The sequence below is a fragment of the Rattus norvegicus genome, chromosome 16, assembly GCF_036323735.1.
Source record: "Rattus norvegicus strain BN/NHsdMcwi chromosome 16, GRCr8, whole genome shotgun sequence".
NCBI classification, from domain to species: domain Eukaryota; kingdom Metazoa; phylum Chordata; class Mammalia; order Rodentia; family Muridae; genus Rattus; species Rattus norvegicus.
In genome coordinates this window covers 43,787,672-44,076,029 of record NC_086034.1, presented here as the reverse complement: position 1 = coordinate 44,076,029, position 288,358 = coordinate 43,787,672, and the positions used below count along the sequence as shown (strand labels likewise).

The 288,358-nt window shown below is 38.8% G+C and overlaps 4 protein-coding genes across 20 annotated transcripts; 2 read left to right on the top strand and 2 right to left on the bottom strand.

Annotated features, from left to right (window-relative positions):
• Positions 1–32,174: 32,174 nt before the first annotated feature.
• On the bottom strand, positions 32,175–37,609 carry Spcs3 (signal peptidase complex subunit 3). Its single transcript, NM_001191073.1, has 5 exons — positions 37,467–37,609; positions 36,018–36,091; positions 35,488–35,564; positions 33,897–34,012; positions 32,175–32,527 (listed from the first exon to the last, which is right to left on the bottom strand). Exons 1-5 carry the CDS (start codon positions 37,607–37,609, stop codon positions 32,395–32,397), a joined length of 543 nt encoding a protein of 180 aa, NP_001178002.1. The 3' UTR covers positions 32,175–32,394.
• A 102-nt stretch (positions 37,610–37,711) lies between these two features.
• On the top strand, positions 37,712–105,090 carry Asb5 (ankyrin repeat and SOCS box-containing 5). Of its 10 annotated transcripts, none has more exons than XM_063275582.1 (9): positions 37,712–37,855; positions 53,881–54,051; positions 65,618–65,901; positions 96,030–96,109; positions 98,670–98,777; positions 99,749–99,899; positions 100,060–100,194; positions 103,025–103,216; positions 104,482–105,090. In XM_063275582.1, the coding sequence occupies exons 3-9, from the start codon at positions 65,706–65,708 to the stop codon at positions 104,607–104,609; spliced, it is 990 nt and encodes a 329-aa protein (XP_063131652.1). In that variant the 5' UTR covers positions 37,712–37,855; positions 53,881–54,051; positions 65,618–65,705; the 3' UTR covers positions 104,610–105,090. The 10 variants fall into 10 exon arrangements, with proteins under 10 accessions (XP_063131652.1, XP_017455679.1, NP_001037712.1 ...); XM_017600190.3 differs by having other exon boundaries at positions 37,741–37,927; XM_039094699.2 differs by lacking the exons at positions 37,712–37,855; positions 53,881–54,051; positions 65,618–65,901 and adding exons at positions 92,763–92,797; positions 94,169–94,212; positions 94,725–94,766.
• A 14,671-nt stretch (positions 105,091–119,761) lies between these two features.
• Positions 119,762–129,151, top strand: Spata4 (spermatogenesis associated 4). Of its 3 annotated transcripts, none has more exons than XM_006253095.5 (6): positions 119,762–120,041; positions 120,810–120,939; positions 121,403–121,521; positions 121,631–121,851; positions 125,265–125,381; positions 128,915–129,151. In XM_006253095.5, the coding sequence occupies exons 1-6, from the start codon at positions 119,827–119,829 to the stop codon at positions 129,061–129,063; spliced, it is 951 nt and encodes a 316-aa protein (XP_006253157.1). In that variant the 5' UTR covers positions 119,762–119,826; the 3' UTR covers positions 129,064–129,151. The 3 variants fall into 3 exon arrangements, with proteins under 3 accessions (XP_006253157.1, XP_038950433.1, NP_001002852.1); NM_001002852.1 differs by having other exon boundaries at positions 119,799–120,041; positions 121,631–121,872; positions 128,915–129,149; XM_039094505.2 differs by lacking the exon at positions 120,810–120,939 and having other exon boundaries at positions 119,786–120,041.
• Positions 129,152–151,842: 22,691 nt separating this feature from the next.
• On the bottom strand, positions 151,843–283,041 carry Wdr17 (WD repeat domain 17). Of its 6 annotated transcripts, none has more exons than XM_008771249.4 (31): positions 282,843–283,041; positions 265,506–265,616; positions 244,669–244,797; positions 241,926–242,109; positions 239,029–239,259; positions 233,663–233,914; positions 231,476–231,598; positions 229,796–229,980; positions 225,021–225,189; positions 216,085–216,176; positions 214,313–214,395; positions 212,401–212,487; positions 209,599–209,763; positions 207,629–207,831; positions 206,170–206,319; positions 205,953–206,083; positions 205,524–205,649; positions 204,316–204,471; positions 189,610–189,674; positions 187,220–187,352; positions 186,289–186,380; positions 182,532–182,631; positions 181,782–181,921; positions 179,273–179,293; positions 177,266–177,377; positions 170,386–170,527; positions 169,964–170,066; positions 162,273–162,374; positions 156,730–156,828; positions 154,111–154,294; positions 151,843–152,140 (listed from the first exon to the last, which is right to left on the bottom strand). In XM_008771249.4, the coding sequence occupies exons 2-31, from the start codon at positions 265,569–265,571 to the stop codon at positions 152,021–152,023; spliced, it is 3,945 nt and encodes a 1,314-aa protein (XP_008769471.1). In that variant the 5' UTR covers positions 265,572–265,616; positions 282,843–283,041; the 3' UTR covers positions 151,843–152,020. The 6 variants fall into 6 exon arrangements, with proteins under 6 accessions (XP_008769471.1, XP_017455848.1, XP_017455850.1 ...); XM_017600359.3 differs by having other exon boundaries at positions 229,796–229,974; XM_017600361.3 differs by lacking the exon at positions 154,111–154,294.
• Between the last annotated feature and the right edge of the window lie 5,317 nt (positions 283,042–288,358).

Genomic DNA, 288,358 nt, shown 5'->3' with positions numbered 1-288,358 from the left:
TCAATTCACATACTGATAGCCAATGTGTGGCTTGTGGTTTACAATTGATTTCAATTACTTAATGCTTTATTAGAGACAGGTTTTCTACTTAAAATCAGTGAGTGATTTCAGTGTAAATTGTCTGACAACTCACTGTCCTTTCAGTGCTCTGGCTCAAACAACTAAACAAAACCATAGACCCAGCTCTTTAAAAACGGAAATGGAGTTGATAACACACCCTCACGAAAAGAGGAAGACTCCATTTGCTTGTTTTCATTTCCCAGCCTCCCCCTGCCAGCTCAGGGATTTCTAGTAAGACTGAATCTAGACGATATTTACAAGATTCGACATTTCTAATTAATGCTTATGTTTAGGTAAATAAAGTTTGTGAGGTGCTAGAGAAATGGCTTAGTGGTTAAGAGCACTAAGTACTGTTCCTTTATAGGACATTTAAGAACTCAAACTGGATTGCCTGGGCTCTTTAGCAAGGGAGGACAAGATACCAGACAGATTTATTATTACCTTAATAAATAATATCTTTAATATATCTTAATAAATAAAAAGGGGGAGTTATCCCTGTATGCTAAATAATGCTCCTTTTATTTCAATTTTAAAATTTTGGATGCCAAAGTTTATGGCACCCTACAACTAGGCATACTTCTGCCTAGGTGAAATAGAGAGATCCACTTATTGACATGATCCTGTCCAGATATTTTATATGGGGAAGAGGGAATGTTTGTGTTTTTTCTACAGGATGCTACAAGAGTGTGCCAGTTGCTGAGACTTGCTGATCCTGGTTGCATAAAGATTCAGCTCTCCTGGTTCGGGTTCCTGGATTCATTCCTCTGCCCTGAGAGGAAGATAGAAGATTCCCCTTCACCTTTTGTCATCACAGAGATTTTGCCGTTGCTGCAGTCAGAGTTACCGCTGCGTGTGTCCCGTCCCACTATGGCCTGCTCTCTGACCCCCTGTACACTGCTGCTTCCTGGAGAAGACTGGACTCCAGCCGTTGCTGCCCCCTTCATTTTCCCTGGTGACTCTTGCTGCCTTAACTGGTCATTTTACAGACTGTAGCTTTACAGGAATGCTACCTGCATAAAGCTACAGTGGACTGGGGAACTCTGTCCTGATTATACAGATCTCAGAAATGGTTCCATTGTCTGCTGGTTGTTCCAGAGAAAAATGACTGATCCTGAACTGTCCTGGAAAAGACCTTGACACTTTCACTGCTATTGTAGCAGCTATTACTGCTGCAGACATTGTGTCTGCAGCGTCTGGAGTTATCCTCCCCCAATCTATTGTTAGACAAGCACAGTGGGTGAACTTTCTGGAGTAGTTACTAACAATTGGGAATTCTAAATATCATTATAGGAGCAGCTTGACTATGGCCCTTGGTGGTAACAGCTGAGGAGGACCAAATGAGGTGCCCACTACTTATCAGGAGTGGCTCTGTCTGGTGCAGCCCTATGCTGTGGATCAGTGTTCATACTATGGTTGGTTTGCAAACTCAGATCTCAACAGAAACGTTACAAGGCCGTTATCACTCAAGCACTTGTGGCCATTGTACAAGGGGCCTCCCCTGGAATTTGGTTATCTTGCTCAGGACTCTCTCTGTATCTGAGTTCTCTGCTCCTGCACCACATGGATCTGTGGATCCATTGCACTGGGAGGAGAGGGACTCTCTCTGTATCTGAGTTCTCTGCTCCTGCACCCCATGGATCTGTGGATCCATTGCACTGGGATGAGAGAGACTCATTGTTCCTTTGATCAGCCCTTCCACATCACTAAGGTTTCCTCATTGCACGCGATAGGGTGATCATGACTGCTATAAAATAAAATAAATTATAAGGGTGAGATGTAGAGGGCCGCAATAACATTCGCCACCACTAGATGGCGCTGGCTTCCACTGCGCCCCACGTGGAAGGCCAGGATAGCCTCCGCCATTACAAGATGGCGCCAGCCTTCGCCGCGCCAGCCGGCTCCCTTTCAGGAAGTTAACTGTGCGCATGTGCAAGAGTGCCTTCGTGCCAGGTCTTTGCCCACTCTGGGGCTTGCCTTATGAGATCATGGATAAACAACCAATCAGGTGTGGATGTGCCGCACTAGGGTGTTTATAAGCGCGCCATGTTGGCGCGGCGGGCGCTTCCTCTATAAGATTATAATAAAGTTGGTCACAGTAAGGATTTCTATGTAGCCACGTGTTTCTTGCCGGCGGGAAGTCGCGCGGGGGACAAGAAACACATTATATACCAAACCCAGAGGGAGAGAGCAAATATGTCTACATAGTTTGATAATCACCAATCGAAAAGAATAATTTATCTGATCATACTTTTTTAATCTAGCTTAATGTGAATTTTAAAGAGACACCTGAGGTTGAAGAAATGGCTCAGTGGTTAAGAACACTGGCTGCTCTTCCAGAGCTCTGTGGTTCAATCCCAGCACCCATAGGGCAATTCACAACCATCTGTACTTCCAGTTCTAAGAAATCTGATGCCCTCACATGGCCTCCTTGGACTCAGCACATATGTAGCACACAGACCCACATTCAGACAAAACACCCACGTGTGAAAAATAATGAATTCATTTTTTACAAAATAATACCTAAAAATCTATGAACAAGAAAAGGAAGAAAGTAAGCAGTGATAGGAACTGCAATGCTGACATGCATATCTCACTGTCCTTTCTAACTGTACTGTTTTCTATTTTTAGTGGCTTCTTTCCTTGCTGCTGCCCCTTTAGGGGTAAACAAGGGCTCCTGAAGTTCAGCTGGCCTTGGATTCCCTTCTCCTGCCTTTACCTTCCAAGTTTCAGTATTGAAGGTGCATGCAAACACAGAGTCATCCTTCCAGCCCCTTCATTTAAGGGTTTTATAAATTAAATTGTCTGTGTGTGTGTGTCTGCATACATAAACATATATATGTATATATGTGTGTATATAAACACATGTTATCTTAGTGTTACTATTGCAATGATGAAACACCATAACAAAAGCAATTTGGAGAAGAAAGGGTTTATTTGGCTTATATTTCCATATCACTTTTCATCCTCAAAGGAAGTCAGGACAAGAACTTAAACAGGAGTGATGCAGAGGCTGTGGAGGGAGACTATTTCAAACTTGCCCCTGATGGCTTGCTCAGCCTGCTCTCTTATAGAATACAGGGCCTTAGATATCACCACCTACAACAGGCTGGGCCACCCCATCAATCACTAGTTAAGAATATACCCTATAGGCTTGCTGGCATACAGATAATTTTAATAGTTAAGGTTTCTTCTTCTCTGTTGATTTTCATTTGTGTGAAGTTGATACAAAACTAGCCATCACATGTATGCATTTGCTTTTCAGGATGAAAACTGTACATGTTAGACAGGGGTGTGGTGAAATGAGGGTAAGAGGGAAGAGAGGGAAAGCGAGCAGAGAAAAAATGAGGAAAGATAATGTACAAGCATTTATATTGTATGGAAAAGACTGGGTGTTGTTTCCACCAGCTTCTACCACCAGAGGGTGCGAAAAGACAAGCTATGAGAAAATGATGTGCCTTTGCAGAAAAGGATTCATAGAATCTCCCCAAGCTTTGCACGGTGTTTCTGGTCTGTGTTAAGTATTTGGCTGGGTAGTTTTTAAAGTAAAGAAACAAAATTTGAAACCAAATTATGAAAACCAATTGTTGAAAACTTACTTCCATCAAAGGGACTTCACAAACACACACACACACACACACACACACACACACACACACACACAGAGAGAGAGAGAGAGAGAGAGAGAGAGAGAGAGAGAAAGAGAGAAAGTATATATATATATATATATATATATATATGCAGATTCCCTAGATATCACCTGTAAAATTAACCTACACTATTAATTGTGCACATGAGTGTATTTACATAAAATGATCAGAGGACAAACTGAGGAATTAGTTCTTTCTTTCCACTATGTTTGCCCTGGGGACCCAACATAGGTCACCAGGTTTATCAGTAAGTGCCTTTAACCTACCAAACCATCCTGCCAGTCTTACTGCTTCATTTTAAATAGTATTTACAGTGTTACCAGTGGGTGTTGTCTAGATTGGGTATCCAAGTTTTTGATGTGTTATTGATGGATTGAAAGCATGAGCACAGATAGCAAAGCAGCGACAAGTTTCATCTATAAGCAGAGCAAAGGTACAGGCTAGACACACTATAAGAACTCTACAATTGCTGAGGGAGACTGCAGACTGAGTGGGCTGCCATTTGAGTCTTTCTCCTCCTCCCTCCCTCCTTCCTTCTTTCTTTTTTTTTCTCTTCAAATAATAGTTACATCATGTACTCCTTTATTTTCCTCTGTCCAAACCCTCCCATGCACCATTTATGAAGCATGCAACACTTTATTATTGTTTTACACATACACACACACACACACACACACACACACACACACACACACACACGTTCCTAAATAGAGAAATGCTGGAAACCTAACCAACTAGTCAGGCTTGTAAAGTCATGGCTCTTGGAGGAGAACCCCACTACAGTGTTTCTCAAGCCTTTTGGGGTTGAATATTAGATATTCTGCATATCAGATATTTACATTGCAATTCATAACAGTAGCAAAATTACAATTATGGAGTAGCTATAAAATAACTTTTTGGTTGCAGGTCGTCACAGCATGATGAACTGTGTGAAAGCGTCACAGAATTAGGAAGGTTGAGAGCCACTGTCCCTCAAGTTCTACTTTATTAAAAATCAGCATAATCCCTAAACAGCTTCTAAGTATCTGTCCCTGTACTCATAGATAAATGTATTTCTCACCCCTCATTAATAAAAGTTCTCCCTGCAAAAGGTGGAGGCCATTTCATAAACCACAACCAATCAAAAGGGAGAGTTACGGAATACAGACCCAACTGGTACATCTAACAGCACAACTCCTGAAGCTAAGGTTCAGAGATCCTTGCAGGAGGGAGTGCTAAAAGATTATGTCAAAGGAACAGTGTGTTGGCTGTGAGATTGTCTCCCCTGGGAATGTGGGAAGCCAAACCCATAGAGTCTCACCAACAAGGCTGCCTAAGCTCAACCTGAACAAGACTGACACCAATAGACATGCTGATGTGGTCAGGGAAAGCTCAGGAGGCTGCAGCTGCAACCCTATGCAAAGAACTAAGCTGATTAAGCCCTGATGAGATCTGGAGACTTTGAGGCATTGCTCATTATGGGCCAGAGGGTGGGTGGCATTCTGTCTTGATCTATAGATAGGCTTGGGTGATGTAAGCCTTGGCTCACTGTGCATGCCCTTTTCTCTACAATTCGTACATCCTCAATTACATATAGGAACAAGGTGGAAAATATGGGATTTTTCCCTCAAATGTTCACTCAAAAAATACAGTTTGCCTTAATACACTTGAGGCTTAATTCAGTCCAGGATAGAACATTGGTGCATTGCCCCTTGATCCTGGATATGCTCTAGCATTTATTTGACCATAAAGGGGCAGGGGGCATGCTAGCTCTTGCTAGGGTACTGTGAGTGATTATTAAGGTAAACCTTTATTTAAAGAGGGATATGGATGTAGATTTGCTAAGTGCTTTGCTGGCAAAGGAGTAGGTGTCAAGCTTAAGTTTAGCACAGGTTGCTAAGTTACCCATTCTCACCTGTCTCATCAACACTTCATTATCCCCTTGCTTTGGTTATTTTTACATTTTACAGAAAATGTGCTTTGATTGTGTGTGTGTGTGTGTGTGTGTGTGTGTGTGTGTGTGTATGTGTGTGCATGTGTTAGATACCTAAATCCCACAAGAGCAAAACCACCCCAAGCCCCTGTTGTTCTGAGTCTACCTAGCAAGCAACACTCAATAATCATTCATTGACTGAATAAATCCCAATACAGCTATGATGAGTCATGCTGCTTACAGGGTCACCTATCCCATAATACATGGCTATTAAATTGAACAACAAAATTGGGGATTTTGTTAGGCTTTTAATTTTCAGCTGTAATTTCAAGTCTGAGCTGGCTGTTTTTTCTCAAAGGATCCTGAAATTGATTAAGTACTGACAAACGATTTCTTGTATGTAAGACAAATGAATTAAATAGAACCGAAAAGTGCAAGTACTATTTTATGAAACTGTAATGCTGAAGGAGTCCTACTGTCACTCTCGGCCATCTTGAGGACTTTGGGATCTCTCTGGATGGAGCATGACTATCTCAGGAGAGGAAACACAGGGCTTGCCCATGGAAGATCCCTTCCTCTCCCCTTTACTTCTGCCCTTCCCCTTTCAACCATTATAAATTAAATATAAAGTGTTAAAACTATGGATATAAAGAGAAAAATGAGTAAAGATTTGCTGAGTAAAGATTTTAATTTTTTAAAAATAGTCTTTCATCTTTTTTTACAGTTCAGTCATTATTCCCCTCTGAGTCCACCTTCAGACAGTTCCTCATCCCATTCCATTCCATTCCTCCTCCCCCATCTCCAAGAGGAAGTCCCCACCTGACCAAACCTCCCCACCCCCTGGGGCCTCAAGTCTTTTGAGAGCTAGGTGCATCTTCTCTCACTGAGGCCAGACCAGGCAATTCTCTGCTGTATGTGTGCCACGGACCTCATATCATATGCTGCGTGGTTAGTGACTCAGTGTCTGAGAGATCTTGGAGGGATTGAGGTAGTTGAGACTCCTGGTCTTCCTATGGGGTGGCTCTCCTCCTCAGCTTCTTCCAGCTTTTCACTAATTCAATCACAGGAGTCCCTGGCTTCTACCCATTGGTTGGGTGTAAATGTCAGCATCTGACTCTTTCAGCTGCTTGTTGGGCCTCTCAAAGGGCCACTATGTTAAGTTGCTGTCTGTAAGCACTCCTAGCATCAGTAATAATGTCCAGCCTTGGAGCCTCTCCGTGAACTGGATCCCAATTTGGTAAATATTTAGTTTCATAATTACAAGCAAGTATAAAAATCCAGAGATCTATATAATATTATTCTTGAAGTTAAATGGCATAAAGCGCTTGAGGTGGAACTGTTCATCTCCATAGGACCTTGGCCTTCTGATTAGGTTTAATAAGACATCTAACATTGTGATGGATCTCCTATCCCTCTGTCTCTCACCTACCGAGGAACAGCTAAATATATAAGCCTTCTCCAAAGTATCACTAACCCTCTATTGAGAGTTGGTCTGCTGCTGGTGTATTCAAATGCTAAATTCTGTACCCTGAGATCTGGTTACCCCAAGACAAGCAAATCCCATGTCTTTCTTGTGCAAGCCTTACTCCCCAATTTAAAACCATTGATTAAATAAAAACAACTACAATCAATTAGTGGAGAGAATGGAGAGAGGTACAGTTTGAGCTTCTGGGTTAGGGGGTCACAGGTAGGAAGGGACCACAAGGATGGAGGAGGAGAGAAGGGACTGAACAGGAGGTCTCCATTAGTCACGATGAACCAGCAGCACGTGCAATGCCTCCCCAGGATTCCAGACTGCCGGAGCACAAATAACTCAGATAGAGTCAAACAGCAAGTATTTGGAGAGTACACTGGGGAAGTAGCCAGTCTAGCATTAGAGAATTAGATTATGGGTAATCCCCCAGGAATTGCACAGAGCCTAATAAATAAATCATAGATAGTTTGTGTCAACATTCGTTTGCAGCTAGACAGGGATAAGCATAAATTACAACCCCCTTTGCCCTTCCTTGTGACCCAATTAAAACTGAACATCCGTACGTCCCCTCTTTGTGGTTTCCTTGCTGGCCTGCCTCTGTAAATAGCAATCTTCCTTCCTTTGCGACATGATGCCTTAAACCTGAATGTCCTCTTCATTGTCCTCTTTACATGAAGATAAAAGCTTCTTCAGTTCATGGTGCTTTTTGTTATTCATACCAACTTTTAGTCAATTTTCTTATTTGTTGTTTCTCTCTGGTCCTTCTTATGTCAGATGCCTAAAAAATGAGAATAAATGTTCCCATTATTTTTCAGGATTATTAATGAATTTTATGATTGAACTAAGGAAGTTCACATGATGCTTACCTTCAACATTTAGTGCACTACCTAGACATCATGTCCCACTTCAATTAAGACACCAGAACAAGACTCATTGCTTTACAGAATAATTTGTTCAAAATTTGTAAACGAAAACGTGTGCTTCACCCACAGACTCTGGACTCTGTACCATGTTCAGTGTGGTTCCTGAGGCACTCCACATGCTGATTATCATGGAGATAATCAGTCAGCTGTGTGCCAACAGCATTGGGAAGTGCTATATACAAATTCCCCACAACAATTCTGAAAGAAAGACATGGCCAACCTCTTGTTTCTGAGGAATGGGCAGCAAAGCTGGGAATTAGAGTTTGGAGTCTGGTGCAAACTCCAGAATTTGGATACTTTTTTTTTTTTAACCAACTATTTAGTAACTTTTAATAACTATTGACTTTACTAACTATTCTGGTGGCTATGAACAAGCACCTCACCCATCAGCATTTTCCTCTCTAAAACAGAAATGACAGTAGCTTCTATTGTGGTGCCAGGGAAGTGTTAATGACCCCCCCCCCAAAAAAAAAAAAAGACGAGAGCCGATCCAATGCAACTCACAGCATTTGAGCTAGCTCAGTCCCTCAGCTCAACACTGTCACGAAGGAAAGTTTTTGGTGGAGAGGAGCCCCAGACATCTATTGGGCCAAAGCTTTATAGAAAGCAGGATGGGGGGGTGGTGAGTGTGCAAGCATTTGATTGGAAAGCTACTACAGTCTTTAGCATAATTGGCTGATGCTGGGAGTCAAATCATAATCTTCATTTTTGTTTTCCTCTGTATTGATGGTCCTTAGGCAGGGGGCAGGCTTGTAACCTGGGGGTATGGATTTGTTGGGGAATAACCTGGAGACCCTGGTCTTCCTGGGGGTGTAACCTAGAGATGGTAGTCTTATTGGGGGTTAGCCTAGAGACTGGAGCTAGACTCAAGTTTTGTTGTGGGAGTATGATGGTTTGTATATGCTAGGCCCAGGGAGTGGCACTATTAGAAGAAGGAGTAGGTATGGCCTTGTTGGAGTAGGTGTGTCTCTGTGGATGTGGGCTTTGAGACCCTCATGCTAGCTGCCTGGAAGCCAGCATCCTTCTAGCAGCTTTCAGATGAAGATGTAGAACTCTCAGTTCTTCTACACCATGCCTGCCTGGATGCTGTCATGTTCTTGCTTTGATGATAATGGATTGAACCTCTGAACCTGTAAGCCAGCCCCAAGTAAATGTTGTCCTTATAGGAGTTGCCCTGGTCATGGTGTCTGTTCACAGTGGTAAAATGTTAACTAAGACAGGGAGTAACTTAGAAACTAACGCTAGCTACTGGCCTGTTAATTTGCCTGAGTTTAAGTTCTTTAAAATAGAATCTGAATTTAAAAGATTTGGCCTCTTACTACTATATAGGATCATTTGGAGTACTGATTGAGTTAAATACATGCTATATAATCTATTGTGCATGTGCAATTCAATCCATATCAAGCATGATTAGGCAAAGAACTTTATTAGGAAACTGCATTAAATTTAGTCAGGTTCTCACAGCCACCAAGTGAGAGTACCAAAACCCAACTCCAGATATTTCAGACATCAAAGCTGATACATTTTCTTTTGTGTATTACAATATGATATGTGGTAAGTTGCTGTGATGGAAACTAGCTAAAAGACCACTAGTTAATTAAAAGCTGAAAACAGAAATACTACAGTTTGGTTCCTTATGAAAAGGATAAAAATTTAAGCTAGAATGAGGGGCAATATATTAGTATCCAATAAGTCAATAAGTCAGACAACAGAAAATTGACAAGAGTTACCAAAATTACCAAAGGAAAAAAAATGCATAAAAATAAGTCTAAGCTTTTAGCTATAAAGAAAATGTACATGGTATCAACCTAAGATACAACCTACTGGACACTTGCCAACTTGGCCAAAATTAAAGTTTGCAACTGCCAAATGAAGCATAATTGAAGAATTTATACTTAGGAATAGTTTCAGGATACAAAGAAAGATGCACTGGCATTGATTCCCTAAGGTTTCTAATCTCAGGTGTAATCAGAAAGTACTGGTCTCCAGTCAGGAGGAGCTTGGGACTCTACATGGAGGCAGGCTGTGTTTAAGCATCAGCTGAGTTCTCCATATGCCATCCTTCTAAACTGACCTTTGGATCATGTCCAAGATAGAGGTGCACTCCCTATCTGTTTTCTTGATTACTCTTTGTAGAGCAAAGGAGCACCTCACCCAGAATCATACTATGGCATAAAACCTTGACAGCAGAGATAATTTGACAATGGGCTTAGTAAGAGTTCCGAAAACTACCCTGTGCACCTCTCTACACTTGTCACACCAAGACGTACATCCAGTAGCCATCTAATCTCTAGTAGGCTGTTTTTATTAGCTGTGTACTTCTGCAGACTGCAGGCATGTACTCCAGAGCAACTTGTTTTGTGCGGAACGCCTAATGGTGGGAATGGGTGTCTCCGACTCTTTTGTCTGCTCCTGAGAAGCTTTTCCTCCTAGTAGGTTGCCTTGTCCAGTCTTGATATGAGGACTTTCATCTTGTTTTATTGTGTCTTGCTTTGTCCTGTCAGGCTGTTTGTCTTGGAGACCTGCTCTTGTCTAAAGAGTAATTGGAAGGAGACTAGATCTGGGAGAGAGGGGAGATGGGAGTAGGGGTTGTGAGGAGTGAAAGGAGGGAAACTGTGATCAGGATGTATTGTATGAGAGGAATATCTATTTTCAATAAAATGAAATTAATAAAAAGAGATCCAAGAATAAAAAGAGTAGAGATTGAACATTTTTATCTGCTTTTAGACTTGTATTGCTGTGGATCTATCCACATTCAGATACGAATATTCTGATGTTCTTTCTGACTCCTCGTGAGTCTTTATGAGAATTCCACAATGTTTGCCCAGGCCTACCAGTGATCAATGAGAATGTCTAATTCTGAGAATAATTCATAGGCTTGTGGTGAGCTTTGTTCTTAATTGTATGACCTAATATTGCTGTTATAAGTAATGATACTGATAATATATATATATATGTTATTTATTCCCTCTTATGAAAAGAAATACTTGAATTTAAACTTTGGAAATATATTTTTAAGAAATCAGTACACACACACACACACACACACACACACACATTAATGTTTTTCAATAAGTTAACACTATCACTAAAAACTGTCAAAATAGCATTCTCTCCGTATTTATTATAGGATAAAAGTTTGTTGAAAAAAAGTATATGACCAAAGGAGGAAAAATAATAAGCATGCTAACTGTTATGAAAAAATTTATTAGAAAATGTTTCTAAGTCCCAGATTCTTATGGTGCTTAAATTGCACTTGGATACATTTGAATGCAATTGTTAAAATTAATGTCAAAAGAGTAATACTAGTGTGTATTTTAAAATGCTAACATGTATGCCCCAAATGTCTTTTAATTATTTTAAGGAGACATAAAGTTTTCAATGTTTAATAATGTTAAAGGAATTTTTCAAAAATTTTACATATAGAGAAAACCAGCTAGAAATCCCTTTCCTAACAGAAGCAAACACTGATATCCAGTCACTGACACCAGAATGCTCAGTCAATGCCCATCAGTAGGACAGTCCTATGCATACCTGAGAGTCACGCTGATTCAAGGCTTTCCCTGAGGTTCTGGTGTATGAAGAACAGAGCTCCTAGTCTGAAACCAGGAATTTGCAAGGGAAGGCCAGTTATAGCCTGGAGCCAGGACCTTGGGGGAGGGGACTGTGAATCCATCCTAAGAATTATTACCACCCTAGGGCTCTATGGTAATGTCTCAAATCTATTGGCCTCTTAAAATAACCTGCGTTCCCTTTGTGAAACATTGCTTGATAAGCTTCCTGCTGACTTCATCCCATTGTGTGTTAGGTTTCTACTGACTTTCCCCCATTTCCCCTTGAAAACTGTATATTAGGTGTTGTATTTCCTGATAAATTGGCTTGGCATAAGATAATTTGTGCAAGACCCCAGATTTTCTGTCTTCTCTATTTTTTTCACCAGCTGGTCCTCCCCCACTAGAACCCTGCCACTGAAGGCTGATCTCTTGGTCCATCCAGGTCAGCTCCCTATGGATGCATTGCCAGTATAACATGCTACAGATCAGTACAAAAGACATAAGCCAACTATTTACATTTATTGTTAGGAGAAACAGCAAGACCCCAAAATTTTTCTAAGGTATAGATTAACATATCCATTACCAGCTGAAAGTAAACTACACCACAAAGGTATGTGATGAGTCATATCACTTCCTAAAGAATTCTCTCCCATCTTTATAAGAGGATTACCTAGTGTCCTGTAATCTGCAGTATTCCCCCTGTGGAATTAATAACTGGGATCCACTGATTTTTGTTTGTGTGATATGCTTGGGCCAATAAATGAGTAGGAACAATGCCTGTCACATCAGAAGCGCCACAATTTTCTATCAATTTTGTCGACCAAAAGAAACCTTGTTTTCCAACTCGGACTGTGAAAAGACATGTATTTAGCCTACATCAGCCCTCCTTGATGCAAGAAACACGTATCTGTTTTCCCAGACAGAGAGCTTCCTCCGAATCAAAATGGCAGAAAAATGACAAATCAGATGTAACATAGGGGGAAAACTTCTAAGGAAAGCTGAAAAATCAATGCCCACAAAAGTGAAGGTGGGGAGGGGGAAGAGGTGACACAGAAGATATGTGTGAGCCCTTTGAGGGGCCACAGTGGTAAGTCTCTGCCCTTGCTAACCTCCGACCAGGCCACGCCCCCGGAATACATTAAGGGCTAGGCCCAGGTCTTTGAGGCACTTGAGTAGTCACACCCAGCCTCTGAGGACCTCCAACCACCTCCCTCAGCCCACAGAACACTGAACCAGAGTCCCCAGCACCTCAGGTCCCCATAGACCAAGCCCTATGAGCCTAGAGTTAAAAAGCCCTAGATCAAGCCACAAAATCTAACCTATCCCAGGCCACCCTGGAAAGCTCTGTGCTACCTCTCTCCCAACTCTATCAAATCTGTCTCAGGCTTCTCACCCACAGAGTCAGCTAACCCTTCTGTGGTTTTTCTGATAAGTCTCTTGGGTGAGATTTGTTGTGCAGTGTGACTCTGTGGTATCCCTTGGTTCCTGACTACCAGGATACCTTTCCCTTCAGAGCTGCAACACTTATAATGTGGAAAATGAGACCAGAAGCGAATGGTGTTGCTCTAATCAATGATTTAAACAACAGCAATAGATAGATATTAGAATTACTCATTAAACTACATGTAAATGCCTTGTATTTTATATTTCTTCTATCATGTTTAAAAGGTTTAATACCTTGGTAAGAATTTGTTCTTTGACTAATTCATTTCAAATGGAAATGATTATTTACTCCATGTTGAGTACTTATTGCCAAGGCTAAGTTAAAACAACTTATTTTGTGTATGTGTGTTTGATATGGTGTACATATGTATGAGTGTGTGTATAATGACACATAAGTTCAGGTAAGTGGAGAATGCTCAGAAGTCAGATTTTGCCCCCACCTTTAGGCAGGGTCTGCTTTGTTTGCACTGTGTACAAAGCAGGGCTCTGGTCCATAAGCTTCAGGGTGAGTCTCCATTCTCTTATTCTCCTCTCCACACAGGAATGCTGCATAACAAATGCAAGCCATAGCATCTGGCACTTTCTGTCTCTGTCTTGCCCGTGTGTGTGTGTGTGTGTGTGTGTGTGTGTGTGTGTGTGTGTGTGTGCCCGTGTGTGTGCATGTGAATGTATATTCTTTCTAAGGTTCTAAACCGGCTTACACAACCAACTGGTGTTAGGACTGCAATACTCGTGGCTGCTCCAAACATGTATAGACTCTCTTTTCTCACCATTAAGTACTCAAATTTTTACATAGTATAAGGCATATTTATATTGTATAAGGCATCACAGGCAATCAAGAGATAACTGAAAGTATAAGGAAACTGACATATGCATCATATGCAAACACTACACCATTGTACCTAAGGATTCTGATGTCTTCAGAAATTCCTTGAAAATAAATCTCCCAGGGATAGCTAAGGTCAACTGTCAATAAAATTTCCTAAACACACTTTCATTTCTTTACCTTTTACTAAGTCACACAACAAATATGTACTTGAATGTCCTAAGGGCTTTATATACATAGGTATATACATCTACATGCATGTACACACACATACAGGTGCAACAGAGCTATAAGTAATAGTACTACAAAGTAATAATTCAGTAAAACATTTGCCAAGTTTTAGGGTAGCAAGGAAATTAAAAGTGAGGAAGGTCTGTGTGTTTTGATAGTATGCTCAGGGTAAAATATCTTATGCTTCGTATATCACAGCTACGGGGATAGAAGTTCTTGTGTCTTCTTGGGAGTTCTGATTACCTATAAATATCTAAGTCCAACTCGTCTCTCTCGTCTAAGTCTAGATACTGTCAGCAGTTCTGGACTAAACTTGTCAAACGATGTGAGCATACTTCAGCTAAGTATCTTTTACATGTTTAAATTGAACGAAGTTACATAAATAGCACCAAATTGAGGGTTAAAACACAAACTGGGCAAAACCAAGCCCAAAAACAGAAAACATTTTTGTTTAATCTCTGGATGTTGTAATAAGCTACAAAGCTTATTCCAAAGCTTGAGTCTGTCAGGCTGCTAGATCACCATTAGAAAAATCCTTCAAGCCTACACATGTGAGCACACACACAAACAAAACCATTTGTGATAACTGGTTGTGCCCAGCTGGTCAGTTTCAGCTAGTGAGCATAAACAGAAAGTGGCCCTCTAATTAGACCACTGGCTCTTGACTTTTGACCCCTTTGGGGATCCAACAACCCTTTCACAGGGGTCGCCTAGGACAATGGAAAAAAACAAATATTTATGTTATGATTCATAAGAGTAGCAAAATTATAGTTATGAAGTACCAAGAAAAGTAATTTTATGGTTGGGAGTCACCACAACTTGAGGAACTGTATCAAAGAGTCCCATAGGAAGGTTGACAGTCACAGCTTAGTGAAAGTTAGGCTTCCTACCTGTGGTAGAGTTGTTTCTGAGGAGTGACTATGGAGGTCAAGACTATTCCCCACATGCCACTTCCATCAAAACCAATCTATATAGTTCATTTATCCCTGGAATACGTCAGCGCCAGCACCGAGAAGGTACCGAGAATCGGGCGAAAGCCTGTAGGATTAAAGAAACACACACACACACACACACACACACACACACACAGGCTATTCATGTCAAACCAGAAGAGAAAGCCCTCTCCTGTAACTTTATTGACCCACTATATACCCCAAGTACACCAGGTAGAAAATATTTGGGAAGCACAGTGGGAAACCCTGGCTCGAGACGTCAGTAACAAAAGACCCACTATGTGGCCTGAATAAAGTAGGGAAATATCCAGGAAGACCAGCCTAAATCTTACAGACAAAGACTGAGAAAACAAAAGGCAGGAAAAACTCACCCAGGTGTGAGGTACCAAGCGAGACTGCTCCTTTGTTAGGAACAGAAGGCTTCAGCAGGGCTCAGCAGGGGTCAAACCCTGCAAGAGACTCAGAAGGATCTTGTTCAGGCTGAAACCTTCTTGTGCCATAAATTCATGGGAGAGGTTTTCGTCCAACAATCTACCAGGCAACCAGACCCAAATCCAATACGGCTCTCTACAAATATGCTGGTGCTATAATGAAGAGTTATTTTTCAAAAAATTAGTCATAAACAAGGTCCGGACGTACCTGAGGGAGACTATAGGGCTTGCCTGACCATTTGGAGCCACCCCCTTCCCTTCCTTCACTCCCTAGAGGTGACTCATCCCCCTGCTGAGTGTGATGGATCATCCCACCCCACATTGCTGAGCGGCTAGGTAGCACGTACTCTTTGCTGATGTAACTCCGCGCCAAAAGTAACTGTGAGTCCTTTGAATTAGCCAATCCTGTGTAACCGCGAGAAATTCCCTGGCTTTCCCTATATAAACCCCCACCTTTAGAGGCTCGTGGTGGTCGGCCCTCTATCTCCTGCGTGAGAGGCGCGGTGTGTCGGCCCGAGACCTCGGTGTCGGCCTGAGATCTCATTAATAAAGCTGCCTCTTGTTATTACATCATGAACGGCTTCTCGAGCTTCCTGGGGTATGCCGCCATCCCGAGACTGGAGCGAGAGTCCCAACTTGGGGTTCTTTCATTTGTTCTTTCATTTTTGGGGGCTCGTCCGGGATGGGAGCATGACCGCCCAGAGACTCGAATGCCTCCTGGAGGTACTTTGGTGTGCGTGTTGAGAGTGGCCACTGTGTGTGTGTGTTGCGCGCTGTAAATTGTGTTTTTCGGTACCTGTTTATTTTTTTTATTTTTTTTTATTTTTTTTTTTTACATTTTATTTTTTCTTTTTATTAACTTGAGTATTTCTTATATACATTTCGAGTGTTCTTCCCTTTCCCGGTATCCGGGCAAACATCCCCCTCCCCCCTCCCCCCTCCCCTTCCTTATGGGTGTTCCCCTCCAAACCCTCCCCCCATTGCCGCCCTCCCCCCAGCCAGTCTAGTTCACTGGGGGTTCAGTCTTAGCGGGACCCAGAGCTTCCCCTTCCACTGGTGCTCTTACTAGGATATTCATTGCTACCTATGAGGTCATAGTCCAGGGTCAGTCCATGTATAGTCTTTAGTTAGTGGCTTAGTCCCTGGAAGCTCTGGTTGCTTGGCATTGTGGTACATATGGGGTCTCGAGCCCCTTAAAGCTCTTCCAGGTCTTTCTCTGATTTGTTCAACGGGGGTCCTATTCTCAGTTCAGTAGTTTGCTGCTGGCATTCGCCTCTGTATTTGCTGTATTCTGACTGTGTCTCTCAAGAGCGATCTACATCCGGCTCCTGTCGGTCTGCACTTCTTTGCTTCATCCATCTTATCTAATTGGGTGGCTGTATATGTATGGGCCACATGTGGGGCAGGCTCTGAATGGGTGTTCCTTCAGTCTCTGTTTTAATCTTTGCCTCTTCCTTCCCTGCCAAGGGTATTCTTTTTCCTCATTTAAAGAAGGAGTGAAGCATTCACATTTTGATCATCCGTCTTGAGTTTCGTTTGTTCTAGGGATCTAGGGTAATTCAAGCATTTGGGCTAATAGCCACTTATCATTGAGTGCATACCATGTATGTCTTTCTGTGATTGGGTTAGCTCACTCAGGATGATATTTTCCAGTTCCAACCATTTGCCTACAAATTTCATAAAGTCGTTGTTTTTGATAGCTGAGTAATATTCCATTGTGTAGATGTACCACATTTTCTGTATCCATTCCTCTGTTGAAAGACATCTGGGTTCTTTCCAGCTTCTGGCTGTTATAAATAAGGCTGCTATGAACAGAGTGGAGCATGTGTCTTTGTTATATGTTGGGGCATCTTTTGGCTATATGCCCAAGAGAGGTATAGCTGGATCCTCAGGTAGTTCAATGTGCAATATTCTGAGGAACCTCCAGACTGATTTCCAGAATGGTTGTACCAGTCTGCAACCCCACCAAAAATGGAGGAGTGTTCCTCTTTCTCCGCATCCTCGCCAGCATTTGCTGTCCCCTGAGTTTTTGATCTTAGCCATTCTCACTGGTGTGAGGTGAAATCTCAGGGTTGTTTTGATTTGCATTTCCCTTATGACTAAAGATGTTGAACATTTCTTTAGGTGTTTCTCAGCCATTCGGCATTCCTCAGCTGTGAATTCTTTGTTTAGCTCTGAACCCCATTTTTTAATAGGGTTATTTGTTTCCCTGTGCTCTAACTTCTTGAGTTCTTTGTATATTTTGGATATAAGGCCTCTATCTGTTGTAGGATTGGTAAAGATCTTTTCCCAATCTGTTGGTTGCCGATTTGTCCTAACCAGAGTGTCCTTTGCCTTACAGAAGCTTTGCAGTTTTATGAGATCCCACTTGTCGATTCTTGATCTTAGAGCATAAGCCATTGGTGTTTTGTTCAGGAAATTTTTTCCAGTGCCCATGTGTTCCAGATGCTTCCCTAGTTTTTCTTCTATTAGTTTGAGTGTGTCTGGTTTGATGTGGAGGTCCTTGATCCACTTGGACTTAAGCTTTGTACAGGGTGATAAGCATCGATTGATCTGCATTCTTCTACATGTTGACCTCCAGTTGAACCAGCACCATTTGCTGAAAATGCTATCTTTTTTCCATTGGATGGTTTTGGCTCCTTTGTCAAAAATCAAGTGCCCATAGGTGTGTGGGTTCATTTCTGGGTCTTCAATTGTATTCCATTGGTTTATCTGTCTGTCTCTGTACCAATACCATGCAGTTTTTATCACTATTGCTCTGTAATACTGCTTGAGTTCAAGGATAGTGATTCCCCCTGAAGTCCTTTTATTGTTGAGGATAGCTTTAGCTATCCTGGGTTTTTTGTTATTCCAGATGAATTTGCAAATTGTTCTGTTTAACTCTTTGAAGAATTGGATTGGTATTTTGATGGGGATTGCATTGCATCTGTAGATCGCTTTTGGTAAAATGGCCATTTTTACTATATTAATCCTGCCAATCCATGAGCATGGGAGATCTTTCCATCTTCTGAGGTCTTCTTCAATTTCCTTCTTCAGTGTCTTGAAGTTCTTATTGTACAGATCTTTTATTTGCTTTGTTACAGTCACACCGAGGTACTTTATATTATTTGGATCTATTATGAAGGGTGTCGTTTCCCTAATTTCTTTCTCAGCTTGTTTCTCTTTTGTATAGAGGAAGGCAACTGATTTATTTGAGTTAATTTTATACCCAGCCACTTTGCTGAAGTTGTTTATCAGCTTTAGTAGTTCTCTGGTGGAACTTTTGGGATCACTTAAATATACTATCATATCATCTGCAAATAGTGATATTTTGACTTCTTCTTTTCCGATCTGTATCCCCTTGACCTCCTATTGTTGTCTGATTGCTCTGGCTAGAACTTCAAGAACTATATTGAATAAGTAGGGAGAGAGTGGGCAGCCTTGTCTAGTCCCTGATTTTAGTGGGATTGCTTCAAGTTTCTCTCCATTTAGTTTAATGTTAGCAACTGGTTTGTTGTATATGGCTTTTACTATGTTCAGGTATGGGCCTTGAATTCCTATTCTTTCCAGGACTTTTATCATGAAGGGGTGTTGAATTTTGTCAAATGCTTTCTCAGCGTCTAGTGAAATGATCATGTGGTTTTGTTCTTTCAGTTTGTTTATATAATGGATCACGTTGATGGTTTTCTGTATATTAAACCATCCCTGCATGCCTGGGATGAAGCCTACCTGGTCATGGTGGATGATTGTTTTGATGTGTTCTTGGATTCGGTTTGCCAGAATTTTATTGAGTATTTTTGCGTCGATATTCATAAGGGAAATTGGTCTGAAGTTCTCTTTCTTTGTTGTGTCTTTGTGTGGTTTAGGTATAAGAGTAATTGTGGCTTCGTAGAAGGTATTCGGTAGTGATCCATCTGTTTCAATTTTGTGGAATAGTTTGGATAATATTGGTATGAGGTCTTCTATGAAGGTTTGATAGAATTCTGCACTAAACACGTCTGGACCTGGGCTCTTTTTCGTTGGGAGACCTTTAATGACTGCTTCTATTTCCTTAGGAGTTATGGGGTTGTTTACCTGGTTTATCTGTTCCTGATTTAACTTCGGTACCTGGTATCTGTCTAGGAAATTGTCCATTTCCTGAAGATTTTCAAGTTTTGTTGAGTATAGGTTTTTATAGTAAGATCTGATGATTTTTTGAATTTCCTCTGAATCTGTAGTTATGTCTCCCTTTTCATTTCTGATTTTGTTAATTTGGACGCACTCTTTGTGTACTCTCCTTAGTCTGGCTAAGGGTTTATCTATCTTGTTGATTTTCTCGAAGAACCAACTTTTGGTTCTGTTGATTCTTTCTATGGTCCTTTTTGTTTCTACTTGGTTGATTTCCGCTCTGAGTTTGATTATTTCCTGCCTTCTACTCCTCCTGGGTGTATTTGCTTCTTTTTGTTCTAGAGATTTTAGGTGTGCTGTCAAGCTGCTGACATATGCTCTTTCCTGTTTCTTTCTGCAGGCACTCAGCGCTATGAGTTTTCCTCTTAGCACAGCTTTCATTGTGTCCCATAAGTTTGGGTATGTTGTACCTTCATTTTCATTAAATTCTAAAAAGTTTTTAATTTCTTTCTTTATTGCTTCCTTGACCAGGTTATCATTGAGTAGAGCATTGTTCAATTTCCAAGTATATGTGGGCATTCTTCCTTGATTGTTATTGAAGACCAGCTTTAGGCCGTGGTGGTCCGATAGCACCCATGGGATTATTTCTATCTTTCAGTACCTGTTGAGGCCCGTTTTTTGACCAACTATATGGTCAATTTTGGAGAAAGTACCATGAGTAGCTGAGAAGAAGGTATATCCTTTTGCTTTAGGATAGAATGTTCTATAAATATCCGTTAAGTCCATTTGGCTCATGACTTCTCTTAGTCTGTCTACATCTCTGTTTAATTTCTGTTTCCATGATCTGTCCATTGATGAGAGTGGGGTGTTGAAATCTCCCACTATTATTGTGTGAAGTGCAATGTGTGTTTTGAGCTTTAGTAAGGTTTCTTTTACATATGTAGGTGCCCTTGTATTTGGGGCATAGATATTTAGGATTGAGAGTTCATCTTGGTGGATTTTTCCTTTGATGAATATGAAGTGTCCTTCCTTATCTTTTTGATGACTTTTAGTTGAAAATTGATTTTATTTGATATTAGAATGGCTACTCCAGCTTGCTTCTTCTGACCATTTGCTTGGAAAGTTGTTTTCCAGCCTTTCACTCTGAGGTAGTGTCTGTCTTTTTCTCTGAGGTGTGTTTCCTGTAGGCAGCAGAATGCAGGGTCCTCATTGCGTATCCAGTTTGTTAATCTATGTTTTTTTATTGGGGAGTTGAGGCCATTGATGTTGAGAAATATTAAGGAATAGTGATTATTGCTTCCTTTTATATTCATATTTGGATGTGAGGTTATGTTTGTGTGCTTTCATTCTCTTTGTTTTGTTGCCAAGACGATTAGTTTCTTGCTTCTTCTAGGGTATAGCTTGCTTCCTTATGTTGTGTTTTACCATTTATTATCCTTTGTAGTGCTGGATTTGTAGAAAGATATTGTGTAAATTTGGTTTTGTCATGGAATATCTTGGTTTCTCCATGTATGTTAATTGAGAGTTTTGCAGGATACAGTAACCTGGGCTGGCATTTGTGTTCTCTTAGGGTCTGTATGACATCAGTCCAGGATCTTCTGGCCTTCATAGTTTCTGGCGAGAAGTCTGGTGTGATTCTGATAGGTCTGCCTTTATATGTTACTTGACCTTTTTCCCTTACTGCTTTTAATATTCTTTCTTTATTTTGTGCGTTTGGTGTTTTGACTATTATGTGACGGGAGGTGTTTCTTTTCTGGTCCAATCTATTTGGAGTTCTGTAGGCTTCTTGTATGTCTATGGGTATCTCTTTTTTTAGGTTAGGGAAGTTTTCTTCTATGATTTTGTTGAAGATATTTACTGGTCCTTTGAGCTGGGAGTCTTCACTCTCTTCTATACCTATTATCCTTAGGTTTGATCTTCTCATTGAGTCCTGGATTTCCTGTATGTTTTGGACCAGTAGCTTTTTCCGCTTTACATTATCTTTGACAGTTGAGTCAATGATTTCTATGGAATCTTCTGCTCCTGAGATTCTCTCTTCCATCTCTTGTATTCTGTTGGTGAAGCTTGTATCTACAGCTCCTTGTCTCTTCTTTTGGTTTTCTATATCCAGGGTTGTTTCCATGTGTTCTTTCTTGATTGCTTCTATTTCCATTTTTAATTCCTTCAACTGTTTGATTGTGTTTTCCTGGAATTCTTTCAGGGATTTTTGTGTCTCCTCTCTATGGGCTTCTACTTGTTTATTTATGTTTTCCTGGAATTCTTTCAGGGATTTTTGTGTCTCCTCTCTTTGGGCTTCTACTTGTTTATTTATGTTTTCCTGGAATTCTTTCAGGCATTTTTGTGATTCCTCTCTGTAGGCTTCTACTTGTTCTCTAAGGGAGTTCTTCACGTCTTTCTTGAAGTCCTCCAGCATCATGATCAAATATGATTTTGAAACTATATCTTGAGTTTCTGGTGTGTTTTGACATTCCATGTTTGTTTTGGTGGGAGAATTGGGCTCCGATGATGCCATGTAGTCTTGGTTTCTGTTGCTTGGGTTCCTGCGCTTGCCTCTTGCCATCAGATTATCTCTAGTGTTACTTTGTTCTGCTATTTCTGACAGTGGCTAGACTGTCCCTATAAGCCTGTGTCAGGGGTGCTGTAGACCTGTTTTACTGTTTTCTTTCAGCCAGTTATGGGGACAGAGTGTTCTGCTTTCGTGTGTGTAGTTTTTCCTCTGTACAGGTCTTCAGCTGTTCCTGTGGGCCTGTGTCTTGAGTTCACCAAGCAGGTCACTTGCAGCATACAAGTTGGTCTTACCTGTGGTCCCAAGGCTCAAATTCCCTCGCAGGGTGCTGCCCACAGGCTCTCTGCGGCGGCTGCAACCAGGAAGACCTGTCCCGCCCCTTCCGGGAGCTTCAGTGCACCAGGATTCCAGATGGCCTTTGGTGTTTTCCTCTGGCGTCCGAGATGTATGTACAGAGAGCAGTCTCTTCTGGTTTCCCAGGCTTGTCTGCCTCTTTGAAGGTTTAGCTCTCCCTCCCACGGGATTTGGGTGCAGAGAACTGTTTATCCTGTCTGTTTCCTTCATGGTCCGGCGGTATCTTGGGCAGGGGTCCTGCCGCTCCTGGGCCCTCCCCCACGGGAGCCCCGAGGCCTTATACAGTTTCCTCTTGGGCCAGGGATGTGGGCAGGGGTGGGCAGTGTTGGTGGTCTCTTCCGCTCTGCAGCCTCAGGAGTGCCCACCTGACCAGGCGGTGAGGTCTCTTTCCCACGGGGTCTGGAGCAGAGAGCTGCTGCGGGCCGGGATCCGCGGGTGTGGGACTTCCGGTAAGCACAGGACGTGCCCGGTCCTAGAGGAGTTCTGCCTCTGTGCGTCCCGATTTCACCAGGCAGCTTTCTTGCAACAGAGAACTTGTTCTTACCTGTGGTCCCGAGGCTCAAGTTTGCTCGCGGGGTGCTGCCCACAGGCTCTCTGCGGCGGCAGCAACCAGGAAGACCTGTCTCGGTACCTGTTTAAAGCTTGAGAGTGCACTCGGGTGGAAGAGGTTCCCCACCCGGGGCAGGCTCCTGGGAGTAGATTCGGATTCCTACTCCGGGAGTAGACGAGGTTTCCTACTCCGAACAGCCATTTTCTTTTTCCTTTTTAGATAGCGGAAGGGGGGGTGCGCCCCAACTCCGCAGGCTCTGGGAGACGTTCCACGAGCTGAATTTTGTCGGGAGGACCCGGCAACTGACAATCAAAAAGATTTGACTGTGTTTAAAATCTTGGACTGACGATTGTGTTTGAAACCATGGAACTGTTTGCTTTGTTCGTTGAGTTTTACTTGGTCCCCTTAGTGCTTAGTGAGTAAGAAACTTAATTTTGTGGACCCCGCTCTAGTGGCGGTGTGTTGGTTGATAGCCAAAGTTAATTTTTAAAGCATAGTGTTTTATTTGTGCTTGTGCTCACAGCCAGCTGTGATGAGCTGGGGAAGATTTAAATTTTGCTTGGGAGCAAAGAACCTTAAAGGGACAGGCTACATTAGAATTGCTACAGGAGGAACTATCTGAAAAGGCTGAGAGGGAGGTGGGAGAGGACTCTAAGGAAAACAAGAACAAGAAAGGAATTTCTACCTTTTGCGGCTTGACCTTCAACATTTGCTCACAGAAGGAGAGCGCTCATTAAGAGAAGTTCTTTAAGGGAGCCTTCCTTATCTGCTGGCCTTATTCCAAGGGAGGAGTCAGTCTCCAGCATTAAATTACTTTTCTCGTTGGTCATCATTAACATGGAGAGTGCCTTTGATCCTATTCCCACAGCAGCCAGTTCCTGCCCCTGTGGTCAAAATGCCCCAGGTTGGGGGACAAAAAGTGCCCCTAAAATAGTTTCAAAGAATCTACCACAAACTCTAAAGAACTTTGTTTTGTTTTGCCAGTCAAGATTTAGAATTCAGGCTTTGGCGGTGGCCAAGGTCAGGATTAATGTTTTCTTTTCCATGGACTTTTAAACCCAGTGAGACAGTTTGGTAAAGGGCTGCTACTGAGGTCCTGATAGCCCCAGGTGAACTGGTTACAATTCTTTTGTCAGCCACCTGGCATCTAGCACCCAGGTTCTAACCATCTCTCCATCCTTTTGTTATTAGCTGTTACTAGAAGCCTAGTGTCATTTGGAGGCTGGTTCTCTTGAGAGGCAAAGCCACGGAGCTGACACTGAAGAGAGATACTCCTTGAGGGAAAATCTAAGCTTGTGCTTATTTGTACAATGGCCTTTTTGTCCAAGAAAGGCCTCCTGGTTTAGCTGTGTGACTAAATGCTATTTGCCCTCTTCAGTAGACCTCTATTCTCAAGATACTCTTGTTTTCTCACCGTCCCATTTGAGATGCTTGTTAGTAACTGTTACAGGTCTTCTTTACCACTGAGGAAAGACGGAATCCTACTAGAGGCCAGAAAGAATGTTCCAGACACAGATGGAAGGCCCTCACTTCTGCCTGTTGACTTCAATACGCTTAAAGGTAGGGAGTGCCAGGTCTGCTGCCAGGCTCCAAGGGTGGGTCTCTGAGGGGCTGGAAAATGCCCCACCAATCTGGCTAAGATAAGGAAAGGATATGAAGAGAAAGTTACAGAAATTTAAAGGGTTAAGTTGCTGAGAGTTAGTACAAGTTACAGAGAAAGTAAGATTAAAAGAGAAAAGAGGTAAAAAAAAAGAGCAGGAAGCTAGGAAAGAAGAAGTTAGTGAGCTAAAGAGAGATAAAAGACAAGAGAGGAACATATACTGGCCATAGTAGTTAGGGAACCTAGGAAGATAGTACCTGGCAACAGAAGAGAATTCCTGGCTAAAGATCAGTGTGCCTAATACGAAGAAAAAGGACACTGGGTCAGGGACTGCCCAAGAAAGAACAAGAGGGGCCACTGGAGAGCTTCTTGGTCCTAGAGTGCTGGCTATGTACAGAGATAGAAGGGAAGTGTGGATACAGGGACCCAATGCTCTGTGCTCCTATGCCCCCCACCCCCCTGTGGGCCAATATCCAAAGACCTTGAGTGCAAGGGGCTACTGGCAACGAACAATACTTATGGACTGCCCGAAGAACAGTGGACCTTGGCGTGGACCGGGTAACCCACCCACTAGTTCATGGTCATCCCTGACTGCCCCTATCCCTTGCTCATGAGAAAATTGCTCTCCAAAATGGCTTGCGTGGGCTAAAATGGCTGGGTGAGGCCATGTGTATGCATATCTACAGACTGTGTATGTGGAGCTTAAGACCTGTCTCAGTGCACCAGTACCTGATGCTGGGAGATGTGTGGCTTAGTGCTTTCCTGCCAGTCGGGCACTAACAATTATCACCCAATCCAGGACTTAAACTGTGGTAGAGTGGCTGATGTTTTGCCTTTGAATAGAGTGTCCCAAAAGATGGGACCAGTGGTCAGCTGCCATGGAATAGATCCTCCAAATGTTGGGGACAATCTGGTCACCTTGCTGCCCAATCCGGACCTGGAGCCACTGCAACATGAGTGTCAAGCACTGGCAGAAGCCCATGGGTGGAGGAAAGACCTCTGCAACTGGCTGATTGACCCCTGCTGAAAGCTGAGGACCTTGTCCACAGACGGGAACAGTTCTCTTCATGAATGAAGGTCAGAGATAAGTGGGTGCTGCCATGGTGGACAACACGATGTCATCTGGGATGGCTGAACTTCTACCCCCCAGCACATCAGCACTGCAGATGCCTTTACCATCTCTTGGATGCCCTGGTGAAGCCAACAACTGCAAGAGGCAGCCTCGACAGTCATCAAGAAGATACTGGAAGAAATCTTTCCCCAGTCTGGAGTGCCCAAGGTAATCTGGTCAGACAACGGCCCTACTTTCGTTGCCAAGGTAAGCCAGGGTGTGGGCAAGTATTTAGAGGTCGATTGGAAATTACATTGTATCTACAGACCTCAAAGTTCAGGACAGGTAGAGTAAATAAATAAAACTCTAAAAGAGACCCTGACCAAATTAAATTGACCATGGAGACTGGCGCAGACTGGGTGACACTCCTTCCCTCTTGCTCTTTTTAGAGCAAGAAATACCCCTTCCAGATTCAGCCTTACCCCCTTTGAGATCTTATATGGGGCCTCAGCTCCCCTGACTGTATTAGATGATGTTACTGAACCAACATGTCATAGTAATAATGATTTATGTGCCAGGCTAAAAGACTTACAGGTGATACAGAAAGAAATCTGCTCACAGCTGACAGCAGCCTATGCTCTGGAGACCCCTGAGACATCTCATCAGTCATCAGTTCCAGGTCGGAGACTGCAGCTACACTGAGCCCAGACACTTGAGCCTCACTGGAAAGGACCATACCTGATGCTGCTGACCACCCTGATAGCCGTCAATTCTCAGCTTTCACCAGCCGTGTACTAGCTGTTGGGGCTGAGAGCCGGGACCTAGGGGGCTGACACTCAGCATGTTTGCCCTGGGTTCCATCGAGATAGGTGTGGGGATAGGTTTACAAATGATGTAACATTACATACGTTAGTACTCCTAATACTTCTTGAGACTGTACCTCAGGGATCACAATCTGTATAAGTTTGGAAGTTCTAAAAGCTAGTCATGACCTTGGTGTATAGGCTTAGATAGTGTCCAGATTAGAATCCTCATGTTAAGACAACAATACCAAGCTGTTATGCTAGATGAAGCTGAGTTCTCCATGTAGTTCTAAGATTAGAACAACTCACAACAAGTAGAGGGGAATGAAGAGTTAAATTTCAAAAAGTTAGTCATAAACAAGGTCCGGACGTACCTGAGGGAGACTATAGGGCTTGCCTGACCATTTGGAGCCACCCCCTCCCCTTCCTTCACTCCCTAGAGGTGACTCATCCCCCTGCTGAGTGTGATGGATCATCCCTCCCCACATTGCTGAGCGGCTAGGTAGCACGTACTCTTTGCTGATGTAACTCCGCGCCAAAAGTAACTGTGAGTCCTTTGAATTAGCCAATCCTGTGTAACCGCGAGAAATTCCCTGGCTTTCCCTATATAAACCCCCACCTTTAGAGGCTCGTGGTGGTCGGCCCTCTATCTCCTGCGTGAGAGGCGTGGTGTGTCGGCCCGAGACCTCGGTGTCGGCCTGAGATCTCATTAATAAAGCTGCCTCTTGTTATTACATCATGAACGGCTTCTCGAGCTTCCTGGGGTATGCCGCCATCCCGAGACTGGAGCGAGAGTCCCAATTTGGGGTTCTTTCATTTGTTCTTTCAATAACACTAGAGGCCAAGCAAGGGTGCATTTCTTTTGACTTTTCTTGAAACCTCCACCCAACTAATTCAAAATTCATGGGGATTAGAAGTGAAAGAATGTGAATCTTTGGGGACAGTCCCCATGCCAAAACAAAACAAAAAAACACCACCACCAAAAAACCTGGAAGGTCCTTTCTCACATCTTGTAGAAAGATGCTTTAATAACCACAGCAGCTACACAAACTACACAAATAGAAATAAATTCACTACAACTAATGGAATTCTGTTGTTTGATATCATGGGCTTTACATTAACTCAGAACTTTACTGTACTTTCCAATATTGAACAGAGAGCAGCCAAGAGGAGGTAGTAGCTCTGTGTTTCTTTCTGCATTCTTATGCTAGCCAGGTGGCACCTAAGGAAATGGCAGCCACTAAAGAGAGGAAAATACACACACACACACACACACACACGCACATACACACACACACACACACACACACACACACGGCAGCCACTAAAGAGAGGAAAATACACACACACACACACACACACACACTCACACACACACACACACACACACACACACACACACACACACACACACACACCTACCTTCTCAAATTAACCCAGGACATACCCACTGGGAAAAGTCTGATTCCTGCCAAACTTTGGCTATTTGAGATCTACACTGCACCCCAGAATTTTCTTCCTCACCATGGTCAGTAAAGTCTTTCCTATTATTTGAATAAGTCATTACTTAAGTTACAGCCAGTTAAAGCCCCAAACAAGGGAATATGCTGGATTTTGTGTCTCAGAGGTTTAACTGTAATCAGCACCTTTGTTCCCAACTCTGAAATGCCTACTTCCAAGTACTCACAGATAAGTGATGTACGAAAGGGCATAGGCAGAGGCTTGAAAGCTCCTTCAAATTCGGTGTCTTTACATGTATCAATACTCAAGTTCCCACACAGGATGGGTAACAAGTGGTCACACAATAGACAACACTATGGAAACAGAATTTTTGCTTTAATGCTTTTCCAGGAAAAAATAAAAGGACAAGTGTCAAACAAAACTTATATAAGGAGCAAAGAATGTTCTAGCACAGGGTATTCTAGGGTAGGTTAAAAAGCAACCAACAATCTGAAGGAAGGCTCATATTACTCATTAGAAGAGATTACAATCTTCCAAACCCATCTTGTTTTGTGTCATATGAATATTTAATCTCAGTTGGGGGTTTGTACCCTGCCTTAGATCATTCAGTTCCCAGATAGAAGACACAAAACCTTTATATTTATAAGCATTAAAGCACTAGAGCTGGGCAGATATCTACCCTCTAAGGTATTAGAATCTACTTCCCCATCAATAACCTGCATTTTAACTTGCCATGTTCCATCTGGGGAGTTTTTAACTTCAATTGGCCAGCCATGTTTTCATGACTTACTTAACCTGTGGTGGTGTCTTCCCTCTCCACCTTCTTCTCCTCTCTTATGGTCCTGCCTCAATCCTGAAGGCCAGGAACTGAAACCCCACCTACATCTCTTCTGCCCAGTTATAGGCTGTTGGTATCTTTATTCAACCAATAGCTTTAAATTAAGGAGCAAGGTCACATATCGTCACTTGGTGTATGTGAGGATCCTCTCATCCCTGGGACAACTAGAACCAGTATTTAGCATTATAATACATGGCTACAAACCAAACCTTAACAGTTTTTGATGGATCAATTTGTGTGTGCAAGTGTGGTTGCTGTTATCTGGGTCAAACCAGAGTTAATATGCCCAGGACCTGAGGCTCAGAAAATACACTGGGCTTTTACAGAGAGATTCATTTCTTCAGAGCAATACATGACATAGAACGTGAGTGTTTTACGTGAGTCTCTTAGGGCTTTGGACTGTTTCCAAAACTGTTTAGAGCAGTCAGTCCTCTTACTATGACAACCTGGGACAGGGCAGTGGCAAAACCGGGAGCGACAGCACCATTTATCTTTATTGGACAGTCCAACTATTCTTGAAGAGAAAAGAGGCAAAATCAGGAGTGTGTGTGTGAGAGAAAGCAGTGTTTACAAAGGGGAGACTGTACAAAGTCTAACTTATCTGGGGGTCGCATTAGTCACAAGCACTTCATCATCATTTATAGGTCACCTGCCTATCAATTGCCAGACACTGTGCTGTACTGGACAAGACACAAACACAAATTTGACAGCCTGCCCTCCAAGGACTTCCAGCCAAGGTTGGGAGCAGGAGCACTCAGCCTCTGGGAACACCCTGACTAGAATGAAGGAACCCCCAAAACCCCACTGTACTACACACTCCCTTCTCAAACCTCAAGTGCACTGCTGCTTTTTAGTTTAGCAGTTTCAAAAACACATAAATCTGGAAGTCTTTAAAATGCACATTTTTACTCAGAAAAAAAATCATCTTTATTAGAAAAATGTTGAATATTTATTATAGTTAAGAAAATTTGCACATATATATTCAGCTTTTTATGAATTATTTTCTTGTACATTTGTTTAAGTAAACAACTTCCCAAATTTCATAAAAACTATGAAATAAAACTTTTTCAAACATACAACTTTGAACCACTGGCAGTCTCACAGGTACACAGACTTGTTACTGAAAGCAAGAGAAGCTTTTGAAATAGATGTTTGCTTACAATCAAAGGTCATAGCTATATGGTCAAAGTATCAGAAGGCAGACTCTCCGTTATCAGCCCCTGTACCAGCCCCAATTCAGAGCTTTACATATAAAGTCCAATTCTTCGCAGGAATTCTTGGCTAGCTAGACCACTGAAGAACTGTAAAACAATTACCGGAAAAGAAATTTGAACCAACTAGTTTTCCTATTATATTCTCAACTGTTTCTGAAGCCATTATTTTCCTTTCAGCACGAGGACACTAAATGCAATGGCCAGGCATAAAGCACACAGTCAAGACTTTTAGTTAAGACTGAAAGGGATATGCTGAGAGCCACATTTTCAAGTTCATTTCTAACTGCAACCTCTCTACTAAGATACTAAGATATTTACACAGAATCACCTCTGGGCTCAAACTCTGAAGCACTTAGTCTCTGTAAAGATCTGATGAGACTTCTCTATAACACTGAGACTAGAGATGCTTATCAAACATACAAACTTTGTAGGTTATAGAATCATCACAAATTGATAAAGCCTTGCACACAATCGAATTCCCAAGAAACTGGGCTAGGGGCAGGCTGGAGCAGCCATATTTTGAGCAGCTCCCTTAGTCTGGTAAAAGCAAAGGACATTTGTCACACTGGGCTTTCCTTAGCAAACCTGTCAGATAAATAGTAATTCTAGACAATGTCAATGCTAGTTAGACCGTGCTCAACTAACAGATCCACTCATCACAAAAGTATAGCCAACTGTTAACTGAACTGAGGTGTGGCTTTGATGCTCTAGGCTTGTCAAGGCTTCCTTAGCTAGAACACACCCAGACCTAAGCTTTGACATTTGCAGATTTTACACATCTAGTATCTGTCTGGTCAATATATAAAGCTCATTTGTAGGTATAAAACATAGCAGAAGCTCAGATCCTTATGAACTCTGTGTTAATCTCTCCATCACCTTTCTGACTTCAGATCACTAAAGTGGTTTCCTGTTCACAATCTGTTGAATAGAAAACATTTCACTGATTCCTATCATAGTAAAGAATCATTTTATAGACAAAGAAACAGAGACCCTGAAATGTTTAAGGAACCTGCTAGTGCCAATCTCAAAATGTGCCTTTGACCTTTATACTGGTAAGAAAACCTCATGCATTTGTAAGAACTGTACCACCACATACAAGAGCTGTTAAAATGAATGTCACCCAACACATGAGGTAAACAGAACAAATGCTAGTAAGCAGCCCTTTTAGGTAACTGAAGAATGTACATAGTGTCTACTCCTGCACTTAAGAGTAGCAAATTTGCAGATGCTAATTCTAAGGGCATTTATCAATGAGGAAAATAAATTTCATGTCAAATATAATTATATATTCAATCATATATAATGTATTTAATCTCTAAATTATTTTACAAACCTATATAGTTATCTTAACATGGGTAAAAATGAATATACACAAAGATATCACTGTCTAAGATGTTGGCTGCTAGAATGTTAGTTTTGTACTCTCTCATTCCCAGAAGGAAAATGACAGTAACAAACTACAATAAAATTATATGAATGTGACCAATGTGTTAACTTAGGTATAGAAAGAGTCCACTGCTTGCTTTTTAATTTGGGTGCAAGTCAGTACGTTTCTGGGTTTCAGTTTCTTCACCTGCAAAGAGCTAATATTAGCACTCTGTACCTCGTTAGGACTACTCAAGACAAAATTGAAGCACATGAAAGAAATCTGTAGGTGGAAAAGCACAAGACAAATTCTCTTACTCTTTCAACTATAAAAATATGGAGCTAAGAAAACTGTAGTTAATCACAGAGGCAAGTTCAGTGGGACAAATTCAATTCAGGAGGTAATCCATGCAAACATTTTCAACTTTCTATGGCAAAGGTAAAAATGTATAGAGATATACAAAGAAACATTCTGAACATACACACATTTGGTTGGGTTGAAACTTTAAAATGAGCCTGCTAAATTTACAGGATTCAAAGAGGTCCTTACTCCTTATTTGGAGAAAGCTGCTACTCACTCAAGGAAAGCAAACCTGCTGGAGATTTCTAAAACAAATGGAATAAAATTCTACCACTCTGCTCTTTTGTAAACCAGACTTCAAAGGAACCACATGAAAGTGTCCAGTAATCTAGCATACACTAAGATAGAAGAGAATGCCCATAAGTCAGGACCATCTGGCATAAACACCAAACATGAAATTCAGAATTCTTATGACCCCTAAATAAATGTTTTATTTATGCCCTTTATGCCCGCAAATAAATGTTTTAAACCTATGCTGCTGACAAATTCTTCCTATGCAGTTCCCTCATTCTCCATACTACTCCTTCTCTGGTAGGCTTTTTTTTATCTTTCTGTTTACAAAGCTCAGCTTAAGCACCTCAGAACCTTTCACTTCAACTGTGTCTTCTGATCTGAGTCTTTCTTACATCAAAACAAAATAAAACAAAATAAAAGAAAGCAAGCAAACAAGCAAGAAAGATCAATGAAGAAACTGGGAAGAGATGAGATGCAATTCAACATGTATAAAAATATGTTTCAAATTCATAATAATTTAGTAACTCTTGGTGATTTCGTATGTATCTGGAAATGGGACAGATATATGTCCCGATCCTGTCACAAGAGGTAGAATTCCAGCGTTTGGTACAACATTCCAGGAGAGCGTCAAAGTGACATTCCTGTTTCCCCTACAAAGAGATGTAAAAAGCAAAGGTTAGCTGAACTTGTCATTTAAGAAAAATTTCATCAAGTGTTATGGGGCCACACACTTCATCTATAATTAGCTGTTTCTAATAGACAAACCATAACAATGTTCTTGTATCATTTGAAATCCACAGATAGCACTAAAAGACATCAACATTAAATTCACAGGTAGCCTAAATGTCCAACCTAAACTCACAGCTGCAGCTAATTACCAACAAAAAAACTTACATGAATAGATCCCAATGAAGAGAAAATGAGACTCATGCTAGGAATCAAAAGGCAACAGTCTGACATCTAATTTTGCCATTATTTAGAAGTGCAAACTGCAGCAGATCAAAGTCTATTGTAATTCAAATTCTTTATTTGCAAGTCCAAAGATGGTCAAATTGGTTCTTTTCCTAAATCTTTTCTTATAAACCATAAAATGTCAAAGTGACCTGAGATCCTGATCATCAACCATTCTGATTTCCTCTTCTTCTAATTTGGGGGGTGGGGGGGGATAACTTAAAGAAGCAGGACTAGACTAGATCTTGATCCATCGCATTGCCTCCTCATGCAAGCTCCTGACTGGAGTTCAGAAAGCAGAACTTTCATGTGACAGTGATGACCTTCCCAGACATGAGGAACCCTATGTCCCTGTACGTCCAACAATAACAGCTATTGTATGGGTTACTTTTCTGTAAATATGACACAGGATACAGTGATCTCAGAACAGGGACCCTCAACTGAGGACCCCATTAGCCTGGCAGGTAGGGAAGCTTACAGAGCATTTATAATTAATGACTGACATGGAAGGGCTCAGGCCCCTGTGGGTGGCGCCATCCCTAGGCAGGTAGTCTGGGGTGTATACAAAAGCCAACCGAGGAAGCTAATAAGTGGCATTTTTCTAAGGTATCTGCCTCAGTTCTCTCCTTGGCTTCCTCTGATGATAACCTGTAACCTGTAAGCCTATATAAAGATTTTCTTCTCCAGCTGATGTTTTCCCTCCTGTTTTATCAAAGCAACAGAAAGGAAACTATAATAGCTGTGGACTTTTATTGTGACTACTGTATGTAGCATTACTAGAGAAATGATTACAAGACAGATGACAAGTTTTCTCTTTTTTCAGTCTTTCAGCTGAGTTGAAAATACACAAACACTTTTCTCACAAACTGTTGTACTAATAATTTTATCCCCTTCCCTTCTTCACTGTCCTGGAAGTTGAACCAGATCCTGGACATGTCACGACAATGCTCTGCACTGAGCTATTACTACCGCAAGAACAGTATTTTTTTTCTTTAAAAGAAAAACACATTTCATCAGTTTCTCACCAATGTTACTTAGAAATGTTAAAAATGTCAAGGAATCACTCACTTGAGGCCATTTCCATCGTCAAAGAAGAAATACTTTGTCTTCATATCTTTCAAAAGCAGCTTTGGATTATCACCTCTCAAAACAATCTTGTCCCAAAGGACAACTTGGTTCAGAGCCTGCATCAATTGAAAGTAATGAGACAAGTCCTCACGAACATTATCACTTCAAAATCAAAGTCTAAGTAAGCAAAGGGCTGAACAACTACAAGGAATTCTATAGATTACTCACCAAAGCAATAATTTAATTCTAAATTAGTGTTAGCTTACTGGTTTTACTGAGGTAAAGCAGAATTATGAATACAATTTAGTATACCCATCATAAAAGTAATATTGACACTCATAACTTTTGGTTACACACTCAATAGTGCTTATGTACAGCAGTAATTCTGAAAAAGAGCTTTTTCTATTTTTAAAATATTTTGACGATTTTTAAATGCAGAGGTCAAACCTCTTATTTTGAAGCTTTTTCTGCTGTCTTTAAAATGTTTTGTTGACTTTAACGCTCATTCACCCCAGTATGCCCAATGTCTAATGAAATATCTAGCATAAAATATATAGACCAAAAATCAGTATATGAAGCTGTGTAATATGCTGCCTACTAAATACTAATAAAGGTCATATAAAATATAGACCCACCTATAATTACAAATTACCTACTGTCTTAGTTAGGGTTTCCATTGCTGTAAAGAAACACCATGACCAAGGCAACTCTTTTTTTTTTCCGGAGCTGGGGACCGAACCCAGGGCCTTGCACTTAGCTAGGCAAGCGCTCTACCACTGAGCTAAATCCCCAACTCCCCAAGGCAACTCTTAAAAGGAAAACATTTAATTAGAGCCACCGTATAAAGACACAGCAGCTTGAAGGCAGACATGGTTCCAGAGGAGCTAAGAGTTCTACATCTTAATACAAAGGCAGGAGACTGGATTCCACTTTCTGTGGAGCTTGAGTATGGAGACCTTAAAGCCCCACCTCCACAGTGACATACTTCCTCTAACAAGGCCACACCTACTTGAACAGGGCAGTACATCCTACTAGTGCTACTGCCTATGGCCAAGCATGGAAACACATATCAGTGTGGGGTACATAATTATTTAAATCATCACACCTACCTACAACGATGAAAAACAAAGTTGTTTTTGGCAACAACATAGAAGCCATGTTTTATTTGTGTGTATCTCAATTTGATATATTAAATAAGCCATTCCATACTTTATAGTATTAGCACTTTAAGAGAAGCTGAGGCAGTTAAGCAATAGTCTGCTGTAACAGCGTGAACATATTTCTGGGCCCTTAATGCTAGAGAGCTACAAGGCATACACAGCTTAAATAGCTACTGCAGGGGCGAATGCTTTCTCACTACAGCCTTCTACTAGCTTGATTTCTTTTTTAAACTAAGCTATGAAGGTCAGATATTCTGAATATATAAAAATTGAATTCTTGGGCCAGTGACACAACGCAACGTATGGGGTACAATCAGTGGAATCCTTAGGGTAGGGGAGAACTGGTTTTCCAACAAGTAATTTTTTTAAAATTACTTCCTTTCATAAGAAATGTTTTAAAGGAAACTATTATAATATATTTAAATACTTACATTATTTTTTGTTGAATATTCTGCTGATAAATAAAGAAATAATTGCTTAACATTCCAATCAAATATATTCTCTAGATGTAAACAAATTAAGGACTCTAAAGACTGAAAAGCAGCACACAACTTTCAAACAGACCTTATTCTTAAAACATCCATAGCAACATGAACATTAAAACAAAATAGAATAGGTAGTTCAGGAATGTACCAAGTCACTAATTTAAAACAAAATATAGGATATATATATATATATATATATATATATATATATATAGCCCATTCCAAAAGGGAGTGTGTGTGTGTGTGTGTGTGTATGTGCAGTTCATCATCCCCCCTTCCTGTAAACATGATTATGATTATTGACTTATTTATTTAAAAAAATAAACATAAGAAACTGAAACTTTAATTCTGTCCACTGAGTCTAAAAGCAGGCTGGGGCAGAGTCAACAGTCATACTCCCTTTTCCCCAAACTCCTACATTCACATCTCATTTCAAATGTACAGAAAAAGCAATGCCATGCTTTCTTGAAGGATATCAGCTGTTATATCAAATGTGATGAATCCAAGGTCACTTCTTTCTCTAGGGCCAGTGAAGTCTTCTACATTTTTTCTAGAAGTAAAGATAAAAGTTTTATGATCCCTCACGGTATCACTCAAAACGTACCCAACTTGAAACAGGAAAGGCTGATTGTGTGCAGAAGTCAAACCTAAGTTTCACAGAGTAAACTTTGGTGTGAAAATCAATATTATAAATCAATACAAGAGAAGGCAGTCAACTGTTTTCATCTGCCTAATGAGAAGCTCCGAGGATACACAAGGGAAGAGAAAAAAAGAAAAAATAAAAGAAAAAAACATAAACGCTTTAGGTGGAGCAGGCAGAATGAGTGAATGAAAGCGGCAAAGGGGTCACAAGATAATCTGGAACACAGCACCTATTTATAACCGCATGCCATATGTCAGAGCCAACATGTATTTTCCAGAATTATCTTAAATTCATAGAACAATCCTTCCAGTGACTTTCTTCACTTACAACAAATGTTAACACCCGGGAGAGCAAGAAACCTGTTTAAGATCACATCAACATTCAATATGCTTCAAGTTTGCCTCAGCCATCACAGAACTGGCAGTGATGGCAGGACCGGTATCTAAACCACATCTATTTAAATCACCAACAGTACCTAAGAAAAATGTGGGGAAAAAATGAAAAATCAAAAGGAGCAGCAGTAGTAAGAGTAATCACTTGTTGGAGATTTTGACAAAAGAAAAAAAAATAAGTAAGCCAACGCTAAAGAACAGGGCAGATTATAGAAGACCATACACACAGAGTAGACAAGAATTAAAACCACTGCATGAAAGATAAAAGTGTCAGAAAATGGAGGGAAATGCTCTAAATAAAACAGGCAGTACGGAAAGAACCGTCACTTCGAAATTCTATTTTTAATGTCTCCAAAGACTTGTGCAGGTTGCTGGCTAAAGAATGACATTAAAAATAACAAGGGGCTGGGGTGTTTAAAACGCCCCTGTGCATCTTGCCCATCCTAACTTCAAGGCAGCTGCTGCAAGTAGTGCGTCCAAGAGGAACAGCCAAACGTGTTCAGGGACTGTCAAAGAGAACCAACTTTGGCTGGATCCGACACCAGAGCCACCCACCGAGGCGCTTCCAGCCTCAGTCAAGCAGGGCTGTGGAAACCCAGGCCGGGAGGCTTGGGGGCTGGCTGGGGACCCCACGCGTGCTCGCAGACCGGGAGGCGCCAGGCGGAAGCGCGGGTGTGGGTGTGCTGTTGTGTTGCTCCCTCATTGGCCGGGTTGGGTGAGGGACGTGCAGAACAGGAAGGAAGGGGAGCGCTGACCCAGGCCACTCGGGAGCTAACCGCGCAGGGTTGGGGTCCGAGGGCCACCGGGACGCGCGTCCACGCGGTGAAGGGGCCTAGATGAAGCCCTCGGGGATCGCGCACACAGCCCCGGGAGGGGCCGGCCGCACTCACAGCATGATCCGCGAGACGTGCAGCCGCACCGGGACGCTCCTGTCTTTGAAGGCGGTGGTGATGAAACAGCCGAAGGTGAGCGCCGCCATCACACTCAGCGAGAAGGCGAACAGGGAATTCGCGCGCGACAGCACGGTGTTCATCGTGACGACCTTCCCTTGGGAGCCCCGGCTCCGACACCTGTACTTCAGGCTCCGGTTCCCGCGGCCGACCAGTCCCTCCCACCCGCGCACCCGGTGCGCACGTTCCGGGAGCTCGCGCCGCTACCCCGCCCCCTTCCGGTCCTCAGGCGGGAGCGCGCACGCTCCCACCCACTGGAACACACCCACCGCGCGGCCGTGCACGCGCCGAAAGGCGGTGCTTTCAGTCAATCCGCCAATCAACAACGGGTACGAGGGTTGGGTTTTGCCAAGGGGGAACCACCTTCTCCACCGCTCACTGTTTCCGTGGCCTCTGGCTTGGTATGGGGCAGTAGCCTTTTACTAGTTCGCCTTCAGTTGTGCTTATAGAGACTTAACTAACTACTCTGACAGTCATTTTCAAAATGTGTGGTATCAGCTCACCTCTAACAAAGTTGAAAGGGGAGGTCTGGGGTAATGAAGTCAATCAAATAGCGGTCAGGGCTATGTTAGTATGCCTTGGCTGCTGGACTAAATTCCTGTTGCTTTGCTTTCAACAGAGAACAGAAGCTCTACTTAAGTTATGTGCTTTTATACCACAATTCCAAATATTTCCAGTTCACCAAAATAGGTTGTTGTATAACATCTGCTGTAAACCATGCAGTGTTAATGAGAAACTGATATTGAAACACCTCAGTCATTACCATTCAATTAATTTTCATACAGCATACAGGCGGGACCTTTTAAGAATTGCCTAGCATATATTCTAGGTCTGGAATGGAGACTGTAACAGAAATAAGGCCTGACTCAAATGGAATAGAACCAAGAAATGAAATATGTAGTAATTATAGTCAGAATGGTCTTTAGATTTGTTTAAAACCTTGGTTTTTCAATCTCCCAGGCAGCCACACTATATTCAATGAAGGAAGGTTCTAATAAATAGTTATTGTGCTGCAACAAAGGTATAATGATCACTTTCTATCTCACTGAGGTTTATAACTGAGTAAAGTTATCAAAATCAAAGCAGCAGCCCAAATTATAGAAACAAGTGTAAAGACGGAGGGATGCTACATAGTGTTAATAAACAAAATGAGGAAGCCATGTATGTGGTGAGATGAAACAAATCATCCTACATACTACTTTGTATTATTATGATTGTGATTATAGTGCAACGTAGAGAAAAGATGACTGTTACAGATGATGAGGGCCAGAATAAATGAAATGTACTGAACACGTACAGGTGTATCTAAGACACACCCAATAATCTGTTCCCAGTAAATAAAATACCTGTGAAATGGCTGAAGTAAACCTGGGAAAGTGATGGCCTATTGAATGTTGTGGAATTTTCTAATCCCATTTTAGGATTTTTATCCTGCCTTGGATCATTCAGTTCCTGGATAAAAGACACACACAGCCTTTATGTTTACAGTAAGCTTTAAACAGCACAAAAGCTGAGCAGATATTTACCTTCTAAGCTATTAGAATCTACTTTCCTATTGATAACCCCAAGTTATTACTTATTATGTTTCATCTGGGCTGCTTGTAATTCCAATTGGCCAGCCCACAGGGCCATGACTCCTAACCCTGGCCAACTTTCTCTTCCGCCTTTCCCCTTCTTTCTACTGGTGGTTCTCTCTGACCTCCCATCTTCCTCCAGACCCAGGAATCCTAAAAACTGTTTATGTCTCTTCTGCCCAGCTATTGGCTGTCGGCATCTTCATTCACCAGTTGGAAATAACTTGGGGGAAAGGTCACACAGGTCACTTGAATCTAAGTGCAGATTCATTCTTCTCTGGGGCAACCAGGTCTTGGGGGCCCACACATAGAATTACAATACACAGCAAAAGGCTAAACCTCAACGATTACAGAAAACCTATCTGTGAATACTGTTGAGCTGTAAAGAAAAATGAAATCATGAACTTCACACATAAATGATGCAGCTAGAAAACATCATACCGAGTAAAGTAACCCAGACCCTGAAAGAGAAACCTCACCTGTTCTTTCTCATTGAAGGCTCCTAGCTCCAAATTTACCAAAGTGAATGCATATCTTGTAGAAACCAAGAGAGTGAAATGAGAGCATTAAAAGGCTGGGGGATTGGGGAGCAATGGAGAGAGGACAAGTAATCTGATCAGGGAAATGGGAAAGGGGGTTCTTAGGAAGAGAGAGGGAGATAAAGAAGGTGAGGAGATTAAAGAGGAAAGGCAGAGTATAAGCAATTTGATAGGGTAAAGGGGGGTTCCCTAGGGAGGGGAAAGGAGGTAAATTTAAGAAGGGAGAAAGATAAAAACAAAGGATTTCTGAAAAAACCGAAGGGGATCATACTATTAACTAATGACCTAAAATAATCCATTATGCATGTAATTCAGTGTATAAATGTACATATATAGAGTTAATGAACTTTTCTCATCTGGGCTAAAAATGTCCCCTCTAGGATCCAAAGACCACCTAATCAAACAAACAAACAAACAAACAAACAAAAAAGCATGAGAAACCATTTTTTGAATTGTTGACCAGGATTGTCCCCAAATATACAACCACTTGCTGTTGCCCTTGGTTGGCCTCCAGCAGTAGAAAGCAACCAAAGTCCTACCGAGCTATGACACCTATGAACCACATCTATGAAGCACAAGGTTCAGTTGCTTTAAGGGAGTACAGTGGTGGCCTGATTGGCTTGCTATAATCATCAGCCTTCTAATTGGATTTAATAGCCTTTCAACAGGGGGGAAACTATGGTACTAGAAAGCTAGCTAACAACTCAGTGCTAGTGAGTTATAGATATTAGAGAAGAATCAACAACCACCACTTAGTAAACCAGCATAATCCTTAACAATCCATAAATATTTGTCCTTAAACCCATAGATAGATATAGTCTTCTCCCTTCATCACAGAAACTTCTCTTTACAACAGATGAAGATCACTACAGAAAACCATAGCCGATCGCGGTGTAAGCCCTGTCCCAATGAATACATCTACAAAGCACTCCAGCTCCTAAAATCCAATGAAACATTTTAGAAGGGGGGAAGGAAAGATTGAAAGATCTATAATATCAGGGGGAGGGTTTTTTTTTATGAAATTATGTCCCCTCATAATGACAGAAGCTACACCACATGACTGACTAAATGTGACCTCAACAAGGATTGTCTTCAGAGACAATGTCAGCAGAGAAAGCCACCCTACGACTGAACAGTATAACTGCTGGGTTTGATAACTCTAGCTGATCAAATGTCCTCGATTAATGTCTCACATAATTTAAACATCTAGTGGGTTTGTGACACAATGAAAATGAGGTGGATCAAGGCATGTTCATTGATGTAAAATGACAATATTTATATGACATTATTTAGCAAGAAAGAGGAGGGATGGGTGTTTGCTTTCTAATATGTATATTATCATGAGTCTTTTAGTGTTTGTTTTTATACGTTGACCTTTTTTCCAGTCATCTTGCTGTCTCCTCTCCTAATGTATTTTCAGATGCTGACTAAGCTGCCTGATTGGTAGAGATCATAAAATAAGAAATATTGGTTTGTGCCCGGCACTGCTGCCAAAAGTCCCAAAGGAGTTAATGGTTTCAATAATTAAAAACAATTTTTTAGATGATGCAATGTAATAACAACTAAATTGTATTTTAATTTTATTAAGAATTTAGCCCATAAGATGTTTGTTCAGAGTGTTAATAATAGCAAAAGAATGTATTTTAAGATCTTTCCAACTGACACACACACACGTATATACATGTAAATACAAGTCTAGTTTAGGAAAATTGTTGCCCTACAAATAGACTTATATATGACTAAGTGGGGTGGAACCAAATAACCATTGTTTAACTCAGACACCCTTTTTAAAGTATAAGGGATCTATTTATCTGCCACAGAATCCTCAGTCATGTGATTTTTCATCCTATTTCTTATTTATGTATCATTTAGTGTTATTATGCCAGGAGTTTTTGCCATCATATAATGTGATCTTGCTAAGACTTTGGGTCTTAGAGATGATGCCCCATTGCAAAGGAAGTGACAAATGATGGGGAGATACCTCATTACTGTCTTGTAATCAACATCCCTCCTGCTACTGCAGATTCCAGTAGGTAACGCTATTTATGAAAATTCCTTTTAGCAAAGACTTAGTAAAAGGACCATGGTCAGTTAAACTGTTTTTAAAAACCTGTGAATAGAGAGATCAACTTCAGAAACAAACTCAAACCAGACCTCTAGAGCCTGAACAAGCTGACTGCTCCTACACATGTCCTATGCAAAGCCCCTTTTCTGTCTCTCTTTATTGGATGATTTGATGACCTAGTGGAAACTTAAAGTAGCATATTTTATAACTGGGATTAATTAGTCACTTTGAGATTTTTCACTGTGCAACCAAGAGTTTACTTCTCCTTGTTGCTCTTCACATAAAATGAATTACCTGATACAGTAGTGCTGGGAGGAAAGTGTGGGCTTGGTGTAGCTTCTCATTTCTGTGTCTTACTTTTTAAGAGATAGGTTCTCACCAGGGAGGTGGAATTTACTAAAGTGGCCCTCTTTGTTTCAGGAGAGCTACTACAATTATAGTTATAATTATTATAATTATTAGTATTATTATTTTCACTCTACATCCCAATATCAGCCCCCCTCCTCCCAGTACCCTCTTGAGTAGATCCTCCCTTGTTATTTTCTCAAAGGAGAAGGGGGAGCCCCCATATAGGTGTCACCCTATTACCCCACTCCTCCTATCCTTGAGCATATCAAGTTGCCGCAAGACTAGGTATTTCCTCTCTAATTGAGGCCAGACAATGCAGCCCATTTAGGAAAACAGGATCCAAAGGCAAGCAACAGATTCAGGGACAGCCCCTGCTCCTGCTGTTGCTACTACCATACCTAAATATAAGGGCTGTCTTAGTTAGGGTTTTAGTGCTGTGAAGAGACTATGACCACTGCAACTCTCATAGTCTCTTTATTTAATTGAAATCATTTAATTGTGGCTGCCTTACAGTTTAGAGTTTTTAAGTCCCTTGTCATCATGGTAGCAAGCATGAAGGCACACAGCAGGCATGGTGCTGGAGCGGTAGCTGAGAGTTCAACATTGAATTCAGCAGGAAGGGAGAGTGCCACAAGGTCACAATGCTTGGGATTCTGAAACCCCAAAGTTCACCCAGAGTGACACACTTTTTCCTACAAGGCCCCACCTACTCCAACAGGGTCATACCTCCCTATAGTGTTCCTTGCTATGAGCCTGTGAGGGCTACTTTCATTAAAACCACCACAAGGGTCAGTATTATTCTATTGGTAACAAAGGTAATATTTTGATTCTCATTTTTTATTTATCTTCTTTATGTGGAAAAATAAAGATGTTAATTGGACCCCTTCAAGACTTCATTATTTTGTTGCACTGGCCAAGATTATTGAGAAGTAAATGATCAAATATTTCACCTGGTGTGAGTTCTCCAAGCCTGAGCTTGGGCCTCAGACTGTCATGTGTGAAGAGATCATAGAAGCCTGTCCTAGAGTTGGCATAGCCTTTAGTCACAGTAAACACAGAGTCTAAGCCTGGAGAATAGTTTAAGATGCACAGAAATGTTTTCCGTTCTTTAATTTTTGAAGAAGAAAAGGAAGAAATCCATGTAATGCTGCTTGGATTTGTCTTCATCCCAATGCAATCATAGTGTCTTAGTGAGCGTTTTCCTGCTGTGAACAGGCACCATGACCAAGGCAAATCTTTTTTTTTTTTTTTTTTTTTTTTATTAACTTGAGTATTTCTTATATACATTTCGAGTGTTATTCCCTTTCTGGGCAAACATCCCCCTCCCCCCTCCCCTTCTTTATGGGTGTTCCCCTCACCATCCTCCCCCCCTTGCCACCCTCCCCCCAACAATCTAGTTCACTGGGGGTTCAGTCGTAGCAGGACCCAGGGCTTCCCCTTCCACTGGTGCTCTTACTAGGATATTCATTGCTACCTATGAGGTCAGAGTCCAGGGTCAGTCCATGTATAGTCTTTAGGTAGTGGCTTAGTCCCTGGAAGCTCTGGTTGCTTGGCATTGTTGTACATATCCCCATATGTCTCGAGCCCCTTCAAGCTCTTCCAGTTCTTTCTCTAGTCCTATTCTCAATTCAGTGGTTTGCTGCTGGCATACGCCTCTGTGTTTGCTGTATTCTGGCTGTGTCTCTCGGGAGCGATCTACATCCGGCTCTTGTCGGTCTGCACTTCTTTGCTTCATCCATCTTGTCTAATTGGGTGGCTGTATATGTATGGGCCACATGTGGGGCAGGCTCTGAATGGGTGTTCCTTCAGTCTCTGTTTTAATCTTTGCCTCTCTATTCCCTGCCAAGGGTATTCTTGTTCCCCTTTTAGAGAAGGAGTGAAGCATTCACATTTTGATCATCCGTCTTGAGTTTCATTTGTTCTAGGCATCTAGGGTAATTCAAGCATTTGGGCTAATAGCCACTTATCAATGAGTGCATACCATGTGTGTTTTTCTGTGATTGGGTTACCTCACTCAGGATGATATTTTCCAGTTCCGACCATTTGCCTACGAATTTCATAAAGTCATTGTTTTTGATAGCTGAGTAATATTCCATTGTGTAGATGTACCACATTTTATGTATCCATTCCTCTGTTGAAGGGCATCTGGGTTCTTTCCAGCTTCTGGCTATTATAAATAAGGCTACGATGAACATAGTGGAGCACATGTCTTTTTTATATGTTGGGGCATCTTTTGGGTATATGCCCAAGAGAGGTATAGCTGGATCCTCAGGCAGTTCAATGTCCAATTTTCTGAGGAACCTCCAGACTGATTTCCAGAATGGTTGTACCAGTCTGCAATCCCACCAACAATGGAGGAGTGTTCCTCTTTCTCCGCATCCTCGCCAGCATCTGCTGTCACCTGAGTTTTTGATCTTAGCCATTCTCACTGGTGTGAGGTGAAATCTCAGAGTTGTTTTGATTTGCATTTCCCTTTTGACTAAAGATGTTGAACATTTCTTTAGGTGTTTTTCAGCCATTCGGCATTCCTCAGCTGTGAATTCTTTGTTTAGCTCTGAACCCCATTTTTTAATAGGGTTATTTGTCTCCCTGCGGTCTAACTTCTTGAGTTCTTTGTATATTTTGGATATAAGGCCTCTATCTGTTGTAGGATTGGTAAAGATCTTTTCCCAATCTGTTGGTTGCCGTTTTGTCCTAACCACAGTGTCGACCAAGGCAAATCTTATAAAGACAACATTTATTTGGGGTTGGATTACAGGTTCAGAGATTTAGTCCAGTATCATCAAGGCAGGAACACGGAAGCATCCAAGCACCCATGGTACAGAAGGTGCTGAGAGTTCTACATCCTCATCTGAAGGCTGCTCGTCGTAGACTGACTACCAGGCAGCTAGGGTGAGGGTCTTATAGCCCATGTCCACAGTGACACACCCACTTCAACAGGTCCATACCTAATTGTGGCACTCTTTGGGCCGAGCATCTACAAACCATCACACATAGCATGATATTTAACAACTTAATGCCATTTATTTTAATGAAGAACCCTAAGACAGAAAAGATACGTGTCCACCAAAGTCACAGTGCCCCTCTGCTTGATAGTCTGTAAAGAATTTAATTATGCTTGCCAGCTCTTCATCACAGTTCAGCTGGCTTTTAATTGCTTTGACATAATTTAAATTGTTACACTCAACTACTGATCATTCTGTTGAGTTCACAGGCTAGTGGCCTTCTCTGGGAAAACAGAATGACTCGTGGGAGGAGCTCTAGCATGTAGCACTTGGGTTTCGTCTTTCTGGAGACCAGTACAAGGTCATCAACAAGGGTGATGTTTAGGGTCACAGGCTATTGCTGATTAACCTTCATATTTATTTTCTCAGCTACTGATATTAACAGATGTTACTATGGGTAGAACTGGAGCAAGGTCTTTCTATTCATAGATCTTTTAGATATTAGGAGACAAGATAAACAGCTACTTTTATAATGCATGACAGCTAGTCACTTTTTTTATAGCAAACACTAAGACTTAAAGTCAAAATGACCTCAATTCTACATTTAACTATAATATGATGGCTCATCTTGGCGACCTTATCCCTCCACTTGATGCCCTGTCTTTCTATTGGACGTAGACTCTACAAGTTCCATCTCCCCACTGCAAGGCATTTCATCTAGGGTCCTTCCTTTTGAGTCCTGAGAGTCTTTCACCTTCCAGGTCTCTGGTACATTCTAGAGGGTCTCCCTACCTTCTAACCCCAAGGTTGCCTGTTTCCATTTTTTTGCTGGCCCTCAGGGCACATTCTAGAGGGTCCCCCTACCTCCTATGTCCCAAGGTTGCCTGTTTCCATTCTTTCTGCTGGCCCTCCAGGCTTCAGTCCTGTTCCCACCCTCAATACCTGATCATGTTCCCCTCTTCTCTTCCCCGTTCCTTTTCCCACCCAAGTCCCTTCCTCCCTCTCCACCAACCCACCCACCCCCCACCCCTATGATTGCTTTCTTCTTCCTTCCAAGTGGGATTGAGCAATCCTCACTTGGGATCTTCAGCTTGTTAACCTTCTCGAGTTCTGTGCATTGTATCCTGGGAATTCTGTACTTGTTTTTGGCCAATATCCACTTACTAGCACTAGCTAATACATATCATGCATGTCCTTTTGCATCTGAGTTATCTCACTCAGGATGGTATTTTCTAGTTCTATACATTTGCCTGCAAAACTCATGATGTCCTCATTCTTAATAGCTGAGTAGTATTTCATTGTGTAAATGAACCACATTTCTTGTATCTATTATTTTGTTGAGGAACTTCTGGCTATCACAAATAAGGCTATGAACATTGTAGAACACATGCTCCTGTGGTGTGCCAAGACAGATTGCCAGCTTGTCTACACCCATGAAGACACCACAGCTCAAAGGCATCCCAGGAATTACTCTCTACATAGTGCTGTTGTTGTAAAAATATAAAAATAATAATGAGTAGTGGTGTCTTTTACCCTGCTAGCTCTGTACCGCAGTGTCCCAAGATATCTGCTAGATATCTTGGCGGAAATACAGCCCAGCCGCACACTTTCCTACACTCAAACCCTCACATAAAAGAACACACAACACAATAATCTTAGATCCAATTGGTAAGATATAATTGCCCACTTAAACATACAAAGCCCAGTACCATCCATCCCTTGAGAACATTAATAACAACCTGTAAATACACAGAGCAGAATCTTAACCTCACCTGCCATCTTGTCCTGCCACGGCTTCTCCCCTCTCCTCCGCCCTGTCTCCTCCTCTCTCCCCTATTCTCCTCCTCTTCCATCAAACTTCTCTCCTGCCCATCCCTCCTTCTCCTCCAATGACAGGCCTCCTTCTATCCTATACCTGCCTCACCTGTGATATCATCCTACAAGTGCAACTGGGCAACTGACACCACAGGCTGAAGACCTCCCAGTAGCTCAGCAGCATGCAGGGAAACGGACACAACAGACTGAAAGCCTCCCTGGAGTTCTGCTGCACACAGGGAAACAGAAACCAAAGTCCATAGGCATCCCTGGAGAACAGCTTCACACAGGACAACAGCTTGACTGCTCCTCTCAAGACCCCACAGTCTGAAGGCCTTCCAGAGAGAGGCCTCCCAGTAGAGTCACTACAGCCAGATCAACAAGTCATCAGCATACATGCCCTTCTGAAGACCCCCACAATCTGAAGGCCCCACAGGAGGTCTGCTACAGCCAGAGTCACGGGCCTTCCAGGAGATCTAAAGTAATCCAGGGACACAAGACTCCAGACAGAGACACCCAGACTAGCAAACACCAGGGATTACCAGATGTAGAGAAACAAGCATAAGCCCATAAGCCACAGAAGCCAATATACTTTGGTATCATCAGAACCCACTTCTTCTACCACAGCAAGCCCTGAATACACCAAAACACCAGAAAATCATGTGTTTTGTTTTTGTAATGATACTTGTTTATTGAGTGAGACAGGGGTTCACTGTGTACCTCAAGCTAGTCTTGAACTTGTGAATTTCCTGCCTCAGGTTCTTAAGTAATGGGTCTGCATCCCTGTGGTTTCCTTTGTCTTTATTGTTGACTTTGCAACAGTTATTATTACCTGTACGTCAAGGCATAGATCTCAACTGGGAAATAATTGTTTATTTATCTCAACATATACATTCTTATATGATCGTAAGTTACATGAACATAGGAAATGTTTCTTCTTTCCTGGAAAATTACATCATTTTTTCAGTGGGCACTATCACCTCACTGTAACCCCTGGCAAGCATTCTTTCAATTTCATATCTTAATATCATAAACTACTGTATAGTATCTATTCTGTTCACCATATTTTGAAATCCTTCTATATTTGTGCATAGTGTATTTCTTGTATTGAGCCACTGTGCTACACTGTTAAGTAACCAGTTCCTTAATGCATATGCTACAGATGACTTTTATATTTATATAAATATACAATTTATGAATATTCTAATCCTTGGAATTTGACATCCCTATGATAACTGAGAAAAAATCATATTTTTAAAAAAATTTTATTAGATATATTTCTTTACTTACATTTCAAATGTTATTCCCCTTCCCAGTTTCCTGTTCGTAAGCCCTCATTTCCCTCCCCTCCCCCTCCCCCATGCAGGTATTCCCCATATACATCCCCCTTATTGCCCCCTCCCATATTCCCCTGCACTGGGGGTCTGACGTTGGCAGGACCAAGGGCTTCCCCTTCCACTGGTGCCCCAACAAGGCTATTCTCTGCTACATATGCAGTTGGAACCATGGGTCAGTCCATGTATAGTGTTTCAGTAATGGTTTAGTCCCTGGAAGCTCTGATTGGTTGGCACTGTTGTTCTTATGGGGTTACACGCTCCTTCAACTCTTTCAATACTTCCTCTGATTCCTCCCAAGGAGATCCTGTTCTCAGTTCAGTGGTCTGCTGCTAGCATTGACCTCTGTATTGGACATGCTCTGAATGTGTCTCTCAGGAGAAATCTATATGTGGTCCCTTTCAGCGTGCATTTTTTAGCTCCACCAATCTTATCTAGTTTTGGTGACTGTATATATATGGGCCACATGTGGGTCAGGCTCTGAATGGCCATTCCTTCACTCATTGCTCTAAACTTTGCTTCCATATCCCTCCAATGGATATTTTTTACCCTTTTAAGAAGGATTGGGAGCATCCAATTTTGGTCATCCTTCTTGAGCTTCCTGTGGTCTGTGGATTGCATCTTGGGTAATTTGACCTTTTTGGCTAATATTCACTTATCAGTGAGTGCATACCAAGTGTGTTTTTCTGTGATTGAGTAACCTCACTCAGGATGATATTTTCTAATTCATCCCATTTGCCTATGAATTTCATAAAGTCATTGTTTTGATAGGTGAATACTACTCCATTGTGTAGATATAACACTTTTTTTGTTAAAATCTATTCCTCTGTTGAAGGGCATCTGGGTTCTTTCCAGCTTCTGGCTATTATAAATAAGGCTGCTATGAACATAGTGGAGCATGTGTCTCTGTTGTATGTTGGAGCATCTTTTGGGTATGTGCCCAAGAGAGGTATAGCTGGGTCCTCAGGTAGTGAAATGTCCAATTTTCTAAGGAACCTCCAGACTGATTGTACCAGAGTGGTTGTACCAGTTTGCAATCCCACCAACAATGGAGAAGTGTTCCTCTTTCTCCACATCCTTGCCAGCATCTGCTGTCACCAGAGTTTTTTTTTAATCTTAGCCATTCTGACTGGTGTGAGGTGAAATCTCAGAGTTGTTTTGATTTGCATTTTCCTGATGACTAAGAATGTTGAACATTTCTTTAGGTGCTTTTTGGTCATGTGATAATCCTCAGCTGCGAATGTTTTATTTAGCTCTGTACCCCATTTTTAATAGGGTTATTTGGATCTCTGGAGTCTAACTTCTTGAGTTCTTTGTATATTTTGGATATTAGCCCTCTATCAGATGTAGGATTGGTAAAGATCCTTTCCCAATCTGTTGGTTGCCATTTTGTCCTAATGATAGTGACTTTTGCCTTACAGAAGCTTTGCAGTTGTATGGTCCCATAAAACTTAGATCTTGATCTTAGAGCATGAGCCATTGGTGTTTTGTTCAGAAAAATTTCCCCAGTGCCCATGTGTTCAAGACTCTTGCCCACTTTTTTTCTATTAGTTTGAGTGTATCTGGTGTGATGTGGAGGTTCTTGATCCACTTGGACTTAAGCTTTGTATATAGTAATAAGAATGGATCAATTTGCATTCTTCTATATGCTGACCTCCAGTTCAACAAACACCATTTGTTGAAAATGCTATCTTTCTTCTATTGAGTGGTTTTAGCTCATTTGTCAAAGATCAAGTGACCATAGGTGTGTTGGTTCATTTCTGAGTCTTCAGTTCTGTTCCACTTATCTATCTGCCTGTCTCTGTACCAATACTCTACAGATTTTATGACTATTGCTCTGTAATACTGCTTGAAGTCAGGGATGGTGATTCCCGCCAAAGTTCTTTATTGTTGATTATAGTTTTCACTATCCTGGGGTTTTTGTTATTCCAAATTAATTTGAAAATTGCTCTTTCTATCTCTATAAAGAATTGAGTAGGAATTTTGATGGGGATTGCATTGAAACTGTAGATTGTTTTTGGCAAAATGGCCATCTTTACTCTATTAATCCTGCCAATCCATGACCATGGAAGATCTTTCCATCTTCTGAGATCTTCCTCAATTTATTTCTTCAGAGACGTGAAGTTCTTGTCATACAGATCTTTCACTTGCTTGGTTAGAATCACACCAAGATATTTTATATTATTTGGGACTATAGTGAACGGTGTCATTTCCTTAATTTCTTTCTCAGCCTGTTTATCCTTTGAGTAGAGGAAGGCTACTGATTTGTTTGAGTTAATTTTATACCCCGACACTTTGCTGAAGTTGTATATCAGGTTTAGTAGTTCTCTGGTGGAACTTTTGGGTCACTTAAGTACACTATCATATCATCTGCAAATAGTGATATTTTTATTTCTTCCCTTCCAATTTGTATCTCTTTGACCTCCTTTCACTGTCTAATTGCTGTGGCTAGTACTTTGAGTACTATATTGAATAAGTAGGGAGAGAGTGGGCAGCCTTGTCTAGTCCCTAATTTTAGTGGGATTGCTTCAAGTATGTTATTAGATTTTCTCCCACCAAGCTAGCCATTAGACATCATCCTCCATCTTTGTCCTCCTCATTTGGTTTGTATGTCATTTGTTGTCTTTGTCACTTTGATTGCTGTAAGGAGACATCAACACCATCTCTTAGAAAAGAACACATTTAATTGGGTCCTTGCTTATACTTTCAGATGATTAATCCATTATTATAATGCCAAGAAGCAGACTAGCATTGCAAGAGCAGAAACATACACAGGGCCTATCCAGACTTTTGAAATCTCAGAACCCACCCACAGTAGCACATTTCTTCTAAAAGGCCACACCTCCTAGTCCTCAAATAGTTCCATATGAGCTGTTCTGATCCAAACCACATTCCACTCCCTGGATTAGCTTGTAGCCATATTGTAATGCAAAACACAACTTCAAAAGCCACATAGTCTTTCACATTCTCAAGACTGTATACAAGTCGGAAGTTGAAAATCTGAGACTCAAAATAATCTCTTAACTATGACATCCTTCCCCTATAAAAGGAAACATTGAAAGGCAGGTCACATATTTCAACAACCTACAGTTGCACAGGACATACATTACCATTACGAAAGAGAAGAAAGGTACTATAGTAAGGAAATACTGGACCAAAGGAAGACCAAAGCCCAGCAGTACCAACTCCAAATCTGCATCTTCATGTCTGACATACAAGTGATGTTCATGTCTCCAACTTCTTTCAGGTATGTTAACTGCACCATACTTCTCTCCCTTGGGCTCTATACCTGGTGTGTAACTTCTCAATAGGTTTCCTACATTTTTGCAAGGAAGTCCCAATTAAATGTGCTCTGGCATCTTCAACATCTTGGGTCTCCAATGCAATCTGGAGGTTACCTTCATAGCATAATATATTGGCCTCTTTGAACCTCTATGCATGCACTGACTCTCCTGTCACATGCCTGGCCTCAGTGGCTTCCCTTAACCACTGAAGAAGATTCCATAACACCTTTACCTCTCCTATATTTTTCTTTTCTATTTCTTCTCATTGAATGTAGATTCTTTTACATACACACCCTACCACAGTTTCCTTCCCCTGCACTCTTCCCTGGCCCTCCCAGTCTTCTCCAGATCCACTTCTGCTCTGTTTCTCTTCAGAAAAGAGCAGCCTCCAAGACACAACAAACAAGCATAACAAAGCAAGATATGATAAGTCAAGGTAACAGCCCTCCTACCTAGACTGGATAAGGCAACCCAATAGGAGGAAAAGCCTCCCAAGAATAGGCAAAGAGTCAGAGATACTCAATGGTTCCCACTGTTAGGAAAAACACAGAGCAAGAACCATGTGGCCAAAGCTGTCAATTTCTTTCTGCTTCCTGGGGCTGGAACTTGGTTCTCTCCTTGAATTGAATTTGCATCAACTTTCTGTTGTGGTTTAGGCCTAGGAGGTTGCCATATCTCCTAATCCTTCTAATCCTTCTCAGTGCACCAGCTTGGGGCAAAGCATGACAATATATAAGCCTATGGGGGCTATTCTCATCCAAACCACAACAGCCACATTTTTGTTGTTGTTCGAAAACTTAGGTTTTTAATAAATCCTAGGAAAAGATTTTGTATATGATAGATGTAATTCAAAGTACTTTTAAAATGTTAACTTCATTTTGACAACTCAATAGATATAGGTCTTCATATCTCACAAATGAAGAAACAGAGGCACAGTAAAACTAGGTAACTATCTAAGCTCATTAGAATAGATTCCCTGGTTCCAGAGGGACTTTTGCATTCCTAAAAGTGCTCACATCTGATAAAAAAAAATATGCTTTCATGCAACCTTCGAAAACTAGTTCCATTAAACATGATTCAGATGTTCACTATCCTGAAGTGTCACACACAAAAAAAAATATAAAATTTGTTGTAGTAAGGTTACTAAGCAAAAGATAAGTCAAAAATAAGAAAAAAATAGACAATTTTAACAGATATGAAATCTCAATTCTTGACTAGTACTCATTCCCTTTTTAGAGAGCAATCTTTAATCATCTCCCATAGATGTTGCAAGTCCATGTGACAGATATGTGAGGCTTCAGTGCCTTGCCTTACCAGTACCCTCCATGTTCTCTTGCTATCAGCCTTCCACTGATGTTTACAAAAATAATCTGGTGTTGGGATCATGGACTTCACTGTCCTGCATCTGTGACTCTGCAAAGTAGTTTGGAAGCTCATTACAACCTTTAATGCTAAAATAGACTAAGGCCAGATGGTGGAGTTCTTCAAAGGATGCTCCAATTGAAATTTGACCAAGCCAAGCCAGGAAGCAGTTTCCATGACAAAGTGAAACCAAAAAGAAAAATATAGATTAAAAAAAAAGGTAATCTGAAGGAATATTGAAGAGGACAAGGAGGAGATAAAAATACCAAACTATTATTGAAGACAGCCATCAGAGGAAGGCTTCTCTCAACTTTCTGTTTCTTTAGTCCACATACTAAAGAAAAGATCGAAACAAATTGCAGAATTGAGAGAAAATGGACTGTTTGAAAAATCTGGATATAGTATTTGCTCCAGGTGTGGATTCAGCAGCTGACATTAAGATTAGTGTCATAAAGACACAGATCTCACTTGTCTGCTCACTGATTTGTCTACATAACCCAGGAACACTTGGCTCACAGGAAGTTCTCAAAAATGTGAAACTAGGAGTTACCTCTTGACGTGCAAAGAAGAGCAGTGGGTGGTTGCGGTTAGGTATGTAACAGTGAATTAGAATTTTATTTAGAAATAGACATCATCAGATTTGCTTATTACTTTTAAAAGCAATAAAACTGCTTTTAAATGATAACAACATTTATTAGATATCAACAAAATATTAGAGAGTTTTTCCAAGATCCTTACAAATCCATGAGATAATGGATGTCCCTCTTTGTAGGTGAGCATACAGGATCAGAGAGATTTTAAAAAATTGTCAAAATTTTATTTGCTCTTTTTCAAAAGTGAGATTTGCCCAGGGTGGTGGGTCATGCCTTTATTCCCAGGACTTGGGAGACAGAGGCAGGTGGATCTCTATGAGCTCAAGGCCAGCTCTGTCTACAAAGCGAGTCCAGGAGAGCCGGGACACTGAGAAACCCTGTCTCAAGGAACTGAACTTTGGTCCACTGCAAAAGCAGTAAGTACACATAACCACTGTGTTTTTTTCTGCAGTTGTGTTAATGTTTATAATGTGCCTTTGACCTTTCTATTTCCAGATGAGAGTGGTATTAGAGATTAGCAGAGACCAGCCAGAGGTTCACGGTGGAGCACTGGAAGCGACGACCACTGAGCCTCCGCTGATTGGACTTTGCTCAGTTTCTCTAACATCGGAGTAAGGAATGAGAGGGTGAAGAAGAACAAAGCTGACTACAAAGCACTATGGAAAGGTGACATACTAAGTTCTTACTAGGTAATGAGTAGTAGATCCATAATCTAATGGGAATATGTTTAAGCTATGATTTCCCTGAAGTTCCTAATTGAGGCTAAAAATAAACTTATAAGCACTCCAGACAATACCTCTGTTGCCAATGAAACTGCAGCAGAATGTTAACAAGAATCGTTCAAATATGCCAATGTTAATGCCCAATTGATCACAATCTAGATTGATTATATATTTTAGAGAAATGATAGTTATTAATTTATATAAGTCTCTAGGTATCATGATCAAATTACCAAGTTGGACATACCTATAAAATGACCTAACCATATCATTTCAAATATAGTCCCATTTTCCTTTTTATCTTCAACACATGGTTTATAGAAAGGTTTCTCTATCTTTAATCTCCTAAATATGTGATTAGCTAAAGTGTCACAGTTAATGCAAATTCTTAATCACCGGAGGGATGAGTGGAAGACATTGGATTCAACCCACTGCAGTACATAAGTATTGAGCCAAAGGCTATTTATAGCCCACACGTGGCACAAGTGCATGCTATGATCAAAGGGTGTGGTAAGCAGAGGACAGTGGGTAAACTTGACACTGTGAATATTTCAGTGCTGACTTTTGAACAGTAGCCTCAGAAGAATGGCCATGAAAATAGAATCTAGTACTCCCACCTCCAGATATATAACTTGCAAAATACTTGCTTTTTTTAAAAGCTCCTTCCTACCCATTTTATAACTTCTTCATAAAGACTCCAGAAAATATATCGAGACATTTTTTATAAGGTGGAAAACACTGAATTGAAAACTGATTTAATTAATAAGTATGACTTCAATATTTAGTATTACTTTAAATTCATATTGGCATTGGATTGATCTGCTTCAGTTAAACCTGAACCCAGATTCTTTTTTTTTTAAATTTTTTTTAATTTATTTAATACGTAATAATAATTCTTTGGTTTCCGGGTAAACATCCCCCTCCCCCCTCCCCTTCCTTATGGGTGTTCCCCTCCCAACCATCCCCCCATTGCCGCCCTCCCCCCAACAGTCTAGTTCACTGGGGGTTCAGTCTTAGCAGGACCCAGGGCTTCCCCTTCCACTGGTGCTCTTACTAGGATATTCATTGCTACCTATGAGGTCAAAGTCCAGGATCAGTCCACGCATAGTCTTTAGGTAGTGGCTTAGTCCCTGGAAGCTCTGGTTGCTTGGCATTGTTGTACATATGGGGTCTCGAGCCCCTTCAAGCTCTTCCAGTTCTTTCTCTGATTCCTTCAATGGGGGTCCTATTCTCAGGTTAGTGGTTTGCTGCTGGCATTCGCCTCTGTATTTGCTGTATTCTGGCTGTGTCTCTCAGGAGAGATCTACATCCGGCTCCTGTCGGTCTGCACTTCTTTGCTTCATCAATCTTGTCTAATTGGGTGGCTGTATATGTATGGGCCACATGTGGGGCAGGCTCTGAATGGGAGTTCCTTCAGTCTCTGTTTTAATCTTTGCCTCTCTATTCCCTGCCAAGGGTATTCTTGTTCCCCTTTTAGAGAAGGAGTGAAGCATTCACATTTTGATCATCCGTCTCGAGTTTCATTTGTTCTAGGCATCTAGGGTAATTCAAGCATTTGGGCTAATAGCCACTTATCAGTGAGTGCATACCATGTATGTCTTTCTGTGTTTGGGTTAGCTCACTCAGGATGATATTTTCCAGTTCCAACCATTTGCCTACGAATTTCATAAAGTCATTGTTTTTGATAGCAGAGTAATATTCCATTGTGTAGATGTACCATATTTTCTGTATCCATTCCTCTGTTGAAGGGCATCTGGGTTCTTTCCAGCTTCTGGCTATTATAAATAAGGCTGCGATGAACATAGTGGAGCACGTGCCTTTTGTATATGTTGGGGTATCTTTTGGGTATATGCCCAAGAGAGGTATAGCTGGATCCTCAGGCAGTTCAATGTCCAATTTTCTGAGGAACCTCCAGACTGATTTCCAGAATGGTTGTACCAGTCTGCAATCCCACCAACAATGGAGGAGTGTTCCTCTTTCTCCGCATCCTCGCCAGCATCTGCTGTCACCTGAGTTTTTGATCTTAGCCATTCTCACTGGTGTGAGGTGAAATCTCAGGGTTGTTTTGATTTGCATTTCCCTTATGACTAAAGATGTTGAACATTTCTTTAGGTGTTTCTCAGCCATTCGGCATTCCTCAGCTGTGAATTCTTTGTTTAGCTCTGAACCCCATTTTTTAATAGCGTTATTTGTCTCCCTGCGGTCTAACTTCTTGAGTTCTTTGTATATTTTGGATATAAGGCCTCTATCTGTTGTAGGATTGGTAAAGATCTTTTCCCAATCTGTTGGTTGCCGATTTGTCCTAACCACAGTGTACTTTGCCTTACAGAAGCTTTGCAGTTTTATGAGATCCCATTTGTCGATTCTTGATCTTAGAGCGTAAGCCATTGGTGTTTGGTTCAGGAAATTTTTTCCAGTGCCCATGTGTTCCAGATGCTTCCCTAGTTTTTCTTCTATAAGTTTGAGTGTATCAGGTTTGATGTGGAGGTCCTTGATCCACTTAGACTTAAGCTTTGTACAGGGTGATAAGCATGGATCGATCTGCATTCTTCTACATGTTGACCTCCAGTTGAACCAGCACCATTTGCTGAAAATGCTATCTTTTTTCCATTGGATGGTTTTGGCTCCTTTGTCAAAAATCAAGTGACCATAGGTGTGTGGGTTCATTTCTGGGTCTTCAATTCTATTCCATTGGTCTATCTGTCTGTCTCTGTACCAATACCATGCAGTTTTTATCACTATTGCTCTGTAATACTGCTTGAGTTCAGGGATAGTGATTCCCCCTGAAGTCCTTTTATTGTTGAGGATAGTTTTAGCTATCCTGGGTTTTTTGTTATTCCAGATGAATTTGCAAATTGTTCTGTCTAACTCTTTGAAGAATTGGATTGGTATTTTGATGGGGATTGCATTGAATCTGTAGATCGCTTTTGGTAAAAAGGCCATTTTTACTATATTAATCCTGCCAATCCATGAACATGGGAGATCTTTCCATCTTCTGAGGTCTTCTTCAATTTCTTTCTTCAGTGTCTTGAAGTTCTTATTGTACAGATCTTTTACTTGCTTGGTTAAAGTCACACCGAGGTACTTTATATTATTTGGGTCTATTATGAAGGGTGTCGTTTCCCTAATTTCTTTCTCGGCTTGTTTCTCTTTTGTGTAGAGGAAGGCTACTGATTTATTTGAGTTAATTTTATACCCAGCCACTTTGCTGAAGTTGTTTATCAGCTTTAGTAGTTCTCTGGTGGAACTTTTGGGATCACTTAAATAAACTATCATATCATCTGCAAATAGTGATATTTTGACTTCTTCTTTTCCGATCTGTATCCCCTTGACCTCCTTTTGTTGTCTGATTGCTCTGGCTAGAACTTCAAGAACTTTATTGAATAAGTAGGGAGAGAGTGGGGAGCCTTGTCTAGTCCCTGATTTTAGTGGGATTGCTTCAAGTTTCTCTCCATTTAGTTTAATGTTAGCAACTGGTTTGCTGTATATGGCTTTTACTATGTTTAGGTATGGGCCTTGAATTCCTATTCTTTCCAGGACTTTTATCATGAAGGGGTGTTGAATTTTGTCAAATGCTTTCTCAGCGTCTAATGAAATGATCATGTGGTTTTGTTCTTTCAGTTTGTTTATATAATGGATCACGTTGATGGTTTTCCGTATATTAAACCATCCCTGCATGCCTGGGATGAAGCCTACTTGATCATGGTGGATGATTGTTTTGATGTGCTCTTGGATTCGATTTGCCAGAATTTTATTGAGTATTTTTGCGTCGATATTCATAAGGGAAATTGGTCTGAAGTTCTCTTTCTTTGTTGGGTCTTTGTGTGGTTTAGGTATAAGAGTAATTGTGGCTTCATAGAAGGAATTCGGGAGTGATCCATCTGTTTCAATTTTGTGGAATATTTTGGATAATATTGGTATGAGGTCTTCTATGAAGGTTTGATAGAATTCTGCACTAAACCTGTCTGGACCTGGGCTCTTTTTGGTTGGGAGACCTTTAATGACTGCTTCTATTTCCTTAGGAGTTATGGGGTTGTTTAACTGGTTTATCTGTTCCTGATTTAACTTCGGTACCTGATATTTGTCTAGGAAATTGTCCATTTCCTGTAGATTTTCAAGTTTTGTTGAATATAGGCTTTTATAGTAAGATCTGATGATTTTTTGAATTTCCTCTGAATCTGTAGTTATGTCTCCCTTTTCATTTCTGATTTATTAATTTGGACACACTCTCTGGGTCCTCTCGTTAGTCTGGCTAAGGGTTTATCTATCTTGTTGATTTTCTCAAAGAACCAACTTTTGGTTCTGTTGATTCTTTCTATGGTCCTTTTTGTTTCTACTTGGTTGATTTCAGCTCTGAGTTTGATTATTTCCTGCCTTCTACTCCTCCTGGGTGTATTTGCTTCTTTTTGTTCTAGAGATTTTAGGTGTGCTGTCAAGCTGCTGACATATGCTCTTTCCTGTTTCTTTCTGCAGGCACTCAGTGCTATGAGTTTTCCTCTTAGCACAGCTTTCATTGTGTCCCATAAGTTTGGGTATGTTGTACCTTCATTTTCATTAAATTCTAAAAAGTTTTTAATTTCTTTCTTTATTTCTTCCTTGACTAGGTTATCATTGAGTAGAGCATTGTTCAATTTCCACGTATATGTGGGCATTCTTCCCTTATTGTTATTGAAGACCAGTTTTAGGCCGTGGTGGTCTGATAGCACGCATGGGATTATTTCTATCTTTCTGTACCTGTTGAGGCCTGTTTTTTGACCAACTATAAGGTCAATTTTGGAGAAAGTACCATGAGGAGCTGAGAAGAAGGTATATCCTTTTGCTTTAGGATAGAATGTTCTATAAATATCCGTTAAGTCCATTTGGCTCATGACGTCTCTTAGTCTGTCTACGTCTCTGTGTAATTTCTGTTTCCATGATCTGTCCATTGATGAGAGCGGGGTGTTGAAATCTCCCACTATTATTGTGTGAGGTGCAATGTGTGTTTTGAGCTTTAGTAAGGTTTCTTTTACGTATGTAGGTGCCCTTTTATTTGGGGCATAGATATTTAGGATTGAGAGTTCATCTTGGTGGATTTTTCCTTTGATGAATATGAAGTGTCCTTCCTTATCTTTTTTGATGACTTTTAATTGAAAATTGATTTTATTTGATATTAGAATGGCTACTCCAGCTTGCTTCTTCTGACCATTTGCTTGGAAAGTTGTTTTCCAGCCTTTCACCCTGAGGTACTGCCTGTCTTTGTCTCTGACGTGTGTTTCCTGTAGGCAGCAGAATGCAGGGTCCTCGTTGCATATCCAGTTTGTTAATCTATGTCTTTTTATTGGGGAGTTGAGGCCTTTGATGTTGAGAGATATTAAGGAATAGTGATTATTGCTTCCTGTTATATTCATATTTGGATGTGAGGTTATGTTTGTGTGCTTTCATTCTCTTTGTTTTGTTGCCAAGACGATTAGTTTCTTGCTTCTTCTAGGGTATAGCTTGCCTCCTTATGTTGGGCTTTACCCTTTATTATCCTTTGTAGTGCTGGATTTGTAGAAAGATATTGTGTAAATTTGGTTTTGTCATGGAATATCTTGATTTCTCCATCTATGTTAATTGAGAGTTTTGCAGGATACAGTAACCTGGGCTGGCACTTGTGTTCTCTTAGGGTCTGTATGACATCTGTCCAGGATCTTCTGGCCTTCATAGTTTCTGGCGAAAAGTCTGGTGTGATTCTGATAGGTCTGCCTTTATATGTTACTTGACCTTTTTCCCTTACTGCTTTTAATATTCTTTCTTTATTTTGTGCGTTTGGTGTTTTGACTATTATGTGACGGGAGGTGTTTCTTTTCTGGTCCAATCTATTTGGAGTTCTGTAGGCTTCTTGTATGCCTATGGGTATCTCTTTTTTTAGGTTAGGGAAGTTTTCTTCTATGATTTTGTTGAAGATATTTACTGGTCCTTTGAGCTGGGAGTCTTCACTCTCTTCTATACCTATTATCCTTAGGTTTGATCTTCTCATTGAGTCCTGGATTTCCTGTATGTTTTGGACCAGTAGGTTTTTCCGCTTTACATTATCTTTGACAGTTGAGTCAATGATTTCTAGGGAATCTTCTGCTCCCGAGATTCTCTCTTCCATCTCTTGTATTCTGTTGGTGAGGCTTCTATCTACAGCTCCTTGTCTCTTCTTTTTATTTTCTATATCCAGGGTTGTTTCCATGTGTTCTTTCTTGATTGCTTCTATTTCCATTTTTAATTCCTTCAACTGTTTGATTGTGTTTTCCTGGAATTCTTTCAGGCATTTTTGTGATTCCTCTCTGTAGGCTTCTACTTGTTCTCTAAGGGAGTTCTTCACGTCTTTCTTGAAGGCCTCTAGCATCATGATCAAATATGATTTTGAAACTATATCTTGCTTTTCTGGTGTGTTTGGATATTCCATGTTTATTTTGGTGGGAGAATTGGGCTCCGATGATGCCATGTAGTCTTGGTTTCTGTTGCTTGGGTTCCTGCGCTTGCCTCCTGCCATCAGATTATCTCTAGTGTTACTTTGTTCTGCTATTTCTGACAGTAGCTAGATTGTCGTATAAGCCTGTGTGTCAGGAGTGCTGTAGACCTGTTTTCCTGTTTTCTTTCAGCCAGTTATGGGGACAGAGTGTTCTGCTTTCGGGCTTGTAGTTTTTCCTCTCTACAGGTCTTTAGCTGTTCCTGTGGGCCTGTGTCTTGAGTTCACCAGGCAGGTCACTTGCAGGGGAAATGTTGGTCCTACCTGAGGTTCCGAGGCTCAAGTGTGCTCGTGGGGTACTGCCTAAGACCTCTCCGTGGCGGCAGCAACCGAGGAGATCTGCGCCGCTCTTTCCGGGAGCCTCCGTGCACCAGCGTTCCAGATGGCGTTTGGTGTTTTCCTCTGGTGTGTGGATGTGCGCAGAGTGCAGTCTCTTCTGGTTTCCCAGGCGTGTCTGCCTCTCTGTAGGTTTAGCTCTCCCTCCCACGGGATTTGGGTGCAGAGAACTGTTTATCCGGTCTGTTTCCTTCAGGTTCCGGCGGTGTCTCAGGCGCAGGGGTCCTGCCGCTCCTGGGCCCTCCCCTATGGGAACCCAGAGGCCTTATACAGTTTCCTTTTGGGCCAGGGATGTGGGCAGCGGTGGGCAGTGTTGGTGGTCTCCTCCGCTCTGCAGCCTCAGGAGTCCCCACCTGACCAGGCGGTGAGGTCTCTCTCCCACGGGGTTTTCCTGAACCCAGATTCTTAAGTGAAGATAACCTGATGCTTTCTCCCTAAATACTGACTGGGTTCCCTTTTTACTGGCATGACCCACGCACAAACCCTTCTTTACTCTTAATGAGATCCTAGAAAGTTTGCTTTTCCTACATAGTAAAAGAAAATTTCTAACTCCTTAGATATATTCTCAAAAACATCTTTCATTGGCCTTGTTTGGTCAGGAATTCTTCTCTTGAACCAGAAAAATAAGTGACTAGAAAAAAGTTGGGTGACATATCCTTTAGAGAAATTCTGTGCTTATAAGCTAAACAAGAAATTGAAAGGTAAAACCAACTCTGTTGTAATATACAGTATTATAAAACATAATATCTAGAATGTAGAAATATATTGTAGAATAGCTAGAAAAGTATTTAGCATAGAGTATTTACCAACTATATATTCATAATAAGATATAATCTACTTTAAACTTTAAATATGCATAGTTGCTGGCTTTAAGCCATATTTTCTAGAACCACACATAAAGATGAGACTTAAGGCAAATTCTAGTTACATCTAATCAAAATGTTTGAGTTTGATATAACTCAAAGTGTAAAGATAATCTATTCTGTGTTTCAGAAAAAGTAAATGACTTTCCCCAAATACCTAGAACATAAATTAATGATGATCTTGTGATGAAATTTTTCTGTGTGGTCATCATAACACTTACAGATATTTTTGGTCTATTATACTGGTAATTGTTATGGAAACCTAACACAATCATTTACTCCGATGTTCTACCATCAATGGAAATAAAACAGTTCTCACCCAAAGTCTCCCCACCAAAAAATTGAAGTTAAAAGTATTGCCCTAACTTTAATCCTAATTAGAATGTATCTTTATTCAGTCATTAATGGAAAGGGAGTTGGGGAGAATCTGTGGAGGAGAAGGAGTAACCAGAATATATTCTCTTAAAAATTAGTGAATGCATGCAAATGAATTCACTACCATCTTAAACAGAATAAGCCTAATTCAGAAGAATAAATATTGTATGTTTTCTTTCATTTAAAGAATCTGTGTCTTAAATATGAAAAGGGCAAAGGAAGAAGAAAGAAAGGGTATGAAGGCATAAATGTGTTCAAAATACAAGACATCCTGAGAAGACTTTGTCTTTATGAGAACTAGAATTATACATAATATCAAATTATTTTGATTTATTTTCCAATTTTTGAAAACTTTACATGAGAGTTCTGTGTTTACATTATTTCCACCTCCTCTCCCCACCTCCTCCTGTGCTTCCCCACTCACTTTCAAAGTCATGATTTCCACAATTATTGTTGTTACATGTTTGTATGTATGCCTGTGCCTGTATTAAAATAACTTTCTGAGTTTATTTTGTGTTGTTTCTATGTATTTGTATGTATTTAGGGCTGATCACTTAGGATTGCATAAAATATTCCTGGGGAAGACTTATTTCCCTCTCTGGGGAAAATTAATTGCCTGTAGATCTTCATCTAAGAGATAGAGCCTTATGAGATATCACCATCCACTGAGGAATTTCAACCAGTGTTATGGAGTCCTTGTTTAGGTGGTCATATTGGTAAGATTTCATGAGTGCAGTCCCAGTCATTTATAGAAGATGCCATCTTACAGCAGCTATCTGGATCCTCTGGCTTTCACCGTGTTTCCTCCCCTCTCTCTGTCCTTCAGTGATCCAGTGGTCCATGAGCCTCAGGTGGAGGGATTGTGTTGCGAACGAAGCAGTTGAAGTTGGGCATCCCCCAGACTCTGATTCTCTACATTTTGACCAGTTGAGGATTTACGCGATGGTCTGCGCCACACAAAAGAACCTATTTTTGATGACTATGAAAGTTACACTTACCTGTGGCTAAAAGACTAAGTATTCAGTAAGGAATGCTATTGATTTTGGAAGGTGGCAGCAGTAGGTTCTCCTCTACGGTATCATGATCTCACCAGCCACAGAGATGGCTAGGATTACAACCAATACCAGGCACGAATTCCCTCTTACTACATAGGCTTTAATTCCAATTAGACTGTTTTTACTTATTCCTAACATAGATGAACCATTATTGCAGCTTTGTGGCTATCTTGTCATGTCACTCATTGTTGTGGGTCACAGGCTTTACAGAGAGAATTGCTGACTGCTTTTCTCTATTAGCAGTTGCCTAGCAACTTTGAGTACTGTGGTAGTTAGTCCTCAAGGAAGAGACTTCCAGGTCAGTTCCAGTCCAAATCCACCAAGTACTGTGTCCAAAGTACATGAAGTCTTCAGCAATTGAGTCTTACCTTTAATTAAGTTCTTGGAGATAACTAAGGGCAATGACAGTATTCTCTGTCATTTTTGCAATCTCTTGGACTCCCTTGAGGTTTCCTATGCCTGGCACTAGGGTTTTTTTAGTCTGTGACCCTTGTAGAAGAGACATACATTATAACCATAAGTGACTAATTTCACTTAAACGATGTATGTATACACATACATATGTATACATATATGTACATATTAAATAAGCATAGGGCAATATAATTCTCTGTGACATTTTCAAACATACATATTGTACTTTATTTATTCTCCCTCCCTCTCCCTCAACATTTCCCTCCCCCTCACTCTCCAGACATAGCCTTCACCCCCAATCTTTTTCTGTTTTCCATTCTATGGCATTTGAACCCTACCATGCCCTGCTCTAGACTTAACAGCATGGGCAAAGGTGGGATGGAAATGATGTAATACAGTACTTATGTATGAAATTCAAAAGTATTTATAAAGCAAAAATTGTATTTGACCCAGAAAAAAAAGAAAAAAAACCCAAGAAACAAAAAACTAAAGCCAAGAAAAAGGATGCTCAAATACTTTTCATGGTCTTTTATATATCACCAATCTTTTAAGATGGTGTTTTGAAAACTCTTTTATATGAAAATTACATCTGATTTGCATTTCTGAGTTCATGTTGAATTATTTTATTGGGCCTTCAAATTAAGAAACTAGCTGGTGATAATTTTTATTATGGCTGAGTGTTGCCTTCATAAAGGAAAGAATGAAGGAATTTATAAAACCTAAATTTGACATCTGGGAATAAAATTCTAAATACTGAGTGGTAATATTTTTCTCCCAGCAAAGCATGAGAGATTTAAGCTCACTGAACTGATGACATCAGCCTTAGTGAATGGAAGTGTTTCTTAGCCCCAAATAATCCAGACTGCTGAGTAGCTGCTGTGGAGAGAATTATTGTTAATAACACTTACTGGTAAGGGAAAGGGGAGAAACCTTAGACAGGCACTTAGATGTGACTAAGGCAGGTTTATTTCTGATTCCAAAGCACTGGAGTGGAAGTCACGCCATGACTCAGAACATTGTGATGGGCCAGTTGTCCACAGGCTCCTCTCCAGTGTGTGCTCAAGCTTCTCCATGCCAGACAGAAGACTCACTGGAACGTAATTTCGATGAGTTCACTTGCTGGACACAGTTTCCACATCAGTGGTAGAGAAGACCATGCAGTGGTTTATCTTCGGCAGCAGTTGGCACTGTGTCCCAGACAGCATGAGCCACAGTGCACAGGTCCATTTGTGATTCTTCTGCCTGTGTTGCCACAGGGAAGGACACCAAGGACCACTATCAAAGGGCTGGTGATTTCTAACACATCAGTGTATTTTATGTTTCCAGATTGGGGCAGAAACAGCCTCCTTCTTTAGCACATTTATTCAATGGCCATATTTAATGATTTATTTCATGCTCAACAAAGTTAAAACTTTGAGTTAGAGCATTTGACTTCTCTTCAGTATTATAAATATCATTACATGAACCATATGGATAAAATATTCAAAAAACTTACAATTTTCTTTTTGAAGTTACATTTATTATTTATTATTTATTTAGTATGTATGTGTGTGCTGTATGTGCTGTGTGTGTGTATGCATGTGTGTATGTGTGTGTATGTGTGTCCACGGGCGTGCGTGCCCACGCATGCAGATCAGAGAACAAGTGGGAGTGGCGACCCTCCTTCCACTGTGGGTGCTCAAGTTTTGGAACTCGGGTCTCCAGGCTTGGTGCCAGATGCATTTACTGAGCCCGAGTTGTTCTTGATAATTAGATACCAAACAAGGAAACCATCACCCTTAGTTATTTCAATATTCGACTCTTGAAAGCCAGAACAGAAAGAGGGTGTATCATTTTATACTGAGAATGGAAAGTCAGGAGGCTTGTGAAACGTGATTCGGTTGCTTCCATGGAATATTGTCAGACCAATAGGAGCTGGTGAAGAACTTTTATGGACGGTATAAATAATTTGAGCCTTAGACATCATTACCAGTTGATATTTTCTTTCCTTAGGACCAGCTGTTCAAGAGCATCCCGGAACAGAGCCAGACACAGTTGATACTTGGCGGGACCTAACACCAGGGCAGATTCCTCTGCAGCAATGTCGGTGTTAGAAGAAAGCCGGCCATTTGCTCAACAGCTATCTAATGTCTATTTTACGATACTCTCCCTTTTCTGTTTTAAACTTTTTGTGAAAATCAGCCTCGCCATCCTTAGTCATTTCTACATCGTGAAAGGCAACCGAAAGGAAGCTGCGAGGATAGCCGCTGAGTTTTATGGAGTAAGCCAAGGACAAGGTACGTTTATGATAGCAGGCTCCTGTTTCAAGTTGAGTAGAACTATCATTTGATCTGCAATCCAAGAAAATATCACAGCTTCTCTTTATGGGACATTTTGTAAACTTCAGTGGAAGGGAGTACTTGTAACTTACCTCATTGGCTTCATAAAAATGAAAGTTGCTTTTCAGTGTAAATGTTTGGGCAGTATGAAAATACAGCATTAAGTATTGAGGCCCTCACCTATTAGTAATCATTTAAAATTTAAATATTTCACTGGCTTTAATATTTCACTTGCCACATCGTTGTTTCAAAAAATAATGACAAGATAACCGATTTGTTATTTTTCCTTTAACATGTATAATGGTGTAGTGTTTTAAATAATATATCAAATCAGTCAGACCTGGTGATGCAACATGTAATCCCAGCCACTGAGGTGGCTGAGGCAGGAGGATTGTAACCAGAAGGCCTTTCTTCAGTCAGTTCAAGACCAGCCGAAGTAGTTTACTGAGTCCTTGTCTCACTTGAGAACTGGATGGAGGTGGGGGATATAGCTCAGCAGGAAAGAGCTGGCCTAGAATCTGAAAGGCCATAGGGTCAGTCCTCAGCACTGAAAACATAATTAAAATAAAATAATTGTTGTTAAAAAAGAGGGTTTCAGTATTGCTTTTCATTACGATTTCATAATTTTGTTGTGAAATAAAAAAATTAATTTTTTGGCATATGTTTTTCTAAAGGAATTGAAACTGCTTTGCTTAGATTGTGGAAATCGTTCATAACAATATGAGATCATGAATAAGCAAATTTAATGTTTGTACAGCCACGCGAATCTGTGCTTCTTAGAGTAAATTAAAATCTGAGATGAAATGATACTAAAAACTCATAGATTTTAAATTTTATAAGACCATTTATTAGAGCAATATTCTAGATAGTAAAAATGATTCAGATGTTGGCTGGAAAAGTGACACTTTAATTTCTTGAACTCTTTCTATTTATTTCTCATTTGGAATCAGTCAAGGCCCACACCAACATTGTGTGCCCTGATACCTCCCAGGAAATTTAAAATGTTAAGAATCAAAACTTGGCATCTCATAGTTCGAAAATATAGCATTTTTAAAAAAGAAGAGTGCTTTAAGCTTGTATTGAAACCTATTTTCCTATGTGTTTTATTTTTTTTTTTTACGTAATTCATTCTAAAATCTAGACTGCTGTTGGTGTGCTGGAATGTTGAATAAAGATGGAGAATTATCATTGGTTTGTGAAGAAGACACTGTTTTCCCATACAGAAGGTTGCTCTTGTGTCAATGGAGGAACTTGCATACACATTCAGTGAGGGAAATCTAAGTGCTCCATGAAATTCTCATGGGGAAAATGAACCCTACATGAAATGGGCAGTGACCCTGTAACTCCCTGCACTGATCCTGAACTAACATTTGTAAGCAGCAGCTTTACTTTGTGATCCATTGAAAATTAAAATAGTCATTTGGTGAATGCACTATTTGTATACCTAATGCAAACATAGAAATAGACTGTAAAATGTAAGTCATACTTCCAGACATGGGTAATCAAACTATGAGATTATACGATGATAAAATTTGTCGTCACAGGAACTATAAGCTCATTATTTCAGAGTAAGACCTTGTTTGTGTTATGAGATTGATTTTACATAAAGCAGTGAAAAAATGTCTAAAAAGAAAAAGGATGTCTGTGCCTTGACACACATGTCAGAGGATACCAGTGAGACACCCTTCTGTGCATCTTGGCAAGTAAGAGAAGCAGTCATCTCCCGTTAGATCATGGCGTGCTCAGTCAGGCAATCTCTGGGCGTATATGAAATTGCTTTCATGCCTCATTGGCTTACTAAAGTCCTTTAAAATGTACTAGAACTGTAAGATTTTTGTTCCAGATAGTAAGATAGAAATAAATACTTACTCGTACAAATCCATTTCCAGCGAACAGTTTTGAAAAGCTTTGCTGTTCTATTTAACAAAACTTCTCCTTTTCAACACCATATAGTATTCACTGTATATTTAACACAGAGGTACTTAATTGTAATTATTATTCAGGGTAAGCATAATTGTGCCCAGTTTTATTTTAACATTAGGAAAAATGTCAAATGTCTTGAAAAAAATCTTCCCTATTTTATGTATTTTTAAAAAAAAATTAAATCACAATTATACTATTTCTGATTTGCTTATGTCTAGTTGTTGACCACTCAGGTTTAATTATTGTTGCTTAATCAAGAAATTTCCTTCTTCTTTCTTAGGCTATCACTCACTGTAAGTCCTCTTTGAATTACATTCGTTGTTTCCACTCTCGGGGTTTAGTCAGATTGCTCCCCCAAATTTCTGGAGTGCAGTTGCCAAATCCGTAAAGTAAGGCTTCTACGCATAGTTCATGTCTTTCGTAATAGTAAAGACGTTACTGACATATTTTCAATGTCTTCGGTTGGAAATGAAGAACCCCTTTGCTTACCCAATTGCTATCTCAGAGCAGTGCATTCTGTTAGACAAACATTGGCTTTTCTGTTGCTATTGCAGTTAAGCTTGAGATGGTCTGATTACAAACCAGAGACCTAATGACCTAAATGATCGATGAACTAGCTAAAGATATTTCTTTCTTGAGCCCCAAACAACTCTGGTAAGCCTCATAACCCTGCCTTTCCATCTCTGAAGCTTTCTTGACTCCGTGTCACACTGAAGGGATTCATTTTTTCCTTAGCTTCTCTACTTTCCACATCATTGTTCCTGTTAAACTCTATCTTTCACAGGACCCCAGTTGTAAGTTTGCAGTATTCTTTGAGATTGACTGTAAAACTAAAAAGAATTGCAATATATTTTTATCTGTAATATTAAACAGTGACGAAAATATAATATTGATGGGTATATTAGTTTAATAAAAATCCTCAAGCCCTTGATAAAGATATGAAATACCAATAAATATTCCAAGTACATGCTGAGAGCTCTCTCTGGTCTTAATGGCAATATTTGTCAAGTTTAATGATAGGCTATAAGGATTACAGCAGTTTTACCTTCAAGCAAATGGAATCAGTTCTAGACATCTGTTTCTTGAGTCCCCACAATATCAAGATTATAAGGAGGGAAATATGTTGCTTTTTTCCATAAGTAGATTTAGATGGGATGCAGCACAAAACAATCACTCTCAGATACAGTAATGGTAGTGAATACAGAGAATTAAGGTGCCTTTTCACACTTGAATGTTCAGAAATATTTTCCCAAAGAAAGCAGTTGTTTTCTTGATGTCAGGAAGGACCAGAGGCATGAATTTCAGGATGTACAAGAGAGAAAATAGCCCTGGGAAAAGTAAAAAGTTTAAAAACTAGAAAAATAAGAAATTAGACTCATATATTTTGAAAGAGTTTGAATATAAGACTTGAAATTTTTCAACTTTCTTTGAAGCTAGTAGGAGTCATTAGAGTTTGGGCATGAATGAAGTTGGGAAGATAAAAATAATGTAAGTAAAACCATAATTTATTATACATTTGCATTGTAGTAATTGTTGAAGATGCACAAGGGGACATGTTTGCAATAAGGAAACCAGTTTGGACCTTGACAGAAGGAACTACTTAAATTTACATCTGTGTGTGTGTGTGTGTGTGTGTGTGAGAGAGAGAGAGAGAGAGAGAGAGAGAGAGAGAGAGAGAGAGATTGTGACATTTCTTTGTATGCTAAGTGAAAATTTAGTTGAACAATGATAGAGCCCTTGATTAGTTCAATAGTGACTATAAGTATATGGCTGGAAAAGAAATAATAACAACAACAACAACACCCCCAAATAATCTGAGAACAAATTACTTTAAGCCTAAAGCCCAACCTAGATATCCTAGAATTACATGTTAGCATGTCAATCAGAGTGGGAGTTGAGCAGCCACACAGGCAATATGCGTGTCATAAAGGGGATGCTTGGCTGTCTTGTAAGTTGGCTGGGCCACCTACTTCACTATGAAAGGTCAAGAGAAATCAGGACATAGCAAAGCTATGGTGTTTAGTTTTTGTTGTGTTTATTTAATGTATAACCCTTCATTTATTTTAAAAATTACCAATTAACTTTCTGATTTTGATTTGCTCCCTGCTGCAACAACTGTTTGGCTTTCTGTCCACAGTGTTTTCGATTATCTGAGATTTGTAACACTTATCTGGAACTAGAATATTTATCTTTCGGTATCAGTCTTCTTTATTTTGAGCTTTTGGAGTTGCAAATGCATCTTTGAAGCAGGAATTTGCTTCAAAAGGTTTTTGATCCTTCAAGGCCATAGACAAAATTTTGGACTATGAAAATACCCAAGGGTAAGATGTTTCTGTGAGTTTGAAATTATCAGGGACACCGAAGCTCACAAGGAAGTTCTTTTGTGGTCGAGACTCTCATGAGGAATTTAAGATGCATGCAGATTTATCTCTGATTTTTGATTTCGTAAGTTTCTGAACTTAAGTTTGGCCCTATAGTTACCATCAACCATGCATATTTTTTGTCACAATTATGGCTGAGACTTGAAAGCAAGACATGGTATAATATGGCACCACCAGTCAAATGTTGAAGCGAATTGTCATTTTGAAAAATAGTGCAACCAATGTATAAAAAGAAGTTAGAATTCTATCTAACAACATTGAAGTCAAGATGTATACAAGTGAAGCAATTAAACTATAGCCCTAAGCCACCATATACCTTTTACTATTTATTGATAGAGCCCATTCTGTTTATATCAGCTTTAATAACTAAACTTTAGAGCAGCTGTTAGTAATGTCAGAAGTGATATTCATCCTATTATTTCTAAAGAATAATAGGTTTCCTGCCAGTGTGTGATTATTTATGAGATCACTTACAATATGAACACTTGTTATCTCAACAATGAATACTTTCAGGAGGCAAATATGATAACTTTTTAGTGACATCCATTTTATTAATGCATAAAAACACCCTGAACACATGTACTGAATATAGACGAAATGATTCTACACAGGAAGAATTGAAATGACATCTTTTCTAGAAGAGGATATGGTTCTCTTTTGAATTAAAAAAAATAGTTTGGGAACAAAGTTCCAAGTTTATAAATGACAGTCAGATTTTAATACATTTATAAGTCCTCCTGCTGCCTTTGGTGAGAAACACATCAATTCTGAAGTTAAACAACCTGACTTAGCTCATGATGGCTTCCCCAGAATAAGTTTTGCTAGGGGTATACTTCTTATGTATTTCTTCTCTTCTTCCTTTAGGAATTGTATTGTTCCTCCTTAAAAAAAATCATCACCATTTATTTCTGTTTGTCCAAAGTCAAAGATACTATATTAGTCATTAAAATAAGATATACCATGGCCCAGTCTCCTTAATGTGTGGAAGATATAAATAACCAAATAATTAAAGACATTATAAATGACATTTTTACAAAGTCAACCAGTTGCTATGGGAGTGTGGATGGAGAGACACAGCCATATATACTGTCTAGACACACAATATATTAAATGGTATATGTTTACATTTACAACATATATGTGCTATCATAATTAATAAGTTACTTTTGAATAAATGAGATAATGTCACTAAGAGCCAAATGTTGCATATGTAAAATAATTAAACAGAAAAAAACAGGGGCAATTCCTACAGTACTGAATTGAAAATGACCACAGTTTGTAATTACTGCTCTCTTAGAATTCAGCAAGGGAAGAGAGTGAGGTCTATTCATAGAGATGACTTAGTTTAAGAGTGAAAATATATGCTTATGAAGGAGAATAAATAAAACCAAGTTACATACAAAGACAAAGATGGCAAATTTAAAAACAGAAACAAGAATTCTGGTTTATTTTTATCAAAGCGAGTCTTAGAGGTAATAAGGCCAGGTTGAAGAGATGATGCCTCCTTTCTCAAACCCTGGAAGCACTCACAGTTCTTTTCAAAGCTTTCTAATGTCTTTACTGGATTAAGCATATGAAAGTGTCATTAGCTGACAGTAGAAATAATCACCACCATAAGTACTTTGTAAAGTCCTTGTTGTGATGACTCAATGTGGCATGGTATACATTGTGTGAAATACATATTGGAGATGGTGGATGGCTTCCTTGTTGTGGGCATAGCAGTACATTTCCTCATAGTGGCTCCATGGGTGATCCATAGATCCTGTCAAAACTTTAGTATACTATAAGCACATTTTCTGAACTAGAGGAAGTTTTTCTCAGTGAACCCCCTGCCCAAAGTAATGTGATCAAGAAGATATTTACTTATTTACAATGTCTATTCCTCTAAATCCATACTGAAGTGAAAGGGAAGGATCCAGGAAGGAAAGGAAAGGAGGGAAAGAGACAGGAAGAGAGGGAGGTAGGGAAGAAGGAACGAAGGAAGAAAGCATGTATGTATGAACTATAAGGGATGCATAGCATTTCTTCTTTACCAGCTACATAGGGAACCATTTTTTTCTCTCTAGCTTTCCCTTATTAATGCTACAAAGTTAACCTGGACTTCTATACTGGGAATGGTCAGTTGTTACAGATAGCATCTCTGAGTAAGGAAGTCCATGTTAAGATTCGATTGATGACAAATTGAATACTATATAATTCTGTGATCCTGTCAAACCCCATTGGTTTCTTTGAGAAAGGAGTTTGAAAGTTACTTTATTATACTTAAGGGAGTTCTGAGAGAGGCTGAAAGGATGGTGTAAGGAAAATAAGGTTATCATTTTCCTTTTGTTCTTAAGATGAAATCAATCTATCTTCATGAGTCTTCCTAAACTGGGCAATAGGCAAAGTTTTCTTCAAAGAATAGGATACAATAATCTCTAAAACCAAACTGTTTCATAAGACATAATTTAACAAGCTCTGTGCATAATTAAAGGACCTAACACCCTTCTAATATGACTGACCATCACCACTATCCATTCAACATTCTTTGGTGGGGATTAGAAGAACAAGTAACATTTTGGGCCCTTCAGGAATGTGCCTAACTGTGAAGTGGCACGGGGGCAGCTTTTCTCCAACAGGGCAGCTACAATTTCCATGGTACCACTACCTACTGAGGAAAATAGAAACCTTCAGAAACCCATAGACTCTTTCCAGAAGGCTTATAGTCTTAAACTCCGGGCAAAGAACAAACAAACTGAAATGTAACACCGGAATGCTACTCATGTTCTTAAATAGAAGCACTGGCTCCCATCCCCTGTCAAGTGTGCAGCGTGAGTCAGAGAATAACATGACAACTAGTAAATTAATTTATTCACTGAAAATCTGTCATTCGTCATCATAGAACCACAAAGTCTTTCATTAGAGCGAGCCATGTGAGACTGCAGAAGTTTGAGAGGAAGATCCACCTAAAAAGGTTTAATTATACCACCAGGGGATTTCAACTATGAGTTCAGAAACAAGACTACCCCAGTGAATCAACCCAGTAACAACTAAACTCCAGTGACTAATCACTGATGAGAACTAAAAACATTCATGTTTTCTGAATCTGACCTTGGTTACTAGGAAAATAACATTTACCACCTATCAAGTGAAAGCCAAAAGGATTTTTTAGAATGAAGTGGTATGATATAAATGAATGGCCTTGGAAGCTTTGTGTCTTTTTTCCCTCATGATTTTGATCCACAGCAGTAAATATGAAAAACGAAATGTTAGTTCCTTCTTAGTTTGCATACACAGAAGACAATACCATCTTCGTAGTAGCTCTTCTAGCATTACAAGTCAAGGAATTGAATACATCTTCAATCCTTTTTTCTTTCATGTCTATCAATCCCAGTTCATACAATTATGATGAAATAATTCACTGACCATGCTTTTAACATCCTTCTGATTAAACAAACAAATCAGCAAGACCAGTTTGGGTTGAAAAGAAAAAACAAGACCAGTATGGGTTGAAAAAGTCTTCCGAATTTTAAGTCCTACAGTGACACTTGTGATACTAATTGACTCAGTATTCCAAGGATCTGAAAAAGGGGAGAGTCTCTTTAAGTAAGTTGAGCAATTAGGCTCCACAGAAACCAATTTTATTTTTAAAATTTCATTTATGAAGGTCAACTGGATTAAGCAGTGGAAATAATTATTTAAAGGTCAATTGTATTATGTTATACAACTACAGAATTTAATCCTATAGGGTTCATTCTGTTTAAGTCTACAGAATTAAGCTAAATATTTATTTTCATTTTAAAATATGTTTAGAAGACAAAATATTCATGAGAGAAGGAGAAGTGTGCTTAGCACATACATACTTAACTTGGTGCTCTTGATGCAAACACAACTGCCAAGTGTTTAAGTTGAGAAGAAGTGATCACAGTATGACAAGAAGCTGTTTCAGGACTACTGCTGTTCTGAAGACTGAAATTATAACTTCCTAGACAAAATGTCACTGGATATTTGAAATAGCTATTCATGGAATAGAGGAAAAGCAATGCCTTAGATATTAAAGAAACTCAGCAACTACTTGTAAAAGAAATGAGAAGCCCTAGTAGATAAAATGGAGATTAAACTTAAATTATTGATGGCTGACAGACATGAATCTAACATGGTTCTAGCTTGCTTTAGCTATGTGATCCATACGGAGTAGCTTAGTATCTGTAGGCCTCAGTTTTCTCTAAAGTAAAATTAAAATAGCAATCTTTACTTCAATGGATTAGTAAAACTTACATGAGTGATTGGATTAGTAAAACATGAGAGATAAGATGTCTAAAATTACCAAAACCACTTCCTATTATATCTGGCTTAGAGTTTATAGTACATAAGTGATTCCTGTTTAGATTACGTTGTTATTGAAAATTTTCAAATGGTATAACACATGCTGTAATTTACTAGTAAAGCTGCTGATAGGTTATTCAATCCCAAGTGATCAGCTCTAAACATATGTGCATAATGATGACACTAATTGGATCCAGTAGGGGAGAGTGTGTGTGTGTGTGTGTAAAACAATAATTATTCTAGAAGAAGAAGTTACAGATTTGAGAGAGGGTGGAAGAAATGGGACAAGGAAGTAATTATAGGGAAAAGAAGGGACAAAATGATATAAATGAAGCACACTCAAGCATGAAACTCCAAAAAATGTAATAAAAAAGAAAAAGCCTGGAATTCTAATAATGAACTATGTTTGCCAAGAAGCGTGTAATCATGCCTGATTATATCTCCAAAGCATGCCTCATATCCAATATTATGTTAGTAAATTAGGTTAATAACTTCAAAGCGCAAGTGTTTGATTTTGTTTGTCAATGTTGTACTCATCAGTGGGGGCCCTTGAATATTCAAGTAAGTTGTCATATGTTCATTATGTATGTAGAAGGTGAACAATTTCAAACCAGGTTCTGTGGGCTGTTGAACTTTTAAACAGTAGCTTCAACTCTAGTTGAAGTTCATAACCTCAAAGTTCAAATTCATAGTTTTCTGCCCCACCCTGACTGCTCTCTCTACTGGCCTCCACCATTTAGAAGGAAGAATATCAGAGAACCGGAATTATTCAAAAAGTCTACAAACCACAAAGCAGGCCAAAAAGCTAAGCAAGATAAGCAAGAATTTCATGTCGAAGATTCAGGATATCCTTGGTTACTTTGGATTCTGTGATTGCCTTCATGAAGAAAGACCAGCCATCCTGAGACATTACATAGACAGGAATAATACTGCAAATGGTTAGCTACGTGGCCAGGAATTAAGCAGAATTCTGTTTAGACAGCCTAATCACAGTCAGGAGTTATAAAAGTTTTTGCAAGAATTTGTTCTATAATCTTATTATATCAGAGGATTTTTTCCATCATAGAAATTCTTTGTAAAGATACCATTAACTTTTTAAATTATTATTTGTTTTTAAAATCAGGTCAAATATCTGGACCTGCTAGACTGCAGGTAAACACAGAGCATGATGGTGATTCCCAAAAGTTGCATTCTTCTATCTCCCAGCTCAACCTGTAGGCAGTTCCACCAGAGAACTTTTTCTCTCTTGAAATTGTTTACTGCTTTTATAAGGTGGGAGAGGGACCTTTTGAATCATGTAACTTTTGTGAGACTCCTAAGTTTCATGAGCTTCCTGAGCCTTGTAAGTTAAATTAGCTTCCTGGGATTTATGAACCACCCTTTTAGAGGGAATGCTTGAGTTAAGAGGAATAGTTATACAGTAAGTACTTTAGACTTCATTTTTAGATTTTATCTGCTATGCTATTCTCTTTTTGGATCCTTGTTGAATCTTTGGATCTGTTTTAATTATCACAAGTTAGACATTTTAGTTTACACACACACACACACACACACACACACACACACACACACACAGCTGGTACATTCATTTGGAGGTTTGTTGGGAACTACAAAGAGAGGAAACAATTTATCTCTAGTGTTGGGTATCCTAGGGATGATCCTGTAGTCATCTTAGTAACTGAGAAGGAAAGAACAGCATCCTCTTCACTGGCACAGACTCTCTGTTTCTCAAAGACAGCATTAGCCCAATACTCAAGGCTGATCTGCCAAAGAGGATATGATGCCAGGTTGTCACTTAACATTAGAATTGAGGCCCATGTGATTAATGGCTTTCTATGTTTTTGTTATTAAGTACTTTTGCAAATAAATTCAAATTTCGTGTGAAAAAGAATTTAACATAAAACACCTTAACAGCTACCAGAAACTCAAGCCTTCTATAAGCATGTGCTTAGTCATGATAAAATTCCTGTGGCTGCAATTTTGTGGAGGAGAATGTTTACATGTAAAGTCTTTACTTAAGGTGCATATTGTATTTGTTTTCCTGCCAGCTGCTTTATTCAGACTAGAGAAGACAAGTTGCTAATTTTACTCCCTGTACAGATTTGTGACCCTTCTAAGATTTCAAACAGGCAAGTGGCAGAAATATAAATGTATGTGACCAAAGTAACAGCATGTAAGGAACATGTTATTTTATGAGACTACTAAACACCTTGTTCTCATACAAGTACTGGAAGCTATCTTAATTATGCCACTTTATAAGCTGACTTCATTAGAAAATACTTAGTGTTGTATGTGGTATTGAAGGTTAAGGATGGTTTTACTTCCCTTTTCTATTCACTGGTTCAGATATGTTAGCCTGTAGCACTTGGTAGCAATTTCATATCCTGAGAAGAGCTTAAGGTAAAAGCAGATACCCTAAGTCCCCATTCTTGCTTTGCTCTCAATCTTGGTGGTGACATTGAGGATAACATTTTATATTTCTTACCATAAAATTTGTTATCAAAATACCTTAAACAGGATCAGTTGTGTTGAATCCCACCAAGCCACCCCCATCCTCACTGACCCTTCCTGTAATGATCCTGAAGCTCACTTCTGTAGATGACACTTTGTAAGCTTCCCCTGTGTCAAGACACCATCCTGTCTTCCCCAGTACCCTCTGGCAGTCCTATTAAGTTCATAAGGCTCTTTGAAGGTATTTGTGAGTTTGACAATAGATAGGACCTAACACTGTGTAGTTAATTATTTGTGCCCCAGAAAAGCTTTCAGCTTAGAGAGCCCAAGTTACCTCTTGTTCATGATCTCACACATCCAATTGTTACCGTGAACATTCAGAATGTTCTCAGCAGACCTGCAAATGGCCACTATTTTAGGGCACTTCCTGTGGTATTGCAAATGACACATACTTCCATCATCTACTTTCTCTTTGTTATCTTCCATGCTGATGGGTGAAAGCACATGTTGGGCACATTGTGGGCAAAGTTACTCTTTTATTGCATATGTTCTCATCACATCCACCAAGCGCACTTAATGTACTTAGAAAATGCTGCTAGGTCATTTTTAATGTTACTTTTGCTCCACAAAGCTCAACATTTACTCCTTGGACTACATGGGGGAAAACACTATTTTCTTATTGTGCTTATTAGTAGAGCAGGTATTCAGAAGATGTGGATAGTCTGAGAGAGCATGGAGACTCTGTAATATTCAACACAGAGTGAAGGTCATCAGATAAAAACACATTTGACCTCCCTTTACCTTAATGGAGGTATATGTTCCTTGGCAAATCTTCTACTTTAAAATCATTCTAGCTGTGGTCTTCTTCTCCTTCTCCTTCTCCTTCTCCTTCTCCTCCTTCTCCTTCTTCTTCCTCTTGCTCCTCCTCCTCCTCCTCTTCATCCTTCTCCTTCTTCTTCATAGGCCACTTGCTGAGGCTGGTGCTATGTTGCCTTCACTATGCTAGAACTACTCTCATTTTTTTGCGTTTTTCTGTATGGAATTGGCCAAACCAGAGAACTTAGTGTAAAGTTTGCTAGCAGCATAACAAACCTGTCAGTTTCACCCCATGAAGTTAATGTGGGGTGGCAGGTCCTGTGACTGTTTGCACATGCCAATAGTCAGTTCAGACATCCAAACTAAACTCCACCTGGTCCCCACCCCCACCCCATTTTAATAAGCTTGTGTCCCCAAGTCAGGCCAACAAACAGTTTTACATAGGATACCAGCTCCTTCTTTTATTCCTTGTAATTGAGCAGGAATGTATTTATAGAGAGACATGGTCATAGGCTTGCCCTAAATGTTCTGCTTCACTTTTGCCCTCCCCCCTCTTCACATTAGCTCTCAAAGCCAACTATTAGTGAGGTCAACTGCAGTGACTCCAAGTCCAACATCTGGCACAGAGATTTCTTAATCTGATTCTACCAAGGTTGAAGATTTATTATAACATACCCGTCATACTCAGAGAGATCAAGCTATTTACAAAGAGAAATTTTAAGTATTCACTAATTAAATCCAGCATGATGAATAAGATTTCAGTGGATTTTATTGTGAAAGTTTCCATTTGAAATAACACCCTGGTTTTAAATTGGGAAGAAAACTATAAATAATGTTTTAATACATACACATTTGCTTTTGTAAAAGAAGTTTTCCCCAAGTAAATAATTTTGAAGACAACCTCAGAGATTTCACATAATCAGTAGAGAATGAACAGATTGGATGATGGCCAAGTATGAGGACATCCCTGACAACTAGTCCTGTATTTTTATTATTATTTTTTTAATGCTGGTGGTCAAAGCAAGAGCTTTCCAGACCATTTCATTCTTAGGCTCTTGGATAGTATTTTGATAGCTTGGTATTAGAAGCAATGGAATTAGAAATAAAACATGGAGATAATCAGGGAAAATTCGAGTGGTGACTTGACATAATGAAGTAATGAATCGGATTATATATGTTTCCACTTCAGTAAAAAAAAAGTCTTGGGGTATAGAAAATTGAGTTTATTAAGACATTTCCAGTGTAACCCACGAGGCTACATTTTTAAATACTTAATTACCACTAGTTCTCCATTGATCTCAAGTACACCCAGGAAAATATTCAGACAACAGCACTCAATTCAAACCAGTAAACCTGTGGTAGTAAACCTGAGGCTATGTAGTTTAATTTTTCAAGACCTTCTAGCAATAGTGACAGGATAATCATTAGGAGATTTCTAGGTGTCAAATCATTGGGAGACTTCTAGGTGTCAAATGCACTGCTACTTCAATTTACTTCAAAGTTTGTGTCCTCTTCTGGACACTTTATTTATTTATTTATTTATTTATTTATTTATTTATTTATTTATTTAATTTATTTATTTATTTACAAGCTTGACAGGGTATTACAGAGCTGTAATCTCAGCCTGTCAACTACAGAAGGATTTGAAGACAGCTTGGGCTACGTAAGACCCTGTCTTAAAAGCAAAAATAAGAAATAAAAAATAAACAACCTAGATAACTCCTCATTCCTAGTTTTTAAGGTATTCGTTCACATGAAAATGACTGATCTTTTAGACACTGTGCTTTATACCTGAATGAGATGAGGACGGTGTGGCTGAAGAGAAGGTTTTTTATGGTAGATGGAGGGAGAGTAGAGAGAGCTACAGGCATGAGATAGAGCCCACAGCAAGGAGAAAAAGAAATTGACTTAACCTGGCCATGTGTGGAGGTGGGTGGAAGTGGTGGGCAGAGAGAGGGTCAGGAGGACCAAGATACCAAAGAGAACCAAGAGCACAAGCCAACTGAAATGGCAGGGCCATAAATGAATGAGAAGCTGGGGTTAAGGGAAGCCCATGGGCTAAAAACATTTAGGGTAGTGGATGGGGTGAGAAGAACTGGGAAGAGCCAGGATGGCAGCAGCCTTTATACCAGGGACACACTGAAAGAGCCTACAGACATGTGCACTTTGATGTGCTAATAGGCACCCCTGTTATAACAGGTCCCTTTATACCAGGGACACACTGAAAGAGCCTACAGACAGTGTGCACTTTGATGTGCTAACCCCTGTTAACCATTTAACCTATTTTTTAATTTTTTAAAATTTTTGTGTACATTGGTTTTGCCTGCATGTGTGTCGATATGAGGTTGTCAGATCCCCTGGAACAGGAATTACAGACAGCTGTGAGCTGCCATGTAGGTGCTGGGAATTGAATTCAAGTCCTCTGGAAGAACAGCCAATGCTTGTATCCACTTAGCCATCTCTCCAGCTTGGACCTGACCGCACACTGCTTATGTTTGTTAAATTGTACCTAAACTGGCAAAATTTAGATCTTACTAATGTTCCATGTCTTCTCAAAATTTCTCCTTTTGCCACAGTGCTTATTTCGCCTTATGTACTATCTTGTGGCTATCCAGCCACCTTTTCTGTAGGTGTGACTTTTAAGTCACCTATGCCCTTTTCTATCCAGACTGCTCTAGTTAAAAGGGAAAATATCATAGACCCCAAGACAGGTCACTGTATGTTTCACTGACTTTTGAAACACAGGCTAACTATTAGATAACAATCAGTGCAGACACTCCTGGTTGACTTGCCCTCAGAGTCAGTCTATCGTCATTGAATCTCACTGAGCCACCAGATTTAGAGCTATTCATGTTTAAATAAAATAGAATAGGAAGTAAAATGAAGCAAGGATGGGGCTCAGAAACATCTTTTAGGAATTGGATGGACACATGACCCTGTAAGGAAGTTCCAACACAGCCTCTTGGGAGGGAGCCATGAGACTCTGTAAGGGTGAGAACTTGCCACTGAGAGGTAAGGCATTCTGAGGTGCTTCTGTGATGGCATAAAGTGAAGAAGATCCTGTGTAGTACTCACTGACCCATCAGCAACTAGGATGACTAAATATCTGTTAAGCATGAGAATCTTATACTTGAGAAAATGGTGTGAGGGCAAAGAGGTTGTTCAAAAGGAAAAGTAGTTACAATGCATGTCTGGCATCCTGAGTTCAATCCCTGGGGTGGCACATTTGAGATATGTACATATATACATACCACACACACAACACACACAAAAAACATACACACATGACACACATGCACATTCGACAACACATACCATATACACACAGGTACACACACATGCCATATACACACACATACATAAACATACCATATATGCACACAAACACACTTTATATACACACAAACACACCATATCATACAAACATAAACCATACATACACAAAAATATACAACAGAAACACACGAACATACACACACCATATATACACACAAACATATATACATATGATATACATGAACACAAACACACAGACACACAAAGATACACACATACCATATATACACATAGACATAAACATACACCATATACATGAACACACTCCAGGTATTACACAAACACACACAACACACACACATACCATATACACACAGATAAAAACATACCATATACACATACTCCATATATACACACAAACACACCATATACATACACACAAACGTATACCATATATACACACAAACACACAAATGTACAATACCCATATCATACACAAACACACACCCCACACATACACATACTCACACATATACACACAGATACACAGGAACATACACACATACCATATACATACACAAACACACGTATATATCATATACACAAACATAAGCACACACACAGACACACACAAACATACACTCACACCATATACACAAACATACAATGCATATGCACACACAAATGCATATACTATATACACACAGACACAAGCACACAAATACAAAATACACATACATCATGTACACACAAACACCATACACACACACACACTAACAAACACACACCTACAAATACAAAAACACAGACACAAGCACACCACATACACAAAATACAATAGAGAATAAAAGACACTATTTAGTGTTTTGAGGGGATCACAAGTGTGTGTTTTATATATTATTTTTCCCAATAGTAAAGAATTTAAAGGTTATACAAATTAAAGTCTCCTTTTAGAAGCAAGTTTATAAATTGAGATCCTCTATGGGAAATAAAAATTGTCAATCTATGCTTGTTTTTATAGTAAAATTAGTTTTTCCTTAATTATGATACTGTGATTATAGTGAAAAGATTAGATACAGATGCTGAAATATTTATGGATGAAATGATATACTAAGATTTATCACCAAATAACCCTAGAAGTGTTTTCAGAGTACATTGTAGATGACAAGACAAACTATGAGTTGGTAATTGTTGGAGGCGGGTGATATTTATGTGGATGCACTTTAAACTGCTTAGTAAAACACTGGGGAAGGCGCCAATCAAGATGTAAGCAGGGTTTGCTTGTTTATTGTCTCTTTCTGACAGTGGAAGAAAAGCTGCCCTGGATCCAAGTACCATCACTCAGAAATATCTCTCAGAAGCACTAATCTGGGAATTGTCTGGCATTTATTTACTTATCTAAACAGTACTTCTCAGAAGCAACAATCTATGTGATTGGCTGTGCCAACTTAAAAGTTTAAATGTTTGCCTTGAATTTAGATTTTTTAAGTGGTCAGAAGGTAGGTGCACTTTCTAGTCTTTTTTTTTTTTTTTAAGTTTTATTCTTGTCTAATCCTGCTTTACATTGATATGTAGATTTCTGCCATAATGCTTCAGGTTTTAGCATTCTGGCTTTCAATGTCTAAAAAGTAAGGATTTCTCTCCTCCACAAGAACTTCTAGGAGTTGAAGGCTCCTAGTAAATGTCTATCACTTTAACCTCGCTTTCTTATTGGAGATTGTTGATCACACCCAAAATTTCTGTGTGTTCAGACACATTGGCACTAATAAAATTGGAATAAAATTGGATCCTTCCGTTTCCTGACACTATCAGTATAAATACTGGGTCATCTCTAGTTCAAAGTATTTCTTCGTTGCTTTTTCTCTAAAATTAGTAATTTAGCGTTCATCATCTTCTATAGAATATGATTTTCTTTAATTTCCCTAGTGTTTTGTTTTATCCTGGTCCGTCTACCTACTTATAAGACCTAATGATTCCCTATAATATAACCAGCTTGTCTTTTTTCACTCACACTAGGGAAAGATCTTAGATTCCTTTGTATGGGTAGAGATTACAGAGTCCATCCTCATTTGCACATAGGTAAGCAACATCCAAAGGGATCTGCTTCAAGTCTTTATTGTGTGTTTATTTTAGTGAAACATGCATCTAATCAGAGCATGCATAAAATGATCAGACTCTGTTCAACCCTTTGTACTTTTTAATTGAATGACCTATAACACATCTCTTAATCTGTGAAGTCACTTCTACAAATCCACTTTTCTTCTGAATAAATTACAATATTAAAAAGGAAAAAAACATCTGCTTCAGTCTATCTCCAAGCCAGCTCATAACTCAACTCAATTAAGAATAAAGACATGGGGTTGGGGATTTAGCTCAGTGGTAGAGCGCTTGCCTAGGAAGCGCAAGGCCCTGGGTTCGGTCCCCAGCTCCGAAAAAAAAAAAAAAAAAAACCAAAAAAAAAAAAAAAAGGAATAAAGACATGGTAAAATCCAATGTCATATTTTTTAAAATACATGTTTATTGATTAAAATAGAATTGTATCACTTCTGCTTTCCTCTGTCAACCTCATCCTCCCATTTACCCTCCCTTCAACCTCTCCAATCACCTTCCTCAAGTTGATATATTTTAACTATTATTCTCCCTCTCCCTCTCCCTCTCCCTCTCCCTCTCCCTCTCCCCCTCCCCCTCCCCTTCCCCCTCACCCTCCCCCTCTCCCTCTCCCCCCTCTCCCTCTCGATTTTGTTACTGCTGTGTATATAGTTTCAAAGCTGGCCCCTCTGTACTGGAAAACTAATAAGGGTGTTCATTCTTAGAAGAAGCAGATTCCTTCTCCCAGAAGTCATTTGTTGCCTGTATTTCTTTGTCTAGAAGTCAGACCTGTGATATTTTCTTCCTTCCACATTAACATACCCATTGATGTTGCCATTGTTGTTGTTGTGCTCATGCCCCCATTTACAGGAGAAATGGATTCACGGAAGACTTCTTGGTATTCTAGCTCTTGCAGCCTTTCCTCCCTCTCTTCCCCAGTTTTCTGAGCCATAGTGGCAGGAGCTGTGATGGAGTAGTATCTATTGGAGCCAGGTTTCCCAGAATCTGTTAATCTCTCTATTGTGTTCAGTTGTAGTTTTCTTTGATGGTTTCCATTGTTCCAGAGAAGCTTCTTAGATGAGCAGTGAGAACTACATTTATCTGTGGGTGTAAAGATAGTATTTAGAATGAAGTAAGGAATGATGCTGGTCTAGCTAAGTGGTGATAGTTGAGTTTTTGTCTTAATTTGCCTTATTTTGTTTTTTGCCCCTCTCTGCACTGGAAATTTGTTTGCATCATATCTACAACCATCTTAAGGGCAAAATTACTCCAGTATCTGAAACTTTCTTTTCATTGATTTAATTACTTTTAAAAAGTAATTAAATAATAAATTTTAAAAAGTAAAAAAGTATTTACTTTTCTTGTTAAGAATTCATACTTTCTTTGTGAGAATAAACTATACATAAAGGAGCCAGTAGTTAATTATCATTGGCTCAAGTTGAACACCAAAGACTGAATCGGCCTTTTTAGTCTTTATTTCATCTAGGGAATGAGCTACCCATGCAAATTGCCCGAGATGAGCTGTCTCTGAGTTTGTTTGATTGGAAATATCTGGGCCCCTTGGTGGTAATATATTGTACCTAATATTCATGTGCTAGCTTTTCTTTTGTGTGTGACTCATAAAAAAACTGAATCAAAGATTCTTATACTTAGAAGATGGTGATACCACTCACATGACCTATGGTATAGGAAATGAAGATGGAGTACTTTAAGTGACATTTCTAGAAACTTCCAAGGAGTAAGCCCAGAACTTGAGATAATAACATTTTTGGTATCCGTTAGTTATATATTTGATGTAAATACCAGCACGGTAATGTAGCAGCAGATGTAAACAAGAAGAGCGTGGGAACTCATTTTCTTTACTAAATATTTTTTCCCCTCTTACTTGACGTATTGCAGGGAGACAGAGCTCTGGTTATTTCATTTCCTCTCTGGGCCAATAGCAGCTAGAGCCTTTTCACTGGTAATAAGGTATCGGGCTCTGTCACCAGTATTCATCTGGGCAGATCTCAGGATGTTAATACTCAGTAATATGATGAGCAGCTCAGTTAATCCTTGGAGTCCCATCACGGTTCAGTTGCTTTTCTTCTCTTCTTCATGGAGCTCTGCTCAGTTCCACATGCCAGCAAAAACGCAGGCACACGTTTCCTTTTTCCTCTCACCCCTCCAGCTTTTCCTTTTAGGGCGAAAAATCTCAGCTGTACTTAAATTGCCTCTGACGTGTTGTGGTTTAGGAATGACCTCTAGGAAACAAAACACAACAGTGAGCTGTGCCTACATGAATAAGATGTCCGGCGATTTGTACATTCTAACCTTAGATCCTCACAAACTGAAGGCATGAGTTAGATGCCACCTGGTTCTAATGCACATACAATGCTTATGTGTGATGATGATGGGGGCAAGCCTCAGGACTCCTTGATCACTTTTGAGCCCTTTGACGATGAAGTTCTGTCTGCAGCCGTTATCATAGGCAATTTTACATTTGATCGACTTACATATCAAAGAAATAGGCTTTGATATCAAAGTAACCGGGTATTCATCTTTTGTCCTTATCAAGAAAAGGCATTTTAGTAATGTTTTCCATTTTGGATCACACAAAGAGTTAAACATTTCTTGCTGCGGAGAGTCTCTGCTTTAAAAATAGAAAATGGTACAACGTTCCTGGTCCTTCCCCCACACTGCATCCACCAGCCCCTTTCCAAGTATTTCTGAATAGTGTTCAAAGTCGAAGCCTTTCTCCAGGCAGCACACAGGAACCTTTGTGAAAGTCTGAAGGGAAGGAAAAAGTAGGTAAAAAAAAAAAAACAAACAAAAAACAGATGCTACTACTTCTTCTGGGTAGAGGACTTGTTCTTGTGACACCTGTTTGTTACAGACAAATAACACCAACCCAAGTATGTCGGCAGACATTGCTGTTGAAGGGAACAACGGCATTAAGCAAATCCTCACGAAAAGAAAGCTAGCAAATGTAGAGGAATGTTCTTCTAAGCGCAAAGCTAGCTGGGGTATTCTGACCAGTCAAGGTTAGTACAGCAGGTGTTGTAATAAACTATGTTGACCTATTTTGCAAATACTAACTTGAAACTGTGGGTGCTTTCCAGAGTGTGGATTTTGAGATGTGACTGTATGGCATGGCATAGGACAGCGCTCTCATCTTTTAGGTTTTTGAAAATGCATCTGCTGATTCTCCACTTTGATTGTATATTAAAGATGATGGTAAACTTTTACTGGGTTAATCCTCTCTTCCTTTTATTGGTCATCTCTAACTGGCATGGAAATTAATACAGGCTATTAAGTAGGAAAAGACTGCTTAAGAGCAATATGGATTTTTAAAAATCATGTAAATTGAACCATATGCTGGAAGGATGATTTAAGTAAGAATATGAGTGCAAGGACCTTGTGGGAATGTCCTTATACTGTGTGAATTTTAATAATAGAAAAGTGTATTAAATATAAAGAAGGATGAACACAGCAGTTAAAAGAGTAAGTTATGGGAGGGAATTTTATGTTAAAAAGAGAAAATACCTTAGAAAAAAACAGAACACTAATATAGTCCATAAAAGAAATAAATGTTGGAAGTGGAGAGTCTGAAACATCCCTTCATAACAGTTATGTTTACTGTGTAATGGGGTTTGAAGATGGTTATTTATAAATGATGGTTAATTTTCAGAGGAAACATTTTTAAGTAGGAACACATGTTATTTCTTTAAAAGATTGAAACAAGTGATTGGATTGTTTCTCTTCACTACAAACCTTGCACCTTTTCAAATGTTATCAATATGCTTAACAATAAAATAGCCCTAAGATATGAGCAAAAAATTGACTACAAAGGAAACAGGCAGAAACAAATAAGCTATCATTTTAAAACATGAAAGCCTAATTCAGCAATGTACAAACTGTTATTTTATTGGTAGGGTTAGAGACAGCCCTAGGAAAGCATGAAATAAGTAACCTCATAGCACCTTATAAACTTTTATGTCTTCAGTGAATATAGTGATTATGGTAGAAGTGAACATCTTCTGGACTTTTCTTAAATGGAGTAAAAAAGATCTTTGTGGTAGACCTCAGAAAGTAGTAACGATTGATGTGTAAGAGAACACAAAAATCTAGTGTCTAAATTCACCTCAATGAGTCTTTGCATCTTAGGCTGATAGAAACTTCATAGGAGGTTGAAATTAAGCCATAAAATTACATTCCAAATGTAACAATGATAAATGACCTTTGACCTACTTTAAATCTACTGAAATTATGGTAAATGAGAAATAACCTGCCTGTGTTTTGAGGTGAAAAAAAAACAAGACTTATTTATCAAACTTCTATTCAATTGAAGTTCAGAATTTTTCAACCCTGTTAATATTAGTGTAAATTGGTCCAGTCATGATACAGGTCGATTTGATGAAAAGGATCAAAATTTCAGGAATTCATCCTAAGCATATATGTAGGGATATTCACAAAGGAACATGATTGTGCTGATTTTCTAAATCTAGAAGCCATTTGAGGTCCAGGGAAATTATAGATAGGTAGAATTTTATGATTTACCAAAAGGATATTTTTTGTTGTTGTTTTGTCTTTTTGTGTTTTTTTAAATTTTGTTTTTCTTGGATATTTTATGTATTTACATTTCAAATGTTATCCCCTTTCTCCCCTCTCCCATACCCCCTCACTCCTCCCCCTGCTTTGATGAGGATGCTCCCACTCCCACCCACTCACTCCAACCTCAACATCCTGGCATTATCCTACATTGGGGAAATGAGCCTTCACAGGACCAAGGGTTTTTTCTCCAATAAGGAGATTTTAAGGTCTTCAAATCAAGGGTTCAGTTACATTGGATTAGTTATTCAGTTACATACTTAGATATCTAAGGGGAGTCACTGAGTAGTCAACTAGATATGGAAACTCAAGTTGAGAGAACATTTGGAGTCATCAATGTATGGGAAATGTTTACACCCAGAATAATGGTTTAGAGTATAAAAGGAATATACCCCCTTGCAAAGCTTGTCAAGTTGGGTTTGGTTCTTAGAATCCACGTAGTAAAAAGACAAAAATATCTCCCCCAAGTTGTTCTCTGACATCTACCCACATGCATTGGCCTGAATGTACATGTGACACACATACTTGTATACACAGAGACACACATTAAATAATTAAATGTAATAAAAATTTAGTAATCATTAGTTGACCTATGATGAGGTAAGTAGTTATATGGTTACCATAAACTATCTCTATCATAGAGCAGCTATGTAAAATGTTACAGAATTTTATTTTGGGACGTGAAACAATGACCACCATAACTAAATGAAACAGAGTACTGACATGGTAAGTGACTTTTGTAATTTCAGCCTACTGGAAGCTGGAGCAGGATGATTGTCATTGAGTGTAAGGGCAGTCTGAGCTACCTAAAAAGTTCCAAAATGGCCTGGACTATACTATCTAAAAACCATGAAAACAAAACCCAAAATATATTCAAAGCAGTGTGAACAGGGTGCTCCATCTTATTTTGACATGCTATTTTTTTAAAAGTTATGATTAATGGTAGAATTGCCATTTACCAACAGTAGGGTTTTAGGGACCTCCAGTGAAGGATTCCCTTAAGTTAAGGTGCCTGTTTAGACATCTAAATGAAGAAGTTGGATAGCCAGGTGGAAACAAAGTCTTAAATTTAGACGAGAGGACTGGTCTAGAAATACACAATTAGGGCACCCAACCTGTGGGTGTTATCTATATCCAGGAGACTAGTAAAGGTCTCATGGATTAGTAAAGAGAGACACAAAGCCTCACCTTGGGACAGTGAGGATCCACAATAGAGAGAACGTGATGAAAAGATAACATCTGAGCCAGTAAGAGCTGATTCCTATCAGAAAACACAAGAACTGTCAGTCCTATGAGGTTCTTGAAAACCATAGGCTTAACCAATTTACTATGGCCATATGGAAGGATGGTGATTCTGTTTAGAAACAAAATTAAAAGTAGCTGCTTTTAAGAAAACAATGTGTTCGCTTGGTGAAGTCAGGACTTTGTCTGGATGTGCTCCAATGAGGGCACTGAGGTTTATGGGGAATCAGGCAGACTCCTACATTATGGAATTGCCCATACATGCATGATGCCTGGTCCAGCACTGAGATCATTCCATATCCACATCTCACTCATGGATAATAAACAAAAAAGGGTTAGATGATTCAAAGCTCCATGTTATTTGTTTCTTGTAAGAGGCAGTCCTCATGAGAAAAACAATTAGGACCCAGTAATCAAAGCTAAAATACCATGCCAAAACCATTTCCCTCTATGTTTACTTAGACATTTCCTAACATTTCCTCACACATAATAATGAAAGGGGGATCAAAATGATGCTGGATGATGAATAGAAACCATGAGAACCTTCACATTGATGGCTGCTAGTCTGTACAATGTTAATGTCTTAATAATGTATTTATTCATCAACGCATTAATAGCAAAAGCCCATATCAAGGCATAACATTAAATACTTTTTAACATATGTTTTATGTGTATCAGTGAGGAGAGTTTTTCAGACATTTATGTATGTGCTCCATGTCATATCTGGTGCCAGTGGAGACCAAAGAGGCGGTTTTAAATTCTAGAACTCTAGTTCTGGATGCTTGTGAACTACCATGTGGGTGTTGGGACCCAAACAGGGTCTTCTGAAAGAACAAGTTCTCAGAACTACTGAACTCTCTCTCCAGCCCTTTAATTGTCTCCATGTTTTCTGTGTGTAATTTTGGTTTTGATATTTTGTGTCTTATGATGAATAGTTTATTTCTATTTTGATTTTCATTTTTTGAGGGGGAATTTCCCCTGTTTTTAGTTTTCTTTTCTTTTCTTTTCTTTTTTTTTTTTTGGAAGAGGTATTGAGAAAACATGAAATTTGTTGGGTAGGTAGGTGGGGAGGATCTGGGAGGAGTTGGGAGAGTGAAGAAGGAGAAATATGATTAAAACATCATATGAAAAATGATTAATAACAATTTTAAAGAAGAAAGAAGTAAAGTATAACCTCAGTATTTGGCTTTCAACTGAAATGTACTATTTCATTTCATTGGTTTCACACAATATTTTAGTCAGCGATCATAAAAATGGCCACTAATATCTATTGATTACAATGCTCATCTGACTGCTGAGAAAAATCCAGGAAGATCTATGATTATTTGTAGTGCTAGCATAAAGATAAACTGACCTGAAGTTAGTTGAACATAGTTATGTAGTTACAATTTTATTTATTTGATTCTAATAAACTCAGTAGTGGTGTTAGCTGTTTTCTTTTAACTATATATATGTATGTATATATATATATATATATATATATATATATATATATAACTATTTTCTTTTTCATGGAAGATTTCAGAAACTAGGAACCAATTTTAACTTTCTTTAAAAAAAAGTGATATACATTTAAACGTTCCAGAGAAAGAAACATGAAAATTTTTGTTTTATAAAAATTGTATTTAAACACTAGGCTGCATTCTTTTCTAACACTCATTTTAATCCCATGAAAGAGGTGGAGATATTGAAGCATTTGCAGTTATAAAAACCTGACTCTCAGGTGCTAACGTCCAAAGGTCACATTGGTAGCTACATATGTACGCTTGATTTTAAAAGCACGACTATCTTATCTGATGTCCAAGATCAGAATAATAGTGTGGAAGCACCATTGATCTGTAGTGGTTAACTGGTATGGTTAAGATTATCTCCCTCAAATTAAAACTTTTTCCTGAAAATGATCTTCAAATTCATTTCTCTTGATTTTGTGATATTTATAGCAAAAAAAAAACAAAAAACAAAAAATTGATCAGGTAAGACATTGAACATTTGGCTCATTTCCTTAGGATAAACTGTAACAGATTTCGTCTTTTTTTTTTTTTCTTAGCTTTTCTATTTCTGTCCAACCCCGTAGGCACAGGCTGTCTTATGAGATACTCGATGACTCATAGTGAACAATAAGAAATTAGAGTAAGTTGCATGTCCATGTAATTCAGTATATTATTCTGTAGCAATGGAGGGTTCAGCTAAATTTATGATAACATTATTATAAGGAATGTTTTACAGAGATGATAGTAATAGCAAGACGAGATCAGTCTCACTTCTTGAAGACACTGGTTTTGACATGTCTTCGAGAATTTCTGTTAATCTGGTTGTTTGAAAGAACACATTATAGTTCATTCCATGTCTGGTGACTTATTTTTAATCTATAAAAGGATGTGGACTAACTGTTGTTGGGCCTGCACCTTACGTATATTTGGGGACTTCTTTAAATTTTCAAATTACAGACTTTTACATAGAATTCTTGTCAACTACAGTCCTAAAGTTAAGTTGCCTTGAATTCAGCAATGAATCTGTGCCCATTGCAAAGAACACAGTGGATTTAATGTGTCATAAGTAAGGCAGCTACAAAATGCCTCAAATTTCTCAACAAAATGAAAAAGTTATATAAAAAGTGCCACTGATTGTCACCTGCTTATAATTCCCTGTTTGAGGTAAGTGTGGTGCAATTTCTATTTGGGAAAATATTAGGGAAAAAAAAGCAGGCATTCCAAAACTCTCAAGTCCTCTACAACATTGCTAAGTTGGCTCTTAAGGGAGAACAGATGTCACGTCACTGATGGGGCCAAGATTCGGAACAGGAAAAGTCTAAATAATGCCATCTCACCATACCCAAGGACAGAAGTAAAAGTAAAATGCTTTCATTTCATGACAAGAGCCATGGTCTTAAGGATAAAAATAAGCTAGGGTTACTATTTTTCAGAGAGAATACTCAGTGAGGGGGTGGCAAAACACTTTTGAAGTTAGATCAGATTTTCTAAGAAACAAGTCATCATATTACAAGGAGCTTTAAGGTCCTTAAAATGGCTGAACACAACCAGTAAACGACGAGTGAAGTTTTTTTTGGGGTGTGGGGGGGCTGCTAAAAAAAGATGAGTCAAATTTACCTCAGCAGTGGCTGGCTTGAAGTGCCGTGGGGAGATGGTGACTTAGGTATGGTATAGATCTTTATGAAACTGTATACATATAGATATTAAACTATGAATGTTTTGTGCTTGCAGTGTGATATTTACAAAGTAGTGCAGGCTCTTACTATGTAATAATAAACCAGATATCTGGGAATGCTTGCTGTTTCTAAATCCAGATACTCACCCGTACAATGTTCCACAGACAGCAGCAGTATGCGTTTGATTAACATGATGAAAGTTACAGATATTTTGTAAAACAATTTCATACTGATAACTTACCTTGATGAGTTAGGCTGAATAGTTTTCAGGTAAGGATTTTATTGGCTTTATCCTAGATACTAAAAAGACAGAGATTGAAGTAGCTATATATGAATATATTTATATCTTGTTTGATCTTAGAAAAACATAAAAATAATATAAATCATGTTCATATAGAACAATATATTTTACACTGAAAGTATTTGAATAGATACTTGTAACTTATAATTACTAAGTTTCTGATATTGACTGGGAATAGAAGGGATGGGTAAAAATATTTTGAAACAGGATTAGAATGTGATCTAATATCTTTGATTCTCATGTTACCAAGATTAATTACAGAAACTTTCCTAAGAAATTAGAGGAAGCCAGTGATATGACGTTTCTTGGAAATCAGTTAAGTAGAATTTTAAAAAATCGTTTTTTTGTTTCATTTGTTTCAAGACAGTATTTCTCTGTGAAGCTCTGTCTGTCTGTCCTGTAGACCAGGCTGGCCTCTAACATAGAGATCTGCCGGCCTCTGCCTCCTCAGTGCTAGGATTAAAGGTGTATCCTATCACCTCCTGGCTAACAAATTATTTTTATATATGGTGGTATGCATATTACAAATTACTTCTTGGTTTATAGTCATAAATTGGTTCATTTATTGATTAATTAATTGATTTAATCCAAAAAGAGAAAGTGTAATGCAGTTGTTTATTTTGGTGGCGATGGGACCAATTGTTCTGAGCATTAATATGATCATTCTGATGAACAAACCATGAGAATACAGAGGCAAGCTGTGCAAGAACCCTCAGCTATAAACCATGTTAGCTTTGTTGCTTCTTAAAGGCCTTCACAACACTGGAAAGGACCTGGCCTAAAAAACACTTCAGGGGTCATTTTTTAGGCCTTTGTCAATCTTAGCATCTGACTATCCTGTTAGAGACAGTGGGGAAATGGGTAGTCATAATGCAGCAGAATCATATAATTTGGATATGATTCTTTAAGAAAATTAAACATAGTAAACTTTATTGCATCATTATAAAAAAACTAAATCTTGACACTGTAAATATCATAAGTAATTGAATTCAAGCATTGATTGTGTGAAACTCATGATTTTCTACCCCTCTGTTTATGAATCTAAGTAGTAATCCCAATATGTGATGTGTTTTGAAAGCTAACATTTTCTTGTTTGAATGCTCGCTGTAAGAATTGATCTACAGAGGTCAATGCTAGCAGCAAACCGCTGAACTGAGAACAAAAGCCACTTGGGGGGAATTAGAGGAAGGATTGAAAGAGTTGAAGGAGCTTGCAACCCCATAAAAACAACAATGCCAACCAACCAGAGCTTCCAGGGACTAAACCACTACTGAAAGACTATACATGGACTGACCCAGGGCTCCAACTGCATATGTAGCCTTGTTGGGGCACCAGTGAAAGGGGAAGTCCTTGGTCCTGCCAAGATTGGAGCCCCCGTGCAGGGGAATATGGGGGGAGCAGTAAGGGGGATGGATGGGGGGGAATATCCGTATGGGGGAGGGGGAGGGGATGGGGGGTTTATGGACAGGAAACCCGGAAAGGGAATAACATTTGAAATGTAAGTAAAGAAATATATCTAATAAAAAAAAATAAAGAAAATAAATTCTCAAATGCAAAAAAATAATAAAAAAAGAATTCATCTACATTTTGAAGTCCCCCACATTTCATTTTGCACTAAAATCTTTAGTGATAAAACAAACAGATGTGTATGATTTGTAAAGCATTACATTTCATCTTGGAATCTAGGTCACAGCGCATACATGGAGGACAGAACACAGTGGTAGGAATTGGTTAGTTCCATCCATTGTGGGGGTTCCAATCAAGTTGGCAAGCACCATTACCTGCTGAGCCACTTCACTAGCTATGAAGTTGTCTTTTCTTGCATGCTTGCTTGCTCTCTCTCTCTCTCTCTCTCTCTCTCTCTCTCTCTCTCTCTCTCTCTCTCTCCCCTCCGTCCCCTCCCTCCCTTTCTTTCTTCCTTCCTTTCTTTTTGTGAATGTGTATGTGTGGTGTCTATGCCTGGGTGCATGTCAGTTTGCATGTATGTAGGTATGAATACGTGGAAAGTGCTTAGACCTAGTGTCATACATATAGTGAGTCTATTTAACATTAACTAACACCATCATGCTTTAAGTCAACAATAGTTAAGAGAAAATATTCTCTTGCCCCTACTTTAATACTTGTATTTTCCATGAACTATTGTTATGGCATTAAATATACAGACATTGTTGATTGACAAGTAATTTCAATCCTCAGTGTCATACTCATGTGCTCTCTTATCTTTCCTGTCACATGTATCCAGACTTTGGTCATTGGAATTATTTGGAGATCATCCAGAGTTCTGGTAAAACTTACTATAAAAATGATAATACTAACTCATGGGTAGAATTAAATTGGGCTTTTGAATTCTCTAAAAGATGGAAATAATGAAATCACTTCTAAAATACAGCATTTTCTGTACTTATAGCCCCAATAATTTTATAATTTATTTAAACAAATTTTAGACAGCATTTCATAAAACTTGTGTTTTTTATGAACATTCGAGTGACTTTATAACAAATTTACTTATGTGGTAAAGTTAATCAGAAGCCTTAAAAATCATTATCCTATCTTATCAATTTAATGGTGGATTGAAAATAGATAAGAAGATAGATATTAGGATTCAAAATCATATTATTTAATGAATATTTTCTCTCTAGTCAGTGTAGCTTTTATTTCTTAAAATTTATCTAAATGGGTGTTTTCTGGCAATCCTAGTCTGTTTAATCACTTGAAAGACCTTCAAGTGATCACATTAAGTCTTTAATATGATAGGTATTATCTACAATATCCAGAAAATTAAGCCAATAGAGGCAGCCTGGATTCGTTTAATTGTAGAAAAATTATGGTGAACCACCAGGGAAAACAAGGTAGGAGCAGTTTTGGAAGAGGAAGAGAAGAAAGTTCATTCAAGAAGACTGCTTTACCTAGTGGGTGTGGTATGAGAGACACCTGAAAAGAGGAAATTATGAGGCATGGCATCTAGGTTGGGAGCTAAGTGCCCTAGCCCACCCACATCAAATACATGGAGAATGAATGCTCGACCAGTGAGCCTTTGACAATAGTAGCACCATTTCAAAAATATGACCCTGTGTCCCCTCTGATAACCATTTCTCAGACCTACCTAGGTTATACTATGTTTTAGACTTGGGGAATAGTTACTTGACCTTTTAAGCAACATCTTACAGTTCATGCACATCAGGACTAGGACAGTCTGAGGCCTGTGCTTAGGGTGTGAAGACATGAGTCTGGCTGTGAGCACTGCTAAAAATACAATTTATTCCTGGTTATATATGGGAAAGCAACTTTAGGGCATTTTTATAACTAATCCCTTATAGTTGATAATTCAGTAGATACTTTAAGTCTAAAGTCAATTCTAAAGCACGTCTTGATTCACAAACTCACTAGCTGGATCCTTCAGCTAAAGATCAAGTTTCCTAAGATAGGAACAGTAACTGGGTCACCTTGTTAAATGCTGACTGTGTATAATTTATATGATATTTTAACTGATGGACCCTAATAGAATTTACATTGACCCCCACAATTTTGTTGTCATTCTTTTGGACAGGATCCTGGGCAGATCGATCACCACTGCATGAAGCTGCAAGTCAAGGTCGTCTTCTTGCTCTGAGGACATTATTATCACAAGTAAACTATTACATTGTACTTCAAAATAAGCTCGCTTCCCATGAGCATAGCACATGGTCAAAGCAAATCCACTCAAAAGTAATAAACCTTAAGTGACAGTACTTTATAACTTGTATCAGAGAAGACAATAGTTTCTTTTTACATTTGAAATTCCTTCATTAATGTTTTGTTATATTACTGTGCCTTCCTACTTCAACTTTCTCTTATAGTATATTTGGTCATTAACAAGGATATTTAGAAATTAGTGATTTTATTTATGTATTACTTATTAAGCTCTCTAAATATACTTTATATAGTGCAATATGGACAGCCAATTATAGACTTAGTTTGGTCATATAATATCTCTAAAGGGGTAGTCAGATCAGATGTGAAAGCAGCATCTTTTACATTGTGGTAATTTGTGAAATATGACAAACTGCTTGGGAAGGCAGGAAAATATTCATTTCTATACCTACCTACTTCTTCAATGGGAGCAAAGGGAGAACAAAAGTGTGGGTCCCTCCTGCCATCAGAAAGTAGATTAGCTTGGATCAGACCATTGCATATTCTCAGCCTTGCGTCTGACTGTAATGTATACTCAGTGTTGGGGCATTAATAACTCCCCATGTCACATAAAAAAGGAATTCCTCGGATGGCTAGAAGAAAGAAAAGTTCCTCACACCCTAGTTTGAACAACACCTGGTACTGGAGGCAGCCACACCTACCGAGAGTTTCATTTTCTCACCTGTAACATGACGATGTGTCCGAGGTGTTCCCTTGGAGTCCTGTGACAGCCATGTGACTGCTTTGCTCATCACTTCATGGTGGGGGAGGACCGGTATAAAAAGGTCATTGGTTTCAAGAGATAATCCTTTGGAGAGGGCCACATAGTGCTTTCAGAGGAAGGCAGTTTCCCAATGTGCCTCCTGTCCACAGATATGCTGGCCAAGGCGGGGGAGAGTCTCCCCCAGAGCTCTCCCATGCTTCCCTCATCTGGTCACACTAGGCAGTGCCAGCATCTCCTCAAACCAGATTGCTTACCAGGAAGGACTCAGGATCTTGGAAAGGATAAGGATGATTAAAGACTCCACGTGCTAGCAACAAAGATGCAGTGGGGTGTCTATGCCTATGGCTCCGTACTGCGTGAGGAAGGTGTTGTTGCCTTGAAATGCCATTTAAATTTCTTAGTAATGATCACTAACAGAAATAAAATTACAAATGACCTCCTTGAAGGCAAACTTATATCCTAATAATTTTATATGATTTAGCCTCAAATTGTAAGCTAAACTGAAGCACACTAAGTATTTATTAAGGTAGAAAATGGAATGAAATCTCTTATTTTCTACCAACTGGAAATGGTAATAATTGCTGTAAAATTATTTATCCTGTTTAACTGTTATGACCACCCTAAAATTTAGAACTCAAAGTATTTGTTCATGATTATTGTGTGGGTCACACTTTAAGCACAAGTCTAATTTTGAAGACAGAGTTCTCAACCCTACTGTATAACTTAATCTTCTCCACTAAATGAATAACTATTTATTGACACATTTGTAAATCAATTTACTAAACTGTTTTCCTGGTCTATATTAACCACTGATTGTATAATCACAGTCAAAACAAGTTAGCCATCTTATAAAAGGTCTTGATTCTATAAAATGAAAAACCTTAAGAAAATAAACTCTAAAGAAAATGGGCCAGAGTCTAATAACAAAATGGTTGACATTAGGTAACAGTGTCACAGTAATAGTGGGAGTCCTAAGTTTCAATCCCATTTGTGAATGGGATGTATTAAAATAAGTACTTATTTATTGGCATGGTGTGCTAAAACATGTATATGCTATATCATAATCAAAGGTAGTTACCTTTTCCATCTTTAACATCCTAAAATCAATTTTGATTGACATTTAATAATTGCACATTTTATTGTGTATGTTTCAACCCATGTATTCCCTGTGAGTGGGCAAAGCAAAATAATTGATTTGTATCAATCACTTTTCTCATTACTGAGACCAATTATCTTACAAGAAACCACTCCAGGAAAAGGTTTCCTCTGGCTTACATTGTCATGCAGAGGCTGTCTGGTGGCTAGGTCTATGGCTAATGTGAGGAGCCAGCCAGCCACACCACTTGTTACATTCACATGCATCCAAAGCTGAGAACATCGAACAGAAGCAGCAAGGATATGACTCCTAAACCTGTCCTGAATGAAAGGGCCCTCCTTCTGTCAACTTAGACATTTCCTCTAAAAAGCTAGAGGACAGAACCAGAAGTAAAACGAGATATGGAATATTAAGGAAGCAATCGACACAAATACCACGTGAAGAAAAGCTTTAAGAAGTTGATTTGAAGACAGACTAATGATTAGCTGAAATCAAAGTCCTAGAACATAAATCAGATGACATCACAGTCAAACTAACATGCATACTGTGCGCAGCTATAAATGGAGGTTAAGCAGTTCCGACTGACTGGCTCAACTGCTAAACCGGAATCCAATTAGCTGGATTGTTTCATCTTGTAAAGACTCTCTGTGACATTTACAGGGATGGATGATGTTGTTTACCTTCTTTTCTCACTGTAGGGTTATAACGTAAATGCAGTAACTATAGACCATGTCACTCCACTCCATGAAGCCTGCCTGGGTGACCATGTGGCATGTGCAAGGACTCTCCTGGAAGCTGGAGCTAATGTAAGTTTAAAAAGTGAATTAAGGATTTCACAGACCAACAGAAGCGAAGTTCTCGTTCTTTCATTTTCTCTCCATTTTTCATAGTGGAAAACATAACAGTACATACAAACAGCACCCTAGAACTGCCTCAGCTCATCAGGACACCCTGCAAAGGAATCCCAGCCATTGTTCAGAGCAGTGCACTGCGGCTCCTTAGGCTCTTTAGGTTTCCTGCTTCTGTGAATCAAAATAACAAAAGAGGGGCATCTGTATCGTGTATCTTTGCTTACTTTCTGAACAAGTCTCCAGAAATAATTTCTCAGAAATAATAGCTTTGACGCATGCCTGTATTCCTGTATCTTTGGAGGCAGGGTAATAAGGAGTTCAAAACCATCCTATATAGAAAGTTGAAGCTAGCTCAGGTGATATGAGATCTTCTCAAAATACACACATACACACACACACACTATCCCAGAATATAACCAATATGCCATATTTAAATATCCACTAGTAAAATGACCTTATCATTTCTTTCACCATTACTAATTTATTTTTCTTTTCTTCTTTTTCCTTTCCTTTCCTCTTTCTTTCCTTCTTTCTTTCTTTCCTTTTTTCCTTTCTTCCTTTCTTCTTTCTTTCTTTCCTTCCATCCATCCATCCTTCCTTCCTTCCTTCCTTCCTTCCTTTCTTTTTTTGACTTACTATTGAATTGGTCTAGGTTCTATACCTGAATCTTGTTTGTTTTCTCCCAATGCATTTCAATAGTAGGGTGCCCATTCCTGTGACTCCTCTTCTGCATCACGTTTCTATGATTTCCTGAAGGTTTAAAGCTTCTTCCCTTGATATGTATGTATGAAGTAAACACACATTGTCCTACTTACACCTCACAGTTCCCAATCACCAAATCCTAGAACATTTGGCAGTGCATAAAACAAGTTCCTTAGTCCCTCGTGACTTTCAAATCTCATTCTCAGATTTTGGGTTTTGTTTAGGCAAACGCAATCACAATAGATGGCGTGACTCCCTTGTTCAACGCATGCTCACAAGGCAGTGCAAGCTGTGCAGAGCTCCTTTTGGAGTATGGTGCCAAAGCCCAACTGGAGTCCTGTTTTCCATCTCCAACACATGAGGCTGCCAGCAAAGGTTAGTTACAGGGTAGGGTTAAGTTAAAGAGGAATAGTACATATACATATCTGTCTTTCAATTAATTCTATTTCTTTGGGAAATATGAGTGTGGGGAGGTACGTGTTCAAGAGGAGAGCATCAACACAAAACTAAAGCTCTCTTTCTTTTGCATTGTCAGGTCACCATGAATGTCTCAACGTTTTGATAGCCTGGGGCGTAGACATTGACCAAGACATTCCTCACTTGGGGACTCCTCTTTATGTAGCTTGTATGTCACAACAGTTTCATTGCATCTGGAAGCTTCTTTATGCTGGTACTTTTCCATTCTATACATGCATGTAGATAATTATCTGTTCATCTAACTGAGCCTCTTTTAAAAGTCACATCTCATTGCTAAAAGGTTCTTATAAACATTCTCACTTATGCATATACAGTCTACTAAGGAAATTTAGACTTCATGAGAATATATCAAAGCTTATAAATGAATGTACATGCTCTACCAGCTGCAGCTGAGTCATCAGAACACATTTGTTACATAATTGAGTCAAAAAGCCTTTCCTTGTAAGCAGTCATAAAATTAAGATTTTTTTCCAAACTGAATATAATCTAAGTATGTAAGCAAATAGCCTCATTGCCTATCAACCATTAAAAACTCATGGACTGTCTCAGACTTTGAACTTTCTTTCTTGTTACTTGAAAAGGCCTATTGCCTTCTCCACTTGTATCAAGTGACTAAGTTCCTCAAAGTTCAGCTTTTGCTCCATGAGGAATAATCCTAACCCTTTTAGACTTGGTGGCTTTATTAGTCAGGGCTCTCTAGAGTTACAAAACTTATGGAATGTCTCTAAATATTAAGGGAATTTATTGTGATGACTTACAGTCTGTAGTCCAACTAGCCCAACAATGGGCAGCTGTGGCTAGTTTAAGTTGGTCTTCTGTAGAAGTAGGTCCAAACTGATGTGCTGGCAAGTAAGTGCAAGCAGTCGAAGAAGAGTGAATCTTCCTTCTTCCAATGTCCATAGGTCTCCAGCAGAAGGTGTGGCCTAGATTAGGATGTGTAGCACCATGCCTGGATCTGGAATTTGCTTTGTCCCAGGCTAACCTGGAGCTCAGAAATCTCCTTGCCTCAGTCTCCTGGAGTTAAAGGCCTGAACTACCTTCCCTAGGCCTAAGCTTTTCATGGCCATTATGCCTCAAGATCTCCATGTCAAGATCCAGATCAGAAACTTGTGTCTTCTACCCTCAAGATCTGGATCATAGATGTACCCTCCAATTCTGGATTGTAGTTCATTCCAGATATAGTCAAGTTGACCACCAGGAATAGCCACCACAGTGGCCTCCCTGCATTAGAGCTGAGAGTCCCTTCGAGCCTCCCCTCACCATCCGTTTTCCCTAGAAGACTGCCTCTGTCACATGGTAGATACTTAGAATATACATGAATTAAGCACTAAGCTTCTATGCTGTCATTTCCTTCCGATATAGTCCATATGTAATTTTAGCAGGCCCATTACATGCTACTCACATTATCTTAGCTGACCTAAGAAACACAAAGGCAAGCCTTATAAGCAGGACTTGAATTCACTGTTTTATTCACATTGCACATAGAGGCTTAAACAAGTTATATTGGGTTTTGTTAATATTGATAGACTGTTATTCCTAGACAGACTGCCCATAAATTTAGTATAACCAATACAGTATATGCTTCACCACCCTTCTTCATTTTGCTAGAAACATTGTGTTTCACCAGAGTGTATTAAAGAACATTGAAAAATTGCTGTTAGCCCTGTTATGAGGCCCTTGCTCTCATAAACTTGATAAATCCAATGAAGTTCATGATTTCTTTATGAAAATTTACCCAAGAAACATTTCACCAGTAAGCATTTTCTATTTGTTTAAAAATACTTAAAGCTATTATTTCTACTGAAAGTTGAAAATAGCAATAATGTTATGAAGGAATTTAATGTAAACTTGTTATTATCTATAATTTTACAAACTATCAGGAACTGAGTCAGAAAGAATGTAGGATTTTTATTAGTAGACATTTATGGTTTCTGACCATTTACATACTAGACAATGATATATTTTTTGTGGTGTTAAATATTACCCGCTCATTACATGGGCTTTTACATGACTCTTATATGCCAGATTTGTGCTAAAATGATAAGTAGGCAATAGAGAAGTTTACACGTATAGGCTTATGTATTCAAAGATTTACTGATTTATGTATTTGGATATTTTGTGTACATGTATATTGGCACATCAGAAGATGGCATCAGACAGGTTTGGACTGCCATGTAGGTGCTGGAACTTAAACTCTGGTCCTTTGGAAGAACAGTGAGAGCTCTTAACCACTGAGCCATCTTTCTAGGCTTATGTTTCTTCATGAAAACATTTTCAAAAGTTTGATTTTTTAAGAAGATATCACTGAAGTGTTTTTCCACTACAGAGGTTAACTGTCTTTACATGTTTACTAGCTGAAACTCTACAGTTGAAAACTAACAGGCACATTTATATACATTTTACCTAAATGATTCATTATATCTGTATTCATGAGTTTTCAAAGAAACCCACGAGCTTGCATGCCTTAAATGAAAAAATGAAAGTAATATTATTTCAAATAACTTTAAGAGGTATTATTTGTGTTAAAAAATAGGTGTGAACTTAATCATGCTTTTAGGTTAGTAAGATGGCTCAGTGGGTAAAGACACTTGCCCTGCAAGCATTGTGATCTGAGTTTTATCCCTGGAAACCATGTGAAGATGGAGGGAGAAGTTGTCCCATGGCCAAAACATCCACACTGTGGCCAACACACCTGCATACACAGCTCAAGCACACACACAAACAGTAATGATAAATAAATAAGAATCTTTTCCAAAACTTGAATCTCTTTTCTTCTGTCAGAAAAACTATGCAGAAAATTGTTTGAAAATAATATCACTAATGTACACACTGCATCTCCAGATGTACCAAGTTTAACAATTTATATATGCAATATTTATGAGACCTATATTATTAAGAAAGTGCTCATTGTCAATAAAGGTCCTTTATGTGCTTCTCCCTGTGTTGTCTTCCTTCTTTTCCCTACAGAGATAGCTCCTTGTGTAATGATAGCCTTTTCCTCATACCTCCCTATTTACATACAGGTGCTGATGTACACAAGGGCAAGTACTGGGACACTCCCTTGCATGCTGCTGCTCAACAGCCCAGTACCGAAATTGTGAACTTATTGATAGAATTTGGAGCGGACATCAATGCCAAGAACACAGAACTTTTGCGGCCTGTCGACCTGGTGACATCTAACAGTGCTGTAGAAAGAATACTTCTTCAACATGAAGGTAGAGAAAAAATATGGGAAGGCTTAGGAATGAAAAAAATACACTTTCCCAAAGTAGATGAGAGTGAAAGATGCTTTGTTACTGCATGAGTTAACAATGGCATGAAATCCCAATTACTTATTATAGAGAAAGAAAAAAACTCAACTTAGGTCCTGTGTAAGGAAAATATGATTTTGTGATTTTTATTGTATCTAAATATTTATATTCCTTTAGTAAAATACATTGGATTTGTTCTAACAATGTATAATGTGTAGTTTTCTGATATAATATTTACTTACATGCACTATTTTAAAAAAAATATGTGAATACTGGATAATTGAGCCCTAGGTCTAGCACACAGCACAACAACTCATGCTAGGGCAGTTCTCTACCAATGAGCCACATTTACAGGCACCTTAATACCTCCCCAACCACTCCCTCCCCTTGATGCTATTTTTGGAGGAAGTGGGAAACAAGAGTTTCCTGTATCTCAGGCTGGCCTGGAACTTACTAAATGCTAACCCTCTGCCTCTGCCACTCCAGGGCTAGAGTTATAGACATGTGCCACCATGCCTGGTTTATGTAGTGCTGTGGCTCAAACTAGATATCCATGTACTCTAGCAATCAGTCTACCAAACTGTGCTCCATCCCCAACCTGTCCATGCCCCATTTCATAAGGCATGGTGCATGTTCTGTAGGAAATATTTTTACCTTTAAGACTCTTTTCTCTTATACAAAATTTGTAAACCTCTGAACTAATATAATTGTAATTTAAAATTTTGCCTTTTGGTATGTATCTTTATTCTTTTGAATTATATCTCCACTGAAGATCGGAATTCATTATGAGAATTTCAGTGAAACAATAGTTTGACAGTGCTAAGATAACTATGTCTATTATTACTTATTTGTATGTTGTGTGTTTTGCCTGTACACATGTAAGTACATTGAATGCCTGTTCCCTACAGAAGCTGAAGAGGGCTCCAGATCCCCTAGAGTTGGAGTTAAGGATGTCAGCTATCACATGGGTGCTGGGAACTAAACCCAAGTCCTCTGTAGGAGCAGTGAGTGCTCTTAACTGCAGAGCCACTGCTCCAGTACTATGAACTTTAATGCTTTCAAAAACATGTATGGGACATTTCTAGGTCATGAGATCTCATGAAATATATCTCAAGATAAAAAAGACATTTGTCATAAGCCAAATTAGTTTTTATGCTTTTAGTTACTATATCTTACCATGTGTAAGCACTAGCTTTGTCTTTAATAAATGTGTTCCTGTCTTTTTGTAGCTACTCCAAGCTCTCTTTGCCAACTCTGCCGACTCTGCATCCGCAACTACATAGGAAGACAAAGGTTGCATCTTATCCCCCAGATGCAGTTACCAACATTGCTTCAGAATTTCTTACAGTATCGATAACACAGAAAATGGTTTCACTTTCTTGAGGATTCAAAATTTTCTATTTCATTTTCTTTTTAAAATATAGAATGATAAGGGTGATGGTATGTATAAGTTCACCCAGGACAGCCATAAAATCTCAGTGGATTTTCATCTGAAGAATATTCATGGGTAGTGTTTATCAATTTTTATGGTCTTTGGATTATGTTTAAAATATCTATACCATCTTAGCATTCTTGGTGTATCTTCTTGATTTAAAGGAAAGATTAAAATTTATCCATTTTATGTTTTTTTATTATAGTGTGGGAAACAAAATTGCATAGTTTTGCTAAACATTTAGTCGAATTATAAATTTCATCCTGTGTTACTTTTTGAATGATCTGTAGTCTCAAGTAATGGGTTAACTGTAATTTTAGCTAGTTATTGATTACCTCTGTGTTTTTAATATTGACATAAAATTAGAGCAACTAATATGCTTTTTGAAATAAAGATGACTCATGTACTTCCTATTGTAATGATCAATTCAGAAAAGAAAGATAATCTCTGCTCCTTTATAGAGATATCTCAAATATATTTTCACATAATAAGTTTCATGGTAGACTAAAAGAAGGCCTGAAAGTTAGTCCTGGCCTCACATAGACAGACCTGGGAGGCTAAACACCTGTAAGGGCTCTTTGAATACCTTCTCAAGAGAAGTTTCTGAAGGGATGTCTTCAGAGCTTTCTTATGTTAGTAGTCTTCTCCTAGTTCAAAAACTGTCAGGATCTAGCAATAACACACTGAAGAAAATGGACTCTGCCTCAGTGATGAAGGCTTGAGTTACATTCTGGAACTTAGTTCATACAGTAAGAGAGAGTTTCACACTAACTGTCTCAGAAGAATATGTGCCAGGGCTCTCTAACTCCTGAGTGTCTGCACTATAATTGACTGGGTCTCCCTTGATAAATGAATTCCTTGGCTTCAGTATTTGAGATAGGGCCAATGATCAAGAAAGTGGTAGAGTGCTTGCCTAGCAAGCACAAGGCCCTGGGTTCGGTCCCCAGCTCTGAAAAAAAGAAAGAAAAAAAAAAAGAAAGTAGATGAATTCATTCCATGTCCCCTTTCTCTTGTTTCACACTAGAATGAAGAGGGCTTTCTTTCCATATACAGTTACATGCACCCCTACTAGAAGGAGGTTAGAAGAGTCACATTAGCATTCCCTAAGAGGAAAATGATGTATAGGTTTCTTTGGTTGATAAGAGACATATGACTGTAACATAGTCCCACTATAGAAAACTCACATCAGAAAAGACAACGGAAAATTATTTGGGTGACTACAGGTCTGACAGGGTCCTAAAGATGGACATAACTAGAACCACACTGAAAGCTTTAGTTATTTATTGAAACAGTAAATGTTTTTAAGTTAACTGTTCATGGAAATGTAGTTTTATAGGTAAGGGGCACTGACCGTGTTTTAGGCAGAGGAAGCAGAGTAGTCACATGGTGTCTGCAAGTCTATGTCTTCTGCCTTATATTATGAACCTTCTTTGATGTGAAGATCCTTTTGAAATGAGCACATTCTGGCCCCATGGCATCTCTATAACACTTGCTTTCCTGACACACTCAAAGCTTGCAGGGGACAGATGCTGGCTGATAAACACACATGGAGAGTAGATTCCCTAGAAGTACCCTAGAACTACCGACTTCTCAGAGTTAGACGTCCTCCCTGGAAAAACTGGACTGAAAGTGAAAAGGTTTGGATTAACTAAGTTATCTGAACAGTTTCCATCCCCCAACCCCCAAAGAAAGTGAAAGATTACTGAATTGGCTGTGTTTGGCCAAATTTCACATGGGAAGGAGAAGCTTGAGATAACAAAAAGTAAATTATTTCTGTTTATGGTAGACTTTTTGCATACATGAGCATGTAGTTTGTCCCATTTTCACTCACAATGTATGGTTTCCATAGGTCAAAACAATTTTTTTCCACAGTGAAAAAAAATTTATTTATATGGTCAAAACTGTTTTAAAATGTATTTGAGCCCTAAAATTACTTGTAAAGTCCTTTCACAGGGATTGCCTAAGACCATCTGAGAACACAGATATGTACAGTATTATTAATAAAAGTAACAAAATTAGTTATGAAGTAGCAACAAAAATAATGTTGTGATTCAAAGATTACAACATAAGGAATTATATCAAAGGGTCACAGCATTAAGAAGGTTGAGAACCACTGTTGTAAATCCTTCCTGGGTAAATTACCTAGAGAAAATAAAATTCTACTTGCTTTAGACAGGCAAGGGGGACTGTGTAGTTGTTGAAACTGTCAGAAGAATTCCTCTTCTCACAGCACACATCTTTGCTGTGTTACTGTCTCTCTGTTTCTGTGACTCATGGCTGGATAGGTCTTGTTTCTTGTCACAACGAAGAAATAACATTGCAAACTTCAGTTTCTGTTTTCATGTGAAAGACTTAAGACTAAAGAGGGAGGAAGCATAGGTTAGACTACTGGTAGGTGAGAAAGTTGGCTTTGTAACAGCTAATACCAAGAAACAACCAAATGAGTAAGATGTATTCATTAATTTTCTATTGTTTCTATATAATTCCATGATTACAACCAATGTAACTAATAGATAAAGGGCTTACTTGGGTTTATGGTCCTAAAGCAATGGTTCTTAACCTTCTTTATGCTGTGATCCTGTAGTACAGTCCTTCATGTTGTGGTGATCCTTCCCCACCCCAAAATTATTTTTGTTGCTACTCCATAATGGTAATTCTGCTACTGTTATGAATCAGAATGTAAATATTTTTGGAGATAGAGGTTTGCCAAAGGGGTCATGACCCATAAGTTGAGAACCTCTGTTCTTTCAGGATAAGAGTCCATCACTATCAGAGAAGGGCAGCATGATATCAGACAGACAACATGGCAGTTGTAGCAATAAACTGAGAGTTCATGTCTTGAACCACAATTGCAAAATAGAGATAGAGCATTGAGAATGACCATAGACTTTGAAACCTCAAAGCCCACATCCAGTGGTATACACGCACGCTTCAGTAAGGCTATAGCTCTCTAAACCTAAACAGGCACACACTGGGAGCCAAATATTCAAGTGCATGAACCTATGAGAGGCATTCTCACTAAAACAACTACATGCGGCCATCTTAGGTCATGATACCCCAATGTAGTATACAAAGACCTAAAGCCATATTGGTGACGTTAAGCAGGGTCAACAACCGAATAAGTTGAGCCCAGCCCACATGCTGCTCCATAAGAGTGTATAAAAGAAATGCATTTTATATGATTTAACAAGTAAGTATAAAAACAGTTCTATTATATAGCAGTAGATGCTGATAAGATAGAAATATCTAATGCCAGGAGTTTATGAGGACTTTCATCTTATTTCTTCTCTTCACTTCTCAGTTATTACCTTTCCTGATAAGAAATTGTGAGGAACTTTTACAAGTGCATGTGGGCTACAGAGTACCTACTGCTGCTTAATGACAGCAAGTTAAATGACAATTTAATTCAATTAATGACAAATTAAAGTCTTGTCATCCTACTGGCAAGAAACTTCTCTAATTTAACATCTTCAATCATCCAGTTTGGTAATGTCAGAATTTTGAAGTAACCCAACAAGAATTAAGTGGGGAAACAAAGAAATAAAAGTATTGACATAATGTCTTCAAACCCTTTCCCACCTAGCATCCCCCAAGTTGAATCTGTGGTTGAATTTTCATGGACAATCTACAGAAAATCCAATATTCTTTCATCACCATAAATTCTGCTTACAGATGAGGATCCAATTTCCTTTCCAAAAACATACACAATGTCAATGGCCTTGATGTGCCCTCATACTGGTGAAGTACTGCCCAGGCTCCTCTCATTAACTTAGATTTTCTTACATGTTGGCTGAAACTATTTGAAATGTATGAATATAAGTGATGTGTTCCACTTGCAGCATTTGCAGAGTAACAGCCATTGTATAGTCTCCATCTACCCACCTCTATGGCAACACCAGAGGACACATGACCCAATAGGGCCCTTCTGCACCTTCCTGGCTCACTGTGCTTAGCTAATTTTATGTCAACAACACAAGCTAAAATCATTGTGAAGAGGGAAACTTAATTGAGAAAAGAATCCCCCAAACTGGTCTGTGGGCAACTTTGTGTGATTGTAGTGATGATTGATGTAGGAGGTCCAAGATCATTGTGGGCAGTGCCATCCCCTAGGCTGGTGGTCCCAGGTGCTGTAATAAAACAGGCTAAGCAAGCCCTGAAGAACAAGTCAGTAAGCACCACTCCTCTATGAGCTCTGCATCAGCTCCCGTCTCCGGGCTCCTGTAATGTTTTGTTTCTCCCCTGACTTTCATTACTAATAAAGTGTGATATGGAACTGTAAATTAATATATGCACTTTTCTCCTCAAGATGCTTTTGATCATGGAGTTTTAACATGGCAACAGAAACCCCCAACTAAGACAATCAAGGCCTGAATGTGAAAATTGCTTCTTTTTTAAGTTATTTTAAAATGTGTTTGTCTTCTTTAGTTAAAATTTTTCTTTTTATTTATTAATCATATATTTTTATATATGTCTCAAATATTATCCCCTTGCCGAGTTTCCCCCTCCAGAAACTGGCTAGTTCCCCTGCTTCTATGAGGGTGCTTTCCCACCCACTCATCCACTCCCTCCCACCTCCCTGCCCTGACATTCCCCTGCACTGGGGCATCTAGTCTTCATAAGACCAAGGGCCTCCCCTCCACCCTGACAAGGCCATCCTTTGCTACATATGCAGCTGGAGCCAGAGGTCTATCCCTTTGTACTCTTGGGATGGGATGGTACCCCTGGGAACTCTGGGGGGTTTGGTCGATTGATACTGTTGTTGTTCTTATGGGGTTACAAACCCCTTCAGTTCCTTCAGTCCTTTCTCTAACTCTGTATTTGTCATGCTCTGACAGTGCCTCTCAAAAGACAGTTATATCAGGCTTCTGTCAGCATGCACTTCTTGGCATCCACAATATTGTCTGGGTTTGGTGGCTATATGTAGGATGGATCCCCAGGTGTGGCAGTCTCTGGATAGCCTTTTCTTCAGTCTCTGCTCCACACTTTGTCCCCTTATTTGTTCCTGTGAGTATTTTGTTCCCCCTTCTTAGAAGGACTGAAGCATCCACACTTTGGTCTTCCTTCTTCTTCAGCTTCATGTGGTCTGTGAATTGTATCTTGAAAATTGCTTCTTAAACCATGACACAAATCACAAACAAAATGTCAGTGTTAGGCCACAAAAACTTTTTAGTTTGTAAGGCTCATTTAGGATCACATACCTTAATAAACTGGAAGTAAAACATAAACCCTATTTATCTCCATTTTAAGGACCAGGCCTGATGTTAAAAATATCTGTAAGGTACCAGCTTCAGGAATAGATCATGAGTCTGAGAAACTAAATCATAAGACACCAACTCTAGGAATAGACCATAAATCCAGAACAAAATCATAAAACCCCCTCCCAAAGAACAGCCTGGAGATAACCACAAAAATGGGGAAATACCTTATCTCAGAATGGGCCATCTGTACTGGACAGCCCTATTTCGTCAGATGGTTGAATGTTCATGACATAGAAATACAGATCACTGATCACCTGTGAGCCCCTAGCATCCACCAGTGAAATTTTAGATTACTTAATCCTTCTAGAGAGTTTCTCCAGTTCCCTATAGGAAGACCTGTGTGCCTTTGTCTGGGGTCACCATTTCTAAGAATGGTTGACCCTTGTGTCCTGTGTTTTTGCAGAATAAGTGCTCTTTGTTTTTGCATATTTGAGTCTGGGGTCTTCATCAATTTTGGACCCTTACAAAACACGTTTTCTTACCTTATACAGTGATGTGTACAGTAAATCCTTTATGTCTGGCTTTAAATAAAATGTATGGTAAAGCCTTTTAGTCTGAATTTGAGTGAAATGTTTCAGCAAAGCCTTTGCTATGTTTGGGTAAATCAATAGAGGCTGAGAAGTCATTATGAGACTCTCTCTGCAAAGTCTGCACTTCATGCTAGGTGAGAGCTTGTAGTTGCACTGATCTTAGTCCTAAGATAGTTTTGGTAAACCCGAAGTTCTTACTTTTGATTATGGTTGGCCATGGTCAAAAGGGATTGAAATTTGTGTGTGTTGTTTGCTCTCATGGGAGGAAAGGGCAAGATAACTTTGGTAGCTGGAACCTTTCCCAGCCCCAATTAACCTTGTGTGATGTTTGAATAAAGTTAACTGAAGTGAGCTAGCTGGGTGTCAGTCTTCCCAGAGAGACTGTGAGGTTTAGGATGTTGGTGAGCTTCTCTCTTTATGGCAGCACCTACAACCAACACAAATCAATATTTAACCTCAGGGAATCAGAGTCCAATGTTGGGGTAATCTACCCTCACATATATCACCTGTATGAAGATGTGCCCTTTCTTTCTCTATTATTAATTGCTACCCTAGAGGTGCCAGAACATGTAAATGTTTGTAGCTAGCTTACCTGCCTAAAAAGCAAGGCAAGCAGCCTTGGTGGGGGGAGAATTCCTCCCACTACACTAACAGCTTTATTTTTTTTTATGAGAAAGACATGTGGCACTGGAGGAATAGAGAGATGCTGGCTGAAGATGTGGAGGAGAGAGGAAGAGAAAGGCAGAGAGATGGAAGGAGAAAGAACACAGGACACAGAGGTAGAGCAGAGACAGAGCCACATGGAAAGACCCGTGCAGAGAAGTTGGATTGAGAGTGGGGGACTAGTTGATAGACTGCACCAGAAAACAGACCAATTGCCCTAGATTTTACACTTATCTCCATGTTGTGTTTTTATTAATAAATCGCAAGCAGGATCCTCAAAAGCCCTCCAGTACAAGATTCAATAGCTGAGCCACACACTCTACACACTTCACTCTACAGCTCCTGATTCACTTTTCTAAAAAAAACAATTGGAAACTTGGTATAGTTAAAAAAAAAAGAAAGATATTTATTCCCACTGGAGTTTTCATTTGTGAACTGACAGTTATAGCTCATTATAGTTTCTTCCACTTGGAGCTAGTTTGCCATTTATTGGAACACAGGCAAAAACGTGACTCGGGGAACTGTGAGAGAGGCTTCAGGAAAAAGGGTAGAGGGTCTTTTACCTTTGGTGAATTTTGTTTCCTGGATTGTTCTTTTTTTAACAATTTTATTTTATTTATTTTTTTTTTCGGAGCTGGGGACCGAACCCAGGGCCTTGCGCTTGATAGGCAAGCGCTCTACCGCTGAGCTAAATCCCCAACCCTGTTTCCTGGATTGTTCTTAGACTTGATTTCATGCCTTCTGTGACAAACTTTTACACTCACTTTATAAGGCATGTTTGTTCTTGTTGGATCTCAGAATATAGCTATAGAACCCAATCTGGTCAGTGTACCCTGAACCTTCATGTAGTTTTCTGCCTTGGTTTCATACTTTCTCAGATACAATCTATTGTATATGCAAGGAAATTATGTTTTAATTGGGCTGTCCTGAGAAAGTTCTTAGAAAGAGCTACTCTGGTAATATTTAGCATGTGCTTACTAATTTACATGGTTTTCTGATTATATTTTTCTGAACTCAAACAACCTTCCTTGGATCATGGCTTTCTTTGTTAAATTCATGTCTAAAAGCACACCAAAAAAGAAAAAAGTAAGATTGTCTGCAACATTAGATTGTAGTCTGCCCGTTTTTTTAGGTCCTTGGATCCCAAGTTCAGCAGACAAGATCTGTACATGTTGGCTGAAAAGTCACCAGCCATTAGTCGACATTATCCATTTTCATTTGTGTAGACAAAGGGAAGGATGCACTTTCAAACATTATTGTGGAATATGCTTCTGCTATACATCTAGCCTGGACTCATACTATGAGTTTATTAATGAAAAAGAGTTTCTAGACATATTAGCTTTAAACTTATTCAGCTTAATATCATTTGAAGGATTGACATATTTAGGTAAACAATTAAATCTTATAATCACTTTAAAGAAGTTTATTCTAATTGTTCCCAGAATCAGGAGCCTTCCACAGCATCCACGAAACAGACAGGGTAACTCTCTTCAGATGATCTCTAGAGGAAATAGAAACCAAACAAACAAAACTTCATAGAAAGGAACAAAACTCTCACACCTTTCACAATGCTTGACAGTATTGTCTCTTATTGGAACCTTTAATGTAAAGCAAGTAAATTGTTCTCAGTGATTCAAAATAAAACTCTTTTCAATCTTCGATTTTGGAGGGATCTAATAATCATACTCTATTTGTTGACCAAACTCAAGTGGGGGCACAAAGATGTTTGTCCTCTGCCCCTAAGGTCAGTAGAGATTTGTGAGGTCCTAACATCTCATGGACTCACCCTAATTCCTGCTTTTATGGTACTATACTTTTAAGTGTTATAGCTCTGAAGGGAAAGTTATCCTGGCAGTCAGAGAGCCAAAGAATAACACAAAGTCAAACCACACAACAAACCTCACACAAGAGATTTTTGGGAAAAACAGGAGGGAAGCGGCTGCCTCTGCTTGGGAAAGAAGCAGCAAAGAAGTAAGCAGGAGACAGGCTTGACATAGGTGTTTGTTGTAAGTGGGGAGGACTTTCCCGGATGACCTGGATTTCAAGGGATTTTGTGGCCTGACCCTCAAGCAAGTTCAAGGGATTGATGGGATTTTTCAGCCTGCCCCTAGGGCCTTTTTTTTTTTTTCTATAGGGCAGGTCTTGGCTACTCACCCACACCCAGGAGCGAGAAACAGCCATTAAGGCTGTTAGAGAAGTTGCATCTCAGGGCTTACTATTGGGTTTGGGGTGGAAGCTGAGAGAACTCGCTTCAGAGACAATAGCTTAAAAAGGAGAGCTCCATTTTCTGTTCAAGCAGGAAGGCAGCCAGTTTGGAATCTATACATCATCCACAAAGGGAGATTATACATTTAGAAATGTATAAATGTAGGATGGGAACATAAATAGAGAGGGGAAGTACAGGGTAGACTAGTGCATTGACCAATCATATTTTGACACAAAGGATTAAGTAAGGAAGTTAACATTGGTGACTGGGTCTTATCTGGGTCACCTGGTTTCAGGGTATTGATTCTGCTATTACAGTCAAGTACTCTCCTTGACTCTGGCCTGGAATTTAGAATGAACAGAGAACAAAGAAGTGAGCAGGCTGCACATAGTTAATTATGTCAAGACAAGCAATAATACACTTACTACTTGTGTGCCTTGGTTTAGACAATGGGATAACGGCAACTCCCCGCTTTATATCCTTTACTGGTTAATGGACAAACACAAAATCCTGAGGAAGCAGGTTAGGAGAGGGTTCTGGCGTCTAAGAACATAAACTCAGTTTTGGCCCTGCCAGCAAGATAGAGTTTGTTCCCGAGATGTCTGGTCTCAGTACATTGTCTTTAACACAGTACTAACAATCCAATGAACAGGAAGCAGCTAGTTCCGTAGATGCCTTGGTAAAAGGTGGGTGACCTAGTAGTAGGGGAAATCTTTTCTTCAGCTATCAGTCAGCATTCTTTCAGAAAAGAGAAGTTGTTCTATGTACCGATCTCTGAGAACTTAATGTAAGAAATGTTTTAAGCAGATGCCAAAAAAAAAAAATGAACATCTAAAACAGGAACATGGAATTACTACTGCTATTGATGCTTCTGGAAGCATTAGCAACACCATTGTGGACGTTGGCTCTATAGACTCAGAATTCTGAGCAGAGATTGCCTGCAGCTAGTTGCAGGAACTCCAGGGGACCATCTGAGAACAAAATCTGGGTCTCAAACTTCTTGGGACAACTTGAGGGTGGTCTCTAAAATCTCTATAACAGTACGATGAAACCAGGAAAGAGTGGGGGGAAAATGAAGGAAAAGAAAGAAAAATTGGTTTGGATAAGGGAAGCAATTGTAGTGCCATTAGTGCTCTATTGTTATGGCAACATGGAAATTACTAGCAAGCAAATGGGGACCAGCAAATCCAGCTTCTCTTCCTCTAGCCTCCTAGGTTTTTTCAGTCTCCATTATCGGCAGAGTTTACCACATGTTTAACAAAAGAGATGTCAGAATCCCAGTTTAGCAGAATAGAAAGTATGTTGTACCAGAGATGCATGTACTCAACAAATGGCACATTACAGAAATAAAACTCTAACTTCAGAGTAAGCCTCCATAATTAAACCTGAGGAGATAGCTAATTTGCATCTGTGGGTCTTAGCAACCAAATCTTGTGTTAGTCTTCACGCATAAATACTTTCTATAAGCCTCATGGGTTACTTATTTCCCAATATTCATAAAACAATGGAAATATCATGGACTTGTTAACATGGAAGGTTGAAAATTTCATGGGTCCCCAAATATAAACAATGAACTACAGGAAACTTCTGAGTGCTGAGAGGAGAATTAGCTTTTCCCAGGGGTGAATGCCTTTATTGGTTATCCAATGCAAAGTGGTAAGTTTTGAAGTCATATATGTAGTTCACGAGTGGTAAGCTGCAGGGCCTGTCACTGCCTCTACCCAGTGAGATAACACCAGGAGCTACCACAGCTGTGATGGCACATCCTCTCCAGCCTCCCCAAGTGTCTCTGTGGCGATGGCACCTCAGCTGAAGCTGCCTACAGCAGGGACTGTCTTCCATTCCTGACTCATGTGCCTGATGTAGGAAAAAGGGTGAAAAAGCCCTCCAATCACTAAGCCCCTCAAGTTCGGGACTTGAAATCCTACCAATTCTCACCCTGAAAGTCACTGCCCTGGAAACTCCACCCAGTAAAAAAATCTATATAAATTCCTCTCTATTATTCAATCCCTTGCTGTCTTCTCACTGGAGCAGAGGCAGCCACCATCCTGGGATTCTCTCTTCCAGTAAATCTCTTCTGTGAAGTTCGTTGTAGAGTGTGACTTTGTATTTGTGTTCCTCTGCTCTCAACTCTCGGGATAACTTTCCCTTCAGAGTTGCAACACTTAACAATACATGTACCACTAAGAAAGCCAAACTCAGCTGTGTGTGTGTGTGTGTGTGTGTGTGTGTGTGTGTGTGTGTTTTGTTACTTGCATTTAAGATACAACACTAACTTAGCCCAATAAATAGGATGCAGCTAGTTCTTTAGATATCTTTAGCATGAGATAGGTGAGCTAGCTGTGGGGGAAACCTTTACTTCAGGTCTATGTGTTTGTGCATACACATGCATATCGCTATGTGTACATGATGATAATAAAGGAAAGGAGGCTATCAACCTGAGAGTGCAGGGATGTGAATGGTTCAGGGAGGATAGCGGATAGAGGCTGGAGAGAGGAAAGGGGAAAGTGTTGTGATTCTATTTTTACTAAAAATGTTTTTAAAACAGCATATATCTGTGTCCCTCATTCCATATGAAACTACGCTTTCTCCTATTATGAAACAGTTCCAGAGTCATAGAAATGCTGATTTACACTGAGGACAAATTACTGCCTGTCTCCTCTGTTGTTTTAAGAACTACGTATTTGACTTAAATCTTTAATCCTCAACCCCACCCCGAAAGTTTTATCTTATTTGTATAATGGACAAATAAGGTAGGTTAACTAACTTGCCCAAAGTCACACAGCCAATTAGAAGAACCAGTTCTTTAAAGCTTCTCTTAAAAATAGTATTTTAGTCATGTGTTTCTGCCTGTATGTGGATACGCACATGTGAGTGCAGGCTCTCTGAAGAGACCGGAGATGTCTGATTCCCCAGAGCTGATATTATACTGACCGTGAGCTGCCTGACATAGCTCTGAGAACTGAATTCAGTCCTTTGCAAGAGCAGTATATGCCCTTAACCCCTGAACCATTTCTCTAGCTCTGTAGGCTCAGAAACTGTGTCTTAGTCCATCAGAATAATACCACCTTCTGAAATCCAATTCAAAGGTTTAAAAGTCAATTCCTCTGAGAGTATTTTTTAGATTTCCTCAGGCTTGTTCCTTGTTCCATTATGGAACATAGATACATATGCACGCAGAAATGCGCACTCACAAGGTACAGTGTTCTGCCTCTTTTCACCAGCAGTGTTTGGGTGCTATCAATAATTCCCTAGATCAGAGAAGAGAGAGCCAGTCTGCTGCCTGCATTTCCCTGCCACTAACACTGCTTGCAATACTGGAAGGGGAGAGTGTGGTCTGGGACTAATGCTGTGGTTCCTGGTCTCCTTTCTGTGTTCCCGGGCACTACTGGTGTACCAACTGGAAAGGAAAGTCAGGAAAGGTGGTCCCCAGTCCACATTTCCTTTCAGGGAATCTGTGAGGCAGAGAGAAGGTGAAAGCAGACCCTAGGAGGAGTGGGATCTAGTCAAGTTGGGAGCAAGTGCCAGAGGGACAAGAGAAGAATAAAGACCTTCTCTGTGAGTCTTAACGTCATAGCTGGTTTAGGCAAAGGCATTCCCTGTGGCGATCTTCAATGAACCAGCTTCTCAGAGACAATATTTGCTACTTCATATTGCTTTATTCCACGTGAACCATACTGGAACGGCATGGGAAGATCCAAGAAGGGAAAGTCATTGGCTTGAGGTTAAGGCTAGCTAGATACCTCATTAGCATGAAAAAGAATTCCAGGCACTATGCTATGTGACAAAGTAACCTGGTCCTCTCAGAACAAGTCTCAGAACAAGTACAGAGACTGGTAGAGAGCGGCTCTATTCCTGCTGTTCTTAAATCTCTGAGATTCCAGTGGTATGAACTCACTCAACCTCCCCAGTTCTTATGCCTGCTTGGTAGCACAACCTACTTGCTATGCACCTGTCACACACACACACACACACACACACACACACACACACACACACTATACATATAACTTATTATATATTTAATGTTTCTTATATAATATATTTGTTGTATATAATATTTATATTAATATCTAGGTAAACTATTAAGGCCTAGATGAAATGTTAAGGCCTATGTAACTGTTACCTGTCTAGCCTGCCATTTTGTGCTCCTATTAATAGTATAAAGAAATTTTCTCATGTGTTGTTTCTGTTGTTATTGGGAAATTTTCTCATGTCCCCAAGTTGATTATGTATTCTGTTATGTTCTGTGCTCTTGGAAACCAATCATGCTAGAACTGCTTTGCATAGTTACCCACAATAAGCTTGGACTCAAACTTACCATCCAGCAGCACTTCCTGCACCTGTGTGTGAGCTCTTATGTAATTGCTTTGATAAGCTGCCCCTGGAATGGACCCCAATGTAAAAGAGACACCTATATCAATATAAGACTTTCCTGGGAACTGACATACTACTTGGCAGAAAGAGATAGTACATGGGTAACTGACATCCTGGCTGGGAAGTTAAGACATAAGTATTAGACAAGGCAAGTCCCCTGCTACAGATGACTACCCCAACCAATGGGAGAAGGATAATTGTACAACAAAGACATATTCCTAAGGAAATCCCCTATCCCTAAATTCTGATTGGTGGAATAACTTGCACAGATTTTTTGGATTTTAGGCTTAAAAACCCAGTAGGACCTTAACTCAGGGTGGCAGTTCAGCTCCTGGAATGCGGCCATGATCAATCAGTCTTGGGATGTGGCATTCAGTAAATCATTCTATCCCTATTTGATTGAGATTGGCCTTTGAGTGGTTTGGGTGGTGATTCCCAGACCCAAATATACATACATACATACATACATACATACATACATACATACATTCATACACAAACACACACACACTACATATACATATAAACTTATACATATACATATACTTATACATATATACATATACATAATATATATAAAATCTTGCTCAAAGTCTATATAGCTAATTAGAAGAAGAAACAATTCCTAGGCTTGCCCAAAAATATTAGTGTAGTTATGTGTATATGTCTATGTTATATATGGTATATATGCACATACACATACATGCACACATAATAGCATGGAAGCACTTGTCAGTGAATGTAGAAGGAAATAATAAAAGAAATGAACACCATCTCACATTAGTGCTGGCACTGTTGGACCACATGGCATCAGCAAGGTGTTCCCATCTCAGTCAGCCAAACTCGCCATGTTTCCAGGGCAGGTCACTGCCACACCAGCCCCACACAATGACTGCCCATCTCTCGGTTAGCTGTCATAAATCTCAATAACCTGACAAAATAAAAACTCTAGAGGCTTGTAAGTTATCAATCAGATTTATATCAGTAAATTCTCACCCCATGAAACATCCACACAATAAACTCAGAGCCAACTGATATTAACATAAACCGTCCACCTAGAGAAGACAAATTGTCCTGTAATTTTCCATCCCTTTTATTTTTTATTTTTTGGTTCTTTTTTTCGGAGCTGGGGATCGAACCCAGGGCCTTGCGCTTCCTAGGCAAGCGCTCTACCACTGAGCTAAATCCCCAACCCCTTTCCATCCCTTTTAAGATATTCATAACTACCTGTGGCTATTTAAAGCCACACGGATCTGGGTCATCCTTCTCTTCCTCCATCTTCCTTCTCCTCCTCTCTGTATTCTCTAGCTCATCTCCAAAATTCCCCACCCACCTTTCTTTTTCACTGCCCAATCACAGGCTTTGCCTTATCTTGTGCCTGCCTTCACCTGCATATAGACACCAACCCACAAGAGTAGGTGATTTTTTTTCTCTTATATAACTATATCTGTACATCCTAAGGACTTCCCACAGTAGAAAGCCCATATCAGTGTTATCTAATATGATAGAGAGAATCACCTTTGAAAGTAAGAACTACAACAGTTGACAGTAAAGGTCCATAGCTTAAGATAGTTTCTTAAAAGCAGTCATTAAAGGAATGAGTCATTGATAAGACATCACTTGGCAAAGAGAAAACATACTACTTCATTTGTTCTCTTTCATATCTACTCTTTAAGAATTACACTTTTAATGTACATTTTATGTAATAGATATAAGGTTTAAAGTTTTGTTTTCTTCTTAAAACAAGCTTTCTGTGCTTTCTAGTTCTATCTCCTATGACCAACCCCCCCCCCCCCCAAAAAAAAAAACAACTTTTACTGTCTTCTAGAGCTTTCTTACATTTCTCTTCAAAATGTTTTACTGAACAGCCTTTGGCCTGCAGACCATAATACATACAATATAAAATTTGCGAACCGGAATACAAAAAGAAATATTTCTCAACATAGTGCAAGTGAAGCCAACAATTTGCACTTAAAACTGTGTCTTCAACCCTGCTAACACAGAGCCTTCTTGGGGAGCCGAAGCCCCGCCCCTCGACGCTAAAGTTTCGGTCCCCCACCCCTATCAGCGCACAGCTGGTCTGTTGCCATAGAAACCCACAAAGCATCATGGCTGCCGCCGGCCGGGCAGAGGAGAGTTTACCACTGCCGGCGGCAGAATCATCCAAGACAACCTTACCTACACCACCAGCAGTTCCCGCCGCAAGGAAGCCTAAGAAATGTCTGGTGTATCCACATCCCCCGAGGAGCTCCCGCCTGTGTCCTTCCGTCCTGCGCTGGCTGCAGGGCCTGGATCTCAGCTTCTTCCCGAGGAATGTTACCAGGTGCTGAAGCCAGACAGGACCAAGTGATTCAGCCTCTCCTCCCCAGGTCTCACCCTCCCCCAGGCCACCTATGGCTCTCAGTTCAGGCTCCCCTAAGCCTGGAATTAGCCGCTTTGGCCTTGCTTTTGCTCCTCATGGAGATATCTTGCCCATCCAACCTCCTGTTCACTCATGCCACAAGGTACACATATCAAGACAAGAAGCTCCAGAAAAGCATGTAACATTTTTTTCATTGATTTCTTTCGACTGATCATTGAATTGTAGAGTTAAGCTAATCTGGAATGCTTTGATAATTACATAAGACAAGTTTTTTTTTTTTTTTTTTTTTGCTTTGATCATAGGATCAGTTTACCCTCCTTCAGAAAACGTTTCTAGTTAACTGAGATTTTTGAAAGCTGCCGTTTAACGGAAACTATGGTGAATGAAACTGGCTGTTACTATAGAATGTAAACAAAAATTCCATAAAAATGAAAACCATAGATGTTTTGCAGGAAAGCTAATAATGCCAATATTGGGTTTTCCAAACATCCGTGAAACTTTCAATAAACATTTTAATCACTTGGCAACATTGTTAAATCTAATACTTAGGAGGAGTCATTAAAAGAACACCAAAGCCATAGACAGTAAGTTTAGCAAACTGCTTTCCCACTCTCGGAGAAATGAACCAATACAAGTTTTTCCAGATATTTTGTCCATATAATGCATCAACCATTAATTATGTAATTATCTTAACTACACTCCCCTCCCCATTTCCTTATTATGTATCAGGGATTTTTCAAATGGCTACCTAGTTGCAGAGATATTCTGTATATATTACCCCTGGGACCTTCGATTATCATCCTTTGAAAATGGTACTTCCTTGAAAGTCAAATTGGATAACTGGGCACAAATAGAGAAGGTAAGGCACCAAATTAACAAGAGTTTACTGTGAAGTTTGTTTTAGAAAGTACTCTCTCTCTCTCTCTCTCTCTCTCTCTCTCTCTCTCTCTCTCTGTGTGTGTGTGTGTGTGTGTGTGTGTGTGTGTGTGTGAGAGAGAGAGAGAGAGAGAGAGAGAGAGAGAGAGAGAGTGAAAGAGAGAGACAGAGATAGAGACAGAGAGAGGCTATGTCAAGTCTAGGATATAACTGATTACTGAAATTCCAGTTGTTTATATTACAAAACTATAAATAAACCATGAAATTTAGTATATGACAATCAATGTGGTGTATAATAGTAGCTGTCTTGAAGGACAAAAGTGAATGTTGATAATTAACATAAAAATTAGTCCAAAAGAGAAAAGAGTGGGTTAAAGTAAATTCAAAGCATTTAATTACTTTTCTAGAACTTCCGATGGTGAAATATTTTCTTTCTATTGTTAAAGTTTCTAGCGAAAAAAAAATTTAAACTACCTAAAGAACTCATCCATGGAACAATTCACTGTAAGGCTGGGGTGCCTGAAATACTGATTCAGGAGATTTACACTTTACTCACCCATCAAGAGTAAGTCGTTTGAGATCTTCTAACAACATAATTTAATGTAAACTTTTGATGAGAGAAAGCTCGCTACTAAGACACAGTTTGCCAACAATATTTTGTTTCTTATTTGCAGAATTAGAAGCATCCAGGATGATTTTGCTAATTTCACAGACTATAGTTATCAGATGCGTTTGCCCCTGGTTCCCAGGAGTACAGTATCAAAGTCTATTAAAAATAACATTAGGTTATCGGAACTACTAAGCAATCCTAATATTCTCAGCAATGAACTCAAGATAGAATTCCTCTTCCTTTTGCAAATGCTGCAAAGAAAATTAAGCAGAAAATTGAATCCAGGTAAGCCTTCCCTGGAGAAAGGTGAGTGTCTTTGAAATCAGCAAGGCTGTTCCCAAGTTGAAATGAGAGAAAATCATGCAATAAAATGATTTATTATCACTGGAGTGGATTACTTTTCAGTTCATTTCTTTTTGTAGAAGCTCACATTACATAGGGATAGACACTGATTTTAAGAAAAAAAAAACTTGTCAGCCTACTAATTAAACTTTTGTGGCAAACACAAGTCGACTATAACTTCCAGAGCAGGAACATTTGACTAACATTGACATGGTCCTTAAGCTGTTGGGAAAAGCTTAGATTCTTATGATTGACTCTGAATGCTGTTGGGAAGAAAATGGTCAGAGATCTTTTTATCCACATTATATTGCTATGAGGATGGAAGGGCAGGTTTCCAAAGGCTCGCCCAAATAATTGTTAGGTCAACTTAAACTATTGTCATACTGCCCATCAGTTGTCCCAGGCAGATGACAAAGTAAATGAAAGTGGTATTCTGTACTTATCATTAGCTCCCCTTTTGCCTCTTTTAAAAATGTTAATCATTTATCTACTCCCCGTATTTCACACATAGAAAACTGAGCGTTTCTGTAGCATACCAACAATCCAAGAAATACCGTTAGAATGTTTCTTGCTTTGAACTATATTTTCTAAAGGAAAGAGCCATTTTCTCTCTGGTATCTAGAAGGTAGAATACTGCACCTTGAATTCTTCCTTACATTTGGGTTATTTGGATAGCCCACATGTGAGTGAGGTGTGGGGTTTTGTCTACCCTTAACTGTGCTCATTTTCCAGACTTCCAGACTTCTCTTCTTTGTTATGATCTCTGGCCCTATTCATGAATTTGTGAGCAAACGAAAAAATATGAGGCATTGATGCTTTGACAGAATTTCATATTCAAAATGTGTATGTTTTAAACATTACAGTTTTGCTGCAAAATGGGTCACACATCCATGTATATCATACATGGATAATTTTAAAAGCTGCTGATGGGGTTAAACACTTGCACATTTTGATGGAGTTTAAGAAATGGAGTATTGCCAACACCTTCCCCTTCTTGATTGAGCTCACCGCACCCTCTATCCACGGAAACCAATGCCTTCCTGCTTTTGTTGGAAAGTTTCCTCCATTAAGAGTTAAGCTATGTGTACTCTCATGTCATTCTCAGTTTTAGCCACACATATAAACACTTGTGTTTGAATATTGTGAGTGTGTTGTATGAATGATTAAGTCCAGGGGCCTTATGTATTCTAGCCAAGTCTATTTAGTTTTATCTCCATGCCTTATAAAATACTTTTCTTTTTCTAAGTGGGTTTCTTCAGTTTTGTTGTTTTTCAGAGAAACTCTTCTCCTTTTTCATCTACTAAAAAATATTTTTTTCTTACAACATATTCTGATACAGTTCCCCTTTCTCCCCACTACTCCCAGTTCCTCCTCCTCTTCCCTCCAGTATTTTGAAAATGGTTCTTTTCATATACTATATCCTGATTGCAGTTTCCCCCCTCCCCTCCCAGATCCTCCCTACCCTTTTAACTTTCAACTCCATACGTTTCTTCTCTCCCTCTCAAAAACAGGCAAATTAAAAAAGACAAAACAACCAAATAGAAACAACAGCTATGTTCACAAGACAGGAATCTCCACATCCCAGCAGAAACAACCAGCCTCTATTGAATGTTTTATTTCATTTAAAGGTCCATCTTTATTCCTCTATATTGTTTTCTGTTGAACATACCTTCATACATTCATGATCACTTTTCTCCCTCTTTAAATAATCAATACTCAAGTCTTCTATGGTGATTCATATTCGTTTATTTTACGAGTATGTGAGTGAGTGAGTGTGTGTGTGTGTGTGTGTGTGTGTACCATTCCAGCCAGTACAAAGTCAAACAGTTCTCTAAGGTGGGGAATGAGGATGATTATAGGAAAGACAGAAGAGAAGACTCAGAGATAAAGGTTAGAAATCAAAAGGTCTGTCTGGTCAGTACTGCGGCAGCCCCCAGTTTAACTCTCTCAGGTTTTGTATACAGTATCGTGGGAAACAAAGTCACAAGCCATCAGACACAATGGCTGGCATACATTCCACATCTGTACCTATCCAGAGGCCTCCTTATTCCTCCTGTTCCTTCAAGATTAACAGAACATTCAGCACCCCCACCACCCCCACATCCTCTAACCCCAACCTTCCAACACCCCCACACACACACACCCCACACCTCCTTGAGCTCCAAGTGTATCTCCTTTTATGGTTCCACGAATCAGCAGGTCAAGAAACCTGCCAGTAGACCCTAGCCTGACTTGACTCTGCCTGACAGGTAGGCTTTCGCAGCAGCAGGCAAAATGGCTCCCGACTCTATGTGTTAGGGTTCTGTGCAGACCACACCACACATGGTCAGGGGAAAACAGTGAAATTAGTTCTCTCCCTCCACCTGTACCTTTAAACCTGCTGAGCCATTCCAGTGGGCTCACCTTGATTTCTGGTACTTTTGATTGTAAGTTTTGTTTTGTTTTTAAAAATCTGTTCCCAATTCATTTGATAGCGATAGTTATAGTTACAGGATGCTGCTGATGCGTGGATTTGTTAGTTTTTCCTCTGAAAGCATGAGTGATGAGTGGGTAAACTTGCTGTAAGGTAAGCTACAAGGATGGACAGGGCCTTAAGAGGGAAAGAGAAAATGCTCAAGTGCTACAACTTACAAGATAAATTTAAAATAAATTTGAAAAACGGGAAAATAATATTGTCACAGAAGCAAATACATGTCTGCAAAACAAAATAGATGCTGTATAATTTATTTACATGACTAACAGAAATAGGTAAAACTACCTTCCCTCAATGTCCTCGTAGGATACTCTAGGCAGCAGTGGAGGGCTTAGGTACTGGCACTGTGTGAATTATTTTGAGCTGTGTAATGATGCTTCAGGTGTATTTATTCTCCCATAAGGTTGTTGGAATGAAGTACACTTGTGGCTTATCTTTTAATGGAAGACCTTGAATAGAACCATATTAAAACACAAGGGGCCACCTAGAAGTCTCAGTGGGAAAGGAAGTATACCACAAAGCATGATGACCTGGGCTTGATCCACAAGGAGAGGGTTGACTCCTGTAAGTCTTTCTCTGATTTCCATGATACTCACAAGCTTCACCACCCCCATACCCACATACATTCAAATAAACAAATATAAGCAACAAAAAAGAAATTACAGAAACATACTTTTAAGATACTACTTTAAAAGTAATATTTTAAAGTACAGTGACTACTTTGCTCATCAAAAATGACCAGTGGGGCAGGAATAGAGAGATGTGGTTTAGCAGTTAAGGGCACTGGCTGATCTTCCAGAGGATCCCAGTTAAATTTCCCAGCATGGGACTCTTAATTGTTATGAATTTTTAAAAAATGCCTCTGGTGTTTGCTTTTTTATAGGGTGGTTTGATATCAAACCAACAGTGGGAGAAATCACAGTTGGCCATCTTCCTGCCCATAGCTATAAGCACAAATACAAATCAAAAGTTTCAAAGGAAAGAGCTGTGTCGTCTTTATGTAAGTTTTGGTATTAAGGTTTTTGTCTGCTGAGCTTTTAAGAATGTTCCTTTAATGTTTTAGAATAAATTAAACTTTTGGGTTGAAACTTCACCTTACAACCAGGTATTAACTTAGTGTTCCCTTACTTCTTGACAAGTAGAGTGACATAGTCAAAGGTCTTCTTCCCCAGTGCACATTACACAAACCATCTGAGTTCTCATATATCCTCAAGTGCATGTGCCTGAAGTAAGAGATGCTTCACCAAATTCAAAATTTATTACCCAAGGCTGGGTAATGACCAATCTGGAGGAGACTGGAAGATATTTGGAGATCTGAGCTTCCCAGAAGCAGAATGACAAGGGGACACTTATCTTGTCATCACAGAAACCTCTGAATTACAACAAACCACACTCCATGAGAACAAGGTTAGCCCGTTCCCAGCTATTGTATAGCTAATCAGTTAAGAAAGCCTTTTTCTTTCTTTTTTTTTCCTACATTTTTGATGGCTGGAAAAATCAAAACAGTTTTTCTAGATATAAGAACATGTAATTAAATTCAAGGTTTTTGTTATGATACGCTACACAGGGCAGACATGCTTGCCCACCTTGCTTTCTGCCTACTTGTAACTTCTTTTACTTTGCAGGGGAGGTTAATTGCCCCCAACCCAAGGTAGTGGTTCTTCTTCCTTTTTTTAATTTAATTTTTGTTTTGTTTTTGTTTTGAGACACCGTCCTGTTTTTTAGCCCAGGATGGCCCTTTATTCATAGCTATCTTCCTGCCTCAGCTTTCTGAATGTCAGTGTTATAAACACTTAGCACTATACCTGGCTACAACGAATGACATTTTTGCATATTTCACCTAAAAGATAATGCTCTCTTGAACATTCATTTACCAAGTATTCTATATCAGACAACTCTAAAGTATTAGCAAATTCATAATAGAACATACTTATTTGTGTTGGAACAAGTTCCTTTAAGTGTTAAATTTTAATAGGTAGGAGATATTCCTTGTTCAGAATGATAGAGAATTCTCAATAGATCTATTGGAAAAGAATTATGACCTCTGGAAGCTTTTAATATACTAATATGCACTGTAATTTTTAAAACATTTCAATCCTTTATAAAACTCATGTTATTATTTTTATTCATTTTTGCTTTGTTTAATGTCCTTGTAGAACAAGTATTCTTCAGAACCCAGATTGTAATATCCACACATGAGGCTGCCCATCAATCCCCCTAACTCATCATCTACTGAAACAACATTTAGTATGTTAGAATTCAGCAGACATTTCTAATGATGCTTCTTCAAAAATCATCCAGAGTTTCTCTTTGGATTCTAGAAATGTCTCTGTCTTTCCACTTGTCCAAGCCTCCTACATGTGGTTGAGAATTGTTGTGAAGGCTTGGGAGGGCTGTCAGTAGTAACAGTACAAAATTGCAAAGAGGAATTGGAAAGAATTCTAGAATAGGAAGAAGACCACGAGGGGAGTTTGGCTCCATCCTCATCTACTTGTTTCTTTTTCCTTATGGCTGTTGGATCTGACTAGGGATGGGAAATGGTAGAAGGGAGCAGTGGATTCTCAGCATTGTTTCCTTCCTGTGTAAGAAAGAGAGGCAGCATACAAACTCTTGGGCCTCCACATTCCCACAGTGGTACACACATGTTAATTAATTTGTTAATTAAAATTTACAACAGGGCCTATGCTGTGCTAGTTTTATGTCAACTTGACAAAGCCTACTTGTCATCAGAGAGAAAGGAGCCTCAATTTGAGAAAATAACTCAGTAAGATTGGGTTATAGGCAAGCCTGAAAGGCATTTTGTTAATTAGTGATTGATGGGGGAAGGCCCCGCCCATTGTAGGTGGTGCCATCCCTGGGCTGGTGATCCTGGGTTCTATAAGAAATCAGTCTGAGCAAGCCATGACAGCAAGGCAGTAAGCAGCACTCTCCATGACCTCAGCTCCTGCCTCTAGGTTCCTGCTCTGCTTAAGTTCCTGCTCTTACTATTGATGAGCTGATATATGGAACTGCGAACAAAATAAGCCCTTTTCTACCTGAGTTGCTCTGTCATTTTATTACAAGAGGAACCCTAACTAAGACAACCTAACACTGAGTAAACTGCAACAAAACAAAACAAAAAACCCAAAGCCTTAATTGTAATGGATTTGCCAAAGGATATGTCTGATTATGGTTATTTACTTTGTGTCACTCTAAAAGATCACCTGGGCATTTAGAAAAACTGAATACCAAACTAGGCAAGGTGATTTCTGTATGTTTTTAAGTCCATCACTTGTCAGGTGGAGGCAGAAGGAGTCAGTTTTAGGCCAGCTCGAACTACATAGTGAAATGCTGTGTTTAAACAAATTAATCAGAAAGTAAAACATAAGATAAATCAGGGAATGCAAACATCCTGTTCTCATTCCTTCAGAAAGCACTTAATGGAGAATGACTGTTGGCTGTTCATTTCCAAATGAACTGCTACATATCCATCCTCATGTCTTCCTCCAGTGTTCCTATTAGTGACTCTCTAGATGGTCTTTTCAAAATCCTTATGGGTTTGAGGAAGGATCCAGATAAGGCCAATTTGAATGGGATGTTGAACACACAATAACTCTCTTTACATTTCTCAATCCTGCTCTAGCTACTTAGATTCTTACTCTAGCCACACAAGGAATGGTGTAAATTTGATTTGGGTAAATATATATATATATATATGTGTGTGTGTGTGTGTGTGTGTGTGTGTGTGTACTATTTTAAACATTTTATTGTTTGATTTGGGTAATATATATATATATATATGCTATTTTAAACATTTTATTGTTTTTACTCAAGTAATTCCAGTTCAGTTGTTTTTTTATGAAAATAATACAAACTATTTCTTCAAGTCAGAGAAGCTGAAAGTTCATAAAAAGAGGAGAAACAGATACTATAGTCCAAGAACTTTGCTATTTGGGTTTGGTTATAATCTCACTGAAGTTACAGGCTGTTCTCTGGAATACAAATCCCAAGTAACACTAAAACCAAGCTATTACTCTAAAAAGTTACACTCTCAAGTTCCTGTATTTATTTGTCTAAATCTTATCTGAAGGAACCACAAAGGCAGATTTCTTAGTTGCCACTGGCCCATCATATTAGAATTGAATGACCTGGAGTCTAGGCACCCAGAATGGATGACAGAGTAATCAGACCTCTATAAACTGTGTTATGAGCCATGCATATTTGCCAAAACTAAGTACCAAATTGTATCTGTTTGCTCAGCTGCCTTCTGAAGCAATATCTAAAAATACATGAGTCATATCAAATGCACCAAAATAAACCCTGGATATTTTTAGGCATTGCTGATAAATTTTGGAGGAGGTAACACACACACACACACACACACACACACACACACACACACACACACACACACAGGAGATGTATGATTTAAACACTGTGTTTATTAATTCATTAATTTCAGACTATTGTCATCATGAATATTAGAGAGACAGTTTTAGTGTTATAGATATTTCATAACCATGAATTAATTCCTTGTTACTTTAATTATCCCAGCAAAATCAGGCAATGATGTCCAACCACATAGAGAAATCCATGTGAAGCAAAATGGAAAACCTTGTGATGCCACTGCAAAACCTATGATAAATGTGGAAGAAACAATGAAAGACACGGAGGAAGTAGCTTTGAAGAAGTCATGTCATTAATGTCTACCACAATCTGGGTATATAATGACACACCCAGTCTTGGATGTATTTAAATAATAAATAACTTAACTTGGTGTCTTAACCATAATTCAGCTAGAAAGTATTGCAGTATCTCTATGTGTGATTCAACAAATAGTTAGCTTGTAAGTAAGTGCATCAAGAAACCAATGAACACAGAACTCTATGGAGAAGAAAGAGGATAGGTTGTTAGATTCCACAGGGGCAAATTCGATGGAAGGATTCAAATTGGACTAGACAGGTGGGTAACCATAGAAACTCTGGAGACTGATCAGAAGCATTCAGGTGCCAACTGCTTTTAGGGTCAGGAGTGTTCAAGTGTGACTCCTCTGGTCAAGAATGTTCAGGCAGCTGTTAGGGATTTGCTCAGAATGCTTCAGATAGTTGTTTCTCAGCAAACCAAGGCTCCTGGGAAAGCCAGGCCCTGGTGAGAGGGACCTGGCTGAACTTCAGGACATGCCAGAAACGTTAGTAAGTAAAAGTAGGCTTTAATGCTAGTGAAGAAAGGACTTGCCAGGGAGAGCCAACAGCAAGCAGGCAAAGAGAGAAAGCTTCCTCCTTCCATGTTCTTTATTCAGGCTGCCTGCAGAAAATGTAACCCAGATTAAAGAGATTGGAAGGCAATTTCAAAAAGACCTGGAATAGATTTATATCTTACCACCTTAAATTTGGGGGATTTAAAATTGGGTCTGCCCCTTTCAAGTGATTTAAGAAAACCTCTTATAGGTATACCCAGTCAATGGGGTTTTAGCTAGTTCTGGATCTAGTAGTCCAACTGGCCAACCAAGAATAGCCATTATAGGAGCAAGCAAGAGATTCTTAGCTTTAGTAATCCCATCTATTGACAGAAGTTCTTAATTGGAGAAGGGATCCAGGGTCTATCTGTGCTGTCACAGATAGATCCATGTCTTTGAATCTATGAAGCTTAGCACTATTGGTATAGTGAGAGTACCAAGCTATGGAGGCATCCATCCTGGGTACACAGCATGTGAGTGAGAGACTTTTGGATCAACTTAGTTCCTCGGTAGTGTGGTCTGGGTGATAGGGTCAGCTGAGTGAAGAGAGTAAGAGGAGGTAAATAATCATAGACTGGGCTTGGGTCTAGAGGAGGTCAATTTCCTAGAACAAGATAGCAGTACAAAGTTGCTGAGGGGAGAGGGGGCCCAGGCATGCCATGTGTTAGAGGTAATAGTGGGAGAGGTAAGAATTAACTCCAAGGAAGGAAAGAAGGCAATTTCTGCCCATGACTCTTGTCTACCTTTCTGAGGACTGAGGGCTATAAGGATCATGAAGATACCAGAGCTCTTGACAATAGCTGGATGACTTGAGAGATGAATGCCAGGCCATTATCTACTATACGGATCTAGGAAGTTCAAATATGATCGATATATTCATGAGGTAGAGATGTACCACTTCTATAGTCTCAGATGACCCAGAAGAAAAAGTGGGGAAGCATCTCAAACACATGGGCACTGGAGAAAATTTCCTGAACAAAACACCAATGGCTTATGCTCTAAGATCAAGAATCGACAAATGGGATCTCATAAAACTGCAAAGCTTCTGTAAGGCAAAGGACACTGTGGTTAGGACAAAACGGCAACCAACAGATTGGGAAAAGATCTTTACCAATCCTACAACAGATAGAGGCCTTATATCCAAAATATACAAAGAACTCAAGAAGTTAGACTTCAGGGAGACAAATAACCCTATTAAAAGATGGGGTTCAGAGCTAAACAAAGAATTCACAGCTGAGGAATACCAAACGGCTGAGAAACACCTATAGAAATGTTAAATATCTTTAGTCATAAGGGAAATGCAAATCAAAACAACCCTGAGATTTCACCTAACAATAGTGAGAATGGCTAAGATAAAAAACTCAGGTGACAGCAAATGCTGACAAGGATGTGGAGAAAGAGGAAAACTCCTCCATTGTTGGTGGGATTGCAGACTGGTACAACCATTCTGGAAATCAGTCTGGAGGTTTCTCAGAATATTGGACATTGAACTACCTGAGGACCCAGCTATACCTCTCTTGGGCATATACCCAAAAGATGCCCCAACATATAACAAAGACACATGCTCCACTCTGTTCATAGCAGTCTTATTTATAACAGCCAGAAGCTGGAAAGAACCCAGATGCCCTTCAACAGAGGAATGGATACAGAAATGTGGTACATGTACACAATGGAATATTACTCAGCTATCAAAAACAATCATTTTATGAAATTCATAGGCAAATGGATGGAACTGAAAAATATCCTGAGTGAGGTAACACAATCAAAGAAAAACACACATGGTATGAACTCATTGATAAGTGGCTATTAGCCCAAATACTTGAATTGCCTTAGATGCACAGAACACATGAAACTCAAGAGGGATGAACAAAATGTGAATGCTTCACTCCTTCTTTAAAAGGGGAACAAGAATACCCTTGGCAGGGAATAGGGAGGCAAAGATTAAAACAGAGACTGAAGGAACACCCATTCAGAGCCTGCCCCACATGTGGCCCATACAAATACAGCCACCCAATTAGATAAGATGGATGAAGCAAGGAAGTGCAGGCCGACAGGAACTGGATGTAGATCTCTCCTGAGAGACACAGCTGGAATACAGCAAACACATAGGCGAATGCCAGCAGCAAACCTCTGAACTAAGAATGGGACCCCCGTTGAAGGAATCAGAGAAAGGACTGAAAGAGCTTGAAGGGGATTGAGACCCCATATAAACAACAATGCCAACCAACCATAGCTTCCAGGACTAAGCCACTACCCAAAGACTATACATGGAGTGACCCTGTGATCCAACTTCATAGGTAGCAATGAATAGCCTAGTAAGAGCACCAGTGGAAGGGGAAACCCTTGGTCCTGCCAAGACTGAACCCCCAGTGAACGAGATTGTTGGGGGTCTGGTGGTAATGGGGGGAGGATGGGGAGTGGAACACCCATACAGAAGGGGAGTGGGAGGGGCTAGGTGTATTTTGGCCCGGAAACCGGGAAGGGGAATAACAATCGAAATATGTATAAGAAATACTCAAGTTAATAAAGATAGAAAAAAAAAGGAAAAAAAAGAAAAAAAAAAGAAAAAGAAAACCAAGTCTCCGAGTAAAAATATGGCCTGGTTGAACTAATACCCTCACCCTAAAATGCCACTATCAGCTCTACCATTTTGAGAAACCTATCTTGAAGACCTAATATTACTGATAACTGCACCAGATGCTGTGGAAAATGCAGAAGAGGAAAATTACAGAATGTTATCAGCATGTTAAAAGCATGATAGGGGCTGGGGATTTAGCTCAGTGGTAGAGCGCTTACCTAGGAAGCGCAAGGCCCTGGGTTCGGTCCCCAGCTCCGAAAAAAAAAAAAAAAAAAAAAAAAGAACCAAAAAAAAAAAAAAAAGCATGATGAAACATACATAGTTCACTGTGATGGGAGTTCTTTATGAGTGGCAAGTCTGTATATTCCTCATTAAAAGCTGAGATTCTATTTGTTCTGAGTTCACACATTCACTAATAAAATTTTATTCTGGGCTGCGGCCGCGGAGAGGTCATAAGCAACACCCCATGAGCAAACTTGAGCATCGGGACCACAGGTGAGACAGACTTTTCTGCTGCAAGCGACCTGCCTGGTGAACTCAGGACACACAGAGGCAAAATTCCTCTAGGACCGGTCACTTCCGGTATTTACCGGGAGTCCCAAACCTGCAGATCCCTGCCCGCAGCAGCTCTCTGCTCCAAAACCCCTTGGGAGAGAGCCCTCACCGCCTGGTCAGGTGGGCACTCCTGAGGCTGCAGAGCGGAAGAGACCACCAACACTGCCCACCCCTGCCCACATCCCTGGCCCAAGAGGAAACTGTATACGGTCTCTGGGTTCCCGCAGAGGAGGGCCCAGGAGCAGCCGGTCCACTGCCTCTGAGACACCGCCGGAACCTGAAGGGACCGACCAGATAAACAGTTCTCTGCACCCAAATCCCATGGGAGGGAAAGCTAAACCTTCAGAGAGGTACACACGCCTGGGAAACCAGAAGAGACTACACTCTACACACATTACTGATTCCAGAGGAAAACACCAAACGCCACCTGGAACCCTGGTGCACGGAAGCTCCCGGAAAGGGTGGCTCAGATCTTCCTGGTTGTTGCCGCCACAGAGAGCTCATAAGCAACACCCAACGAGCAAACTTGAGCCTCGGGACCACAGGTAAGACCAACTTTTCTGCTCCAAGCGACCTGCCTGGTGAACTCAAGACACAGGCCCACAGGAACAGCTGAAGACCTGTAGATAGGAAAAACTACACGCCTGAAAGCAGAACACTCTGTCCCCATAACTGGCTGAAAGAAAACAGTAAAACAGGTCTACAGCACTCCTGAAACACAGGCTTATAGGATAGTCTAACCACTGTCAGAAATAGCAGAACAAAGTAACACTAGAGATAATCTGATGGCGAGAGGCAAGCTCAGGAACCCAAGCAACAGAAACCAAGAGTACATGGCATCATCGGAGCCAAATTCTCCCACCAAAGCAAACACGGATTATCCAAACACACCAGAAAAGCAAGATCTAGTTTCAAAATCATATTTGATCATGATGCTGGAGGACTTCAAGAAAGACATGAAGAACTCCCTTAGAGAAAAAGTAGAAGCATACAGAGAGGAATCACAAAAATCCCTAAAAGAATTCCAGGAAAACATAAATAAACAAGTAGAAGCCCATAGAGAGGAGTCACAAAAATCCCTGAAAGAATTCCAGGAAAACACAATCAAACAGTTGAAGGAATTAAAAATGGACATAGAAGCAATCAAGAAAGAACACATGGAAACAACCCTGGATATAGAAAACCAAAAGAAGAGACAAGGAGCTGTAGATACGAGCTTCACCAACAGAATACAAGAGATGGAAGAGAGAATCTCAGGAGCAGAAGATTCCATAGAAATCATTGACTCAACTGTCAAAGATAATGTAAAGCGGAAAAAGCTACTGGTCCAAAACATACAGGAAATCCAGGACTCAATGAGAAGATCAAACCTAAGGATAATAGGTATAGAAGAGAGTGAAGACTCCTAGCTCAAAAGACCAGTAAATATCTTCAACAAAATCATAGAAGAAAACTTCCCTAACCTATAAAAAGAGATACCCATAGGCATACCAGAAGCCTCCAAAACTCCAATAGATTGGACCAGAAAAGAAACACCTCCCATCACATAATAGTCAAAACACCAAACGCACAAAATAAAAAAGAATATTAAAAGCAGTAAGGGAAAAAGGTCAAGTAACATATAAAGGCAGACCTATCAGAATCACACCAGACTTTTCGCCAGAAACTATGAAAGCCAGAAGATCCTGGACAGATGTCATACAGACCCTAAGAGAACACAAATGCCAGCCCAGGTTACTGTATCCTGCAAAACTCTCAATTACCATAGATGGAGAAACCAAGATATTCCATGACAAAACCAAATTTACACAATATCTTTCTACAAATCCAGCACTACAAAGGATAATAAATGGTAAAGCCCTGTCCCACGCGCGACCTCTCGCCGGCAAGAAACACGCAGGTACATAGAAATCCTTTCTGTGACCAAACTTTTATTTTAATCTTAAAGAGAAGCCTCGCCGTGCCAGCATGGCACGCTTATATACACCCTAGCACGGCGCATCCACACCTGATTGGTTGTTTACCCATGATCTCATAAGGCACGCCCCGGAGTGGGCAAATACCTGGCACGAAGGCACTCTTGCACATGCGCACAGTTAACTTCCTGAAAGGGAGTCGGCTGGCACGGTGAAGGCTAGCGCCATCTTGTAATGGCGGAGGCTATCTTGGCCTTCCACGTGGGGCGTAGTGGAAACCAGCACCATCTAGTGGTGGCGAGTGTTATTGCAGCCCTCTACATCTCCCCCTATTTATTTATTTTATAACAAATCATTTATTTTATAACAAATCATAATCACCCTATCGCGTGCAGTGAGGAAACCTCAGCGATGTGCAAGGGCTGATCAAAGGATCACTGAGTCTCTCTCATCCCAGTGCAATGGATCCATAGATCCATGGGGTGTAAGAGCAGAGAACTCAGATATCGAGAGAGAGTCTCTCTCCTCCCAGTGCAATGGATCCCCAGATCCATGGGGTGCAAGAGCAGAGAACTCAGATACCGACTAATTCCTGAGCATAGATAACCAAATTCCAGGGGAGGCCCCTTGTACAATGGCCACAAGTGCTTGAGTGATAACGGCCTTGTCACGTTTCTGTTGAGATCTGAGTTAGCAAACCAACCATAGCATGAACACTAATCCACAGCATAGGGCTGCACCAAACAGAGCCACTCCCGATAAGTAGCGGGCACCTCATCTGGTTCACCTCAGCTGTTACCACCAAGGGCCATAGTCAAGCCGCTCCTATAATAGAATTTAGAATTCCCAATTGTTAGTAACTACTCCAGAAAGTTTACCCACTGTGCTTGTCTAACAATAGATTGGGGGAGGATAACTCCAGACACTGCAGACACAATGTCTGCAGCAGTAATGGCTGCTACAATAGCAGCGAAAGTGTCAAGGTCTTTTCCAGGACAGTTCAGGATCAGTCATTTTTCTCTGGAACAACCAGCAGACAATGGAACCATTTCTGAGATCTGTACAACCAGGGCAGAGTTCCCCAGTCCACAGCAGCTTTACGCAGGTGGCATTCCTGTGAAGCTACAGTCTGTAAAATGACCAGTTAAGGCAGCAAGAGTCACCAGGGAATGAGGGGGGCAGCAACGGCTGGAGTCCAGTCTTCTCCAGAAAGCAGCAGTGCACAGAGGCTCATACTGGGACGGGACACACGCAGCGGTAACACTGACTGCAAACGGCAAAATCTCTGTGATGACAAAAGGTGAAGGGGAATTTTTCAACTTCCTCTCAGGGCAGAGGAATGACTCCAGGGACCAGAACCACGAGAGCTGAATCTTCATGTAACCAGGATCAGCAAGTCTCAGCAACCACTCAGGCAGCTGGCACACTCTTGTAGCATCCTGTAGAAAAAACACAAACATTCCCTCTTCCCCATATAAAATATCTGGACAGGATCATGTCAATATGTAGATCTCTCTATTTCACCTAGGCAGAAGTATGCCTAGTTGTAGGGTGCCATAAACTTTGGCATCTAAAATTTTAAAATTGAAATAAAAGGAGAATTATTTAGCGTACAGGGATAACTCCCCCTTTTTATTTATAAAGATATAGTAAAGATATTATTTATTAAGGTAAGTCCTCGAGGATTAAATTGAGGACACTGAGCCCTTGTATTTATAAATTGACTCGTATACCAAATTATTGTCTCCAGCATTATTGTTTTGGATATATAAAGAATGAGATTTTTTGACTAATTGTTCCTATGTAAGGCCTACAATCTGTCTGGTATCATTGTCCTCTCTTGTTAAGGAGTCAAGGCAATCCAGTTTGAGTTCTTAAATGTCCTATAAAGGAACAGTATTTAGTGCTCTTAACCACTAAGCCATTTCTCTAGCACCTCACAAACTTTATTTACCTAAACATAAGCATTAATTAGAAATGTCAAATCCTGTAAATATTGTCCAGATTAGTCATACTAGAAATCCCTGAGCTGGCAGGGTGAGGCTGGGGAAAGAAAGTAAGCAAATGGAGTCTTCCTCTTTTTATATCAACTCCATTATCATTTTCAAAGAGCTGGGTCTATGGTTTTGTTTAGTTGTCTGAGCCAGAGCACTGAAAGGACAGTGAGTTGTCAGACAATTTACACTGAAATCACTCTCTGATTTTAAGTAGAAAACCTGTCTCTAGTAAAGCATTAAGTAATTGAAATCAATTGTAAACCACAAGCCACACATTGGCTATCAGTATATGAATTGAAAGCTTGATTTTTTAACATTTTAAAAACAGTGGCTAAAGCATGGAATTTAATAATCTGTGCTGAAGCAGCAGAAACTCAAGAGAATAAACAAGTGATCCAATCATATATGTAGCCTTTTCATTAGATGAACCACCTATAAAAACAGTAAGAGCATTTCCTATGGGTTGTATGTACAAATATACAGGGAGTTCAAAAGCATGTAAAGAGTAAAATTACCAATTTTGCCTGAAAAATTTGTATAAGTAATAGGCCAAATATCAGTATTTTGTAATAACCAATTTGATTGTTGTTTGGAATAAGATATGTTTTACCAGGTTTCTTTTTAAAATACTTCTGTGACTCCAGTCCATGACTCTGTATTAACACAGCTGAAGCTTTATCTCCAATGTGCATAACAAAGACTTAAGTCCTCTGGTAGGATGAGGTACTTAGCCAATTCACATATCCTTAGTAGCTTAGAATTAGTTTCAAGTATTCTTATCTGGAGTAGTGTAACAGCTACTCCCCAAATATTAAAGCTCATTTTGAGAGCAAAGGTTTGTAGTAAAAATTTCCATATACACTGGAAGATTTAAAGTTCTAACTTCTTACATTGAAGAAGCAACAAAATTACTTAATATAAGGCTATTAGCCATTTTTAATGATATCACTCTATGGGCTCTCTAAAACTGTAAGCAAGCTCACGAAATGAAAACTCAAAATAAATCCTCTAATTCTATCTTGAAATGGCAGTTGGAGTAAGTAAACTGGCTGTAATGTTCTCACAAGTTCCAAAACCTCATCAATCCTTCATAAATCTTGTAACAATCTTTACCTGTTTGATTTTTCCTTAATTAAAAATAAGTTTGAGTTAGTCAATGTAACACTGGCAATCCTTAATCACAATCTTTAAGTTTTAAGTTCTCTTTGTAACACCAGAACACAGCCACAACTTTGGAAGGAGTACGTGACTAGGCAGCTGTCCTTAGGGCAGTGGAATTAGCATCAAAATGCAGATACAAAGTTTGACTGCCAATTCCTATATATGAACGCACGATGGCGTAGTCTCTAGTACCTCAACAAAGAAACATTGTCCTAAATTCTTTTAGAAGCCTAGTTTCTAGGATAAGAATTCCATAAAAATATTATCTCAATTTAGACCTGTTTCCCTAGGTTGGCTCATGCTACATGTTGTCTAGAAATGACTCCATCCAAATTACTAGTTTTATGTCAACTTTTTGTTACCAATGTTATACCTTTTTAACCATATCCAATAACTTGAAAGCCAATAGTCCATAACCAAGGCAAGTAGAGCATATTTACACATTTAAAACCAATGAGAAACAAAATTGAAGTGGCTACACATATCTTTAATATTTAGACCAAACACCATTTTTACCTTTTTAGCTATGATTTTAAGAGAAGCACCTTGTCACCTGTTGAGTCAAATAATAAGTCGGGGATTTTTATAAGAGAAACAGCTCTCAACTCTTGTACCAAAGAAGCTGAGAAGCTGCTGGTGCCTTTAAGATCAGCTCGTGCAGACGCTTAGCTTCAGGGCAGCTTCTCCAGCTGACCTATGTTCCCAGCTACAGGTGCAGGGTTCTAAAGGCCTGATTGAAACTGGTTTTTATTCATTTGTTCCTTTTTGAAACGAGTTAAAACCAAATCAAGGTGTGAACGACCAGCAGATAAAGCTTTTACCATTTTTTTCTTTTGAACATGAAACATAAAACATTTAAACAATGAGAAACAAAAACCACAGACATAAACTGACAGACATGGGGACATCCTGGTGCACCAGGGACAGACAATAGACAAAGAGGGGAAAAAAACCAGATGGTGTTCACGGTGACTATCCACTCGAGTGGAGTCAATATGGGCGATGGATTGTCTCAATTCCTGGACTAGTCCACCAACGTGTTGAAACCCAATTCCTGTAAGATACTGAGATATATTATCTGAGCAGCATGACTGACATTCGCCAATGGTATGGAAGTGAAACACAGCCCTGAATATTTTTACTCACAACCCAATTACATTAACTCCATCAAGCTGTGCACGGGCACTGAGATGTCCTTTTGTTTGATTCTCCTGAATAAATTTTCAGGCGGTCTGCCTCTATCAAGCCTAATCAGTATGACTCTGCAAAGCTGTCGCGTCGGCGCACGGACGGCGTGGCGTCCCGCGGGCCGGCGCGGGAGCTTAATTACACCTTTTATAAGCACCAAGACAAAGTTTTTCTCCCAAAATACTGTGTTCCTTTTATCTCCTCCCTTCTCACCCGGGGCGTTCTTTCCCCAACCTTTCGCCTCTGGCGGTGGTAAGACCACAGAGGGGCCTGGTGCTTGAGATCGATCAGGATCCTTTTCTCGTTGCAACCTTTCACTACCCTCTGTTTCTGACACTCCGCCGCCTCGCCCTTCCCCCAACACTCTCCGCTTTGCTGTTACAGCTGGGCAATTCCCACTCGACCTCTGACACCGTTTGGCGGTAACTAGAAACTCAAAGGCTAAGAGAAACAACCCAAGGGCAGCCAGAACAACCATTGAGGCTCTCGCCGCATCCGGCAGAGGACTGACGTGGAACAGATCAAGGTTAAACACAGTCTCTCAGAGTCTTACCCACATCCCAGCTTCTGGATTTCTTCCATGAAACGGAGGCTCCCCTAGGCGCCAGCGATGATGTGGCTTTTTTGTTCCGGGTTTCGGCACCAAATATCCCACGTGCGACCTCTCGCCGGCAAGAAACACCCGGGTACATAGAAATCCTTGCTGTGACCAAACTTTTATTTTAATCTTAAAGAGAACCCTCGCTGCGCCAAGATGGTGCGCTTATATATACCCTAGCATGGCGCATCCACACCTGATTGGTTGTTTACCCATGATCTCATAAGGCACGCCCCAGAGTGGGCAAAGACCTGGCACGAAGGCACTCTTGCACATGCGCAGAGTTAACTTCCTGAAAGGGAGTGGGCTGGCGCGGTGAAGGCTAACGCCGTCTTGTAATGGCGGAGGCTCTCTTGGCCTTCCACGTGGGGCACAGTGGAAGCCAGCGCCATCTAGTGGTGGCGAATGTTATTGCGGCCCTCTACATAGCCCAACATAAAGGAGGCAAGCTATACCCTAGAAGAAGCAAGACACTAATCAATTTGGCAACAAAACAGAGAGAAGAAAAGCACACAAACATAACCTCATATCCTAATATGAATATAACAGGAAGCAATAATCACTATTCCTTAATATCTCTCAACATCAATGGCCTCAACTCCCCAATAAAAAGACAGAGATTAACAAACTGGATACGCAACGAGGACCCTGCATTCTGCTGCCTACAGGAAACACACCTCAGAGGCAAAGACAGACACTACCTCAGAGTGAAAGGCTGGAAAACAACTTTCGAAGCAAATGGTCTGAAGAAGCAAGCTGGAGTAGCCATTCTAATATCAAATAAAATCAATTTTCAACTAATAGTCATCAAAAATGATAAGGAAGGACACTTCATATTCATCAAAGGAAAAATCCACCAAGATGAACTCTCAATCCTAAATATCTATACCCCAAATACAAGGGCACCTACATACGTAAAAAAACCTTACTAAAGCTCAAAACACACATTGCACCTCACACAAAAATAGGAGGAGATTTCAACACCCCACTCTCATCAATGGACAGATCATGGAAACAGAAATTAAACAGAGACATAGACAGACTAAGGGAAGTCATGAGCCACATGGACTTAACAGATCTTTATAGAACATTCTATCCTAAAGCAAAAGGATATACCTTCTTCTCAGCTCCTCATGGTACTTTCTCCAAAATTGACCATGTAATTGGTCGAAAAATGGGCCTCAACAGGTACAGAAAGATAGAAATAATCCCATGCGTGCTATCAGACCACCACGGCCTAAAGCTGGTCTTCAATAACAATAAGGGAAGAATGCCCACTTATACGTGGAAGTTGAACAATGCTCTATTCAACGATAACTTGGTCAAGGAAGAAATAAAGAGAGAAATTAAAGACTTTTTAGAATTCAATGAAAATGAAGGTACAACATACCCAAACTTATGGGACACAATGAAAGCTGTGCTAAGAGGAAAACTCATAGCTCTGAGTGCCTGCAGAAAGAAACAGGAAAGAGCATATGTCAACAGCTTGACAGCACACCTAAAAGCTCTAGAACAAAAAGAAGCAAATACACCCAGGAGGAGTAGAAGGCAGGAAATAATCAAACTCACAGCTGAAATCAACCAAGTAGAAACAAAAAGGAAGATACAAAGAATCAACAGAACCAAAAGTTGGTTCTTTGAGAAAGTCAACAAGATACATAAACCCTTAGCCAGACTAACGAGAGGACACAGAGAATGTATCCAAATTAACAAAATCAGAAAAGAAAAGAAAGACATAACTACAGATTCGTAAGAAATTCAAAAAATCATCACATCTTACTATAAAAGCCTATATTCAACAAAACTTGAAAATCTGCAGGAAATGGACAATTTCCTAGACAGATATCAGATACCGAAAATTAAATCAGGAACAGATAAACCAGTAAAAGAACCCCATAACTCCTAAGGAAATAGAAGCAGTCATTAAAGTTCTCCCACCCAAAAAGAGCCCAGGTCCAGACGGGTTTAGTGCAGAATTCTATCTGACTTTCATAGAAGACCTCATACCAATATTTTCCAAAATGTTCCACAAAATTGAAACAGATGGAGCACTACCGAATTCCTTCTATGAAGCCACAATTACTCTTATATCTAAACGACACAAAGACCCAACAAAGAAAGAGAACTTCAGACCAATTTCCCTTATGGATATCGATGCAAAAATACTCAATAAAATTCTGTCAAACCGAATCCAAGAGCACATCAAAACAATCATCTACCATGATCAAGTAGGCTTCATCCCAGGCATGCAGGGATGGTTTAATATACGGAAAACCATCAACGTGATCCATTATATAAACAAACTGAAAGAACAAAACCACATGATCATTTCATTCGATGCTGAGAAAGCATTTGACAAAATTCAACACCCCTTCATGAAAAAGTCCTGGAAAGAATAGGAATTCAAGGCCCATACCTAAACATAGTAAAAGCCATATACAGCAAACCAGTTGCTAACATTAAACTAAATGGAGAGAAACTTGAAGCAATCCCACTAAAATCAGGGACTAGACAAGGCTGCCCACTCTCTCCCTACTTATTCAATATAGTTCTTGAAGTTCTAGCCAGAGCAATCAGACAACAAATGGAGGTCAATGGGATACAGATCGGAAAAGAAGAAGTCAAAATATCACTATTTGCAGATGATATGATAGTATATTTAAGTGATCCCAAAAGTTCCACCAGAGAACTCCTAAAGCTGATAAACAACTTCAGCAAAGTGGCTGGATATAAAATTAACTCAAATACATCAGTAGCCTTCCTCTACACAAAAGAGAAACAAGCCAAGAAAGAAATTAGGGAAACGACACCCTTCATAATAGATCCAAATAATATAAAGTACCTCGGTGTGACTTTAACCAAGCAAGTAAAAGATCTGTACAATAAGAACTTCAAGACTCTGAAGAAAGAAATTGAAGGAGACCTCAGAAGATGGAAAGATCTCCCATGTTCATGGATTGGCAGGATTAATATAGTAAAAATGGCCATTTTATGAAGAGCGATCTACAGATTCAAGAAATCCCCATCAAAATACCAATCATATTCTTCAAAGAGTTAGACAGAACAATTTGCAAATTCATCTGGAATAACAAAAAACCCAGGATAGCTAAAACTATCCTCAACAATAAAAGGACTTCAGGGGGAATCACTATCCGTGAACTCAAGCAGTATTACAGAGCAATAGTGATAAAAACTGCTTGGTATTGGTACAGAGACAGACAGATAGACCAATGGAACAGAACTGAAGACCCAGAAAAGAACCCACACACCTATGGGCACTTGATTATTGACAAAGGAGCCAAAACCATCCAATGGAAAAAAGACAGCATTTTCAGCAAATGGTGCTGGTTCAACTGGAGGTCAACATGTAGAAGAATGCAAATCGATCCATGCTTATCACCCTGTACAAAGCTTATGTTCAAGTGGATCAAGGACCTCCACATCAAACCAGATATACTCAAAGTAATAGAAGAAAAACTAGGGAAGCATCTGGAACACATGGGCACTGGAAAAAATTTCCTGAACAAAACACCGATGGCTTATGCTCTAAGATCAGGAATCGATAAATGGGATCTCATAAAACTGCAAAGCTTCTGTAAGCCAAAGGACACTGTGGTTAGGACAAAACGGAAACCAACAGATTGGGAAAAGATCTTTACCAATCCTTCAACAGATAGAGGCCTTATATCCAAAATATACAAAGAACTCAAGAAGTTAGACCGCAGGGAGACAAAAAACCCTATTAAAAAATGGGGTTCAGAGCTAAACAATTCACAGCTGAGGAATGCCGAATGGCTGAGAAACACCTAAAGAAATGTTCAACATCTTTAGTCATAAGGGAAATGCAAATCAAAACAACCCTGAGATTTCACCTCACACCAGTGAGAATGGCCAAGATCAAAAACTCAGGTGACAGCAAATGCTGGCGAGGATGCGGAGAAAGAGGAACACTCCTCCATTGTTGGTGGGATTGCAGACTGGTACAACCATTCTGGAAAACAGTCTGGAGGTTCCTCAGAAAACTGGACATTGAACTGCCTGAGGATCCAGCTATACCTCTCTTGGGCATATACCCAAAACATGCCCCAACATATAACAAAGACACATGCTCCACTATGTTCATAGCAGCCTGATTTATAATAGCCAGAAGCTGGAAAGAACCCAGATGCCCTTCAACAGAGGAATGGATACAGAAAATGTGGTACATCTACACAATGGAATATTACTCAGCTATCAAAAACAATCATTTTATGAAATTTGTAGTCAAATGTTTGGAACTGGAAAATATCATCGTGAGTGAGGTAACCCAATCACAGAAAAACACACATGTTATGTACTCATTGATAAGTGGCTATTAGCCCAAATGCTTGAATTACCCTAGATGCCTAGAACAAATGAAACTCAAGATGGATGATCAACATGTGAATGCTTCACTCCTTCTTTAAAAGGGGAACAAGTATACCCTTGGTAGGGAATAGAGAAGCAAAGATTAAAACAGAGACAGAAGGAACACCCATTCAGATCCTGCACCACATGTGGCCCATACATATACAGCCATCCAATTAGACAAGATGGATGAAGCAAAGAAGTGCAGGCCGACAGGAGCCGGCTGTAGATCACTCCTGAGAGACACAGCCAGAATACAGCAAATATAGAGGCAGATGCCAGCAGCAAACCACTGAACTGAGAACGAGACCCCCGTTGAAGGAATCAGAGAAAGGACTGGAAGAGCTTGAAGGGGTTTGAGACCCCATATGAACAACAATGCCAAGCAACCAGAGCTTCCAGGGACTAAGCCACTACCTAAAGACTATATATGGACTGACCCTGGACTCTGGACTCTGACCTCATAGGTAGCAATGAATATCCTAGTAATATCACCAGTGGAATGGGAAGCCATGGGTCCTGCTAAGACTGAACCCCCAGTGAATGTGGTTGTTGGGGGGAGGGCGGCAATGGGGAGAGGATGGGGAGGGGAACACCCATAAAGAAGGGAAGGGGGAGGGATTAGGGGGATGATTGCCCGGAAACTGGGAAAGGGAATAACACTCGAAATGTAAATAAGAAATACTCAAGTTAATAAAAAAAATTTATTCTGGAGAATTTTTGTCATATATTGGACTATAAAAGTATTGCTCATCTCCAAGAATGTCATCAATTCGAATAATGTTAAGCAGCATGATCCTTTTTTTGGCAATGAGTCGTGGGCAAGAAAAATCATGCTTTTCTTTTAATTTGAATCTGATATTAAATTTTCTATATAGTACAGCAGAAAATTCATAACTCTGGCTTCCCTTCCTGTATCTGTGTGTACAGATGGTATACATGGTGTGCATGTATGTAGATGTTTAATGGTCAACCTCATGATGTTCCAAAGATGATATCCTCCTTCACACACACACGCACACACACACACACACACACACACACACACACACACACACACACACACGCACTTCTTGTTCTGTGTTTTCCATTCCTTGAGACAGTTTCTCACTGGCCTGGAACTTGGCAAGTAGGCTAGTCTGGCTGACTCGCAAGCTTCAAGAATCAGGCCATCTCTACCTTTCCAGTACTAGGACTACAAGTTTATGCCACCATTCCAAGCTTTCGTACATGGGTTTAGGGGGACTGAACTCAGGTCATCATGCTCACATAACAAGTGTTTTACAAATTAAGCTATTCGTTCAGATACCATACATGGTATCATAAAAGCATAGTGAGATAATGAAAGACCAATACTCTTTAATGTGTACTTACTAATTTTATGTTCATAAGCACAAAGTTTTCCTTCAATTTCAATGTTTATGTTTTAATGCTATGCCATTAAAAGTCTTATTTCACATCCTAGATGTACATTACTGATGCTGAATCTCACAACCTGAATATTAATTTCCAACCATGTTTAGCTACTTCATTTCCCTGAATTTTTTGAAAGGCTTGGCCATTTTAATTAGAATTCCTACCTCTAGAGACCTCCCTGCTGTATGTTGTTTGGGTAAATAATATTTAGGAATATAAAGAGAGTCCTGATGACATTGATAAATTCTTAGGAATGTGTTTAGAATCTAATTTTATGTAAATTGAGAAATCCAATTGAAGCAAATGTCATGAGCAGATACAGATAACTTACCTATTGTCATACATTTTATTGAGACAAATCTGAAATGTAACATTGTAAAAATAGCATTTTAGGTGTCAAATATAGTTATTAAAGCTTTCAGATCACCTCAGATACCCGTGAAAACATTTCATAGGTAGGTGTTTTGGTTTGGTTTGGATCAACAGTGATACAGAGCTTCTTAGCTCTTTTTTTAAATTTTTTTATTAGATATATTTCCTTACTTACATTTCAAATGTTATTCCCCTTTCTGGTTTCCTGTCCATAAGCCCCCATCCCCTCTTCTCCCCTCCCCCATATGGGTATTCCCCTCGTACATCTCCTTTATGCCCCCCCATTCCCCTGCACGGGGGGTCCAATCTTGGCAGGACCAAGGGCTTCCCCTTCCACTCGTGCACCAATAAGGCTATTCTCTGATACATACGCAGTTGGAGCCCTGGGTCAGTCCATGTATAGTCTTTCAGGAGTGGTTTAGTCCCTGGAAGCTCTGATTGGTTGGCATTGTTGTTTTTATGGGGTTGCAAGCTCCTTCAACTCTTTCAATACTTCCTCTAATTCCCCCCAAGGGGGTCCTTGTTCTCAGTTCAGTGGTTTACTGCTTGCATTGACCTCTGTATTGGACATTTTCTGGATGTGTCTCTCAGGAGACACCTATATCCGGTCCCTTTAAGCTTGCATTTTTTAGCTTCATCAATCTTATCTAGTTTTGGTGGCTGTATATATATGGGCCACATGTGGGGCAGGCTCTGAATGGCCATTCCTTGAGTCACTGCTCTAAACTTTGCTTCCATATCCCCTCTTATGGATATTTTTTTCCCTTTTAAGGAATGAGAGCATTCACATTTTGGTCATCCTTCTTCTTGAACTTCCTGTGGTCTGTGGATTGCATCTTGGGTAATTCTAGCTTTGGGCTAATATCCACTTATCAATGAGTGCATAGCAAGTGTTTTGTTCTGTGATTGAGTTACCTCATTCAGGATGATATTTTCTAGTTCATTTCATTTGCCTATCAATTTCATGAAGTCATTGTTTTTTATTTTTTATTTATTTATTTATTTATTTATTTATTTATTTATTTATTTTATTAACTTGAGTATTTCTTATATACATTTTGAGTGTTATTCCCTTTCCCGGTTTCTGGGCAAACACCCCCTCCCCCCTCCCCTTCTTTATGGGTGTTCCCCTCCCCATCCTCCCCCCCTTGTCGCCCTCCCCCCAACAATCACGTTCACTGGGGGTTCAGTCTTAGCAGGACCCAGGGCTTCCCCTTCCTCTGGTGCTCTTACTAGGATATTCATTGCAACCTATGAGGTCAGAGTCCAGGGTCAGTCCATGTATAGTCTTTAGGTAGTGGCTTAGTCCCTGGAAGCTCTGGTTGCTTGGCATTGTTGTACATATGGGGTCTCGAGCCCCTTCAAGCTCTTCCAGTTCTTTCTCTGATTCCTTCAACGGGGGTCCTATTCTCAATTCAGTGGTTTGCTGCTGGCATACGCCTCTGTGTTTGCTGTATTCTGGCTGTGTCTCTCGGGAGAGATCTACATCCAGCTCCTGTCGGCCTGCACTTCTTTGCTTCATCCATCTTGTCTAATTGGATGGCTGTATAAAGTCATTGTTTTTGATAGCTCTCTCAAATGTACTTATTGCTAAGAGTCTGAGGGTGTGTAAATTCCCAAGATGCTGTGGAGTCCATAAAGATTTTGGAAAACTTGAAATAGCTTTTCATCATTGAGGGAAAAGGACCAGGGATAGGGGACGAGAGACAGCAGAGTCATGTGATGGATCTTAGGAAATCCTATTCTGGAGACCAGCACCAGGGTGCAGATCTGAGTTTACTGCTCAATCCATAAGCTTATAAACAGTGTTTGAGCCAATGCCAAGCCCCTCAATCCATGGCCAATCCTATCTTGCCACACCATTACCATTCCCCATTGATAGCCCTGCCTAATGGGGTAACTCAGAAGGAGTCGGGGAATATCATCTGCTGTGAGGACTTCAGTGAAGACAGGGGAAGTGCAACCACCCTAATCTGGATTTCATTTTGCTGTCTTGTGAGCGTGCCAGCAACCATCTTTGATTTAATGCCATGTGCATGGCAAGTTGGGACTCTTCAAGGGGTGGCAGGAGCCTGTGGCTCTCTTTCCTACTTTTTTCTTTGGCAAGGTTGACTTCCACAAACCCCACACATTACATATACTGAATAAGAGAATCAGAATAGCAAGGGCTGGCACAGTGGATAGTCTCAAGATCTAGAGTTTGTGCCAACATATGACAATGATTAATTAAGGCATGTCTGACAAAATGAAACTGCTTCATTCAGGACATTCGAATAAGAATGACTGTTTCTGGGGTCTAGAGCAGTCCCTATTGCAACAGAACCTCTCAATTCAGAATGCTTTTTTTATAGGAATAGAAGATATCATGACGTGTTTGTTGTATGCATTGACTATTAAGCACTCTCCCCTTTTATAGTAATTTCAGAGTATTGAGCAGTCAGCACTCTTCTGGAACAATCCAATGAAGTGATTTTTCCAAGTAACAAGTTAAATGTTTAAAGCTTTATACTTTCTGACAATGCATTAAACTATTTACTATATTGTATGTGTAGGAGTAAGACTTTTGCTCATCTTAGGAGAGAGCTATGACACATTTGTCTGTTATGATGACAATTGTATTAACTAGGTTAAGGAGACCTGTAATATATGTGTATGTATAGAGCTGGAAGATAATGAAATGTTGTAGTGTGTCTCAGTCATAATATGCTATATTCACTCTGAAATACATATTTCAACCATGGAAGTCTTGAAGGCATAGTACAATAAGCATTTAATAGTAGTTGACCACTATGATTCACTAAAAATGAAATAATAAATTTTATAATTTGTGAGGCTTTTACTCTAGAACTTGTTTGTTTTAAAGCCAAAGTATAAATTTTCTTGTCATAAGGAAAACAAAACACTGTCAGTGTTCAAATGAAACCAGGATCCTGAAAACATATGGGCAACTTCCTAGAATATGTATATATGTATACTTATATGACTCTGTACTTTATTTTGAGTGACTTTAGGATTATATATATACTTTTGCAAGCTATAAGTCATTTTGATGCAATTTTGTTAGCAACCTTACAACTTTTACAGGCAAAATATTTTTCTATTGTTTTCAAAATCATTGTTTAATAGAACTAATATTCATACTTAATAGGATACTGCTACTGGTACAACCATTCTGGAAATCAGTCTGGACATTCTTCAGAAAATTGGACATTGAACTACATGAGGACCCAGCTATACCTCTCTTAGGCATATACCCAAAAGATGCCACAACATATAACAAAGACACATGCTCCACTATGTTCATAGCAGCCTGATTTATAATAGCCAGAAGCTGGAAAGAACCCAGATGCCTTTCAACAGAGGAATGGATTCAGAAAATGTGGTACATCTACACAATGGAATATTACTCAGCTATCAAAAACAATGAGTTTATGAAATTCATAGGCAAATGGATGGAACTGGAAAATATCATCCTGAGTGAGGTAACCCAATTACAGAAAACACACATGGTATGAACTCATTGATAAGTGGCTATTAGCCCAAATACTTGAATTGCCCTAGATGCACAGAACACATGAAACTCAAGAGGGATGAACAAAATGCAAATGCTTCACTCCTTCTTTAAAAGGGGAACAAGAATACCCTTGGCAGGGAATAGGGAGGCAAAGTTTAAAACAGAGGCAGAAGGAGCACCCATTCAGAGCTTGCCCCACATGTGGCCCATACATATACAGCCACCAAACTAGATAAGATGGATGAAGCAAAGAAGTGCAGGCCGACAGGAACCGGATGTAGATCTCTCCTGAGAGACACAGCCAGAATACAGCAAATACATAGGCGAATGCCAGCAGCAAACCACTGAACTGAGAACAGGACCCCCGTTGAAGGAATCAGAGAAAGGACTGGAAGAGCTTGAAGGGGTTCGAGACCCCATATGAACAACAATGCCAAGCAACCAGAGCTTCCAGGGACTAAGCCACTACCTAAAGACTATACATGGACTGACCCTGGACTCTGGACTCTGACCTCATAGGTAGCAATGAATATCCTAGTAATATCACCAGTGGAATGGGAAGCCATGGGTCCTGCTAAGACTGAACCCCCAGTGAATGTGGTTGTTGGGGGGAAGGCAGCAATGGGGAGAGGATGGGGAGGGGAACACCCATAAAGAAGGGAAGGGGGAGGGATTAGGGGGATGATTGCCCGGAAACTGGGAAAGGGAATAACACTCGAAACGTAAATAAGAAATACTCAAGTTAATAAAGATTAAAAAAAAGATACTGCTAAGTATTTTTGCACATTATTAGTAATATAAATTTCTGTAAATAATAAATTCATATTAACGTTTGGATTGTCATTCACATAAGTTCTAAATTACAATTTCATATTTTAATATAAAAATGATTTATACAGATTGATGTGGTCATATTGATAATTAATACTAAGGTGTACACAACTGTACAATATTATACAGGTCATCATATAATAAAATAATACCTGAATTAATCCTCTTCAGAGTTTACACTAAAAAAAATTAAGTTAATTTTCTATCTTACTCAGATGTTAAAGAGTTATATAATTTTCTCTTTATATTTTGCACATAAACTATTTTCTTATTGCATTCATTAAAATACGACAATTATTTTATAAGTCAAACTTAATGCTATTACTTGAATTATTGGAAACACAATGAAGATCAACATATAGTTATATTTTAAAGTCAAATTAAGGGATTAGGAGTAGAATTTAGTCTATGCTTTTGAAGTGTGGTGTTTTAGTGTATGTGTGCCATTTAACAGAGAAAATCTGAGTTACAGATATCATATCTCAGATACTTATAGTCAGTGTATCACTGAATTTCCTATATTATTTTCCATATTATTACTGTTATTTTGTAAGCAGGAATGTTAGCTTGTACTCTTTATGATGCATTATTACTGATCATTATGCTAATTATAACATCACTATGCTAATTATAACTTTTGAAAAGTATGTTTAAGATTTTAAAATATAACATATCAAGGATAATATAAAACACAATTATTTTAGTTTAATTCATTCTTTAGTCAGAGAAAAGTGTATATATTATACATTTTTTTCTTAAAAGATGACCTTAGTTTATTTAAGTGACAGGTTTTTTTTTTTTTTGTTTGTTTGTTTTTTATTAACTTGAGTATTTCTTATACACATTTCAAGTGTTATTCCCTTTCCCGGTTTCCAGGCAAACATCCCCCTAATCCCTCCCCCTCCCCTTCTTTATGGGTGTTCCCCTCCCCATCCTCCCCCCATTGCCGCCCTCCCCCCAACAATCTAGTTCACTGGGGGTTCAGTCTTAGCAGGACCCAGGGCTTCCCCTTCCACTGGTGCTCTTACTAGGATATTCATTGCTACCTATGAGATCAGAGTCCATGGTCAGTCCATGTATAGTCTTTAGGTAGTGGCTTAGTCCCTGGAAGCTCTGGTTGCTTGGCATTGTTGTACATATGGGGTCTCGAGCCCCTTCAAGCTCTTCCAGTTCTTTCTCTGATTCCTTCAATGTATATTATACATTTTTAAGTGACACAATTTGAGTACTGAAGTACTTTAATGTGAATTAACGTCATATAAGCTAATGTCAAAAATTCTACTCCAATTGAAATAGATTCATACATATCCTTCCTCCTGTCTTTGTGCTTTGAATAAATATAAAATAACATAAATGAATAAAAATTATATATATATATACACTCAATATTTTAAATAACATTATTTACATACAGAAATTTATTTGATACTAATTTTTATAAAGGATCATATGGGATATTGTTGAATTGCAAATCACTTGTCTATTTCATAAATTTTGTTATTTCAAGATATTCTTTCAAATATTAAATACCTTCTATATGGAATATATGTCAAGAACTCTTCCACATAATGTCCTATTTTATGTGTTTCAGTGTTTTAACAGTACTATATTTTGGTGATGCCCATGTCTTTTGAAGCCTATCTACTTTGCAGATTATTTAGTCTTTTTAATTCAATTAAAACTTGCATCTAAATGTAAAAATAATACCATTTATCAATTAAATACACAATTTTGTTTATAATTACATAAATACTTTATTTTTGAAATTAACAAAATTTACTATTATTTCCTCATGTCTTCTAACTATCAAACCTCCTCCCAACCTATTGTTTTTGGACAACCAAAATGAAGGTAATAAATACCCCAAATTTCCTTTTTACAAAAACTACTAAGTGTGGAGAAAAATCTTCAGTCAAAATGGATTGAGGCGTATTCCAGTTCCTAAAGGTGAGAATGGATTCACCTTTGCCCACATCAGAGCATCATTCAAAGAAATAGCTGATTTCCCATCTTCCAGAAAATACACAGGACCCTGTGTGCAGAGTTGAGAAAAGAGGAGATTATAAATTTGTAGCAATGACTTTAAGTTTCAGGAGCAATCATCACACTGAGAAACTACTGTGCAATTAGGCAATGCTAGTAGGAAATTTAGTAATATAAGAAAAAAAGACAAGTTTTTTTCTTAAATGCTACCAACTGTAAAAACATCTTCAAGTCCTCATTAATGTTCCAATATTCTATGGTGGCTGTTAAAATTTAGCTTTATGCTATAATTTCAATTCATTGTATTCAGCAGTATTATCAATTATAATATGTACTATTAATTTATTAATTAAGGCAAAGCAAACTTCTTTTATAAAAGCACATTGTGAGGTAACAGGCTAGGACACTCCTTACTGTCATAGTTTTGTAGTTGATATCATGGAAGTGACCTAAACCAGAAACTTGGATCCTTCTCTACAGAACAAGTAGATATTGCTCTACATGTGTGTGATTTAAAAGTATACTGTCACACGACTTGAGAGATTATTTATACTTTAGTCCCATCAGCTACTTGCATACCCTGAGTAGTTTTGGGAAGTCAATAGTCTTAACTCTTAGGACAAAGAGTATAATGTAAAAAAAAAAATCAAAAAGTCATAAAAGCAGTGTAATTTTAATGTTTCTGATTAGGCTCCAAATCTATCATGTTCTGGTTATAATTCTGATGCTATACTTTATTTTTTTGCAATTTATTTGTGGAGTTGGCAAAGTTAATCATTAGTTAATGTCATACTATTAAGTTCTTGAGATTCACAAAACACAAATACATTAATTTCAAATTAAAAATACTCTAGGAGGGTAGTACTAAGTCTACATTAGTTATGTGAGCATTGGGATAATTAGTAGATCCTTTTGTGGATGTGGGCCTGTGTGAAGAAAAAAAAAATCTACTGGTGTTTTGGCTATCCTGTGTGGGGCAAAGAGGCCCTGTGGAACAGGGATTAAATGGCTCCTGAGAGCAGAAACTGACTTTTAGCCTTCCAAAGTTTCATGACTCACTACTAACCTACTGTTTGTTTTTATCTCTAAGCACAAGTAAATGATATGTGTGTCTTTGCTTTGAAGATTATTGTGTTCTCATGAGTATGGCTTACAATTGGTTGCTAAGCTATAGGCAGGGTTTGTATTTAATAACCAATGACTCTACTTATTTTGTTGACTGGATCACTCATTGACCTAACATGTCAGCATAATAAATATGTTTTAAATATTACATTGGAACTATGAGGTTCTGTCCACTACAAGTGCAAAATGCTAGCAGCTGGAGCACATCATGACAGATTGTGTTAACTCACTTTGTGGAATGTGGCTTTTGTTATCTCACAGTGACAACTACTCTGAAGACCTCTCTGATTTTGCAGGATAACAATCACCTTGGGTTATACTCAGAGGCTCTAAGCATAATTGTTCCTCATTAGTTTGAGTGCACACTCACGAATGCTCTTTGGGAATTAGTCATTCTCTGTGGTGAATCACAGTGACTTTTAATTGCTGAAAGTTCAGTAAATGAGGCAAGGGCACTTGATGTATCAGTAGTGTGCATCCATTAGTTTTATTTCATTGTGCCTATGCAACACAAATGGAGACTAGAAAGTAAAATATAATCTCTGATAAAATCAGTGTAATTGTTGATTTTTTTTACTCACTGTTCATTAAGTTATGATGTATATTTACTTTAGAACATCATTGTTGCTATGCATATATGTAAAGAGACTGCTACTAAATGTATGAGTGTATGCATTACACAATTGTTTCAGTGATAATAGCTCAGTGATCATCTCTATGGATTTATTTTAAGGGAAAAAAGACCATTTGTATTATCAAGAAAGCACTAAGGGCAATATTTTCTTACTGAAACCTTTACATTTGCCAAGTTTAGTGAGTTTTATACTTGCTTTAAGATATTATTAACAAGCTCATAACAGAAAGATAAAGCTAATATCTGATAGTAGTCTATACCTGGATTTTTAATCCATTAAGACAAGAAATATGAATGTCTGAATGGCTTGGAAGATTTGTTCCAGTCACATAATCTGGTCCAGTAATTCCTTTGAGCGGCTCTTCTTTTAGTCTCTTTAATAAAGTTTCATAAACCGTTCTTTGTGAATCAGAAGGGGGTACATATGGAGAATCTTCTGACAATCTATATTTTAAATAAACATTCAACTTTTATTTTTATAGATGTATAAAATTATTGAATTTAGTTGAGAAATAGTCTCTGATTTTTTCATTGCCCTTTATAGATATAGGCAAATCCATTTAAATTTAAATTATAAAAAAACCCCAAAGGATTATCCCAGTCATATCCACCCATCCCAGGCAGTCTGTCTGGGACACAGTCTACAGAGATGACTTGCACATGGTCCCCTGAGCCCTACTGTCTAACATTCAGAGAAGCCTTGTGGGACACCAAGAGCATCCTGCTTCTCTATGTAAACCTTTGGGGGCCCCACAACTTACCAGTGTGGAACCTTGTCCTACCAATCTCATTCCAGTCGGGTCTGCCTGGGACACAATTTGCAGAAGTGATCTCCATTGTCTATCTCTGGGCTTACTCTTTGGTCCTGAGGATTTTTTAAGGACCCTAGAGCCTCCTATTTCACCATGGAGGCCTGCAGAGACCCCAAGAACTACAGTCTTAGAACATTTCCCATTAATCCCTTGCCATTGGGGTCTGCCTGAGGCACAGCCACCAGAGTTAGGCACCCTGACCACCACTGTCTGGCCTAAGGCTGGCTCCCCAATCTTCCCGAAAAGTCCTGCTGCCATCAGGATCATCCATCTAACACCAGGGAAAAACAGATGCATAAGACAGTATAAGAACATAGTCAACAAAACCCAGGGTATTAAGGTACCACCAGAGTCCAGTTATTCTGCTACAACAAACCCTGATTATCCTAATGAAATGGAAGCACAAGGAGATCTTAAATCTAATCCTATAAAGAAGATAGAGGACATGAATAAATCCCTTAAGGAAGTACAGGAAAATAGTTCTTCCTCAAGACTCCTGGGCATATACACAAAAGATGTTCCATCATTCCACAAAGACACAGGCTCAACTATGTTCATAGCAGCTTTATTCATAATAGTCAGATCTGAAAACAACTTAGATGTCCCTCAACTGAAGAATGGATAAAGAAATGTGATTAATTTACACAATGGAATACTATATAGCTATTAAAAACAAGGACGTCATGAATTTTTCAGGTAAATGATGAAACTAGAAAATATCATCCTGAGTGAAGTAAACTAGACCCAAAAGGACATACATGATATGTACTCACTGATAAGTGAATATTAGCTATAAAGTACAGGATAACCATGCTATAATCAATAGACACAAAGAAATCAATATTAAGGAGGGTCCAAGGGAAGATGGTTGAATCTTTCTCAGAAGGGGAAAATAGATATCAGAGTTTGATGGATAGAGGGAACTGGTTAGAAGAGGGAACTGGGAGTAGAGCAGGATGGCGCTGAGGGTGGGGGAAGAGATCCTATGTAGGGAGAATCAGGAGAACAGAAATCAGAGGGGAGCAATTTCTAGGATATGCCAGAGAACTGGATGTGGGTTAGGCCCCAGAAGGTCTGTGGGGGTGGGAGTCACTTGAGCTGAGATTCCTAGCAGTGGGAGGTATGGATCCTGAAGTGACCTCTTCCTATAGTCAGGCAGGACTCCCAGTGCAGGGATAAGAATATAGAACCTTTAACCCAAAATATTTTTTGCCTACAAGGTGTGCAGGGACAAAGATAGAGCAGAGACTGAGGGAATGGCCAACTAATGACTGCCCCAAATTGAGACCCATCTCATGGGCAAGAACCAATCCCTGACTCTATTGATGATACTTTGATTTGTTTGCAGATAGGAGCCTAGCATAACTCTCCTCTTAGAGGCTCTACCCAACAGCCAATGGAAAGAGATACAAAGACTCAGAGCCAAACATTAGATGGAGCTTGTGGAGCCTTATAGAAGAGTTGGAGGAAGGATTGAGGGACCTGAAAAGGACAGGGACTGTACAGGAGGACCAACATAGTCAATTAACCTGGACCCTTGGAGGCTCTCAGAGACTGAATCACCAACCAAAGATCAAGCAGGCGCTAGACCTAGGCCCCCTGTACATACGAAGCGGATGAGCAGCTTAGTCTTCCATGCAGGTTCCCCAAAAACTGGAGCAGGGTCTATTCCCGAGCCTGTTGCCTTCCTCCCTGTGAATCCTGCACCCCTAAATGGATAGCCTTGTTTGACCTCAGTGGCAGAGTATGCACCTAGTCACTCAGGAACTAGTAGTGCAGTGAGGGGAGGGGAGTTAGTGAGGGTGTGATACCCAGAGGGGGCTTTCCCTTCTCAAAAGAGAAGGGCAAGTTGGAACGGTGGGAGGTCTTGTGAAAAGGGTTACTGGGAGGAGACTGGGGCTGATACTGGGATGTTAGGACTGAATATATGTTAAACAAATTGACAAACTATTTTTCTAAACTTGATTTTAAAAAAATTAACAACACTACTATCTACAACATATCGACAACACTTTTGTCGGTAACCCTAAATTCCTTCTGCATTTGAATGTCAGACTATTTACTCACTGTTTGGTGGACTGTGTGCAAGCTCTCCATGCATCCAGTTCCTCAGAGAGATGCTCAATTTTCAAGGGTACTGACACCACTCGACGTTTTAATAGCTGACTAAAACATAAGAAAGAATTGGCACCTGGCGTAACAGTAACACATCAGACAACACAAGTGAACTTTAATAGTTGAAATTTTACCTATAACAATTGTTCAACACTGTGTGTACATACATTTATGTAGACATAAGCATATATGTACTCACACGATTATCACTTAAGTCCCTGGTAACTCTAAAATGCTCAAGACATGTGGTTGAAATAGCGACTCTAGTTAAATGCACTGCGTAGTATGGGGCATGGTGAGACAAGAAAGCAATGCTGAGCAGCACAAGGGAGATAGGACTGCTTGTCAGGACCTTGACTTAATTCTAGGCAATGGAATGGAATGGTACCATTAGAAGAAAAAGAAAAGGACTGGGTTTGAGAGGCTTGTTTTACATGTAAGAATACTGAGTTTAAGGCTGGAGCATGGTATAGGTTGCTAGGCTAGACTCACACATAAGGAAGGAGCTTTGAGATTAGATTGTATCTGAACATGAAAATGATGTATGTCCAAGAGGATGGCAGGCAAAGATCAGAAGTAAGGTTCCTGTGCCCGTGACTTGACTCACTGTCACCATCACCAGCACACACTCTCTCTCTCCTGCACACATGTGCACGCGCACACACACATACACACACACACAATTTACAAATGAACCTTCTGTAGAACAAATATGAGAACACAGAGAGGAGTGTGAAGATAAGAAATGAGGCAAGAAGATCTTTACCAATCCTACAACAGATAGAGGGCTTATATCCAAACTATAAAAAGAACTCAAGAAGTTAGACCGCAGGGAGACAAATAACCCTATTAAAAATGGGGTTCAACTCCTCCACTGTTGGTGGGATTGCAGACTGGTAAAACCATTCTGGAAATCAGTCTGGAGGTTCCTCAGAAAATTGGACATTGAACTGCCTGAGGATCCAGCTATACCTCTCTTGGGCATATACCCAAAAGATGCCTCAACATATAAAAGAGACACGTGCTCCACTATGTTCATCGCAGCCTTATTTATAATAGCCAGAAAATGGAAAGAACCCAGATGCCCTTCAACAGAGGAATGGATACAGAAAATGTGGTACATCTACACAATGGAATATTACTCAGCTATCAAAAACAACGAGTTTATGAAATTCGTAGGCAAATGGTTGGAACTGGAAAATATCATCCTGAGTGAGCTAACCCAATCACAGAAAGACATACATGGTATGCACTCATTGATAAGTGGCTATTAGCCCAAATGCTTGAATTACCCTAGATCCCTAGAACAAATGAAACTCAAGACGGATGATCAAAATGTGAATGCTTCACTCCTTCTTTAAATGAGGAAAAAGAATACCCTTGGCAGGGAAGGGAGAGGCAAAGATTAAAACAGAGACTGAAGGAACACCCATTCAGAGCCTGCCCCACATGTGGCCCATACATATACAGCCACCCAATTAGACAAGATGGATGAAGCAAAGAAGTGCAGACCGACAGGAGCCGGATGTAGATCGCTCCTGAGAGACACAGCCAGAATACAGCAAATATAGAGGCGAATGCCAGCAGCAAACCACTGAACTGAGAATAGGTCCCCTATTGAAGGAATCAGAGAAAGAACTGGAAGAGCTTGAAGGGGCTCAAGACCCCAAAAGTACAACAATGCCAAGCAACCAGAGCTTCCAGGGACTAAGCCACTACCTAAAGACTATACATGGACTGACCCTGGACTCTGACCCCATAGGTAGCAATGAATATCCTAGTAAGAGCACCAGTGGAAGGGGAAGCCCTGGGTCCTGCTAAGACTGAACCCCCAGTGAACTAGTCTATGGGGGGAGGGCGGCAATTGGGGGAGGGTTGGGAGGGGAACACCCATAAGGAAGGGGAGGGGGGAGGGGGATGTTTGCCCGGAAACCGGGAAAGGGAACAACACTCGAAATGTATATAAGAAATACTCAAGTTAATAAAAAAAAAGCCATAAAAAATGGGGTTCAGAGCTAAATAAAGAATTCACAGCTGAGGAATACCAAACGGCTGAGAAACACCTAAAGAAATGTTCAACATCTTTAGTCATAAGGGAAATGCAAATCAAAACAACCCTGAGATTTCACCTCACACCAGTGAGAATGGCTAAGATCAAAAACTCAGGTGACAGCAGATGCTGGCAAAGATGTGGAGAAAGAGGAACACTCCTCCATTGTTGGTGGGTTTGCAGACTGGTACAACCATTCTGGAAATCAGTCTGGAGGATCCAGCTATACCTCTCTTGGGCATATACCCAAAAGATGCCACAACATATAACAAAGACACGTGCCCCACTATGTTCATCGCAGCCTTATTTATAATAGCCTGAAGCTGGAAAGAACCCAGATGCCCTTCAACAGAGGAATGGATACAGAAAATGTGGTACATCTACACAATGGAGTATTACTCAGCTATCAAAAACAATGACTTCATGAAATTCATAGGCAAATGGATGGAACTGGAAAATATCCTGAGTGAGGTAACCCAATCACAGAAAAACACAGATGGTAGCACTCATTAATAAGTGGCTATTAGCCCAAATGCTTGAATTACCCTAGATGCACAGAACACATGAAACTCAAGACGGATGATCAAAATGCAAATGCTTCACTCCTTCTTTAAAAGGGGAACAAGAATACCCTTGTCAGGGAATAGGGAGGCAAAGATTAAAACAGAGGTAGAAGGAACACCCATTCAGAGCCTGCCCCACATGTGGCCCATACAGCCACCCAATTAGACAAGATGGATGAAGCAAAGAAATGCAGGCCGACAGGAACTGGATGTAGATCTGTCCTGAGAGACACAGCCAGAATACAGCAAATACATAGGCGAATGCCAGCAGCAAACCACTGAACTGAGAATGGGACCCCTGTTGAAGGAATCAGAGAAAGGACTGGAAGAGCTTGAAGGGGATTGAGACCCCATATGAACAACAATGCCAAGCAACCAGAGCTTCCAGGGACTAAGCCACTATCCAAAGACTACACATGGAATGACCCTGGACTCTGACCTCATAGGTAGCAATGAATAGCCTAGTAAGATCACCAGTGGAAGGGGAAGCCCTTAGTCCAGCCAAGACTGAACCCCCAGTGAACATGATTGTTGGGGGGAGATGGGGGGAGGATGGGGAGGGGAACACCCATATAGAAGGGGAGAGGGAGAGGTTAGGGGGATGTTGTCCTGGAAACCAGGAAAGAGAATAACATTCGAAATGTAAATAAGAAATACTCAAGTTCATAAAGAAAAAAAGGAAAAAAATAAAAATAAGGCTCTGGCTCGGGGATATGGCTGACTTTGGGCATTTATTTGATGCTTTATCATTTGACAGGATTCCTTGCTTTATTCCACACTTTGCTTTTCTTAAATGAAACCACACTTTCTAAAGCCAAATCTAAATCTAAAAATAAATATAACTTCATAAAAAAAAAGAAATGAGGCAAGAGGACAGGAGATAAGAGGGGAAAGGAAGTGGCAATTAAATATAATATGACGATGGGGAATCAGAGATGTAGTACATTAAGAAAATGAAAAATGGCTGCAGGACATAACAGAGTCATTATCACAAAGATTTTCTCTAGGGAGATTCTTGGAGAGATGGTTCAGCGGTAAAGGGCACTGATTGCTCTTCCAAAGAACCCAGGTTCATATCCCAGCACCCACTTGGCAGTTCACAATTGTCTGCAGCTCCAAGATCTGACACTCTCCTATAGACAGACATACAGGCAAAACACCAATGCATATAAAATGAAGGCAAGTACATTTTAAAAGAATGGGAAATCCTCTAAAACTGAGACCTCTAAGAGTTTTCTTTGTTAATTACTGAGTTCTCTGTAACACATATTCTGTGAACTCCCTTCTACCTTACACACAGTACCTTTTGATTTTTATTATATGTTTGCCTTTTTTGCTTCCCAGTTCCTGAGATTGTTTCAATTTGAGTGTGGGCTGCTGTGAAATTCTCCATGTAGTCCAAGTTGGCCTTGAACCATTGAGAATCCCTTTACCTCAGCATCCCACACTGAGATTGCAGACACGAGCTTCCATTCCTGTCTTTCAGCTATGTATTATTCATACTAACTTTTTTGTTTATTTGTTTATTGAGACAGGGTTTCTTTGTGGAGCCTTGGACATCCTTGAAGTCACTCTATAGACCAGACTGGTCTCAAACCTGCCTCTGAAGTGTTAAAGGCATGAGGGACCACCACCCAGCTTATTAATACTAATTTAAGAGACCATTTTTTCTCTCATTTGTCATCAGTGAAGTCAAACCAACTGGGCAGATTCAACATTATTTTAACATCTGTGATACATCCTACTGTTCTGCATTTTCAGGTTGAGCGTGGGCTTTGCAGTTTGGTTTGTTGCTTGCACGGGAACAAACTTCCTTGAGTATCTGAAGGTAGTGCTTATTGCTTGGGTTGTGCTACGTAGTGGCAGAGACTTCTTTGCCGCTTAGTTAGGAATAAGAAAGCTTTTCATTCCTCTCAATGTCTCCTATCTTCCATAAAAGGCACTCAAAAGATGTTTTCCCTTAGATAATAAGTATGGAGAATGAAACGGTTGTACACTATCATTTAGCAAGTTAATGGGGTTAGACATTAATTTTCAGGAAACACTTTGTGAATTTGTTTATTCATTGAATCATAGTCATACAGTGATGTGTGTCTTATTAAACAGTGAGACGGATTACAAATGAAGATCGCATGGATCAGCTTTGTTTTTTTAAAGAAGTTATGCTCTAAGGATAATGGAAAATGAGTGAGGTTTAGCAAGCTGGTAGAGAATGGAGATGTTTAGCTAACAGGTTATAAAACACGATCTGTCATGAATATAAAATACTAGCTTCTTCACCACTTAGAAATGTCTTTTACCTGACTATTGTTTCCATAGAGGTTGAGAACTAATATACATGGCTTTCTGTATTTCAGCAGTGGTATCACAGAACATTGGAAGTGAAGTGTAGGTGAAAAGGGAGGAGAGACTTTTCAGAACACAATGAGGACATCTGGACTGAAGACGATTTTTAAGATCCCTTTCTTCCACTCTCTTGTATCCTCCCTAGATTGCAGACATACTATGTAGAAGACTAGCATCTATCTTTGAACCGTGGGGAACTCACACAGGAGGAAAGAGTGTAGAGTTCCAAAGTAGAAGAAAAAAAAAGCAGGGGAGAGGGAGGTCCAGGCCTTTGGTGGAATTGCTGGACCACTTTATGAGTTCTGGGATGCCTCTCTGATGTGTCCTGATAGGCAAACATCAACACGTCCTATGTATATAACTTTCCGCTAACAGCTCTGTCATTTGTAGACTCACAATTCATATTCCTGATTTCCTAGAGCGCTCAGGCTGAGTGAGCAAGTGAACTCCCAGATTAATGTATTCAGTGCCTGTGATTGTCTTAGACACTTTATCTTAGTAAAAGGAATTTCTCAATAAAGTGTTTTTATTTTTACCTTGTGTACTCATAAAGTGCTGGAACAATGCTGTGATACTGTCTCCTGATAGCCAGTAAGGCACCAATGTAACCACATAATATAAGTAATTCATTTCGAGCCCTGAAAAAGAATATATTTATTTTTATTACAATTTGAAGCATAAGACATTATTCTCTTACATAATTCAAACATGTCTATTTATATTCATATAGATGATATTTACAAAATACATTTGGAAAGTTTTATAAAATTAGAGCAAGTCATTTATTCATTAGCTAAAAAATAATTCACAATTCTTATTCCAAAATCAATAATGTACCATAAATTATAATTTAAAACTGAAATAAGCATTTAGTTTTTGTCTGCTTATGTTACATGTTTAACTCTTGGGTTTTAATGCTTGAACCTGAAGTCCTCACAGAAAGCAAGCACCCTACTGTTCATAGTTAATTTACACCCTGAGGCCACCCCTGCCTTTCTCTTCTTGTCATTTATTTCTAAGTAATTCCTTTTATCACTTTAGAAACTTATGACACATTATGTCAACTCCAGGAAAGGACCAGAAAAATCATTTTTGTTTCCTGTGGCAGTTTTCCAGACCGTTTCATTGGAAATCTTGCTTACAAATTTGCCTCAACTCTCTGAAGACTTTTAGTTATATTAAAAAAAAAAATTCCTGCTTCCTGGTTGCTGCCGCTGCAGAGAGCCCCTGGACAGCACCCCACGAGCAAACCTGAGCCTCGGGACCACAGGTAAGACCAAATTTTCTGCTGCAAGAAAGCTGCCTGGTGAGCTTGGGACACACGGAAGCAGAATTTCTCTAGAACCGGGCACGTTCTGTGTTTACCGGAAGTCCCACACCCGCGGATCCCGGCCCGCAGCAGCTCTCTGCTCCCAGACCCGGTGAGAGAGAGACCCAACCGCCTGGTCAGGTGGGCACTCCTGAGGCTGCAGAGCGGAAGAGACCACCAACACTGCTCACCCCTGCCCACATCCCTGGCCCAAGAGGAAACTGTATAAGGCCTCTGGGCTCCCGTGGGGGAGGGCCCAGGAGCGGCAGGACCCCTGCCACAGACACCGCCGGACCCTGAAGGAAACAGACCGGATAAACAGTTCTCTGCCCCCAAATCCCGTGGGAGGGAGAGCTAAACCTTCAGAGAGGCAGACAGGCCTGGGAAACCAGAAGAGACTGCTCCCTGCACACACATCTCGGACGCCAGAGGAAAAAGCCAAAGGCCATCTGGAACCCTGGTGCACTGAAGCTCCCGGAAGGGGCGGCACAGGTCTTCCTGGTTGCTGCCGCTGCAGAGAGCCCCTGGACAGCACCCCACGAGCAAACCTGAGCCTCGGGACCACAGGTAAGACCAAATTTTCTGCTGCAAGAAAGCTGCCTGGTGAACTCAAGACACAGGCCCACAGGAACAGCTGAAGACCTGTAGAGAGGAAAAACTACACGCCCGAAAGCAGAACACTCTGTCCCCATAACTGACTGAAAGAGAGGAAAACAGGTCTACAGCACTCCTGACACACAGGCTTATAGGACAGTCTAGCCACTGTCAGAAATAGCAGAACAAAGTAACACTAGAGATAATCTGATGGCGAGAGGCAAGCGCAGGAACCCAAGCAACAGAAACCAAGACTACATGCCATCATCGGAGCCCAATTCTCCCACCAAAACAAACATGGAATATCCAAACACACCAGAAAAGCAAGATCTAGTTTCAAAATCATATTTGATCATGATGCTGGAGGACTTCAGGAAAGACCTGAACACACTTAGGGAAGCACAGGAAAACATTAATAAACAAGTAAAAGCCTACAGAGAGGAATCGCAAAAATCCCTGAAAGAATTCCAGGAAAACACAATCAAACAGTTGAAGGAATTAAAAATGGAAATAGAAGCAATCAAGAAAGAACACATGGAAACAACCCTGGATATAGAAAACCAAAAGAAGAGACAAGGAGCTGTAGATACAAGCTTCACCAACAGAATACAAGAGATGGAAGAGAGAATCTCAGGAGCAGAAGATTCCATAGAAATCATTGACTCAACTGTCAAAGATAATGTAAAGCGGAAAAAGCTACTGGTCCAAAACATACAGGAAATCCAGGACTCAATGAGGATAATAGGTATAGAAGAGAGTGAAGACTCCCAGCTCAAAGGACCAGTAAATATCTTCAACAAAATCATAGAAGAAAACTTCCCTAACCTAAAAAAAGAGATACCCATAGACATACAGGAAGCCTACAGAACTCCAAATAGATTGGACCAGAAAAGAAACACCTCCCGTCACATAATTGTCAAAACACCAAACGCACAAAATAAAGAAAGAATATTAAAAGCAGTAAGGGAAAAAGGTCAAGTAACATATAAAGGGAGACCTATCAGAATCACACCAGACTTCTCGCCAGAAACTATGAAGGCCAGAAGATCCTGGACTGATGTTATACAGACCCTAAGAGAACACAAATGCCAGCCCAGATTACTGTATCCAGCAAAACTCTCAATTATCATTGATGGAGAAACCAAGATATTCCATGACAAAACCAAATTTACACAATATCTTTCTACAAATCCAGCACTACAAAGGATAATAAATGGTAAAGCCCAACATAAGGAGGCAAGCTATACCCTAGAAGAAGCAAGAAACTAATCGTCTTGGCAACAAAACAAAGAGAATGAAAGCACACAAACATAACCTCACATCAAATATGAATATAACGGGAAGCAATAATCAATATTCCTTAATATCTCTCAATATCAATGGCCTCAACTCCCCAATAAAAAGACATAGATTAACAAACTGGATACGCAACGAGGACCCTGCATTCTGCTGCCTACAGGAAACACACCTCAGAGACAAAGACAGACACTACCTCAGAGTGAAAGGCTGGAAAACAACTTTCCAAGCAAATGGTCAGAAGAAGCAAGCTGGAGTAGCCATTCTAATATCAAATAAAATCAATTTCCAACTAAAAGTCATCAAAAAAGATAAGGAAGGACACTTCATATTCATCAAAGGAAAAATCAACCAAGATGAACTCTCAATCCTAAATATCTATGCCCCAAATACAAGGGCACCTACATATGTAAAAGAAACCTTACTAAAGCTCAAAACACACATTGCACCTCACACAATAATAGTGGGAGATTTCAACACCCCACTCTCATCAATGGACAGATCATGGAAACAGAAATTAAACAGTGATGTAGACAGACTAAGAGAAGTCATGAGCCAAATGGACTTAACGGATATTTATAGAACATTCTATCCTAAAGCAAAAGGATATACCTTCTTCTCAGCTCCTCATGGTACTTTCTCCAAAATTGACCATATAATTGGTCAAAAAACGGGCCTCAACAGGTACAGAAAGATAGAAATAATCCCATGCGTGCTATCGGACCACCACGGCCTAAAACTGGTCTTCAATAACAATAAGGGAAGAATGCCCACATATACGTGGAAATTGAACAATGCTCTACTCAATGATAACCTGGTCAAGGAAGAAATAAAGAAAGAAATTAAAAACTTTTTAGAATTTAATGAAAATGAAGATACAACATACTCAAACTTATGGGACACAATGAAAGCTGTGCTAAGAGGAAAACTCATAGCGCTGAGTGCCTGCAGAAAGAAACAGGAAAGAGCATATGTCAGCAGCTTGACAGCACACCTAAAAGCTCTAGAACAAAAAGAAGCAAATACACCCAGGAGGAGTAGAAGGCAGGAAATAATCAAACTCAGAGCTGAAATCAACCAAGTAGAAACAAAAAGGACCATAGAAAGAATCAACAGAACCAAAAGTTGGTTCTTTGAGAAAATCAACAAGATAGATAAACCCTTAGCCAGACTAACGAGAGGACACAGAGAGTGTGTCCAAATTAACAAAATCAGAAATGAAAAGGGAGACATAACTACAGATTCGGAGGAAATTCAAAAAATCATCAGATCTTACTATAAAAACCTATATTCAACAAAATTTGAAAATCTTCAGGAAATGGACAATTTCCTAGACAGATACCAGGTATCGAAGTTAAATCAGGAACAGATAAACCAGTTAAACAACCCCATAACTCCTAAGGAAATAGAAGCAGTCATTAAAGGTCTCCCAACCAAAAAGAGCCCAGGTCCAGACGGGTTTAGTGCAGAATTCTATCAAACCTTCATAGAAGACCTCATACCAATATTATCCAAACTATTCCACAAAATTGAAACAGATGGAGCCCTACCGAATTCCTTCTATGAAGCCACAATTACTCTTATACCTAAACCACACAAAGACACAACAAAGAAAGAGAACTTCAGACCAATTTCCCTTATGAATATCGACGCAAAAATACTCAATAAAATTCTGGCAAACCGAATTCAAGAGCACATCAAAACAATCATCCACCATGATCAAGTAGGCTTCATCCCAGGCATGCAGGGATGGTTTAATATACGGAAAACCATCAACGTGATCCATTATATAAACAAACTGAAAGAACAGAACCACATGATCATTTCATTCGATGCTGAGAAAGCATTTGACAAAATTCAACACCCCTTCATGATAAAAGTCCTGGAAAGAATAGGAATTCAAGGCCCATACCTAAACATAGTAAAAGCCATATACAGCAAACCAGTTGCTAACATTAAGCTAAATGGAGAGAAACTTGAAGCAATCCCACTAAAATCAGGGACTAGACAAGGCTGCCCACTCTCTCCCTACTTATTCAATATAGTTCTTGAAGTTCTAGCCAGAGCAATCAGACAACAAAAGGAGATCAAAGGGATACAGATCGGAAAAGAAGAGGTCAAAATATCACTATTTGCAGATGACATGATAGTATATTTAAGTGATCCCAAAAGTTCCACCAGAGAACTACTAAAGCTGATAAACAACTTCAGCAAAGTGGCTGGGTATAAAATTAACTCAAATAAATCAGTTGCCTTCCTCTATACAAAAGAGAAACAAGCCGAGAAAGAAATTAGGGAAACGACACCCTTCATAATAGACCCAAATAATATAAAGTACCTCGGTGTGACTTTAACCAAGCAAGTAAAAGATCTGTACAATAAGAACTTCAAGACACTGAGGAAAGAAATTGAAGAAGACCTCAGAAGATGGAAAGATCTCCCATGCTCATGGATTGGCAGGATTAATATGGTAAAAATGGCCATTTTACCAAAAGCAATCTACAGATTCAATGCAATCCCCATCAAAATACCAATCCAATTCTTCAAAGAGTTAGACAGAACAATTTGCAAATTCATCTGGAATAACAAAAACCCAGGATAGCTAAAGCTATCCTCAACAATAAAAGGACTTCAGGGGGAATCACTATCCCTGAACTCAAGCAGTATTACAGAGCAATAGTGATAAAAACTGCATGGTATTGGTACAGAGACAGACAGATAGACCAATGGAATAGAATTGAAGACCCAGAAATGAACCCACACACCTATGGTCACTTGATTTTTGACAAAGGAGCCAAAACCATCCAATGGAAAAAAGATAGTATTTTCAGCAAATGGTGCTGGTTCAACTGGAGGGCAACATGTAGAAGAATGCAGATCGATCCATCCTTATCACCCTGTACAAAGCTTAAGTCCAAGTGGATCAAGGACCTCCACATCAAACCAGACACACTCAAACTAATAGAAGAAAAACTAGGGAAGCATCTGGAACACATGGGCACTGGAAAAAATTTCCTGAACAAAACACCAATGGCTTATGCTCTAAGATCAAGAATCGACAAATGGGATCTCATAAAACTGCAAAGCTTCTGTAAGGCAAAGGACACTGTGGTTAGTACAAAACGGCAACCAACAGATTGGGAAAAGATCTTTACCAATCCTACAACAGATAGAGGCCTTATTTCCAAAATATACAAAGAACTCAAGAAGTTAGACCGCAGGGAAACAAATAACCCTATTAAAAAATGGGGTTCAGAGCTAAACAAAGAATTCACAGCTGAGGAATGCCGAATGGCTGAGAAACACCTAAAGAAATGTTCAACATCTTTAGTCATAAGGGAAATGCAAATCAAAACAACCCTGAGATTTCACCTCACACCAGTGCGATTGGCTAAGATCAAAAACTCAGGTGACAGCAGATGCTGGCGAGGATGTGGAGAAAGAGGAACACTTCTCCATTGTTGGTGGGATTGCAGACTGGTAAAACCATTCTGGAAATCAGTCTGGAGGTTCCTCAGAAAATTGGACATTGAACTGCCTGAGGATCCAGCTATACCTCTCTTGGGCATATACCCAAAAGATGCCTCAACATATAAAAGAGACACGTGCTCCACTATGTTCATCGCAGCCTTATTTATAATAGCCAGAAGCTGGAAAGAACCCAGATGCCCTTCAACAGAGGAATGGATACAGAAAATGTGGTACATCTACACAATGGAATATTACTCAGCTATCAAAAACAACGAGTTTATGAAATTCGTAGGCAAATGGTTGGAACTGGAAAATATCATCCTGAGTGAGCTAACCCAATCACAGAAAGACATACATGGTATGCACTCATTGATAAGTGGCTATTAGCCCAAATGCTTGAATTACCCTAGATCCCTAGAACAAACGAAACTCAAGACGGATGATCAAAATGTGAATGCTTCACTCCTTCTTTAAATGAGGAAAAAGAATACCCTTGGCAGGGAAGGGAGAGGCAAAGATTAAAACAGAGACTGAAGGAACACCCATTCAGAGCCTGCCCCACATGTGGCCCATACATATACAGCCACCCAATTAGACAAGATGGATGAAGCAAAGAAGTGCAGACCGACAGGAGCCGGATGTAGATCGCTCCTGAGAGACACAGCCAGAATACAGCAAATATAGAGGCGAATGCCAGCAGCAAACCACTGAACTGAGAATAGGTCCCCTATTGAAGGAATCAGAGAAAGAACTGGAAGAGCTTGAAGGGGCTCGAGACCCCAAAAGTACAACAATGCCAAGCAACCAGAGCTTCCAGGGACTAAGCCACTACCTAAAGACTATACATGGACTGACCCTGGACTCTGACCCCATAGGTAGTAATGAATATCCTAGTAAGAGCACCAGTGGAAGGGGAAGCCCTGGGTCCTGCTAAGACTGAACCCACAGTGAACTATGGGGGGAGGGCGGCAATGGGGGGAGGGTTGGGAGGGGAACACCCATAAGGAAGGGGAGGGGGGAGGGGGATGTTTGCCCGGAAACCGGGAAAGGGAATAACACTCGAAATGTATATAAGAAATACTCAAGTTAATAAAAAAAAAAAAAATTCCTAAGTGGTCCTTGAGTTTAAAGATGGTGTCATTTTCTGTTTTCTAGCACCTGTAAATCGCTCTCATTTAGGCTTAGTATGATTTTTATGTACAATAGATATTCAATAAATACGACCCTTAGTTTCTTATGGACTCCATGCTTATAACCGTTTGAATGTTTTCAGCTCAGCCTTCTTGAAACAGCTGGGTTTAAGTGAAACTACAGACCTGTACACACACATAAACAAACACATGCAAATGATTTGTTAATAGTTACTGTTCATTTCAAGTTTACATTTCTGCCCTCTCTTGTTAGTGTTGTCACAACTAACGCGATAACAGAAAGTATAGTTTTTGTATAAGTTCAGTTACCCAAGATGGTCCTATTTCTTGATTTGAACACCAAAACCGATATTGCCACTTGAAATATTATACTGAATATGTTCATGTGTTGAAGCAAAATACTTACTCAGTGCATGTATGTAAGAGTAATTTTTCAGTACGGATATAAGTCATTAGGTCAAGCACAGGGTGAACAGTATCTAGAGTCCAGTTGGAGTTACTGATACATCCTGGAAAGATAAAACCAAATAAAATGTATTTTAAATCACAGAGTCAAGTTTTGTTCATCCAATTTTAAAAATCATATAATCAGCTCGTTGTCCATTAATCATAAGTCTGCATTTTGTATCACAAAGTATTCATCCATTCATTGACTCTAGGTCTTCCCACAATATAAAATCAGGAGACAGAGCATGTTCTGTATCAGTAATCTTTCTCTTTGGGAAATGTGGAATGACTTGTATTCGAACTTCAGGTAGATTATCAAGATGAATACAATACCAAATGAACAAGTAGATCTAAACTCCAAACTACCAACTAGAAACTTACCTTTGACAAAGTCAATACCAATAGGAAGAGCCTTTTCAGGTTCCTGACTTAGTAAATAATACTTTATGGTTTCATATACATTGCCATCTGCCTGGGCGGTTTCAGCCAACTGAATGCATTCTTCTGCTGGGGGTAGATTGCACTAAGAAATAATTTGTTGAAAGACAATGTTAATAAGGTTCACATGGATCAAAGCCATAGTATAAATGTCAATTATTGCTACATTCTCTGTCTGTTTCACATATTTAAGTTGCCTCACTATATTTGAATGAAAAATTTTATAAATGAAATTATTTATGGAAATACCTTAAATATAAAAGGATGAAGGTGAGGTCTTTAGCTAATTAGTCAATTTTCACCACACAATTACTTAGTAAACATGTAGAACTAAATTTTTCTAAATCATAATGCTGTGATCAGTACTTACTAATACAGCTCAGCAAAAGCAAAATTAGAGCAAAACAGCTCACAATGAAGTTAGTTAGCTTTCTAGAGTAAATATATAATAGAGATATTGTCAAAGCTACATTATATGTAACAAGTACAAAAGTACTTCACACATTCTCTTATTTTACAATTGAAAATAGTCTTTGAGGCAAAAGAACTCCATTCCAAAAAGACTAAACCACTGTAAGTTTTAAGGCTTGACAGTTTAAAATATACAGTGTGGAAAGTTTGGGTCTCCAAAATTTCATTATTATAAAATGAAAAACAATGCTCATTAATATTAAAAAAATAGACCTTTCTATAGAAATGGAAACTATGTCTCTTAGTGAAGATGTTTTCTTTCCATTATATAGATCTAATGAATCTATATAATGTATATAACTTAAAATGTATGTAAAAATATACATGATTATTAAAGATAAAAATGAAAGCAGCACCCTTATGATTTTATAATCTCAACAATATTGCTAACTAAGTAAGATCTGAACAATTCCAACAGCAGTTGGCAGTTCAATATAGATGGGGGAAATTACGCAGTGTCCTGTGCCTGGACAAGGAGCTACAAGCAATTACTAACTTGTAGTAATTACTAGAATGTGAATAATCCGTCTTCCCCAGGAATGAAACACAGACTGGATAGTCCATCCTGACTACCCTAGAAACATATATCACGTAGGCAACACTGAACAGACGATGCAGGCAGTGGTTATATGTGTATTATTCCTCTATATGTATTTGGAAAAACAATGGTTAAAGAGCAGAAAGCTGTGAACTTGGAAAGGAGGTATTATGGGAGGGGGTAGAGTTGGGAAAATGAAATAATATTATTTTGGGTTTGGGGATTTAGCTCAGTGGTAGAGTGCTTGCCTAGCAAGCACAAGGTCCTGGGTTCAGTCCCCAGCTCTGAAAAAAAGAAAAAAATATTATTTTAAATAAAATTGAAGAATAATGAAGCATATTCCTGGCAACATAATAGATTAATGCTTTAAAATATATTTATTAATATAGTTATTAAATAGTTTCACATTTCTTATGGTTTAAAAATTAAGTAGACTGAGTAGTTTAGGTCTCTACCTCTGAAAAGCTTCACTAAGAATTGTGTGTGTGTGTGTGTGTGTGTGTGTGTGTGTGTGTGTGTGTGTGTGTAATATATGCCTGTTACTATTACTTTGCCATTATTATTTCGATTCATTGAAAACTTAAGATAACTACTATTCTTGATTGAAAATTAAACATAAAGATAATAAAAAGTGACTGTCACTGAAATGTCATATTCTAGAATACAAGATTAATTCCTGTCTTATCATGAAGTTTCTCAAATAGATTAATACCGTGCTTTGACTTTGGTCTTTATTATTACCTTAGGAAGCTTTCAGAGTTATTAACAACTTTACAATCACTAGTTTTCTGAAGAACAACTAATAAATTCTTATCAAAGATTCTAATCATATCTTTTAGAATATGTCATGAATATTGGTTGCACTCATGGCCCTATTATTCCCGTGAGAAGGAGAGAGGTTGACTCTGTTCTCTACAGCTCATAGTCCTAGAAAGAGGAGCAGAAAGTAAGTTCTGTTCTGCTGCATAGCAAGGTGGTTGCAGTTAATAACAGTGTATCCTTCAAAAGACCTAGAATAAAGGATTTTAAGTGATTTTACATCAAAGACAATAAACATTTGAGGTGGTGGGTGTGGAAAATCCCCTGATTTGAATTAATGCATGTATGTATCAAAATGTCACACTGTGACCTGTAAATACGTGATTTTGTTTTGTTAATTTAAATAAGCCACGATGCATAAACTTAGGTGAGTCATTCATCCTCCCTATCACGATAACATCAGAACTTCTTGCATCTGAGACTCTTAACACATATTTAAACACTATACAACTCATGTCAAGCCAAGTAGAAACAAAAGTCCTATTGCCTCTTTCCACATGCATCTTTAACAAAGAGTTTCTAGTGGTGTTTACAAAATTAAAACACAGATAACTTTTATTTATTTTTATGTTAGATTTTATCTATGTTTAGATTTTTATTATATTTTTATTTACTTGTTTTGTGTGTATACTTTGTCCATAGCACAAATGTGGAGGTCAGAGGGCAACTTGCATGTAACATTTTACTCCATATGGGAAACAGGGATTGAATTCAAATAATTAGAAATGAGGATAGGCACCTTTACCCACTGACCCATTTCCACAAGGCCGATAGCAAATTTTAGACAGGATTTAGATAATAGAAAGTGTATAGGGAATATTTGAAAATCTCTAATAATGTCACAAATTACCACTGGAACTGAATATTCATCTTTTCATAAATATTTCTGTAATAATAGGTATGATTTACTCCATAGCACATGCTGAGGGCCATGCAGGAGGAACGACAAATGGCTTTAGAAGTCATGGAATGTAATCCAGGGGTCATCACAGCCACATGGCTGAGCCTCAGTGTGGCACGGCCCTGAGGACTCTGTCCTAAAGGCTTTATGCTGTTGTGGAGTTCTTCTGTTTGCTGCTCTCACATCCCTCTTAATCTAAGAATTATATACAAGTGTTAAGGGGGCTTCCAGTCCCTCACTGGGCAGTATCTCTGGCACTCACAATAATAGTGCTTGATCTCTTTCAGGTTTTGTTGCTGGAGCAGATTAATGATTTTATCAGCATCTGAGGAGAGATCTTAGAGATGTAGATTGTCAGCAATGACACCAGGTTTAAAAAATAAAACATTTGGAAAAATAAAATTGTTAGGGAAGCTAGGTTGAGATGTATTTAGGCTCTGATGTAGAAAATCTTAGGGAACAATCTGAAGCTTGAAAGGCACACTCTTACTAGTTAAGCAAGGGTCTTTTTATCATCAGGGAACAAGAACAATGGCAGCACAGGCTGGTGTGACTCTCACTGAGGCTGGACTGGTGATGAGATCAGCTTCCTGATATGATTTATTAAGAATTTCTGATGAGTAGATATGCATTTTGAGAATTACAGATATGACTGATTTTTATATAAAAGTTTAGATTTGCAGAGAGGGGATAGGGAGGGGAAAGGAGAACACGACCAGGTATTGGGGTGGGGGAAACAGGAGTGAAGCCCTGAGGGCCAGCAGAGAGAATGGAAACAGGCAACCGCAGTAGGTAGGAGGTTGGGAGGACCCTCTGGAATGTACCAGAGACCTGGGAGGTGAGAGATTCTCAAGTCTCAGAGGGAGGAATTTTAGATGAAATGCCCTACAGTGGGGAGAAGGAACTTGTAGAGTGTGCCTCCAGTAGAAAGAAAGGGCATCAAGTGAGGAATGGAGTTGCTATCCCATAGTTAAAAACTCTGACCCAGAATTATTCCTGTCTGAAAGAATTGTAGGAATGGAAATGGAGAAGAGACTGAAGGAAAGGAAGTCCAATGGCAGGCCCAAATTGAGATCCAGGTCAAGGGAAGGCCACAAGGCCTGACACTACTACTGATGGTGTGGTGTGCTCACAGACAGGAGCCTAGCATGGCTGCCCTCCAAGAGGCCCAACGAGCAGCTGAAAGAGTCAGATGCAGATACTTACACCCAACCAATGGACAGAAGCCAGGGACCCCTGTGGTTGAATTAGTGAAAAGCTGGAAGATGCTGAGGAGGGTGGCCACACTATAGGAAGACCAGCTATCTCAATGAACCTGGACCTCTCTGAGATCGCTCAGACACCGAGCCACCAACCAGGCAGCAGACATAAGCTGATATGAAGCCCTTGATGCATATGCAGCATAGGACTGCCAGGTCTGGACTCACTGAGAGATGATGAACCTAACCCTTGAGAGACTTGAGGTCCCAGGAAGTGGGGAGTTTTGGTGGAGTGGGTGTGGATGTGGTGGCATCCTCTTGGAGATGGGGGAAGAGGAATGGTATGAGGAACTCTGGGTGGGTGGACCAAGATGGGAAAAACTACTGGACTGTAAAAAATTATTAAAGATAATGAAAAAGAAACATTTTAAACAAAAGAATACATAATTGTGTATGTATGTGTATATAGATGTTTGTGTGTATAAATTTGATTTAAATTGTTATATATGTATGTACATATATGTGTACATATATATAAAATGATTCTTACTAGATTACTTTTAAAGACAAATAATAAAATAATTACTTCTTTCTTTATAAGTACAAATAGCTGCCTGCCAGTAAGAGAAACTGACTGGGAAAACTACCTTGCTTGTTCACACTTTGTTAATTTGTAACAAGTTGCTTGGTTATGAATGCACATGACTCTTTTTCTAGAATAATTTATTTTCTTTACCTGTACTAGGAAGTTTTATTTCTTGCAAATGTATTGGAAAACACTGTTTTTTCATAATCACTTACTAGAAGAAAATTAAAATGTACTTACAGTATATACTGTAAAAGTTTACTAGGATATATAAGCAATGGAAGACAGAATAAAATATGGTGTGGCAGGAACATTGTTCCTTCCATCCACCGATTTTGTGTATGTATGTATGTATGTATGTATGTATGTATGTATGTATGTATGTATGTGTGGAATCCCTGTAGCCTGATTGTTGGAGCTATACTCTAGCCATTCTATGTGTGAATGTGTACATGTTTGTCTATAGGTCTGTATGTATATATGTTGGTATTATGCTTATATGCATGTATATTTGTGTATATGAATTATTAGATTCTGCCTTTTGTTTCATCCATTCAGAATGCGTTTGTGTGTGTGTGTGTGTGTGTGTGTGTGTGTGTGTGTAAATTTTCTTTCTTTCCTTCTGTTTCTCACCAGTCCCAAGGAGTTAAAAGAATTCACAGTTTTTCTGATGGCCACAGGGACTGCCAGCCCTGGTAAAATAAGCTTTGTTCCCTCAGAAAATGTCTGCTGAGTAGTTTTTCTAATATCTCACTGCCTTTGGTAGCAGTCCCTGTAGGTATCTGGATCTAGCTTGGTCAGCAGAAGCTCTAAGCACTGACCTCAAGGGCTGCCTGCCTCAGTTTACCACTGCATGAATGCCAAAGCCAGTCATTGGCATATACTCACCCATTTATTCACCCTTTTGGCATGTCTACATTAATATAATAATAGGTATATGCTAAATGATGAATGCTACTCACCGATTAGGGAAAAAACTTCAAGTTTTAAAAACTGAAAATTTTGTTATTTTGAAAGCTAAGAATAAGGAAATATGGTTCTTGTATTTTTCTTTTGCTTAAAATTGTCTATAGCATAGTCATATGTTTTTAATTCCAGCCTAAGGAGGCAGAAGCAGAGAGGCAGAGAGGCAGAGAGGCAGAGAGGCAGAGAGGCAGAGAGGCAGAGAGGCAGAGAGGCAGAGAGGCAGAGAGGCAGAGAGGTGGAGGCGGAGAGGCTCGGAGGCGGAGGAGGAGGAAGAGGAAGAGGAGGAGGAAGAGGAAGAGGAGGAGGAAGAGGATGGATCTCTGTGAGTTTAAGGACAAACTTGTCTGCATAGTGAGTTACAAGGACTACATAATGAGACTGTTATAAATAAACAAACAAATAAAATAACTATAGTATATTCTTACATGTGTTATAACAATTCATATATTATTTATGTGATGAAACCTTATGTATGCATTATAGACGTCTACCCTCATCAAAAACAGTCTCATGACTTTTTTTTAAAGAAGAAATGTACTCTAATTTGTATAACTATTACCTTCAGTTAAACATTTAGACTCCTTGTATATTGGTAAAGATTCCCAAAGTTTTTGAATAAATATATTTTAAATCACAAATAACATATACGAAATTCATTGGTTTTTTTTTTTTTACAAAGCTATTAACGGGTTAGTGTGATATCTCTGTGAATAAAGCACCTGCCTTGCGGTCCTGAGTTTGGGTCTCAAGGATGTGCATGAAAGCCCAGCACGTCAGTTTTACTTGTAATCCCAGCACTGCAAAGCTGAAGATTGGAAGATCCCTGGAGCTTGCTGATCAGACAGTCTAGACAACCAGTGAGATCTACATCTCATGAGTGATTATGGCAAAACAAAAGGTGGGAGCAAGAGTGGAAAGTTTCACATAATGACCTGTGACCTCCTTGTGTACATGTGTGTGCATGTGTGTGCCTATGTGAGCCCTTACACTCGCAAGCAAATAAAGCAGTTAATAGTTCTAATTTGTACACAAATCCCAGATACAAAATAGAACCATAAAAAGGACTATGGGTTGGTTAGACAAATGGAAGTTGAAACTCTCATTCCATCTTAAATTTGTGCAGATTCTTCTGTTGTTTTCCTTTCTTTGTAAAATTTGGGATTGGAACTAGAAGTCAATAATCATTCTTTCTTTTGTTTATCACTTTTGTTGAATCAACAGAAATCCACAGAAGCCATGTGATTATTTAATTTGGGGCATGAGGTTCTATTTAAATAAACCAAAAGTTAGTAAAATTATAGCTTTTCATTCCAGACAAGACTCTTTAATGCATCATCAGCTACCTTTTTGTGAAGGTCGTTTATTTCTTCGATGCACCCAGGGTAGAAGGCACAGAGTTTTATTAAATGTACTTCCCTATCAGGAGTCATCAGGAGAAGATCAACTGCCAAGTTCCTGTTTGTATAACAAAAGGGAAAACTCCATTGAGTAAATGATCCAAAAATAGACCCACAAAGGTTTCAAAAGGAGACACACTCTACCACCCTGGTTTATCCATCCACAATATTTATTTGTTTGTTTGTTTATATCACACCATTTCAAGTATGAGTTACAGAAAGAATAAAAGTTTTCAAAATGCCAAATCTTAAATTCCTAAATTATAGCTCTCAATTTTAGTTATCATTGAAGAAGAATCTTCTGCCAAACGGAGCAGTTGTAGATAGGATTTTGGAGAAAATAATATATATATATAATATATATTATATATAATAATATAATATATATATATAATATAGTAATGTGAAAGCTTTGCCCCTTTCTTATTCTTCTCAACAAAAGTTCTATGGACCTGCACCCTGACACTTGCAGAATACTTAGCTACTTCAACCTTTGGTGTTCTTCTGCTTGTTTTTGTTTTGTTTTGTTTTGTTCTTTTTAAGACCGGGGAGGAAATTGGAGAAAGAAATACAATTTTTAAATATTTTAAAATCTTGGAACTAATGCAATAATTTGCTTACAAAAATAAATTGTCAAGGACTTAATAACATTGTGCAAAAAGATGTGAGAAGCTTTTCTCCAAGGAGTAAGTGAGTAGTTTGTCTTATGCATTATAATTCAGAAAACACTAAATTTCAAGTGGCTCAGGATTATATATGTATATCTGGTGTATCTTTAGAATAGACAATAGATTAAAGGATGTTATATACAACTGTAAACCAAGGGCTCATAAATTAGCTTTACATGGTGGCTTTTAATCATTTATATGATCACTAATTTTTAAAATATAATATATGCTTTCAAAAATATAAAGACTATAGTATAGATACAGGGATCATTTGCAACCATTGTCAAATCCAAACTCTTAGTAAATATATGTGCCAACTACCCTAACACCCCATCAAAACAGACCAGTAGTGATCTGAGTTAGGCTTCGATTCATGTTTTTAGAATTAAAAATAATTTTAAAGGCGTTTTACAAAATTTGACATAAAATATTTCAACTACAATAATTTTCCTTTTGTTTTTTTCCTAGACAATCAATAATCCAATATAATATCATCTTAACCTCCTTATACTATTATTATCATTGATCAGGTAAGTTTTTAAAACTCCAAATTAAAGTAGCTTACCTCTTTTTTAAAGAGGTATACATTATTACGCTTTTATATTTTAATTATTTTATGTGTGTGTGTGTTTGGGTGTGTGTGTGCCTGTGCATAGCCTTGCCATGGGATTGAACTCAGGTCATCATATTTATAAAAGCATTTTTATCTGCTGAGTCATATTACCATTTCTAATAATATTTTAAATTAATGTCCTTTAAAATACAGAATTACATTCTAATTTTTCCTTTGACAACAACTATACTAAAACAACATTAAAACTTCCAGCAACTAAAAATAAAACTTCACTTTTCCCCACAAACTATATCCTGATATAGAAAAAAATTAAGGGTCGCTGATTATATTCATTGTTTATTCCACTATTTCTTTAAAATTGAGTACATTATTGTATGCTCAATAACAAAATATATACCACTGAAATCATCTAAACTTAATTTCATAACTAGAATGTGGTTTATTTTGCTCAGCATAGTTAGTTAACTTTAAGCATTGTACAAAGTCATAGTTAGTACAACTTTTTTTCTGTACAAGTATGAAGCCATAGAGTTAAGGCTATAAAAACAATTTTTATTGTTGTATGGTTAGGTTTTAACTTGTTGTACATTGTATAACTTACACTACATATTGGAATATTGTAAAATCAAATAGTATGTGGGTAGTCTTAAATAAGTAAAATTGTGTGAAGTTTTAAAATTGTACTTTAATAAGAACAAAAGTAGACAGTACCTGTATACAACGGATGGGAAGCTGCAGAGAAGATACAGGATGTGAATATCAGACAAACATCATAAACGCCAAGATGTGAACAAAACTGCACTGCTAAATGTAAGATACATGAACCGTTTAACTGTTTTCATTTATGAAATCATGATTAGCTTCCTTAAACTAGATAATTATTATTTTTAATCTGTGGGATTCCAATAGCTATAAATGAAATTCTTCGGAAAATTATCATACTTAGTGGCATATTTTCCGAAAATTGAACTTTATCCTGGTTTCGGGTCATTGGCTATGAAAAGGAAGTACACTGGGAAGGAGTCGCCAGGTGAGGGAAGTGTGATTTTGTTAGAAGAAAGGATGACAGATATCAGCTGGTTGAAATAACTTAAACACGTGGATAAAACAATAATAATTAGCAATTAGCAACCATTTTATCTTTACTCTTTCTTCAAATATATAAAGTATTCTTTTTACTTTTTGAAATTAGAATTATGTTATTTAAAATTTTTTGTCAATACAATCCTCCCACGTATCCTTTCCCTCTCTCAAACTCATGCCTTCTTTTTGTTTCTTGTTACACATGTAGATATGTAATTCTATATTCATGACTACAACCTTCTCAGTTCACATAAGGTTACATGTATATATACATACAAATACACATGCACACATATGTATATATACGTATATACATAAATACATACACATATGTATGCATATATACACTTGTATGTATGCATATATATAAAATCTTTAAAGAATATTTCATATTTCATTCAGTTTAGATGATGGCCATGAGCATGGGGTCAGCGCATTTGTAAATGAGTGATTTGGGTTACATTTCAAACTTTTTGATTGACCTAAGAACAAACATAATAGGCTACATAGTTGATAGCTACAGGCTTTTGACAAGGATAGGGGTCATTGAAAGTCTCAATGAACAGTTGATATGAGAAATATTTGAGTCTCTCTTGGTTTACAACTCTATTTTGTTAGTGGAGGGTGCTCCTAAATCACTATAAGAAATCAGTAAACTTGGAATAATGATAATAATAGTTTGCTATCAAATTCCAAGGTCTGGAAAAAGAATAGAACATTTTCAATGAGGCAGTGGTACACTTTAGTGGTTAAGGGCACAAACTTTACAGCTACCTTGTTACTTTGGATCATGATTCATTGAGTCCTCAGGCAAAGCAGTATCTGCTTCATAGAACCCAGTAGTTCATGATATGTAAACTATTTAAACTATTGCTTGGCACCCAATAAGAAGTTCAAACTTGTGAGCTGCATCCAAATCACTACCACCACCACCACCACCACCACCATCATCATTGCATGCTACAGTCACCAAGAAAGCTTCATCCTCCAAGTTTGTTCACATGAAGTGTGGATAGGAAGAGGGCAAAGATCTCATTAAAAAGTTTAGGTACAGGTTGGAGAAATGGCTCAGTGGTTAAGAGCACTGACTGATCTTCCAGAGGCCCTGAGTTCAATTCCCAGCAACCACATGGTGGCTCACAACCATTTGTAATGGGATTCCCTCTTCTGAAGTGTCTGAAGACAACTACAGTGCACCCACCTATAAATAAAATAAATTATTCTTTTTTTAAAAAAGACTGCTTTCTTATTAAAAAAATTTAGTTAGATACTTCCCAGAACTTATGTATTTTGAAGAAAGACAAGTAAAATTCTGGAGATTTATATTAATTCTTCAATTTTATGTGAAGGTTTGTGTTTAAATGTAAGTATGTGTACCATGTATATACAGGTGCTCACAAAGACCAGAAGGGGGCACTGGAATTGGAGTTAGAGGTAGTTGTAAGCTTCCTGACATTTGAGTTTGGAACTGCACCCATGTCCTTTGTAATAGGAACAAGTACTCATAACTGCTAGGCCATATTTCTAACCTCAGAACAAAACAAAACAATCTATAGTCAGCTTTTGTCAATAACTAGCTATTGAGTGACAGCTAAAGATGCCTGCATAATCACAGATTGTCTGCTCTTAAGAATAAGGTGATGGACAACTGAATAAGAATGAGTTAGGCTTAGGTTTCCATTTAACCCCTTGGAAGATCTACCTCTTGAAAGTACAGAATTTGAACAAGGACTTCTCTAAGATTTCAGCCAGAGTAATTTTGTTTCTTGGCCTTAAAGTAAGACAAAAGATATGACAAGAACAGGAGGGGATGGGAAAAACATTTAAGTAAGAACTAGTGGTCCTAATAATGTTGAAAAATATACACGCATTGTCTTGCGATATTTAACACTTGAAGCATTACAGAATTACAACCAGGCTACCTCAGAAAAGGTCAGGATAGATTTCATTACCCTGCCACATTTTTTTCACAATGATATCTCAAATATATATGCATATATATATATGATACATATAGATATAGAGGGATATAATCACACATGCTCTATGCTTCACCTTATCTTTCAAAAGTAGTTCGCAATATTCTAAAATGCATGCCGTAACTGCAAAATTATTCTTTTGATTAAAAGTTTCTTACCACATTGGAATCATCATGCATTTTCTTGCCAGTAACTGCAGGGCATAGTGCATTGCTGGGGCTGCAGGTTCTCCTAAGACAGTGCCCACTGAGACCGCCAGCTCTAGTTCATTCCCACGGATCAGGTATGCCATAGCAAGCTTGTTCGTAGGAAAAAAGTTCCTTCAGTTGCACAGATGCTTGGTGGTCATTCTCATTTAGGCTCATAAGCAGATAAACTAGCATTACCCTAGACACTAGTTTTCCTTAAATAAATCGAATACAATACTTCAATAAAGAACCTATATGAAAATAGTTTCAATTTTCAGACAGAAAGATTGAGGCTGTGGGACATAAAACTTATTGTTCAACTTAGAATTTAACATTTTATAACTAATTTTCTGTAGTGCTAGTTATAGAAGCCAAGACTTCATACATGCTAAGCATGTGTTTTGTCAATGAGCTATGCTCCCAAGTCTTTTTGCTCCTATACTCCAGTATCCAGAACATGTCATTTAGTTTCCATCACAGGAAAACATGAAATCTTAAAAACTTCTTATAGATTAGGCAACAGTACTAAATTATTGCCTATGTTGTTACAAATATTTATCTGGTTAAACAATAGATAAAACATGGAAACACATAGTGGATAGTATATATGTGTGATCATTCATCAAGAGACTTGGAGGCATTCAACACCAGATGCCATCTGATCTCCCCCGACCAAACACCACAATACATCTGAGAGCTCTTCATTTTGAAGCATTGTACCTCAATATCATCTACAGCGAGATGGCAGCATGCAGCCAACACTGCTCGGCCATCCTGAAAATACCATTCTGCCAGCTCATTTATGACTTTGTGCAAGAGTCTAGAAAGGAAAAAAATGTATTCCAAATTAACTTAGTAATTCTATCATAAATGTGAATTAATGCTATTTTAATGCTATTCTAAAGTAAGAGAGCAAATAGTTCATTTTACACCCTTGTTTTAGGTTAAAACCCAATTCAAGATTTTAGTCAGTAGATCAGTTTCAGAAAGTGGGATATAAGGCTCTCCCCTGCTCCTGATCTCTATAAGTGTCAACAGAAAGACTTGTGTACCTCATACATGCTGTGTCCAGCATGGCCTTGGTGGGGATAGAATGACATGGTTCCTGCCTGTGGGACAGGGCCAGTGGACATGGGCCTCTAGGAGTATCAATGGCTGCCATGGGCATAAGGTTTGTTTACATAATTATGTACATATTTTCATGTTCCTCCAAAGAATGTTTTCCCTGTTAACACCAATAACTCCATGATAATCAGAGACAGCATGAGTGAAGGAGACAAGGGTCTGGCTAATGTCTTAGCAAAATGGTAAATGCTGGGACCTACAGAACAGCCCTTAAGGATATGGAAAAGAGATTCTACCTTATACCAATCAGAATGGCTAGGATAAAAAGCTCAGGTGACAACACATGCTGGGAAGGATGCAGAGAGAGAGAGAGAGAGAGAGAGAGAGAGAGAGAGAGAGAGAGAGAGAGAAAGAGAGAGAGAGGAATACTTTTCCACTGATGGTGGGATTGCAAACTGGTATAACCACTCTTGAAATCAATTTGGAGCTTCTGCAGAAAATTGGAAATAGATCTACCTGAAGACCCCGCTTACCATTTTTGGGCATATACCCAAAAGATGCCCCACCACGCCGCAGGGGCACATGTTCTACTATGTTCATGGCAGCCTTATTTGTGATAGCCAGAAGCTGGAGACAACCCAGATGTCCCACGACAAAAGAATGGATACAGAAAATGTGGTTCATTTACACAATGGCCTACTATTCAGCTATTAAGAACAAGGACATAATGAGTCTTTCAGGCAAATGGATAGAACTAGAAAATAACCTGAGGAAGGTAACTCAGACCCAAAAGGACATGCATGGTATGTACTTACTACTAAGTGGATATTAGTCAAAAAGGAACAGAATTCTCAGGATACAATGCAGACCTCAAGAAAGTTAACAAGCTGAAGGGCCCAAATGAGCATGCCTCAATCCCTATTGGAAGGAAGCAATCACATCAGGGGTGGGGGATGGCAGGGGGTGGGAAGGCAGGGAGGAACCTGGGTGGAAAAGGGGAAAGGGAGGGGAAGAGGGGAACATGATTAGGTATTGGTGGTAGGAACAGGACTGAAGCCCTGAGGGCCAGCAGAAAGAATGGAAACAGGCAACCTTCGGAGGTAGGAGGTTGGGGGACCTTCTAGAATGTGCCAGAGACCAGGGAGGTGAGAGACTCTCAGGACTCAAAGGGAGAGACCCTAGATGAAGTATCCTACAGTGTAGAGTCCATCTCCAGTAGAAAGACAGGGGGCATCAAGTGGAGGAATGGGGTTGCCATTGTCAAACACTCTGACCCAGAATTGATTCTGTCTGAGAGAACCCCAGTGTCAAAAATGGAGAAGAGACTGAGGGAAAGGAGGCCCAGTGACAGGCCCAAATTGGGATCCTGATTAAGGGGAGACCCCAAGGCCTGACACTATTACTGTTGCTATGGTATGCTTACAAACAGGGGCCTATCATGACTGCCCTTTGAAAGGCCCAATAAACAGCTAAAAGAATCAGATGCCGATATTTACACCCAATCAATGGACAGAAGCTGTTGACTCCTGTGGTTGAATTAGGGAAAAGCTGGAAGAAGCTGAGGAGGAGTGTGATCCTATAGGAAGACCAGCAGTCTCAACTAACCTTTCCTTCCCCCCTGGGATTGACACTTACCGAGCCACCAATCAGACCCCCACCACAGATACAACAGAGGACTGGCAGGTCTTGACTCAGTGAGAGAAGATAAACCTACCAGAGACTTGAGGCCCCAGGGAGTTGGGAGGTCTGGTAAGGAGTGGGGGATTCGGGACATCATTTTGGAGACAGGGGAGGTAGCACAAGTTTGGGATGTGGAAGTCAGAGGGTTGGGGGAGATAAAGACTGGATGGTAAAGAAAAGATTAAAGAATAAAAAGGAAAGAAAGAAAGAGACTCTAAAATCATGAGTGCAATATTCTCAGGTATGCAAAAATCAAGGGTGCAATATGAATTATATGGACAGCTTCATGAATCTAAAGGAACAGAGGCAGCTACACTATGAGCCAACTTGTGAGAAAGATACTAAGGAAGAAGATAAAATATTTAGGGAGTGGAGAGTGTCATAGATCCCACCCAGCTAAATTTTTTGTTTGTGGCTAAAAGGGCAGACAGATTCCTGAGTTCAAGGCCAGGCTGGGACAGAGCTACTTTAGGTCCAGGTGTGGTAGAAATGGTAATTTCAGGGCAGGGTCCCACCGGGTTATCTTATTGTCTGTGCTTAACAGGGAGGCTGATCTCTAAATTCCTTTGCACTGTTACAAGAAAATGTATGCTTGCTGTTCCCAGAGAATTAATGGGCTGGGTCACAGGATACTGATTCATAGGATAATCAAAAGAAAATGAAGTAAATGTCTGGATTGATATGTAAAATAAAAGACTGGCTTCTGATCTGCAGGAGGTGAGCTATCCAGAGAATTTTTTAGTATAGCAAGAGAGCTGCTTTGAGAATTGTCTTGAGTAGAATAAAAAGAAAGGGTGTCTGGAGATCTCCAGAGAGAAAGCAGATCAGAGAGAAAGCAAACCAGAGAGAAAGCAGGCTGGGAAGCTGACTCCAGCAGAACAAAGGGTGCCAGCTTGGACCCATGATTTGACTCTGAGTCATTAGTTTCAAAGCTTGTAGATATCCCTTCCTCACAACTCCTCTGTAAGCTGGGGCTATCCTTGGCATGTTGTCTCTTTTTCTGTATTGGATAATTTATAAGGGATATAGGGTGGTTTTACAAAAATGAAGGTTGAAATGACATTCTTTTTTCAAAAGGTTTTACTGGTTACTATATTTATTTAAATTTCAAATGTTATCCCTCTTCCTGGTTTCCCCTCCACAACCCACCTAACCCACCCCCTTCTCCCTGCTTCTATGAGGGTGCTCCCTCACCCTCCCACCCACTCTCCCTTCACCAGCCTATCATTCCCCTATGCTGGGGCATTAAGCCTCTACAGGACCAAGGGCTTCCCCTCCCATTGATGCCAGATAAGGTCATCCTCTGCTACATATGCAGCTGGACACATGGGTCCCTCCATGTGTACTCTGGTTGGTAGTTTAGTTCCTGGGAGTTCTGGGAGCTCTGGTTGTTGCTATTGTTTTTCTTATGGGGTTGCTAACCCCTTCAGCTTGTTCGGTCCTTTCTCTAATTGCCTTCATTGGGGACCCTGTATTTTCAAAGCAGTTAGGAGTTCCCATTTTTCTCTCCCTAGAAGCTATATGAGTGTGTGGAGGCTGTGTCTACCTGCCCAGAGTTTTCATTCATAGGGATGTGTTATTGTTATGAAACTAGAGGAGGGTAACGAATACATTCGAGATTAGACCTCAAGTGCTTCTTTCACAAAATAAGGCTGAACTACCTCACCTTCAGCACTTATAAAGGGAAAAACAACCATAAAACAACGACATGAAACAAAGGCACACCACTCACTCATTAAAGTCTTCTTTGTAGACATCATCAGGATATGAAGCTCCCTTTGGTGTGGAAACATGTATGCTTTGCATATTTCCCTCACAGGCAGCCTAGAATAGAATTAGAGATTTAATGAATCATTAGCTAATACTGATAACCAATGTCAGGTTAATTTTGGAAGATGACATTCTTACTACCCAAGTGTGTGTGTGTGTGTGTGTGTGTGTGTGTGTGTGTGTGTGTGTGTGTATCTGTGTGTATAGGTGTATGGGCATGCAGAAAATAGCATGTCAGATGACTTCAGATGTCAGTTCTTTGCTTCCACCTCGATTTAAAGCTTACTCTCTAGTTTCTGTGATTACACTGTACTCCACACATTCTAGCTTCTTGCTGATTATTTTGTCTCAGACTCTCATCTTGAAGTAATAGTGCTTGCATATGGACAACCACACTAACCACAGAGGTTTGTGAGTTTCAGAGATCAAACTCAGGTTGTGCGTCTTGTGTAGCACTTTTAGACGCTGAGCCATCTTGCTGGGCCCAGGATATTGTTTTGAACAAATTATACTTAAACTCTGTTTAGAGTTTATAGCATGTCTTCCAAACAAACTTAAAATTTTCTTTTTTAAAAAAGAGACAGTGTTAACTCCACTGTGAGTATTAACATAAATTGTCAAGTAACTGTAACAAGAAATAGTTGTTCAGACTTTAAGTGAGATGTTCAGAGCTCAGAGAGAGTTGCAAGTCAAGACACCTTTGTTTGAGTAAGGAGTCTAGAAGGAATTCAATGTGAACACACTAGGAATAGTGAGGTAGAAGGTTGGGAAAGTGAGCTGAGTACAAGAAGCCATCTGTGATTGTCCGTCACATGAAGCTGTCCAACATGACTTTCTCCATTCCTCCTAACCACCCACCCATGTTTTTACACAACATGCTTAGGTGTTTATACCTGTGCAACAAGCAGAGCTTCTTTAAGCTGACCCCTGGACACAAAAAAATTGACGAGTTTTTTCACATCACCAGTGGCTATACAGTATGGAATAACATCATCCTTATCTTCCTGAATTAATTGGTCAGCTCTCCTAAAGAAATAAAGATTACTTTTACTATACCAAATTTAATTAAAATATTAGTTTTAATGTTTGTCAATTGGACTGATATTCAAAAAACATTATCTAAACCTTTTTAGGTTTTATAAAGACTTAAGTTCATATTTTAAAAGTACATCATATATGGAGTGTAAATAAAAACTCTATAAAATACTTTGTTGATTTTCTTTTGAAACACTTTAAGTCTGTCTGTCTATATAGGCATTTGTCTATCTATACATCTATGTAAGTATCTATCTACCTATGCATGTATCTATCATCTACCTATTTAGTTACTTATTATTTAGAGAAAAGGTCATATGTAACCTAGTCTGGCCTTAAACTCATTATAGAGCTGAGAAAGATCCCAAACTGACATTCCTTCTATTTCCATGTCCAGAGCTTTGGGGTTGCAGACATGTGCTACATGCTCCATTTATAGTGCTGTACAGATCAATCCCAGGGCTTTGTGCATTCTGGTCAAGCAATCTAACAACTGAGTAAAATGAACTAAAGCTAGTTTATTTTAATGCTTAAGTATGTCAGAGCTGTCTGGCTTTCTTCTTCCCCATCACTGTGTAAGGCTCCAATGCCTCTCTGCTGCCATTCATTCAGAGCAGAAAAGAGGTCACTCTGCTGCTCTCCTATCTGCTGCTGACTTTCAGTCTGCCATATTCTTCATCTTATGTTATTTTTCAATATGGAAATTGATCTGGTCACTTTTTACCCTGTTTAAAATCCTTTAATTTCCTCTGTTGGTCTTAGGATCAATACAAAAACCTTTAATGTTCAAAAGGCCCAGAACAGTTGAGTCTTGCTTCCTTTCCTCTCCTACTAGGCACTGACTCCTGAGACTCTACTCCAACTACAGCATTCTTTAGTTCCTTTTCTCCAGTGACTAGTCTTCAAACTCGTTCCTAGTGCCTACCTTTAGTTTCTCTTGATTTGTAATTGGACAAATGCAAGTCTATGCCAGGTGTTTTCTTCTGCAATGTATTTGAACGTTCCTAACATTTATCTTATAAAGACCTACCATTAAAACACTATATTCAAATATTAATGTGATAATTGATGTAATAAAAAGTACATTGATAAGCACAAAGGACCAAATGCTGTTTAGTTTCATCTGCTATTAACCATGAGTGAGTGACAATACCTTGGTCCTAAGTGACTTCACTTAAGTTTATATTGAGACACAGTACTATTTTATATATTGAGTCACTTCTAACTTGAGTTTATTAAGCCTTCATGAGAATAGTATCATTGCTAAGCATGATTCCTCATATAGAAAGGACATAGCATTCTGGGAGCTTGAAGGTTCAGACTTATCCTTTTTCTGGAAGACAGGATATTAGGCAACAGTCTACATCCCATGGCAAACTGTACACATCCTAGCCTTCATGCTTAGTCTTTATTAATCTTAACTTATGTGCATGATGAGCAGCAGAATTCTTCCTAAACCATATCTCAAGAGAAAAAGTACTCTCACATTTCTCTTTATAACAGCAAAAGAAAGATAACACTCCCTAGTAGTTTTCTAGGGGCTTAGCACAGGGATTAGCATGTACCAGGTATAAAATAACCAGTTGCTGAATGGAAGATTAGATAGACTGTGTTGTGTGGATTAATGTGTTCTGAAAAGGATACACTTAACTCCTAACATGTGGCACCTTTGAATGCAATCTTGTAATGAAATAGAATCTTTTCCTATGTACCTTAGTAAATTAATAAGTGATTATGCCCTATAATAAGGCAAGCCTAAGTTCCAGTATGAATACATTTTTCAAAGCAAAAAAAAATTATTTGGCCAACAAGACACAGTGAATAAAGCACGTGAGAATAGTTATGTTGTTAGCTAGCCAATGCCAAAGATCGCAGAAGCCATCAGAAAAATCTCCCTTACAACTTCCAGTGTTCTAAGCAACTCAGCCAAAAAGCCAATTGGATGTTTAACCTCAAGAATTGTGAGATAATAACCCAGCTTGTGGCAATTATACATTGGGTAATTTGCTGGTCTTTGTTTTTTTTTTTCATAAATAAGGACAAACTTCCTCCCACTGTACTCATAAGGAATCAAGATAAACAGAATACCCAAATGCTTTGTAGCCAATATATCTAATTATTGTAGGTGCAGATACAAAAGGATTTTATTTAATATAAAATAGATATCAGAAATATTAAGAACTGCTGCTATATTTATATATTCTTTTTACGTCAAGATATAACTTTAACACCTTCCTGTAGACTTTACCTCTGCATTAACTTTCTCCAGTATTTCACAGAGACACCGGGTGCAACTGATAGGGCTTTGTCCCACTACAAAATTGAACAAAGAACAGAAATATACATATTTAGATAGCATTACATAATTCTAAGCAGACCTCTTCGAGATTTGTGTTAGTAATAAACAATTTTTAAAATTATCAAATTATCGCCCTGGGTTCGGTCCCCAGCTCCGAAAAAAAGAACCAAAAAAAAAAAAAATTATCAAATTGTCAAGAATATAATTTTAAACTAATCAGTATAGTTCAAAGGGAATAAATGCCAACTTGCTGCAAAATAAAATAAATTAAATTGTATTATTTCAGGAAATATCGAATTATAAACTTAATTAGTATTTTTGTTGAATAAATGCTACAATTCTATCATATAATTTATTGTATAAATTACTTTTACCATTATCGCTTCCTTTAAAAATGAAAGCCTGTCATATTTTGTAACTTGGACAACATTTGAAGAAGCCATTATTAAATCAAAACTGATTAATATTGTTACTTCAAATATAAATTTGAGGTCTAATAAAGTAGTGGAGTAGAAAAGATTTTATAATATCAGTATATAAATAAAAACCATTTTACATAAGCCTTTCTAAAACACTGGGAGTTATAGTGCAATTAAGGTTACAAGACTGGTAATTAAAAACTGTAAGGTAAATTTTAAATAAATAATATATTTATTTTTATTTGTATGTATATATTTCATGTATGTTGGTATGTTTGATATGCTAAATTTTAAATGAATAATTTTTTAAAAGTGAATATTTAAATCATGTTACTATAAAGGTACCTTAAATATGGTTTTTTTTGTAGTATTTATTTGACTATGATTTTTTTCTCCATCTTTATTAAATTGGGTATTTCTTATTTACATTTCAATTGTTATTCCCTTTTCCGGTTTCCAGGCCAACATCCCCCAAACCCCTTCTCCTCCCCTTCTACATGGGTGTTCCCCTCCCCATCCTCCCCACTTTACCGCCCTCCCCGCAAAAAACACGTTCACTGGGGGTTCAGCCTTGACAGGACTAAGGGCTTCCCCTTCCACTGGTGCTCTTACTAGGCTATTCATTGTTACCTATGAGGTCAGAGTCCAGGGTCAGTCCATGTACAGTCTTTGGGTAGTAGCTTAGTCCCTGGAAGCTCTGGTTGGTTGGCATTGTTGTTCATATGGGGTCTCAAGCCCCTTTAAGCTCTTTCAGTCCTTTCTCTGAATCCTTCAACGGGGGTCCTGTTCTCAGTTCAGAGGTTTGCTGCTGGCATACGCCTATGTATTTGCAATATTCTGGTTGTGTCTCTCAGGAGAGATCTACATCCAGTTCCTGTCGGCCTGCACTTCTTTGCTTCATCCATCTTATCTAGTTTGGTGGCTGTTTATGTATGGGCCATATGTGGGGCAGGCTGTGAATGGGTGTTCCTTCTGCCTCTGTTCTAAACTTTGCCTCCCTATTCCCTCCCAAGTGTATTCTTGTTTCCATTTTAAAGAAGGAATGAAGCATTTACATTTTGGTCTTCTTTCTTGAGTTTCATGAGTTCTATGCATTTAGGTAATTCGAACATTTGGGCTAATATCCACTTATCAATGAGTGCATAACATGTGTGTTTTTCTGTGATTGTGTTACCTCACTCAGGATGATATTTTCCAGTTCCATCCATTTGCCTATGAATTTCATAAAGTCATTGTTTTTGATAGCTGAGTAGTATTCCATTGTGTAGATGTACCACATTTTCTGTATCCATTCCTCTGTTGAAGGGCATCTGGGTTCTTTCCATTTTCTGGCTATTATAAATAAGGCTGCGATGAACATAGTGGAGCACGTGTCTCTTTTATATGTTGAGGCATCTTTTGGGTATATGCCCAAGAGAGGTATAGCTGGATCCTCAGGCAGTTCAATGTCCAATTTTATGAGGAACCTCCAGACTGATTTCCAGAATGGTTTTACCAGTCTGCAATCCCACCAACAATGGAGGAGTGTTCCTCTTTCTCCACATCCTCGCCAGCATCTGCTGTCACCTGAGTTTTTGATCTTAGCCATTCTCACTGGTGTGAGGTGAAATCTCAGGGTTGTTTTGATTTGCATTTCCCTTATGACTAAAGATGTTGAACATTTCTTTAGGTGTTTCTCAGCCATTCGGCATTCCTCAGCTGTGAATTCTTTGTTTAGCTCTGAACCCCATTTTTTAATAGGGTTATTTGTTTCCCTGCGGTCTAACTTCTTGAGTTCTTTGTATATTTTGGATATAAGGCCTCTATCTGTTGTAGGATTGGTAAAGATCTTTTCCCAATCTGTTGGTTGCCGTTTTGTCCTAACCACAGTGTCCTTTGCCTTACAGAAGCTTTGCAGTTTTATGAGATCCCATTTGTCGATTCTTGATCTTAGAGCATAAGCCATTGGTGTTTTGTTCAGGAAATTTTTTCCAGTGCCTATGTGTTCCAGATGCTTCCCTAGTTTTTCTTCTATTAGTTTGAGTGTGTCTGGTTTGATGTGGAGGTCCTTGATCCACTTGGACTTAAGCTTTGTACAGGGTGATAAGCATGGATCGATCTGCATTCTTCTACATGTTGCCCTCCAGTTGAACCAGCACCATTTGCTGAAAATGCTATCTTTTTTCCATTGGATGGTTTTGGCTCCTTTGTCAAAAATCAAGTGACCATAGGTGTGTGGGTTCATTTCTGGGTCTTCAATTCTATTCCATTGGTCTATCTGTCTGTCTCTGTACCAATACCATGCAGTTTTTATCACTATTGCTCTGTAATACTGCTTGAGTTCAGGGATAGTGATTCCCCTGGAAGTCCTTTTATTGTTGAGGATAGCTTTAGCTATCCTGGGTTTTTTGTTATACCAGATGAATTTGCAAATTGTTCTGTCTAACTCTTTGAAGAATTGGATTGGTATTTTGATGGGGATTGCATTGAATCTGTAGATTGCTTTTGGTAAAATGGCCATTTTTACTATATTAATCCTGGCAATCCATGAGCATGGGAGATCTTTCCATCTTCTGAGGTCTTCTTCAATTTCTTTCCTCAGTGTCTTGAAGTTCTTATTGTACAGATCTTTTACTTGCTTCGTTAAAGTCACACCGAGGTACTTTATATTATTTGGGTCTATTATGAAGGGTGTCGTTTCCCTAATTTCTTTCTCGGCTTGTTTGTCTTTTGTACAGAGGAAGGCAACTGATTTATTTGAGTTAATTTTATACCCAGCCACTTTGCTGAAGTTGTTTATCAGCTTTAGTATTTCTCTGGTGGAACTTTTGGGATCACTTAGATATACTATCATGTCATCTGCAAATAGTGATATTTTGACCTCTTCTTTTCCAATCTGTATCCCCTTGATCTCCTTTTGTTGTGTGATTGCTCTGGCTAGAACTTCAAGAACTATATTGAATGAGTAGGGAGAGAGTGGGCAGCCTTGTCTAGTCCCTGATTTTAGTGGGATTGCTTCAAGTTTCTCTCCATTTAGTTTAATGTTAGCAACTGGTTTGCTGTATATGGCTTTTACTATGTTTAGGTATGGGCCTTGAATTCCTATTCTTTCCAGGACTTTTATCATGAAGGTGTGTTGAATTTTGTCAAATGCTTTCTCAGCATCTAATGAAATGATCATGTGGTTCTGTTCTTTCAGTTTGTTTATATAATGGATCACGTTGATGGTTTTCCGTATATTAAACCATCCCTGCATGCCTGGGATGAAGCCTACTTGATCATGGTGGATGATTGTTTTGATGTGCTCTTGAATTCGGTTTGCCAGAACTTTATTGAGTATTTTTGCGTCGATATTCATAAGGGAAATTGGTCTGAAGTTCTCTTTCTTTATTGTGTCTTTGTGTGATTTAGGTATAAGAGTAATTGTGGCTTTGTAGAAGGAATTCGGTAGTGCTCCATCTGTTTCAATTTTGTGGAATAGTTTGGATAATATTGGTATGAGGTCTTCTATGAAGGTTTGATAGAATTCTGCACTAAACCCGTCTGGACCTGGGCTCTTTTTGGTTGGGAGACCTTTAATGACTGCTTCTATTTCCTTAGGAGTTATGGGGTTGTTTAACTGGTTTATCTGTTCCTGATTTAACTTCGATACCTGGTATCTGTCTAGGAAATTGTCCATTTCCTGAAGATTTTCAAATTTTGTTGAATATAGATTTTTATAGTAAGATCTGATGATTTTTTGAATTTCCCCTGAATCTGTAGTTATGTCTCCCTTTTCATTTCTGATTTTGTTAATTTGGACGCACTCTCTGTGTCCTCTCGTTAGTCTGGCTAAGGGTTTATCTATCTTGTTGATTTTCTCAAAGAACCAACTTTTGGTTCTGTTGATTCTTTCTATGGTCCTTTTTGTTTCTACTTGGTTGATTTCAGCTCTGAGTTTGATTATTTCCTGCCTTCTACTCCTCCTGGGTGTATTTGCTTCTTTTTGTTCTAGAGCTTTTAGGTGTGCTGTCAAGCTGCTGACATATGCTCTTTCCTGTTTCTTTCTGCAGGCACTCAGCGCTATGAGTTTTCCTCTTAGCACAGCTTTCATTGTGTCCCATAAGTTTGGGTATGTTGTATCTTCATTTTCATTAAATTCTAAAAAGTTTTTAATTTCTTTCTTTATTTCTTCCTTGACCAGGTTATCATTGAGTAGAGCATTGTTCAATTCCCACGTATATGTGGGCATTCTTCCCTTATTGTTATTGAAGACCAGTTTTAGGCCGTGGTGGTCCGATAGCACGCATGGGATTATTTCTATCTTTCTGTACCTGTTGAGGCCCGTTTTTTGACCAATTATATGGTCAATTTGGAGAAAGTACCATGAGGAGCTGAGAAGAAGGTATATCCTTTTGCTTTAGGATAGAATGTTCTATAAATATCCGTTAAGTCCATTTGGCTCATGACTTCTCTTAGTCTGTCGACATCACTGTTTAATTTCTGTTTCCATGATCTGTCCATTGATGAGAGTGGGGTGTTGAAATCTCCCACTATTATTGTGTGAGGTGCAATGTGTGTTTTGAGCTTTAGTAAGGTTTCTTTTACGTATGTAGGTGCCCTTGTATTTGGGGCATAGATATTTAGGATTGAGAGTTCATCTTGGTGGATTTTTCCTTTGATGAATATGAAGTGTCCTTCCTTATCTTTTTTGATGACTTTTAGTTGGAAATTGATTTTATTTGATATTAGAATGGCTACTCCAGCTTGCTTCTTCTGACCATTTGCTTGGAAAGTTGTTTTCCTGCCTTTCACTCTGAGGTAGTGTCTGTCTTTGTCTCTGAGGTGTGTTTCCTGTAGGCAGCAGAATGCAGGGTCCTCGTTGCGTATCCAGTTTGTTAATCTATGTCTTTTTATTGGGGAGTTGAGGCCATTGATATTGAGAGATATTAAGGAATAGTGATTATTGTTTCCCTTTATATTCATATTTGGATGTGAGGTTATGTTAGTGTGCTTTCAGTCTCTTTGTTTTGTTGCCAAGACGATTAGTTTCTTGCTTCTTCTAGGGTATAGCTTGCCTCCTTATGTTGGGCTTTACCATTTATTATCCTTTGTAGTGCTGGATTTGTAGAAAGATATTGTGTACATTTGGTTTTGTCATGGAATATCTTGGTTTCTCCATCAATGTTAATTGAGAGTTTTGCTGGATACAGTAACCTGGGCTGGCATTTGTGTTCTCTTAGGGTCTGTATGACATCAGTCCAGGATCTTCTGGCCTTCATAGTTTCTGGCGAGAAGTCAGATGTGATTCTGATAGTTCTCCCTTTACATGTTACTTGACCTTTTTCCCTTACTGCTTTTAATATTCTTTCTTTTTTTGTGCGTTTGGTGTTTTGACAATTATGTGACGGGTGGTGTTTCTTTTCTGGTCCAATCTATTTGGAGTTCTGTAGGCTTCTTGTATGTCTATGGGTATCTCTTTTTTTAGGTTAGGGAAGTTTTCTTCTATGATTTTGTTGAAGATATTTACTGGTCCTTTGAGCTGGGAGTCTTCACTCTCTTCTATACCTATTATCCTTAGGTTTGATCTTCTCATTGAGTCCTGGATTTCCTGTATGTTTTGGGCCAGTAGCTTTTTCGACTTTACATTATCTTTGACAGTTGAGTCCATGATTTCTATGGAATCTTCTGCTCCTGAGATTCTCTCTTCCATCTCTTGTATTCTGTTGGTGAAGCTTGTATCTACAGCTCCTTGTCTCTTCTTTTGGTTTTCTATATCCAGGGTTGTTTCCATGTGTTCTTTCTTGATTGCTTCTATTTCCATTTTTAATTCCTTCAACTGTTTGATTGTGTTATCCTGGAATTCTTTCAGGGATTTTTGTGTCTCCTCTCTATGGGCTTCTACTTGTTTATTTATGTTTTCCTGGAATTCTTTCAGGGATTTTTGTGTCTCCTCTCTATGGGCTTCTACTTGTTTATTTATGTTTTCCTGGAATTCTTTCAGGGATTTTTGCGATTCTTTCAGGCATTTTTGCGATTCCTCTCTGTAGGCTTCTACTTGTTCTCTAAGGGAGTTCTTCATGTCTTTCTTGAAGTCCTCCAGCATCATGATCAAAAATGATTTTGAAACTAGATATTGCTTTTCTGGTGTGTTTGGATATTCCATGTTTGTTTTGATGGGAGAATTGGGCTCCGATGGTGCCATGTAGTCTTGGTTTCTGTTGCTTGGGTTCCTGCGCTTGCCTCTCGCCATCAGATTATCTCTAGTGTTACTTTGTTCTGCTATTTCTGACAGTGGCTAGACTGTCCTATAAGCCTGTGTGTCAGGAGTGCTGTAGACCTGTTTTCCTCTCTTTCAGTCAGTTATGGGGACAGAGTGTTCTGCTTTCGGGCGTGTAGTTTTTCCTCTCTACAGGTCTTCAGCTGTTCCTGTGGGCCTGTGTCTTGAGTTCACCAGGCAGCTTTCTTGCAGCGGAAAATTTGGTCTTACCTGTGGTCCTGAGGCTCAAGTTCGCTCGTGGGGTGCTGCCCACGGGCTCTCTGCAGCGGCAGCAACCAGGAAGACCTGTGCCGCCCCTTCCGGGAGCCTCAGTGCACCAGGGTTCCAGATGGTCTTTGGCTTTTTCCTCTGGCATCCGAGATGTGTGTGCAGGGAGCAGTCTCTTCTGGTTTCCCATGCTTGTCTGCCTCTCTGAAGGTTTAGCTCTCCCTCCCACGGGATTTGGGTGCAGAGAACTGTTTATCCGGTCTGTTTCTTTCAGGTTCTGGCGGTGTCTCAGGCAGGGGTCCTGCTGCTCCTGGGCCCTCCCCCACGGGAGCCCAGAGGCCTTATACAGTTTCCTCTTTGGCCAGGGATGTGGGCAGGGGTGAGCAGTGTTGGTGGTCTCTTCTGCTCTGCAGCCTCAGGAGTGCCCACCTGACCAGGCGGTTGGGTCTCTCTCTCACCGGGTCTGGGAGCAGAGAGCTGCTGCGGGCTGGGATCCGCGGGTGTGGGACTTCCGGTAAACACAGATCGTGCCAGGTCCTAGAGAAATTCTGCTTCCGTGTGTCCCAAGCTCACCAGGCAGCTTTCTTGCAGCAGAAAATTTGGTCTTACCTGTGGTTCGAGGCTCAGGTTCACTCGTGGGGTGCTGCCCACGGGCTCTCTGCAGTGGCAGCAACCAGGAAGACCTGTGCCGCCCCTTCCGGGAGCTTCAGTGCACCAGGGTTCCAGATGGTCTTTGGCTTTTTCCTCTGGCGTCCGAGATGTGTGTGCAGGGAGCAGTCTCTTCTGGTTTCCCAGGCTTGTCTGCCTCTCTGAAGGTTTAGCTCTCCCTCCCATGGGATTTGGGTGCAGAGAACTGTTTATCCGGTCTGTTTCTTTCAGGTTCCGGCAGTGACATCTTTCGATCTTCTGAGATCTTCTTCAATTTCTTTCTTCAGAGGCTTGAAGTTCGTATCATACAGATCTTTCACTTGCTTGGTTAAAGTCACACCAAGGTATTTTATAATATTTGGGACTATTATGAAGTGTGTCATTTCCCTAATTTCTTTCTCAGTTTTGTTTTTCTTTTGTGTAGAGGAAGGCTACTGATTTATTTGAGTTAATTTTATACCCAGCCACTTTACTGAAGGTGTTTATCAGGATTACTAGTTCTCTGGTGGAACTTTTGGGATCACTTAAATATACAATAATATTGTCTGCAAATACTGATAGTTTGACTTCTTCATTTCCAATCTGTATCCCTTTGATCTTCTTTTGTTGTTTGATTGCTCTGGCTAGGACTTAGAGAATTATATTGAAGAAGGAGGGAGATAGTGGGTACCTTGTCTAGTCCCTGATTTTATTGGGATTACTTCAAGTTTCTCTCCATTTAGTTTAATGTTAGCTACTCGTTTGCTGTATATGGCTTTTACTATGTTTAGGTATGGGCCTTGAATTCCTGTTATTTCCAAGAGTTTTATCATGAAGGGGTGTTGAATTTTGTCAACTGCTTTCTCAGCATCTAATGAAATGATCATGTGGTTTTGTTCTTTCAGTTTGTTAATACAGTGGAATACGTTGATGGTTTTCTCCATATTAAGCCATCCCTGCATCCCTGGAATGAAGCCTAGTTGATCATGATGGATGACTGTTTTGATGTGCTCTTGGATTCAGTTTGCCAGAATTTTATTGAGTATCTTTGTGTCGATATTCATAAGGGAACTTGGTCTGAAGTTCTCTTTCTTTGTTGGGTCTTTGTGTGGTTTAGGTATAAGAGTAATTGTGGCTTCATAGAAGGAATTCGGTAGCACTCCATGTGTTTCAATTTTGTGGAATAGTTTGGATAGTATTGTTATGTGGTCTTCTATGAAGGTCTGATATAATTCTGCACTGAACCCATCTGGACCTGTGCTCTTTTTGGTTGGGAGACTTTTAATGACTGCTTCTATTTCTTTAGGAGTTATGGGGTTGTTTAAAGGATTGATTTGTTTCTGTTTTAACTTCAGTACCTGGTAGCTTTCTAGGAAATTGTCCATTTCCTCCAGATTTTCAAGTTTTGTTGAATATAAGGTTTTGTAGTAGGATCTGATCATTTTTTGAATTTCCTCTGACTCTGTTGTTATGTCTCCCTTTTCATTTCTGATTTTGTTAATTTTGGACACTCTCTGTGTCCTCTGGTTAGTCTGGCTAAGGGTTTATCTATCTTGCTGATTATCTCAAAGAACTAGCTTTTGGTTCTGTTGATTCTCTGTATAATCCTTTTTGTTTCTAGTTGGTTGATTTCAGCTCTGAGTTTGATTATTTCCGTCCTTCTACTCCTCCTGGGTCTGTTTGCTCCTTTTTGTTCTAGAGCTTTTAGGTGTGCTGTCAAGCTGCTGATATATGCTCTCTCCTGTTTCTTTTTGCAGGCACTCAGAGCTATGAGTTTTCCGCTTAGAACAGCCTTCATTGTGTTCCATAAGTTTGGGTACATTGTACCTTCATTTTCATTAAATTCTAAGAAGTCTTTAATTTATTTCTTTATTTCTTCCTTGACCAGGTTATCATTGAGTAGAGCATTGTTCAACTTCCATGTATATGTGGACATTCTTTCCTTATTGTTATTGAAGACCAGCTTTAGCCCGTGATGGTCTGATCAGACGCTTGGGATTATTTCTATCTTTCTGTATCTTTTGAGGCCTGTTTTATGACTGAATATATGGTCAGTTTTGGAGAAAGTACCATGAGGTGGTGAGAAGAAGGTAGATCCTTTTGTTTTAGGATAGAATGTTCTATAAATACCTGTTAAATCCATTTGGTTCATGACTTTGCTTAGTCTGTCTATGTCTGTTTAATTTCTGTTTCCATGATCTGTCCATTGATGAGAGTGGGGTGTTGAAATCTCCTCCTATTATTGTGTGAGGTGCAATGTGTTCTTTGAGGTTTAGTAAGGTTTCTTTTATGTATGTAGGTGCCCGTGTGTTTGGAACATAGATATTTAGGATTGAGAGTTCATCTTAGTGGATTTTTCCTTTGATGAATATGAAGTGTCCTTCCATATCTTTTTTGATGACTTTTCGTTGAAAATTGATTTTATTTGATATTAGAATGTCTACTTCAGCTTGCTTCTTCAGACCATTTGCTTGGAAAGTTGTTTTCCAGCCTTTTACTGAGGTAGTATCTGTCTTTGTATCTGAGGCATGTTTCCTGTACGCAGCAAAATGTTGGGTCCTCATTGCGTATCCAGTTTTTTAATCTGTGTTTTTTTATTGGGGAATTGAATCCATTGATGTTGCAAGATATTAAGGAATAGCGATTGTTGCTTCCTGTTATATTCGTGTTTGGATGTGAGATTATGTTTGTGTGCTTTTCTCCTCTTTGTTTTTTTGCAAAACAATTAGTTTCTTGCTTTTTCTAGTGTGTATCTTGCCTCTTTGTTTTGGGTTTTACCTTTTATTATCCTTTGTAGGGCTGGGTTTGTAGAAAGATATTTTGTACATTTGGTCTTGTCGTGGAATATCTTGGTTTCTCCATCTATGTTAATTGAGAGTTTTGCTGGATACAGTAACCTGGGCTGGCATTTGTGTTCTCTTATGGTCTATTTCACATCTGTCCAGGATCTTCTGGCTTTCATAGTCTCTGGTGAGAAGTCTGGTGTAATTCTGATAGGTCTGCCTTTATATGTTACTTGACCTTTTCCCCTTACTGCTTTTGATACTCTCTCTTTGTTTTGTGCATTTGGTGTTTTGACTATTATGTGATGGGAGGAGTTTCTTTTATGGTCCAATCTATTTGGAGTTCTGTAGGCTTCTTGTATGTTTTTTGAGCATCTCTTTCTTTAGGTTAGGGAAGTTTTCTTCTATGATTTTGTTGAAGATATTCACTGGTTCTTTGTTTTGGGAGTCTTCACTCTCTTCTATACCTATTATCCTTGGGTTCGATCTTTTCATTGTGTCCTGGATTTCTTGTATGTTTTGTGCCATTAGCTTTTTCCATTTTCCATTATCTTTGACACTTGTGTCCATGATTTCTATGGAATCTTCTGCTCCTGAGATTCTCTCTTCAATCTCTTGCATACTGTTTGTGATGCTTGTATCTACAGCTCCTTGTCTCTTCCTTTTGTTTTCTATATCCAGGGCTATATCTATATTTGTGCTTTCTTTATTGCTTCTATTTCCATTTTTAATTCCTTCACCTGTTTGATTGTGTTTTCCTGTAATTCTTTCAGGGATTTCTGCATTTCCTCTCTATAGGCTTCTGCTTGTTTATTTGTATTTTCCTGCTTTTCTCTAAGAGATGTCTTTATGTCTTTCTGGAAGTCCTCCATCAGCATGATCAAATGTGATTTTAAATCTAGATCTTGCTTTTCTGGTGTGTTTGGATATTCAGTGTTTGCTCTCTTGGGAGAACTGGGCTCTGATGATGCCATGTAGTCTTGGTTTCTGTTCTTTGGGTTCCTGTGCTTGCCTCTTGCCATCACGTTGTCTTTGGTGTTACCTTGTTCTACTATTTCTGACAGTGGTTAGACAATCCTATACGCCTGTGTGTCATGAGAGCTGTACACCTGTTTTCTTGTTCTCTTTCAGGCAGTTATAGGAATAGAGTGTTCTGTTTTCAGGTGTGTAGTCGTTCCTGTCTACTGGTCTTCAGGTGTTCCTGTGGGCATGTGTCCTGAGTCCACCAGGCAGGTCAGTTGGAGTAGATAAGTTGGTCTTACCTGTGGTCTCGGTCTTGGAGTCACTCCTCAGACCTGGGTTTCAGCTCTCCGTGAGGGCTGTAACCAGAAGGTCCTGCCCTGCCTTTGCTCGGGACCCTGTACACAGGGGGCCCAGATGGTGCTAGGCATTTTCCTCTAGAGTCAGAAATGTGGGCAGAGAGTAGTCTCCTCTGGCTTCCCAGGCGTGTCTGCTCTCCCTCCCACGGGATTTGGGTGCAGGGAGCTGTTTGACCAGGTCCCTTCAGATCCGGGTGGAGTCTGGACCATAGCGTTGAGTGCCCCTATCTTCCTGTTCCCAGAGGTCCTATACAGTTTCCTTTTGGGCCAGGGATGTGGGCAAGGGTGGGCAGTACTGGAGATCTCTCCTGCCATGCAGTCTCAGGAGTGCCCATCTGTCTGGGCAATGGGCTCTCTCCCCCATGGGGTTTGGGAGCAGTGAGCTGTTGGCAATATGTTTTTATTTTAAGAAAAGGTTTTTATGGTAGGGGGAATGAAAGAATAAAAGTTAAAATGTAGATGAATTTTGAATTCACTAAGCTGTTTGAATTTTAAAAAAAAGAAACTTGTAAGTTCAAAGGTCAAACACTTCCTTAATCCTTTAGTATTAAGCTACTGTAGTGGAACTTGTAAGTGGTGATGTCAAGGAGTTATAAGCACTAAGAGTGCTGAAGAATTCAGGAATTCCAGGAATCATCAATCCCCTCAGAACATGCACAGCAGAACAACCAAACAGCTTCATAAATAGATTCCCACCTGAGAACATGTTAAGTGAATTTAAGATTACATAAACTCAAATAGAAGCAAACCTCCATGAAGAATTACACCATTCTCCCCAAATTTACTGACCCATTTGTCACCCTGACTTTTAAGACTCTGTTGAAAATTTAAAATTTAATCAAATTATCACTATGTGATGAGTAAAGATTTTAGTACGTTGAATACTTTTAAGTACCTTTTAATAATCCAGGATATTTTATTATTTTGGGTCAATCTGCAATTCATTGTTTAACTATAAGTAAATCAAGAGTTATAAAATGGTGGGTTATAGCTATACCACTCCTGGGCAAATACCCCCCAAAAAATCCTCCAAAGTATAACAAGGACACATGCTCCACTATGTTCATAGCAGTCTCATTTATAATAGCCAGAAACTGGAAAGAACCCAGATGTCCCTCAACAGAGGAGTAGATACAAAAAATGTAGTACATCTACACAATGGATTACTACTCAGCTATCAAAAAGAATGACTTCATAAAATTCATAGGCAAATGGATGGAACTAGAAAATATCTTTCTGAGTGAGGTAACCCAATCACAGAAAAACACATGTGGCATGCACTCACTGATAAGTGGATATTAGCCCAAAAGCTCAGATTACCCAAGATACAATCTACAGACCACATGAAGCTCAAGAAGAAAGAAGATCAAAATGTGATGCTTTAGCCCTTCTTAGAAGAGTGAACAAAAATACTCATAGGAGGAAATATGGAGGCAAAGTGTGGAGCAGAGACTGAAGGAAAGGCCCTCCAGAGACTGTCCCACCTGGTGATCCATCCTATATACAGCCACCAAACCCAGACAATATTGCTGATACCAAGAAGTGTTTGCTGACAGGAGCCTGATACAGCAGTCACCTGAGAGGCTCTGACAGAGCCTGACACATACAGAGGCAGATGCTCGCAGCCAACCATTGAACTGAGAACAGGGTCCTCGTTGGAAGAGTTAGAGAAAGGACTAAAGGAGCTGAAGGGGTTTGCAACCCCATAAGAACAACAACAATATCAACCAAGCAGGCTCCCTGGAACTCCCAGGGACTAAAACACCATCCCAAGTGTACACAGGGATGGATCTATGGCTCCAGCCGCATTTGTAGCAGAGGATGAACTTGTTGGACATCAATGAGAGGATAAACCCTTAGTCCTGTCAGGGCTCCATGCCCCAGTGTAGAGGAATGTCAGGGTGGGGATACCTCCCAGGATGGAGTGGGTGGGTGGGTGAGGAAGCACCCTCATAGAAGCAGGGGGAGATAGTAGATTTCTGGAAAGGAAACTGGGAAAGAGCATATTTGAAATGTAAATAAAAAAAATCCAATAAAAGAAAAAGAAAAAACTGGTTTAAATTTTATTTTGATATACTCTGAGCAACTGCATGTTTAATTTTTACTAATATTATTTATGCCTTTCTCTGTTTTTGATAGAAATTTATGGATCTATGTACGCGAGTGTAGGCCATGTGACCGTGGGTGTCTACAGAAGCCAGAAGAAGGTGTCAGATCCTCTGGAGTTGGAGGTATGGGTGGTTCTGAGCATGATATAACCAAACTCTAAGACTCTGGGAGAGAATCAAGCACTCCAAACCATCGAGCCCCCTCCAGGTCCCATATATGTGTTCATAATACCAGATTGTGTAGTAAAAATGTTAATAACCTAGAGGTTCTTAAAAAGTGATAAAGTTTTGTTTTCATGCCACCTTACCATTAATTTTGTTGTGATAGAGAGGTAATCTGTCCTGATCTAAAATATATCTTTAAAAAAAAATTTAAAGGCTAATGAACTGTTATAACCAGGTGACCAATTCCCTGGTCCAAGAATATAAGCCCCCACTGTCTCCATATTTCATTACAGTCAGTACCCTCCTGTCAAAGGGAGGCTATTTTCTAAATTTTATATATACACATCACTCTAAGCTTTTGTGAAATCTGTGCTTGTTGCTTTAGACTTCTTTATAAATTATGAAAGTCTCTGCCATGCGGTTAAATAAATCTAGTGAGAAGTGGAGGAGATCCTGCCCTGAGCATATCAGCCAACACACATACATTCAAGATCTTGGCAGCAATTTTCCAATTTCAGCAAAAATGAGAATGTGCAGGATGGCTAATTAGAGCAGGCATGCCTGGGTGAACTGCACATTCAAGTTTGATTTGTAGGTCATAGGTGTTCCTAAGTGGGGCTGATGTTCTTAGCCTGGACACCCTGCTAGACTGTGGTATACATACATCTGACATGAGCTTGGTAAAGAAGGAATTCTATATGGCAAAGTTAACTTCTATATGAATTAGTCATTCCCCTAATATGTGGGGTGCTGTGTAGACACATTACTTTTCAATGAATATCACGCTACCTCTCCAAGTTCGACCATGAGTTCACAGTATCTCTGAATTTGTCCTAATCTCAGGTGGATCTCAGCAGCTTCCTTCAGTTTATTCTCCTTAGTAGGTGCACCAATACCACCACCAAATTTAGACATCTTGATTGTCGTTAGTTCTTGGGCTTCTGACTGAAAAAATTATAAGTACATGAATGAGTAGAAAATCAGATATTGTTAAAGCATGTACTATTGGAAGTTAAATGTTTGAATGTGATATATATATATAGATAGATAGATATAGATATAGATATATATGATTTACTTATTTGGAATACAGTATTCTACATGCATGTATGCTGCACACCAGAAGAGGGCACCAGATTCCATTTTAGATGGTCATGAGCCATCATGTTATTGCTGGGAATTGAACTCAGGTCTTATGGAAGACCTGCCATTGCTCTTAACCTCTGAGACATCTCTCCATCCTCCATCCTCTGAATATGATACTTTTATCTGTAGGATATGATAGTTGTTGCAATATTTTGATCAGTTCTCAGAAGCACCGTGAAAGAGGTCTGCCTCAGTGTCCTAAAATATATAACATATATTTGAGAAAAAGAATAGAAGTCCCTTTCTTACTGTCCTTACCCTTTGTTAGTGTAGGTGAGTTAGAATTCCAGAGGCCAAAGGTGCTGGGACACAACTGGTTGGACATATAAAAATACTCTCCAATCTCTGATATTGTAAAGGTGCTTCTAAAATAATTATCAGGCATTTCATTTATGACGTAAGAATTTTTGTTTTATGAAGGTAATCATCAAATCTTATTCCTAGCATGATTTTTTTTTTTTTTTGCTGTCTGAACCATTTATATTTCATTAAAATATATAAACTGTTGCTTTTTTATTTTTAGCTCCCAGGGCAGATTTTGTTGTTAATGAAGTATATTCTCTCAGACATGAGGTAAATAAAAGTCACAAGAGTCCATAGGCTATAATCACCTGAGGTCACAGGGTAGAGATAAAACTTTTCATGGAGTCCGAATTCAACTTGCGGACTCATGGAATTCAATCTCTATGACCCATGACCACCTCAACCTCTTCTTAAATAATTCACATTTTCAGTATAGGTCTTACTATTTTATCTTTTCAGTGTTTTTTTCAGCCCAACAGCAATTTTACCTTAATAGTTAAAAATGAAAATTTTTCTTTGAGTATACCACACAAGCGCGCTTCACTTACTGTTCTAAATTTGATGAGGTGTTTCAAATGCATCATTCCTTTGTAGTAGTTCTGAGGAAGCAAGCTGTCATCTTGCCCTTTAATAACAGCCACCAAATTCCACAAATTGTCACTGCCACCTGGAGACTGGAAGCAGGTACAGAATAACCAGAACCAATGGCACAGAAAAGAAATCCTCCCAGTATTTCATCCCTTCAGAGGTATTATGCCACACAGTTCTCTAAATTATCAAATAACAGCAAACTAAATATGCATTCTCCTTTTTTTTCTGGTTTTAGATTTGCTCTCTGATATTGTACAGATAATGTTAAAATTCATGGGCTGAGCCGGGATGGTGAGTGTGAACAGGGTACAGTGCAAAGACAGCAGTTCTGCCGACTCATGTTCGCTAATGAGACAGTGTCCACTTATAATTCCTATAATACTTACCGATAAGCATTCTGAAAACAATCTTAGTTTTTTCACCCGAGGGTTGCACGTTAGTTTTTCTACTTCTTGTTTAATGTCTTTTGATGCTTTCCCGCACAGTAGTGGAGGAGAGGCTTGTTCTATCGCGTTATCTGAGGGAAAGACACAAATCACTGAGGATGTTTACTTAGAAAATGGTATTTAAAGATAGGATCAAGTGCATGTACATATTAAATACCGGTGTTCCCGATAATTTCTTCCCAAGGTCTGTCTGCCAGAATGTTTATTTGTAAAGGGGTGATTAAAGGTATTAATGACCAGAGTCTCACTGTAGAATCTCGGGAGCAGGATGCCATCGTGAAGGGACGACTTGGATGGCAAGTTAAACCTGATGGGGAAAAAGAAGGGCTGTTTAAACAAAAGCAAACCTAGGAAACAATTTTTTTCAAACAAATTATGCACTTTTTTTTAAATTAAACTATGCCAAAATTGAAGTTAGGAAGGAATATGAGTAATGCATAAGCTCTCTCAGCCAAATTTCTACTTGTATCTCATTAATTCAAGAAGGTAATACATTGCTTACAATATGTTGTAAATACAGTTAGAAATGTATGATTATGAGAAAACAAAATTTCATTTTGTCAGGCAGTAAAATATACTGTAACTCCATTAGGGATCATGAAATCTATGAATTAGCAGATGAATAAATGAAACATATATGCACAAATATGTATATCCACATATACATAACGTGAAACCCTCAGATGTAAAAGCTAAGATTGTTTTCAGAATGCTTATCAGTAAGTATATGTGTGTGTGTGTGTGTATGTATAAATTTATGTGTACTATAGCGTTCCACCCACCAATACTCCTTACTTCTTAGACTCAGATGTATTCTTATGTAATTATTGCTTTTTATGTGTGTACATATGTGTGCGTTTGTATACACACGTAACCTACTGATCCTATTTAGTGTTGCCTGTATATACATGTGTTTAGGGCTAACCACGAGAGATTGGATGACTGACTCATATCCATCTCTGGAAATTAAAAAACTGATTCTCTTCCTTTCAGCAGTCAGACTGCCTGCAGTCCTTCACTTAGGGGTAGGGCTACACAACCTCTGCTAGAAGGAAAACAATGGAAGGAAAGCATATAGTTGTGAATGCACAGCATTAGGTCCTTTTTATCCAGGACATGCCTATGTACTCCCAGCAAGGCTTAAGAGTAATAGAAAATATAACTACAACAAGGGTAATTTGCTTTCTATCACAAGCTTAAGTGAACTAACAATTGTTATATTCAAGAAACAAACATTGCTACCAATACACCCAAATAAGATAATGGTTAGATAAGTTATATCAGCATTATTGTAAATTTTATGATCTGGAGTAAGGGAACTGACAGGATCCAACCTGCACATGTACCTGCCACAAATACATGTGCACAGAAACTCAGCTCCTGCAGAATGAGCTCCACATGCTAATGAGCCTCATCCTCTGAATAATCCCTAATGTCTCTTTGGCTATGTTATGGTGATTCTATTAGGTTTGCAAAAGATAAACACGTGTTTATTCCATTGTGGAAAAAAATATTATTTCAAAATGAAATACCATAGCTAATTACTGCGTTGCTCAAAAAAAAAAAAAAGGCATCATAACTACATCCAAATAACGAATGCATGGAAAAGAGTTTACCATACACATCTGCACCGTGATCATACACGGTGTCGAGGCAAACTCCTCCTCGGGTGTCCCACACTTTGATAGTGTAGTCCCAGCTTCCAGATATTAGTAGGTATGGGATCTCAGTGTTCCACATTAATCCCCTCACAGGCGCAGTGTGTCCATTAAGAATGCTGATGCAAGCATCTTGAGTATAGTCCCAGATTCGAACAGAGCTGAAAGACAATTTTATGTCTCAATTATAACTTATCCAAAATGTTAACATTGTCTCAATGGAACATATATATATTTTTAGCATGTTTAAAAGTATTTTTATGGAGCGGGAATATGACTCAGGGTTATTAAGAACAACAGCTTACTCTTCCGAAAGAGATGGATTCAGTTCCTAGCAACCACATGATGGCTCATAACCACTTGTACCTACCGCTCTATGTGATCTGACGCCCTCTCCTGGCCTCCTTGGGCGCCAAATGTGCTCACGGTGCCCAGATGGAAGCAGAACGCCCATGCACCCATACATGTAAAACAATACAATTTTTAAAAAGCGTTTCACATCTCATACATGCAGATTTTCTCCTTACAGCAGATATATGTTAGGGCTATCTATTCTCACGCACTTTTTCCTACTCTTACTGATAATTCATTACTGATAGGAAATATAGTGTTTCAGAAAAATTTAAATTTGTTTTTGGTCTTTTTTGTATCATTTTTATGCATTTGTTTTGGTTTTTATTTTGTTTCTAGTTTTGGTTTGAGAGATAGGAAAGAGAGAGAGTACATGAAGTTGGGAAGATAAAAAGGTAAGGAAGATATTGGAGGAGCCAGAGAAGGAAAATGATCAAAATATATTACATGAAAAATTTTAAATCAGAAGAAAATAAAATGTTTCAGAATATGTGTGTGTGTGTGTGTGTGTGAGAGAGAGAGAGAGAGAGAGAGAGAGAGAGAGAGAGAGAGAGAGAGAGGGAGAGAAATGGTTTAATATGAACTGCTACATTGGTAAAGACTAACTAGAATATTGAGGACATGTTGCTTTAAGCGTGAAAGACAGATTTGGGATGTATAAATATCTATATTTATATTATTTATTTATATATTATATATTTATATATTTATTATAAATACTATACTAATAGTGACTACCATGGGAATAATCAACTGAATTTAGTAAAGACACATGACTACATCATAAATCAGTAAAACGATGCTTTTAAAAATATATTTCAGACATTACATGATGATTCTATTTTTCATGCAGAATAAAATTTAGTATTAAAGTTTATGTGGAAAAATTGGAATAGTGTCATCAATAAAAGTATATTCAAGTTCATAGAGTAATTATACTGAAAGTCACATTTCCAATAATTTTTCCTAATTAATTGGGATTTAACCCAGAAGAGTGAAGGTGAAAATCTTCAGTTATTCAATAAAACTCTGACTTGTATTTGTGCAATGTAAAATTATTTTTGACATAACTTTAGGTTATCTTTAAATAGTGATAAACAAATTATATCAAAAATATAAACATACCATTTCAGAAACTCTTGCTAAGAGTAAAAAGTATAAAATTACTCTTGTTTCTAATATGTTTCACTTATGCCAAGATTTATAGTCAGTTTTCATGAGTACAAAATGTTTTCTACATCAAACACAAAAAAGTTATAAATTACTGTTTTATAAAATTTTTTCCGATCTTCTTTTACTTTAAAATAACTTTCTATGAACATTCTTGATAATAATGGAGAAACAACAATCTACCTTGAACAAAATAAACAAAAATAATTAAAATCAGGAATACAGTGGCAGTATAAACCAGATAGTATTTAGTCAGGCTTTAAAACTTATTTTGTCTTGCTATTAGTTGTCTAGGTGCTAAGCACTCATTTTATATCTCTCCATAAATAATTTGTTAATATTACATGTACAGTTCTGAGAAATAAGCTCATTCACTGAAGGACAGGAAGATTCGAATTCGAACATACCCATCATCAGAACCACTGCAGAGAACTCCTTCCCTCAGAGGAGACCACTTGACATGGAACACTCTGGCCGTGTGCCCGCTAAATACTTTCAAAGGCTGGTTAGAGCTGCTGGCTACATAAAAGACACGGACGTGTTTATCTTCACAGCCAGTGGCTATCATGTCTCTGAAATGCCACCAATGAGATGTTAAAATATGACCATCAAAGATTAATTACTACTAACAATTTTTAAAATATGTCACAATTCTAATTACTAGCTTGCTAGTTCAGGAAACTGATAGTCAATGTGCTTGGATGCCTTGGGAAAAGAAGGGCAAAGTTCATGTACTATACAAAAGACAACATATTTCTCCCCCTAAAAGGGCAGGCCTACTGACATGGTCCAGAATTGAGTCTAGTCTCATCTTCCGCTGCACTATAGATGGATCTCTGGCTGTTAGATAATATGTGGTGGTCCTTGGGAAATTGTCAAATGGTTTCCTCCCATCTTCCCCTCAATATCCATTTCCCTTGCATCTGATATACCTATTAGTACTCAGAGTGCATGTTGGCCTCCAGGCTCCTTCAGGTCCTATTCCAATGGAGGGTTGCACATTTCAAAGTCCACACTAGCCTTTCTCACCTCCTTCTCTATGTAAAACACCCAGACTGCTCCAGTTCACAGGCTTCCCTCCTCCTAGCCTCCTTGTAACTCATATAGTTTTACCACATCCCCACTTCCTTAGCCTTGGTCATATATAGTCTGATTCTTTTCTCTCTGCTGAGAACTGTTCCAGATGTCTCTGTATGTTCTCTCTCTGTCTCTTTGTCACTCTGTCTTTCTGTCTCTCTCAGTGTCTCTGTGTCGTTGTCCCTGTCCCCCCCTCTCTCTCCCCCCCTGTGTGTGTGTGTGTGTGTGTGTGTGTGTGTTTACTGTGTCCTTGTTCAGAGCTCATATGGTAGGCACAGACAGAAATCAGTTTGACAATACTAATCTGTAGGGCCTATAGTACTGGTAGAGCTTGGTATGGACAGATCTAGAAAGTGTTATATTAAGCCATGTAATCCAGGCTGGCTTAAATGGTCAATATGATGAGTATGAAAACTTGGAATGATATATAGTAGATATATGTGAGAAACTGGTAGACCATGAGGGAGGGAAGACAAGTTGGGGAGTCAGTAGGACAGATGTGACATGAAAGCAGGAGACTTCACCATTGGTTCTTCTATGATTTAATGATTGTCCTTTATGCTTAAAAAGAACTTCCATTTTTTATCCACAGTCCGTAGGAGAATATTCCTGGATTGGCACATAGGAATCATGTGCATAGACCTGTGCTTTCCTTTCGTCCTTTGTGCTGGAAGTAGGTGTTCTAGGGCCTCACATATGCTGAGCCTGCACCCTGCCTTTGAACCATATCTGCAGCCTGATCACAACGTAGCAAAGGTGACTGGAGGAAAGGATAATAAGGCATGTGACTTCTGAGAGGACTTTGAAAGAATTCAAAATCAACCATTAAATACCCAGGCACTGCATATTTGGAAGGGGCAGTCTTGGTTAAAGCTATTCAGAGAGAATACTAACCTCAGGGGATGAGGAATAGAGTCAGCTTGCATTGAACAAATGCTCTAAGCTGTTTAAAAAAAAAACTGCTTAGCTCTGCCCTGATATTTCCTGGTAGTGTGTGTGTACCTTCACAAGTGCTCGAATGTGTGATATGTATATGTGTGTGTGTGTGTGTGTGTGTGTGTGTGTGAGAGAGAGAGAGAGAGAGAGAGAGAGAGAGAGAGAGAGAGCGAGCGCTGTGGGGATGTGTGTATGACCCGAGTCTCTTGAAATATGATCCACCTTATGCCATGGTTGGGGATCCTTCCATTCTAATATAGCAGCGTCAGTCTGCTGAGCTTGAGTCTGCTTCTCTGCCTCACTTTTCTTATAAGTATAGCCAGTCTTAGTAGCTGACTAAATATGACAACTGTGAAATGACAGAGTGTGAAAAACAAAGCAAAACACTGAGACACTCTGCATGTCAGCTTTTGTTGTCAGTGATAGTTTTCAAGATAAGAATTTTTTTGTATATCACCTGGGTACATGCTAAAACCCTCTGTTCTCTACTGCAGCATACATACTGGGAGAAAGACAGGTTCTTTGTTTTGTATTGTTTGTTATTTGATTCAGAAAGTATGTTTTTAACATTTATTTATGTTTTTCTGCATTTAGTACAGGGAAGCATAAAGGAATTCATGTGGTTTTTGGCAACACCTAAAGAAAGCTTCATACTATACCTTATCTTTTAAATACAAACTACACAATTCTTTGAAGTTCAGTCAGTTGGAAGTCCAATTTTAGTGGAATTTTACTTGGATTTAATTTGAAATGAAAGCTGATTATTACAGGATAAGTAGTTCTCATACAAGCCTGTCTTTCAAATCCACCCACTGAACTTCTACATCTTGGGGAATTACGCAGTGCAGAGGCTATGGCACAAGCTGGGGGCGGGAGAAAGCCAATGTAGAACTGCTTAGATGCCTAGAAGAAAGTCAAAAAGGAAGGACATTTTGCTCCAGAGTTTCACATTGTATGGTTTTATTTCTTAGCAGTATGTTGTTCCCCCAGTGTATTATAAAATTATTTTGAGGGCAGCAAATCACTATTCTTCAGACTATAAATGGCCAAAACAACTGAGTAGTTATAAGGCTCCCCATTTGAGGGAAGTATCCAAGAATAGGTGAGGTCTATGGGAGTAGGTATAATTTTGTTGTTGTTTTGTTTTGTTTTTCACACTCTGAAGCATAATTATTACTGAGGAAATGAGAACTTACTTGTTGTTTTGGCTCCAATCACAGCCGAACACCGCAGCCGGGTGTTTGTACTTGTGTAGTAGTTTACCGTCAAGTGTTCGAATGATGCTAAAATTACATAAACGAGCAAAATCGTAACTGTAGGATTCAAAGGTTGATATTCGAAGATAAAAAGCCATTTCTGAAAATTGCACAGAACACTTAAAGAAAGAAAAGGTGCTTTAATCCTACCTAACTCAGAAGACAAAGAATTATACATATTTATGAGTTCAAGGACAGCCTTGCCTACAAAAAAGTACCAGAACAGCCAAGGTTACACAGAGAAACCTTGTAAAACACACACACACACACACACACACACACACACACACACACACGCACGCACTCACATGTGCATGCACAGGGAAAAACAGAGAGGAGAGAGCTATATATAAATAATTCTCTCAACTATAAGTGTTCACATAATATGAATTAGATAATTAGATAACCCATTTAGATAAAATTAACTATGGTAACTGATTCAGAAGCTATTTTGTTGGAAAGATTTTTTAATTATAAAAAAGTATAGTTTCATGTACTTTTGGAGGTGATTTAATATATATAATACATACATTCATAAAGATTTTCAGCTTGATATTTAAGTGCTTAAAATTTATTTTGCTTGCTGATTCACAAACTTTGTTCAATGTTAGGACACCAAGATCAAAACATTTTCCTGGTGTATACTCAGAAATGCATCTTAAACTTGGAGATCCTTGATAGAGGAAAGTATCCCTTATAATTAGACGACAAGAAATGAAGCAATCTCTGACAACCTATCTTATTATTGCCACAATGCAAAGGGTATTGGTTCCTTAGGAATACAAGAAGCTGTTTCAGCACATTACATGTCCCAGGACTCTTTGGAAGGTGCTTTTAAGCCATACTAAGCTTATCAAAGCTTGCTAGGTGCTTGCATACTGGTGATGGCTGATGCTGATGAATGGAACTGAATAAGGCTCTCAATGTGTGGTGTAGTTAATTATGGATTACTTAATTTAGAAAATCTTAAGCACATTGTTTAGAGTTTAGTGTATACCAAGTACAAAATGACTCCTTAAGGAGGAAGGCCACTAATGGTGTTACTTCCAAAATGAGTTTTTGTTTACCTCTGTTCTGTTTCTTCCTGTCATTATAAAAGTGGGCATGGGAAAATTGAACTTTAAACAGCCAGATCTAATGAAGAAGACATGTTTCCCCATTCTTAAGGAACAACTCTCAACAACTTCATTCCTAATGTAGGCTAGCATTAGTTTAAAATAAAGTACTTATTTCTGTCTGGGGTCTTACTTGGAAATTCACTTTTGCCTGGGACTTGTGAGAATTAAGAAAGCATGCATATTGGAAGCACAGTGAAATTAATTGACATATTCCTATTTTCAACAGCTTTTATCCTTTTATACATAGTAGAATCTGAAAATCTGGGTGTCTATTTTATATTGTCTAGTGTCTTTTAAATTTTCTGGGAAATTGAGTTTCCATAAAGCAGTTCATTCTTTTCCTTTAGTATCCTCATTTAGAAGGCAATGAGTATTCAAGGCATGGCGGTGTACCCTTGTAAATCACAAACTTGACAGATGAAAGGAGGAAGATCAGGGGTTCAAGGTAGCATTAGCTACTTAGGGAACTGAAGGCCAACCTAAGCCTTAAAAGACTCTGCCTCAAACAAAACATGAAAACTGTCAAATTGTATTTGGTCCATTTTGTATGTTGAAATGCTTCTGTGTTACATTGCTCTTCAATAATGATATGTCACGCCAAAACGGCATGTGCCTACATGGGGATTTAAATAATATTTATAATGCACAGTAGTACAAACAAAACATACAACTGAGATGATCAAATATGTCATTTCTAGAAAGGTTAACTTCACACTATCAGATATAGCACTTACCAAAAACCATCACCACTGCAGGTTGCTATTCGTTTAGAATCTTTATGACTCCAGGCAATATAGAATATCCCATTTTTTCCATGCTTAAAAAATATAAAACAGTTCACAATAAAATTATTTATTTTAAAATTTACTTATTTCTAAGAATCATTTTTATTAGTAACTTATTCTAGATGATACTAATATAGCTATGCCAATGGCAGAAATTTGAATATGTCCATGCATATACACATCATTAATTTTTATTTGTGTGTGATGGGATGTATGTATGGTCATGTGTGTGCATGTGTGTGAATACAGAGTGTACCTGCCTTGGTGTGTATGTGGAGTTCAGAGGACAACCTCAATTATCAGTCCTTGGCCCTCACATTTTTTTAAAACAAGATTTTGTTTTATTTTTCTAACTGTATCTATCACACTATGTGATCCAAACTATAGGGCTTTGATTTCTGGTCAGAATAATGGGATATGAATATCTCTGACCCTGGGTGGGTATATGATATTGTATGTAAGCTGCTCAAAAGATCCAAAGATGACTAACTCAGAGGCTTTCTGGGAAAGGACAGAGACATACTGCTACTTTGTGCCTTAGGATGTAATGTAAGTGGACCAGTTGATCATCCATACAGGAAAGTGCTCTTTAGGAATGCTATCTGTTCTAGTAACTTTAAGAAAGCCTCCTTAAATAGGTAAGTTGACACAGAAGTCCCTCTGGTCACGGTCAATTCTCATGCCACAAGAACATTTTTCTCTACAGTGCTGCCTTATAAGGGTACTTGCTTATACAAACCTACCATATCCTTATGTTTGTCACATGCTTGATATGGCTTCTTTGAACTCTTTCAACAGCAGTTACAAAGATCTCCAGGAAGCTTACGGAAGGCCATGGTGAGGGTCTAGTTACATTGTGACCTATAGGTTTGTCTTATTGTCCTATATGCCTCTCCAATAAACCTCAGAAATACTCTATAACTTCATTAAAAAATGCTGAGAATCGCTTAAACAATGGCACTTCAAAATCCACCAAATCATTCATATGGTTATTGTTAACACACATAGACATGACATTCATCTTTAAAAAACCCTCAGCATACTGTACTTTGCCTAAATATATGTCTTTTTCTCCTAATGACCACACATATACAGAGAGAGACAGAGAGAAAGAGAGAGAGAGAGAGAGAGAGAGAGAGAGAGAGAGAGAGAGAGAGAGAGACATATACTTCAATTTGCCTCAACATATGTGAGAAGAGATACCTCAGTGTGGTGCTTTGTTTCTTGATCCTACTAATAGGCTAGCTGTACAGCCTTGTCATGCATTTAAAAGGAGATCAATGTGACTGTGGAATCTAACCTCTTCATTTCATAGGTGAAAAAATTGGTTTAAGACAATAATGAAAAAAAAAGACAATAATGAATCTATACAATGAGATATTGTTAACAGAACAAAATATTGTAGTAGAGCTATGATTTTAGTCAGGCCCTTGCTACCATGAGTCATTGCCATGTTGACACACCTTGGTTCCTATGTCTGAAACAAAATAAGCACAATTCAGTGAAGGTTAGAGCTACACTAATGTTAATGAGGCTGTTAATCCTCCCACCTAGAAGAAGGGAGTAAGTCACTATTCATCCCTGCCTTAGATGCCTGTGTCTTGAAGGTTGTAGTTCTTTCTAATTGAGAAAATATACATGCCAGTGCATTGTTGAGATGAAACAGTTAAATGATATACAGTAAGATATTCTGCTACTCAACAGTAGTAAATTAATCTTACCTCATTAAATCGCTGTATCATTTTGCCCTTTTGAATATCCCAAATAAAAGCGCCATTTCTGGAAGTTGCACCAGCGATGCAATTTAAATCACCTTAAAACAAAATTTGTTGAAGATTTTACATATGATATGCTAAATTTTAAATGATTAATTTTTAAAAAGTGAATATTTAAATCATGTTACTATAAAGGTACCTTAAATATGTTTTTGGTAGTATTTATTTGACGATGATTTTTTTCTCCATCTTTATCAAATTGAGTATTTCTTGGTTACATTTCAATTGTTATTTCCTTTTCCAGTTTCCAGGCCAACATCCCCCTAACCCCTCACCTTCTATATGGGTTTCCCCTCCCCATCCTCCCCCCATTACCGCCCTCCCCTCAACAAGCACTTTAACTGGGGGTTCAACCTTGGCAGGAGCAAAGGCTTCCCCTTCCACTGGTACTCTTACTAGGCTATTCATTGCTACCTATGCAGTTGGAGCTCAGGGTCAATCCATGTATAGTCTTTGGGTAGTGGCTTAGTCCCTAAAAGCTCTGGTTGCTTGGCATTGTTGTTCATATGGGGTCTCAAGCCCCTTCAAGCTCTTCCAGTCCTTTCTCTGATTCCTTCAATGGGGGTCCCATTCTCAGGTCAGTGGTTTGCTGCTGGCATTCACCTAAGTATTTGCTGTATTCTAGCTGTGTCTCTCAGGAGAGATCGATATCTGGTTCCTGTCGGCCTGCACTTTTTTGCTTCATCCATCTTATCTAATTGGGTGGCTGTATGTGTATATGCCACATGTGGGGCAGGCCCTAAATGGGTGTACCTTCTGCCTCTGTTCTAAACTTTGCCTCCCTATTCCCTGCCAAGGGTATTCTTGTTCCCGTTCTAAAGAAGAAGTGAAGCATTTGCATTTTGGTCATCCTTCTTGAGTTTCAGGTGTTCTGTGCATCTAGGGTAATTCAAGCATTTAAGCTGATAGCCACTTATCAATGAGTGCGTACCATGTGTGTTTTTCTATGATGGGTTATGTCACTCAGGATGACATTTTCCTGCTCCACCCATTTGCCTATGAATTTCATAAAGTCATTGTTTTTGATAGCTGAGTAATATTCCATTGTGTAGATGTACCACATTTTCTGTATCCATTGCTCTGTTGAAGGGCATCTGGGTTCTTTCCAGCTTCTGGCTATTATAAGGCTGCTATGAACATAGTGGAGCATGTGTCTTTGTTATATGTTGGGGCATCTTTTGGGTATATGCCCAAGAGAGGTATAGCTGGGTCCTCATGTAGTTCAATGTCCAATTTTCTGAGGAACCTTCAGACTGATTTCCAGAATGGTTGTACCAGTCTGCAATCCCACCAAAAATGGTGGAGTGTTCCTCTTTCTCCACATCCTCTCCAGCATTTGCTGTCACCTGAGGTTTTGATCTTAGCCATTCTCACTGGTGTGAGGTGGAATCTCATGGTTGTTTCGATTTCCATTTCCCTTATGACTAAAGATGTTGAACATTTTTTTTAATTTAATTTTTTTTTATTAACTTGAGTATTTCTTATTTACATTTTGGTTGTTATTCCCTTTCCCGGTTTCCGGGCAAACATCCCCCTAATCCCTCCCCCTCCCCTTCTTTATGTGTGTTCCCCTCCCCAACCTCCCCCCATTGCCGCCCTCTCCCCAACAATCACATTCACTGGGGGTTCAGTCTTAGCAGGACCAAGGGCTTCCCCTTCCACTGGTGATCTTACTAGGATATTCATTGCTACCTATGAGGTCAGAGTCCAGGGTCAGTCCATGTATAGTCTTTAGTTAGTGGCTTAGTCCCTGGAAGCTCTGGTTGCTTGGCATTTTTGTTCATAAGGGGTCTTGAGCCCCTTCAAGCTCTTCCAGTTCTTTCTCTGATTCCTTCAACGGGGGTACTATGCTCAGTTCAGTGGTTTGCTGCTGGCATTCAGCTCTGTATTTGCTGTATTCTGGCTGTGTCTCTCAGGAGAGATCTACATCTGGCTCCTGTCGACCTGCACTTCTTTGCTTCATCCATCTTGTCTAATTGGGTGGCTGTATATGTATGGGCCACATGTGGGGCAGGGTCTGAATGGGTGTTCCTTCTGTCTCTGTTTTAATCTTTGCCTCTCTATTCCCTGCCAAGGGTATTCTTGTTCCCCCTTTTAAAGAAGGATGAAGCATTCACATTTTGATCATCCGTCTTGAGTTTCATGTGTTCTACGCATCTAGGGTAATTCAAGCATTTAAGCTGATAGCCACTTATCAATGAGTGCATACCATGTATGTCTTTCTGTGATTGGGTTAGCTCACTCAGGATGATATTTTCCAGTTCCAACCATTTGCCTACGAATTTCATAAACTCGTTGTTTTTGATAGCTGAGTAATATTCCATTGTGTAGATGTACCACATTTTCTGTATCCATTCCTCTGTTGAAGGGCATCTGGGTTCTTTCCAGTTTCTGGCTATTATAAATAAGGCTGCGATGAACATAGTGGAGCACGTGTCTCTTTTATATGTTGAGGCATCTTTTGGGTATATGCCCAAGAGAGGTATAGCTGGATCCTCAGGCAGTTCAATGTCCAATTTTCTGAGAAACCTCCAGACTGATTTCCAGAATGGTTTTACCAGTCTGCAATCCCACGAACAATGGAGGAGTGTTCCTCTTTCTCCACATCCTGGCCAGCATCTGCTGTCACCTGAGTTTTTGATCTTAGCCATTCTCACTGGTGTGAGGTGAAATCTCAGGGTTGTTTTGATTTGCATTTCCCTTATGACTAAAGATGTTGAACATTTCTTTAGGTGTTTCTCGGCCATTCGGCATTCCTCAGCTGTGAATTCTTTGTTTAGCTCTGAACCCCATTTTTTAATAGGGTTATTTGTTTCCCTGCGGTCTAACTTCTTGAGTTCTTTGTATATTTTGGATATAAGGCCTCTATCTGTTGTAGGATTGGTAAAGATCTTTTCCCAATCTGTTGGTTGCCGTTTTGTCCTAACCACAGTGTCCTTTGCCTTACAGAAGCTTTGCAGTTTTATGAGATCCCATTTGTCGATTCTTGATCTTAGAGCATAAGCCATTGGTGTTTTGTTCAGGAAATTTTTTCCAGTGCCCATGTGTTCCAGATGCTTCCCTAGTTTTTCTTCTATTAGTTTGAGTGTGTCTGGTTTGATGTGGAGGTCCTTGATTCACTTGGACTTAAGCTTTGTACAGGGTGATAAGCATGGATCGATCTGCATTCTTCTACATGTTGCCCTCCAGTTGAACCAGCACCATTTGCTGAAAATGCTATCTTTTTTCCATTGGATGGTTTTGGCTCCTTTGTCAAAAATCAAGTGACCATAGGTGTGTGGGTTCATTTCTGGGTCTTCAATTCTATTCCATTGGTCTATCTGTCTGTCTCTGTACCAATACCATGCAGTTTTTATCACTATTGCTCTGTAATACTGCTTGAGTTCAGGGATAGTGATTCCCCCTGAAGTCCTTTTATTGTTGAGGATAGCTTTAGCTATCCTGGGTTTTTTGTTATTCCAGATGAATTTGCAAATTGTTCTGTCTAACTCTTTGAAGAATTGGATTGGTATTTTGATGGGGATTGCATTGAATCTGTAGATTGCTTTTGGTAAAATGGCCATTTTTACTATATTAATCCTGCCAATCCATGAGCATGGGAGATCTTTCCATCTTCTGAGGTCTTCTTCAATTTCTTTCCTCAGTGTCTTGAAGTTCTTATTGTACAGATCTTTTACTTGCTTGGTTAAAGTCACACCGAGGTACTTTATATTATTTGGGTCTATTATGAAGGGTGTCGTTTCCCTAATTTCTTTCTCGGCTTGTTTCTCTTTTGTATAGAGGAAGGCAACTGATTTATTTGAGTTAATTTTATACCCAGCCACTTTGCTGAAGTTGTTTATCAGCTTTAGTAGTTCTCTGGTGGAACTTTTGGGATCACTTAAATATACTATCATGTCATCTGCAAATAGTGATATTTTGACCTCTTCTTTTCCGATCTGTATCCCCTTGATCTCCTTTTGTTGTCTGATTGCTCTGGCTAGAACTTCAAGAACTATATTGAATAAGTAGGGAGAGAGTGGGCAGCCTTGTCTAGTCCCTGATTTTAGTGGGATTGCTTCAAGTTTCTCTCCATTTAGTTTAATGTTAGCAACTGGTTTGCTGTATATGGCTTTACTATGTTTAGGTATGGGCCTTGAATTCCTATTCTTTCCAGGACTTTTATCATGAAGGGGTGTTGAATTTTGTCAAATGCTTTCTCAGCATCTAATGAAATGATCATGTGGTTCTGTTCTTTCAGTTTGTTTATATAATGGATCACGTTGATGGTTTTCCGTATATTAAACCATCCCTGCATGCCTGGGATGAAGCCTACTTGATCATGGTGGATGATTGTTTTGATGTGCTCTTGAATTCGGTTTGCCAGAATTTTATTGAGTATTTTTGCGTCGATATTCATAAGGGAAATTGGTCTGAAGTTCTCTTTCTTTGTTGTGTCTTTGTGTGGTTTAGGTATAAGAGTAATTGTGGCTTTGTAGAAGGAATTCGGTAGGGCTCCATCTGTTTCAATTTTGTGGAACAGTTTGGATAATATTGGTATGAGGTCTTCTATGAAGGTTTGATAGAATTCTGCACTAAACCCGTCTGGACCTGGGCTCTTTTTGGTTGGGAGACCTTTAATGACTGCTTCTATTTCCTTAGGAGTTATGGGGTTGTTTAACTGGTTTATGTGTTCCTGATTTAACTTCGATACCTGGTATCTGTCTAGGAAATTGTCCATTTCCTGCAGATTTTCAAGTTTTGTTGAATATAGGTTTTTATAGTAAGATCTGATGATTTTTTGAATTTCCACTGAATCTGTAGTTATGTCTCCCTTTTCATTTCTGATTTTGTTAATTTGGACGCACTCTCTGTGTCCTCTCGTTAGTCTGGCTAAGGGTTTATCTATCTTGTTGATTTTCTCAAAGAACCAACTTTTGGTTCTGTTGATTCTTTCTATGGTCCTTTTTGTTTCTACTTGGTTGATTTCAGCTCTGAGTTTGATTATTTCCTGCCTTCTACTCCTCCTGGGTGTATTTGCTTCTTTTTGTTCTAGAGCTTTTAGGTGTGCTGTCAAGCTGCTGACATATGCTCTTTCCTGTTTCTTTCTGCAGGCACTCAGCGCTATGAGTTTTCCTCTTAGCACAGCTTTCATTGTGTCCCATAAGTTTGAGTATGTTGTATCTTCATTTTCATTAAATTCTAAAAAGTTTTTAATTTCTTTCTTTATTTCTTCCTTGACCAGGTTATCATTGAGTAGATCATTGTTCAATTTCCACGTATATGTGGGCATTCTTCCCTTATTGTTATTGAAGACCAGTTTTAGGCCGTGGTGGTCCGATAGCACGCATGGGATTATTTCTATCTTTCTGTACCTGTTGAGGCCCGTTTTTTGACCAATTATATGGTCAATTTTGGAGAAAGTACCATGAGGAGCTGAGAAGAAGGTATATCCTTTTGCTTTAGGATAGAATGTTCTATAAATATCCGTTAAGTCCATTTGGCTCATGACTTCTCTTAGTCTGTCGACATCACTGTTTAATTTCTGTTTCCATGATCTGTCCATTGATGAGAGTGGGGTGTTGAAATCTCCCACTATTATTGTGTGAGGTGCAATGTGTGTTTTGAGCTTTAGTAAGGTTTCTTTTACGTATGTAGGTGCCCTTGTATTTGGGGCATAGATATTTAGGATTGAGAGTTCATCTTGGTGGATTTTTCCTTTGATGAATATGAAGTGTCCTTCCTTATCTTTTTTGATGACTTTTAGTTGGAAATTGATTTTATTTGATATTAGAATGGCTACTCCAGCTTGCTTCTTCTGACCATTTGCTTGGAAAGTTGTTTTCTAGCCTTTCACTCTGAGGTAGTGTCTGTCTTTGTCTTTGAGGTGTGTTTCCTGTAGGCAGCAGAATGCAGGGTCCTCGTTGCGTATCCAGTTTGTTAATCTATGTCTTTTTATTGGGGAGTTGAGGCCATTGATATTGAGAGATATTAAGGAATAGTGATTATTGTTTCCCTTTATATTCATATTTGGATGTGAGGTTATGTTTGTGTGCTTTCATTCTCTTTGTTTTGTTGCCAAGACGATTAGTTTCTTGCTTCTTCTAGGGTATAGCTTGCCTCCTTATGTTGGGCTTTACCATTTATTATCCTTTGTAGTGCTGGATTTGTAGAAAGATATTGTGTAAATTTGGTTTTGTCATGGAATATCTTGGTTTCTCCATCAATGTTAATTGAGAGTTTTGCAGGATACAGTAACCTGGGCTGGCATTTGTGTTCTCTTAGGGTCTGTATGACATCAGTCCAGGATCTTCTGGCCTTCATAGTTTCTGGCGAGAAGTCTGGTGTGATTCTGATAGGTCTCCCTTTATATGTTACTTGACCTTTTTCCCTTACTGCTTTTAATATTCTTTCTTTATTTTGTGCGTTTGGTGTTTTGACAATTATGTGACGGGAGGTGTTTCTTTTCTGGTCCAATCTATTTGGAGTTCTGTAGGCTTCTTGTATGTCTATGGGTATCTCTTTTTTTAGGTTAGGGAAGTTTTCTTCTATGATTTTGTTGAAGATATTTACTGGTCCTTTGAGCTGGGAGTCTTCACTCTCTTCTATACCTATTATCCTTAGGTTTGATCTTCTCATTGAGTCCTGGATTTCCTGTATGTTTTGGACCAGTAGCTTTTTCCGCTTTACATTATCTTTGACAGTTGAGTCAATGATTTCTATGGAATCTTCTGCTCCTGAGATTCTCTCTTCCATCTCTTGTATTCTGTTGGTGAAGCTTGTATCTACAGCTCCTTGTCTCTTCTTTTGGTTTTCTATATCCAGGGTTGTTTCCATGTGTTCTTTCTTGATTGCTTCTATTTCCATTTTTAAATCCTTCAACTGTTTGATTGTGTTTTCCTGGAATTCTTTCAGGGATTTTTGTGATTCCTCTCTGTATGCTTCTACTTGTTTATTTATGTTTTCCTGCATTTCTCTAAGGGAGTTCTTCACGTCTTTCTTGAAGTCCTCCAGCATCATGATCAAATAGGATTTTAAATCTAGATCTTGCTTTTCTGGTGTGTTTGGATATTCCATATTTGCTTTGGTGGTATAATTGGGCTCCGATGATGCCATGTAGACTTGGTTTCTGCTCCTTGGTTTCCTTTGCTTGCCTCTCACCATCAGGTTTTCTCTGGTGTTACTTTGTTCTGCTATTTCTGACATTGGCTAGAGCGTCCTATAGGCCTGTGTGCTGTAGACCTGCTGTCCTGTTTTCTTTCAGCCAGTTATGGGAACAGAGTGTTTTGCTTTCAGGCCTGTAGTCGTTCCTATCTACTGGTCTTCAGCTGTTCCTGTGGGCCTGTGTCCTGAGTCTACCAGGCAGGTCGCTTGGAGTAGAAAAGTTTGTCTTACCTGTGGTTCCGCGGCTCAAGTTGCTCGTGGGGTCTGCTTGTGAGCTTTTGGTGAGGATGGCAACCAGGAAGGCCTGCACCTTCTTTTCCTGGAGCCCCCGTGCACTGGGGTCCCAGATGGCGTTAGGTGTTTTCCTCTGGAGTCAGAAATGTGGGCAGAGTGTAGTCTCTTCTGGCTTCCCAGGCATGTCTGCCCCTCTGAAGGTTTAGCTCTCCCTCCCATATGATTTGGGTGCAGAGAACTCTTGACTGTGTCCCTTCAGGTCTGGGCAGAGTCCGGACTGCAAGGGACCTGCTGCTCCAGTGCCCCTATCTTCTGGTTCCTAGAGGCTGTATACAGTTTCCTCTTGGGCCAGGGATGTGGGCAGGGGTGGGCAGTATTGGTGGTCTCTCCCACCCTGCAGTCTCAGGAGTGCCCACTGGTCCGGGCAGTGAGTTCTCTCCTATATGTACTAAACATGATTCTTTTTAAAATGTGACTTTTGGAAAGTTAAGACTTAAAATTTATTTAATAATGTTAATTAATTCTTTAATTTTTTTTAACCTATGTGGGAAAGGGCATGTGCGTGCCTTTGGAACTTAGAGGAAGATTTGCAGAAATTGGTTCTTCCAGTCTGCCATGCAGGTACCAGGTGATTAAACCAGGTCACTGGGTGTGGCAATAAGCACTGTTACCCACAAACCATTTCACTCCATTATAGCCCCAGAAGTGATAATATTTATAGTTGAAATTTTCAAAAGCATAATTATATAATTGTGTCAATACAAGAGAACAGTGCAATGAATGTATTTTCTATATAACTTTAATGATTTATGGTAAGTTTATTTAGTTTATAGCCCATACTGAATTTCTTTGAACAAATCTCTAATAAGATTTTCATATCAATAAAGAATTCAGTATAGAAGTTTAAAAGACAGGGATGGCTCTGTTATCAAGCCAGCCATCTACTATAGTCAAAATCCCCCCAAATTATCACTAGCTTCTAAGTATTACATGAATATCTAATGTGCTAATGTTCATATTTCCTTACCATCTAGTGATATTTAGGGATTAGAAAAATATTTTTGTAAGCTAGTCAAATAAAAAAATTCAGTTGAAAACATTTCATTTTTGGAAAATTTTAAAAAACAAAACTATTACTAGGTAGTTTTTATTTTCACAAATTTAAATCACAAAAAATGTCAGGAAAAAATTTTTTATCATGTAAAATCTATTAATTTTTAGAGGCATAACTATACAAATATAGTCAAAATTCAATAACATTCAAATTATCTAGATTTACGGTAAGTTTTCTATATGGCTGTCACTTGCCCAGAAATCATAGTTCTTGTGCCCATGAGTTATGCTAAAACTTTAATCCTCAAAGCAGCTGAGCTGGCCAAATGTTGCCAGTAATTTGTTTCTACTACCATTTGAAACAAGAATAATCCTTGTGGAAGAAGATAACTTTGAATAAAATGTAGGAAAGCATTGATTTCATGCTGGGTTTGAATAAAAGAAAATCTTACCTGGAGCCCATGAAAGAGCAAAAATTACCCCTTCGTTCCCTGGAGAAGTATACACTGCAGTTAATGTGTTTATATCCCACACTTTTATAGTGCCATCAAATGAAGCTGTTGCTAAAAGATTCGGATCATCAGGTTTGAATTTGCAGTCAAATATAGTTTCCACGTGTCCCTAGGATCCATGATTTTTAAAAAAATCGCATTAGGAAAGAAACCCTTACTAATAAATCATAATACATAATAAAATTTATACAAGTTCTAGTTTGAACTATTAGTGCAAAAGTACACAATTTGTACTCATGACTCTGAATGAGTGTTGTTATTGTATCATTGCTTGTGTATCCTGCATTGAAAAAGCTTAGGGCCAAGTGTTCTGAATTTCAGATTCCTTTTAGACTTTCAAATGTTTCTATATGAAACATAGTTGAGACTTGTGTGATATGGGTGCTGGGACCCAAACTCAGTTCACCCTCTTAACTGTTAAGTCATCTCTGGAGCCCTCTTTTGCTATTTGTTTTGTTTTGTTTTATTTGCTTGTTAGTCTTAAGTACCAGAAAGTAGGTCAATAATCTATGAAGAATTAACTCTAAATAATTATTTTATTTTATTCCAGCAGTTTAAGTGAAGACAGGGATAAAATTTAAACTAACAGTCAACTAATCAAATATTTGTTTTTATAGAGAGGTGTAATTTGACAGCAGAAATGGGCAAAATTGGGTATAGTTCCATTATCCATGAATGCCTTCCTAAGAGCCTATGCTTTAAAACATGAAATTCCTGTTCCTAATATAGGGTTGTAAATGTAACTTTTACTCTCCTGTTCTATTGTCCTCTCCAAGGATTACTGCCTCTGGCTGGTAACCTAGGCTTAGTCCTAGAAGCTTCTAACCTCCTTATAATTGAATCCAGGCCTAAAATGTTTTCAGCCTCTGAGTCTTACTCTTGAATAAACTCACCCTTTCTAGTTCCTTCTGATCTCTGGCTGGCTGATTTTTATCTCTGGCTCAAACTCTCCAGACTGACAGATTCAATCTGGCGTCTCTCAGTTTTTCCTGAACTGCTCTACTTGTCCTCAAACTAACTCTAGCAATCTGTTGTGACATTCTAGCTCCTCATTCTCTGGCTCATTCTGTTTTCACCTGTGTTTAGCTTGCTTTCTCTCTGCATTCTGTCTCTGTTCAACTGTCCCAGTAAAACTGCCTCTTTTTGTTTTCTTCTCTCTCTGCTGCTCTCTCTAAAGTAGCCTATTCTTCCTCCCTCTTCTCATGAGAATTGGGCATACGCTATTGTGTCAAATCTCTGATTTGTCACTTTGTCTGCCACTAAATTAGACGTTGCTTTCAAACATTATTGCCCACTTCTATGAACAAACTTTACCTTCATTGTTTGGGATTAAAGACATCTACTAAGGATGTGTCTGTTTCCCAGCCAGAGAGGTTAGAGTTGTATGCTAAGGCTTGCTTCAAAAGCTGTGTGATCAAATATCCTGCAACGTAGGGCCATTTATAATCCACTAATAAGACTGTAAAGTAGGAATACAGATAAATGTGAACACACACTTGCTAACTGTCACTTAACTATATTGGTTTTGGAATATGTACTAGCATTCACAGGTTTTATGTTTTTGTTTTGTTTTTGTTTGTTTTGTAAATTTTCACAACCTTTTAAAAACAATAAAACCTCTCCTTTAGGTAAAGGTGGAAAAGTCTCAAGACTTTGAATGTGGAAAGAAGAGACCAACAATCTCTGGATCAACTTGCTATAGTCATTCAAGGTAGTCATTTACAGTGATGAGGATATAATAAGGTAATAATTTCTATAATTTAAAATATTTAAAAAAATTAAATATATTAAAATTTAAAATATATTAAATTTTTGTTTCTGCTGTGTGTGCTTTCAAATTTTAGCTTGGGAAATCTGAAAACTCCCATAGCAAAATCAAATATTTCTTGTGTTCTCTTTGTGCCCAAAGAAAAAGACACATGAAAGAAAAAAAAATGTAGAATTTGCCTTAATTTTAAAGCCTTGTTTTAAATGTTTCGATGTCCACTGAGGCAGCCATCAGAAGCCAGCCTTCCAAATGCTAAGTGCTGCCCTAGCAATACCTCATCTACAGGTCAACCCTAGGTATTATTCAGAAGTGGTAGAAACTTTAGGAGGTAAAAGTCTCGTGAACAGAAGTAAGTCTTGGAGCCCCTGTTCTAAAAGGGCGTGTCTCTGAGCTTCCTCCCCTTTATCTCTGCTTCCGGGCTCCAGGAGAAGAGAGCACCCCTCCACCACCTGTTTTCCTGTCTTGGTGCCTCTGTCTCACCACAACCCCATATCGATGGAGCCAGATGACTATCAACTTGAGTATCTGAAACCCTGAACCTAAACGACGACTTTTCTTGGGAATTTTACTATGTCAATGACTAATGAAGAAATTTGGTGCCAGAAGTAGGTCATGGAAGTGTTGACTCATTTCAAAGGAAAGGCTGAGAGTTAAAGTATGTGGCAAGGTTGGGATTCCTATGAGTAGCCTCTGGGATGATGACACTGAAGCAAGGAGTGTGAATTCTAAGCTGCAGTGCTGATTCTGACAAAGGGGAGATGACAGGAAAATGACTTTACTGCTACAGAAGCTGCAGGCAGGAAAAAAGCCAACCAGCTGAAGAGAGAGGTCACAAGGGCTGAGCCAGTAGTGCAATGGAGAAGAAACAGCTAAGGTCTTCAGGGACCACATTACATCACCAAAAGCTCCAACTGGCTAACACGCTGTGTTTCGGTCTCGCTTTGGTTCCATCTCTCCTTTCGGTGCTCCCATTTCACCACTTCATAAAAGAAATTTTATTCTGTGACTCTTTCACCATTATATGTTGGAAGTGTGTAATTTATTTACTGATTTTATAGAAAATGAAAAGTAAGAGCTATTTTGAGTCTCAGAACAGGCTTTGATCTGAAATTTTGAGACGCTAGAGGTACCTGGAGGCAAACTAAATGTATTTTTGCTTTATGAACTGGAAATGAGCTTTGGAGGACCAGGTGTGAAACATCGTTGTAAATAAAATATCCCCTAAAGGACATATGTTCCTGATAAAGCAGTATTTAGAGGAGATGCTTTAGGAAGGTCACTAAACCATGTGAGCTCAAACCCCAGCAGTGAAGTAATCCAACTACGTATTCACAGGTATTCATACAAGACTTGGTGGAAATGAAAGGGGTGGGAACTAGTCGGGAGAAATGGACCTTTGAAGCAATGGTCTTTTGGGCTATATCTTAACTACACCCAAGCCTGCTTTCACTCCCTCCCCTCCCCACCGTCCCTCTCCTCCCCTCAGGCTTCCCCTGTGAGCATCCATACTGTCAACAACTTTAAACTACCACAAGTTCCTGCTGTGATGTTCTGCCTCACTGCAGACCCAGAGGCAATGGAGCCAGGTGGTCCTGAGCTGAAATCTCTGATACCAGGAGTCAAAAGAAATCTTTCTCTGTTGAGCCCTCTCAGGTGCTTTGCCACAGAAATAGAAAACGAGTTCTTTTATTAAAGTGAGATCACAGGGGAGCGATGGCCACTTAAACATGTTAAATGTATGCCTTAATATAATTCAAGTTGTGGGAAATTTAGGACGTTCCTAAGCTCTAAGGAAGAATAAAGAGGTGATCTTATCAAGTAGTAATTCCAATGCTAACATGCCCTCATTTACTCAAGACAGCAAGCCTTGCTCAAGGTACTGTACTGCACAGTCAGGACACGGTACAGAATTAGAATGAGGCCAAAATGTGAAAGCATAACCGGGTTGCTTATGCTGAGACTTGCCCCAACCCCCAACACACTGTAGCCATTTTGTCCCATACCCGCCAGCTATTTCATGTTGTTGCTGTAATATGCCAGCTGGTCACTGACACAGGAAAAAACTTGACTCAGAGCAGGGTCATGCTAATCGCATTCCCTGTTATGTTCTGTATGAGGTCTGTTATTCTTAAGAAAGTGCCACAAAGCTTTATATAGGACCCATCACATTAAAGGTCAATATGAAATATTATGTCTAAAATGTTGAGTTAGATTAGACCACCAGGCAGCACTTCCTTTACCTGTGTATGAGCTCACTGTGGATTTTGTGGGGTTTTTAATCCTTTATAAATTGAAAGATGAAAAATCCTTTATAAGAGAAAGATGTTTGGGGTCATAACCTAAGATAATTCTAGGAGCTATGTTCCTAATTGATTAGTATTAGGGCCTGTGTTCAATTAACCATCCCTGTCTAAGATCAGTGCTTGTCTGGCTTGTTGGCCACTAATGGACCCCAACACTTATGTCTTAAATAGGAGTTTAATAATCATCAGAGTCAATTCCTAGAATTATAGAACTATAACAATGTTTCAACATAAATACCTAAAAACATCTTAACCTAATTTGTCTTAAAGGACAAATGAAATTAATCCCTAGATACGAAATGACTGGCAGAGGTTTTGTCAAACCTTATTGGAAAAAAAAACACTCGGATCAGTTTTCTTCCAATGGCACACAGCTGTCTAACAGTTTTCTTCTGTGGGATTAAACTAGGGATTAAACTGGAACTCAAATGTAAGACAAACCCTATACCATAGAGTCACATTTCCTGCTTCTGTTACTGTGGTTATTACTCTGTTATTTTTCTAAAATGTTTTAACAACAAAAAGGTGAGTATATTATTACTTAAAATAATGTTTAGCAATATTAGTGCATAGATATAAGTCAATATCACAAGTTTACATAAATTAAGTGCAGTGTACTACAGAGGAATAACCAGAGGACCTACCAGTTCTCTGAGGAAATCCCACTTCTTGGCTCCCATGTCATAAAGTCCAACTCCACCATCCAGGAAACAGCACACGACATGACCAGGGGGAAGAGAAAATGCTTGATTCCGTGTCAAACTCGGGGGTGGGACTGCTTCACTTGTTGAAGACATATAGTGATTTTTGTTTGAAGACTGGACTGAAACTAAAACATAAGCAATCACTTTTCTTTAGAATAAAATCACAGGACTTAACATGTATTTCAACTTTCTGTTTTGTTCTATATTCATAATCTGTATTAATGAGCACAATTTCTACTTCTACAGAAGTACCAAAAATGTGGGAAAATAAGCATAAAGAAGTATATACTAGTATAAACCAATGTGGCTGAATATTAGGCAGGAATTATAGTATTGGGGTACACTGTGTGAAATTGTGTCTCCATCCTTCCTCACCTACCTAAGGGAGGGAGAAAGGAACCCTGGGAAGGTGAAGGAGGAGGAAGAGGAGGAAGGGGAAGAGGAAGAGGAAGAGGAGGAGGAGATATAGGTGGAGGGGAGAGGAGGAGGAGGAAACAGGAGGAGGAGGGGTAGGGTGAGGTATTGGAGGAGAGGATTTTGCCAGGAGATGTGGTAGGAGATGGATGTGATCACAGACCTAGAAGGCATAGATAGCCATGTATCTGGATGGGGCTAGGTGATTGGGTTAACTTAGAGGAGCTAGTTGAGTGTCTGCCCAGCTAAGACTTGGCTTTGGAATGTTAAAAGGTCTCTATGTGGCTATTTGGAGAAAAGCTGGTTAAAGAATAATGACCACTAAATTAATTTCCAGCAGTAATTAATATATGTAAATTTTAATAATAATTTAGCCTACATTATAGCCCTTTATGAATATGCAGTTTGTTATTACTTTATAAATTAAAATACAAATTGAATAACAATTGTTAAAAGAAGAGGGGGTCTATGAATTTACAGGGGTCAGACATCCCAAGAGAAGAAGAAATTAATTCTATTTTAATTGGAGAAAAATGTTCCTCAGTCTACAATTTTTGCAGTCACAAACTACCAGCTAATCACGTGTTCATGATAGACTTAACAGAAAGTCAATTTACTCTTCCTTATTTTTAATAAAAAAAATCTAATTAAAAAACTTTTCCCAAACTTTCAGTTTTTATTTAGAACATTTACTATTTATCCTACATTAGAAAAATCAACAGATCATCAGAAAACAATATAAAAAATGAAGACAGTAGAGAGGCCTCAAAATTCTATAAATTCATTGGCAATCAATAGTCAAAAAGGAAATCTGGAGTTATGTCTTATTATTTGAACATCCAGGCCTTTTGAACTTTCTTTGCTGTAAACTGTGTATGCTGTAAATGAGGCATGCTAGAGACATAAATTATACCTGTCAGGCCAATTTTATTTAAGTCCATTACTCCTACAAATTCTCATTAATATCATTGTTTCATCTTCACAGCAATAATTTAAGATTTTTTGAATAATATTATTTAATGTCATTTGCTCTAATTAGTTTTATATTAGTAATACTAGTTATTCTGTGGTTTTATGGCTCATCCAGTATGTATATTATTAAGACTATCAGTGGGTAAAACATGTAATATATTTATGTTGTAGTATCACTTTATTTGCAGAAAACATGATACTGGGAAGTATTAAAACTTTTATATTTTTACTTACATTTTCTCTTTGGAGGAGAATTAACGACATGTAAGCAGTGGAATCCCGCTTTCTTTAACTTAAAACTATCGATAGGTGTTGTTCTTGAAACATTCCAAATGCGTAAAACACCCACTTGAGAATCTAATCAGATCATCAGAAATGCACATGTCAACACATTTTGTCTGACACAAAAAACATCCAGTAATAAAAGGAACAACAAAGACATCCAGAGACAGGTGGTGATATCATTTAAATATTAATGACACAATCAAAGAAATGGCTGATATCTTGCTCCAGTTTTAAATTTGGGGCATGTTTAGTTTTTATTCCATTACACTCTGTCATGGGTTAGAAACTGCCTTCCCTAGAAGCCTTCCACTGGGACGGTCACTGTAACAGCATGATTACATTTTCCATTGGCAGCACACATTCTGGGAAGTGGTCAGGCAAAGAAAGCTGTCCACTTCCAACAGGAAGCAATCATTCTACACTGAAACATCCACCAACTTCTCATTATCTGCTGCCAGCCAAATATATCAAACATGCTTGGAAACCAATTAGAAAATTCCACTCTCCCTCCAAGTCCTTCAATAGGTGCCTTGGAGAAAGGCCAGTATGTGCCTCAAACAATCACATAGTATCACCTTAGCACCCATCATTTTTACTAGTTTATAAGTTAACAGAAGTATAAATCTACATAACAGTTCTACATCGATGCTCATAATAACAATACTATTCCTAATTGGCTAAAGTGTGAATTGTATAATTATCAATGACAACTGTCAGATCCCATGATGGGATCTTACTTATGACAGAAAGGAGTGATAAACTGATCTATGCCGCAGCTCAGATGAATCTTGAAAACACTGTGTTAAGTGAAAGGAGCAAACACTAAAGACCACATTTGGAATGACTGCCAGAGATGCCCCAAACAGGCAATCTCAGCGACAGAGAGTAGATTCTCGGTTTATGAGCACAAGTGTTTTTCAGATTGTGAAGAGAAATGGAGGCATTTGGTTATTAGTGAGTACAGGGTTTATTGGGGGGAAATAAAATACTCTGGATTGAGATATTGCTATGTCACCTTGAGAACAGACTAGAAACCACTAAACTATGGTTTGAAACAGGTAAAATTTATCTTAATAGTTAATAAATACATTTATATTTTTATCACTCATGAAAAAACTAAGTTACTAAGATGTATAAAGTAGGAATTTATTAATTTATTTAATTTAAAACTGTAAAAGTAAATCAAACTACTATAGAATCCCACTAAATTTGGCAAGGAAAAATAATATTATCTTATGCTAGATAAATATTACTCTGATGGAATGGCTGACTTTCTTCTTTTTCTATAGGACTTTCTTGTTTTCTTTTGTCTCTTCTCCCCTCTCCTCCCTTCCCTTCCCCTCTTCTCTCCTCTCTTCTCCTCTCCCCTCTTTCTCTCTCCTTGCCTTCCTTCCCCTCCCCTCTCTTCTCACCTCCACTCCCTTTCCACCTTTCCCTTTTCTGTCTCTATCTCTATTTCTGTCTCTATCTCTTTGTGTCTCTCTGTCTCTCCTTCTCTGTCTTTGTCTGTCTCTGCCTGTCTCTTCTCTCTCTCTCTCTCTCTCTCTCTCTCTCTCTCTCTCTCTCTCTGAGCTTTAGTAGGTGGTAAAAGCTGGTTGTCACTTAATTTACCATTGCTACTCCTAAATTATCTCATCTTCTCGGATTTCATCACTGCCTTGGTAAGTTCTCTGAGACAGGAAAAATCATCCTTTTAGCCATGGAATTTTATACTACTTCCATTTCTAAATTTGACTGAGAATAACTTAATTACCATAGCATATCTAGTGATGATATGTCAAAATTAGTGAGACTAATCAAGCTCCTATCAGAAAAATTGTTTTCCAATCGATACCTTTGCTATCTTTTTTCCATCTCTGGTATCCAACCATTTGTTATTGATGCATATATAAACACAAGAACATGTGCATATATACAATATACTACAATGCATTTCCATACACATGGAATAGTTTCTTAATTTCACTTTTATCATGTCAGTGACACAGTTTATAAGTTAGACATTTACTATATTAAATAATATTTGTGATATTAGTTTAAACATTGTATAAAAGTCAACTAACAAAATACAATGTATCTAGCTCAATTAATGAAAATTACTATATTTGAAACTTTCAGGAATATGGACATATTTACCTCCAGTTATAAACATGCCTGGAGCACTGGGAACCCAGGCTAAGCATTGCACAGACACTGCAGCGCTGGGAAAACTAAACGTTGTGATGCAGTAAAGAGATTCAGAATCTAGTAGACGAATTCCATAATGTAAATTAGCCACCAGAAGATAATCTGTGGATAGTGGGTCCCACTCCAGGGCTGTAACTGGATCATCCTCATCTGTTCCTTCAAGAGATTCAGGTCTCAGAACATGTTTCTGATTTTTGCTACCTATTTCATACAAAGAAAATTGTTTTACAGAACATCAGAGGATCATGTTTTCTACTGCACATCACCTGTTCTGGGACTCTTGAGAATTTGTTCTGGCTTTTTTATGTGGATGGCTGACATGTGAACAGGGGGATTAGTTTGTCTTGATGATGCAAGTTAGGGTTATCAGCTTTGCTTTGATACTGTCTAGTGCATTCAGTACTCTTCATGTTTATCACTGAACATATGGAAGGAAAAGACTGGCTTATCTCATCAGCAAGAACTTTCACTTTCTCATGACAGGACAGAGACAAGGAAGTAGTTGAGACAGAGAGTATCAAAATGAGTAAAAACGCTAACTTTGGAGATAACAGCCTAGGTCCACAATCTGTTTTTATCACTGTGTAACTTTGCTCTCCTGGACAAGACACAATCATTGGTGGCTAAACTCCTCTGGTATCATAATGGAGGATTCAGGATTTTTTCACAAAGAGTTTGAAATCACTACGTGAGTAGTTCATTAACAAGCATTACAGTAGGGTGTGTTATAAGTAGTATTAACAGTATTTATGGTAATTCCTTTTTCAGTCATTATTAGTTGTTACAATTCATAGCAGAGTTTTAAAGCAAGAACTGCAAGGATAAATAAGCGAAATTAAATATACAAAAAATGATCAGAAATCATCCTCACTTCTGCAAATTCGGTATATAACTAGCAATGTGGAAAAAGATGTTTTGCTGATGAACCACATGGGAACTCTCAGCCAGTCCCTTTACTCTCAAAAGATAGCGATTAAATGGAAACACAACAATCATAAAAGAAAGTACAATTAGTTGGGAGAATTATAAACTTCAAAGGGCATGCTTGTTTGAAAGCACAGTTATAGAGTGTGGGGAGACAGTTCAGTGCTTGCCTTGAAAGTATAAAGCTCTGAATCCAATCCCCAGAATCCAAACAATAATGCTGGTCATGGTGGCACATGGTTAAAATCCCAGCATTTGGGAGGTAGAGACACATAGAATCCTGGGGCTTTCTGGTCAGTTATTTTAGCTCTATGCACAAACTCCCTGCTGGGTGACAGCCTGTCTCAAAAATTAAGGCAATGACCTTACTGAAGAACAATTCCTGAAGCTCTTCTCTGGCCTCGACACAAACGCATATGCACATGCACTTGCAAACTAATGTGCATCTGCAAACACACACACACATGCACATACTTGCAAGTTGACACACACAAACACACACATGCTCTGCCCACAGAAACACACACATCAAAAACAAAACCAACCAAACAAAACTATACAGTTTCAGTCACATGATTACATGTTATTTTTTGAAAAATCAGAATGCAAGAGTAGAAACAAGTTAATATCCTTTAGCTACATAGAGTATTTATTCATAAAGTGAATTTAATATGTTATTATGTCAGCTGGGATTAACTTTACAAAAATCATGTTATTTTAAAAATACTGCTTATCTTAAATAAGTAGCATTTTATTTATATGTTTGCCTATATACTCACAGAAACTGGATATAAGATTTTATTCATTTAGCCTTATCTAATTTTTACATTAAAAGAATTAAAAAGATTCAATGTTGGAAAAATGGCCTTAGACAGTAGTATGCTCGCCAAGAGGTATAAGGACTTGAGTTTGGATCTCTATGACACATGTCAAATGCTGGGAAGGGCAGCATGGTAGGGATTGCTGAAGAGTTAGACTAACTAATAAGTGACCATTCAATGAGAGGCCCTGTCTCCAAAATTAGGTGGAGGGTAATTAAGGAAGAGTCTGATTTTTTGAATTATCCTTTACATATAGATGTAGACTTACATACAACACACATACACTCAAAGAAAAAATTATATCTTATTTATCAAAGTAAGTACTTCTTAAACCTTTATTTGGTGTGATAAAATGTGATGTGCATAATAATATAAAATTGAAAGAGTTATAAAAAGACTTATTAGCCAAAAACTAACAAGCTATATCTTAAGAAACACAGGTATTTGCTTATGCCAATTAATTTGTGGTCTTTCAAAAGTATTCTAATATATTAATTAATATATATTAATATATCCATTATATATCCATTATTGGATATATATTAATAAATATATTCAATTTATATGTATATATAATTTTATATATACAAATTCAAACCATGGAAAAAGCAGAATATGAAATGTGAATATTATCAGTTATATCTAAACTGCTGGCATTGCAAAAAGATATTGTCATTTACAATTTGTGTTTGAAAACCACACAATCAAGTTATAAACCAAAGATCAAAAAAGCAAACAAAAATGACAAAAATGTAAAAATAATCTCTTATTGCTTTAAGTAAGTTTGTGAGTTTGTATTGGGCTTTATCCCTCACCACTTCAGGTAGGCCACAGGCTTGGGTTGGATATGCCTGAATCATATTGCTTTAAACCTCAGTCCTCAAAATGATAATGGACTATACTCATTACTCCTTTTTTGATGTTTTTATTGTAAAGAGTAGAAAAAAATCGTAAAGGTTTGTGGTCAGCTAACAGAAGAACATAGCTGATAATATTTTATTGATATGTGCTATTAATGTTATGTTTCATTTATAAAATCAGGTTCCAGGGGCTATCAGGTATGAAGAAAATCTTGTGATAGAAGTTTAGCGAGTTCTATACTAAAAACAGAAGTCAAGGAAAGTTAGGGATATCACACAAACTTTTGATATTTTGATTCTGAGGTTAAATGGCTGAAGAATAGGATAAAGAAATCCGTTCACTGTGCTCCAAGGGACACAATATAAAACCAACAAACAAAATACATAATACAAAGAAAAATTCTTCTATTCAATTTAATTTTTTAATTAGTGTCAGAAAAAGTGAATGTAAGGTACATGTTAATTTGTTTTATTCTTAAAAGAGCACCTTTATTTACCCATCAATCCAGTCAATAATTACATACTATTAGAGAGTCAGGGTGGCTAAAAATGTAGTATATTTTCAAAGTTAACAGTACTTATTTCTGAGAGGAGAGAATTTGAGGTGGCTTTTAATTTTTGAACTATATTTTATTATTGCCTATATTTTAAAATGAACAAAAACCCAGGCAATAGGCCCAGAGAGTCCAGTTAAGCAACTAGGAATCCAAAAGGGGGGTGGGGAGACCAGGTATGGGAGGAGATAGGGATGATATACAGAGGGTCAGGTATTTGAACAGAAGTGTGTAGCAATTGGGGATGGGAAACTGGGCCCATCCCAGCAAGTTCCAGATGCCAGGAAAGCAAAAGGCTCCCAGAACCCAACAAGGATGAGATTAGCTGAAATGCCCAATAAAGGGGAGGGAGAATGTGGAAAGAGGTTAGGCAAGGTCCACGGTTGGGGGATGGGGCTGCCCACTCAACTCCAAATTCTTAACCCAGAATTTCTCCTGTCTAAAGGAAATACAAAGTAGGCCTTCAGAGATAGCCCCACCCGAGGATCCATCCCATATGCAGCTACCAAACCCAGACACCTATTGCTGCTGCCAAGAAGTGCTTGCTGACAGGAACCTGATAGAGCTATCTCCTGAGAGGCTCCGCTAGAGTCTAACAAATACAGAGATGGATGCTAGCAGCCAACCATTGAACTGAGCATGGGGACCCCAATGGAGGAGTTAGAGAAAGGACTGAAGGAACTGAAGGGGTTTGCAACCCCATAGCAAAAACAACAATGCCAACCAACCAGACTCCCCAGGGCTCCCAGGGACTAAACCACCAACCAAAGAGGGACCAAAGGCTCCAGCTGTGTATGTAGCAGAGGATGACATTGTCTGGCATCAATGGGAGGAGAGGCCATTGGCCCTGTGAAGGCTTGTTTTCCCAGTGTAGGGGAATGCCAGGGTATTGGGGTAGGAGTGTGTGGGAGAAGGAGCATCCACATAGAAGTAGGGGGAGGGAGGGTGAGAGAGGGGTAAAACAGGAAAAAGGATAACATTTGAATTGTAAATGCATAAAATATCCAATAAAAATACAAAAAAATGATTTACTGTCATTGTCTCTGTGAGGGGTGGCACCTTTGATAAAGAACAGTGTGGTACAGCAGTAACTCTATCAAAAGCAACTTCATCTTGTATATGATATAGAAAACAATTTTACTTCCCAAATTAAGATTCTTTTTCATTTGACTTATTTTCTGTAAGTGCAAATATAAATAACTGATGTGAAATTCCAAGCAATGACAAATGATTGGTAGGGGTTAGTTCAAAGGCAGTGCTGCATAGATGATATGAAGGTGATGACTATCCTGTACAATGTGTCATAAGTGTCATGTGGACATTAGGACTCAGCCCAATGTGGACAACAGTTTCACTAGTGTGCTTAAACTAACATTTTGTGAAATCGGACTTTAAGCACTGTTATAATTTGGCATGTGGAGAGTCCTGCAAGGACTTCTGGGTAGATTTGGTTCACAGCCTGCAGTGATAATGGGAAGTAATGGAGCCTTTAAAAACCAGGTTCTGGCTCTCCAACAGCAAATGGGCAGTTTCTAAAACATTATATACAATGTTTTATATATTATATATAATATGTATTTATATATATGTAACATTATATACCTGACTATATTGTATTTAGGAGTATATATTGTCTATACACACACACACACACACACACACACACACACACACACACACACACATACACATAACAATTAATGATAAAAGAGTCCATGAATTTGACAGAAGAAAATCAAGGTTGTGTAAGAGAGTTTTGGAAGAAGGAAAGGGAAATGGAAAATTATGAGATCACATAATCTCAAAAATAAAAGAGAAATAGTTTTAAAAACCAGGTTGTTCTAGGAGGTTTTAGATCCCTTGGAACATGCCTTTGAAGTGAAGACTGGGATTAAATTTCCTCCCTCCTCTCCTTTTTACACCCAGCCACATGATGAATAAGTTTCCTGTCATATGTTCTGTCTAAGGTGAATACACTCAACATAAGTTTCAAAGCAATGTGGATAATTGGTCAGAGACTGAAACCTCCCACATTGTGGGTCAAACTGTGAGCCAACTTCTGATCAAGTGGTTTATTCTCAGACTAATAAATGCATGTGAATAAGAAAGTGCATTTGCTAAGAGAATAGACAGGATTGAGGTAATCGAATACTTACCAGGCTGAAAAATTGATATGCTCCCATCAGTATGACCAAATGCAACCTTTCCTTTCTTTTGGGTGTGCCACCTAAATATACAAATATCAGACACAAAACCATGTGCTTCTTTGTGTACGGACACTCCACTATCTGGTCCTGAGATGGTCCAAATGAGCAGAGGACCCTTCTGGGAAACAAATGCCACAGCATCACCTGTGTTCCAGCACCAGCTGAGACAGGCAGGTGTCTCTGGAAAATATTAAACAAAAATACACACAAAAGGAAGAAAGATGGATGTAAGGTTTGTACAACTGTTGTTGGCACTCCATGTTTATGAAAATAGAAATATAAGAATTATTTCATTATTTTTTTAAAAAAACAACCAACTCCTTGATTTCGAATTGCATTTATGAGCTAATCTTAAGAACTATGGGGAATATAGGTAAAGCATACCAACTCCTTTAATCTTGCATTTTCGATGTATGAAATATGTAAGGTTACTCATTATGTTACTGTGCAGAGCTGGTGAGAACTTTAACCTTTAACAATGGTGCAAACCTGATACTCATTTTCCACTACATAGATTAGTTTAATAGGGAAAAAAAGAAAATTGAAATGAAAAAACACACAGGACCAATACTGTATGTGGAAGATCAAAATTTTCTCTGAACAGAAAATTTTCCTTTGCTTAAGCTCAGTTTCCAAACAAAGTCCAAGAAACCTCAAGAATTAATATTGAGTCTAAAAACAACAGTCTTTAAAAATGTATAAATACAATATTAAGTCTTTAATTTTCAAATTAGGAGGATGTTGAGAAAGAACCTGGAGAAGCCTTTGAAATTGTTCAAAGTAAAAATTAAATAGAATTCACCCAAACTATTATCAGAGTCATTCAATTTTTCTACAAATGCCAGTGAAGAAGTCCTTTTAAATTGTACATCCAGGAACATGGGAAACTATGGCTGATAAACTAAATAAAATCTTACCCCAGAAATATATCAGGCACAAATAAAGTTTGATAAGTAATACTTGACAAAACTGGGTTATTACCTGTTATTACCTGGGTTATTATCTGTCCTTCTGAAGTGCATTTAACTGTGTTTTTTGGTGGTGGTAGGTGTTGTTTTGTTTTGTAGTTGCTTTAACTCTTTTGAGGCAGGGTTTCCCTGTGTAACCCTGGCTGCCCTGGAACTCACTCAGCAGACTAGATCGGGCTTAAAAGGCACACTCCATTGCTGCATGGCTAAAGGTCATTTTGTTTGGGTTTGGTATTTTGCTTTTCTTTTATATAGGATCCCTCTATGTAGCTTTAGCTGTCCTAAACTCATTATATAGACCAGGCTAGCCTCAAATTCACAGGGATCCACCTGCCCCCCACCTCCCAAGGGCTGGGATTAAAGGCGTGCACCACCACGTCCAGCCTAAATTTTTATTTCCAAATATAGGCTAGTACAGTTTCTGTGCTGGGACTTTAAGATAACACTTCATTGCACTTCTTCAATTTCTTTATCATACAATATAAAATTAACTTTAAGTAGAGTATTTTATGTTATATAGGATTATCTGCAAAAATGTAAAATATCAGGTATATGCACTGTAATATATCTAAATACTTATAGGACTTTTGACTAAGATTATTAGAAAATATGGAGCTATATGAAAACTCCTGGTGGAAGTCACAAATACCATTTTTACATCACAATGCTCACTGCCAGAAGTATTATGGATTTTGTTTTCTCAATGATACACTAAAACCTCAAAGAAAATCAATCAACTATATTAATAGAAGTTCATTAAATGATTCACTTTATAAGTATCTTTCTCAGAGGTTGGCACAAACTTTAGTCACTGTCTAACAACTGGTTATTCTAAGTGATACAAGACAGATTATATGAATTTAGAAATAAAATGTACTTTTCACTTTTAGAGTTGTAAATTACTCTAATCTGGGAATTACCTTAAAAACACCATTGAGTAACAAAATTGGGTCCTTTCACTAACCTTTTAAACATTTCTAATGATCTAAATTGAAAAGGCATTATATGTGTTAAATATGGCTGAACATTAACAAGGATGTTATCATTACAGAAAACATAGGTATGAATGTGTATGAATTACCAATATTGCAACTATATGTTAGAATATAGTAAAGACATTTTGAACAAAATTATGCTAGTGCAATAGTTACATCGCAGTTTTCTATCTCAAAATTATTTATATGACTTTTAAAAGAAACTAAATATGGACATTATATCTAGAAATATCTTACATAATTATAATCGCTGAACTATCATTGGCACTGAAAAATAAAAAGAATTATGATACTTAGTATAAAATGATTATTTAATTACATATTATAATTTAATTAAGTAACAGCATTACAATTAAAATTAAAGAATTCTCAATGTTAAGTAAAAGAAATAACTGTGACCAGTAGTAATGGTACACCTTTAATTCCAGGACTTAGAAGGCAGAGGTAGGTGGATTTCTGTGAGTTCGAGGCCAGCCTGGTCTACAAAGCTAGTTCCAGGATGTCCATGGCTACACAGAGAAACCACAAACAAACAAACAAAAAGATAGTGATATTACCAAGTTTTCATCTGTACCAAATCACACATAAAGTCACAAAACTGCTCATCAGTGTATCATGTAGATGGATATTATCTACATATTATTGTCCATATGTGTTAAAGATTAGAATACATTAATGAATAGGCAAGGCCTGTTATTTACCTAATTATTTTTTTCTAGCTTTGACTATGTATTTATTTTGGAAATTTCCATATTATATTTTAACATTAATTTAGTTGTTAATAATTGGCTACATCTTTAAAACCTAAATTAGTTAAACAAATTATGATTGTTGAAATATAAACATTTTTACTTGATGAAATAAATTTTAGTGACAAATATACCTTTGATGTTGTCGAGTTTGGCAATGACATTTTGCTCTGCCACGTTCCAAATGATCACTAAGTTATCAGTACTGCCACTTGCAAACAGGTCTGGGTTATGAGGACACCAGGAAATTGCCGTGATTGTTTTTTTATGTTCCGCCATAATTGCATGAAGTCTGAATTCATTATACCGGTGATCCAACTAAAACAGAGCAGGTCAAAGATTGGAGTTCTTCTTTTTAAACGATATGCATTCAATTAGTAATCACATTATATAAAACAGAAGCCATGCACAGAAGTACTGGTTTACAGAGTAATAAACATGAACTCATTTCATGCCTTGGTGTTCATTCAACTGAATTCAGGCAGCTGAGAGAAACCATCTCCAAACAAACTGAGGAAATAGCATCTGTTGGAAAATAAATGTTTAAATTTTAAACATGAAAATTTTATATTTCATTGCATTTTTATCAATGTATTTTATGAAATATGAAAACCTTTTTGAACTCAGGAGGCAAAAGTAGGCAGATATCTGAGTTTGAGGCCAGTCTGGTCTTTAGAGCAAATTCCAGGACAGCCAGGGGTACAGGGAGAAACCCCGTCTTGAAAACAAACAAGCACCAATAAAACAAAAATTTTTTTACAATATTTGAACAAAATATTAGTTTAAATAAACAAACTTTTTTTACAGAAAAACATGAATGCGTTTTGAAATTTATTTTTAAATCAGTTTATTTTTTAAAAACCACTTATGTAATTTTAACAACTTTTAAAACGTTCTCAATGATATTCAAAAACAATTCTCCAAAATATTAGGTGTTTATTTTTTTGAACAATTCATTGGTTTTTAATGTCTCAAGTGTGAATATAATACATGTGGTTGTTTCCCACTGGACTCTCTTCTACCTGTCATTTTCTAGATGCATGACTGCGTGCTACTGCACGTGTTTGTGTGCTCCTGTGTGTGTGTGTGTGTGTGTGTGTGTGTGTGTGTGTGTGTGTGTGTGTGTGTAATTTATTTAGTTTAACCAGGGCATATGTGAATGCTGTGTTAGGATAATCCACCGGAACCTGGTGGGGTCCTCAGCGGCTCCACAAGGGAATGTAACAATTGCCCCTTTCTCTGAATGTGTCTGTCAGGTCCCAGGGAAACTCAGGACAAATGGGTAACTTGGTGGTGGTACTTAATAGAGCTTTCTCAGCAAGTACTTACTACAGAGTCCTGGTCTGCCCCCTGCCCAAAACCTGTCCATCCAGGGAGTCTCCCTGCCCTTTCCCCAGCTTCTCTTTTCTATACAAGTCTGCTATTTCAGCCAGGAGATCTCTCTGTGTCTTTCTCTGTCTTTCTGTGTCTCTGTCTCTGTCTCTCTCTCTCTCTCTCTTACTCTCTGTCTCTCTAGCTCTCTGAAATAGTTCATAGTTCAGTAATTAGTTTTTAAACTATCAATTGTGTAATAGATCCAGTATACATTCTGGGTGGTTTTATTGTGTTTGTATGGTAAGTGGATGGGGTGAATACACCATTTTTCCTATTTTATTTATAAATTCGTCCAATAATAATTCTTCCAATGATTTAATTTCTTGTTAATTTGTCACTTGAATTTATTATGTCTTGTACCTTCATTAAAGTTGGTCTTTTTCTTTTAACATATACCAATGAACCTTCATGGTATGTTTTAGAGTGTAAAAAAACTCATTAAACACTATATCTTTCTTTCACCACATACTTAAAGTAAAATCTTACTTGACAACATTAGACTATAGTTTCCTACGTGATCAAACTTCTTCTATCTTGTCATTGTTTTAGCTTGGCCTAATGCTCTCCCCACTGATTTTCTTATTTTTATTTATTCACCATCCCAGCATAGGACTTCAAAAGCCACTCCTCCAAAACATGTTTTCCACCCAAGATCCTTAAATTCACAGTTCTCCCCAAAACTTAGCCTGTATCATACAATCTGTCCTGGTGTATATGTCATAGTCTATGTAACCCTTCCTGAATCCATTTTATTATATAAACACCTCTCAGACCCTTTCTCTTTTGAAGAGCATAAGGTCTACAAGGTTGCATTTCTGCACTTAAGAACAAGCCCTGATAGTATCTCTCAGCATTTCAATATCTTCTCCTTTCTGCTGTACTAGTAAGACTGCAGTGAGTGTCTTGGCATATCAAAATTTCCTAAGACTTCTCTTTCATCTGTAATTGACTCTTTCTATAACTACAGCTTTTCTTGGGTAACTTTGATGACATGGGCATTTACATCTGGCTAGCACTGCAGGCAATAATAATTTTAAGTTGTCCTGTTTGCGTAATTGTCTACTTTGTGTTGTTAATAAATTTTAAATAAAAACCCATTCGCAATTTAAGGTATCTGTAGTAAGACTAAATACATCCAATGCATCTAACAACAAACATGCTAAATGTGCTAGAGATTCAGCATACACTGCTGTACATGCAAGCACTTACGAAGAAACAATGCCATACAGCAGAAGAGCAGTAAATGTAACACAGACACATTCTTCATCCCCTAGTAATAATTCTTAAACACTTTTTATTTATATACATTGATTTTAAAACCAGTTTAGATAGAATTCAAAAATACAAGTTTAATTAAGTTTAATGTCATTGATTCTAATTTACAGTTAATATACATATTCAAAGGGAAATTACAAATATCAATTAAATTAGTTAATGCAAACATTACTTAAAAATAACCATATGTGCTATTATCATAAATTGAAATAATCAGTGCTATCAGACCTGGTATATATAGATGGCCAGGGTTGCGCAGTATGCAAATCGGTCTCCATTGGCAGCACAAACGTCTTTGTTCCATGGCTGGCAGCCAGCAGCCAGCAGTCCCACTTGCCTGACCTGGGACATGGTTGCCTTAAAAGCAAATATGAAGAAATGTCAATCATCCTCGTCATTTGATAAACCTTTAATTTTACCTTCCCTAATATATGCCTTTATGCACTGAAAATACATTTGTGGTAATATTAATCTCAACTTAATATTTACAGACAGGAATAGTTTAAAATGCCAAATCGACTCCAAATCATGCAATTGGAGATAGAGAACGAGATCATAAGATCATGAACAGCATAAGATGTAGACCTACGTAGGAATGTTTCAGGGCTGATGGGGAGTAGAGGGCAAGTAAATATGGATTGGCATGGTTTTAGAACCACTGAAGAAGGTCATACAGTGGCCAGGAAGGCAGAGCATCCCAGATAAACAGCAACACCTAGATTTTTCTGTGACCAGTACCAATTTTCAAATATTGACAATTCAATCAAGGTAGCAAATTCAAATTTGAAATAAATTGTTTGAATGTTGGGACAACCATGACCTATTTCATTGAGCCTGCTGTTTTTTACATTGACCTTCATCCCGGGGGGGGGGGGGGAGAGGGAGAGAGAGAGAGAGAGAGAGAGAGAGAGAGAGAGAGCGCATTTGAAGGTAAATTTCAGTTAAGACAAAACAAGGTGGGATAGCAACACCGACAGTTGTGAGGGAGAAAAAGAAAATTAGAAACTGTATTTGAGACACCCGCGGAACCGGCCCGCAGCAGCTCTCTGCTCCCAGACCCTGTGGGAAAGAGACCTCACCGCCAGGTCAGGTGGGCACTCCTAAGGCTGCAGAGCGGAAGAGACCACCAACACTGCCCACCCCTGCCCACATCCCTGGCCCAAGAGGAAACTGTATAAGGCCTCTGGGCTCCCGTGGGGGAGGGCCCAGGAGCGGCAGGACACCTGCCTGAGACACCGCTGGAACCTGAAGGAAACAGACCGGATAAACAGTTCTCTGCCCCCAAATCCCGTGGGAGGGAGAGCTAAACCCTCAGAGAGGCAGACATGCCTGGGAAACCAGAAGAGACTGCACTCTGCATACACATCTCGGACGCCAGAGGAAAACACCAAAGGCCATCTGGAACCCTGGTGCACTGAAGCTCCCGGAAGGGGCGGCGCAGGTATTCCTGGTTGCTGCCGAAACAGAGAGCCCGTGGGCAGCACCCCGCAAGCGAACTTGAGCCTCGGGACCACAGGTTAGACCAACCTTTCTGCTGCAAGAGAGCTGCCTGGTGAACTCAAGGACACAGGCCCACAGGAACAGCTGAAGACCTGTAGAGAGGAAAAACTACACGCCCGAAAGCAAAACACTCTGTCCCCATAACTGACTGAAAGAGAGGAAAACAGGTCTACAGCACTCCTGACACACAGGCTTATAGGACAGTCTAGCCACTGTCAGAAATAGCAGAACAAAGTAACACTAGAGATAATCTGATGGCGAGAGGCAAGCGCAGGAACCCAAGCAACAGAAACCAGGACTACATGGCATCATCGGAGCCCAATTCTGCCACCAAAACAAACATGGAATATCCAAACACACCAGAAAAGCAAGATCTAGTTTCAAAATCATATTTGATCATGATGCTGGAGGACTTCAAGAAAGACATGAAGAACTCCCTTAGGGAAACACAGGAAAACATTAATAAACAAGTAGAAGCCTACAGAGAGGAATCGCAAAAATGCCTGAAAGAATCGCAAAAATCCCTGAAAGAATTCCAGGAAAACACAATCAAACAGTTGAAGGAACTAAAAATGGAAATAGAAGCAATCAAGAAAGAACACATGGAAACAACCCTGGATATAGAAAACCAAAAGAAGAGACAAGGAGCTGTAGATACAAGCCTCACCAACATAATACAAGAGATGGAAGAGAGAATCTCAGGAGCAGAAGATTCCATAGAAATCATTGACTCAACTGTCAAAGATAATGTAAAGCGGAAAAAGCTACTGGTCCAAAACATACAGGAAATCCAGGACTCAATGAGAAGATCAAACCTAAGGATAATAGGTATAGAAGAGAGTGAAGACTCCCAGTTCAAAGGACCAGTAAATATCTTCAACAAAATCATAGAAGAAAACTTCCCTAACCTAAAAAAAGAGATACCCATAGGCATACAAGAAGCCTACAGAACTCCAAATAGATTGGACCAGAAAAGAAACACCTCCCGCCACATAATTGTCAAAACACCAAACGCACAAAATAAAGAAAGAATATTAAAAGCAGTAAGGGAAAAAGGTCAAGTAACATATAAAGGGAGACCTATCAGAATCACACCAGACTTCTCGCCAGAAACTATGAAGGCCAGAAGATCCTGGACTGATGTCATACAGACCCTAAAAGAACACAAATGCCAGCCCAGGTTACTGTATCCTGCAAAACTCTCAATTAACATAGATGGAGAAACCAAGATATTCCATGACAAAACCAAATTTACACAATATCTTTCTACAAATCCAGCACTACAAAGGATAATAAATGGTAAAGCCCAACATAAGGAAGCAAGCTATACCCTAGAAGAAGCAAGAAACTAATCGTCTTGGCAACAAAAGAAAGAGAATGAAAGCACACAAACATAACCTCACATCCAAATATGAATATAACGGGAAACAATAATCACTATTCCTTAATATCTCTCAACATCAATGGCCTCAACTCCCCAATAAAAAGACATAGATTAACAAACTGGATACGCAACGAGGACCCTGAATTCTGCTGCCTACAGGAAACACACCTCAGAGACAAAGACAGACATTACCTCAGAGTGAAAGGCTGGAAAACAATTTTCCAAGCAAATGGTCAGAAGAAGCAAGCTGGAGTAGCCATTCTAATATCAAATAAAATCAATTTTCAACTAAAATTCATCAAAAAAGATAAGGAAGGACACTTCATATTCATCAAAGGAAAAATCCACCAAGATGAACTCTCAATCCTAAATATCTATGCCCCAAATACAAGGGCACCTACATATGTAAAAGAAACCTTACTAAAGCTCAAAACACACATTGCACCTCACACAATAATAGTGGGAGATTTCAACACCCCACTCTCATCAATGGACAGATCATGGAAACAGAAATTAAACAGTGATGTCGACAGACTAAGAGAAGTCATGAGCCAAATGGACTTAACGGATATTTATAGAACATTCTATCCTAAAGCAAAAGGATATACCTTCTTCTCAGCTCCTCATGGTACTTTCTCCAAAATTGACCATATAATTGGTCAAAAAACGGGCCTCAACAGGTACAGAAAGATAGAAATAATCCCATGCGTGCTATCAGACCACCACGGCCTAAAACTGGTCTTCAATAACAATCAAGGAAGAATGCCAACATATACTTGGAAATTGAACAATGCTCTACTCAATGATAACCTGGTCAAGGAAGACATAAAGAAAGAAATTAAAAACTTTTTAGAATTTAATGAAAATGAAGGTACAACATACCCAAACTTATGGGACACAATGAAAGCTGTGCTAAGAGGAAAACTCATAGCGCTGAGTGCCTGCAGAAAGAAACAGGAAAGAGCATATGTCAGCAGCTTGACAGCACACCTAAAAGCTCTAGAACAAAAAGAAGCAAATACACCCAGGAGGAGTAGAAGGCAGGAAATAATCAAACTCAGAGCTGAAATCAACCAAGTAGAAACAAAAAGGACCATAGAAAGAATCAACAGAACCAAAAGTTGGTTCTTTGAGAAAATCAACAAGATAGATAAACCCTTAGCCAGACTAACGAGAGGACACAGAGAGTGCGTCCAAATTAACAAAATCAGAAATGAAAAGGGAGACATAACAACAGATTCAGAGGAAATTCAAAAAAATCATCAGATCTTACTATAAAAACCTATATTCAGTTGCTGCCGCTGCAGAGAGCTCCTGGGCAGCACCCCACGAGCGAACCTGAGCCTCGGGACCACAGGTAAGACCAAATTTTCTGCTGCAAGAAAGCTGCCTGGTGAGCTTGGGACACAGGGAAGCAGAATTTCTCTAGGACCGGCACGATCTGTGTTTACCGGAAGTCCCACACCGGCGGATCCCGGCCCGCAGCAGCTCTCTGCTTCCAGACCCAGTGAGAGAGAGACCCAACCGCCTGGTCAGGTGGGCACACCTGAGGCTGCAGAGCAGAAGAGACCACCAACACTGCTCACCCCTGCCCACATCCCTGGCCCAAGAGGAAACTGTATAAGGCCTCTGGGCTCCCGTGGGGGAGGGCCCAGGAGCTGCAGGAACCTGCCTGAGACACCGCCGGAACCTGATAGAAACAGACCGGATAAACAGTTCTCTGCACCCAAATCCTGTGGGAGGGAGAGCTAAACCTTCAGAGAGGCAGACAAGCCTGGGAAACCAGAAGAGACTGCTCCCTGCCCACACATATCGGACGCCAGAGGAAAAAGCCAAACACCATCTGGAACCCTGGTGCACTGAAGCTCCCGGAAGGGGCTGCACAGGTCTTCCTGGTTGCTGCCTCTGCAGAGAGCCCCTGGGCAGCACCCCACGAGCGAACTTGAGCCTCAGGACCACAGGTAAGACCAAATTTTCTGCTGCAAGAAAGCTGCCTGGTGAACTCAAGACACAGGCCCACAGGAACAGCTGAAGACCTGTAGAGAGGAAAAACTACACGCCCGAAAGCAGAACACTCTGTCCCCATAACTGACTGAAAGAGAGGAAAACAGGTCTACAGCACTCCTGACACACAGGCTTATAGGACAGTCTAGCCACTGTCAGAAATAGCAGAACAAAGTAACACTAGAGGTAATCTGATGGCGAGAGGCAAGCGCCGGAACCCAAGCAACAGAAACCAAGACTACATGCCATCATCGGAGCCCAATTCCCCCACCAAAACAAACATGGAATATCCAAACACACCAGAAAAGCAAGATCTAGTTTCAAAATCATATTTGATCGTGATGCTGGAGGACTTCAAGAAAGACATGAACACACTTAGGGAAACACAGGAAAACATTAATAAACAAGTAGAAGCCTACAGAGAGGAATCGCAAAAATCCCTGAAAGAATTCCAGGAAAACACAATCAAACAGTTGAAGGAATTAAAAATGGAAATAGAAGCAATCAAGAAAGAACACATGGAAACAACCCTGGATATAGAAAACCAAAAGAAGAGACAAGGAGCTGTAGATACAAGCTTCACCAACAGAATACAAGAGATGGAAGAGAGAATCTCAGGAGCAGAAGATTCCATAGAAATCATTGACTCAACTGTCAAAGATAATGTAAAGCGGAAAAAGCTACTGGTCCAAAACATACAGGAAATCCAGGACTCAATGAGAAGATCAAACCTAAGGATAATAGGTATAGAAGAGAGTGAAGACTCCCAGCTCAAAGGACCAGTAAATATCTTCAACAAAATCATAGAAGAAAACTTCCCTAACCTAAAAAAAGAGATACCCATAGACATACAAGAAGCCTACAGAACTCCAAATAGATTGGACCAGAAAAGAAACACCTCCCGCCACATAATTGTCAAAACACCAAACGCACAAAATAAAGAAAGAATATTAAAAGCAGTAAGGGAAAAAGGCCAAGTAACATATAAAGGGAGACCTATCAGAATCACACCAGACTTCTCGCCAGAAACTATGAAGGCCAGAAGATCATGGACTGATGTCATACAGACCCTAAGAGAACACAAATGCCAGCCCAGGTTACTGTATCCAGCAAAACTCTCAATTAACATTGATGGAGAAACCAAGATATTCCATGACAAAACCAAATTTACACAATATCTTTCTACAAATCCAGCACTACAAAGGATAATAAATGGTAAAGCCCAACATAAGGAGGCAAGCTATACCCTAGAGGAAGCAAGAAACTAATCGTCTTGGCAACAAAACAAAGAGAATGAAAGCACACAAACATAACCTCACATCCAAATATGAATATAAAGGGAAACAATAATCACTATTCCTTAATATCTCTCAATATCAATGGCCTCAACTCCCCAATAAAAAGACATAGATTAACAAACTGGATACGCAACGAGGACCCTGCATTCTGCTGCCTACAGGAAACACACCTCAGAGACAAAGACAGACACTACCTCAGAGTGAAAGGCTGGAAAACAACTTTCCAAGCAAATGGTCAGAAGAAGCAAGCTGGAGTAGCCATTCTAATATCAAATAAAATCAATTTCCAACTAAAAGTCATCAAAAAAGATAAGGAAGGACACTTCATATTCATCAAAGGAAAAATCCACCAAGATGAACTCTCAATCCTAAATATCTATGCCCCAAATACAAGGGCAACTACATATGTAAAAGAAACCTTACTAAAGCTCAAAACACACATTGCACCTCACACAATAATAGTGGGAGATTTCAACACCCCACTCTCATCAATGGACAGATCATGGAAACAAATTAAACAGTGATGTCGACAGACTAAGAGAAGTCATGAGCCAAATGGACTTAACGGATATTTATAGAACATTCTATCCTAAAGCAAAAGGATATACCTTCTTCTCAGCTCCTCATGGTACTTTCTCCAAAATTGACCATATAATTGGTCAAAAAACGGGCCTCAACAGGTACAGAAAGATAGAAATAATCCCATGCCTGCTATCGGACCACCATGGCCTAAAACTAGTCTTCAATAACAATAAGGGAAGAATGCCCACATATACGTGGAAATTGAACAATGCTCTACTCAATGATAACCTGGTCAAGGAAGAAATAAAGAAAGAAATTAAAAACTTTTTAGAATTTAATGAAAATGAAGATACAACATACTCAAACATATGGGACACAGGAAAGTTGTGCCAAGAGGAAAACTCATAGCGCTGAGTGCCTGCAGAAAGAAACAGGAAAGAGCATATGTCAGCAGCTTGACAGCACACCTAAAAGCTCTAGAACAAAAAGAAGCAAATACACCCAGGAGGAGCAGAAGGCAGGAAATAATCAAACTCAGAGCTGAAATCAACCAAGTAGAAACAAAAAGGACCATAGAAAGAATCAACAGAACCAAAAGTTGGTTCTTTGAGAAAATCATCAAGATAGATAAACCCTTAGCCAGACTAACGAGAGGACACAGAGAGTGCGTCCAAATTAACAAAATCAGAAATGAAAAGGGAGACATAACTACAGATTCAGAGGAAATTCAAAAAATCATCAGATCTTACTATAAAAACCTGTATTCAACAAAATTTGAAAATCTTCAGGAAATTGACAATTTCCTCGACAGATACCAGGTATCGAAGTTAAATCAGGAACAGATAAACCAGTTAAACAACCCCATAACTCCTAAGGAAAGAGAAGCAGTCATTAAAGGTCTCCCAACCAAAAAGAGTCCAGGTCCAGAAGGGTTTAGTGCAGAATTCTATCAAACCTTCATAGAAGACCTCATACCAATATTATCCAAACTATTCCACAAAATTGAAACAGATGGATCACTACCGAATTCCTTCTACGAAGCCACAATTACTCTTATACCTAAACCACACAAAGACACAACAAAGAAAGAGAACTTCAGACCAATTTCCCTTATGAATATCGACGCAAAAATACTCAATAAAATTCTGGCAAACCGAATTCAAGAGCACATCAAAACAATCATCCACCATGATCAAGTAGGCTTCATCCCAGGCATGCAGGGATGGTTTAATATACGGAAAACCATCAACGTGATCCATTATATAAACAAACAGAAAGAACAGAACCACATGATCATTTCATTAGCTGCTGAGAAAGCATTTGACAAAATTCAACACCCCTTCATGATAAAAGTCCTGGAAAGAATAGGAATTCAAGGCCCATACCTAAACATAGTAAAAGCCATATACAGCAAACCAGTTGCTAACATTAAACTAAATGGAGAGAAACTTGAAGCAATCCCACTAAAATCAGGGACTAGACAAGGCTGCCCACTCTCTCCCTACTTATTCAATATAGTTCTTGAAGTTCTAGCCAGAGCAATCAGAGAACAAAAGGAGGTCAAGGGGATACAGATCGGAAAAGAAGAAGTCAAAATATCACTATTTGCAGATGATATGATAGTATATTTAAGTGATCCCATAAGTTCCACCAGAGAACTACTAAAGCTGATAAACAACTTCAGCAAAGTGGCTGGGTATAAAATTAATTCAAATAAATCAGTTGCCTTCCTCTATACAAAAGAGAAAGAAGCCGAGAAAGAAATTAGGGAAACGACACCCTTCATAATAGACCCAAATAATATAAAGTACCTCGGTGTGACTTTAACCAAGCAAGTAAAAGATCTGTACAATAAGAACTTCAAGACACTGAAGAAGGAAATTGAAGAAGACCTCAGAAGATGGAAAGATCTCCCATGCTCATGTATTGGCAGGATTAATATAGTAAAAATGGCCATTTTACCAAAAGCGATCTACAGATTCAATGCAATCCCCATCAAAATACCAATCCAATTCTTCAAAGAGTTAGACAGAACAATTTGCAAATTCATCTGGAATAACAAAAAACCCAGGATAGCTAAAGCTATCCTCAACAATAAAAGGACTTCAGGGGGAATCACTATCCCTGAACTCAAGCAGTATTACAGAGCAATAGTGATAAAAACTGCATGGTATTGGTACAGAGACAGACAGATAGACCAATGGAATAGAATTGAAGACCCAGAAATGAACCCACACACCTATGGTCACTTGATTTTTGACAAAGGAGCCAAAACCATCCAATGGAAAAAAGATAGCATTTTCAGCAAATGGTGCTGGTTCAACTGGAGGGCAACATGTAGAAGAATGCAGATCGATCCATGCTTATCACCCTGTACAAAGCTTAAGTCCAAGTGGATCAAGGACCTCCACATCAAACCAGACACACTCAAACTAATAGAAGAAAAACTAGGGAAGCATCTGGAACACATGGGCACTGGAAAAAATTTCCTGAACAAAACACCAATGGCTTATGCTCTAAGATCAAGAATCGACAAATGGGATCTCATAAAACTGCAAAGCTTCTGTAAGGCAAAGGACACTGTGGTTAGGACAAAATGGCAACCAACAGATTGGGAAAAGATCTTTACCAATCCTACAACAGATAGAGGCCTTATATCCAAAATATACAAAGAACTCAAGAAGTTAGACCGCAGGGAAACAAATAACCCTATTAAAAAATGGGGTTCAGAGCTAAACAAAGAATTCACAGCTGAGGAATGCCGAATGGCAGAGAAACACCTAAAGAAATGTTCAACATCTTTAGTCATAAGGGAAATGCAAATCAAAACAACCCTGAGATTTCAGCTCACACCAGTGCGATTGGCTAAGATCAAAAACTCAGGTGACAGCAGATGCTGGCGAGGATGTGGAGAAAGAGGAACACTCCTCCATTGTTGGTGGGATTGCAGACTGGTAAAACCATTCTGGAAATCAGTCTGGAGGTTCCTCAGAAAATTGGACATTGAACTGCCTGAGGATCCAGCTATACCTCTCTTGGGCATATACCCAAAAGATGCCTCAACATATAAAAGAGACACGTGCTCCACTATGTTCATCGCAGCCTTATTTATAATAGCCAGAAACTGGAAAGAACCCAGATGCCCTTCAACAGAGGAATGGATACAGAAAATGTGGTACATCTACACAATGGAATATTACTCAGCTATCAAAAACAACGAGTTTATGAAATTCGTAGGCAAATGGTTGGAACTGGAAAATATCATCCTGAGTGAGCTAACCCAATCACAGAAAGACATACATGGTATGCACTCATTGATAAGTGGCTATTAGCCCAAATGCTTGAATTACCCTAGATCCCTAGAACAAACGAAACTCAAGACGGATGATCAAAATGTGAATGCTTCACTCCTTCTTTAAATGAGGAAAAAGAATACCCTTGGCAGGGAAGGGAGAGGCAAAGATTAAAACAAAGACTGAAGGAACACCCATTCAGAGCCTGCCCCACATGTGGCCCATACATATACAGCCACCCAATTAGACAAGATGGATGAAGCAAAGAAGTGCAGACCGACAGGAGCCGGATGAAGATCGCTCCTGAGAGACACAGCCAGAATACAGCAAATACAGAGGCGAATGCCAGCAGCAAACCACTGAACTGAGAATAGGTCCCCTGTTGAAGGAATCAGAGAAAGAACTGGAAGAGCTTGAAGGGGCTCGAGACCCCAAAAGTACAACAATGCCAAGCAACCAGAGCTTCCAGGGACTAAGCCACTATCTAAAGACTATACATGGGCTGACCCTGGACTCTGACCCCATAGGTTGCAATGAATATCCTAGTAAGAGCACCAGTGGAAGGGGAAGCCCTGGGTCCTGCTGAGACTGAACCCCCAGTGAACTAGTCTATGGGGGGAGGGCGGCAATGTGTGGAGGGTTGGGAGGGGAACACCCATAAGGAAGGGGAGGGGGGAGGGGGATGTTTGCCCGGAAACCGGGAAAGGGAATAACACTCGAAATGTATATAAGAAATACTCAAGTTAATAAAAAAAAAAAACCTATATTCAACAAAACTTGAAAATCTTCAGGAAATGGACAATTTCCTAGACAGATACCAGGTACCGAAGTTAAATCAGGAACAGATAAACCAGTTAAACAACCCCATAACTCCTAAGGAAATAGAAGCAGTCATTACAGGTCTCCCAACCAAAAAGAGCCCAGGTCCAGACTGGTTTAGTGCAGCATTCTATCAAACCTTCATAGAAGACCTCATACCAATATTATCCAAACTATTCCACAAAATTGAAACAGATGGATCACTACCGAATACCTTCTACGAAGCCACAATTACTCTTATACCTAAACCACACAAAGACACAACAAAGAAAGAGAACTTCAGACCAATTTCCCTTATGGATATCGACGCAAAAATACTCAACAAAATTCTGGCAAACCGAATCCAAGAGCACATCAAAACAATCATCCACCATGACCAGGTAGGCTTCATCCCAGGCATGCAGGGATGGTTTAATATACGGAAAACCATCAACGTGATCCATTATATAAACAAACTGAAAGAACAAAACCACAAGATCATTTCATTAGCTGCTGAGAAAGCATTTGACAAAATTCAACACCCCTTCATGATAAAAGTCCTGTAAAGAATAGGAATTCAAGGCCCATACCTGAACATAGTAAAAGCCATATACAGCAAACCAGTTGCTAACATTAAACTAAATGGAGAGAAACTTGAAGCAATCCCACTAAAATCAGGGACTAGACAAGGCTGCCCACTCTCTCCCTACTTATTCAATATAGTTCTTGAAGTTCTAGCCAGAGCAATCAGAGAACAAAAGGAGGTCAAGGGGATACAGATCGGAAAAGAAGAAGTCAAAATATCACTATTTGCAGATGATATGATAGTATATTTAAGTGATCCCATAAGTTCCACCAGAGAACTACTAAAGCTGATAAACAACTTCAGCAAAGTGGCTGGGTATAAAATTAATTCAAATAAATCAGTTGCCTTCCTCTATACAAAAGAGAAAGAAGCCGAGAAAGAAATTAGGGAAACGACACCCTTCATAATAGACCCAAATAATATAAAGTACCTCGGTGTGACTTTAACCAAGCAAGTAAAAGATCTGTACAATAAGAACTTCAAGACACTGAAGAAGGAAATTGAAGAAGACCTCAGAAGATGGAAAGATCTCCCATGCTCATGTATTGGCAGGATTAATATAGTAAAAATGGCCATTTTACCAAAAGCGATCTACAGATTCAATGCAATCCCCATCAAAATACCAATCCAATTCTTCAAAGAGTTAGACAGAACAATTTGCAAATTCATCTGGAATAACAAAAAACCCAGGATAGCTAAAGCTATCCTCAACAATAAAAGGACTTCAGGGGGAATCACTATCCCTGAACTCAAGCAGTATTACAGAGCAATAGTGATAAAAACTGCATGGTATTGGTACAGAGACAGACAGATAGACCAATGGAATAGAATTGAAGACCCAGAAATGAACCCACACACCTATGGTCACTTGATTTTTGACAAAGGAGCCAAAACCATCCAATGGAAAAAAGATAGCATTTTCAGCAAATGGTGCTGGTTCAACTGGAGGGCAACATGTAGAAGAATGCAGATCGATCCATGCTTATCACCCTGTACAAAGCTTAAGTCCAAGTGGATCAAGGACCTCCACATCAAACCAGACACACTCAAACTAATAGAAGAAAACTAGGGAAGCATCTGGAACACATGGGCACTGGAAAAAATTTCCTGAACAAAACACCAATGGCTTATGCTCTAAGATCAAGAATCGACAAATGGGATCTCATAAAACTGCAAAGCTTCTGTAAGGCAAAGGACACTGTGGTTAGGACAAAATGGCAACCAACAGATTGGGAAAAGATCTTTACCAATCCTACAACAGATAGAGGCCTTATATCCAAAATATACAAAGAACTCAAGAAGTTAGACCGCAGGGAAACAAATAACCCTATTAAAAAATGGGGCTTAGAGCTAAACAAAGAATTCACAGCTGAGGAATGCCGAATGGCTGAGAAACACCTAAAGAAATGTTCAACATCTTTAGTCATAAGGGAAATGCAAATCAAAACAACCCTGAGATTTCACCTCACACCAGTGAGAATGGCTAAGATCAAAAACTCAGGTGACAGCAGATGCTGGCGAGGATGTGGAGAAAGAGGAACACTCCTCCATTGTTGGTGGGGTTGCAAACTGGTACAACCATTCTGGAAATCAGTCTGGAGGTTCCTCAGAAAATTGGACATTGAACTGCCTGAGGATCCAGCTATACTCTCTTGGGCATATACCCAAAAGATGCCCCAACATATAAAAAAGACACGTGCTCCACTATGTTATTGCAGCCTATTTATAATAGCCAGAAGCTGGAAAGAACCCAGATGCCCTTCAACAGAGGAATGGATACAGAAAATATGGTACATCTACACAATGGAATATTACTCAGCTATCAAAAACATCGGCTTTATGAAATTCGTAGGCAAATGGTTGGAACTGGAAAACATCATCCTGAGTGAGTTAACCCAATCACAGAAAGACATACATGGTATGCACTCATTGATAAGTACCTATTAGCCCAAATGCTTGAATTACCCTAGATGCCTAGAACAAATGAAACTCAAGACGGATGATCAAAACGTGAATGCTTCACTCCTTCTTTAAAAGGGGAACAAGAATACCCTTGGCAGGGATGAGAGAGGCAAAGATTAAAACAGAGACTGAAGGAACACCCATTCAGAGCCTGCCCCACATGTGGCCCATACATATACAGCCACCCAATTAGACAAGATGGATGAAGCAAAGAAGTGCAGACCGACAGGAGCCGGATGTAGATCGCTCCTGAGAGACACAGCCAGAATACAGCAAATACAGAGGCGAATACCAGCAGCATACCACTGAACTGAGAATAGGACCCCCGTTGAAGGAATCAGAGAAAGAACTGGAAGAGCTTGAAGGGGCTCGAGACCCCATATGTACAACAATGCCAAGCAACCAGAGCTTCCAGGGACTAAGCCACTAACTAAAGACTATACATGGACTGACCCTGGACTCTGACCTCATAGGTAGCAATGAATATCCTAGTAAGAGCACCAGTGGAAGGGGAAGCCCTGGGTCCTGCTAAGACTGAACCCCCAGTGAACTAGACTGTTGGGGGGAGGGCGGCAATGGGGGGAGGGTTGGGAAGGGAACACCCATAAGGAAGGGGAGGGGGGAGGGCGATGTTTGCCCGGATACCGGGAAAGGGAATAACACTCGAAATGTATATAAGAAATACTCAAGTTAATAAAAAAAAAAAAAAAGAAAAGAAACTGTATTTGAATGTCACTAGTAGTGTGACAGGAGAAAAAATGGTTAAGTAAACTCTTGGTTTCTTTTCCATTGTCATGATAAAGTAACCCAAGAAAAACAATTCTCGTAAGGAAGAAGTTATTTTAGCTTACAGCTCCAGGTTAGATAGAGTCCATGGTAGCTGGGAGCCACAGAGGGAGGAGCATGAAGGAACTTGTCACATCACATCCATAATCATGGACAGAGAGTCATGAACATAAGCAAGCCACTGTTCACCTTGATTCTCTCCACTTACATAGCCCAGGCCCCACCCATAATTAAGATGGGTCTTGCCATATCAATTAATCAAGAAAATCTCCTACACATGTGCTCCAAGGACCATCTGCCAGTTGATTTTGGAGTCTGTCAAATGGATAATTAACAGAAACCATGTCAATAACCCTCTGCGATGGAGAACTGCAAAAGAGCAAATGGTACCCAGGAGAGAAACCAAGAATGTGAAATGAAGACCAGCTCTATTCCAGGTATGATTATGAACTAGAATTCAGCATGAACCTTGGATGGCTGTTTATTGAAGCTACATTTTGATATATTGATCATTTCTTCTGATGCACAAAACTTATTTTTTAAAATGAACTCCTATATGGTCACCTTTTTCTTTAGATGACTGTGTTTCTTATGTAATTACAAGGCAGTGCCTTATTATCATTGTGAATTCTTTCCTATGATTTTATTCTAAGATTTTTAATTTTTCTGTGTAGGACTCCCCTGTAATTCTACATGAATGTTAGGATGGTTTTTAATTTCTGTAAAAATAAAAACACCATTTAGATTTTGGTAGGGAATGTACTGAATTTAAACCCTACACTGTCGTCTTACTCGCATGAGATTTGTTTCTATTTGTCTTTGATTTCTTTTAGTATTGTTTTGTAATCTTACTAGAAAAAGTATTTTACATCTGTGGTTAAGCTATGTATCAGATACTTTATAATTTTGAAACTATGATAATTAGAAAAATTGTCCTGATTTGAACTTGCAGCAATTTTTATACCTCAGCTTCTGGGGTAGGGGTGGGGATTGTCAGAGTAAGTCATTATGCCTGATTGTTGGAAGGCTTTAGGTTATTAATTCAACCTACTTACTAATTATAGAGCTATTTATAGTTATGTTTCTTCAGGGTGTGATGCTGGTTGGTTTTCTTTTTCTATGAAATTTTCAGTTCATCTAGTTAATTCAATTTGTTTGGGTACAGCTATCTTTAGTACTGTTCTTAACAATTTTAATTTCTATGGCAATATCTTGATACTCGCTTATGATGTTAATAAGTTGTCCCTGCTCTTTTGTTTTCTTACTCATCTGGTTTGCATTTGTCCATCATGATCCTCTTTTCAGGGAATACTTTTTAGATTCATTGAGGTATCTCTAATACCTTTCCCATCTCTGTTTCATATAACACTCCTGGGCTATTTATGTTATATTTTGACTGAATACAGTCGATTCACTTTCTCTTTACATTAAGGTATAACATTTGATTGTGGTTTAAGATCTTCCTTGCTGGTTGATATCTAGGGCTACTTGTTCTATTTTGTTTCTGCATGCATTGCATCCTGTGTTCCCATATGTTGTGCCCTGTCTTTGTATTTAAGTCCATCTGATATTATTTGGAAATTTCTGATTTTCATGTATTGCTTTTATAAGAGGGCTATTGCCTAATTTACACAGATGTGATAATTTAACTGTTACAACTTCAAATTGCCTCTCAGCATGATTAGAGAATGTACATTGTCTACATTGTCTAATATACCAAACCTGGGAAACTTCTTTATTAGAAGAATGTATATGCAGTTGCTGAATGAGCTATTCTGTACTCATGTCTATGGACCTAATGAGACTGATATCCACAGTACTACGTTTTCCAATTATTTTATGGTTCCATGGTCTCCATATACTACTTTCTTGATCTTCTCCATGTCGTTTTTAGTACTTTGGATACCTTGAAAATAGTTATCATAAAGTCCCTGTGTGTGTGTGTGTGTGTGTGTGTGTGTGTGTGTGTGTGTGTGTGTGTGTGTGTGTATGTATATATGTATGTATTGCAGTTTGGGGGATTGAATCCAAGACCTCATGCACACTAGGTAAGTACTCTACCACTAAGCTACATTGGCCCGAGCCCTTCTCCTTATGTTTTTAGACAAAGTTGCCCAGAGTGGCCTTTAACTGGAATGTGTGAATCATCTGCCCCAGTCTCCCAAGTAGGTGGGATTACACGCTTATTACCCCTCTTTGTTAGGACTTCATACTTTTGGTTAAAACCCTGACATTTGAATTAGATGATTTCATAGTTCTGAAAATTAGGTTCTCCCTAGTCCAGTGTTTTCTGTTTTGTTAATGTTTTCATTTATTGTTTTGTTTGCTTATCTATCAAAGATCAGCACTTTGGATGTAAACTTGTGTGCTTCAGAGTTGTTTAAGCATATGCCATTATCTTCATATATATATAATATATACATATATTGCATATATATATATATCAACTTTCTAATTTTATTTACTTATATGCTGCCTTTAAATTTTGAGACTTTAAAAAATGTCTCCAAACAATGTTAAAACAAAACTATAGGAAGCCTATGAGTAAAGTAAATTAACTCTTTAATTATTCTTCAACTAGCTGCAGATAGGAAGACATGGGCTTCCAAACACACAGGACAGGTGCAATGTGCTGGTTTCTTCCCTGCCTATCCTTCTGAAGCAGCAGTTACTGCTCAAAACCAATACATGACATTAAAGGCCCACCCTGCCTCACAAAATCTAATTTTGGAAGATATGCACAGCTTTCTACCCTGAAATTTGAAGTAGCAGGCAGGCAATTGCTTCTGTGTTAAGAATTCAACCTTACTGGAATTAATTTATATTTTACAACCAATCATTCTCCATGGAAGTTGCAAGCCTTTACTTTTCCAAACATTCAGTTTTCCAAAATTCAGTTCTCCAAAGTACCACGACAGATTATGCTAGTGCAATTGGCTAAATAGAGGGACCAATTCCTAATTCTTTTGATAACTTGCTGTTATTTTAGAGGTGTTTAGCACAAAATAATATTCCTTTATTTGGATATAGCATAGTTTATTTACCACTCATGTATAGAAGGAACCATTTGCCATATCCTCATTTTTTTATTTTCAAAAATTATATAATATTGGAATTTCTTTCTTGGTATATAAAATTCAGTATGTCTTCCATCTTAAATACTTTTTGCAAATCTAAGAAACAGTAGATTGCATTCCTTTATTTGTTATTTTTATTTATTTATATTTTGGTTTTCTGAGACAGGGTCTTGTTAAAATGTCCAGAAGGCCCTACAAATTCACTATGTAATATTGTCTGGTTTCAAATTGCAGCAATTCTCCTGCATCTATCTGAAGTATACTAGCATGATAAATGTGTACACCATCCCCAATCTTAATTCCCTTTAAAATTTTGAACAGAATACTCTTTATAAGCCACCTATTAAAATAATAAACAGAAAATAAAATTTATTTCTTAAAATTCATAATTTTGAGTGATTTTTTAAAATAACATGTATCAATAAAAAATCAATACCATTGCATTACAAAATCCATATTGGGTATTCAAATAAATCCTAATATTTGGAACAGTAAGACTGATTTTTCAGGGCTGGAGGGATGGCTCAGTGGTTAAGAGAATTGACTGCTCTCCTCCAGGTCATGAGTTTAATTCCCAGCTATATGGTGGCTCACAACCATCTTTAATAGGATCTGATGCCCTCCTCTGGTGTGTCTGAAGATAGCTATGCTGTACTTGTATAAATAAAATAAATCTTAAGAAAAAGAGACTGTTTTTCAACAGGATCATAAAATGGAAAGACTTATATAAATTTTATTCGGGCAAATCTGTTACTAAGGAGACAAAATGAAATCCCAGAAGCCTTTATTATTTTGGTATCAGCATGATTAATGATTCTACATCACTACAAACAAAAAATCCAACCTAAGGAACATTTTAACGCTATTTTTATGATTCTAAGTGTAAACTGTAAAAAGTCGCCATGTAGGACAAGCTTTTCACTGTGACAAGTAGCATTTTTCAGATGGAAGAGGAAAGACTCCTCACCCTTACTGCTTCCTGTTGCGTGTGCACTCTAAGCATGTGTTCCTCGAGAAAAGCAATCCTTTTGGTGTAGGAATGACATACCCACTTCACTGGAGAAATGCTAAGCATTGGAGCTCACTGAGCAATGAAGACATGGTGGGGTCAGGAAGAAAGCCTTTGTATTGGTGAAGCTACATACATACAGCTGACACTGTTAGTGGCTGACAACAGGGATATTGTTTTCAATTTGTTAACTTGGGTTCTAAGTTTGCTTTCAACCCTAGATACAAAACATGCATGTGAGCACACAGACACACACACAGATTATGGGAAATGTACTCTTTGACAGTCAGTGGATAAAATGAGACAGAAAACAAGCCCTAGAAGTATTTTACATATTAGATTTTGAGAGGTCATTATGTTTACTTTTGAATGTGTAGGGTTATTATAAAATGAGTATATAAAATTTAAATATAAATTATATGGAATTACAGTAATGCCAAAAAAATTATAATAGCAAAGTTTGTATATGTATACTTATATATGTATACTTATATATACTTATTTATGTCATAAATAGTACAAGTGTAAACTTACTGCTTTCAATATTAAGTTCACACATTTATGTAAATTTTCAAACTCTACATTTTGAGTTTGAAATTTTTAAGTCAAAAATTCAATTAATTACTTATTAACCTTTACAATGGTGGTTATATAGGATATACATACATATACACAACCTGGAAAATAAACTGGATGCTTAGAAATGATGAAAACATACATTCATGTGCTGGTTTTCCTCAATGACTATGAGTTTCATTTCATCTGTGTCTGTATACAAATTAATGAGACCTGAGCAAGAAGAAGCCCAAACTCACAGAGATGACATGGCCAATTTAAAGGATAAACTGTTTTTGTGATGAAAAATCCTTCTTTTAATGTCTTGGTTTAGTTACAAAGACCCATAGTAATATAGAGATGGAAAGGGAAATATTTTCAGCCCTTACAATCTCTATGTGATGCTCCAAAGGCACTTTAAATAACATACATTTAAGTCAAAAGCATTTTTATTAAAATCAATCCTTTCTTGACCCCAAATTATACTATCATCTTCTGGGCTGCACTTTAAAGAGAATCTTTTCTGAAACATGGAAATGACTGTGTTATCGTATTTAAGGGTGTGCTCACACCTAAAAGGGGGCAGTGGCATTGGAGTGTGGTATTTGCGCAATGAGTGGAGTTTGGAGTCTTGCTACTAAGAGCCATAGGCTGAAATTTTCCCATTGTTCTTTTCTGCATTATACAATGACTGAAGTACAGAATTCATGGTGGCGAGCTCTTTACTGAGTCTCAGGAACTTTTCTGAAGAATGCTTTACAATTTACTTTATGAGTGAGTTTCCTCAAAGGCAGATGGCTACTGGATCCAGAGATGTTTATCATCTTGTTCAAAGAAGCGAAGAAACAAAAAGACTATCTAGAGAAAAAAAGTCCCCAGATGTGCACTGCTGAGCATTTGTTTTAAAAAGAAGTAAAATAATAAGATATTTGTGGCTGATGTGATTAGAACAGAATGCAAAGAAGTAAAGAAAAGGGAAATACTGCATATTTTCAGTAGTTTGTGTCCTTGAATGGCAGTGAGGAGAACAATGCTGAAACCTCACAATGATGCTCTGGCTCTTTTGTTCACAAGTTAATGCAAAGAAAATCCACAGTTGTCTTCTAAAGATCAATAAATTCTTTATCGAAAAGTAAAATTAAAACTAATTTCTTCTAAGGTAAATCCACTATGGCATGGCACATTTTAAAAATAAGATTTTGCTTTTTACTATTACAATGCTAACCTACACTTTTTCAAAATGGGCCAAGTTGCCATGGTAACAGTTTGACTCCCTTTGAAACATAACCATTTTAATTTTCTTAAAAATTTTCAGATACAATAGTGTGCTCAGGATCTCTGTTTTTCCTATAATAATTGTATCATAACACTAAATATTAACATATAGCTGCCTTTATTTAACTAAATATTTTTATTTATGGGAGAAGGTCTATTTTTCAATATAAATCTTATTTTTAATCTTAATTTTTTATTGGTTATTTTATTTATTGACATTTCAAATGCTATCCTCCTTCCCAGTTTCCTCTACACAAACCCTGTATTCCCTCCTCCCTGCCTCTAATAGGGTGCTCCTCCATCTGCCCACCCACTCCTGCCTCAGCACCCTAGTATTCCCCTACCCTGGGTCATCAAGGCTCCATAGGACCAAGGGCTGCCTTCCCAGTGATGCCAGATAAGGCCCATTCTCTGCTACATATGCAGCTGGAGCCAGGGGTCCCCATGTGTTCTCTTTGGATGGTGATTTAGTCCCTGGGAAAGGTGTGTAATAGTTACTATTTTTATACATGAGTCAGGTACAAATTACCATTTTATAGTTCCATCTTAAAGACAGTATTAAAATAGTACTGTGAGTTTATTAGACCTGTGTTGTGTGATGGCTCAGGCCTATCGTCTTAGCTACTCAGAGTACTGTGGCAGGAGTGCCACCGGTTCAAGACCAGCTTAGGCAGTTTAATGAGATCCTGTTTCAAAATACAAAAAGTAAAGGGGGCTGACCATAGACATGAAGGATAGAACACTCATCTAGCATGCAGGAGGCTTCAGGTTTTACTCACAACTGAAAAAGAAAATTATCTAGCATTGAAGTGGGAAGGGAGTTCCTGGTCAATGTACAATTATAGCTATCCTCATAAATTGTATTCTTACTTTTAAAATTGCTATCATATCCTCAGAATTTTGTATTACAGAAATGTCTGCAATAAAATGGATGGAACAGAACTTTACAAGAAGAAAAGCAGGTAAATAGAGCAAACCTGTCAGAAAATTATAATTGCAATATAAAAACATCTTACTCTTTGTAGTCCTTCATACCAGTCATCCTGCTCAAACCAATGGGAAACGTAAGTCATCCAAGCCATAGATTGCTTGCGCTTTAATCAAGTCAGCTGGAGAATAATCAGCGCCTAAAGTAACAACAACGTGTTTCAAGCAAACAAGTTTCACCAGGACCTCCCAGGGAAATCATGTTCAGTACAAGAAGCTAATACTTGGCAAATATTTCAACTGGAAAGTTTTATTAATTTACAGATAGCTATCGAGAGAAAGCCGAATCAGGGAACACAAACCTATATTAGAAAGTGAAAACTAAAATAATTTATGCTATGTAGTTCCAAAAAAGACTATCAAATATTAGGCCTTAATCTCACATTCTAGAAACACTTTAGATTCGATTGTTTTAATGAACAATCAAGTAATTTATAAAGGTTAACAGGGTTTTAAATTTCAGAAAAATAACAAACAAGGAGCAGAAGACAGCAGTCCTGTGTTTCTGTTTTTATTGCAGTTCTTGAGAGATCTATTAGAAATTAAATGCTCCGTAGACATTCCCACAAGCCAAAATGATAGAGGCGACCCTCAATTGAAGTTCCTACTTCCCTGGAGACTCTAGTTTGTGTCAAGTTGACAAAAACTAACCAGTATTTTTAATATGTATTGATATTTATCCTAAAGCTCTTGTGTGTATCCTCTCATCCTATTCTGTGAGTAATGGGCTTTAAAATGTTTAAATTTGGGGCTGGAGAGATGGCTCAGCGGTTAAGAGCGCCCGACCGCTCTTCCAGAGGTCATGAGTTCAATTCCCAGCAACCACATGGTGGCTCACAACCATCTGTAAAGAGATCTGATGCCCTCTTCTGGTGTATCTGAAGACAGCTACAGTGTACTTATATATAATAAATAAATAAATCTTTAAAAAAAATGTTTAAATTTTTCCTCATATCGTCAAATTTCCTCTTCTAGGTGTATTAATATCTAATATTAAGAAACATAGGTTGATTACTTGTGTAGATATAAATTGTAAGTTCTCCCAAACAATGTATAGGTGACAAGTATTTGCTAGGTGAATTGGCACACTTAGAGTCTGGGAACTCTGCCATCTAGTGGTAGTACCTATGAATAAATGGCCAGTAGTATTGATACATGGAGAGGATACAAAAGATGTATTCAGAATGAAGTGAGATTGCAATCAGGTAGGAGTTACAATCCATTCTCTTGTAATGAAGTGGCTAACCAAATCGCTTACTAAAAAGTTTGAGAGGTTAAAACAAAAACCTACATCTGGTAAATATGTTTTATAATCATGTCAAAACACCAACTGTGCATCATGTTCATATAAACCCAGTTTAGTAACTTGTTACACATTGTTTATGAGGCACATAGCAGCTATGTCTTATGTACTGGTAATCAATTTATTCATTTACATTTCAAATGATATTTACCTTCCTGGTTCCCTTTCACAAACCCCCTCTCCCCACTCCCCTCTCCCCTGTCCCCTTCTTCTCTATGAGCATATCGAAGCAGATACTGAGACATTTTCAAAAGCACTACTTTAGCTCTTTGGATGAGAATGCCCCGTGAAAGCTCACCTCGGTGTACTTAGTTCCACAGTTGGTGGGGTTGTTTGGGGGGTGGCTGAGGGGGCGTGGCTCTGTTGGAGGAATTGTATCACTGGAGGTACATCTCAGACTTTAAAAACTGGTGCCACCTAAAAGCTCTAGAACAAAAAGAAGCAAATACACCCAGGAGGAGTAGAAGGCAGGAAATAATCAAACTCAGAGCTGAAATCAACCAAGTAGAAACAAAAAGGACCATAGAAAGAATCAACAGAACCAAAAGTTGGTTCTTTGAGAAAATCAACAAGATAGATAAACCCTTAGCCAGACTAACGAGAGGACACAGAGAGTGCGTCCAAATTAACAAAATCAGAAATGAAAAGGGAGACATAACTACAGATTCAGAGGAAATTCAAAAAATCATCAGATCTTACTATAAAAACCTATATTCAACAAAATTTGAAAATCTTCAGGAAATGGACAATTTCCTAGACAGATACCAGGTATCGAAGTTAAATCAGGAACAGATAAACCAGTTAAACAACCCCATAACTCCTAAGGAAATAGAAGCAGTCATTAAAGGTCTCCCAACAAAAAAGAGCCCAGGTCCAGACGGGTTTAGTGCAGAATTCTATCAAACCTTCATAGAAGACCTCATACCAATATTATCCAAACTATTCCACAAAATTGAAACAGATGGAGCCCTACCGAATTCCTTCTACGAAGCCACAATTACTCTTATACCTAAACCACACAAAGACACAACAAAGAAAGAGAACTTCAGACCAATTTCCCTTATGAATATCGACGCAAAAATACTCAATAAAATTCTGGCAAACCGAATTCAAGAGCACATCAAAACAATCATCCACCATGATCAAGTAGGCTTCATCCCAGGCATGCAGGGATGGTTTAATATACGGGAAACCATCAACGTGATCCATTATATAAACAAACTGAAAGAACAGAACCACATGATCATTTCATTAGATGCTGAGAAAGCATTTGACAAAATTCAACACCCCTTCATGATAAAAGTCCTGGAAAGAATAGGAATTCAAGGCCCATACCTAAACATAGTAAAAGCCATATACAGCAAACCAGTTGCTAACATTAAACTAAATGGAGAGAAACTTGAAGCAATCCCACTAAAATCAGGGACTAGACAAGGCTGCCCACTCTCTCCCTACTTATTCAATATAGTTCTTGAAGTTCTAGCCAGAGCAATCAGACAACAAAAGGAGATCAAGGGGATACAGATTGGAAAAGAAGAGGTCAAAATATCACTATTTGCAGATGACATGATAGTATATTTAAGTGATCCCAAAAGTTCCACCAGAGAACTACTAAAGCTGATAAACAACTTCAGCAAAGTGGCTGGGTATAAAATTAACTCAAATAAATCAGTTGCCTTCCTCTATACAAAAGAGAAACAAGCCGAGAAAGAAATTAGGGAAACGACACCCTTCATAATAGACCCAAATAATATAAAGTACCTCGGTGTGACTTTAACCAAGCAAGTAAAAGATCTGTACAATAAGAACTTCAAGACACTGAGGAAAGAAATTGAAGAAGACCTCAGAAGATGGAAAGATCTCCCATGCTCATGGATTGGCAGGATTAATATAGTAAAAATGGCCATTTTACCAAAAGCAATCTACAGATTCAATGCAATCCCCATCAAAATACCAATCCAATTCTTCAAAAAGTTAGACAGAACAATTTGCAAATTCATCTGGAATAACAAAAAACCCAGGATAGCTAAAGCTATCCTCAACAATAAAAGGACTTCAGGGGGAATCACTATCCCTGAACTCAAGCAGTATTACAGAGCAATAGTGATAAAAACTGCATGGTATTGGTACAGAGACAGACAGATAGACCAATGGAATAGAATTGAAGACCCAGAAATGAACCCACACACCTATGGTCACTTGATTTTTGACAAAGGAGCCAAAACCATCCAATGGAAAAAAGATAGCATTTTCAGCAAATGGTGCTGGTTCAACTGGAGGTCAACATGTAGAAGAATGCAGATCGATCCATGCTTATCACCCTGTACAAAGCTTAAGTCCAAGTGGATCAAGGACCTCCACATCAAACCAGACACACTCAACCTAATAGAAGAAAAACTAGGGAAGCATCTGGAACACGTGGGCACTGGAAAAAATTTCCTGAACAAAACACCAATGGCTTATGCTCTAAGATCAAGAATTGACAAATGGGATCTCATAAAACTGCAAAGCTTCTGTAAGGCAAAGGACACTGTGGTTAGGACAAAACGGCAACCAACAGATTGGGAAAAGATCTTTACCAATCCTACAACAGATAGAGGCCTTATATCCAAAATATACAAAGAACTCAAGAAGTTAGACCGCAGGGAAACAAATAACCCTATTAAAAAATGGGGTTCAGAGCTAAACAAAGAATTCACAGCTGAGGAATGCCGAATGGCTGAGAAACACCTAAAGAAATGTTCAACATCTTTAGTCATAAAGGAAATGCAAATCAAAACAACCCTGAGATTTCACCTCACACCAGTGAGAATGGCTAAGATCAAAAACTCAGGTGACAGCAGATGCTGGCGAGGATGTGGAGAAAGAGGAACACTCCTCCATTGTTGGTGGGATTGCAGACTGGTAAAACCATTCTGGAAATCAGTCTGGAGGTTCCTCAGAAAATTGGACATTGAACTGCCTGAGGATCCAGCTATACCTCTCTTGGGCATATACCCAAAAGATGCCTCAACATATAAAAGAGACACGTGCTCCACTATGTTCATCGCAGCCTTATTTATAATAGCCAGAAACTGGAAAGAACCCAGATGCCCTTCAACAGAGGAATGGATACAGAAAATGTGGTACATCTACACAATGGAATATTACTCAGCTATCAAAAACAACGAGTTTATGAAATTCGTAGGCAAATGGTTGGAACTGGAAAATATCATCCTGAGTGAGCTAACCCAATCACAGAAAGACATACATGGTATGCACTCATTGATAAGTGGCTATTAGCCCAAATGCTTGAATTACCCTAGATCCCTAGAACAAACGAAACTCAAGACGGATGATCAAAATGTGAATGCTTCACTCCTTCTTTAAATGAGGAAAAAGAATACCCTTGGCAGGGAAGGGAGAGGCAAAGATTAAAACAGAGACTGAAGGAACACCCATTCAGAGCCTGCCCCACATGTGGCCCATACATATACAGCCACCCAATTAGACAAGATGGATGAAGCAAAGAAGTGCAGACCGACAGGAGCCGGATGTAGATCGCTCCTGAGAGACACAGCCAGAATACAGCAAATACAGAGGCGAATGCCAGCAGCAAACCACTGAACTGAGAATAGGTCCCCTGTTGAAGGAATCAGAGAAAGAACTGGAAGAGCTTGAAGGGGCTCGAGACCCCAAAAGTACAACAATGCCAAGCAATCAGAGCTTCCAGGGACTAAGCCAATACCTAAAGACTATACATGGACTGACCCTGGACTCTGACCCCATAGGTAGCAATGAATATCCTAGTAAGAGCACCAGTGGAAGGGGAAGCCCTGGGTCCTTCTAAGACTGAACCCCCAGTGAACTAGTCTATGGGGGGAGGGCGGCAATGGGGGGAGGGTTTTGAGGGGAACACCCATAAGGAAGGGGAGGGGGGAGGGGGATGTTTGCCCGGAAACCGGGAAAGGGAATAACACTCGAAATGTATATAAGAAATACTCGTTAATAAAAAAAAAAAAAAAGTAAAAAAAAAAACTGGTGCCATTTCCAGTTAGCCGTGTGCTTTTTTTTGCCATTGAACATATGAGTTCTTGTCTTTCTGTCTCTACTGCACCTATACCTGCACCTGCTGCCATATTGTGCCTACTGTATAGCCTTTAACCCCCAGGAACTGTGAATCCAAATTAACTCTTCTCTCTGTAAGTTGCTTTAGTTAAGGTGTTTTATCAGAAACAGCAGTCACTAGTAGAGGTACTTAATGTTTTCTAAAGATTTATTTTTGTTTTAATTGTGTGTGTGTCTGTGTGTGTGTGTGTGTGTGTGTGTGTGTGTGGGCATGAGTGAGGGTACCCTCAGAAGCAGAAGAGGGGATCAGATACCCAAGAGCTTGAGTTGGAGGTGGTAGTAAGGTTCACATTATGCATGCTGAGAACTGGACCTGGGTGCTCTCCAGAAACAACAAGTGCTTTTAACTTCAGCCCTATAATTTAATATTTATATTATTTCTAATATAAGGGCAAACTATTTCCTGTCATGTCATACCAGAATACATTTAACATGTGTTTCCTGGTCATATTCCATTTATTTTTATTTTATCTGACTTCATGTCAGAGTTTCTCTCTTACACCTTTCTGAGGGGCAGAGTTGAAATCCTTGGCTGATCTGTAAGAAAATGCATGTCAAAGTCAATCAGCGGGAACCGAGACAGGAAGGAACAAGTCACAGTGAGACTTTTTTGCACGTATTTGCACCTCAGAATCTGTGTCCATCTGTATAAATGCCATATATTTATTAACCATACATGTCAGAAGATTATTGTGCAGATTACACAATGAAAGAAAATGATGGAAATCAAAGGTTCAATGTTAACATTTAAAATAAATGTTAGCACTTAAAATAAAATTTTAAAAAAGAAGTAAAGTATTTTTTGAAGGCTAAATACTATGGGCATAAAACACTCAAATCTTAATATTGAATTAAATTAAAAATCTTAATATATTAAACTGACTTCTATATATTTCTCTCTTCATCTTAATCTTTTTATAACTTTGTCATGGACCGACTCCATATCCCTTGCTATTGCCTTTGAGGTTGCCTTGCAACCTTACTTGCTTTGCCCAGTATGGATGGGCAACAGTCACATCCTTGTTTCCATAGCAGTCCATGACTGAAGGGTTGTTTCCTGTACATCTTTGTGTTTCTCAAATCAGCATGATAAGAACATTCTATAGTCGTGCTTCTCAACCTTCCTAATGCTACGACTTCAATACAGTCCCTCATGTTATGGTGATCCCCAGCCATAAAATTACTTTTGTTGCTACTTCATAACTGTGATTTTGCTACCATTATGAATCATAATAAGAATATCTGATATGCGGGACATTTGATATGTGATCTCTATGAAAGGGCTGAGAACCATTGTTCTATGGCTCTTCCCCTACTCTAAGAAGGATGATCAAGAAAAGTAACGTCCTGCTCATTCTCTAACATTTGGCCTACATCATTGCTGCTCTGATTCTACATTTAGATTTATTTATCAGTCCCATTTTTCTTGACATCTCAGATCCAGATATTGACTAAGTCTGAAATATTGCTATTTTTTTGCCTATCCCTTTTACAGCACTAACTTTCTTCTCTCCACTGTATTTTCTCCTGAGCTGTAGTAAAAGTACAATTGATTTCTAAAAGTAAAGTGTGAGGTACAGTATTGGAATGGAATACCTGGAAGTACCAGGTTTGCATTTGTGCTCACAACCTTTCCAAAAAGTTTCAACTAGTAGACTTGGAGGAAGCCTGCTGGAGAATCTGAGAGGATCCTTCAGTGGCACTGATGTGTGGAGTCCAACTCGCTTTCTATGTTAAAAGCCCTATAACACTGTACACTTTCCTGAATTCTACCCTTAGATTAAAAAGCAGTCCTTCATGAAGCAAAGAAATGCAAGCTGACAGGAACCGGATGTAGATCCCTCCTGAGAGACAGTCAAATACATATGCGAATGCCAGCAGCAAACCACTTACCTGAGAATGGGACCCCCGTTGAAAGGAATCAGAGAAAGAACTGAAAGAGCTGAAGGGGCTTGAGACCCCATATGAACAAAATGCCAACCAACTAGAGCTTCCAGGGACTAAGCCACTACCCAAAGACTATACATGGACTGACCCTGGGCTCCAACCTCATAGGTAGCAATGAATAGCCTAGTAAGGGCACCAGTAGAAGGGGAAGCCCTTGGTCCTGCCAAGGCTTGACTCCCAGTGAACTGGATTCTTGTGGGGAGGGCAGTAATGGGGGGAGGATTGAGAGGAGAACACCCATATAGAATGGGAGGGGGAGGATTTAGGGGGATGTTGGCATAGAAACCGGGAAAGGGAATAACATTTGAAATGTAAATAAGAAATACCCAATTTAATAAAGATGGGGAAAAAAAAGCAGTCCTTCAGCTTGCTAGAGAGAAGAAACAAACACCCACATCCCTAAATTCAATCTCCTGGTTTGTTTTTTCTTCAGGAAAACATCTTGGGCCTTATCCTCTACCAAAATGAAACATGTTTGTCACAGCTCGACGAACTGACACAGAAGGGAGTGCGGGCCTGGGTGCAGGGGAAGAGCTTCACCAATCTTCCCCAAGAGCTCAGACTGGGAGTTAAACACTGTATTGTAATCCTCCACTGAGATAACACACGAATTAAATTGACATGTTATTAATGAATTGTCTTGACACTGTGACATCATTTGCACAAATAGCTAGAATTTTGTCTTAGTTTAAAAAATTTAAGGCATGTTTAGTCATCTATTTCTCAGAAGTTTAATTGTAATTTTAACTGAATGATCTCTCAAAATTTCAGCAAAATTGTATTAAAATCTTTAAGTCATTAAAACTAAAACTGTTGAAAACAAAAAACCAAAAATAGTACAATGCTTGCATCTCAGAAATAATAACAGAAATGCTAACAGAACACTAAAATATCTAGCATGTGTTATGATATACCATACACTTGATATTTTTGGCTACTATACTATACAATGAAGTTATAAGAGCTATTTCATATGATTTCACTTTTCCAAGGAAATTTATCTTGAATTCCTGCTAAATACACTATAGTTATATAAAATGTAAGTGCATTGTATTAAAATTCAGAGAAGAGCATTTTACTTTCTATGAAAGTCAGTTTGACTCAGCAGGGAAGTATATAGCAAACTGTTTTGCTTTTCATTAAGGTTGTGCTTCCCTTTCTAAAAAGCACCCTAGCCTTCACTGCTTCATAAAACTCAGATTAAACAAATGAAAATGTTCTCAGTGAAGCATTTCGTAGAATGCTTTAGGTAGGCAGCTTATACATGCCCTAGGATAGCCACAGATGTGGCCTAATATTTGTAGATGGTAACACCATGTCACTATGGCAAAAGTTTGGACACCTGTGAAGTTGAGTATAATATTAGAGAAAATAATTTTTAAACATAAAAGGAATAAGTATTGCCATATACTAAATATATACATATTTCTATAATAAATACCACAGTGCCTATCATTCTCACTAAGAGAGAATTCCATGTCATTTCACCCTTTATCTGCCCCTGGAAACTTAGTCCTGTCTTAGGAGGCTCCAGCAAATATCTTGACTCATCAAGCTGAAGGTTATAGGCAAAGCATGATAGAGCAACAAACTGGATGAAATCTGAATCTATGAACACAGCTAGGCTTCCTACCTCCACCATATTTAAAAAATTTGTTTCCCTTTTGTTCAATCTGTTATTATTTTGCATTTTCACTGTTACATGGATAGCAACTTAGGATTCTACTTGGTTGGGGTTAAACCCATTCCCTCTTCTTCGCAGCTAGCTTTCACCTGTGTGTCCTGTCTATTCACCTGTAGAGAACACAGCTAGCAAACTTAGACCTCTTGCTTGTACCAGGTTATACATACTCTGTCATTGCAAGTTTAGTTACATATCAATATGAATTGAATTTTTTGTTGTCACCAATTAAAAGAAACTTCATTTGTACTTATGAGTATAAAACACACAAAATAGTATCATATCAGTCAAAATAATATTTCAGGGCTACATTATAATCTAAGGTGAATTCTTCCTATAGATAAGTAATAAAATTGATGTGATGACTGCTTTTTGAAAGTAATATATCTGAAATGAACCACTGAAAGAGAATGCTGATAAAAATTCAAAGCCTTAATCCCAGAAAGAATGTATGAATTTAATGGTTACTAACTCATTATATGTCCTCAACTTAGAAAGCAATGGGCGAAACAGCAGCAGCAGCAGCAGCAGCAGCAGCAGCAGCAGCAGCAGCAGCAGCAGCAGCAGCAACAACAACAAAACAACAGCAACAACAACAACGAAGGGCTGGAGGATGACTCACTAGTAAAACATTCACCACACAAGTGAGAAGACCTTAGTTCAACTCTCCAGATTCCATGTGAAGCTGGACACAGCAGCATGTCCTATAATCTCATTGCTGCTACAGAGAGATGGGAAGAAGCGACTGCAGAATCCCAGAAGCTCACATGCCAAGCAGTGCACTTTGTGTAGCCCTTAACACCAAATGGAGGGGGTCTGCTTCAGGCCTGATCTCCACATGTGCTTCATGGCATGGGTCCTCCCTCATACATGAATTAGTACACACACACACACACACACACACACACACACACATACACACACGTGCGCGCTAATGCACTTTATTTTTTCACAATCTTCTTAGCTTATAAATATATTTTAAGTGTTGCATGCAATTGGAGGAAATTCATGTCAGAATCATTACTTATACTGAATTAAAAAAACAAACAAACAAACAAAAAAAAAAACTCTAGCTATAGCCAGCCCTGGTGGTGGAGGAGTGTAATCTCAGCTACTTGGGTAGTTTCAGCATAGGACTCTCAAGTTTGAGGTTTGACTTGGGTTATAGAACAGTTCCAAACCTAGTGTATTACAGAGGTGGTATGAAGCCACATGTTCAATGACTAAGGCTGGAACAAAACAAAACCAGTGGGAAAGAAAGCAGATATAAAACCTGAGCTAAGCAATTATACATTTAACTGAAGAACTATTGTGATGTTACAATTTTATAGAGTAAATATCATTCAGCTATGAAGGAAAAGATCAGAAAGTAACCTTATAAATACAACAATTTGAAAAAATGTTCGTAATTTCTCACTAAAAGTATTTGACAAAAACGCTAGGCTTTTGGACATTAAGAAAAACAAAAACCTGAAATATGAAGTTATTGTAGTTTTTTAAATATATTAAGCAAGAAAACCCTGAACATGATTGTGAAAATAACGATAAAGACAGCAAAGTCAGATAATGGGATTTAGGAAAAGAAGATAATAATTTATAATAATTTATCATTTAATATATATAATCATTAGATAAGCATTTTTATTTTTAGTTAAAAACTAATGCAGACTATTAAGAAAATGTTGACTCAAAGTTATTTGGTATTTTACAATCAATTTTGAAATAATGAATTATTTAAAGAATTTATGTTAAAGTATGCCATTAAATTAATGTAAACATTTCTGTAAAGCATATTAATATGCAAATAATTATTATATGTAAATTTGTTTGGAAAAAGTCTGTAGGTAACTTAAAGAGCATATTATTGAGATAATTATATCTATGTATAGGAATGTGCAGAAACATTAAAAATTGCATACAGAACACAAAATAGTAGGCTATTTCTGGGTGATAAGATTTCAGAAAATATAATATTCTTTTGACTCTATAATTTTATTGACCACCACTTTTCAAATAATTTTTAAACAAATGTTCATTAACTAATAAATATATACTAATTACACAGGTTAATTCACTCAATAAAACTAATAAAATTACTATTTTCTATGGCTTTTAGTTTTATAGAATGTTTTATAAAATAAAACATATATTAAATATATAAGATTATATAATAAAAGATATTATGGAATTATAGAATAAAATGAACAAAATTAGCACATGTTATATATATGTATATATATGTATATATATAATAACATTTATCTATTAGTCATGATTAATCAAAGAAATCAATCAATATATAATATATATTTCTTTATATATGGAAGTTCAAATATGTATCATATATATACATATATATGAATATATGAAATAGGATGATTTCTGGTATAGAAAAAAATACCCCATAACATCGTTTAAATATGAATGCAAGTAGAACCATGCAAATAATTATATAATTAACATTTTGCTACTGTGTTGTAAAACATTTGAAAATTATAGAAAATTGGAAGGATTAATTTTAGTCATTCTTTGGCTCATAAATGTAAAATGTTCTTGTTTTGAGTATTTATAATTCCAAAGAACTACTATCCTCATGGCGATCTTTTATTAAACATAAAGAGTATTTTATAATTCTCTAAATCAGTTAATCACCATGTGCATTTCTCAGGTGACTGGCAGCACAGTTCAGTTAGAAATTGGCTACAAACGAAGTTATTTGGCTCACATGCTAATTCTAATGAGTCAGCGCTGTGGCTGGGATACGTCAGCATTCCCTCACATGATTTATGTGTTTAACAAAGGTAGAGAGGTATTGACCAAGATCAACAGTTCAAGTAATTTAGCAGAAAACATCCATCTAGTATCTTTTAAGAACAAGAAATAATCTTTTACATTCCTGTCATTCTTGAGCTTATGTTTTAGATGTCTTGACACAACATTTTGTGTGAGCATTCTCAGTGTGTGCCAATCCGTGATGTTCTTAAAAGCTTAGATGATAAAAATAGGTCTCAATAAGTGGAGCATTAGCCTACTTTGAAACCCTGGATTAGGTGGTGAGTAGAAAAGAGTAAGGTTATTTGTGGTTTGGGTTCACAAAGTAACCTCTTATAATAACCTGTGTTATTAATTTGTGGTTTGAGTTCACAAAGTAAACCCTTATAATAACCTGTGTAAATTTCAATGTCATCAGCAAAACCCAGGAGTTATGTGTTACGTCTAATACTTGGTTCCAGAGAAGCAAGAAACCAATTCAAAGAGCTAGAAATGTGAATGAGTTATTTTCACCATATGTCTAAATATATTTAAATGTGAATATGCAAATATGTGTCTATTTGTGTGGATCTGCACATGTCTGTGTGTATGTGGATACCAGAGGACAGTCTTGGCAGTCATCCTGAGGACTGTGGCACATCTCTGAGATAAAGTCTCTCATTGGCATGGAGCTCCCCAATTAGGCTAGAGTTCAGAAGATCAGTGAATCCCAGAGGCCTGCCTGTCTCTACCAGGCTAGTTACTTGAGACTAGTTAAAAAACAAACAAACAAACAAACAAACAAACAAAACCCACAAGATGTCTTGGAAACTTGCTAAGAAATTCTGATTTAAAAATATGCTGATTTACTGTCTATTAAGCTCTCAGGAAAGCTAATGCAGCTGGTTGAAGGTTTAGTAAGAGGGTTATAGAGGCTGTTTAGGACCAAAGCAAGTGACAAGTCTAGACTTAAACACATCTCACTTTAAAATTTTAACCAAGGACATGCATTGGGTTGAAGGACCAAATTGCAACCATAAAAGACTTCAAGGCAAAACTTAGATTGCATTCATTTACAAGTTACAATAATAGTATTTTGACTAGTATTTTGGATAATAAGTCTTGTAAAAGGAGATCAAATACATGCTATACTGTTTGTTAGATGCATCTAATGTTTCACGAATTTAAAACTTAACTATTCAAAACATTTGTATTACTACTGGAATAGTTAGAGTGAGGGAGAAAACAATGTTGAGAGCACTCTTTGCAACTCTTGAGAGGGACTGAAGAGTGCTAGAAATCCAGAGCCTGAGCCATTCTAGAACAAGTTTCCATTTCTAATTTTGAGAGCCCATCTGAATGACTTTGCTCATCCATAGAATACCTAGACTCTACAGATCCTTGCATCTTCGATTCTGAAATGATTCCCTTCAAATCGTTTGTCATAGTTCCATCTTAGAAAATTACAGAGAGAAGGGCGAGGTGACTTAAACCCATACACCCCAGAGGCTCATGCCAGAAGATTGCTGTGAATTTCCAGTCAGCCTGGGCTCCAGAGTGAGTTCAGCAAACAGTTGAGATCCATGTCTTACTGTTCAAGACATTTTACTACCAGTCTCGTGTTGTTGGGTGTTGTAAATTGGGATGCAGAATTCCAGGAATTTGGAGATAGTCTAATGAACCATACCCCTTAAGTATTTGTTAGGTAATGAAATGGGTGAGCGGGCCATGCTCACTGACAATGTGAGGTTCTATTTCAAAATAAAGCACTGCATAACCATACTTGTCATTGAGATTTACTCAGATATATATTGAAATACAGAGAATTAGCATAAACTATTGACCAACTACACAAATTTCAAGACTTTGGTGCATATATTTATATAAGAAAATAAAAGCTATTTTATACCACATTAAACATGAGTGCTCTGTATAATCAATTTTTTTTTACTTTCCAATTACAACTTTTCTGCATGTATAGTATGACATGTCTCCTATTTCACATGACATTCATGGAACTCTAACAATGTTCATAATTTAAGGTGTCAAGAATTCTTCTGAAAGAGGTTAAGTTGAAGTACATGGAAAACTACTTGAGGAACTCTGTTCTGAATTCCCCATCTCTGAGCATTTGATATACAATAAGCACTGAATGGTCTCACATCCTTATGGACACATGAGGATTTATTTTATGACTCTTTTGCCAGGGTTTACCTGAACATGACATTTATCAGGCAACCTTGAGAAAGCAAATGGTTGATGAACTATGTCTTAATGTTGAAGACATACTACTGCCAGTTTCTGTGTTGTTGGGTTTTGTAAAATGGAATGCAGAATTCCATGAGTTTGGAGATAGCCTAACAAACCATACCCTTTAAGTATTTGGTGGGCAATAAAAGCAGTATCTTTGTCATTGCGAAGGGAAAAGATCTCACATAGAGATTAGTGTGATTTCATGGAAAGAACCAGCTGTGATTCCAAATTCAGAATGTTCCTTCTGCTTGCTTTTTGGCAAAGTTTAGAAATCTTAAATGACTGAATTTTCCTTCAATCTTTCTAAAAATGATAATGAAATTTTCATTCTACATATATTGGTAAAAGTCCCTAACCGGCTGCTTGCAGTTCTCTGCTCCATTTGGATGGAAGCCTCAGGTAAGTAAGCTTTTCAAATACTGGCCTGTAGGAGTTTTTGGTTCTGTCATTTTTGGCATCTGGGGTTGTGACAGTAGGTATTGGAAGTAGTAAGTCTGTAGTCCTAAGCAGACCTAGGACATAGAGGCCATTACCCATGCAAGTGTTAACAGTTCTCAGACTCTGGTCTCTGAAACTTTTCTGCAGGTTCTCTTCCAGTAGCCCTGGCCATGCTAAAATGTTCAGTCGTACTTTGAATCTTCAGTTGTCATCTGCCTCTGAAAATACTCGGGAACCAGAGAACCCAGAGGGTTGTTCAAACACTGGAGTGTCAAGTGTGGTTGGAGTCTGTCAGGCATGGGGTTTTCCTCCCCACCTGTAACAGGATTCATGGTGGTGGTCTGTGCTGTCCCTGAGGGCTCCACTCTGTCGTTCCTTCAGCACTAAAGCAGTAATGCTCACACATTGTGCTTGGAAACCTGTCTCTGGGTCTCTCGCAGTCAGTGTTAGAGAGTTCTTGCTTCGTGTCAGACACGCACCACTAACAATGATTTTAACAGAGATTTAAAAGTTTCACAGTGCCCAAGGAGAGGTGAGTCCTTCTTGGAACTTTTAAATAATGTCAGATGAGAAATCAGTTTTATTCTAGGTTTTGTTTCTATAGCAGATTCTCTAGGGGAATTTCTAAAATGTTCTTTAGGCATTCACGTGTAATTGCTTGTTCTCAAATCTCAAAGGCACAGACTCATTAACCGTGGAAGAATAATGGCCATGATATTATCAAAGGACAATATGTAGTCATAGACACTGGAAGTGCCACTTGTAGTTTAATGTGCTTCTGACACAAATGCAGGAGCATGGTTAATGAGGTAATACGATACCCATCCCTGTGTCCTAATAACAATATATTCTTAGGATATTCATATATGGATGTATATAGGATATTCATCCATGAAAATATACTGGAAATAACATAGCTAATGTTTTAGTCTTCCATGCATCACCATAAATGGCTAGCTACATTGGTTATTCAAATAATATTAACTACTGCTATTCTTCCTGTATATATCAAATCTCAACTAAATCTAGAATATGGGAAGAAAATGTTAATCCTTCAGATTAATGGAGCACTTAGTTTGGTCTTCATTACAATGTTTCAGAAAATAAAATTAGGTTAAGTTAGAAATTTTATAATTTTATTAATAACCACACAGTAATCATTCATGTTGGCCTTCTATGGCTCAGCAAGTTAAAACAAATATAACAAAAAAGTGAAATAACCTAAAATGATCATATACTTCTCTGAACTATTACAAAAACTTTCTTGCCCCATCTCTACTCAGGCTAAGGACTTTAAAGCCATTTACAGAAAACAACAACAAAAGCAACCTAACTGCAATAGTAGTCTATACTTAAAGCAGATGAATTTTAAAAATTAATTTTCTAAGCTAAATTCATTTGTAGATTTCTATACATGATGCTATTATATATTGTCACAATAGCATGATTTGAGAATTCCAATATGACATTTTCTAAATTATAAAATTAAGGAGAATGGAGTTTTTAAAAGGCAACTCCAAATAGTATTTCCCCCAAAGTGTTTATGCCTCTTTAGTCATCTATTGAAATCAACATAAGGAGATATCAGATCAACATAATTGTTAAAAATCCAACTAGTCTTTATATATACATTTGTAGACCTCACTCAAAAAATTTTTACTTTTATGGGTGACTTTTGAAATAGATCATTAGTTGATTTCAATTCAGAAAAATTTCCAAAAACTCTTAATGTGCTAAAACTACCACTTGTTACATTAATCCATAAAACAATCCAGTAAAGCAAGTTCTCCAAATTTTCTTCAATTGACAGGTTTTCGGAGTTTCTTAAGTTTGTCAAACAGCCTCAGATTTCTGTCTTCCAACATAAAGCTATAATCATAGCCCTGCGCATTCAGGGTGCTGCAGCACCTTGTAGAATAAAGGAGTATTTATGGGTTTCAGTCACTAGTGTTACAGTGTTAAATTCTCCTCATTCGAAATAAGAGAATTTGTGAATCAATAGATGTATAGAATATTTCCCTCCTTTTTAGTTCAAGTTTTTAAATCCTCATAAATTCCCTTGCATCTAACTATTTTTGTGGTTATTGTAACCTAGAAATGATATGATAGTGCTAAAATTGACAATTACAATGTCATGTTATTAAATCAAATACTTCATATCTCTTAAACAATAGATGTATTTTTCTTAGTCTTCTTTAAAGGATAGTTTGTTCTGAAAAAGTTAGAAATATAACATATCTTCAAATTTATGTTAAAGACATTTATATGAAATAAATGTGACATGTGAATGATGCATGAGCAACTTTTTAGTATATTTGGTGTATTCTAATTTATTTTTTAGCAACATAGATTTTTGCTTCTATGAATATTTGCATCCAAAATATGAATACATCGGTAAAAGAAAAATGAAGTATTTTAATGATCTTCTTAGCATACAATAATCTTTTCTTGGGGTTAGTATTGCCTTTATATTATAACAGATTTTTTTAAAGCTTTCTTGGTACAATCATTTCAAAGTAATCTATACCAGTAAGTCTTGTACACTGATGGGATAATATTCTAGGCTCTAGACTCCCATATACTTATTAATCTTAGAAATAACAGTAAAAGGGTGTCTAGAAACAGCCCCAGCTTCCACGCAGGGGGAATTCACATACATGTTGAGTTCTAACTATGTCTTGTAATACTCAGATGTGTGGCTGCAAAACTCCTGGGATTAGCTCCTCAGGCATCGGCTTGCACAGCACCGTAGGAGGCTTAGAGCCCTAGTCTGAGACCTCAGAGCGCTGGTCACAGACGCGAAGCCAACTCATTCAAACATCTTCCTTCCTCTTTGATTGGGTGCTGATCAGAGTCTCCTACAACACCACCCCACCTGAGCCTTACCTGGAGGAGACAGCGGCTGCAGCTTTGGATAGCAGCAGGTACTGAAGCAGGACCAGCCAAAGGGACCGCCCCGGCCCGCGCACCGGCCACGCCCTCCTCGCCGCCCACTCAGCTCTCAGGGGCGGGGCGACCCTGAACATCCCTGAGCCAGCGGCGGGTTCCGCCCACCCTCTACATTGCCGGGTGGGGCGGACAAGCACTCTGGATCCCGCCCCATAATAATTACACGTGACAAACACACTAGTGTCTGATTGGAGCACATGGGATGCTGACCTCTGGAAACAAGGCTGGGAGCGAGTTGGTTACCTAGCAACGAGGCTGCTGTGCAGAAGCTGCGATTCCTAAGCTTTGGGGTCAAAGCTTCAAACAAAGCACGTACATTGGGATTTTAAAAGGTGGGGCAGGAAGAGTATGGCCCACCAGCGTTGTCACTGCCAAATATTCCACATCGAAGCTGTGCCGTATATAAAATTGAATCGAATGAACAAGAAACAAATCATATGGCTTCTACATTAGTCTTGAACCATTGTTTAGAATATGAGTGTAGAGTGCTCACTGTCCCGCAAGTCTTATTATCTTATTAGCTCAAGTAGCCACAGGAACCACATCTGTGAATGAGATTACTTTGATTAGTTCGGCTGCGTGCAGTTAATATACCTGTCCACACTGTGAGCAAAACATATTTGTAATGTGGATGCTGATGGAAAGCAAATGCTTGCTGCTCTTACTCATGAAATCAGGGTCTATATTTCTAAAGTAGCTTCTTTAACTGGGTCCTTTAGTCATCACATTACAGGAATTATCCATTTGTGTACTTGAACGTGACCTGTAAAAGCACACAGTATTCACTCCAGAGGGAGTAAGCCAATATTCAGAATGAATGTGAATGGAATCCAAGTAACATGCATTCAGGTTGCTCCAAATTGTGTTTTCCACTGTGGAAGTAGTTAACAAACTATAGTCACAGAACATCAGGTGAGCAGGTTACAAAACTTGGGAAATCTAAGGACAATCCTTAGCCTTTGGTTGGTAGAACGCTCTGCCAAGTTAATCCATTTGAAAGGTTTTAAATAATAGTGAAAGGCATGGAATATGAGATACAGAACAATAAACAACTATTAAAGAGAATAAGATGGTCCCAAATAATTTTAGCGATGGACCTTGGCCCAATTCTCTACAATCATGGGTGTTCTTATTAGTCTGCTGACTCTTCTACATAACTTGTTTTTTTTTTCCAGAGAAATTCAGCTCACAAAATGTAGTTCTTTTATGATATTTGTAGCTTCAATCATATGTCAAGTTCTGAATAATTATCTACCCTTACAAGAGAGAATCTCAGGAAATAATTCCTACTCACTGTCACAGTACATATTGCTACTATTTCCTTCCAACATATTCTCTACAGATTCTGTTTCCTTGGAATCACTTATGCTAGATTTGTAAATCAAAATTTACTTAAAAGTTAACTCTCCTTGTAGAAAATGAATTTGTTAAAAGTTAAGATGACTTCTTACAACTGTTTGCCCTACCCCTTAATGAAATGACTAACAATAACAGGTTTCCAATAAATGTTTGATGAATGAATGAATGAAAATTAAATGGCATATAATATCTTGAAAATCTATAAGAGTTCATAATACTGTTTTATGATTAAACTCTAAATGAAGTTTTATAAAGATATAATGGCTTGATTTCAGAAAAGCGCTTTTTGGAGAAATTTTCCTTTCAGATTATTCAGGAAATAGAAACAAATAGAGTTTCATAAGACAGAAAAGAAGATGGGAAGACTATGCAACATGAAAATCACTGGGAAAGCACATCATGAATTTAACTAATCATGTCTTGCTTGCTTCCTTTTGTGGGAGGTGAATGTGGCTATCCACAGATATGAAAGGATCTAGAGACTGTGAAAGGAAAATAAAACTATTAAAATAGAAAAAAGAGACTGGGACAATACAGACCTTAGTATTTAGGTCAAATATTAACATCTTTCCTGGGCAAGAGAACCCATTAAAATTGGCTTTAAAAAATGACCTTTTCCTTAAGGAATGGCATCAAGAGGTTGGATGTAAGGATACAGATTAGGAGAAAAAAGCTATGCTTGACTGGGGAAAATACATATCAATTGCCTGGACTATAATGAGGAAAACAAGAATGTCTTGGGGACATATGTTACATTTTTGGGAAGTGGCTTATCTTCAAAGTAGAGAAATACATGCCTAATAATGGATCTAAAGAGAAAAAGAAATTTCTATGTAAGAAAATAACTGAATGAGACACCCACACCCAGCCGTCCATAGCTGTACACTCAGCTCTGAAAGACAAAAAAAATATTGATGCATAAAAGAGTATTGATATGTGCCCATACACACATATCCCATGTCTATAAATACCACTCACACAGCCCACGTGGATGCCAGAGGGCAAGTTAAGGGAGCTGTTTTCTCCTTTCACTATGGGAGCCCCCAGAACTGAAGTCTTGTGGTCTGGTTCAGTAGCAGGCACCATTACTGGCTGGGCTGTCTATCTAGCAGTTTGGGTCCATAGTTTTTCCATAGAAGATTTAAACAACTACAACCAGAGTTAGATCCAGAGAGACAATAAGTTCTCTTCTCTAAAGGAAGAATGTTCACTCTGCTTTTCAGTCTTTTATTCAGCTAATACTTGATGTGATGTTCCCATCTCATCAGGGGGGAAAAAAAACAGTGTCAGTCATTCAGGATGACATTTTCTGAGTCATTATTATTTCTTGCCATTTTAAGTACACAGAGCTCATCATCATTAAGAAGGACATAAAATATGCTAACACGGTACAAAAGGTAAAAGTCAAGTTCAGAATCTGCTTCTAGAAAGTATACCTGGAGCCATTTTGCTACGAAAACAAACCAAGATGTTGCTGTGTCTGGGAATCTCAGATGGAGCAACTTGTGGAAAATATTTCAGAGGACTTCAAGTCCCTAGATAAGGCCATTTTTGCTTAAAATCGGCTGCCAGCACTTATTTTTAATTCAAGGTTTAAGTTTGTAATTCACCAGATTGAAGGGGAGCTAATTTTTCGCCTAATTTCTTAATGCTAAAATCATAGTAATAAGCAAGAATCCAGTCTTCATAAAAATTTGTTCAGAGTTTGGCTAACTCCCTTTGGGTGTGCTTTGTAGAGATGTTACAAAAATAATCCTCAGGGCATTGTCTCTGGTGCCACAGAACAGTATTTTCAGTTTAGAGAATGCTTGCCAGAAAGAAACTCTCTTGAATATACGATGTAAAATGAGAAAGTAGCATATTGCTTTATATTTTTCATGATAGCAAAATTAAAAGCTCCTGGAGTTTACAATGTAGATTTTTTTTCTTTCTCTTGTTGTTTGTTTTGATTTGATTTGTTTTTCTGCATTTTAGCTTTTTTGGAGGCAGGGTTTCTCGGTGTAGCCCTGGCTACTCTATAGAACAGGCTGGCCTTAAACTCAAAGATTCATCGGCTTCTGCCTCTTGAGGGATGGGATCAGAAGCATGCACCACCATCTAGCATTTGTTTGACTGATATAGGGTGAGAGCCCAGTCCTCTGTGGAGAGGGGAGTAGCATTCCTAGAATGGTGGTCTCAGTTATGGAAGAAAAGCCAGCTGAACAAGCCATTGAGAGCAAACCAATAAAGACTGTTTCTCCAAGATTTCTGCTTCATTTCCTGTCTAGGTTTCACTGGATAATAGACTCTCATTTGGAGGTATAAAGATGAAATAAACCTTTTATTGCTCAATTTGACTTTGGCCAGTGTTTTATCAGGGTAGAGAAGCAAAACAGAAGAGTAACCTATTTCTAAGTATTTTCTAACTCCTTAATAGCTAGAGCATCTTACCTCCTTTTCTTCTTTTTCTCATCATTACTATGTAAAAGAATTTTCCAACTAGTTCTTAGAAGACATGGTTTAAATTTTGAGGTTTGTATGTCATGGCGGTGCCTTACAGCTGTGATCCCAATTCCTGGGAGAACATGGCAGATTGCTCATGTCTGAGTCCAGCATGGACTACACAGTAGATTCTAGAACATCTGTGGATATGGGGCAAGAAACAGTCTTCAAAAATTATTTTCTGAGAGTCTTTTATCCAATCAATATGGCCTTTCCATAGGCAATTTATGGATCAGGATAGTATCATAAACAGTTAAAATGAAGATTCAAAACCATACAAATTCATATAATATGAATACACATTTTGATAATAAATCATAAAGGATGTTAATTTAAAACATTTCTTTTGGGATACATATTTTAGTGTTTATTAAAAATCAAAGTAAACTTACACACCAATGAAAGAGATGTGTTTGTTTAAATTTTACGTAACTAAATATGCAAGTATTTGACACCACAGAACACAAGCTTCTTCAAAGTTTTTCAGTTGATCAATATTTTTATTTGGTCCTGGAAAACGCTGCAAATCTGCTTGCTTTACTTTAAAAGCCTGGTGCCTCTAATTCTAATGAGTCTGATTCTTCAGACAAACAGTGTACACTCTCTTGGAACTAAAACATACATTGTTCAGCCTCTCATTGACAATGGTGAGTCAACCCTTTTTTTTTTTGGTTTTAAATGGACAAACGCAGTGAGAGGTTACAGCAGGCTACTTACATGGACTGAGTTGGCCCAAAGTTTTTAAAGTTTGCCAGTCCTTTTGATGAGATCTTAAGTGATGAGCTCTGCCCTTCTATCAGAGGGTTGCTGGGAACATAGATTATAAAGGGGATACTGATGGACTTTTACAAGAGTTACAGACCCTGGGCTACAAAATGTTGGCTAAGAAAGCCCAAATTTTTACATCAGAGGCTACCTATCTCAGCTCCTAGCTGAGGGGAAGCAAAAAGGAGACCATCTCAGCATATTGTTGCCAGCCTTCAGAATCCAGCTCTAAAAACTAAGAGACAAGTTTGAGAGTTCCTAGGTGGAGCTAGGCATTGCTGTCTCTGGAATCAGGAGTTTACAATAATAGCAAGGCCTCTAGAGAGCAACACAAAGTGGGGCACTGACCCCCTAATTTGGACTGAGACTAAACAAAAGACATTACAAAAGGGATTTTAACACAAACTTTGGGGGCTATGAGATGAACCTGTCCAAACAATTGAACCTTCTAGCCATAGAAGGAGCCATCTGTCAAAGAGCTGTGGCAGCTACTTCTAGTTTAATGGGGTTAAGGGTGGGAAGCAAACAAATTAACTCTGGATCAAGAGCTTATACTCACAGCACCTCATGACATTTTTGAGACCCTCCTCCAAGAAGCACCAGAAAACTGGCTGTCTAACAATTGTATGAGCCAGTACCGGTCTCTACTCCTGGGCCACTCTCAAAGCTTGTTTGAGAAACCCACAGCCAATGATTCAGTAACCCTCTTGCTCAATAACTCAGGTGTTCATTCATAACCATCATGAGATGACAGAAAAGACAGGTATATGAGAGCTACAGTAGTTACTTTAACCGAAACAATTTGGGCCCAAGAAAAATCGCTCCAGGAAGAGAGCAGAACTGATTGA

Excerpts from the sequence above, each read along its gene's own strand:
- Spcs3 (NM_001191073.1), bottom strand. The coding sequence starts at position 37,609 with ATGAACACCGTGCTGTCGCGCGCGAATTCCCTGTTCGCCTTCTCGCTG. Across the intron at positions 35,565-36,017 it reads CACATTTGATATAACAGCTG|ATCTAGAGAATATATTTGAT; the intron begins ATATCCTTCAAG and ends TAATTTGTTTAC. Across the intron at positions 34,013-35,487 it reads AATATTCAACAAAAAATAAT|GCTCTGAACCAAGTTGTCCT; the intron begins GTAAGTATTTAA and ends CAATTGATGCAG.
- Asb5 (XM_063275582.1), top strand. The coding sequence starts at position 65,706 with ATGTCGGTGTTAGAAGAAAGCCGGCCATTTGCTCAACAGCTATCTAAT. Across the intron at positions 96,110-98,669 it reads TGAGGACATTATTATCACAA|GGTTATAACGTAAATGCAGT; the intron begins GTAAACTATTAC and ends TTCTCACTGTAG. Across the intron at positions 99,900-100,059 it reads ACATGAGGCTGCCAGCAAAG|GTCACCATGAATGTCTCAAC; the intron begins GTTAGTTACAGG and ends TTGCATTGTCAG.
- Spata4 (NM_001002852.1), top strand. The coding sequence starts at position 119,827 with ATGGCTGCCGCCGGCCGGGCAGAGGAGAGTTTACCACTGCCGGCGGCA. Across the intron at positions 121,522-121,630 it reads ACTTTACTCACCCATCAAGA|AATTAGAAGCATCCAGGATG; the intron begins GTAAGTCGTTTG and ends TCTTATTTGCAG. Across the intron at positions 125,382-128,914 it reads AAGAGCTGTGTCGTCTTTAT|CAAAATCAGGCAATGATGTC; the intron begins GTAAGTTTTGGT and ends TAATTATCCCAG.
- Wdr17 (XM_008771249.4), bottom strand. The coding sequence starts at position 265,571 with ATGGCTTGGATGACTTACGTTTCCCATTGGTTTGAGCAGGATGACTGG. Across the intron at positions 189,675-204,315 it reads TCATGGTCGAACTTGGAGAG|TGGGACAAAGCCCTATCAGT; the intron begins GTAGCGTGATAT and ends TCAATTTTGTAG. Across the intron at positions 182,632-186,288 it reads TACAAAGAAGACTTTAATGA|ACTCTTGCACAAAGTCATAA; the intron begins GTGAGTGGTGTG and ends TTTCCTTTCTAG.